Source organism: Orcinus orca, chromosome 4 (assembly GCF_937001465.1).
Source record: "Orcinus orca chromosome 4, mOrcOrc1.1, whole genome shotgun sequence".
Lineage (NCBI taxonomy): Eukaryota > Metazoa > Chordata > Mammalia > Artiodactyla > Delphinidae > Orcinus > Orcinus orca.
The window spans coordinates 151,352,996-151,626,102 of record NC_064562.1 but is presented as its reverse complement, the minus strand read 5'-3'; the positions used below and the strand labels follow the sequence as shown (position 1 = coordinate 151,626,102).

Here is a 273,107-nt window from a genome sequence, read left to right as displayed (position 1 = left end):
CCAGTCAATGGGAACGCACACAGGCGACAGCTGGGCGTCTGCTGTCCTTCCCTCTTTGTCTTTCCGCTGGGCTCCAGGCCCGACCTGGGTTTGACAGCAGGGGATCTCAGCCCTGCCTGGGAAGCCAGAACTGGGTCTCCTGGGTCTCAGACAAGAAGCAGGAACTGAACGCGGGTCGGCCCCTGGCCCTAGCCTCCCATGTGCTCTCAGGCCCTCACGGAGGCAGGGGTGTGGCTCTGGTTGCTGGCCCCAGCCCAGACCCAGGAATCAAGAACAGAGGGCCACCTTCTCCGTCCTGTGCTTGAGAAAGGCTAGACTTTCACTCATGGCCTGGCTTCATGACCAGGAACGTCTCTGAGTTCAGTGGTAATGTGCCCATTTTACAGACAGGGAAACTGAGGCCTGGGACATGATGTGGCATGCCCAAGGCCGGTGGTAACTAGACGGTGAGCCCAGAACCAGGTCTGACCGACACCGAAGCCCCCGGGCTCGGCTTCTAACTGCGGCACTGCTGGGACAATTGCTCTCTGTCACGGGGAGGGGGTTGCCATGTACACTGGGATTTTAGCAGCATCCCTGGCCTCTACCAGCTGAAGCCGACCCCAGCTGTGACAACCATTCACATCTCTAGACACTTGTCTCCTGGGGGCAATGTCACCCAGAGTGAGAACCACTCAGGGCCGAGATATTTCTGGATGACCCCCTCCCCACCCTGTCCGTCCTTTCTCAGATCAACTCCCAGCATTAATGCAGTCACCCCAATGTCACAAACTTCCTCCCCTCCCCAGTGGGCCAGAGCCCAGGCGTGAGGGGGCAGCTGGAGACGTGTGGGCGCGTGGCCAGCTCACACCAGCGAAGCCCCCACTGAGGGCCAGCATGAGGCTCGAGCCCCTCTCGGAGCAGCTCTGGCCGCTGAGGTCCAGGGCAGGCAAGCCACTCCCTCTGGGGGCCCCAGAAAGGCCAGGCCCGGAGCTCGGGCTGCCCACACCCCCAGCCCAGCTGGGCCACACCCCACACGCCACCAACATGCTCGGCGACCACAAGGCAGGAGCCAGAGGTTCTAGGTGGCCATTTTCACAGTCCCCTAAGACCACAGGCCAAGTAATGGGGGAGGATTTCACGCCACCCCCTGGGTCCCAGGGGGCCAGGCAGCCGCTCCCACCAGCAGCTCTCCCTCTCCGCCCCAGGGAGGTGCGGCCTCCCCAAGCCTGGCCTCTGTCTGTGGATTGGGGCCCCCCAGTTCTCCAGCCGCCTCTCCAGAACCCCACATTGTGCGGAACATGAGCTGCTCGCTTCTGCTCCCTTTGTTTTTCTGGAAACTGTGTTGAAAGAGGCCCCAGATGGGCTCCACAACCATAAAAGGGTCTGGACGCGTTTCCTCTCCTGGCCATTGTGCCCGCTGTGGCCCGAGACCCCGTATCCTGTTTGTCTCTGTAGCTGCATTCTTGGCCCAAGGCCGAGGGGGTTTCCAAGAGCCTCCCCCACTGTGCCCCGCATCCTTCAGCTCTGCATACCGTACCCCAACTTCACAGCGTGTACCCCAACTCTACAAGTGCACCCTAATAGCCTTCCAGAGGAAGAATGTGAGCCTTTCCAAATAAGGGGTCCCTCCTGGAAGTTGCACCACAGGGCAGCCCTGTACAGCCCTGTGTGCAAGAGGCTGGTTTCAACCCCAGCCCAGCCCAGGTTTCGGGTGCTCCTGAGAGAGCCTGTCACCCCCTGGGCCTCACTTCGTCCCTTTTAAAGGGTCAACTTGAGCTTAGAGATCTCTAAGTGCCCTCCCAGGTCAGCAGCTCTGATCCCTGCAGGGTTGTAATAAATTCCAGTTATCACTTGCCAAAAAGATGCTGGATGCATGGATTGTAGCCATTCCAGTGTATTACCACCATCCCACTGGACTGAGTAGCAAACGGGCTTAGGAGAGGCAGGACCTGCCCCGGATCAGGTCACACAGTCCCCAGGCTGACACCAGGGCTGCCCAGGGCCAAAGCGGACCCCTGACACTCTAAGGCATGAGACACACAGCCAGAGGAAGAGCTCTCAGGAACTTCCTGTGGGAAATCCTGTGGCCACCCACCAGCAACCCAGCTGCAGCTTCTCTTTAACCATCCCTGTGGGTCTGAGGTGGCCCCCTCCCACCTTCAGCCCGCCTGGACTCTGCTCTGCCATTGTGGACGGAGGTTCCCAATGAGCTCCCAGGATGGCTCCCGCCTGATTCCTAGACCATAGATGCTGGCCCTGGGCTGCCATCCAGAGCTGGGGGACAGGGGCTGTGGGGTGCCCTGCCTTCCATCCTCTGCTTATGTTTTAACTCATGGAGCAAAGAGCAACAACTGTGGTCCTACAAAGACAAAAGCAATTTCTAATTTTGTCATGTCATCTTAGAGCATTTTCAGTCCTCTGGGGCTGGGAGGGGCTGTATCAGCACAGTCTTGGGCCAGGAAAGGTGACCTAGCCCAACCCCCAGGCCCAGCTGTGATCCTCTGGACAGCCTCCCTGGCACGTGGTCCAGCCTCTTGGGGGGTCCCACACTCTGCCTTGTGACTGCTCTGCACTTTGGGGTTCAGAGCTACCCCTGCCACCACCCATCTTGGCTCCATCATCCCAGTTCTGACTTCAAGTCCCCACCCACAAGGGGGCTCAGACAAGTTGGGGTTACAGACTTGGAAACAGACTGGGATGACGTAGCACGATCTGGGCAGTGCCAAAGGAAGGGGAAGAAGAGGGAGGCGAAATCTAGGAAGGCTTCCTGGAGGTGGAAGCGCCTCAGCTGACTCTTGGAGGAAGAGGAACTAGGCAGAGAGAAGGTGTAAAGGTCTGCCTGGGGACAGGGCCAGCCAGAAGAGCACATGAGCCTGGCCTGCTCCAGGTAGGCAGCTTGCTGAAGCATCCCACAGCCACTTCTGGTGGCTGCAGATTCTGGGGGCAGGTCACCCTCTCGCCCTGAGGGTTACACTACAACAGGCCATAAACATAAATGGTGAATCCCAGGAATGCAGAGGCCCTGGGGAGGGGGTGGGTTAGGGTTGGGGGACAGGACGACTCCCTGCTGGGTCTCTGCAACAGCCCAGACGATGGAAGCAAGACGTACAGGTGATTCTAGAACAGGGGCAGCGGATGCTTTCCATAAAGGGACAGAGAACAAATAGGTTTGGCTTTTCAGGTCATAACGTGGGATCCACCAGAACCCTGCAGTTACAGCCTGAAATCAGGCTTAGGTGATAGGAAATGACTGGGCCTGGTCCAGTGCCAAGAAAACCTTATTTGCAAAACAGGGGTGGGATTTGGCCCTGGGTATGGGTCCTGCTCTAGAGAACGGGGCGGGATGGGGAATTCATGGAAAAGCCCCTCAGGATCACCCTGCCACTGACGCAGGAAGGAGTCACCACAAAGCATCCCTTGCCACCCCGGAACTGGGATGTGGAAAAGTTCACCATTAGGGAAACAGGGAAGAACAGAATCTGACTCCATGTTGGATCTGTTTCTTTTACTTTAATCTTTGCTTTTTGTTGCTTTTGTTGCTATAATCACTAAAAGGATGCTGCCTATAGCTACAAGCATAGGTAATGGCCTGCCTCGGGGAACCCTGCCCCTCTGCCTGAATGTTAAACCAAAGTGCCTTTGTTCACCTCACAGGAAGACATTCTGACCCTGCCCACCTGTGAATGGCTGCAGAAAAGAAATTAACACATCCCCTCCCGGAGGCTGGCCAGGCGAGGAGATATTTTGCAAAACAGGCAAAAAAAAAAAGCCTTTTTGCTTTACTTCCTCCCTGTCTCTGTTCTATAAAAAAAAACTGGCATGAGACCCAGATAAGATGGTACTCTAGGGGACTTCCCTGGTACTCTAGGGGACTTCCCTGCTGGTGCAGTGGTTAAGAATCCACCTGCCAATGCAGGGGACGTGAGTTCAAGCCCTCCAGGAAGTTCCCACATGCCGCGGAGCAACTAATCCTGTGCGCCCCAATTACTGAGGCTGCGCTCTAGAGCCCGCGAGTCACATCTATTGAGCCTGTGTGCCACGACTACTGAGCCCGCAAGCCACAACTACTGAGCCCGCGCACCACAGCTACTGAAGCCTGCATGCCTAGAGCCCGTGCTCTGCAACAAGAGAAGCCACCGCAATAAGAAGCCCGCGCACCGCAACAAAGAGCAGCCCCCGCTCGCTGCAACTAGAGAAAGCCCGCACGCAGCAACGAAGACCCAACACAGCCCAAAATTAAATAAATAAATTTATTTAAAAAGAAAGATGGTACTCTAGGACATTAGTCCGCCATCTTCTCAGACGCCCGGCTTTCCAAATGAAGACGCTATTCCTTGCCTCAACATCTCGTCCCGATTTATGGGCCTGTAGTGCAGCGAGCAGACCGGGCTTGGATTCGGTAACATTAGGAGAGCATCTCAGTAGGGAACGGTGGAGCCTGGAAGACCAGTAATGACCAGAGAGCTGAAGACCGTCCTGTGCTTGATGCAGGCTCAGGACACGATACAGGAAGCTGCACCCTTCCTCCCTCCTCCCGCTGGTTAGGACTGCAGCTGCTAAATTATCGAGGGTTACCGAGAACCGGCACTTGAGGATGTTCCCAATAAAGACAGGCGATTGGGCTGCGAGGTAGCAAAGTCCGTCCTTCAGGCTTCGGGGGAACTGAGACTCGGGCAGAGAAAGCCCCTCACCCAAGGTCACAGGAGGGGGTGAATCCAGTACTCCCACTGGTCCACGCCAGGCAACGCCCCGTCACCTTTCCTGGTCTCTGGCTCCACATCTGTCAGATGCAGATGGGACCCGACTCAAGCAATCTCGCAGAAAGACACTCCTGCCAAGGCCAGCGCATTCCTGAGCCCCACCCGGGTCTAAGGAGCAACCTGCTTGAGACGTCCTTCCTTTGCACAACCAGGTCTGAGGTCGGAGCCCCGGACGGAGGGAGAAGCTGCTCGTCTGGAACCAGGCACCCGGCTGCCGCTGGACCTGCCGCAAGGGCTAGAACCAGGCGTGTGCTCAGCAGAGTTCGGTCCGTGTTTGTTGTTTCTGGCCTGAGCAGCTGAAACCAGGCCCAATCAAAGATGAGCAGAGCTCTAGGCCCCGTGATTTCAGGAACTGCTCTTTGCAAAACAAGGATATCGGGACTAAACAGCCTTTCCAGATGACTGATGGCCACCCGGGCCAGGTCGAAGGCCTGCAGGAAGTGGTCAGCAGTTCCTGTGGACCGGAGGCGCCACCCGCAATGGCCGTGGCCCCAGCCCGTCCGGCTCTGTCCGGGCAGGCGTCGCCCTCTGTCCAGGAATCGCTGACTCTGCTGCCCTGTCTCCCCTCCTCGGCCCACGAGCTGGCCAGGTGCCTGGGTGTATTTGTGCCTGGGAATCTTCCACATTCAGAAGAGGGGTGCTCCCTTGTCAACACCCCAAATAATGTGACAGGGCACTCGGAGCAAGTTGGTAAGAAAGGACAAAGGTTGTTTTCACAGCCTATAAGGGAGCAAGGTCCGGACTGGCATGTCCTCCTTGTCACATCCTTAGGGGGGCCCTGTGGTACCCACCAGTTCAAAGTAGCCCCCTCCTTTAAAAACTAAGGGACGGGGTGGAAACTCCCCTGGTGGTACAGTGGTTAAGATTCCACACTCCCAATGCAGAGGGCCCAGGTTCAATCCCTGGTTGGGGAACTAGATCCCACATGCCACAACTAAGAGTTCACATGCCACAACTAAGGAGCCAGTGAGCCGCAACTAAGGAGCCCTCGAGCTGCAACTAAGACCTGATGCAACCAACCAACCAACCAAATAAATAAATAAATTAAATAAATATATAAAAAAGAATTAAGGGATGGGGTTCTAAGCGGCCACACAGCTGGCAGTGGCCGTGTCTTAGAGGTTCCTCCCATCATAGGACAGGCTCGCCCCACTGCCCTGGACCATCCATCCCCTGAGTCGTGGGTGACCAGGAGGCGGCTGCCTGGAGGAGATGGGAGTAGGGGGCTCCAGACTGGGATGCACGGTGTGGCCTTCATGGCTGCCGTTTTCCCTGGGAGCCTGGGGAAGTCACCCAGCTTATAAACGAGACCCCAGGGACACCCCGATCCCGTGGGCCCTCACCCTCCAGGGTACCAGCATTCCCGAAGCGGGGTGTGGCAACCACTGGGATTCTGGGCGTTATCCCAGCCCAGGCACCAGGGGATGGATCTCGAACTTGGCTGTGCAAACATTAACCCAGGCCCCAGCACACACTTCCCAGAGGCCTCCCAGACAAGACCCACCACTGCAGGTGGGACAGGGCAGGAGGGCTCGGGGGGAATTTCTGCAGGCCCCCCCGATGCCGCTCCCTGCTGTGCCAGGACTACACATGGGTGATGCTGGCTGGGGACGTAGCCCCCGTGTCGTTCATTTGGCGACTTCTCATCTCTGCTCCCTCTGGCGAAGGGAAGGAGGGAGGCTCTAGAGCCTCCCTCTAGAAGGCTCCCTCTAGAGCCTTCTACCCAGCCAGCTCTGACCCCTCCTGAGCCTCTCCTCACCCACTCCCCGAAACTGCCCTTGCCCAGGCCGCCAGCACCTTCCGCGTTGCTAAATCCAGTGGTTTCGCCCCGTCCTCATCTCGCTGGCCCCTCAGCGGCCACCCTCTGCCTACCTGCCACACTGCTCTGTCTACTCTCGTTCTTAGGTGTGAGCGTGAAGGTCGGGGACTTCAGAGCCCTCTGCCCACACTGACAGCCCAGGTGCCACCTCACACCTGAGGGCGATGCCAGGCCTTCCTCTCGGTGGGACTGGACCACTGCCCCCATTGCCCACCACCCACCCCTCCATCCCCCGAATCTCAGAAAACAGCACCACCGGCCACTCAGCACCTGGTCCTTCACTTTCCACTGACCTGTCACACTCAGGCCACCCCGTTCCCCCGATGGTTGGGGTCCTTGGGCTCCCTGATCCCCTGTGCCCCCCACCACTTCCTCTGCATTTGCACATCCTTTTCCTGGTCACCTTCTCCTCCAGGCTGTGACCTCAACTCCTGTCTGTCTCCTTCCTGCATTGCCTCCTTCTGAGGCCTCGCTGACGTGGACAAGCCAGCCCTTCCCCAGCCCTGAGGGCCCTGGGCACATCTGTGCTGTAACTGGGGTTTCTTTCTAGGCTGCCGCTAGGCTAACACTCGAGGACCCTCAAGGGCGCTGCCGGGGAAGTCTGCGAGCGTTTGTTGAATGACTAACAAACAGGCACCTGAACAGGAGCCCCTGTGTGAAGGACCTGCCTGCCCCAGACTCGCAGAAAGGGTAGCCCCCTGAGTTACCGCCTCAGATAGGGCAAAGCCGTACAGGACGCTCACCCGTCTCCTCCTGGCCGATTTCTAGTTCCCCCCTTTCTTCCTGGCTCTCCAGGGTGGCAGCTGGGTGGGAGGGACTCAGGTCTCATCCACGGGCCACCGCAGGCTCCGAGCAGCAGCCCCGCTGCAGGTGGACATCCACACCTGAGCCCTTCACACGCCCAGCCACCCAGCGGCAGTTTTCACAGGCCGCGGCGTGGGGGGCCTGGCTGGAGCACCCACCGATCTGGTGCCAATCCAGGTGTGAGCCCGGGATCTGCCCTCACCATGCAGGTGGGCACGGCCTCCACCTCTCTCCCCCCACAGAGCCCTCCTGGCTTCACAATGGTCAGGTTTTCCGTCCCAGCACCTCACATGCCAGTCCTGTTAATGCCATGCTGACCCCGCACAGTACACGCTAAGGTGGCGAAGGGCTCCGATTCTGCCCAGGTGTGAACCCTGGTGAGTACTTCACTCTTGCCCTGGGTCGTCTGCCCAGGCCCAGCCCCCGCCGGCGTGGGGAAGGGGGGCCCACAGAGGAGAGAGATTATTATCATTAAGGCCAGCGGGGGCAGGGTCCGGCTGCTGACAGCATTGCCCAGCCCCACCCTGTGCCTAGCTCAGTGTGGACACTGGGGACCTGGGTGAATGGATGAATCAGGCGACCCTGCCCTCCAGGGCTCTCGGCCTAGTGGTAAAGACAGCCAAGGAAACGGTCGGAGTGACTGTGACAGAGGGCGAGCAGAGAGGCCGGGGCCACCAAACAGCCCCCATGCCAACTGGAGATAGCCGGGGGGGGGGCTGCCTGGAGGAGGGGGCTCCGAGCCTGGCCTTGGCACATGAAACACATTCCCTGGCAGGAGATGTACACAGCGAGCCTGGGACACGTTGTAGGGCCAGAGAGTAGGAAATGGGATAGAGAGGATAGACAGACAGACAGATAGACAGACGACAGATCGATGGATAGCTGCTAGACCCACGGGTCCCCCACAACGATGGGACTATGTCCAAGAGACGCAGGGGATGACAGAAGAGGTCTTGATGGCGGAAGCTGGGACAACTTAAGGAACAAAATTAAGTTGTATTGGATTATAGCCCCAGGTATAAAATGAGTATTCCCAAATCCATCCTGCTATAAGCAAAAGATCGCATCACTAAGTAGCAAATGGAGGAGAAAGAGGCAAGTCCCCCATGCGGCAGAGCCCCAGGCGGTCTCTGTGGCTGCCCCACCCTCCCCAGCCCTCAGGCGTGGCTGGGCAGGTGACTTCCTTCTCGGGAGCACTTCATGGAAATAGAGGGGCCCGGGCACACAGGCCGACCCCGGCAGTTATAGGTCACGTCAACAGCAGGTGCCCTTGCTGGGACGGGATGAGAAGCGCAATTTAGTCTGTGACCTTCCTCTCCCAAACCCATAACCCCAGTGTCACCATGAGAAAAACATCAGACAATCCCAAATTGAGCATGTACAGGGGTGGGGTAGGGTGGCAGGAGTGAGGAGTGAGGAGATTAACTCAGCTTGGTAGTCAGGGAAGTCTTCCTGGAGGTGGTGACATTTGGGCAGGGCCTTGGAAGATAGGTCAGAGCAGGCAAGGGAGGTTCAGGTAGAAGTCCCAGCTCGGCCAGAGGGCAGAGCTGGATGGGGAGTGAGCAGGGAGGGTGGGTGGCAGCCACGGTGAGAGGGGCCCGCACAGCCAGCCCCGGCAGTCCCTTACCAGGAAGGGGAAAGAAAGTGGCCCACATGAGGACCAAGCGACAGGTTCGGGTGACAGACCTCATCACAGCATCTGCATCTAGGCAACAGTGACCAAAAGAGGACAAAGGCTCTCAAGGCTGGGGGCCCTGGTGACTGAAGCTCAGGGGCCAGGACCATGGGTGGTAGGCTCACAGGAGGCTGATTGGGTTCCTGTCAAAGTGGACCCCCCACCCCAGTTGCTGTCTGGGTTTTTGACTATAATCATGAACCCAAGGGACAGGCAGACGAGGCCAGGGGTTTCTAGACACAAGAAACACACATTCCTGCGGGAAAGACAGGGGCACAGGGTGGCCGGGAGAGGCCCGGGAGCCCTCTGCCTCTGGGTCTCCCATCATAACCCACCCCACACACCCTGTCAGGCAGCAGGAAGAAGAGAGAAGTCTGTACATTGCCACACTTGGCCATTTCTCATGGGGAGGACTCGGCGCAGGCTGCTCCAGTGCCCAGAACGCCTTCTTTTCTCCCTTGGCTGCCTGGCAAACCCTTATGCATCCTACCAAATCCTGCTCAATCATCACCTCCTCTGGGAGGCCTCCCAGATTGCTCCCAGCTCTGGGAGGAGTTAGCGGAAGAGGGGAACAAACTGCTGCTCTTCCTTTGCCCCTGCCTCACGAGGGCACTGACCATCTCACTGCACACCCCTCCCTGTGCATCCGCTACTAGTCTCCCCTTCTTTCTGGTCCCTTCCTCAGAGCCAGCCACTGGCAGGCTCTAACCTGGCTCTCATTCACTTACCCTAAATCCAGATTGGCCTCTTGTTAACAGGGTGGCTTGGGTAAGGTGTTTTACCTCTCTCAGCCTCCATCACTCTATCCATGAAATGGGACCACAGTCCTGTCCTGTGGGATGCCGAGGTTCCAGACGCGGTCGAGGGTGGACATGACTCGTTAAAGAGAGTTTCTGGGGCAGCACGTGGACCAAGCAAGCAGACCCTCAGACTCGGTGGGTCAGGGTCTGAGCCCAGGCGACTGCAGAGCGCAGCCTCTAGTCCCTTCACTTGTTCAAGGGGCTCTTTTTCGGTCTCATTTTGTTTTGTTTCAGTGGCTCTTCTTCTTTGTATTTTTTTTAACTAAACTTTTTAATTGAAAATACTTTTAGATTTACAGAAAAGCTGCGATGACAGTGCAGAGATCCCCACGTGCTCACGCCCTGTTTCCGCCACATCATCTCACGTTGTTATGGCACGTTTGTCACCAGTCATGAAGCAATACCGATTGATACACCACCACCAACTGAAGTTCATAGTTCGTTCAGTTTCCTTGGCATTTCCCTAGTGTCCTTTGTGTCCCCGGAGCCCACTGGGGACACCACCTCACACTTAAGTATCATGTGTCTTTAGGCTCCTCTGAGCCGTGGTGGTTTCTCAGACTTTCCATGTTTTTCATGACTTGTGACAGTTTTGAGGCCTGACCAGGTACTTTTGCAGATTGGACCTCAGCTGGGATTTGTCTGCTGTTTTTCTCAGTCCCTTTACTGTTCATTTTCAACAAACAGAATCTGCTGCGGGTTTTGGTTCCCAGTCAGGCTGGACCCGGCCCTCCCCCAGCAGGTGTTTCTAATTAAACCGCACCCGAGATGCTGACCGCCATAGTCCACGCTGGAGGAAGAGGCCAATGACTCTACAGAAAACCCTGGGGACTGGGCACGGCTCCGTGTCCTCGAAATGCATGAAATGACGCTTGGAAGTGCAAAGTGGTCCCAAGAGACCCTTTGTCACCTCCCAGCTCCACAGCCACCGGCCTCTGTCAGGACACCCTCAGCAGGGCTGCGGCGAGCCCGGGGCCAGGCCCACCTGAGGCTGGGTTACCAGCCAACTCCTGTAAAGCCGCAGTGTTCACCCTTTGCCTGGCAGCCTCTGGCATCACTCCACAGATGACTGCCTGCTTCTGAGACGGCAGGGCTCCGAGGGGGCGGGGGCTCTGTAACAGTGACTTCTCGGAAATGACCCAGGTGTCAAATAAATCAGCGCCGCAGAGGGTTAAGTAGGGAAGCCTGGGAGATTTTTTTCAGGTTGCGAAACTCTGTGTGATCCTGTGACAGTGGATACCTGACACCGTGCATTTGTCAAAAGACTTTAAACTTTATAGCACAAAGTGAACCTGAACGTATGCAAATAAAACAAATTTAGGAGGACAGGGGAATGCCAGGTTGGATGCAGAGTACGACAAAACAGTGAACAGTATTACAAATGTACGAAACAGCGTCACCGAAGAGAGGGGAGCGGTACCTGCACATCAGGTTGGCAACGAGTGGAGGCTGAAGGTTGAAGGCAAAAGACCTCACACATGGGCCCTGGGCTCAAGCTGGTCGTGTTGTTCCCCACGGGGGCCTGGGTTACAAAATCTTACGCTTCTATACGTGTGTCCAGTAGTCAGAATGTGAATAATTAAGTAAATGGGTGGTGGGTGGTGACAGCCGGGTTTCTCACTGTTGGAGTGGGAGCTACAGAAAACCAAGGAGAGGAGGCTGGAGTGATCCATGGGTGACGGCTTAGAGGTGGAGACATCGCTGTGAATTCGTGTTTCACTTGATAGAGATACACAGGTTACATATAGATACACTTATTAGGTATGTGTGTATACGCGAGTTAGCATACACGTATATATACATGCTAACTTACAGATCTGTGTATATAGATGGGTTAGTATACACACGCGTACACACTAACTTATAGATATTTGTATATATACGGATACATGTACACACGAGTAGATACTTACAGATACGTGCGTCTGCACGGGCTAGTGCACACATATATACAGGCTAACTTATAGATGTGTATATTTACATGGATACGTGTACACATAAGTGTACACATACATGTGTGTTTATACATGGGTTCGTATACACATACACATCTGCTGAGAGGTCCTAAAAGACACCCACGTAGCAACAAGCACACACAGAGTGCAGGTAAATCTTGGTTCCTAAGACTTTTCTCCCACAAAAGGAATCAGGACTCTTGGAGAAATGGTTGATTCTAGGACTGGGCCAGGATAGAGACACGATGAGCCTGGCTTGTAGTGGCAGAAAAGTAAGGAAGGACATGAATGAGGCAACAAATGAATGAAATCCCACCATGATGAGATGTGTCAGAGGGAGGCAGGGCCAGCTGAAAGAGCCCTCAGTGGCCAAAGCTAGAAAAACTTGAGTAAAAAAAAACGAATTAGCATCAGATTATAACCCATAATCCCTGTCTAATCAGAAAATTCCTAATTGAGGGGCATTTTACAAAGCACCAAACCAAAACTCCTCAAAAACAAAAGAATTCAAATAAGAAAGGCTATACAGGTGGCCAACAGGCACATGAAAAGATGCTCAACATCACTAATTATTAGAGAAATGTAAATCAAAACCGCAATGAGGTATCACCTCACACCAGTCAGACATCATCAAAATGTCTACAGACAGTAAATGCTGGAGAGGGTGTGGAGAAAAGGGAACCCTCTACACTGTCGGTTGGGAATGTAAACTGGTGCAGCCACTATGGAAAACAGAATGGAGGTTCCTCAAAAAACTAAAAATAGAATTACCATATGATCCAGCAATCCCACTCCTGGGCATGTATCCAGACAAAACTATAATTCAAAAAGATACACGTACCCCTAGGTTCACAGCAGCACTATTCACAATAGCCAGGACATGGAAACAACCTAAATGTCCATTGACAGATGAATGGGTAAAGAAGATGTGGTACATATATCCAATGGAATATTACTCAGCCATAAAAACGAACGAAATAATGCCATTTGCAGCAACATGGATGCAGCTAGAGATTACCATACTAAGTGAAGTAAGTCAGACAGAGAAAGACAATACCATATGATATCACTGATACGTGGAATCTAAAATATGACACAAATGAACTTATCTACGAAACAGAAACAGACTCACAGACACAGAGAACAGTCTTGTGGTTGCTGAGGGGGAGGGGGGTGGGGGAGGGATGGAGTGGGAGTTTGGGATGAGCAGGTGCAAACTATTGTATAGAGAATGGGTCAAGACAAGGTCCTACTGTAGAGCCCAGGGAGCTATATTCAATATCCTGTGATAAACCATACTGGAAAAGAATATGAAAAAGAATATTTATATGTATAACTGAGGCACTTTGCTGTACAGCAGAAATTAACACAGCATTGGAAATCAACTCTACTTCAAAAAATAAAAGAAAAAAAAAGAAGAAGAAGGAAAGTCTGGGAAATGGTCACAGTCCAGAAGCCCTGGGAGATGTGACTAGTAAATGTCACATGGGGTCCTTGATGGGGTCCTTGATGGGGTCCTGGGGTCCTGGGACAGAAAAGGGACATTGGGTAGAAACAAAGGAAACCTGAATGAAGTATGGGCTTCACTTAGTAATAATGAATCTATTGGTTCACTAACTGTGACAGATGTATGGAACCGATGTAAGATGTTAGTAATAGGGGAGACTGGGTAGGGCTTACAAAAGCTCTCTGTGCTATATTTGCAATTGTTTTGTAAATCTAAAACCGTTCTTGGACTTCCCTGGTGGCGCAGTGGTTGAGAATCTGCCTGCCAAGGCAGGGGACACTGGTTCGAGCCCTGGTCCGGGAAGATCCCACATGCCGCGGAGCAACTAGGTCCATGAGCCACAACTACTGAGCCTGCGCGTCTGGAGCCTGTGCTCCGCAACAAGAGGGGCCGCGATTGTGAGAGGCCCGCGCACCGCGATGAAGAGTGGCCCCCGCTTGCTGCAACTAGAGAAAGCCCTCGCACAGAAACGAGGCCCCAACACAGCCAAAAGTAAATAAATAAAAAAATACGGGAGTCCATGTATTTTTAAACAAAAAAAAAATCACATCTTTTTTTTTTAAAGAGGCCCAGTAAGGTGGAGCAACCTGCAAGTGTGGAGAGAGAAGGATGGAGGGCATGTCTCAGGCCTACTCGCCGTGTGGCCTTGGGCCAGCCTTGGAGCCGCCCAGCCTGCACAAGGAGGCCGAGAGTGGCCGAGCCTGGCTCTCCTTGTGCTCTCCTTGCGGTCCGAGGCACTGGGAGAGCCAAGGCAGGCCTTCAGCGGAGGCCCGGGTTCCAGCCACGACCTGGTGGTGATCTCCGGCAAGTTACGCCCCCTCGAGCCTCCGGCCGGGCCCCTCCACAGGTCACCTGAGAATTGTAGGCTCTGTTTTGTGTAAACAAAACTCAGCCTGGGGCCTGACCCACAGCCCCCGAGGGGGGGGAGGGAGAGAGGGAGAGTCACCAGGCTCTCAGTGCCTCGCCTGGGCCACAGGGCTGCCCCTCACCCCGCCCCGTCCCCGCCATCAGTCTACGTGAGGTCTGCAGTGCACCCCAGGGCCGCGGGGCAGGGACGTTCCCCACCCCTTCCACCTCTGCCCCGTCCCCATTCAAAACCCACTCTCGGGCCCACTGCCCAGTGTTGCAGGGACTTTGGCCCCTGGGGGGTGGGGTGGGGGCTGGGGGAAAGAGGAAGAGCAGAGACCCCCGGTGCTGATGCCCAGGGCGGGCGGGGCAGCCTTAGAGGCAAGGGGAAGCCAGGACCTGGCCCCCAGCCCAGGGCTTCTGTTCCTCTCCAGGGCTGTGGGCGCCGTACCCCCCGGGCACACCGTCCTGAGCCCCAGCACGGACGCTCGCCTCTCGCAGATGGCAAACTGAGGCTCAGAGGGGGAGTCACTTACTCGCAGGCCAGGGGCTCAGCCAAGATCGAATCCCCGGGGCTGCTGCCTCCTGGGCCCGTAAGAGCCCTTCCCGCTCCCCGCTATGAGCACCACCCGTGGGGAGGCACCTCCCTGCCTCACAGCTGCCACCCTGACAATGTCCAGCTTCACCACCAGCCCTTGGCCCCTTTCTCAGGTGCAGGACCAGCTGAGCACTGCCCTGCCGCTCCCCGGCCAGGACTGTCTTGGGGACACACGCCCACCCTCCCCTGGCCTCACCTGCCCCGACAGGGGCTGGGGGCTGCAGCGTAGGGGCGGCTCCTCCTAGAGCAGTCCTGCCCGGTGGTCTGGAACTCACCGGGCCAAGGAAGGGAGGGAGGAAGGCTCCCGGGGCCCCTCAGGACGGTCGCTGGCTGTGCGATGCCTGTCGCGGGCAGGAAGGCGCACATCTGCAGCAAGCTGGCCCTCCAGGCTCCGATCAGGCGGCCCGAGCTGTCAGCCCGGGTCATTGGCTGTGCCCGCGGTCAGCCCGCCCCGCCAGGAAGGGGCCGAGTCTCCTCCACGACCTTCCTCCTCCTTACGGCCCGGCCCGTGGAAGTCAGCATTCCTGAGCTGGGCGGGCAGGGGAGGCACCCCCCTGGTCCCTGTACCACAGAGAGGCAGGAGGATGGGCCCTTGAGCACGGCTGGGCTGTCCAAGAAGAGTTCGCCCCTCTTGCTGGGGCCGGTTTCGGTAGCTGGGAGCTCAGCAAACATCCACTGAGCAACTGCTGTGTGCTGGGCCCTGTGCGAGGCAACAGCAGATCTCAGGGCGTCCAGAGTAGCTCCTCGTGGGTCACCGGCGGTGTCCTTAAAGTTACAGATCCTCGACTCCAGACCCACCGCGTCAGCACCTTCCAGGGCAGGGCCCAGAAATCTAGATTTTTAACAAGTTCCCAAGGGGCCCCTGTCATCAGGCAAGTCTGAGCACCCCGTCCCAAAGACACGTCTATGCTCAGACATTCAAATAGGTGGGCAGAGTCACCTGTGACAGGCAAGCCTCCCGTGCCCCTCCACAGATCCCTGAACCACGAGGGGCGGGGCCCCTGCTCCCAGGACTGGCCATGTGACTTGAGGCAAGTTTCTTAACCTCTCTGTGCCTCCCTTTTTTCTTTCTTCTGGCCAAGCCATGAGGCATGCAGGATCTTAGTTCCCCAACCAGGGATCTGGGGATCGAACCCGGGCCCCCTGCAGTGGAAATGTGGAGCCCTAACCACTGGGCAGCCAGGGAAGTCCTGTGCATCTCTCTCCCTGTCTTTGAAATGGAAGAATGCTAGATACTCGGCCCCCCCATCAGTATTCGTGAGAAATAAAAGAGTTAGTAATGGTTAAGGGCTCAAAGCAATGCCCTACATACACATGCATACACACACACACACACACACACACACACACACATATACACACACGCACACCCCAGCTGGGCATTTTTATCAGGCATCCTGCTGGCTCTGACTCAGCCACACGAGATGATCTGTGCTGTCTTGGGGGAACAGCTGGCTTGGGCAGGAGGCAGGAGGTGCTGGGCCTGCGCTGGCCTTGGGGCTGGACAAGAGCTGGCCGCTCAGTGCCCGTCACCCATGTGGATGGACGAATGAATGAGTGAATGAATGAGGTACAAAGTGTCTGACATTTTCTTTGCTTTTACTTACAAGAACACAGAGTTGGTTCCCACAGCGCCCCGCTGGCTGACACCTGATAATACTGGTCACCGTGGTCCCTGACACTCTCCCTTCAGTCCAGAAACCTGGACTCGCTTCCTGTGACCCCTTGGGCTCACCTGGGCTCACCCTGTCTGGCCTGTCCCGGGACCGGGGCTCTGGCCTCAGGGCTCACATTCCTGCGGGTGTCAGCAACCGTCAGGCCACAGGCGAAGGGCGTAAAGACCGCTGATTCGTTTTCAACCACGGAAAGTAGAGATTTCACACTAAGATATCTGGCTGCTCTGGAAAGTCGGGAAGCCTGGACACACGGGGCAGCCTTCCCCCGCCGCTCACCAAGGGCCTGCTGCCCCTGCATGGAGGGTGAGCTCTCCCATGGCCACGGCCACCAGGGGCTCCCCTGGCTCCCGCGTTGGCGCCCTGCGGGCACTGAGCTGTGACCCCGCTTCCCTGGGCCAAACCCTGGCGGTTTGGTTCCCAGGAACCTGCGCGGGGCCCTGAAATTCCTAGTCACCCCCACCAAGCTCTCTAATGCTGCAGGCCTAGGCTGACCTGCAGGACCCCACCCGGGGGCCAGGGGAGGGTGCTGGTCCCAACCCCGAGGGAGGCCAGGCCGGGGGCTTAGAGGTAGTTAGGTCCTGACCACCCTCCTCGGGGGGCCCTCCCCCAGGTCGAGGGCTGGCAGGGTGCCACGCACCTGCTCAGGCTTAGATCCCGAGGGCTCCCATCCCCCAGCCACTGCCCATTTCCAGGGTTGGAGACCAAGGCCCCGAGGGGCCCAGCAGCTTGGACAGACTCTCCCCCTGGAAGTCCCCTAGCCAGGGTCCCACTGCAGGATTTCTCCTGCTCAGGTCTCGAGTCTGGAAGCCCTCTTGTGCTAGAGACCCTTCCCCTGCCCTTCCGTAGCCCCGTGGGTCCTCTCACAGGGCTGAGCTGTGTCAGGAGTCCTGTATTTTCTTTTCCTTTAAATTTTTTTTTTTGCACTGCGCTGCATGGCTTGTGGGATCTTAGCTCCCCAACCAGGGATCGAACCTGCGCCCCCTGCAGTGGAAGTGTGGAGTCCTAACCACTGGACCGCCAGGGAGTTCTCAGGGAGCCCTGTATTTTCAATCCCGGGGTCACTTCGGACAATACACAGCTCTCTCTGGGCCTCAGTTTCCCCATTTGCAAGTGGGAAGTGGATGGCCTGGGGACCTTCTGGGGACCACGGCTCTGCAGCAGACACCTTCTTCCCAACCACCAGACCGCAGGCATCGCTGCTCCTCTCAGCGGTGCTGGCTGAGGGGCCCAAGGCCATTGTGAGCCTGCGTGGGATGCCCTGACGCCTCTCCTCAACCACACAGCATCCTCACATCCACCTCCTTGAACCTCATTTTGATGGGCTCGGGATTGGTACAAGGAACACGAGGGCTTCCCTGATGTGCATGAGGTGTACAAACCATCTCGCCTTGGGGATTGGCGCTGTGGAGCCCAGAATTCACTTATAAACAAACAAATCGCCTACATCCTAAATTTCTTGTCTTAACCTTTTAAAGACCATTTTGGAAATCTTGCTTTAAAATAATGAAAGCCAAGTGCACCAGCCGTGATCCCCAAGAGGGAGCACAGTGGACTGGGGCTGTCTTCCGGGTGAGTCTCCCCAATGTGGGGGGGCCGGGGTGAGCCATGCACTGAAGGGCAGAAGGTGGCCTGAGGGGCAGGCGTGACCACTCCACGAGAAGCTAGAAGACCCTAGAACGTGTGTTGACAGGGCGAGATACCCATAGCCGGGAAGCAAAAGCTATGAATTAAATGGACAGTACTTGGTCTGATCCCTTCTGGGATAAGCAGAGCTCCCTGCGGCCAGAGTGACATAGAAACAGGGGCAAAGACAAGGCTGAGACCTGCATGCCTGGTGGGGACAGGCATGACCCCATGGGCACAAAGCAGCTTTATATGTGAATAGGAGGTTGGGGCAACACCCCAAGGCCACGTGGACTTGGACTTGGTTCTTGGGACAGGGTCATGGGGGCTATCTCAGCGCACTCCCATGAGGTCGCTCGGGGCTCCCTCCAGGACTAGGGTCCATCCCAGCCCACAGACAGCGGGAAGTCGCCAGACAATTACTGTAGATGTTATGGCAGGATAAACACTGACTACACGAAGATATTCTCAATGTATCCTGCGAGACCAGGCTGAAGGAGGGGATTTCAAAACACCATGATGATCAGAGCCCATTTGTGGTTTCGAAAATGCTCTTTAGAGGAAGAAAACTGGACAGAAGAATATGAAAATGTTCTCTGTAGTCATCAGGGTGATGAGGTCGGGGCCATTCAATGTTCATGACACGCTTTCTGTATTTTCAGGGTGTCTCACTTTAAAATCAGAAGATAAGGGCTTCCCTGGTGGCGCAGTGGTTGAGAGTCCGCCTGCCGATGCAGGGAACACGGGTTCGTGCCCCGGTCCGGGAAGATCCCACATGCCGCGGAGCGGCTGGGCCCCGTGAGCCATGGCCGCTGAGCCTGCGCGTCCGGAGCCTGTGCTCCGCAACGGGAGAGGCCGCGGCAGTGAGAGGCCCGCGTACCGCAAAAAAAAAAAAAAAAAAAAAAAAAATCAGAAGATGATTACTTTGTACTCAGAAAAAATGCAACTGGTGGGTAATGAAACCATGTTTTGGATGCACGTTTATACACGCAGGCGTTCCTGAGCAAGTTTCTGAGCCCAGGAGGAGCACACTGGCAGCGGCCCCCAGAGCTTGGGCTCCTGGAGCCACGTTCCTCGGGAGGCCCCGGGCTCGGGACCTCCGGCCCCCCTCCCCCCTGTTTTTCATCCTTTAAGGTGTTGTCACTTGCTCATGGTGTGTCTCCCTCCAGACCCCCACTGTGAACAGGCACGTGGATGAGCCCCAGGGAGCCCAGGGGAGGGGGTGTAATTCTCTCCCTGAGTGGCTTTGGGCAAGTCCCACCTTCACGCTCAGGCCAAACCCGGGGGTTGGGGGGACGGGGGAGTGGTGGTGGCCCCTGCCCACCACTGCCCTCTAGTGGAAGACTGAGAGCAAAAAACGCCGCATGGGTCACCCCTCTGGGGCCCGCGGGGCTAAGATCCCTGTGGCGCCCTCAGGAGGTGCACCCCAAGCCTGTGTTCCTATAATCACCACCCACTCCCCAACAGGTGAGAGGGGCGGGGCTTGCCCAGGAAGTGCTGAGCTGTCTTCACCTGGTTCTCTCTACTTGTTAAAGCCCTGGGTTTTCATCATACAATAGTATGGAGAATTTAGCGACAGATAACGCATATTAAGAGCTTGCAGTGACGATACTGTCCCCAGCCACATGGTCACTTGGGTCCTCACCTGATCACCAAAGCTGTCCTAGGAAGTGGGTGTTCCGGCCTCGCCTCCTTAGAAAGGAGCTCAGAGGAGACAGAGTGAGTCCGAGGTCAACAGCTGGTGACAGGACTGGGCATCAATACGGCCAGGGGCTCTGACCCCACTGGCAGGACTTGTGGCCAGCCACGAAGTGGCTGGTGCCTGGGGTGCCGTGTTCTGGGTGATGGGGTCATCGGCTGACGGAGTCAAGGTGAGGGCCCTGCACGAGCTCTCAGCCATCTCTGTTGCTCCAGACAGGGAGCTGACTGAGGGCAAACAAGGAAGACCTAGTCTGAGTCCCACTTCCACCAGCCACCCAGCAAGACACCTGGGCAGATGCCTCCCCCCCAGCCTAAGTAACATCTGTGACGGCACGGCAGGGATGCAGAAAGAGCTGGCCAAGCCAGGACTCAGTGCGGCAATATCATGGGGCATGTGTGAGCCCCCAGCGGTGGGAACTGCCAACAAGGACAGAGCAGGTGCCCTTCCCTTGGAAACTGCAAGCGCCGTTCCCTCCTGGCTGCCCCTCGTGGCACCCACCTTTCAGAGGAGGCAGGGTGGGGTGGAAAGAGAGAAACTCACCTGGTTCTGACACTTCCGGCCGTATTTCCTTGAGTCAGACACTTAATGTCTCCAAGCTTCACGTTATTCATCTCCAAAATGAGCTCAGAAGCGATCCTCCCCGCCCAGCAAAGCGTTGGATGAGACCACAGCCCAGCCGACGGTCTGGCTGCAACCTCCCAAGAGCCCTTGAGCCACAGAAACTGTGTGATAAGAAACGTCGGTGTCTGCGAGCCGCTAAAAATCACAGGGTTCACCCACAGGACAGGAACACGGACAGCGGCATCAGTCACCCCTGGGGTCTGTGCACTTCTCCGCTCTGCCATTTGCTAGCTTCGGGAGGACCTCAGTTTCCTCATCTGTGAAATGGAGCCAGCAGTATAAGGGGCTGCCAGGAGGACAGGTAGGGTAACTCGGGTAAAGCAAAAGCAATGCCTTCGCTCACAGGACCGCCCGTTGCTCTGGGGTCGAGTCTTTGGCAGGCGGTCATTGCTTCATCCGTGTCTACTCCCTTCCCCCATCGCCCTGGAATGTCGTCTCCTTGTTTGGAGAAGGAAACACAGCAAGGCCGCAGGTCTGTTTTGACTGCACCTTGGGAGAGCAAATGACAAACAGGACCTGATTTTCTGGAAGGACGAGGATGAGAGTGATTTGACAAAACGCTCTGGCAGACCCCCTTGGTCGCCACAGTTCACGAAGAAAGCACCTGGGATTAGAAAGCACTTGGTCTTGGGGGTGTTCCTGGCTCTGCTGATGGCTGGCTGTGTGACTGCAGGCAGGGTGCTCACCCTCTCTGAGCCTCGGTGTGCCCAGCTGTGAGGCGGGTCACGCGTGGACCAGATGACAAATGGACGTATTGTAGCTCTGCCTGTTCTCCCCCCAGCCTGCCTGCCCCAGGAGTCTGTCTGGGAGTCCCTGGGTCCCCTAGTCTGCCTTCTCATCTGAGTCCAGATTTTATTGAATCAAACAATCTAAAATCTCCAGGTCCCGCTCTTACGGGCAGACCCGGTCTTACTGTACAACCGCCTGCAGATGGTCCTTCTTCAACCGCATCCACGCCTCGACCTCCCTGTGAGGTCAACCTTATCATCCACATCTATGGATGAGGAAACTGAGGCCCTGCGAGATCAGGAAACTTGCTCGGGTCTCACGGCTCAGCAGTGGCCCAGAGGGGCTGGAGCCTGGGTCTCTGGCTCTCCTGGGAGCCACCTCTTCTAGGGACCCGGGAAACCCAGCAGGAGCAAGGCCACAGGTGAGGGGGGGGCCAGGAGACCCGAGAGAGGTGGGGAGAGAGGACGCTCCCGGGGTGTTGGCTGGTCTCCCTCGTTCTGGCCCGGCCTCCTTGGGGCCACCTCGGCACTGGGCAGCCGTGGGCAGCTCCAGTTACGGTCAGGTAAGCGCTGCTGTAGGGGATCCTGGTTAGCCAGCCACAGGGAAGGGCTGAGCCCAAGCCGGCAAGCGTGTTCTGCTCACGCAGCGGACGGGCCGGATGGCTGGACGGGCTTCGGCTGCCATTCCAGACCTCAGCCCAGCCCTGTACGCCTACTGTGCACCAGACCCTACAGAACACAGGGTGGACCTGGGTCTCCGGTCCCGGTGCCCCGGCCCCCAGTGACGTGACCTGGGGAGACCCCTCCCTTCGTCAGCCTGTTTCCTCACCTGTGTGAGGTGATCGTGACACAGAGCTGGTGAAGGACTGGAGGTAACGTATAGGAATGCTGTGCGCCCAGCACAGGGAGAGCACTTACATCTTGCTGTTTTCATTATTTTTACAAATTTTACATACAGTAAAATTGATTTTGCTCTGGTGTCCAGTTTTAACACATATAATCGCCCCACGACAATACAAAATGATTCTGTCCCCTCTCCAAACACGCTCTGAACTACACATGCAATGCTTTTAGCTGGAGGCGGTCAAGCTGGCGGGCTGGGCCCCGCGTCCCCGTCCGGTCTGCGTGGACGGCAGTTCCAAGGCCAGGTCAGCTTCTGAAGCCTTTGCAGGGCTAGAGGATCTGACTCTCGTGTGCATGACTAAGACGCTGACCCGAACTTAGTCGGGCCCCCCCGAGCCCTTTCACTTTTTCTTTCTAAAAAAATTTTTATTGGAGTAGAGTTGATTCGCAATGTTGCGTTAGTTTCTGCTGTCCAGCAAAGTGAAGCAGTTGTACATACACGTATCTTCCTCTTGTTTGGATTCTTTTCCCATATAGGCCGTTACAGAGTACTGAGTAGAGTTCCCTGTGCTAGACAGCAGGTCCTTATTAGTGACCTATTTTATATATAGTAGTGTGGATATGTCGATCCCAATCTCCCAATTTATCGCCCCCCCCCATGCCCTGGTAACCATAAGTTTGTTTTCTACATCTGTGACTCTATTTCTGTTTTGTAGATAAGTTCATTTGTACCCTTTTTTTAGGTTCCGTAGATTCAGTGTTCCTTCTAACTTTGTCCTAAAGAGACAGAACCTCGCTAAGCCGGTCCAACGCCTCGACCCCAGCGCCCCCTAGTGGATGTCCGATTCCCAGCCTTCAGCAAGGATGCTGTCCGGGGGTTTAGCCGGAACCTCTTTCACCACGATGTTCCCTCTTAGTAATCTTCCATCCAGCGACCCCACCTGCTCCTGGGCCGTAAACCCCACCTGTCCACCCTGTATTCAGGACTGAGCCCAGTTCCACCTATTGCAATAGTCCAGAATCAAATCCCTTTTCACTGCTCTAACTGACATCCAGCTCTGGGTTTTCTCCGACGTGCAACCCCCAGGATTCTCTTTATGGGCAGCATGGGGGTGGGCAGCCTCCTTGATCCCCGCCCCCCAGGCCCAGGGAGGGCGCTTCACCGAGTGGTGGTGGGTGCTCTGCTCACAGTCGGGACTTCTGTGGCAGGAGGTCCACAGAGGCCAGAAGGACTGAAGCTGCTAGAGCCAGGGGCACTGAGGGGCTCTCACGCCCCCCGTTCGCCTGTGGCAGGGGGGACGGGTCGCTGAGCACCGGCTCACATCACCTCATTATTCTGTCCGTGCCAGCCTGCGAGGGCCCTAGGATTGTTCCCATTTCAAAGATGAGAAGAGTGAGGCCCGGAGAAGGATGACAGTATGACAACCGCACATCCTTCCTCTGTGGCTGGTGGTTCAGGTTGTGGGCATAGTTGCTCAGAAAACCCACGTGCAGGCTTTTCCTTCGTTAGAAGTTGGAGGCTGCAGGGCCGCTACCGTCTTTCCTCGGCCTCTGTCTCTCTCTCTCTCTCCCTCTAGCCGAGTGTAAGAAGACAGATAGTTTGCCGTTCAGAGAATAGGTCAGATTACCTGTTATCAGCAAGAATCCTCCTAACTCCTCCCCCTTCTCCCTCGCAGCGGGCCCGGGACGTGCTTAGAGAAACGAGGACAGCATCCAGGGTGCGGGATTCTAACGCCAATGAAACATCTCTTGCCCTTTGCTTCCTTTCAACTGTTCTCATCAAGGATTCCTTGAGAAAATGGAGCTCTAATACCCTCAGGCATCCATCGTTCTAACGAATTAACCCCCTGCCACCCCCATGCAGCTAGAACGTCCACGGCTAAGCATCCCTGAGAGAAAACAGGCCCGCGAATCACTGAGTCCTGGGTTCAGAACTGGCCGGAGAAAGGTGGCTCGGTTTCCCTTTCCCATCACTCCCAGCTCCCGTTTCCCTTCCCCTACCCTCAACTCCTCCATTTTTTCTCTGTCTCTGTGTCTCTCTCCCTCTCTGCCCACCCCTCCTCCCCACGTGCCTGACGTCTCTAGTCTCTGCCGTCTCACAGTCACTCAGATAGCTCAGACACGAGACTCGGCCGCTTTGATTCTAAATCTCCCAGGAGCCCCGGCGCCTGGGATCTGCGCCTGGGATCCAAGGCTCCTTCGGTCATCGCTCCCACCCCCCAGCCTTGGCAGCCTCCTCTCCTGCTGGCTCCGAGCCCTGCCTGTCTAAGCCTGGTCTTCCTTCCCTAACCCCACTCCAGAAAGGGAGACAGGGCTTTGAAGAGGAAGTTGACTGTGAAAGTGATCCCCGGGGACAGGAGTGAGGCCGGAGGAGAGGGCCGCAAGGCGGGGTGGGGGCCAGTGATGAATGGAGGCTGTCGAGCTACTCACCCTGGACCTTGATCCCTCTGAGATCTTCTAAGGAGCCGAGAGGAATGTGCCTGGGAATTGTCCACTCGAGCCTTGAAGAGGGGCCGTGGGTGCCCAGAATCCAGCCCCCCTTGGTCAAGGGTGGCCTTGACTGATGGTGGCCTCGCACCACTGGGTTGGCAGACGGGCCGGTCACACAGGCATCCACACCATGCATTAGCGAAGCCCAGGGCAGAATCGAAGAGCCTTGCAGGCCCACCCTTGCGTGGCTCAGCTCTGCTCACGTCCCCGTCAAGGCCCGGCCACCACGCGGCCTCTACAGAGACTCACTCAGGAGGTTTAGCAAAACAAGGTTTGGCCCTGCGGCCTCAGGAGAGGCTCCCATGGACGCTCGTCCTCTCTCTCCTCCCTGCCCTTGACCGGCACCTCCATCAAGGTCGCTTGAGGGGCGGGAGGCCCAGACCCTCAGCAGCCCTTACTGCCGGCCCCTTTCACACAGCGGTCCTTGCCCTGCCTGTTTACTGCCACCGCGGGTGGAAGAGCCCAGGGATGCCGCCGTGGTCCTCCGGGTTCCGGGCTTACGCCCCCTGCCCTCACTGTAGGGGCACCCCTAGTTCCTCAGGATGATCAGGGGCCGTCACCGTCCCCCGCCACTCCCACCCCTGGGAGAGTAACTCTGTCTTTCTGGTCCGTTGGTCTGAGGTCCCCACTCGCAGGCAGTTTCAACTTCAATGGAATCTTCACTCCGTCCCCTGGTGGAAGCATCCCCCTCCGCTCCGCCCATGCTGAACCAGGACCACTAATCCAGCAGAGCCCAAGGTCGCAGAGATGAGCAGCACACATCCCACTAGTGGGTCCCTGCGGATGACGGTGACAGGCGCCAGGCACGCTTCCGCTCTTGGTTCGGTCCTGTGCACCGCCTGCTGGTTCCGGGCGTGTACTGCATCCTGGAAGACAGGGCTCCATCTGCAGGGACGGTCCCTGTGCTGAGCCTTGGAGGGGGCATTCTATCAGCTGGCAGCTTCCGGGGCAGGACAAGTAGATCGCTTGGTGTGGGACTCAATGTCATGTCTTCTTTGCTGCAAAATGGTACTCTTGTTCTGCGGCCTCTTCCTAAGGAGCCTACATAGACAATATTGCTGCTTATCATTCACAAATTGAACACTGACTTCTTATCCGCCCCCACTGGGTGAAGAATTGGAAACGCAGGGAGTATTCCATGGTGAGTGTACTTCCCCGTCCAGGTCTTGGCAGGTTGACCTCTAAGACTTTCCCTGACACACAGCAGATATTCTTTTCTTGCTGAGTCTTGCCTGGAACAGAGTTGGGAGGTGCCCCCTTTCTTTCCATCTCTGATGAGGGTCAGGCAAGCCAGAGGCTCTCAGGAATTCCCCCATCTCTCCTACCAGACCAGGGAGCAGGTGAAGGGGAGGGCTTCCTGGACTGTCCTGCCACTTAAGTCAAGTGCAATCCAAGCATCATTCCATCTGGAGGGAGATCCTGCCCAGGACACTTTCAATGACATCACAAACAGTGATGCTTTAGGGGACTTGAGGGTGGTGTAATAAATAACGAAAGACTCAAGCCCACGTGGCTCAAAGGTCTTTCTTGGCTCATGGACTTGGAAGTCCAGAGATAGGTGGGTCTCAGTACTGGCTTGATCCAGGGGCTCTGGCCCCACTTCTCCATGATTTCCTCCTGATGTTGGCTTCATTCTCAGGCTGTCCGTATGGGGACAAAATTGCAATACATTCCCCATCACAACATCCAGACCAGGAGAGAGGAGGGTGTCCTGGAGCTCTCTCCTAAGGAAGACAAATATCTTTTCCAGCATTTCTCCCCACTCGCATCCCATTGGCCTGAACTGGGTCCTATGCCATTCCTGGAGAAAGTCCTGTGTCCAGGGAAAGCTGGGTGCTAAGTGGTGTAGCTGATCCCTGTCTCCAGAGGAATGTAGTCACCCTTAGACCCCTCAGAACCTTCTGAACTGGGCCAGCTTACTGGGAAGCCCATGGGGACTTCTTACTGGGGTTGCATGGTGAGAAAGAATGGAAATTCGGGTGCTGTGAGAAAGCAAGGAGCAAGAGAAATGGGCATCAGGTAAACACCAGTGGGAGACAGAGAGTAAGGAATTCCCGAGAGCTGCCCCACCTCTCCACGCTCATATGCTTCATTAGGTCATGATTACAAACTACATACAGCCTCTGCAGCCAACACCTCAAATATCAGGAAAGGGTGAGAGGATGGCTGAAGACCTTGCATGAAATTGCGCCTTCCTTCCTCTCCCCTGGTGTTGGCTGAAGGCAGGTGCGTGGGTGCTCTTTACCAAGAGCAATGTCTGCACACCTATCCTAGGCTGGATCTAAAGTCTTGCAACGCAGGAGAATTAGCACTCTGCGATAGCATGCCTGCAATTAGAGTACTCCACCACGTGGGGGCAGTGAAGCAAAGAGATTGATTGGCCTTGTTGAAACAATACATCTTCCTGTGAGAACAGTATCCTGAGAAGTGTGGATGATAGCATATTTTTCTCCATGAAGTCATGTTACCTTTCTGTTAAAAATATGCCTCTTCACGAATACGACTGAGTTCCTTTTAGGAAACTTTTGCTACCCACCTGCAAAGTGCCAGGCTTTCTGTGCCCTGGACCCACAGTCAGTGCCCAGGCCTCTGTGTCCAGCCACACAAAGGACAGACACAAAGGGGTGGTTCAGGGAAGTCGCCCTGGGGATGGACGCTGCATGAGCTCCGGTTCGTGGGTGAAGCCAGGCTCGCCTCACCCCAGGGATGGGGAGCAGGCTCCTAGAGTGTTGGGGGTGGAGAACAGCACAGTTCCCAGCAATTGTTTTTAGTGCTGTGGACACAGGGTACGTGGGGCTGGGTCCCCTCTCTGCTGGGGCAGTGTTCCCACCCACGGCGGGATTGGGAGCCAGACCTCAGCCCTCACTTCAGTAGACTCAGCCGTTATGGAGAATCAGTGCCCCTTTCTCCTTCCATCCAGCCTGGAGAATTCAGAACTGTAGGGTGTGATGCTGAGCTTGGACCTGAATTCGCTGAATAATCCAGGTGTGTGGACCTGTGTTTGAGGGAGTGAGCTCCAAGATGTGAGTCACATATTATTTTTACTCCTGGTTTCATGTGGCCGGGTTTTAAATTATTGAGTGGCTGGAAAGATCCCACAATGAAATCATATTTCATTTGTTTCTCCATTTGGCTGTTAAGTGAATCAATTTCTGGGCTGTATTTGGAGGTGAAGGAAGTACAGAGAAACCCACGGCTTGGGCGAGAAAAGGCCTGGACGTGCCCTGGGTTATTCAGGGCCTCTAACTGTGGCTCTTCCATGGGCCGAGGGCCTCCCACTTGCAGGATGTCTGCACAGCTGGGTTTCCAGGGTGACACCTTTCTAGACCAGGCCCCAGGTGAGCCCAGCCACACCGTACTCTCTCTGTGGAGAAGCAATTTGTGGGAAGCCTCAGCAGATCCAGGGCAAGGTCAGGAATGTTGGGAAGGGGCTCAGGGAGTCTTACATCTTTCCTTTTGCTGTGCTGAGTGAGAGGCAGAAAAGGGAATGTCAGCAGGGTGCCCGCTGACCCTGGAGTTCAGTGGCTACTCCCCTGCACGCTGGAGACCCCGGGATGCACTGGAGACCCTGAGGTGCTCTGAAGACCCCTTGATGAGCCCGACATAGCCCTGCTTGGGTGGTCTGATGTCTGGTGAGGGAGTCAGGAAATAAATGGCAAGAGCATAGAGTGACCTGGCAGGGACAGTCAAGGCCTCGGGGAGCAGAGGTGGCCCCTGGTTTAGCTGGGGGTTCAGGGGGTCTTCTCCAAGGAGGGAATGTCCAGTAGAGTCCAGTGGGGGAGGCTGAGCTGTCAGGTGAGGGTGGGGCATCCTCCAGCGCAGGGGGCAGAGGGCCTGTCATGGTTTGGATCCAGTGGGGCAGGTCCCTATGGGCCAAGCACCTCACCCTTGGCTCGGGCCCCTCAGCCTTGTCAGCTGGCCTCCACAACACCCCTTCGAGGCCCGACAGATCCAGGAGGGGTGTGTGCCGAAGCCCACAGGCTCGCTCTTCAGAAGGGCCTGGGCATGCATCCCAGCTCTTCCACTGGGGAATATTTGCATTTGGGCAAGCTAAAGCCTTGACTTCTCCATCTGTTAAATGGGTGTGAGGATGAGGATGGAGGGTTCTCTGACACAGAGTGGTCCCCGGGCATCGCAGCCCTAGTCCTGACTTCTTGCCTCACCTGGCTTGGCCCTGGGCAACCTCCTCAGCGGCAGGTTTTTGTTTTGTTTTTTTTCCTTCTTTCTTTCTTTTTGGGCCGCACTGCACAGACTGATAGGATCTTAGTTCCCCAACCAGAGATCAAACCCGGGCCCTCAGCAGTGAAGGCCTGGAATCCTAACCACTGGACCTCCAGGGAACTCCCTCAGCTGCAGTTTTATACTTATCCTTAGTTCCCTCTACCTGAGTGTGAGGCTGGCCCCACTGGGGTTAGACAAAACCTCTCCACCCAGGCTCTTCTGCCCCATTTAAGCAGCCCTCTGGCCCCTCTCCCTCCCAGCCCCTCCTGGGCCAGCCTCAAGAAACCCAACATAAATCCCCACTCCCCCCCAGACTGTGCTGGTCAGCAATGGGGTCTGCCCCAGCCTGCCCTGGTCGCATCCCACCACTCAGGATCCTTCACTTCCCAAGACCCTCAGCCTCCACAGAAGGGCAGTAAACATTTGCAGGACAAATACCCGAATTTTGAAATGATTTGCAGGCCCTCAGAGCAGTGGTGGGGTAGGGGGTGGGCATTTGTCACAGAAAGAAAAGGTCTTTACCCACAGGCCACTGGACTCATTTCTTGAAAACCGTCACCCGGCACAGCCCATGCAGGAAAAATGTTCCCCAAAGGTACACCAGGAACGCTGTGGTTTTTTAGCTGAGCAGGGTGTTTCACGTAGTTAACAGATGCTGGGAAAGGAACACATTTGCATTTATCATTTTTGTGTTTTATGATCACCTCTGGGTTACCAGGAATGGAACCTCCAAATTATAGCCTGGTGCCCACAAGACAGCAGCGTTTGGTGTAGGAGGCTTGACCTTGGAACCAGCTGGGGCCGGGGGTCTGAGGCTGCCCCCACCATATTCCGCAGCCTCCATCACCAGAACAGTCCACATCCCATACGAAGTGGTAGGAAATTAGAGGAGGTGGTAGGGGGGTACAGCGCCCCGTGTTTTCTCCAGGGTCCTACCTGGGCTCTTCCCATCTGCTCCTGGCCCCCTGTGCTGCCTGCTGGCACTGGGCACGCCCGCCCCCCCCCCCCCCCCTTTATGACCCAGGGCTCCCACATCCCAGCTCCAATTATACCACTGTTCTCCAGGTTCAGACAAGGAGGGCGCCAGGCCACAGAGCAGGGGAGAAGTGGAAGTACCCGCTTCTAAGGGCATCCTCATTGCGAAGGTGACCGTGAAAGCCCCAGAGGCGGCAGGCTGAGTGCCCTGAGATCCATCCCAGGAGGAACGTGGGCCAGCGCTACTGGAGGCTCTGGCCAGGGCGCCTAGTCCGCAGATGTCCTGGAAAGCTCAGCTCTTTCTGTGCTGCCCCTGAGTGACGCCTGGCCTGGTCACATCCGCTCTCCAAGCCTGTAGGGTAGAAGACCATGGCCCTCCTTCAAAGGTCGTGGGGAGGATGAAAGCAAATGAAACCTGTGAGTCCTTAGGCAGGAATGATGGGGCAAAGGCGGCAGGAGCGGGTAGAGGGCCAGGGGGCCACTGCCTGGGGCACCCACCTGCGAGGGGCCGGAAGGGGCCCCTGTGACATGAGCTGGCAACTCCCCCGGGGGAACGTTTGATAAGCGCTTGAAGGGGGAGTGGCCCCAAGGAGCAGGCATAGCCCCTACTCTGTGTCCCTTCTTTCTGCAGGAGGTGTGAGCCCGGCAGGGGTGGGGGTGGGGCAGACCAGGGAAGCTCCCGCTGCCTCATGGTTCCTCCCTCTGCATCTGTACTCAGCAAGGCCCAGCTGTTCCTCTAATATCTGAACGCACTGGACAAACGTTGAAAGGGTCTTGGTTTGACTGATAGCCTGTCTAGGACCTCCTTGTGTCAAGGAGTCCCTCTGACACCCCTTCCCTCAGGGCCTGCTTGAAAGCAGGTGGTGGGATTTCCCTGGTGGCGCAGTGGTTAAGAATCCACCTGCCGATGCAGGGGACACGGGTTCGATCCCTGGTCTGGGAAGATCCCACATGCCGCGGAGCAACTAAGCCTGTGCGCCACAATTACTGAAGCCCTCGGGCCCTAGGGCCCGTGCTCCGCAACAAGATAAGCCACCGCAATGAGAAGCCCGTGCACTGCAATGAAGAGTAGCCCCCGCTCGCCGCAACTAGAGAGGAAGCCCACGTGCAGCGACGAAGACCCAACGCAGCCAAAAAAAAAAAAAAATCAGGTAGTGGCATTTTCTCCAATGAATCATGTGACTCGTGATATAAATTCTTGCCTGTTTTCTTCATTAGAACGGTGCCCAGTTCACTAAAGGTATTGAACACATGGTGGGTGGAGGGATGGATGGATGGAGACGGGCTGGTGATGGCGCGTACTGCTCTCTGGTCTGCTTCAGTGACAATAAATATCATGATAACTATCACGCATCGAGCCCTGACTTTCTGAGCTTTGAAGGGTTTTAGTCACATGACTCATGTGATCCTCCCAACAACCCTATCAGGCAGGCACTGTGGTTTGAAGGCTTAGGAAGCTGAGGCACAGAGAGGGCAAGGAAGTTGCCCGAGGTCACAGCTGGTTCACAGCACCGTGGATGACAACCGAAACCTGGTTCCGTCTACCCAAACCAACCAGTCTCTGCGGGCCCCGTGCAGCAGGCCTGGCCCACTTGGAGTTCCCTTGTGGGAGAACCAGCTGGGCCAGGGCAGAGGCTCGGCTACAGGACACCTAGGTCAAGTCCCTGCATGTCAACTTGCTGGGCGCCTCTGGCAGGACTTCCTTGGGCTTCAGTTTCTGCCCTTGTGAAGAATGGAACCATGGGACCCCGAGGTCCTTCCTCAAGGAGTTGAGAACTGCTGTGACTCCCCAGTCCCTGCCCCATTTGGAGGTATCTGCGCAGAGAGGTGGGGCCGGCTCCATGGGGAGGTCTGGGTGGCCGCCTGGCAGGCTGAGCTCTGGGACCAGCTGAGAGCCAGGCCACCCAGACCCACTCTCTGACTGACGGGGACTTGGGAGCAAATGCCTGACCACACCTTTCTGTGGGGAACTTGACGGAGAGCTTCCTGAAGAGGCCGAGTGGAGGCAGGGGTGCTCCCATGTTGGATGGACTGCTGCCCAGGGTGATGGCCCAGAGGTGCCAGGTGCTGGGGGTCAGCACCCTCTCTCCTTCCCTCCATCCTTCTCTTCCTTTAGACAACTGGTACCCATGGAGTGCCCACTCCGTGCCAGGCCCTATGAAAGGCACTGAGAAGAATAATAACAGGCTGATAACATCAAAGACATTTACTGATCTCAACTCCTGCTGGGGCACAGCATGCATCAGCTCGTGGCATCCTGAGAAGTATCCTGAGAGGCAGGGACTGCTAACGCTCTAGCGATGCACACGGAGGAGAAGCCAGGCTCCCCACCAGGCGGTCAGATGCCCGGGCCCCCCACCCCTAGTGGCCTGCCTCTGCTCTAGCCAGGACTAAGCACCTGAATTTGTTTGTTTTTTTATTTTTTTATACAACAGGTTCTTATTAGTTATCCATTTTATACATATTAGTGTATATATGTCAATCCCAATCTCCGAATTCATCACACCGTCATCACCCCCCCACCCGCCATTCCCCCCCTTGGTGTCCATACCTTTGTTCTCTACATCTGTGTCTCCATTTCTGCCCTGCAAACCGGTTCATCTGTACCATTTTTCTAGGTTCCACATATATGCGTTAATATACGATATTTGTTCTTCTTTCTGACTTACTTCACTCTGTATGACAGTCTCTAGATCCATCCACGTCTCTACAAATGACCCAATTTCGTTTCTTTCTATGGCTGAGTAATATTCCATTGTATATATGTACCACATCTTTATCCATTCATCTGTCGATGGGCATTTAGGTTGCTTCCATGACCTGGCTATTGTAAATAGTGCTGCAGTGACCATTGGGGTGCATGTGTCATTTTGAATTATGGTTTTCTCTGGGTATATGCCCAGTAGTGGGCTTGCTGGGTCATATGGTAATTCTATTTTTAGTTTTCTAAGGAACCTCCATACTGTTCTTCATAGTGGCTGTATCAATTTACATTCCCACCAACAGGAAGCACTTGAATTTAATGCTCTCAGCCATGGTGGATCCTTCACTCAGCCACTTCATGGATGAGGCCCTGATGCCCACAGAGGCGAAGGGACTCGCTCAGGGCTGCACTGCTGAGAGCAGAGCTGGGTAGAGAACAGGGCACCTGCTCCTCCTAGTCTCCTTCCGTCATCACATCCACTTGTGTTCTGGGCAAAAGGCTCCAGGGGACAGGCATTGGAGCTGGAAAGCTGCAGGACAGCCACCCAGCCAGGCCTTCTGGGTTTCTAGGGTACGTGGGGATTTGTCCGACCGGCCTTGCCCATGGCTGGCTCTGCAGGACTTCGGGTCTCCCCCGGAGCCGCTGTCCTCTGGCCTCTCTGCTCCTGGCCCCTCTGCTCGGCCCCTCCTGGCCGAGCCCTAGACATAGAGTTGGGAGCGCAAGCCTCGCCGGGGCGGGTGGGCGAGTCCTGCCGCCCCCGCCCCCCGCCTCAGTCTCCCTCTGCGGACTGGGGAAGGAGGAAGTTGACCCTTTGCAGATGCACGACTCAACAAGAGCTGCACCAAGCTTGCTTCTCACTCGGCCGCCCGCCTCGCCACTCGCGGGCCGTCGCCAGCCAGGCCGCCAGCCGGGCCCAGTTGACAACTCCGCAGAGACCCACGAGTGACTGCGGGAGGCCGCAGCGGCGTCGCCCGCCTGCGCATGCGCGGGACGCGCAGCCTGCCGGGACTGTAGTCCGTCCCTGCGGGGGTCGGGGCGTGAAGGCGGAGCGGCGGGGGCGCGGCGCCTACACTTCCCAGGGTGCGCCCCGCCCGCAAAGCGGCGGGGGACGGGCGAAGGGCGGGGCCGCGGGGCGGGGCGGGGTCTGCGGGGCGGGGCGGGGGGGGCGGACGCGCCGCGGGGCTGCGGCGGCGCTGCGGGCAGGCGGGCGCAGACAGCCGGGCAGGCGGGCGGGCGGCCCTTCGCGCCGGTAGGCGCGGCACCTGCGGGCAGAAGCATCGGCTGCGCAGAGCCCAGACGACCCGACTCCGAGCTGCCGCTGAGATGAGCGCAGGTGAGTGTGGGGACCGAGGGACCCGCGCGTCCCCGAGCTGGGTCGCGGCGCCGCGAGGGCTGGGGTGGCTGCACCTGCAGACTGGGGGTCTGCTCCAGCCAACTTCTGCTTCAGGGTCTTGCAGTCCCGAGGGTCCAGCGCGCAGCCCCCTGTCCCTGCGCCCCAGGCGGTGAGCTTGGCAGCGCGCACTGGGGACCCTTTCCCCGCGCGGCGCCGGGGTGACTGCGCTGGGCTGTCTGGAAGGCGCCACTGCTTTGCTTCTCCCTGGCGTCCGGGGTCGCCACAGGCTGCAGGAGGCGGCCAGGGTCCAGCGAGGGAGCACGGGACCAATGTAGACCCTGCCACGGAGAGGTGTGGTGACATGGGGCCTTTGCGTCAGGGGCCGCCGCCCTTGTGCGGCTCCAGCAGCGCCTGGGTGGGGGGCCGTGAGGCCGACGCCCGACGCCCTGGGCTGGCCCGGGTCAAACTTGGGGTCGCGGAGCCCGCAGGTGTGTGCGATCCGCCCGGACGTGCGCGCGTCCTCTCTGCGGCCCCTCACCCCTGCGTATCCCCACAGCTGGCGCTGGCGACGCACTCGCTGGGTCTGACAGCCTCTGTGTGGCGCTGAAAAATCCCACGTCGCCACAAGCCAGCCGTGCCTAGTGCGCTTGGGGAAACTGAGGCCTAGAGCCGGGGGCCTTGGCTCCTGGAGAGAGTCTGGAGCGACCAGAGCCCCTTTTCGAGAGCCTTCTGGGGCTCGCCACTGGGCTGAGGGCTTCTCCCTACATTCCCTGGCAGGGAGGGGCCGTCACCCCATTTTTCAGGGTGCGACCAAGACTCACCAGACTTGAGTCACTTGCTCAGCTCACGCAGCTGGGCCAGGTTTCGGACTCCTGTGCTCTCCCCTGAGCCTGTCTGGCCGCAGACTGCAGTATGGCCTCTGGCCATGGTGCAGAAAACAGTGGGGACAGCTGTTTTTCGGGGGGGGGGGGCTGGGGAGGACTGGGGAGGGAGTGTGCCTTTAGTGAGCACTTACCGTGTGCTCTCTGCTTGGGGGGTGTGCTTCCAGGGACCAACCCCTCCCAGGGGGAAACAGTTCCCTCCCCCTCCTAGGTGAGGAAGGAGGGACCACATGGGCGGTGGGAATTGGGAAAGCGGCGGGGAGCAAGTGGCAGGCCCTAGGAGGCAGAATTCTCTAGAAGAGGATTTCTGAAATGGCCAACCTGTTCTCTGGAGGTGGCTGGGGAGCGGGGCACCCCAAGACTTCACAGAACCTCCAGACGCATTTATCTAATGGCAGGTGGGGGTAATGGGAGGGTGCACACAGGGGACTTTTAGGCTTTCCATGACCATAATTGATACCTCCGGTCTCTCCTGTAATCAGGGGGAGCCCCGGAAGGAGCACTGACCTTTCCCCCTCCTCATGTGTGGTTGTCCTGGGAGAAGGCGTACGTGGGCACCAGGGCCCTGGGGGATCATGGGCGGAAAGAACAAGGAGGCTGGGGTTTGAATCACAGCGCCCGCCTGCTGGTCGCGGACAGATCGTGGCCCCTTCTGGAGCCTGGCTTCCTGATGTGTAAAAGCAGTATTGCTGCTTCCCTGGAGGGGATAAGGTAGGAGTGGGAAGTCCCCCACGCAGTAGGTCCTCTCTCGGTAGCTTGTAAGGGTCAGTAGACCTCAGCCTTGCTGAGTTAACCGAGCCCTTCGGAACTGGCAGTGGGCATGCTCTCCCCTCGACCTGTCGCTCACAGCCCAGCTGATGATTTGCAAGGCAGTAGTTTTCACCCACAGCCGTGGTGGGGGAGAGCAGATGGTGGTCCCTTGTGCAGGGCTCTTGGGCTCTAACGTCTAGCCACTGTGCACATCTGGCAGGTCAGGGGCTTCCATCATCAACAAGGTCAGGTCCCCTGACGGCCCTCCCCAGGGAAGGCTGGCATCACCCCCAGAGCTTGGCGCCAGTAGATGTGGCTGGGATCACGTGGTCCAGTCTCCGGCTGCCCAGGCGAGCCGATGGTCAGACTCTGAGGTGACCTGTACAAGCACCCCGGGTGGGAGGCTCCCCTTTCCTTTATGCCATCGGGGCCGCAGGCGTATCTTCCTTTAGTCCGATAACCCAGGGCGCCTTTGAGGTGGCTCTGGGGTTGGCATCAAGGGCTCATGCAGTTGCCTCCATGTGTTGTTGCACAGTCATTTCGAGTGGCCAGGGAAATTGTTCAAGTGGCAGCATGGTGAGGTAGAAGGAGCTGGCGTTCTGCATCAGATAAGTTCACTAGCTGTGCTTGATTCACTGTTACCCCCGCCTCGGTTTCCCCACTGTGTGCAGGGAACGCCTTTGGCTCTGTGTACAATGCTGGCCCACACTTGGCGGGACCCAGGAGATGATGGTGAGTCTCGTGGTGGCTTCCTAACATCACAGCCCAGGTGGTCACGGCAGGGCAAGGCGGGGCAGAGGAAAGAACCTGAGCTGGGAGGGGCTCCGGCGCCAGCTCTGCCACCGTCGGGTCCGTGCTCTCCTGGAGCCTGCATGTCCTCCCCGGGGCAGCTGCAGGCCTGGTGGGTAGGATTTCCCCAGGTGGTCAGAGGTTCGTGGGGGACTGTGTTAGTCTTCCAGGACCGCCATAACAAAGTAACCACAGACCGTGCAGCTTAAACAGCAGAAATTTATCTTCTCACACTTCTGGAGGCTGGAAGTCTGACATCAAGGTGTGGGCAGGATTGGTTTCTTCTGAGGCCTCGCTCCTGGCCATGTAGACGGCCGCCTCCTCCCTGTGTCCTCACATGATCTTCCCTCTGTGTGTATCTGTGTCCTTATTTCTTTTTTATAAGGACACCAGTCATCTTGGATTATGGATTTGGTGGGGGGGATGCAGGCCCAAAACAGGAGTGCAGGGCCAGGTGGAGAGCTGGGTGGCCGGCCTAGCCCTCTTCTGTACCTGTGGCTGCTGTGTTAGGGTCACGGAGCTGGAAGGGGCCTGGGAGATGCTCCAGTCCAAAGCCACCTACCCACACAGAGGGGAAACCGAGGGCTGGGGAAGGAAAGGCAGCCCTCCGGGGGCCAGGAGGGTGTGTGGCAGACAGCCTGAGACCCGGTCCCCTGCTCTGGTTGGCTCAGCCCCGGCATTTGGAGCAGAGAGACACATTTCTAATCCAAGTGTGGGCTCTGCTGTCACCACAGACGTTCACCACGGCGTTCCTGACAGCAGCAGAAGGTTAGAAACCAGCTACATGTTGGGGGGAGCGATGGGATACTAGCCATGCGATTGTTCATCCAGTCGACAGAGGTTTCCTAAACGCCTGCTACGTGCCCAGCACTGCTCCGGGCCCGGGGCTCAGCCGTGGATGAGAACAAACGGCATCTGTATCCTCCTGAAACCTGTCCTCTGGGGGTGGCGGGAACATTCTAGTTAACTGAATGACAGGGGTTTTTCATGCTAGGAGAACGTGCTTAAGAAGAGCTTAATTTAGACAGCAGCTGAGGACAAGATTGTGTATCTTATATGACTTCAACTTTACGAGACAGTGGAGGAGAGCAGACTAAGGGAAGTAGGTCAAGCCGTGCACGGCGTCCTCCTGGTGGAGGTGGCAAACGAGCCGCTGCTCCCCCCTCTGCGTCTCTATACTGCCCGTCACTTTCCCCCGTTTTCTTCACTGTGTGCGCCTGTCTTCTGCAATGAGAAATCAACTGAGACAAGAGGGCGTTGCTTCCAGGTCTAAGGCGGCCGCGTGCTGCTTCCGGAGTCTGTGACTTGGTGAGAGGTCGGACCGTTCCATCCGCAGGGGCCACTGTCCTTAGCTCGGGTGGAGGTCTCCCAGATGGCAGCACGTGGATCTTAGCACAGGTAACGACACGGGTGCCCGTTTTCCGTGTTTCCATCTGAATTAGGTGTGGCCAAAGAGAAATCATCCTGACCCAGAAATTCATCCGAAATGGCATCTGCAAAGGGTGGCCGTTGCCCAGGAACCAACGGGACGCTCTTTCACTCAGCCTGGGCATTCTGGTCTCCGAACTGTGGGTCCCTCACGTCCAGGGTCACTTCCTAACCCGCCACCCGAGACCCTTCGATTCTTTATGGTTTCCGTCCATGAGGTAGTTTGGGGGTAGATGGCATATTCTCTAGACCCAAAGCCCTGACTTTGCTGAACTCTTGGACCGTCCAGTCTTACTGTCCCAGAAAAGGGAGTGGGACCCTCCCTCTGGAGAAGTCGCCTGTCAGACACCCGGACCGTCCAGAGCATCGTCTGCATTGTGGGAGAGCTGTGAGCTGGTGAGAGGGAAGCAGCAAGTCTGGTGGTGAAGGGAGCGGGTGGGGAGGTGTCTGGCCTCTGGACGGGCCTCTCCTGCCGCTGGGCCTCAAGGCCAGGCCAGCTGCTGGGACGCTGAGCTGCTCGCCGGATGCCTGACCCCAGAGCCCCGGCTCCGCACAGACACGGGCGCTTCCTTGGCCTCAGATCCCAGCTCTGCCACCTGCCAGCACAGGATCGTCAAACCTCTCTGAGCTCCTGTTGCCGCCTCTTCTGGGGTCTCCGTGGCGACCGAGGGTGCTGAGTGCGTGGCACGCGGAGGAGCTTGGAAATCAGTTAAAATAGTTGCAGCAGGAAAACTTGGGTGGTGTTCAGACGGCAGCTTGTATTTCTTGAAGGTGATCGCGTGGTCTCGCGAGCTGCTGTGGGGACCGGTCAGATGTGCGCCCAGCCCGCCGGCTGCCCGAGCAGCGGGCCTCGGGCCGCTAGGACGCGAGGCACAGCAACCTGAGTGCTGCGTCTTTGTTTACTCAGGGATGTTTCCATTGCCAAGGTCTCTAGGGTGTCGGGCAGCACCCTACTTCAGTGTCACGCAGCCTCGGCTTGTGGGGTGCTCCCTTGGGGCCCGTGCCGGGACCAGATGCTCCTGGGACCTTTCTCAGGGCCGCTGGAGCGTCCCCACCTACAGATGGGGAAACAGATGCCTGGGCGGGCCCGTCAGGTGCCTGGCTTCACTTCATGACATTTGCAAGTGCCAGAGCTGCATTTGAACCCTTTTCTGCCCCTGCATGTATTAGCTGGTTACAATGGTAACTTTGTAACGTGTGGCCGAGGATGGGTAAGGTTTGACCCACTGGGGGCATCACGATGACGCTTTCTAGTGTGAGTGGTGGTTACAACCCATCTCCTCCCCTGAGCTGAGAAGCGTGTTCCCATTTCCAGGCGTGGCGCCTGCCCGCATAGCCAGGAAGGCAGAGCCAGCCCCAGCCCTGCTCTGTCTGCCCCCAAGCGTGTGCTCTTGGCCTCCAGCGGGGGCTCCTGTCTGGGGTCATGGCGTGGCCCTGGGGATCCACCCGGGGATGGACAGCTCGGACCGTGAGAGAGTTTCACCAGGTCAAGTCCCCATGCCCCCCGTAACCTTGACCCCTGGCCCCAGTCCTTCCCTCTGCTGGGTCCTTGTGGCCTTCCGGAGCTGGAAGGCAGCATTGATGGCCGTCCCAGGCCCCTCCAGTCCCAGCTCAGCCCTCCAGCGTCAACCAGCCCCGTCAGTGCCTGAGCTCCTTGGACCCTCAGCCCCACCTGCCGGACCTCTGTGTGACCTCGGGTGAGCCGGCTTCCCTCTCTGGGCCTCAGGGTACCTGTCTGTAAAAACAGGGACTGCTGCCATCCTCAGGGGTGGGACTGGCTTCCTTCTGACCACCCTGTTCCCCCACTGCCCCAGAGAGATCGTCTGGCTTTGAGGCTCAGCCGTCGTTTCAGGGAAACACGCCACGTGAGCCCGGAGGTCTCCGAGCACCTTCTGTGCCACGTAGGCCCCATCTGACAATATCGCAGCAGGGAGCACTTTGCCCTTTACGCGAGGGTCCCAGTGTATGGGGGTTTCTCCGCAGCCTGTCAGGGAAGCGGCATCTGTGGATGTCTGACGGATACCCAAGCCAGGAGAGCATCTGAGTGCGTGTCCGCAGGAAGGCCTGGGGTGGGTGGAAGGTGTGCTTTGAGTTCTGTGATGCTCGCTTTGCCTTAGACTCAGCCAACAGCGAGCCCTGCGGGTGCCTCCTGCCCTCGGGGAGGCTGCTGGGCTGGGGGGAGCCAGGCCCACGTTAAACGGGTCCTGGTGCAAAATGACGGACTGGGGGGTTCACGCACCGTGTTGCCTTTGCTGAAGATTCCTAAGCAGCCAGGCAGGTGGTCTCGATGCCCAGGTGGCTTTCAGAACACCTGGGCTCCAGTGTGGTCCAGCCTCCGTCTGGTCGGGGCCACCTCTGTTCCCAGCCACCAGGTTGCGTAACTCACTGCTCTTTGCCTTGGTTTCCCCACCTGTCAGGTGGAGATAATAGCACCCGCTTTACAGGACTGTTCATGGGCTGTGGTGTCAAGGGCCTGGGGTGGTTTTTATCATAGCTGGACACACTGTCCAGGGCTCGGGGCAAAGCCCGCAGGGTCCACCGTGGCATCAGCTGACATCGTCAGCTGGCTCACAGCTCTTCCTCCATTGCTGGTTCTCCTCCCTCCCCCGCCTAGCCCACCAGTCCTGTTCACACCCCCTGACCCGCCCCCGAGGGCCGGGAGAAGCCCAGTCCCTGGACAGCTGCCCGCTCCCAGGTTCTTAGCGGTGTTTGGGTTGCCTCGGAGCCTCACCACCCGCACGGCGACTCCGCCTGGCCCCTTGCACGTAGCAGGCGCGCTGGCTGTCCTGCTTGAGTTTCCTCACGTGCAGAACAAGGGGCTGGAGAGGCGAGCCGGCAACCCGATTCCAGCCAGCACGCCAAGAAGCCACCGCCCAGTGTCACTGCAGGGCACGCGCGCAGGGCTGTCCCTGCTGGGCGTCTGTCCTCGGGGCTGGGCCAGGCTGAGCTGTGTGGATCCCACCCCGCCCCGTGTCCGCACAGGCTGCCTTGTGACAGGTGCTGCGTGAACACCCGGAGCTCGGGTCCCGCTTCGCGCTCAGCCTTCTCGTCTGTTTGCCCTCATCCCGGGTCGAGGGCCCACAGTCAGGCCTCTCTCCGACCTTCTGCTCTGACCTTCTGCTTCTGCTCGGACGTCCGTGGCCCCAGGATCTTGCTGGAAAATGACATCTCCAAGGGCCCAGTTGGAGCTGCAGTTGGGCATGAAGTTCCAAGAAGGAAGGATTGCGGGGACCACCCCGCGGACCCCCTATCAGTTCGGCAGCCCCACAGCTGTCTCCATGACCACCCCGCGGACCCCGTATCAGTTCGGCAGCCCCGCAGCTGTCTCCATGACCACCCCGCGGACCCCCTATCAGTTCGGCAGCCCCGTAGCTGTCTCCATGACCACCCCGCGGACCCCGTATCAGTTCGGCAGCCCCACAGCTGTCTCCATGGCCACCCCGCGGACCCCGTATCAGTTCGGCAGCCCCGCAGCTGTCTCCATTCACGTTCCGAGAGACGGGGATAGGAGTGCAGGTGGTTTGCCTGGGAGGTGGTCCCAGGAAGCACAAGTGGGAGGAGGAGACGGGGAGGGAGGCAGAGCCAGGCGGGTATCTGGATGGGTGGGTGGTCACTGTGGGTCAGGGGGGCTCAGTCCTGCTAGGGGACCGTGCGGAACGCTCCTCAGAACCAGGGGACACTGGGGCCTTTGTCCTCCTGGGCAGAGGGCTGGTCCTGGAATTGCGCGTCCCCCCCCCCCCCCCGCCACCGCACTATACAACTGTCCACCGCCACCCGGGGGAGCCTAGACGCGGGATGGAGGCGGGCAGCACTGTGCAGCCGCAGCGCCCACAGCGGCCCCCACGGGCCCCGGTACGGTCCAGCCTCCGTCTGGTCGGAGCCACGTCTGTTCCCAGCCACCAGCCGCCTCTTGAGGGCTCACAGCTGTTCTGGAAAAGCTCGCTCACTCGGTTTGTTGAGCGCCTGCTGTGTGCAGAGCACTGTCCTGAAATTCCTCCTCCGTCTCCCACGCCTCCCCCGGAACCCAAGACGCCCAGGACCCTTTCCTCCACTCCTTTAGGGTCCTCCCTCATCAGGACCGTGGGCAGCAGGCGGAGCCAGGGGCTCCTGCCGAGGACTTGTGCCTGGTCCTGCCTGCTGTGTGACCTGGGGCTAGACACTGCCCCTCTCTGAGTTGCCTCATCTCAGACTGAACAACGGCCCCCCAAGATGTCCCTGTCCTCATGCCCGGACCCGGTGGGTGTGTCCCCTACATGGCAGAAGGGACCTCGAGGATGTGACTAAGTTAGAGAGCTCGCAGTGGGGCTCAGGTGATGCGGTGGGGTCCATGCCATCGAGGAGGAGGGGGCAGGAGGGTCAGAGAAGAGGGGCTGTGGTGGCGGAAGCAGAGGTCAGAGAGGAGAGAAGACGCGGCCCTGCTGGCTTTGCAGACGCGGGAAGGCGCCCCGAGCCGAGGAAGGCGGGCTGCCCCGTTTTGCCAACTGCACGTTGTTCCGGAGCTGCGTGATGGGCTGTGGTGTCACACGCAGCCGGGCCTCTTCCTACTCAGGCTGCCTCTGCCTCCAAAGCCTTTAATGAGCACCTGAGGGCCCAAGGAGGAGACAGTGGCACGGAGAACTGGCCGCTCCAGGCTGCGGCCTTACACCCGGGGCGGGGGATTCCCCGCCGGGCTCAGGACGTGCCGGGCGCATGCGCGTGGCTGCACCCCTGCTGAGTGGGGCGTGGGGAACCCTCGTAAATATTCTGAATGTCAGTCCTGGTTGTTTGCAGTTTACCGGTAAGGAAACCGAGGCTGGACAGCAGGGGTGTGTCCGGTAACCTGGCAGCCGGGATTCTAGCCTGGCCAGTTGCCTGGTCCAAAACCCGCATGGCCTCTTGCTGAAACAACCCTCCCGGCCTCCGGTCGGCTTCCCGCTCCCGTTCCCCGAGTGAACACCTGACCCGTGAGCTCTGAATCGTCCACACCTGCCGGTTCTGCGGCCACACTCTCTGCCAGCTCAGGTGGCCCAGTCTCCCCCCCGGACGGGGCGCAGTCTGATACCCACGGCGTGCGGGGACCCAGGCGGGGTGAGGCTGTGCGAGACCCGTGCGCTCGCGCGGGAGTGCGACCCAGGTAGGCAGGGAGGTGGCGAAGGGTCAGCAGACCGTCCAGTGTGGCTGGAGTGAGCCAGCCGCACGGGAGGGGCCGTCCGGATGGGTGAGCGGGTGTGCGCCCAACGGCGGGCCCGGGGCCTCGGCACGGCCAACGCCTGCGGCCCCGAGCATCCCTGCTGCTGCTGTGATGGCGCCGCGTTGACTCGAGGCCCCCGGGGGCCTCTGTGACACACTTCTCGCTGGCCTTCCTGCTGCTCTTGCTGTCCTTCGGCTCTGAGACCGGCCTCGTCTGCCAGGCGCTTGGAGGGTAATTGTGGAGTGCAGGGTTTCAAGCATCGGTTCCCTCGAGCACGCCTCCGACATGCCGCGGAAATCAGGAAACGTGATATGTGTGCAGAAGCCCAGCGTCCAGCCAGGTGCCTCCCTGGCTGCCTGGGACGGGCGTGGGACGGGCGTGGGGTGCAGAGCAGGGCTGTGTGCTGAGGATGAAGGGTGGTCCTGCCAGGGCCGCCTTTGGAATCCTTGGGCAGGTCTCCCCGCCCTCCCGACCCCGCCAGACCTCAGTGTTGCTTTCACTGCTCTTCCCTTCCAGCCCTCTCCTCCCGCCGACTCATTCTCTCCCCTCTGGCCAGGCTGGGCCCCTCTGCAGCCCTGCGAGGCCCGGGGCTGCCACATGAGAGCTTTATTCTGCCCCTGCCACGGCTGACCCTTCCTTTCCTCCATTGGCACCCATCTCCTGACCTGACACCCCAAATTCCTTCTCTGAGAGCAGCTCACTGGGGCACAACGGAGCAGCCGGCCAGCAGCCTTTGAAGGAGCTACAAGGAATTAAAATAGCTGGCGCAGCACACACACCGAGCCCCGACGTGAGCCCCTTTGGGAGGCGCTCTGCAGCGCACGGCGAGGTTTTCTGACAGCCCATGCTGTTGGTGAGGGAATGGGGCTGGCGAAGGAGGGGTCAGCCTCCGTCACTGGGGCGTCCAGTAGGAGGGGGGCTGCTGGAATGGAGCACCGTAAACCTCGGGGCTTAAAACAACAGCAGCTTATCCTCTCACAGTTCTGGAGGCCCGAGGTCCAAAATCCATGTCACTGGGCTGAAGTCAAGGTGTCGGCAGGGCTGCGCTTCTTCCAGAGCTTCTGGGGAGAATCCGCCCCCCGTCTCTCCCAGCTGCCAGCGCTCCTTGGCTTGCGGCCGCATCGCCCCGACCTCAATGCAGGCATCTTCAGGTCTCTCCTCTCCCATCCGTGTGTGTGGTCAGATCTCCCTCTGCCTCTCTAAGGATGCTTGTGACTGCATTTAGGGCCCACCCAGATAATTCAGGAGAATCTCCCATCTCAAGGTCCTTAACTGTATCACATCTGCAAAGACCAACCGCGTGATTTTTAACCAGGTAAGGTCACGTCCACAGGTCCTAGGGCTGAGGACGTGGGTATATCCGGGGGAGGGGGGCATTATTCAGCATCCCCAGGCAGCTTCTCAAACGTTCTGTCTCTGGGACTGAAACCCTTTCTCCTTCCTGTGTGGGTCTCTAGAATAGCTGAAGGTTGGAGGAAAGACCCGTCGTTAGTTAAAAATTGTTACTGTTGGGGCTTCCCTGGTGGCGCAGTGATTGAGAGTCCGCCTGCCGATGCAGGGGACACGGGTTCGTGCCCCGGTCTGGGAGGATCCCACATGCCGCGGAGTGGCTGGGCCCGTGAGCCATGGCCAGCCTGTGCTCCGCAATGGGAGAGTCCACAACAGTGAGAGGCCCACGTATCGCAAAAAAAAAAAAAAAAAAAATTGTGACTGTTAAGTCAGCTAATTGTACACATCCCCCGATCCTCTGAGCTGGATGCCGTCGGGGATGGCTGACCGTCAGTGTGCATAGTCTCTGAGAGGCAGTTAGGCGAGATGCACTGAGGCTTAAATATGTTCGTGCCCTTTGGTAGAAGGCGGCGGCTGTTATGATTTGTGCATAAAAAGTCGTTCGCTGAAGGGGTCACGTACTCTGCAGGGTGAATGTCCAGCCACAGATGCTGGGCCAGTTCATCATCGTCCATCCATCCGTAGCAGCTGTTCTCCAACTTTGAGGGCGTAGGACCCCTTCACTCAAATTTATTGAGGACCCCAAAGAGTTTTTGGTTGAATGCATGGTATTTATTGATATTTGCTGTATTAGACCTTAAAATGGAGGATTTTTAATTCATTGAATAAGAATAATAGCCCTTTGGATGTTAATGTAGGAGTGTTTTCAGGGATCAGAGTGGCATTGCTTTACGGTTTTGCAAATCTCATTAACGTTTGGCTTAAGAGACGTCTGCTGGAGCTCCTGTCCGGCCTGTTTTCTATCAGTTGTGATGTCACATGTCACGGGGCTTCCGGAAAACTCCATGGTATACTCAGGAGGGAGTGGGAGCGGTGGAAGACAATAACATCTCAATCTTTTTTATTTTTGCCTCTGCGCCTCGAGGCTTGCGGGATCTTAGCTCCCTGACCAGGGATTGAACCTGGGCCCTGGCAGTGAAAGTGCGGAGTCCTAACCCCTGGGCCTCCGGGGAATTCCCCATCTCAGTGTTATTATGAACATGGCTTTGACCCCGCAGGTGCCCTGCTAGGGTACTGGGGATCCAATACCCTAGACCAAACTTGGAACTGGTGATAAAAGCTGGAGTATTACGTAGCCATTAAAGTGATTGTGAAGGAGGAGTACAATGCATGTGTCTATGCTGGTGATAAATGAGGAATATAGATTACACGCCGTGTCATCTGCAAAATACGCAGGCAAAATGCACCAGAAGAAAATACATCGCATTGCAAGAGCTACGGGCAGCGCTGCCTTTTCCCTGACGCTTGGCTGTTTTATTTCCTTTTGCTTCTTCATTTTAAGGATGTGAGGGGGACAGGGTGGGTCTCAAGAGGCTTGACTGGAGAGCAGCTGTCTGACCTGCTGGCAGCAGCCAGGTCCTCCTCCAGGGACAGGACGGCGTTCTCTATTTTGGGAGGTGGACTTTCACTGCGGAACTAGGCCTTTGAGTGGCACTGACATGATACAGGAATTTAGTGTGTGTGTGTGTGTGTGTGTGTGTGTGTGTGTGTGGGGTGTGCTCTTGGGATAATTTAGTCTACTGTTATAAACAAGGGGAGTTGTGCTCTGGGGCAAATTTCTCGGTGGCCTGTGAGGAGCTGGGAGCTGGTCTGAAATTCGGCATCCTCTGTGGGAATGCCCAGCCCCGGCAGGGCTCCAGCGGAGAGCTAAATATATCCTGGGTGTGTGCTGGCAACCTCGGGCGCCCCAACGCCCAGCCGGCGTCGGAGCAGAGCTCAGGGGAGTAAGTGATTTGTCTGATAAAGTTCTATGTCTGCTGTTGACGGAGCATCTAGTAACGCCAGGCCTGGTAGAGACGTCGTCCAGGCTCCGTCTTGAATGCCGCAAATCCCTGTGGGGCGAGGATTCTTGCTCCCAGTTTACAGATGAGGGCAGGCAGACAAAGACAGGAGGCAAGACCCCCCCCCAAGGTCAACCCAAGGTCAACGGCTGGCAAGGGAGGAGGTGACCCACTCTGGGAGCACCGCCAGTGCAGCCTCCTCTGCGTGCGTGCATCTCCCCACCGGGTCTTCTGAGAGACCAGAAGCATCGTTACGCTTTTCCAAGGGCTCAGGCCTCGCAGGCGGAAGAGAATGGCAGTAACAATAACAGTAACGGCCCCGGACAGTATCACTCATTGAGTCCTCCCGACGCTGCGGGGGTGGTTTCCGTGACTGCCCATTTTACAGGTGGGGACATGGAGGCCAGGTGACCTCGAGAAACCTGCCCCGAGTACCCAGCTGGCGGTGGGAGAGCCGGCCTGTGAACCCAGGCAGCCCCTCCAGACCCTGGGCTTCTGCTGGGCGGTGTCTTCCCTCCCTCGTCATCTGCGTTACATGTAGGTCAGTTTGCTCGCGGCTCAGCGTGAGCCGGGCTTAGGTGCCTCCACGCCTCACGTGGCAGAGAGGGTGGGTTCCTGCTCTGCCGGCTGGGTTGGGGCGTGATGGCACAGGGATGTCGTCACCTGGGAGGGGGCGGTGGGGGGGGCAGCCTCTGAAATGGACTTACAGAGAAACTTTCCCTCTTTTCACTTAAAGTGTGACCCACAGCCTCCAAGATTGGCCCCTTGGGCAGGACATCTTGCTGGAAATCGGGCCTTCAGGACATTCCTGCCCCCGTCCCCCGGGCACAGGGCCCGCTTCCCCATGGGTGCCCCGCTCTGAGCTTTGCCGCCCCCCTTCCCCTCACTCCCAGGGCACCCCTGCAGCCCCGCAGGAGACCTCAACAGGGCTTTGCTCTGGATCTGGGGCTGACGGTGGGAGAGCTGGGCCTCAGAATGCTTCCTAGCCATGGCACCTCCTGGGAACCCCCTGAAAGCAGTCTGTAGGGAGGGGGTAGCTCCCCGAATCCTCCCCAACAAAGTTCCTGACACCGGGAAGGACACCCCTTTCACAGGAGACCCTCCCCCCCTCCCTGGGTCTCATGGACAGGCAACGAGTCAACCCAGCATCCCCGGGCTGGGGGTTGGGCAGAGCCGGTGGTTTCACTTGAGTGTATGGACCCCTTGGCCAGGCACTGGAGGTGGCCTTGATGGAGTTCTTCCCTCCAGGAGCTCCCAGCCTAATGAGAAAGGCGGATAGCACGTGAGGAAAACATACCATGAGAAAGCACTTCTCTGGAGAAGCTGTGGGGACAGAGAGGAGGCCGGTAAGGAACCTGCTGTGAGAGAGAAATCCTGGCAGGCTTCCTGAAGGAGGTGACATCCCACTAAGTAGGAGTTAGCCAGACAAATCAGCAGAAGGGCATCCGGCAGGACATGCAGAGGTGAGAGTAGAGCGAGTGTTTGAGGAGCTTCACTCACGCCTCTGCCCCAGGCTAGGCCCTGGGTAAGGTGCCAGGCCCATGGCAGGGGCCCACAGCCCATCTGCCTCTCAGGCACTATGTCACCTCTCAACGTACCTTGCACGGCACCTCGCTTGCCGGAAGTGCTCAGTGATGACGTGGCTGAGGAGTCACCGCATCCGCAGAGGAGAGAAAGGGAGGGAGCGTGGGACCACGTCTCTGCTGAATTCAGGCCCCTGGGCGTCTGCTAGAGCTGCACCGCGTCCCCCCTGCCCGCCCGCCATGATTCCGGGCAGAGCCAGGGCGGGGATGGGGGTGTCAAGGCCTCTCAACACGTCTAGCTGTGAAGGGAGGGAGTAAAGGCCCTAGTGCAGGTGTGGCCAGGGTGCAGGGAGGCCTCACCTGTTTGTCACTATGGATGGCAGGGGGGATGGGACCAGCAGAGGGGACACGGATGCCCCACTCAACTGTCTTCCTTGGCCGCTTGTCCTCCCCCAGACCTGGGACTCATCCAGGGCCGTGCCCAGCCCACTTCCTCTCAGAGGGCTAGGGGCCTGGCAGCTTCATCAGGAATGGTGGCCCTGTTCTCCGGGGGCAGGGGGAGGGCAGAGGGAAGCGGCACCTTTCTCCAGCCGTGCAGGGACAGCACTGGGGGTCCAGGTGGAGGCGCGGCACCTGTTCAGGTAGCCTGGGCCCCCTCCCTGCCCAGCAGCAGGGATGCCCGTGACCCAGTGCTTGACAGCTGACCCCACGAGCCCTTGCAGCCCACACACAACCCTGGGCATCATTTCATTCAAGAGTGGCAGACGGCCTGGGGCACAAGTGGCCTCCTCTGAGGCTTTAGCGCATCTTCCTAAACCCGGTAGCTCTTCAGGTCCGGGGTGAGGAGGGCGCCCCGTGACCCCGGGTGATGGGTACGTGTGCCCACCGCATCTGAGGTGGGAGCCGCGCGCACGGCTGCGTGCCTACCCTGGAGGCTGGGGTCCCTGCCCGGTCCCCACTGGGTGATGCCAGGCAGCGCCCCCTGGAGGTACAGTCTGGCCAGGGAGGCGGGCCTGGGCGTGGTGGGTCACAGCGGTGGGCTTCAGTGCCGTGTAGACTGGTGAGACCCAGAGACGCAGAGAGGAGGCTCAGGACCCACTGCCCCAGTTCTGGGAAAGGGGTTACACCAGGAATAGAACCTTTTATTTCCCACGGCACCTCCTGACGCGCGGGGCCACAGCAGTTTGGAGAGGAACGGCGCTAGTGGCTGGGATCTGTGGCTCGAGGTCAGGGGGCACAGTCACTGGCCACCTGGGCAGCATCAGGACAGCCTTGTCCAGCAGCGCCTCCCCTGCACCAGGACTCGGGGTGTTTTATCGCCTCCTGCTCGAAGCTGGGGAGCAGAAGCTCGTGCCCAGACAGTGTGACGGACCCACTCGACACGGAGGCTGTCCCTTGGGAAGTCTGAGGGACTTGGCCCCAAGCACGCGGACGGAAGAAATTTCACGATGGATCCCTGGACCCTGCCCGGCAAGCCAGCGCCTTTACTTAGGGCTCTGAATCGCCTTCACTTGCGGATCAGCTGTGATCACACCCGTGTACAGGTCTGCTCGGAACACTAAACGCAGTCTCATGCACCCTCCCCTCATCTGTGGAAGCAGAATATTCAGATATCGATTCCTTGCCTCTGCTGGAGCAAATAGACCCGAATCCTGTCAATATTTGGCGAAAGCCATTTCCCTGGGTGCCCGCGAGCTGCGGGAAGATGAACTGCACAGCAGGCTCTGAAGGAGGCCACGCGTGGCCGTGGTCCTGCCCAGAAGGGGGAGGGGCTGGTAATTAACTACCAGCCACGTCTGGGGCCCAGACTTGTGGGTCTTTCTAGGTCTTTTTTTTTTTTTGGCTGCGTTGGGTCTTCGTAGCTGCGCGCGGGCTTTCTCTAGTTGCGGCGAGCGGGAGCTACCCTTTGTTGCGGTGCGCGGGCTTCTCATTGCGGTGGCTTCTCTTGTTGTGGAGCACAGGCTCTAGGCGCGCGGGCTTCAGTAGTTGTGGCTCACGGGCTCAGTAGTTGTGGCTCACGGGCTCTAGCGCGCAGGCTCAGTAGTTGTGGTGCACGGGCTTAGTTGCTCCGCGGCATGTGGGATCTTCCCGGACCAGGGCTCAAACCCGTGACCCCTGCACTGACAGGCGGATTCTTAACCACTGCGCCACCAGGGAAGTTCCTTTCTAGGTCTTATAATCCATAAGATTACAGCTCACATGTGCTTGGGCCATTACTTCTCTGAGCGCTCCAATGTTTGTGACCTCATTAGAGTTTCCCCAGAATCCTCAGAAATGCTTAGGGCTCTAGGGGTTGGGGGGAAGGGGCGGCTGAGGTCACACAGCCGGAACAGGGCACAGCTGTGATTCGAGCCCAGGGCTGTCCGTTGGTCCCAGGCTCTCCCCACCACCCGGCGATGGATCACAGGAGAACGGGGTGTGCAGACAGCGAGAGCTGGAGGTCAGGTGTCGTGACCTTGCAGAAGGCATGTCCGCAGGGAAGCAGGCATTGCCGTTGGTTTTAATGAGAAAACTGGCTTAAAAAGACCCTGCTCACACGCCCAGGCCTCCGCGGCATTGATTCAGAGTCTACTGGTCCTCCAGAGCTCTCAGCTGCCACTGCACTGCTCTGACCCTCCAGACTGGCAAGCTGGACCGTGGGCATCTCTCTCTTTTTTTTTTTGCGGTACGCGGGCCTCTCACTGTTGTGGCCTCTCCTGTTGCGGAGCACAGGCTCCGGACGTGCAGGCTCAGTGGCCATGGCTCACGGGCCCAGCCGCTCTGCGGCACGTGGGATCTTCCCAGACCGGGTCACGAACCCGTGTCCCCTGCATCGGCAGGCGGACTCTCAACCACTGCTCCACCAGGGAAGCCCGTGGCATCTCTCTTTTGAAACAGCTGGCTCTTGTCTTCTTTCCACACATATCTGGGTGCCACCCTCTGCCACCAGGGACCTTAAAGGGGGGCCCTGACCCCTTCTAGGGGCGTCACTCTCACTTGAGTTTTTCAGAGTCTGCTTTATCATTAATTGTACAATAAACAAGACAGGTGTTTGTTTTTGCAAGAGCGGACGATTGAAGAGGAAACAGCGTGTGCCTCTGGAGAGGCCCGTGGCCGGCTGTCCCGTCTGCGTGGACTCCACCTCGGGACCCACCCGGCAAGCCTCCCTCACGCAGGACATACGGTCTTACAGCACGCTTATGAGCAGCTGGGTGTGATTCCGCTGAGTGGGTTTTCTGTGGTTTGGCCACATTCTCTTTCCATCACTAAGTGCGGAGTGTTCTTTGCATTAAACAAACTTTTTCTGTTGTGGTCAGATATACGTAATATTAGCTGTGCCACTGTAACTGTTTTTCAGTGTGCAGTTCGTGGGACTAAGTACATTCACATGGTTGTGAAACCTTCACCACCATCCTTCTCGAGAAATGTTTCCGTCTTCCCCAACCAGCTCTGTCCCCATTAAGTAACTCTTCATCCGCCTTCCCGCCGCCCGCCCCCTGGTGCCCAGCGTTCTGCTTCCTGCCTCTGTGGACGTGGCAACTCTAGGGTCCTCACAGAAGTGCAGCCAATCATTCAGTGCTGGTGCTTTCGTGACCGGCTCATTTCACTGAGCCTAGTGTCCTCAAGGTTCGTCCATGTTGCAGCAGCTGTCAGAACTTCCATCCTTTTCAAGGCTGAATAATATTCCATTGTGGGGATGGACCACATTTTGTCGATCCATCCATCCTTCCGTGGACACGTGGGTTGCTTCCTCCTCTTGACTGTTGGGAATGATGCCACTGTGAACACAGGTGAGCAATATCTATTTGAGTCCCTGCTTTCATTTCCTTGGGGCACGTCCCAGGGTGGGATTGCTGGATCAAGAGGTATCTGCTTCATTTCTTGAGATGCCATGATGCCGTCTTCCTGGTGGACTTTCCCATCGGTGCGGGGTGCTTTGAAGGCGGGGCCTCGTCTGGTGGGCCTCTGAGCCCACCTTGCCCCGGCCGGACTTGGAGTGGCTGAAGAGCATCCCCGCAATTCCACGTGGTCGCTGTGCCTGGCGGCCAGGCTGGGCTCTTGGAGGTTCCCCAAGTGGGCTACCCCCTCTCCATCCCCCCATCTTTGCCCAGGCTGCTCCCCTTCTGGGGCGCCTTCCTTCCCTGCCCCTCCCCACAGTCCTCCAGCATCTGCCCTGCGGGTAGATGTCCTGCTGGCTCCCTGACCCTGTCCCATTCCTGCTGTCATCCCCACTGCTTGTCCACTTGTCCAGGTGAGTCTGGGCCCTTTCCATCTGCCTTCCTCTATAGGGACTCCAGAGGGGGCACTGTGTCCCCCGGCTCAGAATCCTCTGAACCCGTGAGCGCCTGTGCAGAGCAGGGGCCCCGGACCCATGGGGGCCTAAATGCCTGAGCTGTGTCAGGGTGAGGGTCCCAGGGCCACAGCTCCCAGGACCCGGGAAGCGTCTCTGTCCAGCAGGGCAGCCTTGGTTCCCCGAGGCCTGAGCGGGAACACAGCCATGCTGGGGAAAGTTGCAGCTGGACCCAAGGCCACATTGCGAGACGCTGCCCCAGGCAGCGAGGGATATATTTAGCCCCGCTGATGAGAAAATGTCCTGCACCTTCCTTCCTCTACTTCCCTTAGCCTGTGGACGTGTCTCAGAGGGGTATGGTTGTAACTCCCCTTAACCTACCCCGTTGCCTGGTGATGCAGAGATGCTGGTGGGTGATGGTCCCCTGACCCATAAAGCAGACCCGACGGGGTCAGTGGGTGAAGCCCACTCCTCCCTAGGCTCAGCCAGAGCTCCCCCGCCCCCCGACCGCCAACACCTTACAGCTTTGGAGTTTCGCTGACCTGGGCACGGGGCCAACTAAATTGTGGTAAAATAAATACAACCTAGAATTTGCCATCTTAAATAAGCATCGTTAAGTGTACAGTTCTGTGGCGTTAAATACATTCATTCTGTACCACCATCAGCACCATCATCTCCTGAACTCTTTTCATCTTGCAAAACTGAAACTCTGTCCCCATTAAACACCAATCCCCCACCCCCTCCCCAGCCCCTGGCAACCACACTTCTGCTTTCTGTCTCTATGAGTTTGACGGCTCTAGGGACCTCATATAAGTGGAAACATATAATATTTGTCCTTCTGTGACTGGTCTGTTTCAATGAGCATAACATCGTCAAGGGTCATCTGCGCTGTAGCCTGCGTCAGAACCCCCTTCCCCTTTAAGCTGAATAATACTGCGTTGTATGAACAGGCCAGATTTTGTTTGTCCGTCCATCGGGCTGTGGACACTCGGGCTGCTCCCACCTCCGGCTGTTGGGAATAATAATGGATATGCAAATACACAGTTTGGGTTTTCACGGTCCCAGCGGCAGCTCTGTGGCAGGTGGTCCTGTGGTCAGGCCACAGGCAGACCAGGCCAGAGCCCTTAACATGTGGGACTTCACTGGTCCTTCCCCACCATCCAGTGAAGTGGGTACTCCTTGTGTCCCCAGTGTAGATGGGTAAAGTGAGGCCAGCAAGGTGAAAGGACTTCCTGCCATGCCAGCCTCTAGGCAAGGTGTCGGGGCACTGGGTGGAGGGGTTTCCACATTCAGAACCCACACCATCACCTTTCCCATGGGGTGTCCAGTCGCCTAGGTGCAGTCATCCATTCTCTCAGCTGTTTGCTCGTTCATCAGACACTGAGTGGATCCACTCTCCTCCTTGCCCTGGGATGGGCCAGGCGAGATGCATCAGCTCCATCCCACCCTTAGGAGCTCACGGGATGGGGACCGAATCACACGGACACAAAGAATAGTTGATTGACTATCTATGTCTCCACGGATACGGGCAGTGGGGGGTGTGTGTGCAAGCCATGCATTTGCCAACTCTGGCTACAGGTGGGGAAACTGAGGGCCAGGAGAGAAGACGGTTTCCTCAGCCACAGAGCCAGGTGTTCTGAGCCCCGGGCCTGTCTCTGTTGCTGCAGGTTTTTACCAGGATCCTTGAAGGTAAAGTTAGCAGGTCATGGTCTATGCTGTTTCTGGGGGATTTCTTTGTCTTCTTCATCAGTTTCTCCCCCAACTCTTTCTTCTGAAAAGTTTTAAGCATAGAGAAAAGTTGGGGGGAAAAGCCAGTACAATGAACACCTTGTAATACTTTCATCTAGATGCGTCAGTTATTAACATTTTGCTTTCTCTCTCCATCTCTCTCTCTCTTTTCTGAACCATTTGAAAGTGAGTTGCGTCATCACACCTAGGCTTTAGCACAGGCCTGTACCCAAATATCACCCACAGAAAGTCCCCGGTCCCGTTTCCCTGCCCCCAGGGCCCCTTTACAGACGTGTGTCTACCTTCCCTTCTTCAGGAGTCAGTCTAGGGTCACCCGCCACAATTGGTGAGCATGTCTCTCTGTCTTTAGTCTCCTTTATTCTTGAACGTTCTTCCCACCTGTTTTCTTTCATGCCATTGACACTTAAAGAGTCCAGGCCTGTTGCCTTGTGGATCATCCCCCATCTGGTTGGGTCTGTTTCTTAGTGATGGGATTCGGGCTGAGCATTTTTGGTGAGAGGCCGCTGTGTGACCTGCTTCCCGCTCAGGGGGTGCACAGGGCCCGTTGGTCCCGTGTGCTTTCCGATTTTTAGCACAGCCTGAGCGCATCCCGCGGGGATGAGAATCCTCGCACGTACGGCTTTGCACCCGTGTGCAAATAGACCTGTGAGTGGAAGTTAAAGACATTCCCGGAAGCAGAAAGGTAAATGGGAATATTGTCTGCCGACCTGCTCTCCCTGGAGGCGGACCCAGTTCACACCTTTACCAAAAGGGCACCGGAGCTCCTTGTCCCTCTCTGCTCCCTGCCCAGCACGGGGCACTGTCAGTCTTTTCATATCTGCCAGCTGATGGGAAAAGGACACCTCCCTGCTTTCATCTGCCTTCTCGGGCACCCGAGGGTATTTTTCTAGCTTCCGGGCCATTTGTGTTTCTGTGAATTTGCTGTTGCCCCCCCAGCTTATTTTCTGTGGGGTTGCTTGTCTGTCTGTATTGACTCAGAAGGCGGATGGGTGCGTACCCTGCGCTCCGCCCAGCAGGGACATGGAATGGCTCTCCATCTGAGCGTGGGCAGTGGGGCCTGAGAGGTGGTGTGCGTTGGGGGCCGTGGGCAGGACACGGGCACCGCGGGGCCGCGTCCAGGTGTGTTGCCGGGCGGGGAAGGCAGCGTGGGCTGAGGAGGGGGTCTTCAAACAGGGAGACAGAAACTCGGTCACCTCCGATCAGCCTCCCGGGTGATCTCCCTGCTCACCAGGTTCGGGGGGCCGCTGAGACCTTCCCCCGTGAAATCAGAACGCGTCTCGGCACGCAAGCCCACCTTTGGCGGCTCTGGGCAGCCTCCTCCTGGCCTCGGGGGCCTCACACCTGCGGGCTCCTCTGCTGGTCTCAACCGCCTGCGCGTAAGCTTTTTCTCAGCCTTCAAAGTTCGTTTCGGCTTCATTTCCTCCGAGAGGCCCTCTGACCGCCTGAGCCCAGCGGCTGCGGAGCCCCGCTGCCCTGCAGCCGCCGCTGGGGCCGGCCCTGCTTTTCTCCTTTGTTACACTGATCGCAGGTCGGGCCTGCACGTTCATCTGTTTCCCTGGCTGTGTTTGTTGCCCTGCTAGTCTGCCAGCTCCCGGCGGGGGGCTTAGGACTGACAGGTTCCCCCCTCACCGGGCAGAACACCCTGCCCGACTCATTGCTCCGTTATGTGGACGGGACAGCCTCCAAGTAGCCCAGCCCTTGGGCATCTGGGTCAGTCTGGCTGAAGCCACCTCCTGGCTGATACCTTGGGGGCCTTGCTGTCCTTTGCCTTAGGGGACCCTGGACTTACTGTCTCGGGGGCATACACGTCACAGATGGTCCTGCAGATGCTGTGAGGACCCACGGTGTGGCCCTTCGTGAGCACGGCTCCCGCACGTGGACAGGGGCAAGAAGAGCGGACTGAAAGGATGCGGTCCAGCCAGGCTGGGTGTCTGCGACAAGGAGTTCGGTCTCAATCTGGGAGGCCTCGTGAGCCCCCGGAGGTGGTGCTCGGTGCTGGGGACCCGGGGGTCAGTCTGGCAGGGCGGGGAGGACCAGTGATGGGGCACAGGGTCTCCACCAGGTGAGAAGGGGTGGGTGGGAGGGGCCAGAGAGAAGGGGAGGCCCCATGAGGTACAGGGAGAAAGCGCTACCGGCAACGCCGACGTTCCGTGCTAGCTGTTCCGAGACGACGGATGATTTTGGTGACGATGGGAAAGTCCATGTTCTAGGTTGAATTGTGTCCCCAAAGAGAGATGTTGAAGTCCTGACTCTGGTCCCTGTGAATGTGACCTTATTTGGAAATAGGGTTGTTGCAGATGTAACTAGTTAATACGAGGTCATATGGAGTAGGGCGTCCTGATAAGAAGAGGAAGAGAGACACAGAGGAGAGGCCACGTGACCACAGAGGCAGCGGTTGAAGGGCTCTTCAACCAACCATTGCTGGCTGCCGTCGGGAGCTGGACGAGGCGAGGAAGCATTCTCCCTTACGGGTTCCGGAGGGAGCACGGCCCTGTTGACACCTTGATTTAGGCCTTCCGGCCTCCAGACTGGGAGAGAATAGATTTCTGTTATTTAAGCCACTCGGGTTTTGGTCCTTTGTCCCAGCAGCCACGGGAATCTCATACAGTTAGGAATTGGGAAAGAAAGATGCCACTTACCAAGTGCCCATCAGGTACCAGGCGAGGTGCCTGGCCCCTTCACACGTATCATTTTGTTTGGTCTCCCTGCAGCCAGCAGGCAGGCACCCCCATTAAATACATCGGAAATTGAGGCCCAGAGAGGTAGAGCCGCTGGGCCAAGGTCACACAGCTAGTGAGAGATGGAGCCGGTTGCAAACACAAGTCTGCCTGAGTGGCACAAGGGGAGCCAGCTGGGTGAGGGTATTGGTGTGTGATGTGTGGCCCTGTTGGAGGGTGGGGAGAGGTGGGGGAGGGAGGATGGCAACAAGCCAGACATTCTCTTTTCTGACTCTGAGGTTCCTGGGGGGCTTCCAGGTGGCGGCGTCCAGCACGCCGCTGGCTCTGGGGGTTGAGTGCTCAGGAGAGGCCCGGCTGGACTCTTAGGAATCCTTGCCCAGGGACTGGATGATGTCTCAGATCCCTTCAGACCTAATTTTTTATGCCCCTGAGAAAGCGCCAGTGTCTTCCTTGCCTTAAACCCACCTGGAAAATCTATACCATCTGTCGTAAAGTTTCCAGGTCCTCGATTTCATTTGTTTCTCATCTTTTAAGAGGCATTCAGAAAGGAAGATGTGAGTGGGCGTAACTAGTGATGGCACAGTGTTGAGTGGACGTGGTGTGGGGCTGTCAGGGGTGAAGAATGGTTCTGGAATGTGGAGCAGGGGGTCTGCCAGGAGGAGGGGGAGTCAGGGGCTTGGGGAAGCAAGTGGAGCCGCCGAAGCCACCTGCGACCACGCCCCCCTTGCCTTTCTGGTCCTGGCCCCTTCTCAAGTCACCTGAGGAGCCGGCCCGCTCGGAGGGTGCAGGCCACTGTTGGGGGCTGCAGGTGGAGGACCCTCCTTGGGGCAGGGTGACCTGGACCATGTCCTCGAGTTCAGGGGTCCTTCCAGGCACCGGTCAGTCCCACCCACCCTCTGTGTGCAGAAAGAGCTGCGTTTCTCTCCTTTCTTTAAATCATCATCACTTTCGCTGTCCCCCACCCTGGCAGGGGTACAGGTGTGGAAGTTAGGCTGGAACTTTCTACACTGCAGGTGGCGACCCATTTGTGGGCATGAAATCAGTTTAGTGGGTCACAGAAGACTTTGTTACGTAAGAGGTTGAATTGAATGCAAGATAGCAGACCCATCCCAGGAAAAAAAAAGAAAAGAAAAGATAGAAGAAGAGCAGAGCACATCCCGAGTCGTAAGGCTACTAGGTATTGTTTGGTGAGAAATATCTGTTACGTATTCACATATCATATAAACTATTGCTGCCTGTGGTAGGCTGAAAAACGGGCCCCCCAGAATACATCATGTTCTCATCCTGGGACCTGTGAGTGTTGCTTTATTTGAAAAGCAGGGTTTTTGCAGATGGGATTAAGGTGAGGACGCTGAGCTGGGGAGATTATCCAGGATTATCTGGGTGAGCCCTAAATGCCATCACAGTGACTCTTAGAGAGGCAGAGGGAGGTTACAGACGGACACACAGAGGAGAAGGGGATGGGGTGGGGGGAGGGGCAGAGATGCGGTGATGCGGCCGTGAGCCAGGGATGCCGGCCGCCACCAGGATCTGGACGGGGCGGGAAGGATCCTCCCGCAGAGCCCAGAGGGAGCCTCGCCCTGCAGACGCCTGGATTTCAGCCCAGTGGTACCGACTGTGGACTTCTGGCTTCCAGAACTGTTGTCTTACCAGTTTGTGTTGGTTTGTTACCGCAGCTACAAGAAACAAATACACTTTGGAACAAACAGCCCCAAAGCGCAGAGGCAGAACTCGGCAATCAGTTATCCTGGCTGGGGGCCTGCGGGCTGGCCGGGGCTCAGCTCACCAGGCTCGGCTCCGTGGGGGTGGCTCTGCCCCATCTCATACCCTCCTCCTGGGACCAGCAGGAGGCAGAAGCACAGTAGGGCAGAGGGAGCCGCCTTCGGCCTGGACTCAGAACTGGAACATTGTCGCTTCCACCCGCATGCCATGGCCAAGCCAGCCGCGTGGGCCAGCACAAAGTTATGGGACTGGAAGAACCCTCTCCCCCGGAGGAGACCCTGGCGAGGGTAAGGCTGCAGGGGGAGCCCGGACTCAGTTCATCCCACAGGTGTGCACACCTGTGCCTGGGGGCCACTGCCCGGTGTACCCCTCTCTCTGGGCGCTGATGTTGGAACAGTTTGGGAGCCACTGGCCGGGGGCAGAGAACCTGGCTCCCAGTGCCTATCCCCCGTGCCCTTGACCCTGGCGTTCACGGGTGTTCAGGGCCTGGCTCTGCCTCTCTGCGACTCTTCCTGAGAATCAGTCCGGAAGGTTCCAGGTGGGGCAGGAACAGCATCTCGCCTCACCCCCTCCCACCGCATCCTCAGAGGAGAAGAGGGGCTCATCCCGCAGGGCCCAGGAGGGAAGAGGACTGCTTCCCCGGCCCCAGCCAGTCACGGCCCCAGGATGGGACGTGCAGATCCGAAATTAGCGTGAGTTCCTCAGGGTCCTGGTCCTCTGCTTTCAGACAACACCGGGGACCTTGGAGAGGTCATGGGGCAGGAAGCTCCCACGAGGCCGGGCGCCACGGCCATGCCTCCCCATGGGTGCTGGCCACGCTGCCTCTCCTGTCCCCTCCGCCCAGAACCGACGGGCAAGGGGCAGGGCTCAGGCGCCCCCTCCACCCCTCGGCCCTGGGAACCACCTGAGGCCATGGGAGAGGAGGCCATGGGTCTCTGGACCCCTGGACCTCTGTGGGTAGGGGAGGGGTCCCCACGAGCCAGGGGCAGCCTCCCAGGGGCCCGGCTGCCACTACAGATAGGGGAGCAAGGTGCGGTGGGAGCTGAGCTCCATGGGGGCATTGGTGTGAGGGGAGGAGAGCAGGCAGCTGAGGGTCGGGCAGACGCCTGGAGAGGCACGAGCCAGGCCCTGGGCTGATTTCTACCCAAGGGTCCCAGGGGCCAAGAAGCCCCTACGCCACCGTGCCCATCTCCTGGGAGGCTCTTCTTGCAGTGTTGTGGCAGATGGTCCCATGCACAGGTGTCCTGGCCTCCGGCCAAGGTGGACCCGTGGGGGACCCTGGTCGGGGGGATGCCGGCCCTGGGGAAGTGTGGCCCAAAGGCAGAGGGCCGGCCCCCTGCCGGGCGCTCTCCCAGGGAGCCAGCGGGCTTGAGGTTCGCGCCCACGCTGTCCTGGGTGGGGCTCGTGGGAGGGGGAGCAGGTCCTTCCGAGGGTCCTTGTGACTGCCCAGTGCCGTGCTGTTTCCAGAGCAGAAGCAGCACCTGCCCAGTGGATGGATGGTACCCACGGCTCCTCCTGCTACAATTCTTTCAGACGCCTGGGCAAACCCTCAGCCTCCCTCGTTCTCAGGGGACACCCATGCTTTGCGATGGACTGTCCGTTGCCCTGGCCCCTGCCCACCTCCCACCCCAGCCCCATGTAGCCGAGGGCGCCCGTCCTCCCGGGAATGTGGACTGGCCTCGCCCCCCTTCCAACCTCGCACAGGCCGTTCCCTCTGTCTGGCTCGCCCTTCCAGCTGTTGAGCAACTAGCCGCCCCTTGGCCTCTGAATCCCCGGGGTTCTCTCCTCCAAGGGATCCCCTCGACCCTCCGGGAGCTCGCTCTGCGTTACCCTCGATCGGGCCCTGGTCGCCCACCGTGCTGCCCCTCGTTCCCCGTCTGACTCTCAGGTTGGGAAAGCAGGGACGTGACAGTTCCTGTCTCAGGTGTGGTGCAGTGTATGGGACTTGCTGGGTGGGGACTGCTGTCATTGTCACCGACACTGTTGTCGTTTCTGCCCTGAGCTGGGCACGGGCCGCAGGGCGTAGGTAGCTGCAGAATGAACGATTGGAGAAACTCTTCTCACTTACAAGCGCGAGGGGCTGCCATTCTCTGCCTGGGATGCATCATCTGTCCCCACTTGCGGGACCCGTGGGCCTGGCGGTGATGCTCTGCTGCCCTGGGGTTTGCTGCAGGGGTACTGGTTACCATCCCCTGTCCGCTGGGTGGAGAGCTTCAGACCAGGGTGAGTCATGAAAGTCAGATCAGGCCAGGAGAGTCCCCGCTGGCTGCCAGCTCCTGCTCCGACCCTTCAGAGCCAACGGGATGAGGTATCTTCTGCTGGGTGCTGGCGGAGGGGTGACGCGGCCCACCCAGGGCCTCGGCAGGCAGAGTGGTGGGAAATGTGACTCGGGCTGGAGGGCGTGGCCCCGGAGCCTCTCCGCTGTGGGGTCCCGGCCCGGGTTCACTAGGCTCGGTTCGCACCCATCACGTGCACGATTAGCCAGGATAATGCCTGCGGGTTCTACTCTGCGGCGCTGGGGGCAAGGCGGTGCTTCCTGCTCACGTAGCTGACAGGTCACATCGCATCTCTGCCCCAGGAGATCTTAAAGATGAGCCTAGCAGAGGGGCACCAAGGAGAACAGGGGTCACCTAAGGGACCAGGCTGTCAGCCAGACCCGGGCAGGACCCCAGTGCTGCCTTCCATGCCCAGCGGCCTCCCGTTGGTCTCCCAAGCCTCAGTTTCCCCTCTGGCACGCTGGGGCCGTGGAGTGGGTTAAGCAGGTCGGCCCCAAACTCATGTCCACCTGGAATAGGGTCCACCTGGGACCTTATTTGGACTAGAGTCTTTGCAGATATAATTAGCATAAGGATGGAGATGAGGTCATCCTGGAAGAGGGTGGGCTCTGAACCCAGTGACTGGTGTCTTTATAAGAGACAGAAAAGGACACACAGAGACGTGCAGAGAAAAGACGTCCATGTGAGGACAGAGGCGGAGATGGCAGTGATGTGGACACAAGCCCCCAGAAACTGGCCGATGTAGGGCAGCATCCTCCCCCAGAGCCTTTGAGAGAGCGTGGCCCTGCCTACGCCCTGGTTTCGGGCTTCTGGGCTTCAGGCTTCCAGGCTGGGAGAGAATAAATGTCTCCTGATGAAGCCCCAGCTTGTGGGGCTTTGTCGCTTTGTCAGGCAGCCCCAGGACACGGGTACTGGCTGGGAGGTGCTGGGAGGGCTTGTGGGCTGCGCCTGGCACACGGGACAGTGGATGGTCCCGGCCCTCCCCCAGTCCCTCCCCCACTGCCTCTGCAAAGTCCCTTTCCCGGACGCCCGGGAACAGGTGCGTTCTGGAGCCGGGTGGGAGTCTATTTCGGTGTGCTGGGAAGGGCTTGGCCCGTCCCTCCTCGGGCATGAGGGTGGGCAGCTGCCACGTGACCCTCTGGCATGTCCCTCTGGAGCCATGTTGGCCTCAGAGGCTCGAGCCCTCGCCCAGCTGCCGCCGGCAGCCTCCAGGGTCCTGGCCCTTCGGGTGGAGGCCACCGTCCATGGGGATGCCCGGAGGAGGGACAGGTAAGGCCCACACTGCCCTGTCCACTGGGACCACCAGCCCAAGAGGATGGCTTCTTTTCTAACTAGAAGTCTCCAGTCCCCCAAATAAGCTCGGGGTCCAACACGAGGGGGGCAGCGTGAGCTCTGCCTCTGTTTATAAAGGCACAGAGGACCGGCGCTCACGCGCGCCGACTGTATGCCCGGCCTCAGGGACTCTCTCGTGAACTCCTGATGACAGCCCTGTGCAGTGACCCGTTTTACAGATGAGCAAGCTGAGACTGGGGGAAGGGGAGGGTCTGGTCCGGCGTTGCACCGTGGGGAGTGTTGCAGCGGGATCCTGTAGTCTGGCCGAGTCCCTGGGCCCTCGGCCTCTGCGCCTTCCCGCCCTCCCTTTCTTTCCTTTAAGGCAGTTCTTGGTTCTCGACCGAGGGTGGCTTTGCTCCCCGGGTGGACTTTGGCAACATCTGGAGACACTTCTGATGGTCACAGCTTGGCGGGGGTAGGGGTGCCCCAGGCACGTGGGGGATGGAGGCCACGGACGCCGCTCACCCTCTGGCAGTGCACAGGGCGGCCCCACAGAAGAGGGGTCCAGCCCAAAACGTTAGTTGGGCCGAGGCTGAGAAACCGGCCTTAAGGAATATCGTAAGACTTCAGTCCTTCCGGCGTTGACGCAAAGAACAGGCCCATCAGGCTAGTTAGCCGGAAACAATAAGTAACTTGTAATCCACTCAAACCCCACCTGTTGACAGGTGAGAACGCTCTGGGGCAGGGTCGGGGTGGGAGAGTGAGATGGCGGAGGGGAGGGGGAGGGACAGGGAAAGGAGCTTGGACCCCCAGAAGCAGAGAGGTGGGTGGAGCCTCTGTGAGCCCAAGGTGTGCAGGGGCTCCAGCCGGGGTCCAGCCTCCAGGCTGAAATGCTCCCTGGTCCTTAAGCCTCCGTCCGGGCGCGAGGCTCGGTGCCCAGCGGACCCCTCCTCTCTGGGCAGCCACAGCAGAGCCTTGCCCTCACTGGCGTCCTCCTGTCTGGCTGTGGAGTCTGTCCAGAGGCAGGATCCGGGACCCGTCGTCCATATGTCCCCGTCAGCATCCCACACGTGGAGAGACTCAGGAGATTTTTATGGAAGGAAGCAGCTCTGGGGTGGGGCAGCAGCAGTGGCTTTGAAGCCAGACCAGTGAAGCTTCCAGCCCTGCCTCTGGCCTGACCTCACTTTGGCCCTGATCAGGGTGCTTCCCCACTCCGGGGGGGCTCGAGGACCCCCTCTGTAAAATGGGGGTGATTACATTCCTCCCTCCCAGGGTGCTGTGAACCAGCATCGCAGACCCTCCATCTTTGTCCCACCAAAGCGTGTAGCTGTGGGTGGCCCCTGGCCTGGCCAGGCTCAGCCCCCCGTGGAGGTCTCACTCCAGGACTTAGGGCACCAGTTGGCTTGGGGGTCAGGTAACATCCCCCAACCTGCTCAGTGTACTGGATTGTTCTGAAAATAGCGGCAGATTCCAGGAGCTGAGACATGTGACGATGTTCATTTCTCAAATGGAATTTCCATGCGGTGGTTGGGCAGGTCTCCCCGCTCAGCTGAGAGCGCAATGCCCTTCACTCCCTGCCGTGCTTTCGCCAGATGATGGGCAAAGGGCAAAACAATATAATATTAAAAATTGCACAAACCCGGTGAAATACGCACTGTTGTTCCCGATTCACCGATGAAAAAACGGCATCTTGTGATAAAAATAGCAGTGAGGGAAATGTGATTCTCTTTATGTAAGATTATCATAAGAGCTAAAAGTAAAAAAAAAAACAACTCTAAAACTTTTAGAAGAAAATGTAAGGCTAAGCCTTTGTGATCTCGGATGGGACAGTGGTGTCTTAGAAATGACACTATGTACACAAACAACAAAAGAAAACGTAGACGAATTGGATTTCGTCAAAATTAAGCACCTTGTGCTGCAAAGAACATTATGAGGAGGATGAAAACACAGCTCACAGAAGAGGAGACAATATTTGCCAATCATCTGTCGGATGGCAGGCTTGTATCTAGAATATGTAAACAGCCCTTATGACTCAGTCAGAAAAGAACCAAATTCAATGGACAGACAAAGGCTCCGAATAGACATTTTCCCAAAGAAGATATTCAAATAGTGAACAAGCACATGAAAATGTGTTCAACATCATTAGTCACCGGGAAGTGCAGATCCAAAACCACAGTGAGACAGACTTCACACCCACCAGGGTGACTGCGATGAAAAGGACCAACCGTAACCGATACTGGCAAAGGCGCAGAGAAGCTGCTGGGGGGAAGGTGAAATGGCTCAGCCGCTCAGGAAGATAGGCTGGCATTTCCTCAAGTGGTTAAACAGTTACCGAATGACCCAGCAAGAAAGGGAAACGTGTCCACACAAAAGCGATGGTGCGTGATGGTCAGAGCGGCTTACCTGTAACAACCCCAGAGCGGACACAAGCCCCGAATCAACGACGAATGGGTCCATGTAGTGGAGAGTTATTTGGACATGAAGAGGAATGAAGCAGTGACACCTGCTGCAACGGGGGTGGACGTTGAAAGCGTTATTATGTATATGTATCTGTAGGATATGGGCTCCCACACTGCGGTGTCCCACGGCACACAGCCTGGAGAGTGAGGGTCCCTGGCGGGATTAGCTCAGCCCTCACAGACAGCTGGGGCTTGGGATCCTGCAGGCCTGGGTTCCAGTCCCAGCTGTGCTGTGTGCCCATTTCCAGCTCTGTGACCCGGGTCATGGGTGGGAATCGCCCAGCGCAGTGCCTGGCCCTTAGTCCGGGCACAAGAGCTGAAAGACTATAGATATTGTCACTCAGACTCTTAATTTTCACCCCCGCAGGGCGCTGTACTGTGCTCCGACTCACCAGATGCATTCCCCGTTTCCTGTTAGATTTAAGGAACCTTTACGGGGCATCTTCTGTGTGCCGGGCCCGAGGCATACGTTGTTGGTCCAGTGGTGGCCGCCCTGGCTCACGGCAAGGTGACACCAGGGACACGCACTGGCCTGGGAGCCCAGAGACCCAAGCCCCGGTCCTGGCCTGGCCTCAGACTTGCCATCTGTGGCTCCCCCTGTGTGTGGGGAGAGGGGATGGGCCCAGGTGCCCGCTAAGCCCTGACTTTCCGGAATGCTGCCCATGAGATCCTCAGACGCCTCTCCGGTCAGGAAGGGCTGCTCTTCCGGCGATGAAATAACACCCTCCAGGGACGTGGGTGGCCAGGGCACCTGGACCAGCTGCTAGAAGCTTCAGGAGTCTGTGAGTTGCTAGAAACTGAAGCTGAAGGTGACTGGGCGCCCCCGTGGGCAGCCTGAGCTTCCAGGGGGCTGTTCACTGCCGTGTTCTCCCAGCTTCTGCCTCTGGAAGGACCCCCCGCAATCCAGCACACACCACCCCTGCCAGGCCCCTGCCACGTGCCAGCCTCCAGAAGCCCAGCCTGGGGCAGCGTCACTGTCCCACTACAGAGGAAGACAGGCTCAGACCGGGGGCGGGGAGCCGGCACGTCCCAGGCCCCGCTCCAGCTCCTCCTCCCCACAGGGCTGGTTTCCTGGGGCCACCGTAACAAATAACAGACGTTATTCTTGGACAGTCCTGGAGGCCAAAAGTCTGAGATCAAGGTGTTCCCAGCATGGCTTCCTTGGCTTGCAGATGGCCGTCCTTCCCCCTGTTCTTCACACCGTCTTCCCTCTGTGTGTCTCTGTGCCCTAGTTCCCCGTTCATAAGGCCACGGTCACATTGCATCCAGACCCACCCAAATGGCCTCACTTTAACTCAGTCACCTCTGTCCAAATCAGGTCACATTCCGAGGTGCTGAGGGCTAGGACTGCAGCACGTGAGTTTGGGGGACATAGTTCAATCCATCACAGACGAGTTCCTTTCTGTGGCCTCGTAGGAGCTCCCCCCAGCGTTTTCCAGCTAACACACTCTAAGAGTGAGGGAGACAGGGCGGCTCACTGGTTTTCCTTTTCCTGCCACCCCTCCTGTACCACCCGACCCCCAGCCCGGAGTAAGGCTCATTTCAGGCTCAGGGGGGTTGCTTGTGACCCCATGGCCATCTCTGTATGGCTGAGAGTCCGAAGGCTCCCTTGCTTCAGGACAGGAAGAGTCCTGGGGCTTCAGGGACTCTACCCCACCTCACGGGGCCCCCGGGGGTCTGAGCTGAGTTGGCTGGAATCTAGAAGCCAAGCTCTTCTCGCTCAGCTAGAAATCCCTTCTGACTCTTCTGCCTCCCGGGGTCAGTGGAGTTTAACCTCGTGAATGTCCCCCAACCTCTCGGTCGTGGGGGGGTCTTGGGACCCTGACCTGCCAGAAAAGGACCCAAGCATCAGTACCGCCACTGTGGGCATGGGGACCCTGGATTCATTACCCCAACTGAGACACGTTGGATAGAATAATTGTGCTGGGACAGCAAGCAGCGCCCAGGATGGACCAGGGGAACTGGGTCATTTGTTCCCTGGCCCGGCATAGGTCTTTAGGGGTACCCGGCAAGCAGACAGGAGCCTCCAGGGGTGTCTCCACCTGGGGAGCCCAGACTACCGTCTGCGAGTCAGAGGCTTACTCACCATTGTGGAGAGGTGACCTGACTTGTCCGAGGTCGCACAGTCCGTGACCCAGGGGGACGATGGGCAAGTCCCCTCACCTGCTGGGCCTCGGTTTCCACACCTGGAAAATGGGTACATGTTCTTACAGGATCACTGTGCTATGGGAAACGCTCAGCACACAGTGGATCGGTACAGAAGAGGCCCTGGACGGGGGCCTTGAAGACTGAGCTGGGTTTTCACAGGCAGCGATGGGCAGGCACAGCACCCCCAGGAGGGCATGGTGGGAGCCAAAGCTGGCGCTGGGACCCCTGAGGACAGCTTTGGGAGAGAGTCTGTCTGACCCCCACTCCGTCACAGAGCTGTGGCTGCCCTGTACAGATGATAGGCGAGGCCCAGGGGTGAATGGCCACCCAGAGCCCTTGGCCCACAGCTGGCCTCCCATTGCCCTCACTGGTTGGACCTTCAAAGCCTCCTGGGAAATCCACGGTGGCTCCTCTTCCTGGTCACTGTGGGGTTATCATGTCTGGCTGTGGGGGTCCCCGCATGAAGCAGGAATCTGGGGTTTTCCCCGCAGTGACTCCACCTGAGCTCTGCCCTTGGTCGCTGGGGGCCAGGACAGCTGACCTGCCGTCTAACCTGGCATCTCCCCAGGCTAAGCAGCTGGGCCCCAGGCGCCTGGGGGATTTAAGCGAGATAGCCTCATGGGAACTGGCTAGGACAGCTCTGGTTGAATTTGGAGCAGGCAAGACCAGTTTCTGGAACCAGACCCAGAAGGTAATAAACTTGTCCCAGTGCAAAGAGAGCTCAGAGCTGTCTTCGCTGGATGGAGGACAGATGAATGACGTGCCTGAAGAGTCAGAGAGGTCTGGCAGTGCAGGGACAGCCTGAGACCCTCACAGCCGGCTGGCTGGGTCCAGGCTACTGATGGCCTTGGTGAGAACAGGTGGCAACAGAGAGCCGCTTACTGGCTCCTGGTTATAATTAGCAGTCAGCGCTTAAGGAGGCTAAGATGGAAGTAATGACGTGTGATTTGGCTTGGTTTTCCAACACGTAACGCTTGGGAGGGCGGGAAGGGAGCTCCCGGCCTATTCCTGAACCTATAGAGGACATCCTGAGGGCAGGGGAGACAGAACCCCTAAGGCCTTTGTGTCATTAACTCCATGTTTAGAAAACCAGTCTAAAGAGACCCCTGTGCTGGAGGGCGTGCTAGCTGCAAGGATGCTGTGGCCACGTGCTATGTGAGAGCCGCCTCCCAGCCAGGCCTGGCTGAGCGCATCTTGCTCTGTCTGCACTGGTACCCAGTCCTAGGGAGCCGCACTTCTCAGACCTGGCCCCTGGCCCTGGGGGACTTCAGGCCAGAGAGGCAGATGGCCAGTAGGCAGGGGCCACCCAAATTGGTCAGTATTGTGATGGAGATGAGCACAGTGATGTGTGCTTGCTGGTGTCCCAGAAGGCACCTGTGCCTCTTGTGTCACCTCCTCCTGGAAGCCCTCCCTGACTACACACAGGTTCACCTCCCCACCGCCCTGTGCCTCCCGCCATAGTTCTCTGCTCATTGTCACGGTTAGAAAGAAAGGCCTGGGGCTTCCCTGGTGGCGCAGTGGTTGAGAGTCCGCCTGCCGATGCAGGGGACATGGGTTCGTGCCCCGGTCTGGGAAGATCCCACATGCCGCGGAGCGGCTGGGCCCGTGAGCCATGGCCGCTGAGCCTGCGCGTCCGGAGCCTGTGCTCCGCAACGGGAGAGGTCACAGCAGTGAGAGGCCCGCGTACCGCAAAAAAAAAAAAAAAGAAAGAAAGGCCTGAGGGGAGGCGAGAACGGTGAGCCTGGGAGCCGCTCTAGGCAGATGGGACTCTCAGGAGAGGGTGTGATGCACGGTCTTCCAAAGCTTTCAACAGTAGAACAGAGTCGTACATGTGGAAACCCCAAGCCAGCTGTTTGCATAACACAGGGAGCAGGGTGGAGAGCTCTACAAAAGCCCCCCGGCTGATGGGTTCCAGTTAGATCCCCAAGGGTGCAGGGAGCTCCACCTCCTGATATCAAGGTGGATTTGCCTCAAGAGCAAACCCTGGAAAACAAGCTGAACGTGGGCTGTTGGTCTTTGGCCAACCCAGCAGTGCCTGCTCGGGGGTCCAGCATTAACTGGGCCCTTCAAGAAGGGACAGGACCAAATGCAGAGCCTTTGAGGGAGAGTGGAGATAAACAGTTGAAAAAGTCCCCAAGGACCACAGAACGACGTGTGCTGTGCTGTGCTGTCTGGGAGGTGAGACATGAGATGAATTGCTGGAAGAAGAGGGGCACCTGCCCCCTCCACGCCCACTCCCTGGGCCCGGTATGTCCCCTCTCCTGCCGCCTGCCCACACCCGTGCCTGGCCAGTTTGCATACCCGCCTCCCCGGATGCCCACCAGCTCCTCTGTTCCTGTTTGGTGAACAAGTGAGCCCGTGATTTGGGACTTGCAGACCAGCAGGTGGCAGAGGGGATGGTGGCATCAGACACCTGAGGGGGGACCCCAGCTGAGTCCCTAATCCAGCCCCGTGGCTTTGGGGAAATCCCCGTGCACCTCTGAGCCGCCATGTCCTCATCTGTGAAATGGGGGTGATAGGCCATTCCTGTGGGGTGTGGTATGGACCAAATGATGGCCAGGGCTGGGGCTGTTTTGTTCCAGTGGAATCCGGGCACAGAGTAGGTCTCAGACATTTGTTGGGTGAATGGACGAATGAACAGCAAACAAGAAGAAGCAGAGCTTTACTGTTTGGTGTTTGGAGTTGAACGCGCGTCGGCTGAGCACCCTGCAGTTTTGCCGTCAGAATGAGGTCGAGGTGACCTGCAGCAGTTTCCGTGGTTAGGGCACCGGGAAGGGCCAGGGCAGACGCTCCTTGGCAGGAGAAGGCAGGGCCCGCCGTGCTCCCTGCACAAGCGAGGATCCCGTGGAGGAGAGATGGCAGACACGTGTTCAGGTGGCATCACAGCTGGCTCCCAGGTCCCACGACAGGAGCACATGGCACATTTGCTTGTGTGTCTTCACTGATGCCAGCTTGGTGAGTTACTATGAACAAAGTGGGAAACCGCACCCAGGTGGGTCTGTGCGAATGGAGTGGAGGGGAGAATGGGGTGGGTAACCCGGCCAGCGGCGAGCTCCCCCAGCTCGCTGGGCAGAGGGTGTTGAGGCCCCATCTATCAAAGTAAAGAAACCTACAAGCCCCCTGACGCTCTTGCCCGGTGTCCTGGGGGTCTGCCCGCCGGGATGGACATGGAGCTGAGAACTTGACCTTGACCTTGGCAGTGGTGCCTGGGGGGCTGCTTCCCAAGGCAGGCACCAGCGAGGCCCAGCGCTGGATTTGGGTGGATCCCATTTGGAACATCAGGACTGGCCCCAGCTGGGCTGAGCACTGGGGAGCAGAGGGCAGTGTCGAGAAGCCCCCACTGATCCAGAGATCGCCATCAGACCCTCTCTGGAGGGAGCAACTGTGTCACCTGCACCCCGTCACAGTCCTTGCCTCCTGTGCCTGCCTTACCCAGCTGGCGCCCAGGTGGTCGCTGGCCTCATGTGTGTTCTCATCTGACCCAGACAAGGGTCCCACATTTAGGAATACCTGCCCCCATTTTATAGAAGGGAAGACTGAGGCTCTGTATGGCCATGTTGGCCTGCCCAGGGTGACAGCCAGGGAGGGGGGCAGCTGCGGTCAGTGCAGGCTGCCCCCCGTTCCTGCTCACCCACTCAGCCGCAGACCGAGGCCAAAGACAAACCTGGGACAAGCTGCCGATGAGGCTGCTGAGGGAGCAAAGGTGTGGCCCCTCCCGACAGCCTCTGCCCCTCCCCACCCCCAAGTCACGGGTCTGCCTCTGAGACCCGGAAGGACTAAGCCAGCAGCTGTTGGTCCCCGCACCTGTCAGGCACTGTACCAGAAGCTTTCTCCACTTCACTGGGTTCTACATGATGCCTCCTGAGACCAGCCTCCAAATTAGTCGTGAACGCAGAGGCTTCTCAGAGCTCAGTCAGCTCTCAAGGTCACGCAGCTGCCCCTGGATGGTGGGTGGGTTCCAAACCCGGCCCTGCCGGCCGCCGTCCTGGTTCCTTCCAGGCCTCGTGTACCTGGGGGCAGATCAGGACTGTACCCGGAGGGATTATAGAGGCGGGATCACAGCGACCGCCAGGGCAGACCCGAGGAAGCCACGTCCCTCCACTGTGAACGTGAGTTCTGTGTTGATGTTACCGGTAATCGTTCTTTTCTTCCCAGCAAGGCTCCCCAGGCTGGGATTTCATTATCTCGGGGGGATTAAGTAGTCATGGCCCCATGGGATTGATCCTTTACCACTTGACTCTATGTTTTACGTTATTATTATCATCGCAGTCAGAGACGTGTTAAATGAAATGTTACAGCCGATCCAGAAATCGTAGAGAAATGAGCCTGCTGCCTTCAGGGTTAGGTCTGGAGTGTGGTAGTTCGTGTCTCTCTCCGTTTCTCTCTCTCTTTTAAGTTTTTTTTTTTTTAATAGACTTTATTTCTTAGAGCAGTTTTCAGTTTATAGAAAAACTGAACAGAAAGTAAGGAGTTCCCATATACACCCCACCCCAAATCCCCAGTTCCCCCTGTTAGCATCTGCCTGTTAGGTTGTTGTAATGTTTGTGTGTGCTCCATTTGTTACAACTGATGAACCAGTTTTGCTATATTATTATTAACTAGCGTGCACGGTTTCCGTCAGGGGTCGCTCTTGGTGTTGTGTTCTCTGGGTTTGGACCAGCGTGTAACGACGTGTATTCACCCCTGTGTGCCGCCCACTTACCCCTCCCTCCCCACCCCTCACAACCAACGACCTTTTACTGTCTCTGTGGTTTTGCCTTTTTGATGATGTCATAGGGTTGGAGTCACGCAGTGTGCGGCCTTTTCAGACTGGCTTCTGTCACTTAGTAGCATGCATCTGAGGTGCCTTCAGATGGCTTCATAGCTCATGTCTTGATAGTTCTTGATGTAATGAGGTCTGGCCAGAACTGCCGCATCCCTGTCTAGGGGCCCACTCCTGTCCTGTCCTGCCACGTGAGGGTCCCGATCCCTCCTTGCTGCAGTCATGTACCAGCTGGGCCGCCGCTCTTTGGCCCCAGTCCACTCGCCGGGTGGCAGCAGCAGTGACCACAGCACTTGCTCTGCCGGCTGCTGGGAGCACCAGTCCCCTTTGCAAAGCACCCAATTGGGCAGCTGCAGGAGGTTCGAGGAGTAAGTCCATCCTGAGGGGTAATAAGGCCCACGCCTCAAATCCACAGGATTCTCAGGCTGTGATCCCAGGGCCAAGGGGGCAGATGCGGGTTGGAGGGAACACCTGCGCGGGTGGTACCTGCACAGACAGGCCCCCTCTGTGCAGTGTCTACTTCCCACCACCAGGGGGCAGCACCCTGCGCTCTCGCCCTGCCACCAGAGGCCCCAGCAGGTTGTGGAGGACGCGCCAGGCAGGCAGAGTTGGTGCTTCCATAAAAACGATCCTCTTAAAGCAGCTTTCACCCCAAATCAAACAGTATTTCCAGTAACCAGGAAACTGGTGATGTCAGGCTGTGTATCCTTGAAAATGACAATGGCTATTGTGTATTGAGCATTTATGGTCTGCCAGACCCTGGGCTGCTTGCTAGACGAACATTTCTTTCCATGGTCCTAGCATCCCCTGGGGCAGATGCTGTGAGCAGAGGCCGGATGGCAGATGGACAGACGGCTGGGAGTTCCAGGTTACTGCATGTAGGAGGTGAAGCTGGGCTGCACCCGGCAGTCTGCGCCCAGGGCTCTGACACCCATCCCCCACCACCACCACGTGGGTGGTGGGTAGACCTTGCCTGGCTATCCATGGAGACGTGAGGCACATGGTCCTTTGTATGCGTGATGGATGAAAAGATAATAGTGTTGAAGGTCTTTGCGGCCACGCCCTCAAATCCTGATTTAGCCTGTGTGGACTGGGTGACTCAGGGGCCCATCAGCCCCATGTGAGCCCTGGGGCTGCCCTTGCACAGCCATGAGCCGGCTCCGCCTGAGGTTTCGAACTTCAAGTCCAATGGCTCGTTCCGCACAGGGAGTCCTAAGTTCTAGCCCAGGACATCCTTGCTCTCTGCCCCCTTTTACCAGTTTTACTAAGTACTGGATGAGGCAGTTTCTGTGATCATCGTATGTTGATGCTTAAACCAGAGTGGAAATGTCAGCACAGCTCCCAGGACGGCAGACAGAGCTCTGGGGCCCTCACTGGGCTCTGCACGGTCCAGTCTGCCGTCTGGTCCTGACGCCCTTGGAAACGCAGGCAGGCCTTGACCCTGGGCCTGGGGTACTAAGGGCGACACCAAATGATTTTTTTGTGCCCATCGTCTCCTTTTTGACACCTGTGTCTCCAGGCTGTGTGGCTTTTGTCCCCAGACAGCTGACACCTGCTACCCTTGGGGTCTTCAGAGCCTCCTCTTGGAAGGCCTGATGTCCCCAGCGTGGCCCAGGCCCTCCTCCACGGTCAAACTCCCCACCGCGGACGGGACCCAGAGGAGGGAGCCCTGTGCTGCAGGAGCGGGGCTCCTGGGACGGGACGGGGTCTGGTGGGCCTGGGGGGCAGGCTGGAAACTGGATGGAGAAGTGTCCTCCTCTGTCTACAGCCACCTCCTCCGTTTTTACAAGAATGAGGAGACCTTCTGGGGCTGATACTCAATCAGTGCTGGTGTTCAGCGATTTTGTAAATGTGCGTGTGTGCATGTGTGCATGTCCGTCCCTCTGTGTGTGTCTGTGTGTATTTGTGTGTCTGTGTGTGTATTTGTGTGTCTGTGTGTGTATGTGTATTTGTGTGTCTGTGTGTGTATATGTATGTGTATTTGTGTGTATGTGTGTATCTGTGTGTGTGTATGTATGTGTATCTGTGTCTCTGTGAAAGTTTATCTGTGTGTATATGTGTGTCTCGTGTGTATGTGTCTCTGTGTGTATGTACGTGTATATCTGTGTGTCTCTGCGTGTGTATTGTGTGTGTGTGTGTGTGTGTGTATGAATATGCTTAACTCTCCAATGAAGCGTGGTGTATCTGGGGCATCCCAGGTGGTGGGTGTCTGCTGGGCCGCATCACCTCCCTGGGGCCCCCCTGTGGCTGCAGCAGTGTACAGGTGGATGGTGTACCTGGGCCCGTGGACTCCCCGCCTCAGGTGCCCGCGGCTCCCTGACTCTTTCAGCCTCTGCTGAAACCTCAGAACTCAGTCAGCCCAGGAAAGGGAGACAGGAGTTCCAGCTTGGGGGCAACCCTCACTGGGGCGACGGGAGCAGGACCCGTGCCCCGGCCCCCTTCCTTCTGAGGGACGCCCTGGAGGGGCTCCGAGGGGGGATCCAGCTCAAAGCATGCCATCACTGCCCCCACTCCTTCCTGCCACCCGGGGTCCCCTAGGTGCACCACCTGCACCCCGCCCCTGCCTCAGCCTCAGGTCGGTGACCCCAGACCACGACGGGAGCGTGGGACTGGAAGGTGTGGATCTAAGCGGAGACCCGCGCTTGCGAAAGGCAAAGGCTGTTTGCTCAGAGCTGGCTGGGTGGGGGGGGTCAGCCTTCGTCACGTGCCTGGCGGAGACCCAGAGGCAGGCAGAGGAGTGGGCGAGCTTCCCAGTGGAGAAGAGGGGGCTCAGGGGCCTCTGATGGGGGCTGGGGGGCTGCTGCAAGGGGTGTCCCAGGTGACTGGCCAGAGGCAGGCCGTGCCTTCTTGGGCTGGTCCTGAGTGGGGGGTGGGTCGGGCTGCTGGGGCTCCGTCGTGGGCTGTGCTCTCTGCCCGCGGTTCCACCGCCTCCTTGTGCTGGGACGGAGCTGGTCCCCAGCCCCTAGGCTGTGCTGGGACGGAGCTGGTCCCCAGCCCCTAGGCTGTGCTGGGACGGAGCTGGTCCCCAGCCCCTAGGCTGTGCTGGGACAGAGCTGGTCCCCAGCCCCTAGGCATCCCCCGACCACAGCTCTGCCGCTTGGCCTGCAGCTGGTCCTCACCTGGCTGCCGCCACTCCTGGGCTGGAGCTCCCCGAGCACAGACCCGCCGTGGGCCCCAGCGTCCCGCACACCGGCCTCCGCGGGCACGGCCCAGACCCCAGGAGCCCCACAGTCAGGCCCTTTGACTGTCCACCCTGACCTGTCCCTCTGGGGGTCTCCAGCGCCTCCTCAGCCATCCTAGGTCACGGCTGGCTCTAAGGGGGACAGTGACAATATTCAGGTCCCTGTCCCCAGGGCACAGAGGGGATTCAAAGCGAGCTCACAGGAGGATGTGGTTATTGCACTCTCAGGAGAGGGGACCTGGGTCCCTGGCTGCAGCAGGACTGGCCAGCTCACCAGGCCCCTGAGGGCCACAGTCGTGCCAGGTCGGGGCCGCAGGGGGATCGGCTGCCCTTTGGGAGGTGGGCGCACAGAGGTGGGGGTCAGGACCGCTGTCGGGGTCTCGCATGACCTGACCTCCGCTGGTCCCCCGAAGCCCTGTGGGTTGTGCTGGGAGATGCGTTGGGCCCCGAGTCCTCGCACAGTCGCTGGTTTGCCCACTGGTGCCTGGCATGTCCCGCTTTCTAACACAGCACCTTTTCCCCACAGTGTCGGAGCCCCAGGCTGCCCACAGTGCCCCGGAGAAGCCGGCCAGCACGGCGATCCTGTGTAACACCTGCGGGAACGTGTGCAGGGGGGAGGTGCTGCGGGTGCAGAGCAAGTACTTCCACATCCAGTGCTTCGTCTGCAAAGGTGAGCATCGACCCATGTCCGCGATGGGGCCCGGCACAGCCCTGCCGTGTGGCCGAGCCCGCCTCCCAGCTGCCACGCTGGGCCCCAGAAACTCGTTAGATCTGGGATGCTGGAAAAACGGACCCCAAACCTTCATACAACAGCGTGATCTTTTCAGCGTGGCCCGTGTCCCCTGTGGGGGTGACGGGGGCATCTGCCCAAGGGGGAGGGTCAGAGGACGAGGTCCAGGTCCCGGGCAGTGTCCTCGGATGGCCGTAGCCATGTCCGTGATCCACTGGCCAGAGCAAAGTGGCCGCTTGGGCCCTGTAGCCACACGGTAAATGGCCATCACTGGTGGCATGAACTCAGCACCTCAGGGTGCACAGGACCTAAGCTGGGCCACGAACCTCGGGCGCCCCTGCACCCTCCCAGAGCGGGACTGAAAACGTTACTGTTCACTCCAAATGAACACGGCTTTTTCTCCGATTATAAAAAATAACATGACTATCACTAAATTCAGATAATACCAAAAGGATAAGAAGAAAGTAAAACAAATCACTTGAAGTCCCTCTATCTGAGCCAGGCTTTGCTCGGAGCACCCTTCCAGCCTAACCTTTCTCCCTACGCTCAAGTTACTACATATTCTGTCGTGCACAATGGGGTTTCGTGTGTTTGCATTTAGTTTCCTGAGAATAAATGAAAAGTAGCATTTGGGGGAAGGGATGGGCAGATCAAACCAATCTGACACAGTGTCCAAACCCAAAGAATTGGCAGTTTTAAAGAAAGAATTCTTTTAATGGCCCTGCAAACCCCTTCTTACCTCTGCAAGCGGTGTCGTCACAGCCTGCTTTCCTGCGGGTTTGAAACGACGTCCAGAGAGGCACAGACATTCACATGTGGGCCTCGACGGGCCGCGGGGGCAGTGAGCCCCTGGGCTTTATGGGCAAAGATGGGAAATACGCCACGTGTAAGATAATCCAGCGATGTGGCTTTTATCAGCACCACGGGACCCGTTAACTGCCTGAGTCCCCTCAGCCCACCACAGTCTCGGGAGGCCCTGCTGTGCACCAGGCCCGGCTTTGGGAAGCGCTAAGGAGGAAGGCGTGAGACTTAGCTTTGACAGGTGAGGTCTGGTGAGGAGATCAATCTACCAGCTTGCCGGGAATAGTTGGGTGTTAGTGGTAGAAGCCGAGTGCCGGGAAGGTGGCCCACCGGGAGGGATCTGGGAACTTCCAGAGAAGGCTTCCCGGAGGAGGTGGCGTTTTGGCTCTAGGTTCAGCCAGAGAAAGAAGAGGAGAGCTGGGCTGGCAGAGGCGGCCAGGCCTGTGCCCGCGGTGCGGGGCGCAGTGTGGAAGGTGCAGCGGGGCCGAAGGAGGGGGACTGAAGCTCAGGGGCTGCCAGGGAGCCTGCCGGTCCTGCCGAGGAGGCTTCCTTCTCTCACCTTCTCTTACCTCTGCTGAGCGCTTCCTGTGAGCTCAGTGCTTTCCGTGTGTTTTCTTCCAAAGTCCTCCAGTATTAGGGGGGCTGAGGCGTTGTCTCCAGTTAAAGATGAGGAAGCAAAGGGTGATGTGTGACTCGCCTGGTTGACACCTGTGGGAGCAGCTGGCGAGAGCGGGGGGAGCCCTTCCCACGAGCCTCAGCTCTGCCCCAGACCCAGCATGGAGGGACGGGGTGCAGGGCCCCCAGCAGGGTCTGCATCCCGGTGAGGAGGGGGCGGACACGCATCCACCCACACACAGATTCATTCTGTGCCAGGTGCTGTGTCAGCCTGCCGGCATAGCGGGGGCCCCTGCCTTCAGTAGGTGGCATGTCGGCTTCACCTGCTGAAGGGTGACAGGGAGCATTTGAGTTTTCCTGCAAGCTTTTGAGAAGTTGTGTTTTGTGAAGCTTGAGGATTGCATAGTCTTAGATCGATCTTTTATCCAGGCTCTCATGAAGATGCAAAGTCTGTGAATCATTGAGGGTGCTCTTGGATGAATAAAAAAGAAGACCCAACTTATAGTGTCTTAAGTTACATGGATATATATCATCTTAACAGGAACTCTGGAGGTCGCCTCCTCACCCCCAGAGCTGGTTAATTTAACGGCTCAAACAAGTCATCAAAGACTAGGTTCTTTTTCCACTCCCCACCCCCAACTCCCCCCCCCATCTTATACATGTCAGCAGTAACTCTCTTCATGGTCTCAAGATGGCTGCTGTAGCTCCAAACATCACATCCTCACAGGTGGACACTCAGCCCTGGGGAAGAAGTTGGGCAGGGGTATGCACAGGCAAAGGGGCCCTCCCCCTGCATGATTACTCTGATTGGGTCATCAGGGTAATCTCCCTTCGATCAGGGAGGAGAACCTTTTCCCTGGAAGCCCACACAGGCTTCCTGTATGACTCGCTGGCTAGAACTAGGTCACACATCCACTCCACCGGCAAAGAGTAATGGGAGGATGGGGACTGACTGACTCCAGCCATGTTCGTCCCTGGGTGGGTGTGTTGCCAGGCCGACCGAAACAGGGTCTGTTAGCCCAGAAGACAATTGTGTCTAATTCTGATCCAGGAGATCCCGATGTGTTGGGTTCCTGCCACCCAGGGACTGGCTTGATGTGCCTTGGTTTACATCTCAAAATCTGAACGTTAAACCTGAAAATCTGTGAAAGAAATCACATTATTCTCCAGACCGTCTGGGCTGCCTCAGGCTTGGGCTGTGATGCCAGAAGGTCTGGGTTCAATTCCCACCTCTTCCACCCCCAGCTCATGTGGGTCTTAGACATGTTTCTTAGCCTCAGTTTCATTCGACAACCCAATTGGGCACATACTCCGTGCTGGGCAGTGTTCTGGGTGCCTGGAATGCATCCATGAACAAAACAGACATCCTTGTCCTTGTGGAGATCACATTCTAGGGCAGGGAGACAGACAATAAGCACTAGATAGAATTAACAAGCAAATTTCATCATATGCTGAAAGTGAAGTGCTAGGAAGGGGAAGACAAAGAGCAAGATAAAGACGGGGCTGGGAGTGCCAGGGAGTTACTATTTTAAATTGGGTAATCAGGGCAGGCTTCGTGGAGGAGGTGACCTTTGCTTGAAGACTTGAAGGAGGTGAGGGAAGAGCATTGCAGCCAGAGGGAACAGCCAGTGCAGTGACACTGAAGCAGGGAAGTGTGCCTGGCAGGTTCCAGGACAGCACGAGGCCTGTGTGTCTGGAGTAGAGTGAGGAGGGGGAGTGGGGGAAGGCTGGGGGGAAGGGGGTCCTCGTGAGGACCTGGGCTGCGACACTGCGAGAGAAAGAACACAGGAGGATCCTGTCCATTTTAGTTTCATGGACCACTGGGTGCTGTGCTGATGAGGGGAGGCCAGGGCAGGGTGGGGAGAAGGGCCTGGGCCCCAGCCTGAGACCACGGCAGCTTGGACGAGCGTGTGAGGGGGCGTCTGCTTCTGGATTGTCTTGAAATCCAGCCAGCTCTAGTTTCACGATACAAAATGGGAATCTGTGTAGGATAGAAACATAGCAAACATCCAGCACATAGCACATCCTCAAGAAAAAATGAAATCTGTCGCCACCGCTACAACTGAAATTCGCACAGGAAAACAAATCCGGTTCTCTTGACCTTTTATGTGTAGTGGAGTTCTGCGCTTTTAGAACTTTTGTGGCAGGGGGGCCGCACCACGCAGCATACAGGGTCTTAGTTCCCCGAGCAGGGATTGAACCGGCGCCCCCTGCCAGAAGGTCTGGGTTCTGGAAGCGCAGAGTCTTAACCACTCGACCGCCAGGGAAGTCCCTAGAACATTTGTTTTCAACCAGGAGCTTTTGTAGCCCTGCTCGTGGTGCCTGGGAAACAAGGGCCCCGACTCTGAAATGATGAAAAGGTGAGGCCACAACCATGTGTGACCTCAGGAAAGCAGGTGTTTTCTGATCTGTGTGGCAGCAGGACTGAGCGCGCTCATGACTGCAGAATGAGCGAAGGAAACAGGAGGGAGGGAAGCCTGTGTGTGTGTGTGTGTGTGTGTGTGTGTGTGTGTGTGTGTGTGTGTGTGTGTGTGTGTTGGGGGAAGAGGCCACCAGCTCTGCCTGTAACTTGGTAACAGCAGGTGGGGTTGTCCACAAGGACACAACCCCATGGGGACCATGAAGAGACACACCCAGAGCTGGTCTTAGCGACTGGGGGTGACAAGGGAATGGGGCAAAGGGATTGCGTTCCAGGGGCGTTTATGAGAACAGGCCCACATGGCAGAATTGTGGAAAGTCAAGGCAGGAAGCCATCTCCGGTGACGTGGGCCTGTTATTTTCAGATGGAGCATCTGAGGCAGAGGTTAGGTCAGGACCTGGGCTGGCAGTGACCACGCTGCCCTGAGCCAGCTCCCTCCAACTCACATGAACGCCCTGGGGTTCTCGGGCTGCTTTGTGTTTTAACATCAATCACTCTCTCCTCTTCCCAGACACCAGGACAAGAGCATCCCTGAGCTGACCACCCCAGGGGAATTGCCGTCCGTATTTGGGTAGAGAGCCTTCCAATCTTCTCCTTTGTAAGAGTCTTTTCAATCTGAAGTCCTGTTGTACATTTACTTCTGTGTCCCGATGTATTCTCTTTAAGGGACTGTGTAAGCCCTTTCCCCATCATACATCCTTCAACATCAATTTCAGTATATACCCAGATTCCTTCAGATGCCTGGCCTGCAGCAGACTTAGCCGTTCCTCAGCTCTTAAATGTTCACATCGATTCCAGCCCGGCATTGGGCTAGTCAGTTTCCTATGCCTCATCCCATGAGTGTTACAGATGAGGACTCTGAGATTCAGAGAGGTTAAGTAACTTGCCCCAGGTCACACAGCCAGGAAGCAACAGGAGGAAGCATTCATGCCCAGGCTGCCTGTCCCTAAAGCCCAGCGTTTATTTCCTACATTATACTGTAGTGATGCTGCAGCCAACACCATGCAAGAAAGCTTCTGTGGACGTTCACGGTCAGTTCCTTGGGATAGAGTCCCAGAGAGAGACGACTGGGTCAAAGGGTAGGAGCGGTTTTCATATTCCTTTGAGTCGATGCCAAAGGGTATTCCAGAAAGTGGTGCAGATTGTCTTCCCACCATGGCCCGCCCCCTCCCGACCGTTTCTCAGAAGTGACAACAGTGACCGCCAGAGATGGGGGGGCGGGCTGCTCCGGGTCACCCACAGCTGCTGGTGCCCTTCACTTCACTGGGTCTCGGCTACTTGGATAGACAGATGGAATGTGAGGAGAATATATTGTCTTGATTAGGACGTTCAAAATTATTAACGAATTTGGACTCTTGATTTTTAGCAGGCAGAGGTCTGGGTTTACTGTCTGGCCCCGACCTTAGTGGACCCAGCCAGCTACAATCCGGTCAGTAGCAGAGATGACTGGGGCCGGGCAGGGAGGACGTAGCATTGGCCGGGCCCGGCTCTCGGGGCAGGAAAGCGGCTTTAATTCAGTCTCCTGGTGCCTCCGGGATGTAGATGCAGGTTATAGTGGGGCGCTAGATCCCTCTTCACATTCTTCTCCTTCGAAGAACAGTCAATACGGTCATATCTTTAGGAAGATTAGAAAATGAGCCCTGGAGCTCGCACGCCACTAGAGAGAGGCCCGCGCACCTCAGCGAAGATCCTGTGTGCCGCAACTAAGACCCGACACAGCCAAAAAATAAATAAAATACATAAATAATAAATCTTTAAAAAAAGAAAAGAAAAAAAATGAGCCTAGTACCAGGGCCAGGGGTGTCCGTGAGCCAGCCCGTCACTCAAGGGCTGAATTGTTACAGGCAGCGTTTACTGAAAAAGGCACTAATTCTCCTACAGAGGCCTCAGGGAGCCTGTGCTTCCCGAGTCGGGGTACATCTGCTTGGCCTACGCTGTGGTGCAAGATTTTCTTTTTTTAAATAAATGTATTTATTTGGGCTGCGTTGGGTCTTTGTTGCTGCACGCAGGCTTTCTTCAGTTGCGTTGAACGGGGGCTGCTCTTCGTTGCGGTATGCAGGCTTCTCATTGCGGTGGCTTCTCTTGTTGTGGAGCCCGGGCTCCAGGCGCACGGGCTTCAGTAGTTGTGGCTCACGGGATCTAGAGCGCAGGCTCAGTATTTGTGGCGCATGGGCTTCAGTAGTTGTAGCACGCGGGCTTCAGAAGTTGTGGCTTGCGGGCTCTAGAGCGCAGGCTCGGTAGTTGTGGTGCACGGGCTTAGTTGTCCACGGCATGTGGGATCTTCCCGGATCGGGGCTCGAACCCGTGTCCCCTGCATTGGCAGGCGGATTCTTAACCAGTGCGCCACCAGGGAAGCCCTGTGGTGCAAGACTGAACAAAGGCTTTTCACTCTCGGGCTGTGTGAGAGAAGGATTTAGAGCTGGGCACCGGCCTCGGGCCTCCTGGGGTGAGTGACGTCAGTAAAATGATGGCCTGGATGGTGGCCCCGCACGACTTGGGGCTTATGTCACGCTAGCATGGGATGCGCCTCTGTGCTGCCCTTCTCACCTCTGAGTAGGCCCAGATGAGGACTTGGGGGCCCAGGGAGATCAGGGACTTGCCCAGGGGCACACAGCGCAGTGCACGAGTGGAGCCTGCATCCCCCGGGCAGCCCTGGAGTCTGGGCTTCCAGCTTTATGTCCAAAGAGCCAACAGCTCCTTGACGATGTGGAAGGAAGGATTTCCAGCCACTCTGGTGGCTGTAACCGGGTAACAGCACGTGCAGCCCTGTGGCCCAGGTGAGGGGACAGGGACACCCAGGAGAGGCCCGCCACCTCGCCCTGTGTAGGGGTGGGAGCTGAGCTGAGTGGGTCCCACCTGGCAGAGCCACCCGGAGCCCCCAGGTCCTGGGTCGTGTGCACCGACCGGTGCATGAGCTGAAAGGGCACTGCTGACCAGACCAAGCAGACCTGACCCCCGGGGACCCCAAGACCCTTGGAGATTCAGACTCCCACACTTGCTCTTCCCAGACTGACCAGCCTGAGAAGCCACCTGCAGTGGAGGAAGGCTGCTCGGCTGCCCTCGCCTTCCAATCCCCCAGGGCGCCAAACAAGGTGGAGTTTAAAAGTCGGGGCTCCCTTGATCAGACACCAGGAACTCCCCTCGACCACCACCATCCGTGTCGTCAAGAGCTGCACTGTGAAAAGCTTGTCCTCTATCCACGTAATAATAATTTACCAAAATTTACAACATATGTGTTGTTTTGATAGCTTTATACTAGTAGCAGTCATAACAACACTACCCAGAATAAGCTATTAAATATTTAGAGCCTGGTGGCCATAAGAAATTCCTAATAAATCAATTTCCACGTAGACGGAGGGATTTTTGTTGCAGAGAGCCATGGGCGCCTTCCATCTCTGAAACACGTCACGTGTGCACGCAGTTCTGTGGGGGAAAGAGATGGCAACAGGCTTTCCTAGCAAACGAGGAACAAGGTGAAATGCCTGCTTTCACTCAGAGCCTGTCTCTGGGTTTTGTAAACAGAGGTCGGTGGTCCTGCTTCGACATCTACGGTCTACGAGTTAATTTAAAGATGCCAGTCCTTACAGTTCACCGGAAACTACAGCCTCTGCAGTCGGTTAAAGTTTTGATGAAAATTTTTAGGCGTTGATTCAAAGATGGGCTACATGGTATTTCAAGGCTCTGGCTAGGGGGCTGCGACCCACAAAGACCCCGCCCTGACGGGCTGGCAGGCTGGGCCTCCCCAGGGAGGGCGCGAAGGCTGCTCCCTCTGGAACCAAGCCCGGTTCCCATGTGCCCTGGGGCCTGTCCTGAGGGCAGGCACTCCATCCTCCGCCTGGCAACGTCCCCCTGGTCCTCCCTGGGGCAGGAGGTATATGAGGGGTCAGTGCGAGTGTGCCCGGCCTCTCTCCCTTTTGCAGGGGGTCTGGCCTCGTCCATGTTGGGGGAGACGGGTGGAGGGGGGTCAGGAAGCCTCACTGTGGTCAGGGGATCCTCCCCCCCAGAACAGGGCCTAGCACGCGGTAGGTGCTCAGGTGTGAACCGCCTCCCCATCTGTTATTTTCCTGCTGGGAACAGCCCACCTGGAGGAGCGGGGGTTGGGGGGGGCTCATGGGGCATCAGCACTGCGTCCCTGGTGGGCTCAGGAGGCGAGGAGGCGCTGGGCTGGCCCCTCAGCACAGCCTGCTTCTCATCCCGGGTCCGTGCCCCTTTCTAGAAGCTTCCACAAGAAAAGCCACTCGTCTCCAGGCTGAGGGGCCGGAGCTGGAGTCTGTGCTTAGGGCCTGGCCCCCCGAGGGTTCAGCGAGCCACCCTGAGTTCGCACCGAAGCCTGTGTGTAGTGAGGGATACCCATGGAGCCCGGCGGGACTGGGGAGCTGGTGGTCACCTGCTACCTCGGCCCCTCCCGTGTGTCCCCAGAATGCGGCTGTGACCTGGCCGAGGGCGGCTTCTTCGTGCGGCAGGGCGAGTACATCTGCACCCAGGACTACCAGAGACTGTATGGGACCCGCTGCTTCAGCTGCGATCAGTTCATCGAGGGCGAGGTGGTGTCGGCGCTGGGCAAGACCTACCACCCAAACTGCTTCGTGTGTGCCGTCTGCCGGTGAGTGTGGGACCTGCAACCGCTCCTCCCCAGCCCTCCCGCCTCCCTCCTCCCTCCCGCCTCCCTCCTCCCTCCCTCCCCCTCCCTCCCGCCTCCCTCCTCCCTCCACCCTCCCTCCTCCCTCCCTCCCTCCCCCCTCCTCCCTCCCTCCCTCCTCCCTCCTCCTCCCTCCTCCCCCCTCCCCCCTCCCCCTCCTCCCTCCCCCTCCCCCTCCTCCCTCCTCCCTCCCTCCTCTCTCCCTCCACCCTCCTCCCCTCCCTCCTCCCACCTCCCTCCTCCCCCTCCTCCCCCCTCCCCTCCCCCTCCCCTCCCCCTCCCCTCCTCCCTCCCCCTCCTCCCTCCTCCCTCCCCCTCCTCCCTCCTCCCTCCCTCCCTCCTCCCTCCCTCCCTCCTCTCTCCCTCCTCCTCCCTCCCCCTCCCTCCTCCCCCTCCTCCCCCTCCCCTCCTCCCTCCTCCCTCCCTCCTCCCTCCTCCCTCCTCCCTCCCTCCATCCTCCCTCCTCCCTCCCTCCACCCTCCTCCCCTCCCTCCTCCCTCCTCCTCCCTCCTCCTCCCTCCTCCCTCCTCCCTCCTCCTCCCTCCTCCCTCCCTCCCTCCTTCCCTCCCTCCCATTGTCTCATATGGCCGGGAGGGAGGCAGGACCCAGCCAAGGGATGGCAGGTGGACCCTGGCCCTGCTCTGAGGCACACCTTCATCCAGCCGCACACCTTGCAGGCTCCCACCCCTTGCCCGCAGCACAGGATCAAGCCCTCTTTCCGGGATGCAGAGGCCCGTGGGTTCTGAGACTGCCAGCACGAGGCCTCTGATGGCTTCTGGGGAGGTGCTCTCCCACCGCCTGTGCCTTCTCGGCCCCGCCCACCAGCCCCTCTCCTGTCCGCAGCCTCCACCTCGTCTCCTCTCACGTCGGTGCCTGCAGTGTCCACGCTTTGGCCTCTCCGTGCCCACCCACTGCCGCTCCCCTCTCCTCCACCGTCCTGGCACATCCCACCTACACACCCCGCCTCTCTGTACCCAAGTCCCTGATCTGTAGGTGGCACAGGCGCCCAACCCACCAGGCACACGAGCCCCAAGCGTGGGCATCTTCCCAGGTCCCCCCCATGAACTTCCGAAATCGGCCCAGCCACTGCCTTACTCAGACCCAGAACTCACCTCCCTGGAGTCCTGCCAAGGCCTCCACACTGGGGTCCCTGTTTTCCCTCTGCCTGTCACTCCTCCACCCCACCCCCATGACCTCCACGAGAAAGTCTGAGCCTCCCAGCCTGGCTGAGAGGAGCTTCACAGTCTGTTCCAGTCCCTTCATTCCTTTATTCATTCACTCATTCATTCATTCATTCGTCCAGGCTTTTCTAGATGCCTCCGTGGGCCAGGCCCCAGGCTGGCTCTGGTGACTTGGAGCTGCATTAGCCCAGACCCTACAGGCGCAGCATCTGGGGACACAGCAGTGCAGCAAGAGCTGCCTCCCCCCAGCCTCCCTGTCCCCTCCCTGTCCCTCGTCGCGGCTCCCCTGCATCCTGGGCCCTACAACCCTTCTGTGGCACCGTGTCCCAGAGCTGCTTGACGGCAGCACCACGTGGGCAGGGACTGGATTTGACTCCTCCGGCGCCTGCCGCCTGCCACGGAGCAGGTGTCCAGTGAATGGCCGCTAGAGACAGAATGAGGTCCTCAGCCCCGGCAGCAAGGCTACACCCGCTCCCCTCTCTGCCCTGCACCTCTGGGGCTTGGGGGCAGCAGCAGGCAGCCCTCCCACGTGGGCATCCTGCCTCCCCCCTCCCTCCCTCCCTCCCTCCCTCCCTCCCTCCCACCCACCACAGCCCCAGACACATTGCTCCCAGGGGGAATGTTCTGTCTAGAAAACAAAGAATGAAACCCCCAGAGTTTATTCTCTGTTCTCTCTGTCTCACCACACCCAGTTGAAAGGGGTCTTGTTGAGTGTTGTTCCCGCTGTTTTCTGTAGTTGTGGCACGTGCTCTAGGCGGAAAGGGAAGCTTTTGTTGGGGGTGGGGGTGGGAGGAGGTGCTGGGCCAGGAAGGAGCCATGACAAGGGACATTTCTAACGGAAGAGTCACCGTGTGTCATTGCAGCGTGCGTGGGTCAAGGTTCCCCCAAGGATAATCTGCATGTTTGATTTCTGTGAACGTAGCTTAGAGACAAGGGGTGACATAATCACAGTGGGTTTGAAAGATCACCTCTGTAATCCGATATTTTAAAAATAATACCTGACAGCCCTGTCATGCTGGAGTCACTGGGCCTGGACTTACCCACCCACTATAAAAAACTAGAAGACTGGAAAAAATATACAAAACAACTGTTTTGGGATACTGGCGCACAGGCAGCTCAGGACTAACAGAGGGAAGACGAAAGAAGGGACCCCTGTGACCACCCAGCTTTCTGCCTGGAGGCTGTTTCTTGAACCAGAGGACAAGAAGGGAACCAGGTAGGGCATGGCATCCTCCCCAAGTTAAGAGACAGTGATGTGAGAGGCAGAACAGCATAGCAGAAGGGAGAGAGCTATGCAGAACGAAACATCAGGAGAGTTGCACAGAGGTGCCTTTGACTCTTGGACTAAACATGAAGCCATGTAGACGGAGAGGAAATTTCACAAGGTTGGGCAAAAAATGACCAGGTTGCTGTAAGCTAAACATTCCCAGGGCTGGGAGACATTCGAGTTCTGGCCAGGTGGAGATTCCTTGTGGAACACCCAGGCATGCAGTGGGGACACCAAAAGCATCATGCCTTATTAGCGGAACTGAAATCGCCCTAGAGTGAAGGCGTAAACCTGCTCGAAGTTCAAGAACAAGCCTCAAAGAGATCACGCTGGTCTGCAAGTGAGCTAACTGCCTGCCAAAGTAAAGTGTAACACTCTTTGTAGAAAGAGAAGAAAACCCAGCCCTCAACAACATAAAATCGACAATGTCCAACACCCATCAAATGTGACCTGTCATAAGAAGAAGCTGGAAAACGTGACCCAGGGCCAGAAGAAAAATCAGTCAGCAGCAACAGACCCAGAAATGAGACCAATGGTGAAACTAGCAGACGATGACTTTAAAACAGCCGATGTAAATATATTTAAGTATTCAGAGGAAAGCATGAACATAAGTAGGAATATTATAGAAGACATGGAAAGAAACCAAATGGAAATTATAGAAATGAAAATGGAAATTTCTGAAATAAAAAATTCCCTGAGGGCTTCCCTGGCGGCGCAGTGGGTGAGAGTCCGCCTGCCGAGGCAGGGCACGCGGGTTCGTGCCCCGGTCCGGGAAGATCCCACATGCCGCAGAGCGGGCTGGGCCCGTGAGCCATGGCCGCTGGGCCTGCGCGTCCGGAGCCTGTGCTCCGCAACGGGAGAGGCCACAACAGGGAGAGGCCCGCGTACGGCAAAAAAAAAAAAAAAGACGTCAAGAAAATGAAAAAGCAAGCCATCAGCTTAGTAGAAGATACATATCTGGTGAAACACAGTTATCTACAATATATAAAGAACTTCTACAACTCAATAATAAGACCAAAAAAACCATTAAAAATGAGCAAAGGAGTTTAGCAGATACTCCACAAAAATGTATGTAAATGACCAATAAACAAATGAAATGATTACATTAACATCACTAGTCATCAGGGGAATTCCAATTAAAACTCGTTGAAATACCATCAATGTCCTCTAGAATGACTCACAGTAAGAAGATGGATAGTGTCAAGTGTTGGTGAGGATACAGAGTGAAAGGAGCTGTCACAGGTCTCTGGTGGGAAGGCAAAGTGGTGCAACCTCTACGGAAAGCAGTTTGGCAGTGTGTTGTGAAGTTAGGCACACAGTTAGCACGTGGCCCAGCAATTCCGCTCCTAGGTATTTACCCAGGAGAAACAAAAGCACACGTCCACACAGACTTGTCAGCAAACGTTCTTAGCAGCTTTATTTGTAACAGTCCCAAACTGGAAAGAATCCAAATGTCCTTGGACATGAACAGTTCATCCGTGCAAAGGAGCAGCATTTGACAATCAAAAAGAACAAACCAGTGGTGTGTGCAGCCGTGTGAGTGAATCTCAAAAACACGCAGCAGAACAAGACATCAAAGACTGCGTACCGTGTGATTCCATTTATAGGCAGTTCCAGAAGATCAAGTCAGATCCATGGCACAGAACGCCGATCATAGCCGCCTGGGGCCGGGGTGGGGGGATGAGTGTGGACGGTCACAGCAGGCTTTTTACAGTGGACAGAAATGTCGCATACCATGACTGTGGTCCTGGTTACATGAGTGTGTACATTTGTCAACATATACTTCAATGAAGTTGAATTAATAAAATAATAGCTACCATTCATTCAGCCCCTCCTGGGTCCCAGGCATAATACTAGAGCTTTCCACGCTATAGGTCAGATGCATGGATGGATGAATAACAGCCTGAGACACAGATGTCCTTAGTCCCGTTTTACAAGTGAGAAGCAGGAACTCGGAGAGGTTAAGCAGCTTGCTCTGGGTCACACAGCCAGAGATTCTCTCCGAGCGCATCCAGGGATGGCAAGGGACTCCCGCTGTGGCCCAAGACCCCCCATTACCAAGGCAGCTGCAAGACAGCAGGCGGGAGAGAGGTAGACCCCAGCACTAACCACGTGGGATGCAGCGCACGGCGTCAGATAGCTGCCAGGGCAGCTGAAGGACGGAGAGCGGCAGGACCATCTCGCAAGTCTTGGGACGGGGTTCAGCTCAGCTTATATAGGTCCTTGCTCCCTAAGAGCTGAGACTGGCTGGCTGGGGCCCTGCTGAATCCGCCTAGGGCCCTGAACACCAGCCCCACAAAGTGGGGGGCTTTGGCGGGGCTTTTTCACGGGAAGGCTTGGCAGCCTCATGGGTCAGAAAGCTCTTCTGGTCACAGAGTCGGGGCTGGACTGGAGCCAGCGTGACCCAGGCAGGCTCCGAGAGGAGGCCCTGCAGGGGAAGGCGGCTGAGCTAGGCCTCCAGGGGGACCTTCGGTTATTGACGTGTTCACGTACTTGCTCATTCTTTCACTGACAGTGACCTGTCGAGCACCTGGCTGTGCCTGGCCTTGTCCGGTCCCGAAGGAGGCAGGGGGGACACGAGAAGGCTTAAGCCAGAGGACGGGGCGTGCCCCGGTCCAGATAATTCAGAGACTGCCGCCCGCAGGGCTCAGGTTCTCTTGCCAGGCTGAACTGGGGGAGGAGGTGGCCCAGTGGCAGGAGGTGGCCTGACCCTAGCTCACCAGAGGCGGGCACCCGATCCACCTCTGTCACCAGAGGGGAAGTTCCGGGGCTGAAGCAGCTGGGCCGGCTCTGCTGCCCCCACCGGCCTCGCTTGGGCAGCCCAGGGCTGTAACTTCCCCTTGCCCCAGGGCTGGGACTAGGGACTCTGCTTTGGATGCAGAGTTTAAGGGGAGGCCAAATAAAGTGATCACGGTAAATGATATTTTAATGTGATACTTCAGAAATTGGAATGAATGCAAAAAAGAAATCCATGATGAAAAAAATGCCAGACTTTAAAGACGGAATCCAGCACACAGTCTTGCATGCTCCTAGCGGCACTGCTTTCTGAGAGACCCAGGGAGGCAAATCACGGCGCTTTGGAGTCAGACGGGTCTTGGTTTGAGTCTGGTTCTGACGGGCAGCAGCTGTGTGGCCTTGGAAAAGTCAACTGTCCTCTCTGAACTTCAATTTTCTCACCCGTCGAGAAAAACGAAGCAAAGACCAACCTGGGCAAGCATCTTAATGGTGATAGATGAGGCAGGCATTAAGGAATCTGTCATAGAACCTGGCCTGGCACCTAGTAGATGCTCAGTAAACGGTGCTGTTGCCATGAGTGTTGAACTGACAAAGCATGCTGGGCGGTCAGAGGAGGCAGGGTTGGATGGAGGAGGCCAACGGCTGAGACTGCCCAGTTGATCGCCACGTGCAAGCACTGGCCGGCCCCCACTGCTCTGGCCCACTGCACCACGATTCTACCTGCCGGTGCCAATGAGGAAACTAAGGCTAAGATGGCCCGGTGGCAGCGCCTGCATGCAGACACCCAGCGTCCTGGGCCTGTGGTCCCCGGGGAGGTGACGGCGTGGTGTCTAGGATGGGGCTCCCCCCACCCAGGGGAAGAGCCAGGAGGTGGTCCTGGCTGGTAATGCGCTGTCTTATTTCAGGTTGCCCTTCCCGCCCGGGGACCGAGTGACCTTCAACGGCAAGGAATGCATGTGCCAGAAGTGCTCCCTGCCCACCTCAGCGGGCAGCAGCGTGCCCCTGTCCCAGGGCCTCTGGAGTAAGTGGACGTAGAGCGGCGTGGCGGAGGGGGCTTGACAGTGCTGGGTGGCGGGCCCGACACCACTGGGACCAGAAGTAGTGGAAGCGAATAACTGTGGATGAACACAACGAAGGGAACCAGGGCCAGGCGTCTCTGGGGTACTCCTGCCTCTAAGCCATTGCTCAGCCTGTGCCCTCCCCCCTTTGTGCCACTCCATCTTTCAGCCTGGCTCTAGCCCACCTCCTCCAGGAAGCCTTCTGGCCTCCTTCTGGCCTTCTCCCTCCAGCACCCACACTCAGCTCCCCACAGTTATTTCCAGAGCATCCGGGAGCCCTTCAGGAGAGCCACTAGGAGAACAGTGACCTCTGGGCTCCTGTGGTCTGGGGCTCTTGGATTACCTGTTCCGTCCCCTGGGAGCTGGGCCAGGGCGCGTATGCAGTGGGTGCTCAATACATGCTTCTTGAATGAAGAAGGGGGTTGTTAGTGAAAACGAACCAGTAGCAGGGGCATGTCAGGAGCTTGTGGATGTGGGGCAGAGAGCGAGGTGGGAGCAAAAAGGTGCTGGCCTTTCCCTGTGGGTGGCTCTTCCAGGACCAGAGATGGGACACAGGGACGGGGAGGGAGCCCAGCGCCCCAGGACTGCTCCCACCAGGCTCCCACTGCAGAAACGGGGTGTTCAGAGCCCATCCTGTGAGCAAGGTGGCTGTGGTGTCCCAGTGCCAGGGCCACGTGTCCTGGGACAGAGGAGGGGTTTGTATTGACCTCCAGAGCCAGCCCCTGGCTCTCCTCACTCTCCTGTCCTCTCCTGCTTCCTTGTCCGCGACACTGAAAGTCTATACAGAGGAGACTGCACATCCTCCCAGGAGCCAAGTGTTGGCTTCAGGGACTGGTAACAATTTTATCTGGGAAATGAGGCGAAGCCTTCCTCCCTTGGGGAGGCAAGCTCACGGCAGTCACAGTTGGTGAGGCTGTTGCTTTGAGGTCTGCTAGGAGAGTTCTCCATTCAAAACTTTCTCTCCAGCTGAGGTCTGGATTGATTAAATTTTTGAGAATTTGCTTCAACAAACAGCCCTATTATCATTAAGCCTGAAATAGTAATCAAAAACTACAGCAAAATTTGAAAAGGCGGGGATTAGTTTGAAGAGTTTGTCCAGAGCTTCCTGGCAGCCAAAGTAAAAAGGGAAATAGGCCCAATCACAGACTCATTGTCTGAGACTTTTTTGAGATTTTTTTAAATGTCATGGGCAGAAAGGCTGCCCTCTCCAAATGGAAATTTATTTTAAAATATCAAATTTGTGTTTTCAAAGAACAGACACTGCCCTCACCCCCAGATGGGTCTGTAACCCACCCCTTCTATAACCTATCCCTTCTCGCAGTCCATGGTGATAATCCCCAGCTTAGAACCGTTTTTGTGCCTGGAAGGCATTAAACATTCATCACCAGTTCTTGGCTTCTGTGTGGATGTCTGCATTGTCTTCCCAGCTCCCACCTCCTTTTGTCCCCAGAGCAGCCTGGCCAGGCAGGAGTCCCTCCCTCCTTCTGCAGGAGCATAAGTGCCCTGAGCCTGGTGGAGAGCAGCAGAAGTGCTGGGTGCCCAGTGTCCAGCTAGGGAGGGGTGGGGCTGAGGTTTGAGCCAAGGCCTTTAAAGTCCAAAGCAGGGGAGCCCGCCCTGCTGTGACCAGAGGCTTTCTGAAGAGGTGGCCTTTGTTCTGAAACCTAAAACACAGGTTTTCGTTAAGTAGGCATTGAGGGAAGGGCACTGCATGAGCTGGGCCCAACTGCCACCCCCATGTGAGTGGACAAGGGGGGTGCTGTGTGGGAGCAGGGAATGGAAGTGAAGAAACCAGGCGGCAAAGCCATGCCAGGGAGCTCCAGCTGCATCCTGGAGGCAACGAGGAGCCATAGATGGCTGTTGAGGGAGGTAGTGCCGGGGTGGGAGCATGCTAGGAATGTGAGCCTGCGCAGCGTGGTCTGCCCTGCAGGTGGTGGCAGCTGGGGGAGGGACGCGGCCCTTCTTGCATAGGGTGGAAAGCTGCAGATGGCCACCTTTGGGGGCTGCCTTCCCTGGGGGAAGCGGAGAGTGGCCAGCTGCTCCCGTGGAAGTCAGGCTTGGTCCCAGGGACCTGAGCTTCCCTCTTCCGCTCATTGGCCTGAGCCTGTTGCTTAGTAACAGGATCAGCGCTTCTTGCTGGATGCCCACGCCTTCCCTGGGGAGGGGTGCACCACTCCTTCTGGGTGGCCAGCTCCTCCACCGCACCTGAGCTTTCCATGCTGCTTCTGCCTTGGACCGCCTCCCCGACTGCCCTGCGGGGAGGGTCTCCTCCCGGAGAGCCCGCTGGGCGCCCATCCAGGGTCCCCTTTTCCAGGCTCCTCCCGTACTCTCCAGCTCTGAACCGGTTGCTGGTTGGAGCCGGTCACAGGGCAGCCCTCAGAGAGGCCCAGCGCCACTCCAATCAGGGCGCAGCTCTGAGCCCGGCTGTGAGGGATAGACCCCACTACTCACCACCTGGGTGCCCTGGGCATGCTGTGTCCCCTCTCCGGGCCTTGGGAGCGGATGTGGGGTCAGCAGTGGGTGTGGGCAGTGGCCCAGAGGGGCAGCCTGGTGTGGCAGCAGCCAGGAGCTGGGAATGTGGGACCTTGGACCGGGGCAGCCCTGTCCAAGCTGAGGAGCCCCCGTGACCCGTTCTTGGGCTCGACTCCACCTGCTGGGGCCCAGCCCAGCCAGGACGGGGTCACACCCGGAACCTGGGATCACACTCGGAGCCAGGATCAGGAGGCCCACCAAAGTCAGGAGGGAAGGGGCAGGGCCCTGGCATCCAAGGCCTCTGCTGGCTGTGTGCCCATGAGGGGCCATCCTGTGGGCGGGGTGGGTCCTCAGGCCTTCGGACGTGCATCCACCCGGGCTGTGGCCCTTGGAGCTTCTGTGTCTTCCGCCCACGTGGGGTTGCACTGTCCATGTGATCAGGGGTGGGTGACGGGCTCAGAGCCCCGGTCCTCCCTCTGGAAATGGGGTGAGCCTTTCTTGTGGCAAGGCTGAGGTTAAATGAGGGGGTGACGTGGAAAGATGAGGAGGGGCTGGGCCCCAAGGGGGGAGCAGGCATGCGGGCTGCCTTGTGGGGCGCATCTGCCTTGTAGGGTGCTGTAGCCCCCAGGAACCAATGTCCCTCCTGGCCGCCACTCCCCGCCCCCCAGGCACTGCGTTGCAGTCAGGGGGTCGAGTCGCCAGTTCAGTGCAGAGCCCAGTGGGTGGGATGCACTTGAACCTTTTTTATCTCTCCCAGCAGATGCTCGCAGGCCCTCCTGCTTGGCCCAGGCTCCTTAGAGAAATCGCAAGCCAAGCCCGTAACGTCTCAGGCATTTTAAAGTTAGAACTCTGTCGGTTCCTTGCCATCAAAGGTCAATCTCAGATTCGACCCAGACCCCCCTCCACTCCCAGTTAGATCTGAGGAGGACAGTGGGCGAGGGAGTCTCATCCTGCACCCCACTCCCAGCCCGAGTCCACAGCTGGGGCTCAGAGAGGCCCCTGACGCGTCCTGGGTCCCATGCGAGTTAGTGGCAGAGCCGGTCCTTTGAACCCGTGACCGCGTCTGCTAGAGGAGGGGGCACTTGAGGGGAAACAAGGAGACTTTTTGGAAGGTTCTAGAAGGGTCATGCTGGGGAAGGGGCCCAGGTCCATCCTGTGGCTGTGATGGCAGAGCCAGGCCCAGGGTGCGAGGATGAGTGGGTGGCAGGCTTTGGCCCTTCCAGGCCAAAGTGTGCCCCCCTCCTGCCCCCGGGCAGTGGGGACACACTCCCTCAAGGACATCTGCGCATTGACAGCTGTTGTCGAGTGGATTCATCCCAGAAGATTCACCTGTCATTTGCAAAGCCCTGCGAAGCTATGCTGAGCTCCAGATGTGTTTAGAAAATGAGGATTGCCGTTTCCATGACAACAGTCCTCGCACCTGGCCCTGGCCTCCACGTTCACGGCTCGCTATTAGTGAGGCTCTACCCCGAGTCTACGGGGACAAGGAGGCGGTGTGGAGGTGCGGAGCACGTCCCCCCCGGCGGCAGGTGGCACGTTTGCCCGGAGCCTCGGACCCTGCCCTGGGGGCGGGCACACTGCTGATCCAGGAAGAGGCAGAGCGGGGGCTTCCCGCAGGGAATCGGCCCCTCACGAGGTGTCCCCCTCAAGACGACAGCGGTAATAGTTCGAGCGTTCAGCTCACGTGCGCTTATTCATTCCTCAAACGCATCCTTCACACCACACGCCTGTCTCTGTTAGCTCATGACAGCTGCGTGAGGCTGGTCCTCACGCATTTACTACCCCCATAAAATGCGTCCCTGTCTTAGTGGGCACAGAGACGTGAAGTGACTCGGTCACTGTCACACAGCTGGCGGGGACAGCCTGGCTTCCAGCCACTGCCGTGCCCCGCCTCCCCCCAGGCCCAGCGTGGTCCGGGCTGCTCCTTGGCTTTGCCCGTCTGCGAAGACCTGGACCGAGGCTCCGAGCAGGCTTTCTCGACTTCAGCGCTGTTGACATCTGGGGCCTGACGATTCTTTGTGGTGGGGGCCGACCTGTGCCCTGGAGGGTTTTGAGCAGCGTTCCTGGCCTCCGGGCCCCTGGGGCACGACCCCCACCTTCCACGCCCAGTTGGAAGGACCAGAATTGTGTCCAGACACAGCCCAAAGCCCCCGGCAGCAAAATGGCCCCGGTCAAGAGGCGCTGGCACAGAGCGTACCGCGTGTGCCCGCGGTCACCCGCTAGGTGCACGGATCCAGCACTGGAAGGCGGTGTCGGCCCTGCTCTGCTGGGGACAGACTGAGGGGGCGGGAGGGGAGGGGTCTTGATGCCTCCTGAACTTGAGGAGGGAGCTTCCTCTTGGCTCCCATGCATTCAGGCGTTCGTTCACTGAGCTCTTCTCTGCCGCCAGCCTGGCTGGGCTCCATGATCCTGAGATGGCTGGGAGGTCCCCTCTTCCCTCCCAGCCCTGGACCTCGGGGTTTGAGCCTGTTCTTCGGGTCTCTTCCAAAGTTGCCAGTGGATTTGATGGTGTGGTAAATTAAGAAATCTAGAGTTTGACCAACAGTTCTGTAGATATTAAATATTTTTTATTCTTAAAGATAACGTGATGCTGGGCTCTGCCCAGAAGGAGAGCAAATCCCTGTCAGAGCAGAGTCTGGCGAGCCCGCCGTGCGTCAGGTGTGTCCCGGCAGCATCAGCACCTAGACGTGCGGGCTCTGCTGTCTTCATATGAGATCCGTCATTGAATGTGACTGCCCCGCCCCACCCCCCGGCTGGAAACAGGGCTCCACACGGAGAGGAAAGAGCCTTGTCCAGTGTGACCCCGAGGAGTAGGGCCAGGATTGGAGCCAGGCTGCTGGACCTTGGGCCCCATTCTTTCATCTAGGGTGGGGGGGTCCCTGCCTGGCTGAGCCCAGGAAATGCTGAGTCCCTCAGGGCACCCCCTGCTCGCCTCTGCTCATCAGGGCCCTTTGGGGTCCCCAAGGCCCCACCCTTGTCATGTCCCCGACACACACAGATATACACGGAAATACTAGACACACACACACATAGAGACACACACATGCAGCCACACACAGACAGACACACACAGAGACGGATAGACCTACATACAGACATACACACATTTATGCACAGACACAGACACACTTACACAGACACACACACACAGACTCACGCAGGGACTCACACAGACACATACACTCATGCATACACACACAGGCACTAACACACGCATACAGAGATACACTCATGCACACACACCCCTGCACACAGTCACATACAGATATACCTGTCTGCACACAGACGTGTCACACAAAGATACAAGTGCACATAATCAGACACAACACGTGCACATAAGACACACGTGTACGTACTCGATACAGATACGTGCACACACACGCACACCCCAGGCAGGTCATGCTGCCTGTCTCTGCCCCTGACGTTGCCCGGCCTGCTCCACCCCCTGGTCCTTCAGCACACGTGGCACTGACTGTGGGAGCCCCCGGTGTGGCTGCCCATGGCTGGAGGGGTCAGGAGGCCGCAGGGCCGTGTCCTGAGCACCCGAGACCCTGGGGGGGGCTTGATCAGGGACGGGCATGGCTGGAGGGGCAGCGGGGAGACCGGTCAGGGGCCCAGACCAGGCTGGGGGCCATGGGAGGGAGAGCCCCCGTCACCGGGGGTGAAGGTGCTTCCTGGGGCCTGGCTCCGACCTGGGCTGAGGCCGGGAGCACAAGCGCGGGTGGCCAATGTCCTGTGTCTGGGATGTGGCACGGCTGGCCACAGAAGGAGCTCAGAAGCCAGGGCCGGAGGGCTTCCTGGGAGGGGCACCCTGGCAGGCGAGCGCTCAGAGGACAGGCATCGGGGCTCCAACCTCTCTAAAGCGGCACCTTTCCTGGTGGGGGGGCACAATTAGGTTCAAAGTCCACCTGCCAACAGAGCAGGACAGGCGAGCCCACCCAGAGCTCCTGCCATCGTGGCACCCTGCTGCCCGGGCCATGCTTGGGGCAGTGCCCACTGCAGGGTGCCCCTGTGCAAGTCCCCATCTGCTTCCGCAGGCCTGGACGCCCATCTCTGGAAGGTGGGGGCTCTGTCTAGTTCATCCTGGTATCGCAGGCGCACGGCCCAGGCTGCACGCAGTCAGCGCTCGATGCGCGCTCACGCTGGCCGTCGTGTGACGGCCGCGGCTGGACGGTTCCGTCTGTCCCGTCCCCAGGCCCGCTCTCACTGCCCCTGGGGTGTCTGTAGTCCCAGCGGTGCAGGGCCGCCACCCTGCGCCTCTCGCCCACACCCACGAGGATGACGACTGTGCTCCGTTCTTTCTTCCAGGTTGCAAGGGCTGCGGAGTGGAGATCAAAAACGGCCAGTCCCTGGTGGCCCTGGAGAAACACTGGCATCTGGGCTGTTTCAAGTGCAAGACGTGCGGGAAACAACTGAACGCGGAGTATATCAGCAAGTGAGTGGGCGGGGCTCGCTGACCTCTCACCTGGGGGCGGGGCAGGGCTCGTCCCGTCTGTGCCAGGGGAAGAGCCCCGGCCGGGCCCCTCTCCCTACCAGCCTTGCGTCCTCAGTGTGGTTTGCAGAGACTCCCATGCTCTTTCTGTTCACTGGGACAGAGACTTTAGCGCTCCCACCTTTGACCCTGTAAAACACCTCCCCACACCACCCCTGGTGTCACCCTCGCCCGTGGAATTCGCCCCCCTTGCTGGTGCCTGCACCCCCTGCAGGATGCAAAGTGGACGTCAGCCGAGGCCGGCAGCAGAGCAAGGAAGAGAGGGCTGACCGGGCTCGGGTGTCACGGGTGTGACGGCGCAGCCCTGTCTTCTGCCGCGGGGCCATCGGCAGCTCCCGCTGGCCGACACAGGGTCCCTGATGTGTACTCAGGATGCAGCGGTGGCTGGTTTGGGGTGCGGGGGGAGCACCGTTATCCAGAGGCAGTGGGGAGGGAGCTTCTGGGGATCGGGCCCTGAGCAGAGGCAGCTGGTCTGCCAGGTGCATTCTCATCCCTGGAGATCAGGAAACTGAGTCAGGTGAGCCCCCAGACAGCACCGGGGAGGGAAGGGTTACAGGCTGAGCTCGAAGGAGCAGCTCCTCTGAGTGCAGAGCGGCTCCCTCCTGCCAGTTAGGGGCTTTTCTGGCAACTTCTATCAAAGACTGTGCTAGTTCTTGATGCTCTGAGGGAATAGAACCATCACAGGAATTGACTGGGGTCAAAAACCGCTGCAATAAAACTTCAGAGAATAAAACACGCACACATACATGCATGCACACGCATGTGCACGCGAGAGCGGGTGTACACTGGGGGAATCCGAATCGGGTCGCTGCGTGTGCCAGTGTCAATTTCCTGGTGGACCTTGTACTCTAATTCTGTAAGATGTGAGCCTTGGGGAAACCTGGGGAAGGCCGTCCTGGTTTCTCTCCCGTTTCTTACAACTGTGTTTGGATCCACAATTATCTCAAAATCAAACATTGCCAGTGAGAGTCCCCGCATCAAGATGAGCCTCTGTCCAGGCTGGGTCAGGCTGGGGGGGTTTCTGGCCGCTTGGGCCAGGACCTGTTGCCTCTGTCATAGTAAAGGGAAGGGGTGAGTGACACGCCAAGGCAGCCTTGGGGACAGAGCACTTAAAATAAAACAAAATGATGCCCAGCCCCCAGAGCGCTGCAGCCCCTCTCACCCACACAGCGTGTGTGTTACTCAGCAGCCTCTGGAACAGCCCGGAATTCATGATGAGGGCGTGGTGGTGTTGCCATGGAGACGTCATCTTTGAACCTCCTGGATTTGCTGCATGTACAGCCTTTTTTGGGGAGAGGTCGGGGCCCTGAGGTCAGGGCATTTGAAGGTGGACCCTAAGGGCCCAATATACGTGTCCCCTCTCCTGTGGAAGGAAGGGCTGCTTCGTTTCTGAGGCTGCAGAGAAACACCGGGACCTCACCCCTCCTGCCATCATCTGTGTGACCCAGACGAGGTCCTGAGCTTTGAGGAAAAGAGGGCGCCACTAGCTGCAGTCTCCCAACAGCTTGAGAAATCTCACCTTCTGTTAGCAGCTGAGCAAACATCGAAACCAAACTGGGGCTCACACGGCAACTGCAGCAGTGCGGGGTTGGGGGCGGGGGGGGGGATGACGCACCAGAGTAACGCCCCCGACCCTGCACCCCCCGTGCCAGTCGCCTCCACGTCCAAGTCCCCTTGGGCTGGACCTGGGGCCAGGGGGACAGCCCCGGTTGGCGATGGCCACCGGGTGCCAGGTGCCGGCCATACCTTGTCTCCCTTAGACCTTGCACTTACCGATCCCACTTTACAGCCAGGAAGCTGAGGCCCAGACGGGTTCAGTGACAGCTGGGACTCTGGGCGTTTGAGTGCAAGCCTGTTCACTCACCGCTGCCCAGCAGGAAGCATTGGCACCACCTCCGACACCGTCACTGCCACTCGTCCCGTGGCATTGACCCCATAGTGATAATTAATGAGCTCCGACCGCAGGCCAGACACTGTCCAGGCCTTGTGTCTGCGTTGTCTTCCGTCCACCACCTGCAAACCAGCTTCTCCTTACAGTTGAGTGAAGGGGGCTCGGCATTTAAGCAGCCCGCCCACGGCTGCCCAGATATTCATGAGCGGTGCCCACGAGGTGTCCCGCTCGTCCCAATTTCCCAAAACCACGAGCCACGCGCGCGGCGCGTAGGAAGCCCGCCATTGCTGCGCGCGGGGAGCGCGGACGCGTCGCTCCTTCCTGCGCAGCCTGATGCCCTTCGCCCCTCGGATTTCGAGAGCAGGAACCTCCCGGCCACGCCCGGGAGGGTGAGGGTCGGTCCCAAGGCACGCCTGCCACTTGGCATCTTGTCACCCTCAGACCTGGTCTCCACCGTGGGCGGCTTTGTCACACCCCCTTGTCGGCTCACGTTTTTCTCCAGCGCCCCAGACCCCTTTCAGAATGAGCAGGAAGCCACCCAATGCGTAAATAGACTATTTCCCACCCCGGTTGTTAAACATCTGACAGAATGAACTGGAAGGAAGAGCCACGTCTGCGGACACGTCTTTTATTTCCCAGACGCAGCTTTGATTCCTTGCGCTCAGCCTTTGGAGCCCTCCGCCAGCCCTCGCTCGCCCCCTGAGCAGGCGGCCCCACCTCTTGCACCTCAGTTTGTCCACCTGTGAAATGGAACGATCTTTGTGGTATTTCTCTTGGGGCTGCCCTGATGACCGAGGGGCCGTGCTGGTGCCCATAAGTGCCCCATACACGCTGTTCAAGGGCTGTGCTGTTACCCAGAGTAGGAGGAAGTGGGCGTTTGCCCCTTGGACGTGGCCGCTCTCGTTGGCGAGGACTCTGAGGGCTTGGGGGTCCCGGGGGTGCCCCCGCCGTCCTGACTGGCGGCTCTGTTGCAGGGATGGGCTGCCCTACTGTGAGGCGGACTATCACAGCAAGTTCGGGATCCGCTGCGATGGCTGTGAGAAGTACATCACGGGGCACGTGCTGGAGGTAAGGAGGCCCGCCTGGAGGCTGCAGGCGTGACACTCGCCCGCTCTAAGGTCTTCTCTGGGCACTGGGGTCTGCCTGCCCCCTAGGAGTTAACAGAGAGGATAAGAAGGCGCCTCTCGTGGCGTCTGGGGTGTATGTTTGTGCAGGAACCCGCACCCCTGAGCCTCTGCCTCCCAGCTCTGCCAGAGGGCACCTTCCAGGGTCTGCCCAGTGAGTGCCACCTCCTCCAGGAATACTTCCCTGCAACACTCTCTCACCTGTGCCCTTTACACATTGACAGAGAGGTGGGAAGAACTTGCGATCCTGGTTCAGCCCTTTGGCATCTAGATGGGAAATCTGAGGCTTGGCGGGTTGCAAAGGCAGCCTGGGAGGCAGGGCTGGGTCCACAGAGGTGGACAGGTCACCCAGCGATTTCAGGTTGGGGCATTTCTGGGGTGCTGACAGGTGCATTTCTTGGTCTGGGTGGTAGTTACACGGGTGTGTCCCTTTGTGAAAATAACACGTGTTATGCACTTTACTACATTTGTTCAGTAGGATCAATTCCATGGGGTGCACAGGACCAAACCCACCCCCCTGATGCTCTGGCCCAGCCTGCCCCCCCACCCCACTCTGCAGCCCCTCCTGGGCTCTGCGCTGGGACGGGTGGATGGGCCATCCCTCGGCGAGCATATGGTCTGTTGGGGAGGGCAGAGGTAACCAGAGGACCTGGGGGGTGGGGAGGGGGCAGAGCAGTGGGAGAGGAGGGGCCCTGACCCAGCCAAGGGGCCTGGGAGCCTTTTCCAAGGAGGTCACAGAAGCAGCCTCTGGGGGTGGGAAGACAGGTTGGGGTCTGAGGCTGCGGGGCCCAGGCCACCCTCCCAGACAAGGGCTTCTGAACCCTGGAAAGCCTGGGTCGGATTTGCATACCAGAGAGCTCCCTCAGGCTGCCGCTGAGGCTGGACTTGAGGCCAGAGTCGGGGAGGCCAGCCAGGAAGGGCTGGGCATTCCCGCATCCCCGAGGACTCCTGCGCTGCCCGCCCCACAGCTAGAGCCCAGCCCTAGCGGGCGCGGAATGCCTTGGTGAATTGCACGTTGAGCACTGAGCTGCTTTTCTTGAAATTACACTTGACATCAGAGCTGCAGGGAGAGAGTTGCCCCAGGGCCTCAGCTCCAGGTAGCGGGGAGGGGAAGGGGGTGGCCACACCCACCCAGGGGCAGTGAGGCCCTCCCCACCATCTCCCCATTTCCCAGATGCCACAGCGGGAATGGTCCCAGGCTGTGTGCAGAGCTGTGCCCTTCTACGCCCAGAGGCCCCTGCGGGGGTGCTGTGATTACACCCTCATTGACTGTAGGGAGTTTGCAAAGCACAAATAAGGGGGGAAGTCACTGACATGCGATCATATTTAGCTGAACTTTTTGGCTGGATTCCTTCCAGTTTTTTCTCTCCCCACATGTCAGAGTTGGCATCAAACCATTTACACATTATATCCTGATTTTTTTCAACTCCCATGTCCTATTTAGTAGGTTCCTATGTTTTTGTTTTGTGTTTTATGGGTCTTTTTGTAAACAGCCTTATTGGAATATAGTTCACATACCACACAATTCACCCGCATAAAGTGTGTGATTCAGTGGTTTTTAGTATCTTCACAGAGCTGTGCGCCCATCCCCACAGTCCATTTTAGGACGTTCTCATCACCTCAAGAAGAAGCCTGTACCCCTTAGCTGTTCCTCCCCTACACCCTGAGCCCGTGGCAGCCACCAATCTACTTGGGTCTCTGTAGAGTTCCCTGTTCTGGATGCGTCATATAAATGGAAATCATCCACTATGTGGGGTCCTCTGTGATTGAATCTGTCTCACAAGATAACATTTCCAGGTGCATCGCACACAAGAGTGTTTCAGTGTTGCATCGTATTTCCTTGTAGGAGTAGACCAGAATGCTTTAGGCTGATCGTTCATTGTTGGACATAGCACCGTTTTCCACTTTTTTACTACGATAAATAACACTGAGATGAACATCTTTTTTTATTGCATTTCTAGTTTTCCTTAAGATTCATTCACAGAAGTGTAGAAACTGAGCCAACAACCATGAACTTTGTGAGGGTCTTGACACATAAATTGCTTTCCAGAAAGTTTGTTCTGATTTACGTGCTTATCGACAGAGCGCGATCTTTCCCATCTCCCACCCTGGGTGTAATCTTTATGAAATCCTGTGTCGAGCTGATAGGGGAGAACGGGGGGCCTCGCTGCTGTTTGCTTCCCTCCCACCCCTAGTGGTGCCGGGTCTTCTTTGTCATTTTTAGCCAATCAGAGTTCTTGCATTTCAGTTATCTTCCGTCAGCATCGCCTGTTTCTACACTGGGGGCTCCACGTCTTTCTGACGGAGTTGGGCGGGTGGTCACGTGATGAGACTTGACATCTCATCTGATGAATATCTTGTATGTTTTTCTGGGGTGGTGATCACGCCTCATGTTTGTACCCCCATCCTCCGAGCGTGCACGAAGGATGCGTCCTCCCGCCGTACCCCACGGTGACGTCTCACCTGGCCGTCCCGTCTCTCCAGGGCTCTCTGCTCACCCAGACCCTGCTGCAGACCCTGCTCCGGGGGAGTCTGGGCAGCCGCCACCTCCGGCAGCAGCACCGAGGCTTCTGGAGGATCCCCCGGCCAGGGCCCCACCTGCCGCAGTGCCTGGCAGTTCAAGCCTGTTTCTCTCTGTTCCCCCAAAAGACTGTTCCAGACCTTCCTCGCTCTCCTGGCTGCTGCCCTCCCACCCCAGCCGGCCAGCCACAATGACCTTGTCTAAGACTTCACAGAGAGAGGGTCAGATGCCACTCAGGGCTGTCTGCGAACCTTCTACCCCACCCGCTCCTGCCCTTCCTGACGGAGGCTCTGTCTCTCCTCCCAGCCACAGCCCCCAGCCCTGTGCTCCGGTCTGAACCCCGCCCGCCTCCTCTGGAGCCTTCCCCTGCCATCTCCTTTCCTCCCTGGGGGCCACAAGGCATCCTCCTGGTGGCTTGTTGAAACAGCTCAAGTCGCCCCCGTTTAAAGAGACTAGAAACCTAGTCTCACCCTCACCTGTCCAGGTCCGCCAGCCGCTGCACCGTCTCTTCAAGCCGCTCCCCAGAGCGCCGGCCCCCTCCCGCCCTGCTTGGTGCCCTCACTCTGTGGGCTCGTGTCTGTGTGTCTGGGAGAGCGTGTGCCGAGCCCAGGAGGCCCAGCCGGGCTCCCGGTGCCTGTTCTTGGCCCGACCGCCTGGCCGCCCCCTGCGTAGGTGTTGCTTTGTGCTGTTTCCCGCCACGCTGTGATACCCGATGGCCTTAGCGGGCAGCATCTTAGGCTCTGTGGGCTGAGCAGTTGTCGCTACAGGTGTGTGACTGTAGCCTGGCCCGCTTCCGGCACCCTTTGGGGTGGGCGGGACACGCCAGCCCCGGCCCTGGCGGCCCGGTCACCAGAACCTCCTCGGGGATCCGAGGGGTCGTGTCTGCGGAGTGTCCCCCAGCTCAGCGCCGGCCACGAGGTAGCTGATGGGGGCTGGAGGATAAAGGGCCTCCCAGGGAAGATGAATGCTTTTGTTTTCGCCCCTGCGGGCGAACTCCGCGGTGTGTGGCAGTTGAGTCAGCGGGACCTGCACAGCTCTGAGATTCCTCCCCAGCGAGGCGGCAGCTGCAGGCAGGCGGGCGGGGACAAGCCGGCTCCACAGAAGGGAGCAGCCGCCGTGCTGGGACCCCGCTGGGCGTGCAGTGGGCTCTTGAGGGCCGGCAGGTGGCAGGGGACAGGACCTGAAAAAGAAGGAGAAGGATCCAGACCGCTGGCTGGAGGGTGAGGGCATCTCTGTGCCCCCGCTCTCTGCCCCCGTCCTCACGGTCACACTGCCTGTTCCTGCCAGCCTGTCCCGGGAGCGGGGCTAGACAGGGGCCGAGGGGCCGACTGCTCCGACTGGGCTGTGGCGCCAGGACCCCGTGCAGGTAGGAAGCTCTCTGGGCCGATGGGGAGGCCACACTGGCTGCAGGTGGGTGGGATTGCAGGGAGCGGGGCAGATCAGCCAGGTGCAAGGCCCCCAAGGCACCTGCCACCCCACCCGGCTCTGCCTCCTAAGGTGCTTGAGTAGGGGAGCAGCCCGGGCCTCTTCCCCGCCCCTGCGGGAGCCCTCAATCTGTGCGCGTCTGCATGCACCGGGCCCGGTGCCAGCTTATGCTGGGCGCCCGCCCGTGAGATGTGCATTTGGTGGTAGTGCAGTTCCCCCCACTCCCTCTGTCACTCGAAATATTTAACATCCTCCACTGCATGTTGTCTCGCATCCTGCGTGCCTGGGGTGTCTGTCCTGATGAGCCAGCTCCATGCCGGGAGCGTCCTGGGTCCGGTGGGGACCTGGGAGGGGCTGACACAAGCCCCCTCCCCGTCGCAGGGTTGGCTGGCTGGGGTGGGGGGGGCAGGGCAAGGAGCAGAGGTAGGGGGCTGGGAGCAGCCCTGCTGCAGTGCTGGCTCCTGGGGATGGAGTCTCTCCACGGAGAGAGCTGGAAGGTGGCTGTGCATTGCCAGGGGACGGTGGTCTAAGCAGATCAACCAGCCCAGGGCTGGACGAGCGGAGGGGGTGTTGAGTGAGAGGGGGTCCCTGGCTGAGTCCCTGCCATCACGTTGTTCTCTACTGGTTCTCACAGTATTAGCAGGAACAGGTGGGCGGGGGCGGGGAATGGGGTGCGTCTTGGCCAGCCCCATCCTCCTTATAACCCTGGCGGGGCCTCTGTCTGAGCCCCACCTGCCTCCTGCAGCCTGGCTGTCTCCATGGTAACGAGAAGCCCAGGGTCCCCCTGGGACCACTAATTAATGCCTCCCTCCCTTTGTTCCTTCCTCTGTGCTTCCCTCCCTCCCTCCCTCCTTCTTCCCTTCCTTCCCTTCTCCATCCACTACTCACCTTCCTGAAGGCTCACTGTGTCCCAGCCTGGCCTGGGGGCGGAGTTCCCGGTGAGGACGGTGGCAGGGGTCCCCCTGCCTGACCTGGAGGAGCCCTGGAGGGAGGGGGGCGGCCAGCTGATAGTTTCTCCATTTCAAATGGACCCTCTCCTGCGACTCCCGACGCTGGTGTGTTTATTTCTTCCTCTTTTCTTTTCTCCTTGGCACTTTTCACCCTCCTAAGCCAGCAGGACTTTTATCACTGGGAGAAAACAAACCCTGAGTTCCGAACAAATAAAGGCATTTCCTAAGGACAGAGGTGAAGTCAGCTTCCCAAGACCCCAGCTTCTCACTCCCTTTTTAAAACTTAATGAACGTGTTTATTTTAAAAACACTCTCAGAGGGAATACCTGTTTATCCTAAAAGAAAAATCATCTATAATGAATGTCATCACCCAGGAAAACTACCGTTAGCATTTAGACGTCATCCTTCTGGATCATGTGCACACACACAGACACACGGACACACACACACAAAGACACGCACACGGACACACACACACAAAGACACGCACAGACACACGGACACACACACACAAAGACACGCACAGACACACGGACACACAAAGACACGCACAGACACACGGACACACACACAAAGACACGCACAGACACACGGACACACACAAAGACACACACAGACACACGGACGCACACACACACAAAGACACACACAGACACACGGACACACACACACACAAAGACACACACGGACACACGGACACACACACACAAAGACACACACAGACACACGGACACACACAAAGACACACACAGACACGGACACACACAAAGACACACGGACACACACACACACACAAAGACACACACAGACACACGTACGCACACACACACAAAGACACACACAGACACACGGACACACACAAAGACAGACACACGGACACACACACACAAAGACACGCACAGACACACGGACGCACACACACACAAAAACACACACAGACACACGGACACACACACACAAAGACACACAGACACACGGACACACACACAAAGACACACAGACACACGGACACACACACACACAAAGACACACAGACAGAAATACTCACAAACTTACACACATAGACACAGACACACACAGAGACACAGAGATACACACGGATACAGACACACAAATACACAGATACACACACATAGAGACACACACAGGGACACAAAAATACACACGCATACATACACAGACTCACACACACACACAGAGACACACAGAGACACACGCGGACTTGCCTTCAGCCTGACGCCACGTCCTGCTCAGCACCCAGCAAGGATCAGTGTGTTCTGTCCTGGTTCTTAACCATCGGTCCCTCAGCACATTCCCGGGCATCTGGGTTGAGGAAGCCCGGCAAGGGCGCCACACCCACGTCCTTACTGCAGGACTTCTCAGAGCCTTGATAGCTGACGTACCCGGAGGTGGAGTATGTTACTTCGCTGCTCCCACACTCACTGGTCAGAACCCCCCTGTCCTCTAGGACCCCGTAATGCATGCCTGGCGGGTACCATTTTCTCGTTCAGAACATCTTTATGGGACAGCCCCTCTGCGTGCAGCTCTGCTCTAGGGCCTGGGACAGCAGAGAACGAGGGGACAAGGCTTAGTCCTGGAGCGGTCACCCCAATCCTGGAGCTGGGGGAGAGAGAGGAACACAGCCCAAACACAGTCAGGGAGCCACGCCAGCCTCCATGTGGTCCCCCAAGACCCCGAGCCCAGAGCGAGCCTGTCCCGAGGCCTGTGGCGTCAGCAATGGGGAGGGGGCAGGGCTGAGTCAGGGGTTCTGGGGAGGGTCTTTGCTGACATGGCACAGAGCTGGGAGGGCTGCCAGATGCTCCCCCCTCCCCCGACTGCATCCTTCCTGCTACAGATTTTGATTAGCTTCTCGGTAAATTTCATTTGATCGGTGCGCCCTGGAGATCAGGGCTTTCAAGATCCGGTTCCAGTTCTGGTCATTCACGAAGGAGACTAAAGCTTCAAACTGGGGGCTGTGCCAGGAGCAGCCCCTGGGAGCTGGGCTGGGGGATGTGCGCCCTGCAGCGGGGACCCGGGGGGGGCCCCAAAGCAGGCGGAGGCACAGCCGCTTCTCCAGGGAATGGAAGAGGCCATGGATGGCTTTAGGGAGGAAAAGGGGGTGCCCGCTTCCGATGGGGTAGGGGAGGCCCATCCCTCCGTGCTTCCCACAGCTGGGGGAGGGGGGAGGGGTTGGCTGCTCATCTCTGCAGGGAGGGGAGGCGGTTTCTGCAGCCCAGAGACACTGCCAGGCCGGTCCCTAATGTCCACGGTCGGGCCGCGCTCAGTGCCCTCCACTCTGCCTGGGTACCGCTGAGGAACAGCGCTCGCTCTGTGCCCCCGGAGGCTGCATTCCTAACGAGCCTGGTTCTGTCTGATTAAAGATGACAGCCGCTTGTCAGAGGCACAAGACATTGTTTCCAAACCACGCACCGCAAAAGCTCATGGGCTTTTGATACACTTTTAAAGTCTGCGCCATCTTGAGTCCCACCTGGGTAGGGGGCTGCGCTGCCTCCCGGGCTGGGGGCTGGGGTGACGGCACAGATGACTGAGGCCCTTCTAGGACAGTTGTAGGGAGGAAAGGGCTCTGACGGAGCAGGGGCTGCTGCTGGGTTCCGATCACGTGGAACGCCCCGGCCACCGTGGCCACTGCGAGACAGAGCAGAGCAGCAGTGGGGGTTGATGCAAGGGGTGAGGACACTTTTATTTTGGACTTCACGAGCCTGTCTCAGTCGGCTTGGGCTGCTGTGCTATGAACTGCGAGGCTTAAACAACGGCTCTGGAGGCTGGAAGTCCGAGATCAAGGTGCCAGCGCATTGGGTTCCTGGCTTGGAGATTGTCACCTTCTCCCTGTGTCCTCCCGTGGCAGAGAGCTCTGCTGTCTCATCTTGTAAGGACACGAGTGTCCTTATAAGACATCCTGGGGGCCCCACGTGGCTTTTCATGGCTGAATAATCTGCCGTTGTGTTTATCACACTCACATTTGGACATCTGGGCGGGTTCCACCTTCTGGCTACTGGGAATAACGCTGCTGTGAAGATTTACGTGCGCGTCATTGTGTGGACCCAGGTTTTTATCTCTCTTGTTCTCTTTTTCCTAAACACCTAGGAGTGGAGTCGCTGGGTTGTGTGGTAGCTCTGTGCTTAACTTTCGGAGGCACTGACAGTGTTTTCCACAGTGGCTGCACCGTTTTACATCCCCACCGCCGATGTGCAAGGGTTCCAGTTTCTCCGTATCCTCACTAGCACTTGCTATTTTCCATTTTGTTTTAATTACAGTCGCCCTCGTGGGTGTGAGGTGGTGTCTCATTGTCGCTTGGGTTTGCCTTTCCTGAATGACAGTCATGCTGAGCATCTCTGATTTGCTTCTTGGCCATTCCTGTATCGTCTTTGGGGAAAAAATGTCCGTCCAAGCCGTTTGCCTATTTTTTAACTGGACTGTTTGTCTTTTTGTTGTTGAGCTGTAAGAGCTCTTTATATATTCTGATCCTAAACCCTTATCAGATCTGTGATTTGCAAATATTGTCTCCCATTCTGTAGTTTGTCTTTTCACTTTCTTGATAACGTCCTTTGATGCACAAAAGTTGTTAATTTTTATGAAGTCCAACTTATCTATTGTGTTGTTGCGGCTCACGCTTTCCGTGTCATATCCGAAAATCCACGGACAAATCTGGGGTCAGCAAAATATACCCGTGTTTTCTTCTGTGGTTTTATACTTCTGTGGGAAAACTCTCTTACTGGCATGTAACACACAGAAGAGTCCATGAATCTCACACACTGGACACACCCAAGCCACCAGCACCCAGACCAAGAAAACACATACCCTGCACCCCAAACAGCCCCCTGGGGCCCCCAAGGCAGCCACCACCTCTGACCGTATAGATTCATTTGCCTCGTTTTGGACTTTGTAAAAATGGAATCGGCTCCTCGGTGTCTGGTTTCCTTCCTCGGCCTTGAGTCTGTTCTAGGCCTCCAAGTTGATTGCTCAGGGTGTGGGGTTTGGGGGTGCGTGGGCATGGGGTGCACACCACAGAGTCAGGGACCCTTCCCGGCTGGGGACAGAGGCCACAAAGGCCAGACTCCTGGGCGCCAAGCCTGGCTCCACCCCCTCCTGCTGTGTGACCTTGCTCAGCTTCCTCCACCTCTCTGTGCCCTGGTGGAAACAAAGGTAGTCATGAACCTCACAGGCTGTCACAGGATGAAGACCAGTCAGTGTGTGAAGCGGCTTCTTGCCTCTCCCTGTAGAAATAAGCGGTGTCCCCGTCGCTGCTGGGGCGTTTGCCAGCTGCTGGGTTGGGGGGTGCTTTCCAGAGGGAAGAGTGTGGACGCTGGGCCGGCCCCTGGCAGTGGCCACAGGGCTGTTTCTCTGCTCAGCCTTAATTCTCATTGGTCGGGCTGGGGTTTCAAGCCTGTCCTCTTACAGACTGTCCCCACGGCTTTCTCTCTCCACCTGACTCACGTGTAGACATGCCGTGTAGACAACAGTGTGTGCTTTCTCCCCCAAGTGGCTGTCACAGAACTCCTGCTGTTTGATGTCATGAGGGTGGGTTGTCCCCCCGACCCAGAGTGAAGGGGGTGCCTGCCTGAGGAAGGCGTGAGGACAGGTCAGAGGTCACAATGGTTAAAGCACGTGAGTCCTCAGTTGACACCTGGGACCTGATAGCAGGTGGTTTCTATTAAAGCTACAGCGCTGTTCCAATCCCCTGTTTGTACCTCAAGGACGGAGCTGCTCTGACCGCTCGGCATTTTAAGGATGAAGTGGCAGCTTCACCCTCACTCTGCCTGGGCCCAGTGCTGCAATGTGACCTGCTCCCCAGATAGATTCCTGAGACTAGGGGCCCCCTGCCCTCAGAGGCTCACTGTCTAGCGGGGAAGACTCACCCGAAATAATTGTCAAACCCTGTGAAAATGGGGCTGTGGGAGCCCAGAGCAGGGAAGCAATCAGGGGAAGCTTCCAAGAGGAGGTGGCGTTGTAGATGAGATCGGGAACATTCCAGGTGGTCCCGGGTGCGAGAGTGGGAAGGGCAGTCCTGGTGGAAGGGGCTGCAGGTGCAAAGGCCCGGAGGCCGCAGAGCCGGCAGGACTGAGCACTCGGCATTCTCACGCTTCCCCAAGCATCCCTTTGCCTGGAGACACGTGTGGGCCACGCAGACTGACACCTCCGGTCCTACGCAGGAAGGGAGTCTGTTCCGGATTCTTCCTCCCTGATACTCAGGGGTCCCCTCGGGCCTGGTTTGCACCGAAGGCACCGGTGGGGAAGGGGAAGGAAAGTGAGGTGCTTGTAATGAATTTGCACCCCATTACTTACTGATTCAGGAGAGTATTACTAATTCAGTTTCAGAGAGCGGTGATTAACCTTCGCATCTCAGGAAAGAGTGAGGGGGTTACATCCACATCTAGCAGCAGGCTGCAGCCACACCCAGCCCAGGTGAAGGAACGGCCAGTGTACAGTCATCCTGAAGACACCGTGTAGAAATAAGCCAAACTTGCCAATGTCCTTTGTTTTGGTTATTTCGGTATTAATATTTTAATCGATTTGAATGGGTTTCAAGAATGATAAAAACTGCAAAACGCTCCTTGAGAAAACTGAGCGATACAGAGAGACAAAAAGAAAATGATCTATCACTTTCACCCCACCTGTCCTGTCCCTCCATCTGGGGAAATAACGTTAGGTCCTCCCTCCCCGCCCCACCAAGATAGAGAGGTGCATGGGACTTGGCCCCCACTCTGCCTTGTGGGTGGGGCAGACCCATCCACCACTGAGCCGGGAGGAGCTGGCGACACAGCTGCTCTCCCGGAGGCTGGTCTCTGCTCCCAGGCGTGGCCCCAGCGGGCAGGGGCCACATTCACACACCCTGGACGGCCTGGGGCACCACCGGTCCCGTCCCATCCCCCTGAGTGTGGGCTCTCCACCACACAGCCCGCCTTCCTGCCTCACCTGAGCACCTGCGTGAGGACACGCCGTGCCCTGAGCAGAAACACCTGTGCTTTGTGCTTTTTCCAGGCGGGGGAGAAGCACTTCCACCCTCTGTGTGCGCTATGTGTTGGGTGCGGCCGGATGTTCGCGGAAGGCGAGGAGATGTATCTGCAAGGTAAGAAGGAGAGCGTGCCGCTCGGGACCCGAGGGCACCAAACAGGCGGCCCCCGGGCCCACGCCCCGTGCCGGGTATGCTCTGGCGTGTCAGCGAGCTTTCCCGCTAGTTAGGGAACCCCGCCCCCCAGCAGGGATGGGGGTCCAGGGCCCAGCAGGCTCTCCCCACGGAGCACCCGCCAGAGTCGGCAGAGTGACAGCCTGCCCGGTTTTGCATCGTCCATCCACGTGATGTCCGTGAACCTGAGATGGACGCGATAAGAGAAAGGCCAAATTCAGGAGCAAGATGCAGGAGTGTTGGAAATTTGGGTCCCAGCAGCCAAACGGGAGTGGATGTGGTCTGTGGTCGCTTCAAGCCTGTCCTGAAAGCCCCACAGCCCAGGGTCCATGTCTCAGGGCTTTCCCCCGCACTACCCTCCCTTGATTGGTGAGGGAGCGTGGAGACCACGGGCCGCTCCTGAGGCTTTTCTCCTGGTCAAGGGAGTCGCCAAAGTGTCGGTAAAGAGAGTTCTGGAGAAAAACATAGCCAACCTTCCAACCCATTTCGTGGCATTTCATGGGAAATCCCCAACCCATTCACCATTAAAATAAAAATAATAATAGAATAAAGGCGAGGCGTCCTGTGGCCACCAGACCTGGAGAAGCAGCAGGTGGCAGCCAGTTGCCCCCTCCCTCCTGCAGTGACCCTGTTCAGCTCGTTCCTGCTTTTGTTCAAAAAATTGCACCAACACTCAGACCGGAGCACCCAGCTATTGCTTTACATGTTTATTCACCGGGGTGCTAGGAGTTCGCCTTCGAGCTACACTTAGTTTTATCAGCTTGAAGACCCACCCCATCCCTGTGGCTTATTCATTCCCAAGCCTTGATAAAGAAAGATTATTTGGACACTTGTCAAAACGGTAGGAAGACGGTATATTCAGGACATGGCAGAAGGTGGGAGGGGAGTCAGGCCAACTCCGAATTCACAAGGACGGGGGATTTATAGCCAAGGAGGGAGTGGGGATTGGTGGGGGGGCGGGTGGATGGAAAATTACCAAGAGGAAAGGCCGAGAAGGATTCCTGCTGAAGACAGGCCAGCGGCCTAGATGCAAAGTCAGTGGTGGGGCTGAGGCTCCCCAGTGCCCTCGCTGACACTGGGCTCGCAGGTTGAAGGCCTTCCCCGAGGGGCCTGGGTGGGATGGGTTAGTTGCTGAGACCCCCTGTCTCTGTAGTCACATTGTCTTTTCAAGGACGTCAGTGTCTCCGTGACCTTGGAGGCAAGCTGAGTAGGGCCAGACGGGCCATTGGATGACCTCACCCGGCGTCCTTCTGGGGCCGTGTGTCACACAGGCCTCCCTTTCTGAGACTGAACCTCGTGGGGTGACGTCAGCCAGGACTGCCTGGTCCCCAGCGTCCCCTCTTGTTCTTCAGTCTTGAGAGCTTATGAAAGGGGTCCTTTACGTACGTCTGGGTGGGGAGGGGCCACCCTGCCCGAGGCGCCCACGCCCACTGTAAGTGGCACCTTCAGGACGTACTGACGCCTAGCACAGTGGCATCGAGCCGGCAGCTTGGGGACACGAGCTGGCCATCAAGGGGACCCAGTCTCAGAACAAAGATGCTCTTCATGGCTCTGGGCTCCCTGTTCCTAACGCGGGACCTGCCCTGACTTTCTGTGGGATGTCGCAGCCCATCCCGTCGCCTCCCAGCCTCTTTCCCAGTCTGTGCCAGAGGGGTTCAGACCCGGTCGGTGATTTTCACGCCCCACTCCACGGAGCACCACAGTCCCACGGTGAGGGGCCCCTTTGGGGCTCTGGCCCTGCCCTGCACTGACACCCCGAGACCCTCTGCCTGGTCCACCTGGATGCTGGGGCTCCAGGAGGGCGTATTTGACGGCTGAATCCCATGCAGCAAAAGCTCCAAGGAGCAGAGGTCCCGGAGAGCCCTTTGGCCTCCGAGGGAGATGAGGTGCCCCCCCGCCAAATACCAGCACTGCCACCCAGCCCTGGACGCACCTTCCTGTCTGCAGACTCAGTGAACATAGGCGGGGGGGTCTGACTCTCGCTAATTATCAGGGAGACCCAGATTAAAATAACGCGTTGATGTTATTTTTCCCACTGGGTGGACGAGGGTTAAAAGGAAGGACACATCCCCATGCTGTGGGGATTGGGGGAAACGGGCGTCTTACCTGGCTCGTGGGCGAAAACTGGGGAATTGCCAAGATGCCCCAAGAGCCTTCAAAATGCCCACACCCGGGCTTCCCTGGTGGCGCAGTGGGTGAGAGTCCGCCTGCCGATGCAGGGGACACGGGTTCGTGCCCCGGTCCGGGAAGATCCCACATGCCGCGGAGCGGCTGGGCCCGTGAGCCATGGCCGCTGAGCCTACGCGTCCGGAGCCTGTGCTCCGCAGCGGGAGAGGCCACGGCAGTGAGAGGCCCGCGTGCCGCAAAAAAAAAAAAAAAATGCCCACACCCTCTGAGCCAAGACCCCACTTTTAGGAAGCCCTCAAGTAAATCAGAGAGATGGGGTGGAACTCATGTACAATGGACTTCCCGCAACTTTTTTTTTTAAATATAAATTTACTTATTTATTTGGCTGCGTAGGGTCTTCGTTGCTACACGTGGGCTTTCTCTAGTTGTGGCGAGTGGGGTCTACTCTTCGATGCAGTTGCGGTGCGCTGGCTTCTCATTGCGGTGGCTTCTCTTGTTGTGGAGCACAGGCTCTAGGCACGCGGGCTTCAGTAGTTGTGGCACGTGGGCGTAGTAGTTGTGGCCCACGGGCTCTAGAACGCAGGCTCAGTAGTTGTGGAGCACGGCATGTGGGATCACTCTGCGGCATGTGGGATCTTCCTGGACCAGGGCTCGAACCCGTGTCCCCTGCATTGGCAGGCGGATTCTCAACCACTGCGCCACCAGGGAAGTCCCTCCCTGCAACTTTATTTAGAAATAAAACTTTGGAACTAACAGGCAAGGAGCAGATAGAGACATTCTCGTCAATCCGTACGATGCAATATTATGCAGCCCTTAAAGTTACAGTTTTGATATTTAATTACGTGGAGAAATACTAAGACACTTTTAAGCAAAAATCACAGGATACAAAACTGTGTACCTACGTTGTATTTAATATGTATGTGTACGCTGCAAGACAGCCCGACCCAAAGTGGGTAGGAGGTTACAGATGATTTTAATTTTCCTATATATTCTTTTTTAGGCTTGTTTAAATTTTAATCAAAAAAACAGCGATTACCTTTGTAATCATACACAATGTTTTAAAAAAAGAAAAGCTTACGTACAAACCAACCAAGGCCCGGTCTCTCTGGGAGCTCCGGGTTGGAGCAGATATTTTCCCAGGGAGGAGCAGAAATAAGTTCCCTTCCCCGGCGTTAACTCACGTGACCCGGAGGCTTTGCAGGCGGAAATGGGGTGCAGCTCCTTCCTGCCACCACACGTTGAAGCCCCTGCTGTGTGCCGGGCCCCTACTACGTCCACTCTGTGTGGCTTGTTCGGGGGATGTGAGAATGGGATGGACAAGGCTCCCACCTCCACGCGGGGCATGGGCTGTCCTGGCAGCGGTGGATGTAAACGCGGACACAGCAGCCGTGGCCACCCGCAGAGGGTGCGTGAGCGGAGTACGGGTGGACGGAGGGAGAAAGGGGGCCGGGCTGAGGTTCAGGGAGGCCCGAGGGGGGAAGCAAGCGCTCTGGGCCCTGAAGTTATTACCCCTATTTAGTTATATTAAATTCTGCTAAAGGCCTGAACAGGTAGGGTTATTGTCGGCCCTGTGTGCAGGTGGGAAAACTCTGAGACTCGGGGAGGTCGAGTTTGAATTAGAAAAGAGAAGGGCCCTTGGGGTCCTTGGGACGCTTGGTGACCTGTTACCTTGAGGGGGGCGCCTGTAGCTGTGGAAGCTGGGCGGGGCCGGCATGAGCGAGACAGCTCAGACACCCCGCGAGTGAGCGCGGGGTCGGGCCCCCAGCCTGCAGCCCTCATCTTCACCCCACACCTAAGGTTCCCACCTGGGGGTCCCCGAGGAGAGCCCTGCCCCAAGCCCTCGTTCCCCAGGCAGGTCCCACTGGGCTCCGGCCCCCCACTGCGCCCATGGCTGGGCCTGGCCACTGCCCACCCGCACAGAGAGGAGCTGGTGCAGGTCGCACGGCAGCCCCTCTTGTCTCCCCTGCCTCTGAATAGAAGCCACCCGCAGACCCCCTCCTCGGAGAAGCCTCGTCTGGGCGCCCGGGGTTCCGAGAGACCCCATGGGAGCATCAGCTCGTGGTGGGGCGTTTCCTGTGTGTTTCATGTCCTCCCCTTCCCGGTGGGGCTGTGAGCCCCCGTGATCGGCCCCAGGCCCAGCCCTGACCTGTGACTCCGGCACAGACGAAGGGGAGTGAGGGTCCGAGTGTGGACGCCAGCTCCCTCCTCCTGACACTCCGCACGGCCCCTGCATCTCCGGAAATAACACTAACACTTCCCTCTTGGGAATCTGTCCCCAGGCTCCTCCATCTGGCACCCGGCGTGTCGACAGGCAGCCAGAACTGAAGACAAAAGCAAGGTTGGTGGAATTCAGTCTCTTCCGACGCCTTTCCCCCGCTTCTGCGCTATCATCACACGGTTAAGAGGACGCTGGCTGGGTCTGCAGATTTGCCGGCCAGTCCCACCAGGCTCTGGGGCAGGTGGCCCGAGGCCTGGCGATGTTGAGGTGTAAACAGGTAGATCAGCTGCTGGGTGGGACCAGGGCCCTTCCCGCACTGGCCCTGCCGACCTCTTCCTTTGTTCAGTGGACGCTGATGGCTGTGGAAGTTTTGGGACAACTGCAAAGTTAGCGGGTCTCCAAACAGTCCCAAGACCGTCCATACTTCTGACGCCAACGGCTAGTTCGAGGGGTCCTCACAGCTGCCCGCAGGTTCATTAATGTGTCTGAAGCACTCACGAACTGTTACAGCCCCGTTATGGTTTATCCCAGCAGGGGGCAGGGGGAGATACAGAGTGAAATCAGCCCAGCATGGGGCGGGGTCCAGGAGGGGTCCGGACACATGGTACCATTTTCTTCTCCCCGTGGAGTCCAGACTCGGCCCCTCCCAGTGACGGGTGACAGCGCACACGGAGTATTGCCAACCAGGGAAGCTCCGGGGCCAGAGACCTTATCGGTGCTCCATTAAATGACTGATCGGTTGGTTGGTTGATTGATTGGTTGCCATGTGGTTGATTTCACTCTCCAGGTGACATGACCCAAGACCACCAGAATCATAGGGTTGGTCTTTCTGGCGTGGCCAGCCCCACTCTAAGAATTTTGGGTGCAGTTAGCCCCCTCCCTAAACAGAGACATCCTATCGGGTACGATCACCTTCCAGAAACTAGAGCAAGACCTCCCTCTGGGCCAGGCTAGACCACCCTCTAGGCCAGGCCAAATTCCTTGCCCCTCAGAGGCCCTGTGCTGGGCGCCAGGCTGCAGGTGCAGGGTGAGAAAGGAGGCCGGCATGCCCCTGACCCTTCCGGGGCTGGCGTCCCAGAGAGAGGCAGAAATCAACGCCTCAGCAAGAAGATAATGCAGCAGTGGTTGGCAGGGCAGGAGAGCGGGGGAAGGACCGACCTCACCTGGGATGGTTGGGGGGTGGTGGGGGTGCAGGCGGTCCTCCAGAGGAAATGAGCAGGAGCTGAGCCAGAAGATGAGACGGTGCCAGCCCTGAAGAGAGGGAGAGGGAGTGCGGTTCCAGGCAGGGTGGGGGTTCGTGCAAAGGCCCTGGGGCAGGAACAGGGCAAGCTCCCTTTGGCTTGGGTGGCGGTGGGGTGAGCAGGGGAGGGGTCCCGCTGCCCCCGGGCTGCCACGCCTCCATCCTCACCGCTCCCTTTCTCCCCTTCGCAAACGCGTTCCTTCCGCCGGAGATGCCCTCTCGTGCCCTTGCATCACGCATCCTGGCAAACTCCTCCTTTGGGTTTTAAGATTCACCCAGAACGTCAGCCCCTGAAGACCTTGCCAACTCCTGCTCTTGCCCCGCGTCCTCAGCTCACACCCCGCAGGCAGCTCCCTCTTCCCTAAAAGCCTGGAGGAAAGGCTCCAGTCTCTCCGTCCTGAATTCCTGGCTCCCACACGAGTCCTGGCAGGTGACACACTCAAGCGTTTGCGGGTTGAAGGAAGGAAGTGAATACAATGAACTGCAGCCCAGGGGACCGCAGGCCCTCGAGGGGAGGCGTGTCAGCCAGCTTTGCTCTGTCAGGCACTACCAGGCCCTGTGCCAGGGGGCCCCCCACCCCTGCAGGACCCCCACTGGGAGCCACGCCCTGCAGGGCCCCGGGATAGCGTAGATGGTCCGCGGGCGGCGAGTGGTGTGTGACCCCCAGGACTCCGGGCCCGGCCTCAGGACGCCAGCAACCCCTGGCTTTCCACTCTGTCCCCCATGCGTGGTGTCCCAGGCATGCCAACCCTTTTAAAGCCACCAGACAGGCTACGGATGAGCCGGGTGGCGGTGGGCCCTTGAAGACCCTGGCTACTCAGATGCCGCATAGCAGCAGGTCTGCATCCGTGTCTGGGAGATGGACAGGGAAACTGCTGCAGGGGGCGGGGGGACGCACGGGGTCGCTAGCGTGCCCGTGTGTGGTGTGCACAGTGATGCTGGGATCACTGCAGAGTTCAGACCCAGCCTTCTCGGACCCCAGCCCGTGGGATACCCAAAATTCCTTTCGGGGGTGAGGGGCTCGCTCTGCTGGTGGCAGCTCTGGGTCAAGAGGCCGAGGTGACCGGGGTCCCTGGGTGGAGGCGGGGAGGGGCTGAGAGGAGCAGAGGCTGGAGAGTCAGGCAGGTCCCCCGGGAAGCGCGTGGGAGGCCGGCCGATCCGGGGGTCTCGGTGGCTTCCTGTGCCTCTGCGGCAGCTGCGTTTGGCAGGAGGGACCGTCGCCCAGAGGAATTCTGCTCCAGGAGGAAAGGGGCAGAGCGCTGCTGTTGGGCGTACTTTGCTCTTTACTGTTGACGCTGGTTCTGTTCGTTGAGCCCTTCACTGATACCTTGCACTGCGGGAGCGAGGGGTCAGGGCTGCAGAGTCCCCCCATCCCTGGCTGTGGGGAGTGAGCAGAGCCAGAGCAGAAACTTGTCCCCAGACCTAGCAGACGCCGCGGGGGCTCAGGGCTTGGGAATTCCTGGTGGGGCTGCGTGGAGACCCACCTCGCGAACTTTGGCGCACGAGACGTGATGGGGGCATGGGCTGGTGGAGGGGACCCTCCTCGTACCGGGCCCTCGGGCTGGGTGGGACCCAGCCCAGTTCAGCACCCTCTTGCCAAGCCCGTTCTGAAAGAACTGAAGAGGGAAACCCTCACATTTTCTTGGCAGTTGATGTCAGTGGGTTTGGAAGCCGCTGCTTTGGGGGCATCTGCCCCTTCGTGATGCGTTCGTGGCTCTCGGACTGCGGCACCGAGGTGACTAAATCCAAGCCCTGCTGTTCCTGATAGAGGCGGGAACAGGGGGACTCAGGTGCACGTCACGTCCGAGGGCCGTGGGGACCGTCCTGCTACCCCTGGTGTGTCACGGCGACCTGGGGAAAGGTGGCCCTGAGCCGGGGTGGGAGGGCTCCGCGGAGGAGGACCACGTGCCCCGGGCCCTCTGTGCCCCCAGAGCCTGCCCTGGCCAGGTCAGCGTGCCCGGCACCAGCCCCTGGACTCTGGACCCACTGTTGAGCTGGCCTCAGGCTGCTGCCAGGCCTGGTGGCAGCAGCCACCTCTGCTCCCAGCCTGGAGGCCACTGGCCCCGCGGAAGCGAGGCTCTCTGAATGCTGCAGGCTGGCGGGACAGGGAGGAAGGGAAGGCTTGTTGCCCCGGGGGCTGGTCATTGCCCTGGACTTGGCTTCCTGGGCTTGTTTCCACAGATGCTTTGGGAACATTTGGGGCAGAGGCCGGCAGCCTGACAACAGTTGCCCTTCCGCGCCCTGGGGCGGCATCCAGCCCCGTCATGCCCTGCTTGCCCCTTGTTTCACCCTCCCCGGGCCCCAGCCCCGCCTCCGCCCCTCAGAGCCTCTTCTGCCTCGCCCGGGAAATGAGAATAAACTCTGGGTCTGGTGGGCCGGGCAGTGAGTGGGCACATCAGTGGGTGGGCAGGGCAGCGAGTGGACAGGGCAGTGGTGGGCAGCGCAGTGGATGGGCAGGGCAGTGAGCAGGACAGTAGGTGGACAGGGCAGTGGGTGGATGGGGAAGTGGTAGGCAGAGCAGTGGGTGGGCAGGGCAGGGAGGGGGTGTGGCAGTGAGTGGACGGGACAGCGGGTGGGTGGGACAGTGGGCGGGCCGGGCAGTGTGTGGACAGGGCAGTGATGGGCTGGGCAGTGAGGGGTGTGGCAGTGAGTGGACAGGGCAGCGAGTGGACAGGGCAGTGGGTGGGCGGGGCAGTGAGGGGTGTGGCAGTAAGTGGACAGGGCAGTGGTGGGTGGGGCAGTGAGTGGACAGGGCAGTGGTGGGCTGGGCAGTGGGTGGGCGGGGCAGTGAGTGGACAGGGCAGCGGGTGGACAGGGCAGTGGGCGGGCCGGGCAGTGGGCGGGCTGGGCAGTGGGTGGGTGGGGCAGGCACAGATGATTTTCCCTGGGCACTCAGGTCCCCTTGGAGATAGTTCTCCAGCCAGCTGACTGCTTCCTGCCCGGGCGGCAGGGAGAAAGCTGTACTTTTCTGTATTGTTCGCTGCCTGCAAGGTAGCTAACGTGCATGAACCAGCCAGCCCCGGTCAGCTCCGGGTCAGCCCAGCGGGGTCTGCTCAGGGGGCCATCAGCCCCTGAGAAGGGCAGCAGAGGTGGCGTCACTAACTCCCTCTGAGTCCGGCCTGTGGGTGGAGGCAGCTCCACTCTAATGTGGTAAATCCAGACAAGAGCTAACTCACTCGTCTGGAGGGCTGCTCAGCGGTCATCTAACTAGTGCCCCTCACGCCAGGCCCAGTGGGCTCCAGGACCCCCGGGAGCCAGCTCCATCTCTGTGTCCAGCAGCAGGGGCCGGCACCGGAGTCCATGCCAGGCCGAGCCAAGAGAGGGAGGGCAGTCCTTCCTCACTGCCCGGAAGGCCTCCCTGACTGCGTGCTCCCCCGGGGGATGGGTGCCCCCCCGGACAAGGACGTGCGTCTGCTGAGCGTGCCCATGGAAAGCCTGTCGGAAGGCTGTGGTCCTAACTGCCCGTCCCCAGTGCATCGTTGGGCCGTGGATCACGTGGTCATTCAACACACAGCCACTGAGCACCTGCTGTGTCCCTTCTGGGCTGGGTACCGGGAACACGGAGGAGAATAAGACCAGCGGGTCCCTGCCCTACAGGAGGGCCCACGTCCTCTGGCCGGGGAGACAGATGGGCAGGCTCCAGGGTGCAGGATGCTTGCCTGTGACGGGGGGAGGGACGGGGCCAGCTTCCCGGAGCTGAGACTTGGCAGGTGTGTGGGAGAGTGGGTCACAGGGCCCAGCCCTGTTCTGGCTCTGGGTCCCAAGCCAGAGGGGCCACGATCTGCTGGGGATTGCATGAGGGTTTCAGAGCCATGGCAGGGGCGGCCCCGTGTCAGCTGAGTAGCTGAGAGGAGCTCCTTGCATGAAGAAGGTGGCCGAGGACAGCCGGGCATGCTCCTGCTCGGGTCCTGCCCCTGCTCGGCTGGTCCCCCAGGCTGCGGGTCTCCACGGTTACCGTTTCAAGAGCCCATGTCCTTCCCCACCCCCACCCCAAACCTGGGGCACAGAGGTCCGGGCTGCTTACCGCGGGGGCACCTGGAAGGAAGCAAGAGCCCCTGTGCTGACTGTGAGGCCCCTGAGCAGGGAGAAGACAGGCTTGTTGAGATGGTCCCAGAGGCCCAAACGCAAGGGCGGGGTGACTGAGCATGAGTGAGAACGTTTTAGTGGAATTGGCAGAGGCCGCCGGGGTGAGAGAGCAAGCCTTGGTGTTGGACTCTGCCTCTGCCCAGCTGTGTGACCTTGGGCAAATCACTAGCCCTCTCTGAGCCTCAGCCCCTAGGCTTTAAGTTGGAGATGAGTGGGTGCTGACCCCTCACGCGGTATCCATGCAGCTTGTGTGGGACCTTAATGAGAGCCAGGCGCCCCCGTCACTGTTGTAGGACGACGCTTCCCGGGACCAGGCTGACCGGTGGGGACAGGACTGGGTGAGCTGCCCGGCCCTTTGCGGGTGTGAACAAGGCCCTGGAGAACACAACTGGGTATTGGGTTTGATTGTGAGGCTCCTTGGAACGAATTGGAGTCGGTAGGGAGAAAGTGAGAGAAAGCCCAGGTCTCCTGACTCTGGGAGAATCACCTGGACTCGGCCCCCTCGTGTCTGGGCTCCCTGACCTGTGGGACGCGGGGACGCCCTGGCCCTCTCCGGGGCTGGGAACCTGGCACAGGGAAGAGAGCACCGTACAGCCACCCACCTGCCTGCTCGGAACCCTGAAGCATGCCAGAGCAAACCCAGGCGCCCGCTGCCGCTCAAAGAGCCCAAGCCCCCTTCCGTCGGGGTCGTGGTGACAGTGAGCCGGTGCCGCCCCACCTGTGCCAGGAAGTGTCCCTCTTGGTCTGGGGGACAGTTCTTGGGCCACTGCTGCAGCTCTCAGCTTAGGGGCACTTTTCTTGTAAAACAACCAGTGTTTGTCGGCTTTGCAAACAAGGGGCTTCCTGCCGTGAGCTGGAATAAACTGAAGTGAAATAAAAGTAAGGACGATTGACCAGTGCCAAGCCCCTAGCAGGTGTGCCTAAGTCCTCAGAGACAGAAAGCACCTTCCAAGAAGCTCTTTCCGTTTCATAGAGAAGGAAGCTGAGAGTCAAAGTTTTCTTTCTAATGTATTAAATGTGTACGTACATCATTTTTGCCTAGTAAAATAGGCAGCCTGGCCACAGGGACAGTGATAAAACAGACCCAGTGTCACTGGCCTCCGACGGTGCATCTCCTTTGCAACAGCACTTGACGTTGTGTTTTACTGGGGGTGGCCGAGCCTCAGGGGTCCGGCTGAGCTCCTTGAGGGACCCCAGCCCCTGCCTGCGAGGGGCCCGGGGAAGCAGGGCAGGCCTCCAGAGGATGCCAGGGTGATAACTGGGGCAAGGAGAGGGGATGGACCAGCTGGACGAGTGACCGAGCACAGAGATGACCACGGAGCATCACGCCCTCTCCCTCTTCTCTTTCCCTTGTAGATACAGAGCCAGGCTCCCAGTCAGGTTTACCCAGGCACCACCCCCTATGCCTCTCAGGTTTGTCCCTCCCACTACCGTGTCGGCCTCACGTCTGGTGCTGGTGTTGTCCCGTTCTCGCTGGTGTTGTGCTGGGTGTAGCCAGAGCTGGGGGTCATCCACTTGGCGGGGGTCCTTGATGGGTGTTAGTGTCCTGGGGCTGCCATACAGAATGCCACAGACTTGGGGATCTTAAACAGCAGAAATGGATTTTCTCACAGTCCTGGAGGCTGGACGTCCAAGATCAAGGTGTGGGCAGGTTGCTTTCTCCTGAGGCCTCTCTCCTGAGCGTGTAGAGGGCCGTCTTCTCCCTGTGTCCTCACATGTCATCCCTCTGTGCATGTCTGTGTCCTAGTCTCCTGTTCTTATACGGACACCAGTCAGGTTGGATCCAGGCCTGTCCTAAAGACTCCGTTTAAACCTAATTGCATCCTTAAATGCCCTGTACCTCCAAATACAGTCACATTCTGGGGTACTGGGGTGTTGACTTCAACGTATGAGTTTTGGAGGGATGCAATTCAGTTCATGATGCGGCCCCTCCCAGGCTGCTGGTACCACTGCAGCGGGTGTGGACCACTGAGAGGGGCTGGACAGAATTCCAGGGGGTGGGAGGAAGGGGCCTGCTAAGAAAACAAGAGAGGAGCCGTGAATGGGTAGGGAGAGGGGGGCGCTTTGTGAAGATGGGTCCCGTTTAGACGGGGCAAGTGGGAGGTGTGGAGTGTTAGGTATGTGGGTGGTCCCAGCAGGGGTGAGGGCTGGACCAGGAGAGGGTCCAGGAGCTACCCGGTCACGCCCGACAGGTGGGGATGGGCACAGGTGCAGCGAGTGGGGTGGGAGCTGGAGACAGGCAGGGTCCTCGCACTGATGGGGGGCCTGACGCGGGGGAGTGGAGGAGATGGACAGTCTTCTCGGGGATGTCACCTCGGGGGTGCAGGAGTCATGGTTGGAACTGAGGGAGGAGGGGCGGGGGAATGGTTCCAAGCCACAGTGGGCACGCGAGGAGCAGACCACAGACGTGACGGCCGCCGAGTCAGACAACAGAGGCGGGGCTGGCGGAACGAGCTGCAGTGCATCCCCCGTAATCCACATGGAGAATAAGGTCTCTGAGCAGCACAGTTCCGCCTTTGCCGTTGGAGCGCGCAGAAACACGGAAACGGCATCGCTTGCTCTCATCCTCCGGAAAACAGATAGTGTTGATACCGTGAAAGCTTGGCGATCACGGGAGCGATTCCGGCCGGCGCTGAAAGCATGGCTGTTTGCTTGCAGCCAGGGTCACCTGCTGTGTCTTCTGATTACAGCTGTGCTGTCGTTCATTCAAGCCTGCATGTTTATTTTAAGAATTCTTTCAACCTGCAAATAAGAAGTATCTCGTGAGCCGGCCTTTCTGTTGGAGTGTAATTGCCTCTGAAAGGTTCTTCGCGTTGACGGTCTGCTTCAGCCGCCTCCTGTCTCCTCCTCTCCTAGGAAACCAGAACCTCTTCAGAGAGCATCATTTCCGTCCCTGCTTCCAGCACCTCAGGGTCTCCGAGCCGCGTGATTTATGTAAGTTGGATTCTCTCTGTGGAGAGTGGGGAGGGGCCCCGGGGCCTGGGGTCATTGCTGAGTGTGCCCTCGGAGTGGGGGGCCGGGGCCAGCGCCCCCCGGAGGCCGCGGGAGAGGTTGGTGCAGACCGTGAGGCTGGGTCGGAGCCTCCAGTGTGGATGTGCTGTGTGACCACGGCCGCCCCGTGATGGCGACAGGTGCGCAGAGAGGTGTGCTCACAGCTGTGGCTACAGGGGTGACAGTGAGTCACTTCCGCATCCCCACAGCCAGGACTCACCTGCGTAAATAACACTCGGGCCCGTGTCACAAATAATGGTGCAGATCTGTGGCTGCTGCTGTGGAAAGTTCCTAACGTGTTTTTAGAAGAAGCATGTGAAGGGTAATACATGTTATGGGATCCCGTTTGCGTTTGTGTGTGTATGTATTTGTGTGCATGTGTGTGTGTGCATACGCATATGTGTATATGTGCACGTGTGTGCGCGTGCGTGTGTATTATGGGTATTTGTGTGTGTATGTGTGTACGTGCACATACAAGTCTAAAAATGATTGGGAACATTTTAACGAATAGTTAATAAGAGTTACCTCTGGGTGGTGGGATTAGACATGGAAGGTGATGGTTGTAATTATTTGCTAGTTTACTTGTCTAAGTGGCAAACTTCATTGTCTGGGAAAGAGCCTGTGCGGGGTGGGGGAGGGGAAGGGGGCGAGCCCTGGACTGTGTGGCTTGGCCCAGCTGCACATCCGAAGGACAGCCGGTGACTTGGGACGAGTCGCCTCTCTCATCCCCCCCCGCCATCGGCCAGGGCCTCATTTTTCTCTCACACGATGGAGATGGGATTCGCTCTTCTCAACACTGCTTTTCACTCCCCAAACTCTCCTTCTAGTTGGGCTAGGGCCATTCCTGACCCTAATTCCGATAGGTGATAATAACAAGGGTTCTAGTCCGGAGAGTAAATCGCAGAATGACCCTTTGCAGGTACAAACCCGGAGGCTCAGAAAGGCAGCACGACGTCACCCGGCAGCTGTGTGCCCTTGGGCGAGATGTTAGCCTCTCTGAGCCTCTGGGAGCTCACCTGTACCTGGGGACCCACAGTGCCTGCTGCCCAGGTCCACTGAGGTACTGAGTGGGAGGCCCCGGGCACAGCCCTGAGCCCAGAGGGAGGACAGGAGACGCTCGCTCGCTGGGATTACTGTTATGACGTCTGTGCTCGTTTGCCGGGGCCGCCGTAAAGCCCCGCAGACCAGGGGGCTTCAACCACAGAAATGTATCTTCTCACCGTCCTGGAGGCTGGGAGTCTTGAGTCAAGGTGTCTGGAGGGTTGGTTCCCTCCGAGGCCTCTCTCCTGGACGTGTAGACGGCTGTCTTCTCCCTGTGTCCTCACGTGGTCGTCCCTCTGTGCGCATCTGTGTCCTAATCTCTTCTTCTCAGAAGGACACCAGGCGTACTGGATCAGATCCCACCCTAATGACCCCTTTTTACCTTAATCACCACTTTAAAGGCCCATATCACCAAATGTAGTCACTTCTGTGGTGCTGGGGGCTAGTGGTTCGACATAGAAATTTGGGGAAGCACGATTTAGCCCCTAATACCATCATCATCATGAATAATAATAATAACGACTATTGTTATCTGAATGAGATCGTATTTGTGAAGCACTCGGCATGCGGCCAGGCATGGTCGTGTCCCCAGACTGCAGCTACTGCTGGTAAACTGCTCATTAAACATGAAGTATTATTTTTTGAACAAACTGGTGTTTGTAAGACGTTTAGGTACGGTAGTGCCCATGTAACGGTGCAGTGAGCAGTGACCAGAGTCCCTGGGCTCTGTGATCACTGTTACTTCAAAGGTCATGCAGCGGTAAGCAGTGGAGCTGTCTTTGAACCCAGGTCTCTGCCACCACAGAGCTTGGGTTCTTCCCAGGGAACCCTGCTTCTCAGTGCTGAAAGCCAGCCCTGCTGGGTCCCTTCTTCCACCTGGCAGTTCTCAGCACAGCCAAGTCCACGCCCCTTGATCGGGTCACATGGCCTTCCCGCCCTTGGGGAGCACGAACTTGCCAATGATGACGGTGGGCAAAGAAGTTGCCCACCAGCTGGCTGTGCCTTCAGCCGAGGTAGATTCCAGCTGGTCGCACCGTCCCAGCTGAGACAGACTTCTCGCTCAGCTAATACGAGTGTGCTGGATTCCTGTTTAAACAGAAGGCCTTGAAGTGTACACACGGCTATATGTTTTAAAAAGTAAAAGTTAAAAAAAATAAGTAAATAGAAGACCTCGGGCGAATTAACTTAATCCTGTCTCCTGAGTCTGAAGCAGCAGTTGTTAGTTTGACACTGCAGAGGTGCCTTGAGTCCTGGGTACCAGGGAGTGTACTCTGCTGTCTGCTTTTGCCTCTCAGCATCCCAGTTAGATGCAGCTCAGAGAGGTGCAGAAGCTGGTCTGTGTCACAGCCTCTAAGTCATGGGGCCACCGTCCAAGGACCTGCATCCATCCCTAACACATGGACTCCCAGCACCATGGCCAGCGCCCAGCCGGGAAACGTCCCACCCTGGCCATCCCTCCCAAGTCAGGGTCGGTAGCAGCACCAGTTGGCAGTGCACATCCATGCAGTTCCTTCCCTGAGGAGACGAGAGTCTGGTCAAGCAAGTGCCCTTCTTATCTCAGGCTCAGCCCCTCTGCTCTTCCTTCCATCTCCCCGTTGGTATCTCCTGTCACCCTACTGTGCACCCAACTCTGCTCAGCGCCAGGCACACTCAGGACCTCAGGACGGTGGTCCCAATCCATGCACCAGCTCAGCGTGCTTAAAAGGATGCCAGCCGCCTGGGACCCGCCTGCTGTGGGATGGTTGTTCTCAAATGCAGCTTCCTCTCCCTCCCTCTCCCTTCCTGCCCATCAGGAAGAGATCAATTCCCCGCGATGTCCCTGTCTGCAGGAATGGCAGGGAATTTATCATGTGATGTGGCTACCGTCTCCCACATGGGCTGTGAGCTCCTGGCGGGCAGGGGCCGTGCCTCACTCACCTTAGTATCTAGGATAAAACATGCACACAGTAGGTGCTCAATAAATTGTGGGTTTTTAAAAGTAATCTTTTCACCGCCTTTTTCTTTATTACAAATGTAACCCACATTTATTAGCAACAAAATAGCGATTGGTGCAGAGGTGAAAATGAATACCATTTATAATCCTCCCAGCCAGAGTAGCCACTGTTAATATTTTGAAGTATGCCCTTTAGGTTTCTTTTTCTCTGTGTGCGTGTATTTTTTTTTTAAACAAAATGAGGTCACATTGGCTATATTGTTTTGTAACCTTTGTTCAGCATGGCAATAACGCAGTGAGTCGGCATAGCATAAAAGCGGCATCATGAGATTATATCATCGGTAGGATTATGTTATAGCTATAACATCATATATGGTCATATCTTATTATTAGTTGTTATGCTGGATACAGTGTAGGAGAGAAGAAAGCTAAGGGAAAACACTTGTACTTACACACACTCCAGTGGCCTTCCGCCAATGAGACAACATAGCCCGTTGTCATGGCAACCGCCCCGGGACTTGGATGCAGGGAAATGCATCTGTGAGCCCCGCTGGGCAGGACAAATGCTGAGAGCCAGGAGCACAGCCGCCTAGCCGGCCAGCTGGGGGCGGGCAGGCTTCCTTCTGAGCAGGGTCGTGTTGGTGGTAGTTGGCATCGTCGGGCCGCCTCCCTGATCCCCTGTGTCAGGGCAAGGCGGGCGCTGTTGACTGTGCACCTGGGGCTGAGAAAGCCAGCGGGCACTGAGCGCTGCGATCATAGCAGGACAGAGGTGGGTGGGCGGACACAGCCTCCACAGTGACCTGTGAATGCCGGCCTCTCCCAGCCCCTCGGCAGCATCGCCCTTTATATCGAGCTGTGTTGATGGTCACGAAATCCAGCAGATGGACAAGGCCCAGGTGGTATTCCCATTTTCAGGGAGAGACAAAGACCCAGAGAACCCAGCTGGCTTTGGCAAATGCGCAACGACTTTAGCTCAATTCGGCATGCCTGCCCCGAGGGCCTGTGCCGCGTCAAGCATGGAGTTAGGGAGAGGGACTCCATGGTGAATCAGGGTCCTGGACCCCCAGGAGCCACCAGCCTCAGGAGAAAAGGAGACAGATGCGCCAACGAAATCAGCACCTTTACTCACAGGAGAAGGGGAGGTGGTGGAGGGGAAGCGTGCTGAATCTGGAAGGACCAGAGGATGAGCCGGGCAAAGAGGCCTGGGAACGGCATTTCGGAGGGAGGGAACAGCATGTACCAAGCCCTCATGTGACCGAAAGTGCGGTCCAGCTGCTCGCCGCTCAAAAGCCAATAAAGAGGCAAGGCTGGTGGAAAGGAAACATTGCTTTATTTTGGATGCCGGCAACGAGGGCGAGGTAGAGGAGGGCGGACTCCTGTCCAAAGGCTGACTCCCCCCGCTGACAATCACTGGGCAAGGGCTTTTATAGACAGAGGGAGGGGGCTACATGCAGAAACTGCACAGTCAGCTCTGACCGTCGTCTTGAAATTGGTCATCGGTGGTCTGACCAGCGTCATCTTGATTGTTTTAAGTACAGTTAGTCTTCGGTTTCAGGGTCAGTTTATTCCCATTTCCTTGAGGTCAATTCTTGGAATTGTGGCCACTTATGTCATGGCTACAATCTGTCATGATGTAGTTAACTTCTGCCACCTGGTAGGGGTTTCAGTATCTATAAGGCAGCTCCCAGGATACGGCTCAGAATATTATCTGTAGCCCTTAAGGAGGAACTAAAGGTCTTTGACTTTGCTTAATGACTAAACTATTATTATTTGGTCTCCTTTGATGGTTTCCTTTGTTTCTGCGTCTTCTCACTTCTCTGATTAAACTTTGGCTGAAGTTTTCCTGCAGACAAGAGGCAGGCGGAGGACATGGGTGGAAGCACCATAGGGTCTCGCTCCGTTTCACTCAGGCTGTGGGTGTTCTGGAAACTGTAAGGGGTTGAGTGTGACAAGGGGCATGGGTGGGGGAGTGAGAGGCTTGGATGAGCAGATACACAAGGGCCAGGTCCCCAGGGGCCTGAGTTCAGATTTCCCCGGAAGGCAGAGAGGAGCAGCTCAAAAATGCTGATCGGGCGGTACCACAGTTACAAACGACAGACTCAGGTCTTCTGAACATTGCCCAGGGTTCCCAAGGGAATCGCCAGAGATCTGAGACATCAGGTGTTCAGTCTCTCAACCTACGTCACAGATGGCAGGGATTGCCCCTAGCGTACCCAACGACTCACGCGAGCCTTGGAGTTGGTGGTCAGGGAAGTCTTCCTGGAGGAGGTGGGCTGCCGGACTTCAGAGGATAAAGGAAAGCTGGAGGGTGGAGGCTGAGCCTGGCACACTGGGGGAACAAGGAGGAGACACCTTATGATGAATGGGCTGGAAACATCAGGGCCGAGTTTGGAAACTGCAGTGAGGGCTGTGTCACCCATCCCGGAAGGGGCTGCCGGAGGATGTGAGCTGGAGGACGATGGGGTGCAGCTGGAGTTTGAGCGACGTGGCCCTGGCGGGGAGGAGAGCCATGGTGGGGAGGAGAGCCATGGTGGGGAGCATGGCTCTGGACTCAGACAGCCTGCGTCTCCTCCCTGGCTGTGTGACTCTGGGCAAGTTACCTGGCCTCTCTGGGCTCCGGTTCTTCCTCTGTGAAGAGGACGTCCTGTGAGCGCCCCCAGTGCTGTCCAGGGTGGAAGGTGTAGTGTCACGCTGCTGTTGGTGGTGTTTGTTAGAAGAATTGCTGGCAGGACAGCCCCCCAGAGGCTGTGGCTGGATAGGGACGCGGGCAGTGAGGGCCTTGACCAGAGCCGCCTGGGTCTGCGAAGGGGCAGAGAGGAGGGCGGTGGCAGCGTTGACCTGGCCGGGGGCACCGAGGGAAGCCGAGGTTGAGATGAGGGTTCCTGCTGGGTTTGGGGGTCGAGCCGAGCCAGCGGGGGCAGCCCGAGTGGCCAGCTTTGCCTGTGGCTGGCAATGCCAGGCTGAGATTAATCCTCAGAGGGGACCCGGCGGAAGGAGGTGACTGGTGTGTCAGCTCCAGGAGGGATGGGAGCCTGGGCATCCGCCGCACCAGGAACTGGCTTGTGCTGGGAGCAGACTGGGGACTCACGTCCTCTCTTCCGTAGGGCTCGTGGGCTGTAAACATTCCGCCGGCGCTGGAGGGGTGCTGCAGGGACACGGGGACTGAGACTGGTGTTTGTGAGGGAACCTCGGCCCTGCTGTGAGAGCCAAGCTGAGGCGGCCACCCCGCTCCAAGGCCTGTCCCGTCAGTCACGCGCCCCCGGGCAGCCCCCGGAGCCAGGAGGAGGGGCCAGCGGGCGGTGCAGGGGAGGCCGGGCCCAGTCGCAGGGGAGCGAGCACCACCCTCACCTAAGCAGACGTGGTGGCCCCTGAGTGTGTGTGTGTGAGTGGCTGGGTCGGGAGGTGTGTGCGTGTGCACTAGTTTGGTGGGTGAGGTTGTGTGGGTGCGAGTGAGTGTGTGGAGGTGCGGGTGTGTCAGTGTCTCCCCTCCACAGTTGTAGGCGGGCGTGTTCCCCGTGTGCGTGCATACGTATATGGTGCGTGCGGGTCTGCATGTCCGTGGTGGGTGTTTGCATGTGTGCGTACATGCGTGCACACGTCATGCATGTGTTTAAATGCATGTATGTACATCTTTTATGTACGTGTGTATTTTATGTGCACACGTGCGTATGTGCGTTGCATGCACACAAGTATACTGCGTGCACGCGTCCACGTGTGCGTGTGTGCATGTCTACATGTGTGTGTTCTGTGTCCGCACACGTGTGTTTGTTTACACGTACATGTGTGTGTGTGTGCAAGCATAGATGTGTGTGTGTGTGTGGTTGTGTGTGTATTTAGACCACGGGCTGAGTTCTCACTGTCCGCGGGGACGCAGGTCCGTGTGCCACGAGGCTTCCCCATGCCTTTGCCCCCCGGCCCCACCTCTACCCACGGCTGCCGAGCGACCACGCCTCCAGGTGTGGCTCTGACCACCCCCTCGACTCTTTCCTTCCTCTCGCAGGCCAAGCTGGGTGATGAGATCCTTGACTACAGAGACCTGGCCGCTCTCCCTAAGAACAAGGCCATCTACAGCATCGACCGCCCCGACATGATCTCCTACTCACCCTTCATCAGCCACTCGGTGGGGGACAGGCAGAGCTGCAGCGAGGTACGGCCCGGCCCGGGGCCAGCCTGCGGGGCGTGGCACCCGTAGCCGGTCCCCTTGGCGTCTGTCCCCACGGCCATCCGGCGGCCTCAGCCTACTTTATCCCCTGAGATAACCTGCGCCTCCTCTTTAAAGAATTCCCAGTGTGCTCTGGCCCCGAACTGCCCCTCGCAGACACACTGACGGAGAGGGTCTGGACAGGCCCCCTCGGCGGGCGCAGAAAGCAGGAATCTCGCTGGCGATCAGGAAAGTGACAGGAGCAAAGCGAGAGTCTCTTTATTTTCTTAAGTTGGGAAATGTATCCTGTTCCTTTGTCCAGAGCGCTCCAGGCCGCGCTCCGGCTCTCCCCGCCCTGGCCCACTCCGCCATCCCGTGAGCTCCCCGAGCTGGCTTGACCCCTGGTTGACCCCAGACGACTTCTTCCCCACTGTCCCGTGGGCAGTGTCCTTTGCTGGACCTTCCTAATCGTGGCCGCTACTCTCCATTTACCCTGGAATTTGCTGGTGAAGTCACTTTTCCTTTTTGAGACTTCAGTGTGACCGGGCCACGGGGGTGCCTGGGATGGAGAGGAGGCGTGTTTTGCCAGCTGTCGGCCATGTCTGTGTGCCGGTCACGTGGGGTGGCCCGGCGTGGGCACCCCACTCCGAGTCTCCCAAGGTGTAGCCGAGGCTCCGGGGCGCCAGGCTCGATGCAGACGCCTGCTGTGGTCCAGCAGCTGGCGCAGCTGCGGGGCGTGAGGGCAGGGCGGGGACAGCCCGGGGCTCCGGGGGTCCGCGGCACGCTCACCGGTCATGCTGCAGTGGCCAGCCCTTGTCGCTGATATCACAGTCATCACCCGCTCCTCAGGCCCGCTCTCACTCTGCGCTGACACTGGGCTTCTGCGTCGCCCCGCTTCCTGTGGCCCGGCACTTCGGGAATGACCGTCCCAGGGTGTAGATGAGAAGACGAGGGTGAGGGAGAACGAGGGTGAGGGCCCAGGACCGTACTGCCCACGGGGGTAGAGCTGGGGCTTGGGCCCTCGTGGCTGGCCTTGGTCACTGCTGCCTCCATGCCGGCTGCGGCCATTGCCCAGAGCAAGGTACTGGGCTTCTGTCCCTCCTCCATCTCGTGGCACCTCGAGGCCTCTGCCCTCCACAGGCCCTGCCACGCCCCGGCTGCGAGGCTGCTCAGAGGTGTCCTCTGTGGGAGCCCTTCTGTGGGTAAATGGTGGCGTGGGCCACAGAACGTGGGTCAGTGCGCTGAGCTGAGCAAACCCTGGCCTCGGGGCCGGACCGCTTCCCCTGCTTCTCTGGAACGGCAGCCTTCCAGCAGTTCATCCGAGTGTGGGAAGCTAGCGGAGGGAAGGGCGGTGGGCTGGGAGCACAGAGATCTGCCAGCCTTTCTGAGCCTCTGTCTCCCCTTCAATGAAATGGGAAGATTGGGAAACACTTGCCCCTTGCCGTTCTGATGGTATGAGAAAATGTCCCCAGTCACCAGGGCTCCTCCTTGGAAACTCTCCACAGCGTCTTCCTACCTGTCCAGGAGAGGGGGAGACAGGTGAGCTTTCCTGCCTGGAAGCCCCGTTTCCAGGGCCCCTTCTGCCAGGCGCTCCCTCCCTAAGTCCTGGCAACACGTCAGTAGGTGGCAGGCGGTGCTCACCTGCTCCAGCGGGAGGTGCCTGGCCGGGGAGGCCGGTCACCGCTCCCCAGGGCCCCGATGACCCCCCTACCCCGCACACTGGTCCTCACCCCAAGCCCCGAGGCTCCGAATCGTGCTTCCTTCCTCTGGACCCCTTTTCTCTCTTCGGAAGAAACCCGAGGGTGATGGGCTCGCAGGGTGTGGCCACCCAACGCCCGGAGCCAACAGTCTTCCCTTCAGCAATGGGTCCTCGTGGGGGAGAGGCAGGGCGGGGGCGGGCCAGGATGAGACAAGGTCCAGGCTCATCCTCAGAGAGGACTGTCTTGGGGACCTTTTCCTCGGGTGCCATTGACTGTGTGTCTCCAAAAAGGTTTTGGGACGTGTGTTGGGTCTCGTGCTGGGGTTCCCTGCCACGTGGAGGAGGGTCCGTGGTGCAGATGAGCCTGGGCCGGGGCGCTCTCCTCCCCGAGGGACCACCAGGCGCCGGGCCTAACGGGTAACTCTGTGTTGTGTCCACAGTCCCCGCGGCTGCTCTCGCCGACGCCGCCCGAGGTAACCGCCCCCGGCCCACCCCGTTTGCTCGTGGCACTGCCGCCCGGATGGTAAAGATAACCAACCGGGGCTCCCCTGGAGGGTCTCCCAGGCCCTTGACTGTGGCCTCTGCCTGTGGCATCAGGCCGTGACCCTCTGAGGCTGGGGCTTCCTCCTCGGCGTTGGTTATTTTTATAATCGTATCCCATCTGCATGCTTCCCTTGTGTCTGCCGGCCCTGCGATACGGACACCTGGGACACCTGTGTCTGACCTGAGGTCTGGGTCACGGCTTTCTTTAGAGAAAAAGTCCAGGGGCTGGGTTAGCCTGGGCTACGTCATGCGCCTCCAAGTGGGACTTATGGGAATATCTTGGGTCCTCGAGGATAAATGTGCCGGAAGCATTTCTCTATCAAGTAGCAAGGGTTAGCATCCCGCTCTTTTTTCTTGTTTCTCAAGACTGATCCGCGACATAGACAGCCCCCAGTCAGACTCCAGTCTGCGTGGGCATCAGACCTTGGGTCCAGGAACGCGACAGCCAAGCCTGCGCGTGGGCAGCTAGCACCGAGCTGCCACGCCCACGTGTGGCCGCGAGCCCCGGGCAGAGTGCAGGCGAGGAGATAGGACATCTGTATGATGTCAACTGGCCAGCGGGGCTGTGCAGAGGATGCCTGGGGATGGAGGCTAGACTGCAGGGCTGCAGCCATCCCAGGGGAGAGAGTGTGTGCCCATGGCCAGGATGGGCCGGGCCGAAGGGGCTTGGGGTGAGGCATGGGTGGGGCCTGGCAGGTGTGCTCCCAGCATGAGGGCTGCCTGAGCGGAGCGTGCAGGTGGGCACACAGGCAAGCTTTAAGGACAGTGGCTCCGTGGGTTCTGCTAAAGAGCAAGCCCTAGGAGGCGGGAGGTCAGCTTGGAAGGGCGTGGGAGCCGTGAGCGCCAGACCCAGACTCTTCCATTACTCATCCCACGCCAGCCTGGAGGGGCAAAGCGGCAGCGTCCACCCCACGGCAGGACGCTGGCCCGTGTCGTGCCTCAGGCCAACGTGCCGAGCTGTGGCAGGCGGGCGGTCTGCTCTGCCCCCGTGCCATAGTGCCACGCCATCTCATGCCACCTGTCACCTGCCCTGACCCCCCCAGACAGTGGCCATCCTGCTTGAATGGAGTCTGCGTTGTCAGTGCTTGTGGGTCTGACTCAGCTGGGCTTCTGGGCCGGGGCGGGGGCCTTCTTACTGCCCGCACCTGGGGAGCCCCTATCAAGGCCGGGGGGAATACAGAATCTCAGTGGTTCTCAAACTGTGTTCCGAGGGGCCTTGGGTGCCGGGAAGGATGGGGCGAGAGGGGAGCCGAAAGACGTAGGTGGATGCAGGTGCCTCTGCCTCCTCTGTGGGAGCCCCAGCTACAAGGAGGGGCTGCTGGAGGCGTGGGCGGGACCCTGCCCTCCAGTACCTGGCAGGCACGGGGACGATGCTCAGGCCGAGGGGAGTGTCAGCACCAAGGCCAGCCCCCCGTCTGGCTCTTCAGATGTGCCCTGGAAGGTGGGGGGACTGCGTCCTGGGGCCGTGTTGAGTCAGCCTCTTGGGTCAGGAGGGCAAACGCCAAGTGGAGGGTGGAGGGGTGGGTGGATACGGGTGGGCGGTGCTCTCGGCGCCGGGGTTCACCAGGCTGTCTTCTCCCAGGGGTATCAGGATGACCGCTCCTACAAGCAGTGCCGGACCTCCAGCCCGAGCTCCACCGGCTCGGTCAGCCTCGGCCGTTACACCCCGACCTTGCGGTCGCCCCAGCACTACAGCCGTCCAGGTACACGCCCCCCGCGGCCTCTTTTACCCCCGTGAAGCTCTGCTTCTTGTGGCTTTTCCTCTTATGAGTCTGTCTCTTACTTTAGCACCTGGAGAAACGACCGACAGGGCGTGGGATTGCCAGTGGGCGATGGAGAGCCCGTCCTTTTAGTGAATGAAAAGGCCCTCTCGTGCCGGGGCGGGGAGGTTAAGTGCAGGGGCAGCCGGTTACCCCGTTGGTTAGAGGAGCCGTCCCGTGACGCACACAAGGCAGCGCTGAGCACATAGAATCCAGCTCACGTGTTAGTAGCAGGAGATGTCAGGAAGGTGAACCGGCACGAAGGACAGGAGGCCAGAGGTCACTTAGCTGAAAGCTCGCGTGGCTCTGGGAAGGTTTGCGCTGTGGAGACAAAACCAACGCACAGAAGCTAGAGTCAGCACATGCATTGACACTTCACCGGTAGCTGGGTTAGTGGCCCCAAAGACAGCTGTCCCCAGGGGCCACTGCCAGCCCCCTCGCAGTGGGGAGAAGCCCGAGCAGGATCCTCTACCCCATCCCACCGCATCCCCCGCCTGGCGCCCAGCGATGTTCCATTCCTTTCCCTTTTAAAAATCCGCGTTGCCCTCGGCGTGTCCGAGCCACAGGGACTCCACACGGAGGCCGCTTCTCGAGGGATTTTTGCCAATCATCTCCTCCTCGGCCAGCTGTTGCATGGCTCTATCCTCACCTCCATGGACTCAGCTCTGGTTTTTGCAGCCCTTGTAGAAAAATCAAAGCTCATTCATTTGCAAAGTTATTTTCATGGACTCCCTGCAACGTGCCTGGCACACACTGCTCGGTAGATGTCTGGAAAGTGGGTGAGTGAGTGAGTGAATGAAGGAATGAGTGAGTGAGTGAGCGAGTGACCAGGCGAGCAGGTGAGCCCAGGAGAAGGGCTGTCAGCCTCTGCTGAGCCCTGCCCACCATATTGGGGTCTTCTGGCCTTGTTGGTTGTGCCTGGTCAGGTGGTCACCCCAGAGCTGAGACCCAAATCTCTCCTGGGCAAGGCCGGGGCACCTGTCAGGTGACAGATCACTCCCTGGTCTGGCCATCTGCCCTCCACCTGGGCCCTGGGTCCCAAGGAGCCCCCTAAGTGGGGCAGTGGGCAGGGCTCAGGGGCCAGCAGCTCCCACCCAGCAGGCCTGGGAGCGCTGCCACCCTGACCCCAGAGGGCAGGGCTTCCTCACTCGGAACCCGGGGCAGACTGGCCCAAAGTGTTCTTAGCGGCGCCCCTTCAGGTGCCTCAGAAAGGTGTGCATTCCTCGAGAGAGGAAGCACAAATGTTCCTAGCAGAGCGGGGCCTAGGAATATTTTGCGGCTTTGTGGCCCCGAGCGCAGGGCCGACTCTGACTTGTTCTCTGTTGCCCGCAGCTGGTACTGTGAGTGTTGGTACCAGTAGCTGCCTGTCCCTGTCCCAACACCCAAGCCCTACCTCCGTGTTCAGACATCATTACATCCCCTACTTCCGAGGTAAGGCGCTCAGGGCTGCGGGCTGTGGTGCAGGGCCGGCCGTGCGTCTGTGTCTCGCTGTCCCGTGTGCGCCGCATGGCTTCCCCGAGCCCGTGTCCCACGCCCATGCTCCCCGCTTTGCGTCTTGTGCGTCCAGCTCTGTCGGCGTGTCCACGTTCCCAGGAAGTAACTTGTGTCAGGGAGCAAGCGGCGAGGCAGGAAGAGGGGTCTAGGACCTACCCAGCGCCCACCCTTGGGCTGGTGCCCAGAGCCTTTCCCTAAGTCATCTCCTTTTCTTTCCCACGTCAGCTCGGCAGGCGCGGGGACCGCTAGCCGTGCTTATCGGGAGCAAATGCTAAGGCACAGAGGGTGGAGATGTCCACGACCTCAGCTCCTGGTGGCCGGGCGGGAGGCGTACCCCGCACGGCTGCAACTCCTCCCAGGGCTCAGACCTACCCGCCTTCCCCACCCATGCCCGGGCACGCGTGTGTGAATCACACCAGGAAAAGGACCAATTCCTTTTCAGTCCGTATATTACGGGCTGAATTACGTCCCCCCAAATTCATACGTTGAAGTCCCAACCACCAGTGTGACTGCGTTTGGAGAAGGGGTCGGTTATTAGGGTTACATGAGGTCATACAGGTGGGCCCCTGATCTGATAGCGTGGGTGGCATTTACGAAGAGGAACAGACGCTCTCTCTGCACGCGCTCAGAGGAGAGGCCACGTGAGGACAGAACAGTTGTCTTCAGCCAGAAGAGAGGCCTCACGCAAAACCGAGCCTTGCCAGACCTTGACCTGGGACTGCCAGCCTCTGCAGCTGTGAGAAATGAATGTCTGCTGTGTAAGCCACCAGCTGTGGTCCTTTGTTATGCAGCCCTAGCTGATTAATACACCATGAAAAGACTCCCAGGGCACGAGAGGAGCAGCAATGATCTCTTGCTGATTCCCCCAGACGCGTGTTAAGGTCCCCGTTCCTTACAGCTACTGAGTGGTGAAAGTTTCAAGAGAATCATCTGTCCCCGAGGGGCCAAGGGAGGACAGCTCAGCTGGATTATTCCATCATTGGATGGTCACCCGGCAGGGCTCCTTGGAACTTGGACGGTTCTCATTGTCATCATCACCTGTTTGCCTGACTCCCCATCAGCCTAACTGAGAAGAGAACCCCTGGTCATCGGGGTGCCTTCCTCTCCTCTTAGTGGACCTATCCCCACAACTCATGGCCTGTTCTGGACGTACTGACTCTTCTGAGAAGCAGCAAAGCCCAAAATCCTGTGAGCGGGAGAGCAGCCCACAGGGCCTCTTGCACACCCGCGTGGCACAAGGGTGTCACGTGGCCGGGGTGTGCCCTCACCCAGAGGTGGACAGAAGACTCACTGCAAACTGGAGTGAATTTGACATTTAGACAAGTCACAGCAGGTCACCAAGGAGAGATGCCTCTTCTTCCTTTGCTTGAAGGTCAGAAGAGCACAGGGCTTTCCTCCCGCCTGATGTGGCCCTGCTTTGGGGTCCCTGGCAGAGGTGCGGCCCAGAGGCGAGGCCAGACGGCAGGACCCTGGCCCTCTTGGCTGCTCTAGCCTCGCGCCCCGGGGCAGCCCCTTGTGAGCTGGGCTGGCTGCCTGGGGGCGGTTTTGCCTACGTCCGTCCAGGCTGGGGCAGGGGCCATCACAGACGCTGCCCCTTAGGAGCCTCCACCTCGTCAGGTGCGTCCTCAGCCCAGGACGGGCCCCCTGGGCAGCTGCCCCCGGCCTGCAGCACCGCATCCCCAGCCACATGAGAGAGGGCCAGGGAGGGAGGCCGAGGGGAGGGCAGCCCACTCACCTCAGGTAGGAGCAACGAGGCCCTTCCTTCCATCCTGTGCTGGGGGCAGGCGGGGCAGGCAGGCCCCCACCCCACTGCCCTCCAAAATGTGGTTTAGAAACCACATTTCTAAATGTCATGGCCCTTCCAATGGTGTCCCTGAGGTCAGGGGGCACGGTGCCCTGCGGTCTGCTCCAAGTGGGCACTGGCCCCGCGGTGGGCAGGGCTCTGCTCCGGTTCCCTCCTGACTGCTTTGGCCCCCAGTTCTCTCTTTTTTTTTTTTTTTTAACATCTTTATTGGAGTATAATTGCTTTACAATGGTGTGTTAGTTTCTGCTATATAACAAAGTGAATCAGCTATACGTATACATATATTCCCATATCTCCTCCCTCTTGCGTCTCCCTCCCACCCTCCCTATCCCACCCCTCTAGGTGGCCACAAAGCACCGAGCTGATCTCCCTGTGCGATACAGCTGCTTCCCACTAGCTATCTATTTTACGTTTGGTAGTGGATATATGTCCATGCCACTCTCTCACTTCGTCCCAGCTTACCCTTCCCCCTCCCCGTGTCCTCAAGTCCATTCTCTACGTCTGCGTCTTTATTCCTGTCCTGCCCCTAGGTTCTTCAGAACCATTTTTTTTTTAGATTCCATATATAAGTGTTAGCATACGGTATTTGTCTTTCTCTTTCTGACTTACTTCACTCTGTATGACAGACTCTAGGTCCATCCACCTCACTACAAATAACTCAGTTTCGTTTCTTTTTATGGCTGAGTAATATTCCATTGTATTCATGTGACACATCTTCTTTATCCATTCATCTGTCGATGGACACTTAGGTTGCTTCCATCTCCTGGCTATTGTAAATAGAGTGGCAGTGAACATTTTGGTACATGACTCTTTGAATTACGGTTTTCTCAGGGTATATGCCCAGTAGTGGGACTGCTGGATCATATGGTGGTTCTATTTTTAGTTTTTTAAGGAACCTCCATACTTTTCTCCATAGTGGCTGTATCAATTTACATTCCCACCAACAGTGCAAGAGGATTCCCTTCTCTCCATACCCTCTCCAGCATTTATTGTTTGTAGACTTTTTGATGATGGCCATTCTGTCCTGTGTGAGGTGATACCTCATTGCAGTTTTGATTTTCATTTCTCTAATGATTAGTGATGTTGAGCATCCTTTCATGTGTTTGTTGGCAGTCTGTATATCTTCTTTGGAGAAATGTCTATTTAGGTCTTCTGCCCATTTTTGGATTGGGTTGTTTGCTTTTTGGATATTGAGCTGCATGAGCTGCTTGTAAATTTTGGAGATTAATCCTTTGTCAGTTGCTTCATTTGCAAATACTTTCTCCCATTCTGAGGGTTGTCTTTTCGTCTTGTTTATGGTTTCCTTTAATGTGCAAAAGCTTTTAAGTTTCATTAGATCCCATTTGTTTATTTTTATTTCCATTTCTCTAGGAGGTGGGTCAAAAAGGATCTTGCTGTGATTTATGTCATAGAGTCTTCTGTCTGTGTTTTCCTCTAAGAGTTTTCTAGTGTCTGGCCTTACATTTAGGTCTTTAATCCATTTTGAGTTTATTTTTGTGTATGGTGTTAGGGAGTGTTCTAATTTCCATTCTTTCACATGTAGTTGTCCAGTTTTCCCAGCACCACTTGTTGAAGAGGTTGTCTTTTCTCCATTGTATATTCTTGCCTCCTTTATCAAAAATAAGGTGACCATATGTGCATGGGTTTATCTCTGGGCTTTCTATCCTGTTCCATTGATCTATATTTCTGTTTTTGTGCCAGTACCATACTGTCTTGATTATTGTAGCTTTGTAGTATAGTCTGAAGTCGGGGAGCCTGATTCCTCCAGCTCTGGTTTTCTTTCTCAAGATTGCTTTGGCTATTCGGGGTCCCAGTTCTCTTTGTTCAGAAATTAGACAAAGCCCCCTGCCCTCCTCTCTGGCGCAGGATGCAGGGGAGCCTGGCACCCACGGCTCTGCCCCCTGCTGACTTCAAGGGCCGTCTGTGACCTCAGGAGCCCCGGCCTTTTGCCAGGACTCACCCCTGGGGAGACCAAGGCTCAGGGACAGGTCGCTGGGCAGAGCCCAGAGGCAGGCCCTCGTTCACCAGGTGCGTCCACCTGCTGGCCGTGGGGCCACCACTTCTCCCCGACACCTCTCACTGAGGCCCACGGGCTCTGGCGCATCCCAGCCCGTGGGCACTCTGCAGCCAGCTGTGCCAAGGGCCACCTGCCTTCTCAGCTGGTCACGGGACCTGGCATCCACCCACACTCTGCGGAAAAGCCTTCCCTGGTCCCTCCTCACAGCCTCTTCAGCTTCTTTGGCTCCTTAGGTGGAGATTCTCCCTCTGGACGGCACTGTGGGTGGAGGGCTCACCAAGGAGAGGCCAGCGCTTGCCCTGAGCTGGCCAGGTGCCCCTCCTTCCCACCCACCCCCATCCCAGACACACCTTCCCACTGTGTCCTGGTGCTTGGGGCCACCCTCCTGCCAGGACCCGCGTGCAGCGTAGGTGCCAGTGACAGCCGTTTACGCTTTAGTATGAATTTCAGTCCCCAGTGTCTCCCAGGACAGTGTCGGGTTTAAGACTGACTTCTCAGCTGTTAAGGAGCAGAGGCCGCGGGACCGCAGGTGAGTGCAAGCGGAAGTGATGCTGCCGAAACCGTCTTGCTGGGCAGTGACGGGAAGTGACTGCAGAGCCTGCTCCCGACAGGGCGTGAGAGGGAGAGGAGGGGCTGCAGGTGCGGAACCTCAGGTCAAGGCCACTCCCCCACCCACCCGCTGCGCCCGTAGCCATCTCCTCATCTCGCCCCCATTCTGAGGCCCTCCACCTGGTGGCTCTGGCTGACTCAGGTGGCACGTGGCAGTGAGAGGGGCAGGTGGAAACCCCCACGTCTTGGTGACCCATGGGTCCCTGCAAGGGGCTGGGGGCTGGCCTCGCCTCTGGTCACCTTGAGCAGATCCCCAGGAGCAAGTGAGGGGACTCCCGAGGGCAGAGCTGGGACGGCTGAGCAGCAGAATGAAGGACATGATGATCGTAAAGCAAAGTACAAACATCCACGCGTCCACACCGGTATAAAGGAACGGTTGGATAAATAAGTAAATGGGGGAGAAGAGACAAACTCCCGGCAGAAGAATCCCCAATCATTCACGCGGACCCTCCACCCTCCAGGAGGGGCCCCCCGCCCCGTGTCAGGTGTGGGCTGTGCACGGCGGCCCCCTCCCAAGGAGCACAGAGTGGGGGTGTGGGAGGAGCTGGACGGGGAGAATCCTGGCCAGCACGACCTCGGCCGCGGGGTCAAGGTCAATCGCAGTGGTCGGCCACGTGGATGGCGGTGCCCCTGACGTGATGGGAGGGGGTGCCTCCCCTCTGTGCTCTTCCTCCCAAACCGTGACCCCCGTCCAATCACGAGAAAAGCATCTGACGAACCCCAGCTGAGGGACCGTCTGCGAAACACCGACCAGCACTTCTCAAAACTGCCAAGGCCGTGAAACGCAAGGAGAGTCTGAGGAACGGTCACAGCCCAGGGGAGCCTGAGGACGCGTGAGGACCAGTGTCGCCTGGTGTCCTGGACGGATCCTCAGATACAAAAGGGGAAAACGGGTGAAACCCAAATAAAGTAAGGCGTTCAGACAACACCTGCGTGGCAACGCGCCGGTGGTGCGTAAAGTAACGGCGGGAATGACTTGGGGGCCGCAGGAAGGCTCCGTGCTGCCCGGCACTGCTTTGCAACAAGGCATCAATTTGGACAAACAGGCGAGGTGGCCGCTCACCGGCCAGGGGTTCCCCGGCTCTGAGAGGTCCCCTTCCCGGCATCCTCGCGTCTCCCTGAGGACGCTGAGGGCCCCTCCCTGGCAGAGGTCAGAAGCGGCCTCGGTCCTGACCCATCTCCAGGAGAAGCCACGCACCTTGGCCCGAGGGGCTCCGTGCCTTTTCAAAGTTGCCGCTCAGCTGGGTGACCTCTGGCTTTCGCCCATCCCCGGTGACATCAGTGGTTGGGGGTTTTGCCCCCAAGGCCCACGGGAGAAGCTGGCCCTCAGAGCAGCACCTGAGGCCGGGCCTCACCAGGACACCGGCCCCTGCAAAAGGCAGTCGTGGTGGCGTGGCCGCCGGGCTGTCGTGAGCAAAGTGCTGCGAGAGGCCCCAGGTAGGGTCTGTGTGAGGGTGCATTTGATGATGATTTAGCAACACGGTGAACGGGCAGGCAGGTGTGTGTCCAGAGAAGGGAATGGTCAGCTGCGCTCTGTTCTCTGGGAAGGCTTTGCACTTGAGCCTTGACCCAGGAAGGGTCTGCACAGGTGGGGAGGGTTGGAAAGGAAGTCCAGAAGGGGATGGGGGAGAAGGGGAGGCATCCTGGGTCAGGTCCAAGGTCTTAAGAGTTTGCTGACCGGTGTAGAGGCCCCTGGATGGCAGGTGTAAGGTGGGCCTGAGAGCCCAGTGTGGCCACCGCATGGTGCCTCCTGACCCTGGTGAAAGCCGTGGGCCTCCTCAGATACGTGTGCGCGTATGTGCATGCACGCACGCGCGCGCACACACACACACACACACACACACAGAGTCTTGCCTGTGAGGTCAGACACTGCATGGTGGGCCTGGGGACTGAGGCGGGGGGGTGGGCAGGAGTCCCGTGACATGTTAGAGACTCCAGCCACCTGGGCAGGGGTGGAGAGAAACAGGCCACTGGAAGCTGAGCCAAGACGTGCCCGGCACAGTGGTGCCGCCCTAAGTGAGCGTCCTCGGCTGCCCCAGGGTCCGAGCAGATGAATGTAAGGCCCCTGCTTCCACCGTGCTCCGCTGCCCCTGGAGAAGCACGAGCCCAGCCGGCGGAACGGATCTGAGGTTTTCTTTACGTGCCCGTGGGCGTGGTCTCCCCGGGTGCAGGAGTCTGGGCTGGCGTGAGGCTCCAGGAGGCTCTGTGCCGTGCTGGAAGGCGGCAGCTAAGGGAAAAGCAGGGTTCATGCCCCGAAGAGGGGGGCAGTCATCTACCTGAAGCTCCGTCCACACCGACAGGTGAAGTTGGTGCCGCACCCAGGGAGATGCTCAAGTCGTAGTCAGCAGCCCCCGTGTGGCCTCAGCCTGGTTCAGGCCGTGGCCGTGGTCTGCTGAGCCCACCCCGCCCCGCGGGCCCCCCTTTGCCCTCAGTGCGCCCCTCCGCCAGGCAAGAGCGTCCCCCACGAGCCCGGCTGCCGCGTCTCCCCCCATTAGCCCACCTCCAGGTTGGGCCCAGCGCTCACTCTGCCTCATCACCACGTCACCTCGGGGTCCTGCGGCTCCCAACCGGGGGGATTTTCACGTCAGGGGTGTCCGTTTCCCTTCGCCAAGCTGTCACATAACGCGGCGAGGGTTTCCTGGGGCTAAAGGGGAGGAAATGCGCTGTGCCTTTGCGTGTCTCGCTAAAAGGAGCCGTATGCCTTTCGTGCCGTGTCCGACGCCCATCACCCCCTGTGTACCATCCCATCCCTCAGTAGGCGTGGTGGGGGGCAGGTAGGACCGGCGGGTGGCCACGGCTGTCTAAATTTGTGACTTGATAATCCAACCTTGTTCGCAGAACAGAAATGACAATCCCGACGGGATAGAACCCGGGGCCGGAATCCGAGGACTCTTTCCGTTTAACTGGGCAAAAACATTGCTTTATTTGGGAACGTGGCATCTGATTAACCAGTGGTCTCTTATTCTCCTGTGGCTGATAGGATCTTACTCAGTGGCTCTTCAGGACAGATGTGGATGAGTTCTAGCCCTTTAATCCCGATTCTGAATGGCTAGTTTGTGAATTCTCCAAGAAATCCGCATCTTTTTACGCAAGGATACTCAGGACGTGGGCGTGGGGGGGATGCTTACTTTTGGTGAATTTGTGACTTTCTGGGTTCCAATGGCAGCCACGGCAGAGCAGCAGTGGGCTGTGCCCGTCCCAAGGAGAGGGAGCTCTGCCGACGGCCAGGCCAGACTTTGCAGGAACTGGGAACCAATACGGGCTCTGCCCTGGGCGTACCTGTTCCCTCACCACGGGGCCAGCGAAGGGGGTCCCTCGAGGTTGGATTAACAAGCCGTGGGGCCCACCTGGAGGTGTCGGTGAGGGTCCCTCTCCCTGGGCAGCGGAGAGGGGCTCACTTTCATGCTTGAAATGCTCTCCTCTGCTTTTCCCTTCCCGCCTTCCGTCTGCCGGCTTTGCTTTCCCGTCTGGAGGCAGTGAAAGTGGCCGGAGCACCTCCAGCCTCTCCGTGCTCTCAGACAACAAGCCTCCCCCCTCCACCTACCAGCAGGCTCCTCGCCACTTCCACGTCCCAGGTAGGCGCCCAGGACACACGGCCGCTCGCCAGGCGGACCGTCTGTCCGCCCCTGAGCTGTCGGGGCGGGGGGGCGGGAGCGGGCTGCCGTGCCTCTCGGGGGTGGCCTGGTCCCCGAGCCTCCCCGTCTCCCTCACCCCTAAATTCCGAGATGCTTTAAAAGTCCGCAGATGGGTGTGCGCATCCCCAAACTGGCACGTGTTTGAGTTTCTCCTGAATCTCCACAAACACCAGGGAGGCGTGGCTGCCCCCCTGAGAACGGGCTGGAGAGAGCGGGGCTGACCGGGTTACAGTCGTCGCTGGACGCCCGCTCCAGCCGCCTCTGTCCCTCTGCCCCCTTCACACGGCGGGTGGCGTCGGGGCTGAGCGAGGCTGACGTGCGCTGTGAGGCCTGGGTGCCAGGCTCCGGGGCGGGAGCCAGATCCTTGCTGGGGACCCTAAGTCTGGGTGACGGATTGCTGCTCACACAGAAGCGGTAGGATGGAAACCATCACAATTTGCTTGCTCACCCTGCTGTTCTCTCCTTTTTTTTTTTCTTTCTTCTTTCCCAGACACTGGCGTCAAAGATAACATCTATAGGAAACCCCCCATCTACAAGCAGCATGGTACATACAGTCGGATTCCTCTGCTGCTGTGTTTGCCCTGCATGTCTGTCAGTGCCTTTGCTACTGAATGCTTCCCGTTGTTGTGTTCTGATACGTGATGGGGAGGGTACCTCGGAGGCCCCGCAGTCTAAACATTAGGTGCAAATTTGCCGGTAGGCTCCCGAGAGGCCCCTTCATAAATTACAGCAAAGGGTGTGTCCTACTGAGGACACCTCTGTGTGTCTGAACCCGGGGCTAACACACGTGGGCCGGGCTGGGGACGGGGATTTGTAACCAGGAGCTGGTCTTGGTGTGTGGCTTCAGGGACGCTACTTTGAGAGAGGCAGCCAGACTGACTTTAGCCAAGATGATGAGGGACGGAGGTGCTTGGACCACAATCTGACGCAGCCTGGTCTTTGTAAAACAGGACAAACCAGAATCAGTCATTTATTCCTCCATGAGAATTTAAGTCCTGTGTTGTTTTTTGGTTTTGTTTTTGTTTTTGCGGTACGCGGGCCTCTCACCGTTGTGGCCTCTCCCGTGTGGAGCACAGGCTCCGGACGCGCAGGCTCAGCGGCCATGGCTCACGGGCCCAGCCGCTCCGCGGCATGTGGGATCCTCCCGGACCGGGCCACGAACCCGTATCCCCTGCATCGGCAGGCGGACTCTCAACCACTGCGCCACCAGGGAAGCCCAAGTCCTGTGTTTTGAGAATTTCTGATGATAGAATAAATGACTGAGCCTTTGGTTAAAGGGATTTCTTGCATCAGCAAATAGGGGCAGGAGACGCTTGGTTCCAAGGGCATCTCTCGCCCCCCAGTTTCCCTCTCAGGGGTGACCAGACACCTCCGCTCCACCTGAGTCTGCAGGGGACAGGTGCACAGGGAACAGAAGGCTCCAGGTCTCACCTCTGTTTCGTCCCAGAATTTCTGGTGATTTGGGGCTTGTTGCTTCACCATCCTGAGCCTCTGTTTCCTCATCTGCAAAACAGGACCGACCCTCCACTCGGCCCTTTTCACAGGCTGGTTATGAAGACCGGATGGGATGATGAACGTGGAATCATGTTCTAAACTGTCGAATGCGGTGCACGTGATGGGGGTTGTTATTCAGACACTAGAGAGATGGGAGGAGGGATCCCCATACTTCAAGACCTTGTCCAGATGCACCCAAAAAACAGCCACGTCCCCCGTTGACAACTGGATGGACGCTGTTGGGTGGAATCTGTAAAAGTGCGTTTTCTGTGACTTACTGACAAATCCGTGCTCTAGTTGCACAGGCTTTGTGTGTTTTATAATTTTCTCCTTGACTGCAGTAGGCCCTATGCCTTGTGTATTTCTTCCTCTTCCCAAGAAAGAAAAAGATGAATGGGAACTCCTGGGTTTCCGCAAGGCGATGCCTCTCACCGTTGCCTCTCAGTCGGAGAAGCAGGGAGCACAGATCTTCCCGAGGGATCGGAGAGGAAGGGACGCATAGACTCCAGGGCCCTCAGAGGTGGTCCAGACTAGCTCCCTGTGTTACCAGTGGGGAAACTGAGGCACAGGAAGGCATGAGCAGGCGCAGCGTGGTGTCTTTCCATCGTGGCGCCCATACTGCAGCCAGGAGGCTGTGCGTGCTGTCCGCGTCCACGGGAAGGACTGACTGACTCGGCCTTTTATCAGCCACTAGCTAACATCACGTACACACACAGGGTCGGAGGGCCGGCCCCCGGGAGGGGAATAGGCGGTAGATCAGATTAGGAAATTGCTCACGAGCACCTGACAGAGCCCGATCTAGGACAGAGGACTTCCGACAGTAAGGCCCTTAACCAAATCGTGCAGTGGAGCTTCGGTTTCTTGTTTTTGGCCATGCCGCACGGCACACGGGATATTAGTTCCCCGACCAGGGATCGCAGTTCCCCGACCAGGGATCGCACCCGCGCCCCCTGCAGTGGAAGCGCGGAGTCTTAACCACTAGACTGCCAGGGAAGTCCTGGTTTACTCTTACCAGGGGCAATCTTTGTGTTTCTTTTTTAATCTGGATAGAAACACCTCTGCTATCCAAAGGCAAGTGAATTCCTCTTTGACTGAACCCTGAACAATGACCCAAACCCTCTTAGCATTCTAGAATGTGGGTTTACTGATTATTTTATGAAATAAACTTTATAGAGCGCCTGGTCTCTGCCACGCGTTCAGCCACGTCGTGGGGATGAACATGAATGCAGTCTGTCCCTGCTTGACTATAAATGGGCCATGAATGAAGTGAGTGCTCACGGGTGCTGTGTAGTCCTCTCCACCAGCTTTCCTTAGACAACCGTCAGGTCATAACGGATGTGGGACTTCCCTGGCGGTCCAGTGGTTAAGATTCCGCGCTTCCACGGGAGGGGTCTTGGGTTCCATCCCTGCTTAGAGAACTAAGATCCCGCATGCCGTGTGGCACGGCCAAAAAAATAAACTAAGGACATAATAGATGTGATGGGATGCATTTGATTTCCAATAGATTTGAGATGTCTTAATTTTACAAGATTTGCCCCATCGAGCTGGACCATATCCAGGCAGAAGTGCATTGGGGTGGGGGGCATGCATGTGTACATCACACATGTGTATGAGCATGCGTGTGTGTGAGCATGCATGAGTGTGAGTGTGCACGTGTGTGTTTAAAGCCCACGTGCAGCCAGCCACCAACCCCCATCTCAGCAAACTGACCGTCCCCTCATCTGTCAAGGGAGAGAAGCACACACCTCAGGATCACCTCAGGAGAACCCATCCTTTTTTTTTTTTTTTTTTTTTTTTGCGGTACACGGGCCTCTCACTGTTGTGGCCTCTCCCGTTGCGGAGCACAGGCTCCAGACGCGCAGGCCCAGCGGCCATGGCTCACAGGCCCAGCCGCTCTGCGGCATGTGGGATCTTCCCGGACCGGGGCACGAACCCGTGTCCCCTGCATCGGCAGGCGGACTCCCAACCACTGCGCCACCAGGGAAGGCCCCCATCCTTTTAATAGCCAGACTTTCCGGAAACAAACTCCGGGTGATGATGTCGAGTTCCTGGACCATTTAATTAGCTTAAGATAATATTTTCAGTGAGTTTTAAAATGTTATGCTTTTTAATTAATGTATTTACTTTTCAACTTTTTATTTCCAACTCATCAAAAGTTGTTGTTTTCTGGTTTTTGGTTTTTTCTCTGGTGCTCTAGTCCCATTGGTGTTTTTGGGAAATGAGCCTCCAGCATGAGGATGGTCAGGCCTGGGGACTCAGCGGGGGTGGGACCCTGGCGTTGAGGACCAGGGTTAGGTTTAGGATTAGCAGTCAGAGAGCTGCCACTGAATGCATCGCGTGTGCTGGGCTTTCATCTCAACACAGCCCTGCGGCAGGTATTATTATAGACAAGGAAACTAAGGCCAGGGCCACAAAGTGACCCGTCAGTGGCCAAGTCACACCGGGTCTGCCTGACCCCTGAACCCACCACTCTTAATTTACATCATTTTGCATCATTAGAGACCAATAGTGTTTTCTTAGACTACCTTAGTTCCAATTCTACTTGGTTACAATTTAATGGCTTCAAAAAAGAATAAGAAAGAGAAGAAAGGAAGCAAAAGAACTGAATGGGAAATAAGAAGGAAGGGGAAGAAGGAAGGGAAGGAAGAAGCACATCCCGTCGGGCAGAGATGCTTCAGGACCAGCGGAAGGCGTTGGACGGGCTGGGAGGTGGGGTGCGGGCAACCTCCCACCACCCGCTAAAGGTCCAGCTGCTATGGGGACATTTTGGGTGTCTTTCGAACGGTCCTGAATCAATCACAGTGTTGGACCCAGGATTCTTTGGGAGGCAGACAGGATTCCAGCCGCAGCCGCTCCCCTGCCAGCTCTGTCTCTCGCTCTGAAGAACGGAGTTCTGGCTTCGAGGGGCTCTGCATGAGGCCCCGTGATGCTTGGCACAGAGCAGGGACTTTCCTCTCAATGGAGTGAAGCTGACCCAGTTTTTAGACTGTTTAAAATGAATTCAAGAGGAAAAAGTAATGTCTCCCCCAAATTTCCCAGGAAGCTGACTGTCCAGCTGCAGGGACAGACGTTTTGTTTCCTTGGTAAGCGCACGTGAGCCGTCAGATGGCAGTGTGTGCGGAGACGCAGGCCCAAGAAGCAGGGGTGGCGTCTCACCACCTCCCACACCTGCAGGCGGTTGGGGGCTCGCTCCCACCTCCCAGAGCTGCCCACCCACGCCAGACGGTAGAGGCGACCCGTGTAGCCTGTACTCTCAGCTTTCTTTGGCGCCTGGTTTAAGACGGGAATGAATCACATCTCCTGTGTCTCTGGGATTCCTTTGTAGTGGGGTCGAGTCTCCTTTTGGTTTGGGGATGGGAGGAAAGGGAATGGCCCTGTATCCAGAAAGAAAATTAGAGACCTCCCCCTCTCATTGGGACGCTCCCTCTAAAGGTCCCAAGGGACGCAGGGAGTCGGACGTCAGCCTTTCCCAAAAGGGTGCTCACTGGGAAATACTTCCCAGGGCTCGGAAGTACTTTCCTTGTGTGATAGGAAAGACACACGCAACTCGACTTCTCTGCTTGTCCTGAATTGATCTGTCTTTTCCCGAGACTCTGAAACGGCATGTTACAAATTAGCGGCCCGGTTAGCCTCTCGTTTTATTCCTAATATTCCAAACGTGTAAGCTGAGCTCCCCATCATGTGACAGCACCTGCGTGTTATCTCATGCGATCCTCGTAAATTGGAGGGGGGGGGGCGTCATTTGCCCATTTTACAGATCAGGAAACTGAGGCTCAGAGCTGTTAAGGAAGCGGCCCGAAAATAACACAGAGCTCCGGGTTCCTCTGTTTTCCTAGCCGTGCTCCATTTCTCGAGAGAATCCGTTGGGTGTTTTGCGGACTGGCAGAGACTGGGTCTCCGGAAAGCCCTTGGTTTGAGTCTGGTTAGCTTGTGCACACCTCGTGGAGCTGGTGGCGTTTGCAGAGGAAACTGGCTACATCTTGGTGGGATATCCCCCTTTTTGGAGGTGTGGCCCTTCTTTAAGCCCTGAGGTAGCTCTACAGGCAGAGTTTGTCTGGCCCAATGGGCTCCCCAAGGCTATGGAAAGTCCTCGGACCCAGGAGGGACGCCGTGATCTGAACTCCTGGGAGCTCACATTCCCAAAAGCCCTTTGGTGGGAGCCACTTAATTGTTTTTGCATTTGCAAATTACCCCAAGTGTGGCTGTCCATTCGGTCCATTCGGGGGCCTCTGTGGGCTGTTCAAGGATCCAGCTAGCTTACTTTTACCAGCAGACCTGGCCCTGGAGGCCTTCTCTGGGCTGGACAAGGGCAGTGGTCTTAGAGCTCCAGGTAGCCGCCGGCCCGATGTCCCTGGGGCGACAGCGCCGCCGCCAAGAGTCCCGGCCGATGTATGGTCAGACGCTCAAGGCTCCGCTGCCTGGCGACAGCCGTTGTCCAGGAAACAGGAGAGCCTACACTGACGGGCATGCGTCCCTCTGAGCCCCCTGCTCCCTGCCCCTCCTGCACGGTGCCCCGCACGCAGGCTTGTCATCACTTTGCCTCTGCAAGTAGACCCGGCAGGGTTTTTATCTTCACGTTGAAAACCACTGTCTCTCCTGGGAGACGGAGAAACAGGTGGCCGTCGGGAGTAATGAAATGTCCGTGTATCCAGAACCATCTTCACTTGTGGCCTTATCTCGTCAAGGTCCTGTAGCCCAATCCCCAATTTCCAAGCTCTCGGGCCTGATGTCAGTCTTGTCCTTGGTGGTGCACAAGGCAGGGTGCTCCAAAAGGCTAGAAGGTCCGAGCCCTCCGCAGGCTGCAGGTAAGGAGCCCACCCTTGGCATGTCCTTACTGTGGCCTCGGTCTCCGTGGCAGGTGGCGAAGGACACTGGGGTCTTTCCTTTCATCGTTCCTTGCATGGGGGTCAGTGGTTTAGCTTGGGAGGCACAGGATGGGTCTTTACCGAACTGGATGCTGAGAACCGTCAACCTGCCCTCGTGTGATTTACTCATCATGCTTGCTTGGAGATAACGTCAGCCCGGCTGGGTGACAAGCCCCCATCCCAAAACAGGCAGATGGAGATACAGACACCTCTTGACGCAGCTCTAGATAGTCTGCTGAATAACAGACGTTTGCTTGCTCTGTTCCATAGAGCATACCTCTGGTTGTCTGTTGTACCCTCTCTACTGCTCTGCGTGGAATTCTCCCAGCGGCACAGCTCACTCACCTCTTTGTGTTTTGCGAGCAGTGAGGTGGGGCAGACAGAGGAAGGACTTAGAGTCAGACGGCCTGGGTTCAAATGCCAGCCTCTGCCCCCCGCTGATCCATGATCTTGAGAAAGGCGCCTCTGAGCCTCAGTCCTCTGATCTGTGAAATGGGTCAGGTGGGGATGAGCAGTAACGTCTGTGATGCACCCAGCGGAGTCTGACCCAGTAGGGGCTGGATCGCCGGGCCCTTCTGTGCCTTTGAACTTGGAAGATAGAAAGTATGTTCTTCGAAATGCCGAGCGGCCGCAGGGTGGTTGGCTGGAATGTCAATGAGGCATCACTTCACACATCTGCTCTCGATTTACCACATCCTGTGCGAGGCCCCAGGCACTCCCCAGGCCACATTCCTGCGGGGACCTTCGCCAGCTGGGCTGGTTCCTCAGCCCTCAAAAGTGCGAGTGCTGGCGACTTGTCTTTGACTGTTTTCCATCTTTGAGCATGACTGTGCAGTGGGAGCTGACACATGGGACCCAGAATCTATGGTGCGCTGCCCTGACATCGATTTTTCCCTTCCAGCCGGGCGGCGATCGGATGGGGAGGACGGAAGTTTCGACGCGGATAACAGGAAGGTAATGCAGGGGCAGACCTGCTTCCGTGGGGACTTCTCCAGCTTCAAGCCTCAGGCTCCTCCCCTTAGGTTGTGCTCCTTAGGGATTAGGCAGGGCCACATGGAACGGGGACCAAATCTAAGTCCCCTTACAGTTAGGACTAGCACGTCTACTGCCAAAGTCCTCATTTGCTCTATGCTGTGTAACCTGGTCATGGTCTAGAACCAAGGAGATGTCCGATAGGAAAGGAAAACAAATCAAAATGCATATTTTAGGGTTTGGCCCATGGGCTGAGTTTGCCCGCCCACCCTGGCTCAAGAGGTACGACCCCCTTTGCTTGTCTTTAAGGAAGGTAGGTGTGTGTGGAAAGAGCCCAAGGCTGGCTCACCCTGCTGTCCCCTCGTGAAGCCATGTGGGCCCTGACCTCCCTGAGCCTCCGTTTCCTCCTCTGTAAAGTGGGGCGATGCCACTGCAGGTGACCTCAAAATTCACTTCTGTTTTTTTTCTCAGCAGAAGACCAACTGGCTGCTTCTCAAGGGGGACGGAGACACTAGGACCAACTCTCCAGACCTAGACAGCCAGTCTTTGGCCCACAGTAGCGGGACTGATAGAGGTCCTCTCCAAACGATGCCAGGGGACAACATTTACTCACGTGAGTGGTTCTTTTGAGCAAGGAGCTGTCAGTGTGGCATGAAAGTCCTTACAGAAAAGGGGCCCACAACCTCGAGCCAATCCCCCCCAGATCTAAGCCTTGCTCATTAAAAACTACGAGAGCAAACCCACAGAGTGGCGAGCCCGGTAGGAAGCAGACCAGTAGCCGTGTGCCGGCTTCCCTTGGTGACACCCTGATTCAGCCAGCCTGCTGCCCAAGGGCCACGCCAGCGTCTCCCGGAACTCTCCAGAGCCGGCAAGAGGGCAGAAGGCCAACTCAGGCTCCTGGGCTCCTTTGGGAAAAGGGCTTGCAGGCTGCCAGGCTGGAAGTTGAGGGCCCGGCTCCCTCCGGAGCGGACAGGAGCATGGTCCAGGGGGGGCGAGTCCAGACTCGGAGCCGAGAACGGCATTATCTTGTCTCCTGTGCTCATCCTGGGCGAGGGGCCGGGAGCTGGGACTACAGATCCTCAGGGAGTGCAGGAGACAAAGACCCCGTCTGCCTGATCCGGGGGGTCGTGAAGCTGCAGTAGGCGTGACCTTCGGATGCCGGGCCAAACTCCCCATATAACATTCTTCACGTCCAGAGGCTGTAAATTACAGGCGGAAACGACAGCAAGCTGTCGTCTGATGCCCGCGGTAGACGGTGGGCAGAGTCTTTGGGTCTCAGCAGCTGTGGGTGGGTTTCTGTGGACAAGCTGGGGGCTTAGCTTGGAAGCAGAGGCCAGGAGGGGATGGTTGTGGACGTGAGAAAGCCAAGGAGAGACACTGGCTTTGCCGTAAGACAGACCTGAGTTCAGATGTTGGCTCACCACTCGCTGGGCCCCATTTTCACCTGTGTGCCTGGCGGGGTCGTTAGAGACCCGGAGGAGGTGGCACGTGTGCAGCCAGCACTTGGCCGGGCCCGTAGTAGGTGCTCATCGTCATCACCACCATTCTCGTGACTGTAAACCGTCTCGCAAATGAAAGTGCGTGTGTTCCGACGTGGGAAGAGGGTGAGAAGCGTGGAGGTGATCACTGGTTAAAGAAGACGCCTAAACAGAGAAAGCATGTGTCGTTTTGTGTGTGATCTCTGTAAGCAGATGTCTGTGTGCCCCGGGCCCCGTCCGCCTGGGCCTCTGCTCTCTAAATGGACCCAGAGCCGGAGCACAGGGCTGACATCCCCGTTGGAAGGTCACACCGGAGAGTCCCCCAGAGGACACCAAAGCGTTAGCCCCGGGACTCGAGAGCACCCAGGAAAGGACTATCTGGGGTCCTCAGGGTGGTCTTTTCTAGCTTCAGTCCTTCCCTTGCTGGGAGGTGGGTGGGCCTGCATCTGCAGCTCCCCGTGCTGTCTCTCCTCAGGGGGGCAGCTGCTGTCCCCAGGGAGTCCCACTTACCTTCCGGTCTGCCTGTGGCTTGGGGCTTAGGGAGGTGGGGACACCATCTGCGGAGAAGCCTGGGCAGGAGACGGGCCGCCCCGTGGGGACCTCCCTGTGCCGCGCTGACCCGTTCGTGTTTCCTCACCTCTGTGCACTGCTTCCTCGTCTGCACGTGCTGGACGAGGCGCCCTGCGGTCGTCCCAGGCGTCCCCCAGGCAGTAGGCCCTGCGAGACCCGGAGGCTGTGCAAGTGTTTTGGCCAGTCACACACCTTCAAGGTCTGTTTGTCAGCCCCGTTCCTTGCTGCCGTGTTCCGGTAACAAGCTGCAGGTGTAGCCGCGGATGGGAATGGACCGCCTCCCATCCAGGTGCGCCCGGCCGGCAGGAACTGGAAAGCCTATGCTAGAATTCGTGCTCTAACTGGGGCGAACCCTGCAAAGTACAAACAACCTGCGTGTGTGTGTATGTGTGTGTGTGTCCTCCTCCTTCAGGGCAGGCTCACGATGACCATGACAATGGTTCTGTCATCCCTTCGCTTTCTACACATGTTCTGATGTCAGTTCCTCCGAATGGGAAACCCACTGTGTCTAACAATTGCAATTGTGCCTTTATTTCTGTCCTGGTGACATCGCCTTGTTTCCCAATGTGCATGGAAATAGCAGCGAGGACCCAGGCTGCTGGTCGTGCCTAGGTCAGGCGTGCCTTGCTATCTGCCGGCCTCTTGAGACATTTGGACGGGATGAGCACACTCTTAAACTGAGAAGAGAGGGGTATCCGCCTTCTTTTCTCGGGTTCCTTCCAATCTCACCATGTAGCCCCCAACTGTGAGTCCATCGACACCAGTTTCGTTTGCAAACAACCGTTATTGAACGAAGTGTTTGCATGTGGCAAGGCGCACCTGCCTGCATCCCTGGGACATCCATCTGTAGCGCCCCAAGGAGGGTAGGATTGTGACACTCAACACAGTGGGCGCTCAATAAATGTTTGTTGAATTGAGATGCATTAAATTCAACGGGTATTTATTGAGCACCCACTCTGTGCCAGACGCTGTGTAGGGCACCGAGGGGGAGACCGAGAAGACAAGAGCAGCCCCTGACCCAGAGACGCGTGCAGGGAGCTGGGACAGGCAAAGACGCCGTTGAGAGCAAGTGCACACGCACCCTGCCGCCACCTGCCTGGGGTCCCCCGTGGGCTCTCCCGGGCCACGCACAACCTCATCCCACTCATGACACCATCAGCACATCTCACCTGAGACTAAGTTCATCATTCAGTCATTCATCCACCCCTTCACCAGACATTAACTGAGCACCTACTATGTGCTGAACACAGTGCTAGGCAGCGGAGAGGAGGTGGTGAATATGGCCCAGTGCCTGTTCCCCAGGGAAGCAGACAACTGACAAACCAGCGTGACATCCCTCTCCGCTATGGCAGTGGTTCTCAGCCAACACTGACAGCCCCTGCGAAGGAGGTGTCATTGAAATACACACTGTATGACAGACAGCTCGTTTTCCTTTATGCTACACTTAGGGCATTACCTGGACTATGCATGTAGTAGGTTATATTATTGATGAATCTGATTTCTGCACAGGAAAGGGATGGTACTGATTTTCTGTTACAAGAAGAGGGTCTTGAGCCTTACAGGATGGGATTCACTGCCCCAGCAGAACACGAGGTGGTGTGGGCCCCCCTCCCCTGGTCTAGACCCTGTGGGCCGGCCTGCTGCTGCTCTGGGTCCCACCTTCCTAACCCTTCACGTCCTGTCCTCCCTTCTGAGGTTTCCCACATCCCCTCCGGGTGGTCACAGGTGTGCTGAAGTAAGACAAAGCCCCAGGCCAGCTGGAGACCCTTCCCTGAGGGCTCAGTGACCTGTGGAAAGGACCCCACCCTGCCAAAGGGAATAAGGCCCTTCCTCAAATCCCAGCACGTGAGGGGAGTTAGAGTGGGCTTGGAGGTCGGGGTGAGGGAAGCCCCCACCTTAGAGACCAAGGCGGTGCAGATGGCTGGTCCCATGGGGACCACTGCACGCCCACCCGGCCTGTGGTTTTGCCGTTTTACGTCACCCTCTGTGTGTCTGTCCCCGTGGAGTCCCGTCCCCTTGTCTTCGCCTGCTGCCCACCCAGTCCGGGCCTGGTCTGGAGCTGGGATCCGAGATTGCTTCCTGGGTCACCCACCCCCAAGCGCCCACCAGTGTGAAGCTCGGGAGACAGCACCTCTGTTCCACTTTTCCTTCCCTGCTGGCAGGAGGAAAGCGGGTTTGAGGCCTGGCCAGAAGTGGCTTTCCTCACCCCCTGTTAAGTCCTCTGGAGTTTCCAGGCAAGAAAAAGTCATTCTCACATTTCTTAGTCCACGGCTGAAAGAGAGAGAGACCTGATTCGCTGTCTGCCAACCCCATGAGAATTTTGGGGGGTTGGCCATCCTCAGTCTGGGCATTGGGACCTGAGGACCCCAGGGGCAGGATCCACGAGCATCACCCTGACGGGACCTCAGTCCTGGCCCTCATTTTTGGACAAGCAAGAGAAGGCCCAGAGACAGGGTGTGACCGCCGAACAGGTCCTGGGGCCTGAGCAGAGGCCAAACAGACAGCACCCCAGCCCCAGGAGCTGACGGTCCAGAGGAGGCGGGGACACAGACAAAAAGCACGTTAGAAAGTAAGGCCTATGGCGCGTGCAGGTCGGGGGGGCCAGGCGCTGCCGATGGCTCGGGGAAGGGAGGTGCTGAGTGAGCAGGCTTGAGGGCTGCAGGCTCGAAGGGGTAGGTGTGGGAGTGAGCCCTCCTCACACAGGTGAAGCCTGGCTGCTGGGCCCTGCGGGAGGGCTGGAGCCCGGGATGCGCAGGGTCACAGAGGGCTCTGTGGGCCTTGGGAGGCTCGGCCTGGCCTCGGAGTGGAGGACAGGCCTAGGGGTTCTCAGCAGAGCCCCGGCCGCCTCTGACTGAGGTTTCAGCCGGACTGTCGGGGCAGGAGGGGAATTGCCGTCATCCAGGCTGGGGGAGGGTTCTGGGGGAGGTAGTCTTTTGGGGGTGTCCTGGGGTGTTCTGAGCAGCAGTTTGGGAAACAGGAAGCCAGTGGGGAGGCGGGAGAGGACAGCCAGAAACAGCTGGTCTGTGCGTGATGCTGGGAATTTTCTTCTCTGTCTGCTGGGGCCCGGGGTCGGTGCGGCAGGGCCGTGAGCAGGAGGTGAGGTGATGTGTTTTATGTGTTCAGACACTGATGGGCAGCTTTGCAGAGGATAGACTGGAGGCTGCTGGGCCGGGGCTCAAGGGACTGGGGTGTCCAGATAAGCCATGGGGAGGCCCCCCTGAACAGTCTAAACAGCAGGACTGGTGCAAGCAGTCGAGGAGGGGTGGGGCGGGGGGCGCGGAATCAGGAATGGCCGGGGCGTCCTGGCGCAGGTGGGTGGAGGCATCTCTGTTCACAGCTGGGCAGGAACAAGGTGGGTTCTTCACGTTGAGTCGGGAGGCCGAGATGCCCAGACGGAGCTGCCGGGCCATGGACGGATGGGCTGGGCGCTCAGGAGAGGATTCTGGGCTGTAGGCAGAGTCACAGGGGTCCTGGGCTCCCGGATGGGCCCCGGGGACGTGGGGGTGGGTAACCTGAGACCCAGGCCCTCCCTCAGGTGGGTTCCTGAGCTGTGTTACTTCTCAGAAGGGTCTGAGGCCCAAAGAAACTGTGACTCTCCTGCTCAGAGCCTACCTCACTCCCCAGTCCTCGGGCCCTGTTTCCCATCTCCGTCAGACGCAGCGGGAAGATGGAGAAAGTGTGGGCAGGGGGAGGCCCAGGGATGGAGAGAGCCCAGGCCAGCGGAGGGGGCGGGGGAAGGCTGGGAGGGAGAGGCCCGAGGGAGATGGACGGCTTGCGTCCGGCACCCGGCATCCAGCAGGTGGCTGGGACTCCCCTGGGGCAGAGCCCGCTGGGGAGGGCATGGCCCGCCCGGCCTCCAGCTGGAGGGACAGAGTACCCTCTGCCCCCTGCTCACGTTCGGCCCCAGCAAGAGCAGTGAGGGTTCCAGACGTCAGGGAGGGGACCTCGGCCCAGGAGAAGCCACCTCCAGGTGCGAGAGGGGGGCACCAGGACAGAGCCCTCTGCCGTTCCCTGGGGGCTGGCTGGGACTCTTCGCTTTTAGCAAAGGTCCCTGTGCCCCCCGTGATGGGCAGGCTTGCCCCCAGCTGGGGAACTGGACAGGGTGTGGCCTCAGATTTGTGGGCAGGGGTGCAGGCAGTGCCTGAGACCCTCAGGCGTCTGGGGGAAGGAGCCCACGTCCCAGGTCACAGCTCTCAGGGCCTCCTCTGTCCCCCTACACACAACTCTGCCCGGGTCTTGAGGTGTTCCCACCCACCTGGGAGCTCTGTCTCCCCTCCCCCGAACCCCACCGGAAGCACCTTATCTATGACCCTGTTTGTCCTTTTCTCCCCTGAGGACCGTTAGCTCCTGGGGAGCAGGGTCCAGATGGGCCCCCCGTGCCTCCCCCTGTGCCCACAGCAGCCCCCCAGTGAGTGCCCACGGGGCGGCGGGTGCCCAGGTCTTCCCTCCTTCGTGGGCCCCAGCACGGTGGGGGCTAGGAGGGGAGCGACAGAGTGCATGAGATCACGTGAGGGGTCAGCAGAGATGGCTAGATGTGGGTGCGATCCCGCTGGGTTGAATCCTCGCCTCTCACTTGCTATGTGACCTTGGGTACGAGAGCAAACTTCTCTGAGTTTGGAATCGCCTCGTCTGTAAAAGTGGGGATGTTCCCGTCCTCCTGGCAGGCGGCACCCGGGCTTTGGGGCTCAAACGTGGGCATCCTGTGGGCTGAGCCCCGGGGTGTCACACAGAGCTGGTCAGATCCACAAGCCAGCCATGGTGAGTGGACCCCTCTCGCTTGCTTCTGAAGCCTGAAGCTCAGACGGCCCAAGGGGCCTCCTGTTCATGTTCCTAGGGGCTGAAGGGGGTCCCAGCCCCTCCTTCCTCAGACGGGGATGCCAAGGCTCACAGAGGGGACCCGAACCTGCACAGGGCCACGCAGCTGCGAGCTTACACGTTCGCACATCAGTGAACTGAAAACCGTTCACCAGCCCGGTGAAACTGACGAAGATCTGCCCAGGGAAGTGGCTTCCTCACCGTCGTCCACAAAGCACCCTGGATGCTCTGATGAGCCGTGTGCCTGTGGCTGCACCTGGAATAGTCATCCACCTGCAAGGGGCCTCTCCTTGCCCACCCATCCAGTGGCTCCTCTAACCTCTGACAAGCCAGCCCAGAAGACGGACAGACCCAAGGAGACCCAAGGTCAATCCCAGCAGAATGCTGAGGGCAAGGTTGCCACGGGTGGGCTTCTGGGAGGAGGTGACGGGGAGCCTAGTTAGGCTGAGCTTGGACATGGGGCGTGGGCAGGTGTCCAGTGGTTACAGGGCCTGATACAACTCGGGGTCACGAGTACCCAGCTGCCACCTGTCCAGGTCCGGCACACCTGCCTTCTCCCTGTGTGCCTTCTCTCTCTCTCCAATATACACACAGCACACACTCTTAAGGCCAGCCAATGCCACAGGCCAGGCAGGTCCCTAGAAGACTCCCACGCCTGCAAACCCTCACCAGGGCAGAGCTGCTGGAGCAGATAGGGTTACTGGTTCCCGAAGCTAGGGTCCTGGGAGATTGTCTCATCCTCTTCGTGAGTAACAATTTGGTATTATACAGGTCACTTAATTTCACTAGGCCTCAGCTTCCTGAAACGTAAAATGGGCTCATGTGTAATGCCTTGGCTTGTGACGGTCAAGAAAATCTCTGAGTACGTGAGGGGACCTTTTAAATGGGTGGTTCTCAATCTCGGCTGCACGTGGGATCCTGGGACCTCGGAAATCTACTGATGGCTGGTCCCATCCCAAGAGAGGCCAATTCTAATGGGTCTTGATAGCATCCCAGGGATGTGATCTCTCCCTGCTCTTTCCCACTCAGTACAACTGAAAGGCCCAAGAACAGTAGGGCAGTAGACAATCACAGAACTCTGGAGGGTAGAGAGAGAAAGGTGGACTGGCCAGAGAACTGAGGACTTGAGGAAATATGCGGGACCAGTGTCTCTCACCTCCCATGCAGTGGACAAGGTGACCAAGTAGATGACTGCCCTCCCTGGTACCCAGCAGAAGGCCCACTGGCACCCAGCAGCCTAGAGAATAGGCCCAGGGAAACACGCTCCATCCATGGCTGGTGTCTCCCACCCCCACCTCGGGGTACGGGGCAACCGGGGAAGCACCTGTCACCCCAGCCTGCTACCAGAAACACCAGGTGGACGCAGCAGACCAGAAGAGCACTTTAACTAAACTGACTTCAGACTCACAGCCCATAATAAGCCATGCCCCACATGTTAAACCTAAGCACAGGGACAGCCTGCTGACATGGAAAACTTAGCTAGGATCCAGGTCTCCCAACCTAACATCCGAATGTCCAGGATGCAGTGGAAAATCACTCCTCACACCAAGAACCGTGAAGATAACTATTTGAATGTGAAAAGGCAATCAACACATCCTAACACGGAAAAGAATCAGATATTGGAATTATCCTGAGAAGGATTTTTAAGGCAGTCATCGCAAAACTGCTTCAACAAACAATTGCAAATACTCTTGAAACAAATGAAAAAGAAAAAAAGAAAATCTCACAGAAGAAATACAAGTTATACAAAAAAGAATCCAATGGAAATTATGGGAAAGAAAAATAAAATAACCAAGATTCAAAAATTCACTGGATGGGTTCAATAACAGAATAGCGGGATTCGTCAGAGGAGAGAATCAGTGAACTTGAAGACAGAACTACAGAAATTATCCAACTTAAACAGCAGAGAGAAAATAGCAGAAAAGAATGGACAGAGCCTCAGAGACCTGTCAGACAACACTTGTATCACTGGAGTCCCAGAAAGAAGAGAATGGGTCTGAAAAATATTCAAAGAAATAACGCCTGAAAACTTAACAAATTTGGCAAAAGCCATAAACTTCACATGCTCAAGAAACTGAGTGAACCCCAAGTAGAATAAGCTCAAAGTAATCCACACCAAAACACACCATAATTAAACTTACAAAAACTAAAGACAGAAAAAAATAATACTGAAAACAGCCTGAGAGAAAAGACATATTATACTCCCTACCGGGGACACCAACGCAAATGACAGCCAACTTCTCCCCAGAAACTGCGGAGGCCAGAGGAAGATGGCACGTATATAACGTGCAGAAAGACATTTGCTGTGGATGTGAATTCTATCTCGGATGGAAATATCCTTCAGGAATGAATGGAAAATGGAGACATTCTCAGACAAAGGAAAACTAAGACAAGTTTTCACTCGCAGACGTACTTGGCTCAAAGCAGTTCTCCAAACAGAAAGGAAGTGATAAGAGAGCTCGGAAATTCAGAAAGGAAGAACATCAAAACAGGTTAAAATTAGGGGTCAGTATAACAGACTGTCCTTCTTGTGATGAGTTTCTTAAATCATTGATGATCGAAGCAAAAATTGTTACACCATCCGATATGGAAACTCAGGGCAGGTAGAAGAAAGAGCGAAGACAGTCATAGTTGATGAGTGAGGAAGATGGAGTGGCCTGAGTGGAAGTAAGGTCTCTACACCTACTGTGAGACCAGAGGCCGGCAGCCTGAGCACAGGGGAGTTTAGAAGCTGGCTAGGTGACTGCAGTGCATCCGGGTAGAGAACCGCTGGTTTAGAGCAGGTAAGGCTGGAGGTGAGGGCATAGTCTGTAGGTCTGGGGTGGGTCCTGAGAATTTGCCTTTGTCGCAAGCTCCCAGGCGTGGCTGGTGAGCTTATTATTGGAGACGCCACTTTGAGAAGACGACGCTGGCATCCCCGACTGACCAGGAGCTCCTGGGTCTCAGCTGAGGGTCCCTTAGATCCTCAGCCCGACAGCCTCACATGCCCAAGTGTGCCTGGCTCTGGGTGTAAATTGGGAAGCAGGTGTGTCCTGGAGGGACCTCAGGACTGTAAGTCAGGAGGCCCTTGTCTTGTGTCCCAGGGCTGGATGACCTTGGGCAGGTCCCTCTGTGTCCCCGGGCCTCAGTTCCCCTTCTGTGAAATGGGAGGAGCTGGCTAGGTCACTTACCTGGCGGAGCCCAGGGCAACCAGGAGGGGCGAGGGATGCCCGAGCGTCTGGCCCCACTTTTCTCTCCCTCCAGCTCCGCTCTCCTGTTTCATGTATCGGAGCTTTCACATCGATTTCCTGTGACAAGAGGGCTCCTTGGCTAAAACCAGCTTGAGAACCCTGCCCTTGATGTCGTGAAAGGCCCTTCCTAACCCACATCTGGAACCTTCCCACAGACTACCCTGGGACAAACAAGTCCCCGAGGCAGGTCCCCAGCTGAGGCCTTTCCTACGGTGTGACCTGTACAGAATGTCTTCTCTGGCCCTCCACCCCACAAGACAGGCGCCTGGATCGACCAGCATCCTGTGTTCAGAAGTGGGCCTTCCTGGAGTGGGCGGGTGGGTGGACGGACAGGCAGTTCTGTGCACGGCGCCCATCTCACCTTTGGAGGCTCAGTCCTCCGGTTTACAGCCTCGTGAACACAGAGGGATGGGACCCGCCGTCCCCTCTGAGCCCTCGGGCAGCCCGGTGGCTCCCAGGAGCCAGTGCTATTGCCTGAGCTGTGGGGGACAGGGACCCCCAGATGCAGCAGACATGGGCCCTGCTTTTTACAGGCCCACAGGCTATGGAAAGACAGTTCAGGCAGCCGGGAAAGGCCTCCTAAGGGTGCTTCTAAGGGTGGTGGAGGTCCCCTGCCCCTCCAGGGGGCCCAGGCTGTGCCCCTTGGCCTCCCTTCTGGGGCACATCCCACACGGACTTCTGAGCCAGGAGTTTCCACTCTGCTCTCTCCAGACGTGGCATTGAAGCGGTTCACTGGGGAGGTCTCAAAGTCCTGGCCCCCCCAGAGCAGCCAGGGATGTGGTCAATGGAGGGAGACCAGGTGTGGGATTCCCACAGGGAATCCAGGGCCCAGTGTCTCAGACTGGCCCTTTGAGAAGCTAGAAATTAGGATTTTAATGTGAAATCCGCCAACTGCAAACAGCTCAAGGGTTTTGAAACAATAGTCTGCAGGCCACCTCTGGTGGTGCTGGGCCTCCGCTGGCCGCCTCTGGCACAGGTTAGCACAGCCCTACCCTGCATGGGGCCCCTTCCTCCCTCTGCCCCCCGCTCTCCTGGTCAGCCAGGTGAGGAGCTTGGCCCGGTGATACAGGCTTCCAGAGGATGCAGGTGCCTGCCAGGCCGGGTCGGGCTCCGTGACGTTCCTGGTGTCATGGGCGGGCTCCGGGACGTCCCCCACTTCCTGGCTTCATCCTCGGTCAGTGCCCTGGGGATAGAGGTCTCGAATGAGGCAGGTGGGATTTTCAGGGCCGTCCCATGTCACCTGCGCAGCCCCGCCGACCTGGCTGCATGCGTGACAGCTGTGCTGTGTCTGTTTCAGGGTTCCCCTATTCCAAGTCTGACCCTGTCCCAGGACATGGCAAGAATGGCTTGGACCACCGGGTAGGTACTCGGCCCCGCACGCCCTCCCCAGCACATGCGTACTAACGGCCACCGTGAGCTAGGGCGGCTCCCACAGCTTGGTGACCACACGGCCAGGAGGACGGGCCCTGGGGACCCTGCTCACCCCCCCACGTCTGCCTGCTGCTCTACCCAGGGCCAGACCACCACCCGGCAACACCCCTCCTCCCCTCTGCTCCCAGCCCCCAGGGAGACCTCAGTGTCGGGGGGCAGGGGCAGCGGGGCCACCCAGAGGAATCAGACCCTCTTTAAGGCCCTCCTGACCGTCCTTCTCCTGTGACCTGGAGCCTAATAAGGGTCTTAAAGGATGGAGGGGTTTCGTGAGCCATGTGGGCCCAGAATCCACTTCCTTCCCTGGAGCGCCCTTCCTCCCCGGCCCCCAGTGTTAGTACCATCACCATGGTTACCATTGATGATGCCCTTAGCACTGTGACCGTTACTGGGGCCACACCGAGGGGCCGGCTTTCTCTGCCCACTCCCAGCCGAAGGCTGCTTTGACTGCCCCCTTCTGTCTGAATCCGGGGACATGACAACGTGAGCCCACACAGCGTGGTGCCTGACTTGTCCCCCCGCAGCTGGGCCCTCGTGTTTGTCCCTCTCCCCACAGCTTTGCTAGGTCTCCAGTGAGGACCCCTCAGGCGGAGCGGGCGTGATGACACCAGACCCCCCCGCCAACCCCCTGACACACACACACACACACACACACACACACACACACACAGACACACAGACACACACACACACACAGACACACATGCAGACACACACAGACACACACACAGCCCCAGGAGACTTGCTACCATTGAGGCAGCCTCTTCCCGGTCGGAGGAGGTTTGTCCACAAACCGAGGCCATTCACCCCCCAAGAGAAGCCACTCAGACGTCAGTCCCCGTGTGTTGCCCTGGGGCAGCCCCAGCAGCAAGTGTGTATCGCAGGGGACAGCGACCCCTCAGGCAGACCTCAAATCCAGGGTCCAGGCCCTGGGGCACATCCAAGAACAGGGACGCCACCACGGAAGCTGCGGGTGTCCTCGGGCCTTTCTGTCATTCTCGAGCTCTGTGGGCCCTGCTGCTGTGTGTGTCCGGGGCCCAGGTGCTTCTGCATGGTTTGCTCGAGGGAACCCCGCCCACCCCACTAACCAGTCCCCCCCACCCCGTTTATTCAGAATGGGCCGAGCTGGAATGGCACGTAGCATGCTTCTCTGAATTCCCTTCTAAGGACGGATGCAGGGGACATGAGAAAGCAGGAGTCCACAGCGCCGGGGAACGTAGATCCTTGGGCTCAGCGTGAGGGTCCCGAGGGCAGTAGCACCATCAGAACGTTCTCTGTTCACCCGGCACGGCTGTGCTCTGACTCCGGGGCCGTGAGCGCCGAGGTCACGGACTGGGCCATGTCCATGCCGAGGCGTTCCACTCCCCAAGTCAAGTCCTGGGGTTTCTCTCAAAATGTGGGAGACAAGAGCCTGAACGTCAGCCCTTCCAGGCTTGCGTCATTGGGGGCGGGGTTATGCATCCTCTAGGGAGAGTCCCTTCTTGGTTGCCAAGCTGGAAGGACGTGGGTCGATGGCTCCCAGCACCTGTGAGGAAGGCGTGGCCTCCGGAGGCTCCACCCCCAAGGAGTCTGGGAACAGCGGATCCAGACACTCTGGCGGGGACACCATCTTCAGGCCTCTCCTAGAGCAGAGAGCAGACTCTAAGCTTTACAGAGTCAGAGCTGAACCCTCCGGGAATGTTTCCCCTGCTGGCCTCAGGGTGGGGAGCAGAGTGTTAGAAAGCCTGTGAGTGAGGCCTTCTGCACGTCTTGGGGAGTCGATAAAGATGGAGTTCATCACCACATGAGGATTTTTAGCGTTTCACATTACAATATCCAGGAGATTGATAAAGGTTATTGCTGACTTTTTCGGGGGATTCATTTTCCCTCCTCATGTTCTCTCCTATTTTTTTTTCTTCACTCTTTCTGAGACTCTAACGTAATCGTACGCCTGCTTCTCAGCTGAGAAGCCAGGTGATTTGAGGACCAGTCTTTTGCAGCTCAACCATGTCAGATGAAGTTGTTTCTGAAAGGATTCCAGGTGACCTAAAGTAAAAGCCCAGATGCAGAGTGACCAAAAACCCAGTAACACCAAATCCCAAAGGAGAGGAAGAGAAAGCAGTAGGAGAAAATTACATCAGAGACACACAGAACACTGGGAAAACCCACCGACGCTTAGCTGTGAGCTTCCTGAGCGTGACCGGTTGTGTAGTTCTCTTATTGTCAGATGGAAGGAAGGAAGTCAGTAAGTCAGGGGAGGCAGAGATGTGCCTGGTTCTTGTTCCGGAAGGGATTTGTCACAAGGGGCCAGCACCATATGTCCCAAAGCTTGTTAAAACGTCCTGATAACTAGCCCGCCACAGAGCCTGACACATGGTAGATATTCACACCTCTCTGTAGAATAAATAGGGAAACGGCCACCTACTAAAGGCTTTCCTGTGGATGAGACAGCATTGGTTCCAACATGTGCCACCCGGTCTGCTATTAAGAGACTGACCGCTGGTCACCGACAGACCCACACGGTAGCCCCTTGGGAGGAGTCCCATTTTGAAAAACGCTGTTGCTAACTAAGGACAGACTGAATTTTCCTACTAAATGACAAAAACTGTCAGGTTAGATTTTTTTAAAAATAAAAGAAGAAAAACATGTATCATCATGAGATGAACACAAATTATTTTTTAATGGATTAGAGGTCAAAGGATGGGAAAGAGATACCAAAGTCACAAGTAGAAGGAAAGCGTGAGTGGCAGTATTAATGTCAGATAAGGTAGAAGTTAAGGTTAAGATGAATTAGTAGAATTTGTGGTAAAAAGAAAGAACACTAGCTCGTGATGACACAAGTTATAAAGCAGTTAACGGCATTCATAAATTTAAACTTGCCAAGCAACGTGGCAATGCCAGAGACCTTGATAAAACGCAAGTACGGTAGGTCATGTGAACATGACTCTTTTGAAATCAGACATGGATCTAGTGAAGGAGAAAAAAAGTATGGAGATCAATTTAATAGTGCAAACAGCAAACTTAATCTAATAGGCATATGAAAAAAATTCATATATTTTGAATCGGGTTTTCACATACCCATAAAACATTAATGAAAAGGTTCCTGTATGTCACTACAAAGAAAACCTTAACAAATTTTAAAAGCCGGATATGCTGGAAAGAGTACATGCATTATCATCAGGGAGCCCCGAGTTCAAATCCCAGCTCTGCCACTTCCTGGGTGTGTGTTTGGGCAAAAGTTACTTAAATTCTGTGAGTCTCTATTTCCTAGTCTTTAAAAAAATTATCCTTACCTCTTAAGGTTATTGCCAGGACACATAACGTTATAGTTGTGAAATCTTCTAAGTTCTATAGCGTAGTTCCCAAACGAATAGTTATTATGAAAGCTAGTCTCTACTCCTTCTTACTTCTACCTCAGTGGCTAGTGAGTAAAATGGCACGCTCCAGTGTGAGCTTTAGCAAGAAAAGAACAATGGTGAGATGGCCACGATTTCCTTCTTACCGTTATCAATCCCAGTATAATTTTTGAAAAGTAAAATGCACGGGTTAAATTTTTTACAGTTCCATATATTAGCTGTGTGACCTTGGGCAAGTTGCTTCATGTCTCTGAGCCTCGGCTATTAAATGGTGATAATAATCACCACTTGGCATTTAGAAGGCAAGGAGTAGAGAGCTCTTTCCCTGCTCTGGACTGATACCGTGACACCCCCCCCCCCCCGCCTCCACCCGGGGGACGCCCCACCCTCCCTCCTGAGAGCCTCTGCCTAGTCTCAGAGCCTGGCGGACCAGAGGAAGCCGGTTCTGCTGCCCGGAAGTGGGTTTCCAACTGCCCAAGGTGGTGGCGGTGGCCGTGGAGATTACAGCCTGTGATGCAGGGCAGCGGGCACTAGGGGGCGGCATTTCTATTTCGTATCGCAGCCGGGCCAGGTGGGAGGCAGGTTTGCCTTGCTTTATACAGGAGCGTCCCTAACCAGGCAGGTGCACGGGGGTGGGGGTGGGGGGGTCCTTGTCAGTGGCCTGAGAAAATGTCTGCAAATATTGCTCTTGAAAACTCCCAAGGGGAATCATTCAGTCAAGTGGAGGAGGTGCAGGGTCACGGAGAGTCACCGGCAGGTGAGGGGCTGCCGGGCTCTGGTCCCAGTGCTGGGACTAAGGTGAGGCATTCAGGGCACTTACCAAAGGACTCAGTTATCAAGGTAAACAAGGTAATACAATGTTTTGAAAACTCCAAATTAATGAAAAAAATCCATGATGGACAAAGTATCAGAAATGTAAAGACCAGCTCCAACCCTCCACTTAGGTGCTTACCCGCCTCGCCGCCCTCGTCCCGGCGTCTCTGGGCCTCAGTTTCCCCTGTTCAGGATGAAGGACTTTGGACCCGGTGCTTTCGGAGGCCTCGTCCTGCCCCCGCGCTCGCTAGGACTCTGACCAACTCCTGGCTTATCACCTCCTGCAGTAAATTAGTGCTGAAAGTTCTCTCCCTGTAATACAACCCAAGGGTGAGGAATATAATCCCTTAACTGCAGAGCTCTATCCTGGAAATTTAACCCCTGTACCCAGTTCCAGAAGCACTGGCCAAGACCCCTGACCCCGTGTCAGACTCCGTACCGGGTGCCAGGGATACGGGCACAAATAAAACATTGTTCTCCACCGTGGGCAGCGGATGCAGGACCAAGACAGTTGGACAGGAGAGGGACTGACTGACCCTGCGGGGCCTCAGCACCTGCATTGTGGGGCAGGAACCCTCTGTCGAGGTTTGCAGGATGACTTTTTCAGGTGGGCAGAGGGAAAGAGAATTCCAGACAGCAGAGTTGGCTGCTGGTACCGTGGACAGGTGAGGGAGGCACCTGAGACAGGTGGCTGGGTCCATGCCCCCTCCGAATACCATCCCTGGACCTCATCAGCCATCACAGCCACAGTGATTGTACGGGGTGCTCACGACGCTAGGGGTCTGTGCTGGGGACTTTACAGACACCGGCCACCTGAGTCCCTGGGGACGGTGCGTCTGGAGGGAGCAGAGCCGTAGCCCTAGTGAGCCGCCCTCCGGGTCCAGGCCAGCTGCGGGCCGAGGGGCCGGGCGCCCTGGAGCTGTCAGCACAACGGGAAGGAGCTGGCTGGACAGGCAGGGGCAGCTCAGGCCTGAAGGTGGCGGGAGGTATGTGAGCAAACCCGCCGCGTGGGAAGCCGGCAGCCCCGACGGGTGTGGGCGGCCACACGGCCCTTCCAGAGCCCGGCCTCAGTGAGCACCGTGGGCTGACCCTCCTCCCCGGCCAGGCCGCCAGGAGCCCGGCGACAGCCTGCGCCCTGCAACCTGCCCCCTGCCGCCCTCTCTCTTTCTCTTCCAGAATGCCAATCTGGCCCCTTGTGGAGCAGACCTGGATGCCAGCTGGGGCACGCGAGGTACCGGAAGCGGGGACCCCGTGGGTCTCTGGCTGGGGCAGGGGTCGCTAACAGGTTTCCACGAGTTTCGTTCTGAAACCACCCCCGGCCAGGGCCGCTGGCAGAAGGCTCTGAGCATCGTGGAGTCGGGGAGCCTGGGGCAGTCATGTCCCTGCCTCTTCCGGTCAAGGGTTGGTTTACCTCCATCCTAAAGCTGCCGGCGATGTTCCCTCTCCTCTCCCCTCCCTCCGGTGCTCCCCACCTCCTAACTCAGAGGCTTCTCCGTTTCCTGACCCAGGTGCTCACCTCTTGAGCACTGCCAACCCCACCCTGACTTACTTGTCACTCCGGGTCACCTGGGGAGAGATCTGTGTTTGAATGTCCGTCCCACGCCAGGGCGGAGGCCAGCCCACACCTGCTGTTAAATTCTATAGCAATAAAGGAGGCGGAGACACAGTGAAAAGCCCGCGGGTCTGAAGCTGGGTCAGATGCCGCCCCAGCCCTGCTCTCCGTGTGGCTCCCAGGGCTTCACACCAGCAGGGTGGCCTGCAGGGAGGTTGGTGTTACTAGAGAGACCCGGTCACGTGGCGGGTGCCTGCCCAAGGGCTCTGCCAGCTCTGAGCCACCGGGCCCCCCGCTGCTCACTCATGATTGTCACCCGAGGGTGACCGGAGCCTGCTCTCTTGGGCTGCTTCGCGCTGGATGTGGGAGTGGAGGGAGCTCTAAGTGGCCTCCAGGGCCCCGGGCTCAGAGCCGGGGCGGCCGGGACCCTGCATGGCACATGGGGAAATTCAAGGACCGGCCCCCCGGTGCCCAGCCCCTCGCCAGGGTCTCCCTCCCGAGACAGGCTTGCTTGTGGCCGAGATCCAGAGGTGCTGCCCTGTGGGTTCTGCGTGCTCACGGAGGCCTCCCATCCGTACGACTTTAATTTTTAACAAGCCGCTTTTAGTCTGGAAGGAAAACCTTTTTAAAAAGCTAGCACGCGGAGCTCTGTATTGAAAAGGAGGAGCTAAAGGGTCACGAAGGGAAAACAGTAAGAGGCAGGGGGGTTCGACCCCAGCAAGGCTGCCTGTCTCCACGGGGGTAAACCGAGGCAGGCCCGGACCACCAGGGAGACAGCAGCACGGCCGAGGGAGAACACAGTGCCGCGTCTGGCTCCCAGTCTGGCCTGCAGCCTCCCGACCATGCCTGCTGCTCTGGCTTCCGGCCGGAGATCCCAGAGCCCGTCCCCCTGCAGCTCGGAGGATGCCGCGGGCGGGGATGGAGACCACGAGGCCCGGCCCACCGCAGGGTGGGGGTCCTGGACGGGCTGCTTCCACCTTTGGGCCGAGCTCGTGCGTGTTCTAACCCAGCCCCTGTGGTCTCTGCTTTCTCTTACAGAATACAAGGTAAGAGGGGCCGCCCGCTCCCGCGCTGACCTCCTGCACCTGCCCAGGTTAAAAGTTCCCTTTGTGCTTTCCCTGTGAAGTGTGTGTGTCAGATGCAGACGCAAGTATGTACCTCTCCGCTGGCTTCGGGCTCGGCTCTTCTGTTCCCGCACGTGCTTACTTCCCGGGTGAACCCGGACTTTCTTCTCCCCGCAGATCTATCCTTATGACGCCCTCATCGTCACAAACCGAATCCGCGTGAAGCTGCCTAAAGACGTGGACCGGACGAGACTGGAGGTGAGAGGGGCCCCCAGGGGTGGAGGGTCACGTCTGCCGAGCGAGTCTCTGCAGCTGCCTTGACAGCCACAAAGTCGACGTTCGTCGCCCCCAAGGTCCCCGTGGCGACCGCACAGTGCCCGGCGATGGGCTTGGAGTCAGATCCCTCGTTGTTTCAAAGACCGGAGAACATGGTCATGTACCCAACAAAGGTGGCTGTGCAAAGGGGGGCACAGCTGCTTGCGGTTTGGGGCAGGAAAGCCTTCGTCACTGTGCTTAACTGGGTAACATTCGCCTCTTCCCTGAGCGCTGATGTTCAGAAAATCGGCCCAATTCATGGCTTCTCGTTTGACCACACTCACCCCGATCTTGAATAATACTGAGCTCTGGGAACAAGTGTATGTTTCCAAGACCCGCAGGTGGAGGGCACAGACGTCTGTTGCCCGGGCCCCACCGCGAGCCACGGGCCCAAGTGGCCAGAGCGCGTACTTCCTCCATCCTCACTGTCTTCCCACGAGGAGATCAATGGCCCCAGTGGACTTCACCTCCCGAGCCACGTCAGGAAGGTTTCACTGGGGTGAGGGGTCTGGAGGCTCCTGAAGGCCCAGGGCCACCTGCCCCACCTGTGCCCCGGGGCTGGGAACACCTGAAGCAGAGTGTGTGTCCGGCCAGCGCCAGCCGCTGCCCTGCTGCTCCTGTGGGCGGGGGCTCAGGTGGCTTCTGGGAGGGAGCCGTAGGGGCGTGGATGTGGCTGAGGGGCACCAGCAGTGCCCCGGCGGGGCTCAGGAGGGCTGCCAGGTGGGAGCCAATCATCTGTAAAGAAACGCCGTCTCAGGTGGTCCAGACAGATGCTCTGGAGCCCCGATCTCCGCCCTTTAGGATGAGTGGAGACCAGGCAGATCTGTAAAGAAACGCCGTCTCAGGTGGAGCCCTGATCTCCGCCCTTTAGGATGAGGTATTGATATACACTGGGTGGGTGGCTGTACCCACGAGAGGTCACATAAAGCCCCTCCCCCAGGGTACGGGTAGTGGTGGCGAGGAGGGGACAGGGACGCTGGTGTGGCTGCAGCCGTCGGGGGAGGCGCGTCCATTTTGTCTTCTCTGTTGCAATAGTAGGAACTTGGCCCGAAGTGGTTTAAGCTGAAAGGGAGTTGCCAGCTCCTACGACTGACGACTGACGGGTCCCTTCGGGTGGGGCTTAATCATGTCTCCAGACCCAGGTTCCCTCCCTCCATCTCTTGAATGTTTCCTCTGTGTGTGTTGGCCTGACTGATGGGCAGCTGTTCACCTCCCCTCCCCCGGGCTCAGCGTCTGCAGGGAAGAGACTCGGGGTGCGGGGGCTCCTAGAGGGGCTCTGAGACCTGGGACCTGGAGACAGGGAGGCTGATGCTGGGCTCACAGCAGCAGCAAGGGCTTAGCTGCAGGGAGGTGGGGAGCTGAGGCCGGGGAGGGGAAGCAGCGGAGCCAGCAAGCCCGTGGATGCCGTGGTCAGGCAGTGCAGCCCACCCGCTGAGTCTTGGAGTCCCCAGGGTGTGGGCAGCATCTTGCCGGCAAAGGACCGCAGAGCCGAATGACCCCAGGGCCTCTTCTCAGGAGGCTGGCCACTTAGCAGGACATTTGGAGCTCACCCCGTAGAAGAGGAAGGACGACTGGAATGTTCTGACCTGTTAGGAGGTGTGCGGGTCATTCCCGGGGCTGGGGGCGGGGCAGCAGGACCGGCTAGGAAGCTGGGGTGTGAGTGGGGGGCAGGGAGAGCACGTGGAGGTGCTCCGAGAGCAGGAATGCACAGAGCAGGCCCCGAATCAAGCTTAAGGGACGCCTGCCCAGTGATCTGGAAGACGAGGTCCTAGGCAGCCTCTTCCGGGCCCTCCCCCGTGGCAATCCCCGCTGCCTCTGCAGGGGACACACTCTGGCTCCTGCTGAAGGTGAGCCCTTGTTGAGGGTGTGGTCTTGTCCCACTGCCGTAAAGCAGGAGGGTGTCGCTGCTGGGTGACTCAGTCAGGAGCCGCCTGAAGGGGTCCCCCTGTCCTGCTTGTTTGTTCCTTAAGCGTGGGTGCCCTGAGGGCTCCTGGCTCCCACCGTGGGGCGGGGTGGGGGGGGTCCGCTCAGCTCCTGACGCAGCAGCAGCCGCGGGGCCACCCGCCCCTTGGGACTTGCTACTTCCCTCTTGGGTCTGGGGTTCGCTTTAACCAATTCCCATACCCCAACCCTTATTTTCCTGCAGTACAGAGAGAAGGTGCAAAACATCAAGTGGTTAATACGTGTAAATGTTTCCCTTTTTAAAAAAAAAACCTTGGAGGACGGGGGTAATGGGTTTAATCACCCAAATCTCCAAGAACACACCCAAGGGTGCGTCTCTCTATAATCATTCTCTTCCTGATCTCAGGCAAGCCGGGAGGCAAATTGGAAGCTTCTCACAAACGGCGCGTCCCACAGCCTTCGGGGTTTGGAGCTGGGGTGTGAGCCAGGAGGGGCTCACGAGGGGCTACCTCCCAGCAGGAGAGAAAGGGACACCGATGTTTTTATTTCAGGGGAGAGAGCTTTATTTTTAATATAAAAACAATTCATAACTCTTGTAAAAGTCCAGAAAAACACAAAGAACGTAAACATTACATGGAATTCCCCTACCGAGTCAAGACTCCTGTTAGCTCCGGGGCAGACATGCTTCCGGAAATCTCTTTTTTTGCACAAATACCCAGAGATAACTGAATTCTCTTTTGGATAAGTAGCCTCGTACTGTTTATGCAGTTTGACATCTGCTTTTTCTCTCTTAAATGTTATGTGAACATTTTTCCGTGCCATTTCATGGGGATCTGCCCGTCCTTCTAGTTGGCTGCGTGGTGGTCCCACATCCCGTTCTGAGGCCGAAAACTGTATGTCCCAACCTGGGTGGATTTGATGAGTTTTCTAGCAATGGTTGGGGGGGGGGGTTGCTGATAAGATTAGGGTGTGTGCAGGGCCTGCACTCCTTTAATCTGGCCTCAGGTGGTCTTTTCTGGAATGAAGAATACTGACATCTTCCATTTATTGGGGTTCTAGTTCTATAAAGAGCTCAGAATATATTGTTCTGTGTATCCCTCGAGGTGGAGCCAGGACCTGCCCCAAGGCTGCACTAGCGTTTCTTGGCCTATCTTCCCTTGTTTCTGCATCCCGTCCCTTCCCTGATTAGCAACTGTTCGAATCTTCCCTTTGGAACTCAGGGAAGGTCGTGGTGACTGGAGTCTGTTCCCTACAAACAAGAAATGGGGGGCACAGAAAGGCTTCCACGCCCAGGAAGCACACAGTGTCCTGCTCAGCTTCAGTTCCACACCGGGGAGGGTCCCAGGGGCCAGGCTGTGGAGTGACAGGCCGTTGGCTGGGGCTCGGTCACATGGCAAAGCTGCAGGTCCGCTGTGTGCTCAGCAAGGGGAGAAGATGGACGTGGGCAGACAGCTGGTGGTTCCCACACACCTCTGTAGGGTCGGTCCCTGGAAGGAGGACCACTCTGTCCGTCGAATGGTCAAGGCTTGTTATCCATCCTTTACCGCCAGAGTGCTTGGCCGAGTCTCACTGGTTTGGTGAACACGGGCCAGGCACTGAGCTGGGCCCTAGGGGACACACGATGAGCAGAAACCAGCATGAGCTCTGCCCGTAGACTCAGCTTGGTGGGAGGTAGACGTCAATCAACTGATGACCCAAATGAGGTGTGAAGTTACACACCAAGGTAAGGGCTCTAAAGGAGAGGAGGGTGGGCCTGTGAGCATTTAAAAGGGGGTAAAAGTTAATTGGGTGCAGTAAGTGTGCCTGCTTGTGTGTGTGTGTGTGCGCGCGCGCGCACTTGCACCTAAGGTGAGTCATGGCAGGTAGGAAGAGAATTCCAGGAAGAGCCCACAGCAGGTGCAAAGGCCCTGGGGCAGGAGGCAGCACAGGCTGTTTGAGAAGGAACTAGCTGTGCTTGAGTGGGTGATGGGCAGGAGGGGCCAGGCCTCGTAGGGCCCTGAGCCACATAAGCAGTTTGGTTTCTAGGAAAGGCAAGGCTTTTAAGTTGCAGGACGACCTGATTACGTAAGTAAAACAGTGCCCGAGGCTGCACCGCGAAGCCTGAATTGGCCGTGTGGTTGCAGGGAAACCGTTTTGGAGGCGGTTGGGTTATCCGGGCAAGAAATGATGGCATCTTGGAGAGGATGGTGGCAGTGCGGAGGTGAGAAGCGGGTAGATTCAGGCCCGATTTGGGAGGTCAAAGTGGGAGGGGCAGGGACACGCCTGGCGTGACTCCGGGCTGTCGGGATGGGGTGCTGGGTAAGTGGTGGTCACACGGTGCGGCAGGACGAACCCTGGTTCTGATGGTGTTTGTCGCTCTGGCCTGTGAGGCACAGACAAGGGAATACAGGATGCTCAGCCTGACAGCGAGGAAGGTGCCATGTCGGCCCCTGGAAGCCCACAGTAGGTGCTCAGTGAAGGTTGGTGACTCATGGAGGTGTTGGGAAGGAGTGTGGCCGTCCTCTGCTGCTCTGGAAGCGCTGTCACATGGAAGGCGGTCAGACGAATCGTGTGATCCCAGTGCGCAGAGCCAGGAAGCGCTGTCACATGGAAGGCGGTCGGATGAATCGTGTGATCCCAGTGCGCAGAGCCAGGTTCGGGCTTCCCAGGGAGACACGTCCGGGGCCAGTTTCACACCATCCCTGAGATCCAGCACTTTCTGTCCTGGGGGGTCTGGGTCCCAACGCCTACCCCTGGCACCCAAGGACCTCATGCCTTGGAGGGTCTCAGATCCTTCCTGCGTTTGGCTGTGCCAGGAGCTTCCACTCTGAGGGGGAAGAGCCTTGCCTGCCCCGGGCAGACTCAAGTGTCCTCTTACCTGAGGCCACTCCTGCAAACCTCTGCCCGGCTGCCCGACATTTGCCGAAAGACTGGCCATTGGGCTCGTGCATCAGCCTCTTGCCATCCAAAGGTGGCATCCTGGTGGAGGGAGAGAGCACTTAGGGTCGGGGTGGCCTGGGTGTGAACCCAGTCTCCATAATGTCCAGCTGTGTGACCACAGACAAGTTACTTAACCACTCTGAGCCTGACCCTTACTTGTCAGATGACATCGCTGTTGCCTGTCCTGCTGGGTGGTTTGAGCATCTCTTCAGTTGTTCAGAAGTAGCCATGAGCACCTGCCGTGAGCGAGCCCCAGGCAGGTGTGATGTGCACATGGTTTCAATTATTTTGTCCATGTTGCCCCCAGTTTACCAACCTGGGAACCGAGTAGGCCAGTATGGATTAGAAAAAGGTTTCCACGGGGATGGGGTGCTATGGGCTGGCCAAACAATGATTGCTAAGAACTTAGTGGAAGAGCAAGGTGGCTGGCTGTGAATGGAGGTGGGATCCGCCACAGGCTTGGCCGCCAGGAGAACAGAGGTCCCTCCCTGATGCCCGATATGGGGAAAAAACAGGATGTTTGAGAATTTATCAGATTTGGCTTGTTTACAAGCTCTTGATCATTAGGCTGTTCCAAGCGCTTGACACGTTCCTGTGCTTGGTTTTCACAAGTTGGTGCAGCAGCTACAGAGGAGGCCTTGGTGGGAAGGGGTGGGGGTAGGGGAGCTGGAGGACATCCCCAGGCCCTCGGCTTCTGGGGGACAGACCTGGGGTTCCAGCTAAGTAGTCACACAGGGCCACGCGCTGTGCATCTTCCTGGATTAATTACAGAATTAAAAGTGAATTTCTAACCACCCTTCCTTGCCCCAACCTCCCAGAGCACACATTTGGCTCCTTAGGTAGGAAAGTGTATCAGCCAGGGCCCTCCAGAGAATCAGAACCAACAGGATACAGGTAGACAGACGGACAGACAGATATGGACATAGACATGTATTAAGAAATTTAATTTAAGGAATTGGCTTCCCATGGGGCTGGCAAGTGTGGAATCCGCAGGGCAGACCAGCAGCAGGCTGGATGGACACTCGGGCAGGAGCCGACAGGTAGAAGCAGAATATCTCCTTCTCCAGGAAGCCCTCAGTGATTGCCCCAGTGGAGTGGATGAGGCCACCACATTAGGGAGGGTCATCTTCACTTAAAGGCTGATTGTAGGCATGACCACATTGACAGAATACCTTCCCAGCCACCCCTAGACTAGAGTTTGGCCAAGCAGCCGGGCACCAGGGCCTAGCCAGGCTGACTCATGCAGAGAGCAAAGGCTGCCGGCTGAACAGGTTTGGAAGGAGGGTGTGTCCCGGCGAGTCCCCAGGGTCCTCCTTTCTGAGTGCTCAGCAGAGGCAAGGCTGAGCGGCTCCTCTGGGGCCACCTCTGCCAGACCCTGAGGCTAAATGCACACCTGAGTTTGCTCAAGCAGGAAAAGCCCAAGCTGTAGGAATGCGCCTGAAAAATAAGGCCCCGCAGTCAAAGAATACGTCCTTTGTTTAGACCCATCCAACCGGTCTGATAAGAACCTGACAGACTGATGGTGAAGTGTGGGTTCCCGGCCACTGGGTGTGCCTGGGAGATGGGTCTGCCGCAGCCTCCAGGACCCTGGGGCCTCCCAGGAGAGGCTCGGAGAACAAACAGGAACAGTCCTCCAAGGCCAGGCCAAGTGGCAGGGACTTAGGGGTGGAGGGCGGGGAGGGAGTGGGGAGACACAGTGCAGAGTAGGGCAGGCAAGTGGAATGGGCTCTGAAGGAGGAGAGAGGAAGCTGGGAGGCAGCGTGGCCGGCAAGGTGAGAGCACAGATGTAGATTCAGGGATGCAAAGAGCACAGATTGTCCCTGGGTGAGGATGGGAGACAAGCCCATCCTGCCCTACTGGAGCTGAGAACCAGGTGAGATCAGCAGTGGCTCTGTACTGAGGGACACACATGGCCTGGGGCCTGCTCGCTTGGCTAGTGCAATCCGGGAGGGCCCTCTGGAGGAGGGGGGCATTTGAACTGGTACCTGTAGAAGAAGGAGGAGCAGCTCTGTGCAGTGGAGGGAGAGCATGGCATGTTCCAGAACCCGTAGGTGCCCACCGTGGAGCAGAACGGTGGTGGAAGAGGTGGGCAAGGACACGGTGAGGCAGGGCCTCGGGGCCACCTGGCAGCCACGTCACTCCACATCTCGGAGCCTCCGTCCCCGTCCTTCCCCATACACTGTGCAGACATCACGAGCCTGTGATGGAGAGCTCCCGGCCTTCACCTGGCCCAGAGGAGCAGTCCGCAGATGGCTGGGATCATTGTCATTATGGTGATGCTGTCGTTATGGCGATGACGTCAGGGACCTCCGGCTAAGACGGCAGAAGCTTCAGAGCATGGACCCAGCTCAGCAGCGCAGGGCTCCCCTCTGCAGACAGGGCCTCCTTGTACAGTGTGTGGGGCAGGGAGGCACCGTGGGACCCAGGCCTCAGAAGAAACGTGGGCCCTTGCCGGTCCAGGATTCGCAGGCTGAGCGGGTCTGGGGCCTGAGCCCACCCGATCAGCCCCCATTGGAGCAGGGGGCCTGGCAGTGGCCGGTGGGCTGGCGTGGGACATCTGAACTTGGTGCGGTGGGCAGGGGGTACTGGGAATGCCCTGCAGGCCAATCCCAGCAGGGTGGCAGCTAGCCTGGGATACCCTGCAGAGCAGGGGGAGCACAGGCCGAGGGCCTCCACCACAAAGCCCCGGATGCTTCCAGAAGCTGCATCAGCGGGCAGGGAGTCAGGACTGAGGGAGGGCCCTTGAGCCACCTGGCCTGGCGCCCAGGCTGCGTGCCCTCGGGCGAGGCATGGGACCTCTCGGAGCCTGGGTTTCCTGAGGTCGTAAAATGAAAACTAGAATCTCAGGGCAGGTGACGATGGCAGCAACTGTCATGAAGTCCCTTCCCAAGCCTGGCCAGTGGCCCTGCATCAGTGCAGGAGGATGGCGGGGTTCAGGGTCCGAACTGGGATCCCCGAGTAGGCGTCCTGGGCCCGGACGCTGCGTGTATGAGTGTGCATGATTCTACCAAAATGGGCCACTGCGTCATCGTTTCGGGGGGCCCGTGACCCAGAAAAAGTGGGACTTTCTGCCCCAGGGGGACAGCATGCGTGGCCCGGCTTCCAGGTACACAGGCCTCGGTGGGCCCGTCTGCCAAGGGGAGGGGTAGCCCCCGAGCTGCGTGGACCTGCTGGTCTGAACGGCACGGCGGTCTCAAGGAACGGCCGGTCACAGCTTCTCAGAAAGAGCCCTGGCCCCCCGGCCAGAAGGTCCGAGTTCTAATGTGCCACTTGCAGGCTGGGTGACACGGGAGACGTCCCCGTCTGTGGCCCGGTCCTCGTCCTCTGGGCACCACCAGCTCCCACACTCGTTGCCTCCCTGGGTGTGAGTGCACGTGTGCATCCGGCACAGAGCCGTGTGTGCCCTGGGTTCCCGGCTGCCGTCCCTTGATGAGCCCTTGCTGCGAGCAGAGGTTAGTGGCCGTTACTGATTCCTGTATTCAGGGAGCCCTTGGCGATGGAGCCAGGTTACAGGCTTAAGTCAGATCATGTCCCTCAGAAAACTACCTCTGGCTGTAAGATGCTGGTGGCACGTCATCAGTGCTTCACAAGGCTTCAAGGCCTCCAGGTCCCAGGCCCTCGAATGGACTTAATTATGCTCTGACCCACCTGCCCGGCAGGTGTGCGATCTCTGTGGGGTGGGCGCACCCGGTCTGGTTTATTTCTGCGTCCCGGCACCTGAACGAGGAGAGAGCAGAGCGCCTGCATAGGACCAGCCTTTCCCCTCCCTTCTCTCCGCTCACCCTACCACCCAGGAGCGCCCCATGCAGGGTCCCGGGCACACAGGCCCTCTCCCTGCCCGGGGGTGCGCGTTACGGAGGGACCCCTAGTGCATCCGGCTCGCTCAGAGATCAGGGGCTGCTAGAGCCGCTCGTGTTGTTATATTTTCAGGAACTTCCCACGCTGGTTGTTAAACCAGCCATTACTGAAAAACAAATGATGTAAACTTAGGATTATGAAAATTACATTTAAAGCAAAGGTGATAAATACCCAACACTCCCTCCTCCCTAATCTCTCAACCACATTTTACTACCATCTGTGCTCTCGAGGTTACTTAACCGATATTGCGTCTGTGCGCGGGAGGAATAAGCTGTGACTTGCCCCCGGGCATCTCTTTCCAGCTCTGCATTCAGTGGCGTCACGTTGGAAGCTTGAAACTGGCCGTGGTGTATTTACACCACGGAAAGGAGGCTTGCGGGTCTGGGAGCCTGGGGTGACGGGTGCAGTCAGGAGAGACTTCCTGGAGGAGCTGACACCCAAGCCCAGCTCTGGGGAGTGAGTAGGGGTTACGTGGGCAGAGGAGGAGGCCCGGCATTCCAGGCAGAGGGAGAGTGGGCTAAGGCACAGACAGGATGATTCCGATTTTACAAACATCCCAACTGAGGTCGTGTCGCTCAGCACAGCTGGACAGGCCTGGAGCCAGGACCGGATTCCTGTGTGTCTGGCTCCTGAGCCCGAGGTCTTTGCATGATGCTGCCCTGGACGGTGACACATAGGCGGACCCCTGGCAAAGCGTGTGGGACCCCTACCATGCTGCAAAAACGGCCTCCTCCCCAGGGGCTCTACCCAGTGCACCCCAGAAGCGAGGCCATCCCGGGACGTCCCTCGGCCCAGGCACCACGCCCTGGGCTGCCTTCCTGCCGGCTCAGGAGGGAGTTCGGGCGTGCCGTGCCGTGCCTGGCGGGGCAGGGAAGCCTTCAGGAGCCAGCGGCCGGGGGAGTTGGGCCAGGGTCAGAAAGCCGGCTCTGGCCTCTGGGGTCAGCCGTGCTCTGCCACGTTCCTCCTGCTGCAGCAGGCACTCGGGCGGGCAAGAAGAGCCCTGGATGGGGGACCCTGACGCTGCCTTGACGGACATTAGCAAGTTCCCAGCTGCCAGGAGCGGGGGCCCTTAGCCCCTTCTTCCCTGGGAGGCCGTGGGATCAGCCAGGTGTGGTGAGATACTAGAGACCACACAGCTGGAGCTGGGATGGCTGAACAGGTCCCTCTGCCAGGCCTCCCCCTGTGACCCTCTCCCGCCCTCCAGAGCCCTCAGGCAGCCGAGTTGTGTTCTCAGCCTACAGATGGGGAAATAGGACCAGAGCCCGGGGGTCCCTGCCAGCCCCCAGGACTCGCCCTTAGCCTGAGTCCCCAAACCCAGCTGCCATCAGCTGCTCTGGGAGGCATGTGACACACGTGGGCTCCTGGGCCCCTAAGGCTGCCTTGGGAGGTTTTGGGGGGGCAGAGGGGAGGGTGCAGGCACTCTCAGATGTGTCAAGCACCCAGGGTCATTGTGACAGGCCTGCGGGCTTGGGAATCCAGCTGGGATGCCGTGCAGCACCCCTCCCTCCCTCCTGCCTCCGGCTGCCTCCCCGGCAACGGGGTGGGCTCCTGTGGCCAGGTGGGGGCCAGGCGGGGGGAGCAGGGTTGGGAGCGCCAGCCCCAGAGGGTCCTCTCCTTTGCCTCTCCTCCTGCCCGCTCAGCCACCACATGTCCCCAGTTCACAGGTCCCCGAGGTCGGGTGTCCCCTTGCCCGTAGAACCCAGGTTCCTGTGCAGCTTTTCGGACTCAGTTCTCAGGGCATCTTGGTCTGGAGGCTGGAGGCTGGGCTGCATGGGACCTGCGGGGGGTGCCGGGGGTAAATGACTCCTTGGGCCCCCTTGCCGCCCCCCACAGGCCCTGTCGTGGTCCCCCTGCTGCTAGCGGGAGGCTGCTGGCCGGTGAGCACAGGGTCACCCTCACCGCGCCGCTCTCCCCTTCCCAGCTTAGAGCGCAGTGACCTGTGTCGCCGCTCTCCCCTCTCCTCCCCTCTGTGTGTCACCGCCTGGGAGACCCAACCCTGGAGACACCCAGGGGCCCTAAAGCAGGAGATCACAGGCTGCAGGGGCGCTGGGCATCACCCTGCCAGCCCGGTCCATGCCTCCCTGGGGCCCCTGTGCGCCGTCCCCTCTGGGCCCCTTCCCCTGGCTTCCACCTCCCCAGGGCCCGGCCCCGGAGACCAGCATCTCGCTCAGGCCTCTGATCTTCCTCTGCCCCGCCGCGCTCCCATTAACCACCCACAGCCACGCCCCCCGGGGCCTCAGGACCCCGGCCCGTGTCAGGCTCCCGCTCAACACCCAGCCAGTAACAGGAGACGCGATTTCCCTTTTCTCCTTCCCGTGGGGCGTCTTGGTTGACCCACTGTACTTGGGAAGGTTGTGACGCGGTACTGGAAGTGGGCGCTGCTGTCTGAAGTGACAGTTCTGAGTCCCCGTGGGCTGGGTTGTGGCTTCCCCAGATCGGCAGGAAGCCCCAGTGTCAGCGCCACGCAGGTGGCTCGTTTCTGGCATATGCCGGAACCTTCTTCCTGGTCGCAGGTGCGAGACGGCAGCAGGCAGCTCACGGCCCTTCCCTGGCAGACTAGCTTGATGGTGTGCGTGTGTCTGTGTGTGTCTGTGTGTCTGTGTATGTCTGTGTGTGTCTGCATGTCTGTATATGTCTCTGTGTGTGTGTGTCTGTCTTGTGTGTGCATGTGTGTCTGTGTGTCTCTGTGTGAGTGTGTGTCTAGTATGTGTGTATCTATGTGTCTGTGTATGTCTGTGTGTGTCTGCATGTCTGTATATGTCTCTGTGTGTGTGTGTCTTGTGTGTGCGTCTGTGTATGTCTTGTGTGTGCATGTGTGTCTGTGTGTCTCTGTGTGAGTGTGTGTCTAGTATGTCTGTGTGTATCTATGTGTTTGTATATGTCTGTGTGTGTGTCTCCGTGCGTGTCTGTCTGTGTCTATATATGTCTGTGTCTGTGTGTGTGTGTGTGTGTGTGTGTGTGTGAGAGTGTGTGCGCCCTCTGAGGACCCCAGGCCCAGATTCAGTTAGGAGGGCCTTTTGTGACTCAGCAAAAATGGGTCCCTTGGGTTCCCTCCCCCATATCCTGCCAGCAACTGGGCTCCGAAACCCAGTGCGTGCCACACATATTCGGTGATTTTTATGCAGGACACAAGTGGCAGTGACTCTGATGTTTCTGCCTTCCGTAGTTAGCCATGTGTCTTCACACCGTTTTCTCTCGATCATCACAGTAACCTTTAGTATGAGGTGTTTTGTTTTAAATTTAAGGAAACCACTCTTGGAGGGGCAAGAATTGGGCTTTTTAAATTATAAAAGTCACAATTTTAACCATTTTAAAGTGTATGACTGAGTGGCGTTTAATACGTTCTCAAGGTTGTACGACCTCCACTACCTCTATCCAATTCCAGAACACTTTGATCAGCCCGGCAGGAAACCCCGTACCCCTGACCAGCTATTCTCCAGTCCTTTCCCGCCCCAAGACCCCGGCAGTGACTACTCTGGTTTTGGTCCCCGTGGGTCTGCCCATCCTGGATGTTTCGTATAAGTGGGATCAGCCTAACGGCCGTGTCCGTGTCTTAACGAACGTCAGAGCTTCACGACTTTTTATGGACGAACCACGTTCCCGAGTCTGAATGGAGCTCGTTTTGTTTATCTGTTCGTCCTTCAATGGGCAGTTGGGTTGTTTCCGCTCTTGGCCCTTGTGGACGGTGCCGCTGTGAACGTGGGTGTGCGGGTGTCTGCGTGAGTCCCTGGTTTGGGTCGTCTGGGACCTGCTTGGGAGTGGATCTGCTGGGTCGCACGGTGATCCTGCTAAGTACGTGGAAGAACAGCCATACTGGTTTCCACACAGCCACACGGAAGCCACATTTCCAAATGGGGGCCAGAGGGGCATCTGAACCGGGTCCTCTGGGGCCAGAACCTGACCCCCGCTCCTGTTGCAGACTGTCCCCCACCTCCTTTCCGTCTTCCCCTCAGCCCTCCCAGGCAGGAGGGGGACAGCCTCACTCCCCCCGGGAAGCCCCCCGGGAGATGGTGCCGTGCCCACCTGAGCCGGGTCTCGGAGGACAAGGAGTTACTCAGAGCCTGCTGAGGAAGACAGATGTGGGGTTGATGGGAGCAGAGACCTGCAAGGAACAGTCTAGAGTTCGGGTGGCAGTCAGGGGAAGCTCCAGAGAGGTGGCTCTATCTCGGATCATAACAAACGTGCCCAACACACACTGGCCCTGCCCGTGGCCGGGCTCAGCCCTGAGAGCTGACCTGCACTGACCCGCTCACCCACACAGCTCTGGGGGGGTTGCCAGGGTGACCCCATTTACAGGTGAGTAGACTGAGGCTCCAGAGGCTGGCTGGCGCAGGTGCCCTTGACACCGTGCCGTTCAGCCTCTCCACTGTGCCCCCGGGATCGGGCTCAGAGAGACAAAAAACTCACTCACGGTCACACAGCAGAGGAGGGGAAGAGGGAGGATTTGAACTGAGGCTCCTTTGCTCACCTTCCACACCTCAGCGTCCTCATCTGTGAAATGGGGGCGAAATAAACCACTCACTTCCGGCTCTCAAACGGCGGCCATGAAAATTAAATGAAATCATGAATGTGCCCACGTATGCAAATCTCCTGAAATCTCAGCCGTTTCCCGGCAGGAGGAAGTCCTCTCCTGGGTGTGCTTTCACACTTCGTCTGCAGTGGGACACGTGTCTGTAGGTGTCAGGAGGCAGGGCTCTGGCCCCACTTCTGCAGCTGGTCACCGTGGGGCCCTAACCGGATCTCTTTCCTCTGGGCTTGGTTCTGTCCACTGCAAAGCAGAGCGATGGGGATACAGAGGGAAGGTGGGAAGCCCGAGGGCCCCGGGTGCGCAGAGGGGACCACCCCATCCTTGCTGAAGATCCCGTCTCAGGGGCCGAAGTTGCTGACTGCTCCCCTCTGGGTTTTCCTTTTTATCTGAAGAGACACTTGTCGCCCGAGGAGTTCCAGGAAGTGTTTGGGATGAGCATGGAAGAGTTTGACCGCCTGGCCCTCTGGAAGAGGAACGACCTCAAGAAGAAAGCCCTGCTGTTTTGACGCGCCGAGGCCCCGACCACGGGCGCGCCTGCGGGAGCCACCAGACCCCTCCTCTTGCACTTGGCTTCGGCTTCTCTGTGTCCACGGTGGACGGTGGGCGCCTGGAAGGGCCGGGCCGGGGCCTGGGGGCGGGAGGAGGTCCCAGAGCAGGTGCAGCTCCCCCCCCCCCGCCCCCGTTTCCGCCAGCAGCGCTCCCGCCCGTAGTTTAGGGCCCAGACGCCTGGCTTTGCACTACTCCTTCCCCGCTGTTGCTTGCCATCACGGAGATGCTGCAAGGTCACTGCCCCGGAGATGGGGGAACAGACAAGGGCAGCCCACCCCCCAGGCCTCCGGGCAGTGCCCACCCCACGCTGGTAGGACAGAGGCGATGGGACCGGAGATTTGAGGAGGCCTGTCGATGACAGGGCCATGGGTGGGTGGGTGCACGGCGTGGCCCCCCTCACCCGCTCAGCCTCAGGAGGCACGGCCTGGCACGTGGCCCCCCACCCCCGAGGCAGGGGGAGTGCCACCCAGGGCTGCAAGAAGCATGGGGGCTCGGTTTTTAGGCCTGTGTGATGGATCGGTGTTTAGGGAGGACCTTCAGTCTAGACAGGCACCTTCTGCCAGGGCCCCCCGTGCGCTGCATCTTTCTTCCAGATCACCCCTTAGATGCCTAAATGATATCTTTAGAGTAACACAAAAGTTTTTATTTTATTAAAAAGTAGAGCCTACTTAAAGACGCCATATATAAAGAGTTTAATTCTATGGTCCCACCGCAGGGGAGCACCTCCAGCCTGATTCTCCACTGTTCGCATCTGCGTGGTTTCGGGTTTGGGGTGTGTTCCTAACACACAGGACTCCTTGTCTGTTTTCTTTGTGCTTTTTTGCTTTTTGACCTGTCATACAGGTACCCCGAAAGGCAGACCCACTCCCCGCCCCCCCCATAATGCTGTGTGTAAGTACACGTAAAGTACAGCCACCACTGTTTTCCTCGCTGTCATTTTCCAAGTCTTGGAGAGAAGACATCCTCCCCTGACGGCCAGTGCCCCAGAATGAAGGATTTCCATGCCCTCTTGGTGGCATGGCCAGGGGTGTCCCACCTTCCCCCCTTCTCCCCTATAAAACACAGACACCCCCAGGGAGGGATGCTCGTGCCCGGTCCTGAGACCGACAGCCAGACCCTCGGGGAGACGGGACGGGAGGTGGCACCTGGATCACAAAGTCAGCAGGGCATCCATGGCAGGAGGCCGGCAGGTCCCCCGCGGGAAGGCGTCCTGCTTGTGATTAGGTGTGGGCTAGAGCGTGGTGCCTGACGCGGAATGTTTGTCAATGCGTTGAGAGGCCTGTGAAACACTGCAGAAGTGTCCCCGGAGTCTGTCCCCCTCCCCGTCTCTGTGAAGCTGCATCTTTCTGTGTGTCCTCGATGTTCCCATCCGTGCGTCACCGTCACTCAGCTTCCTTTTGGCCCCGTAACACGCCAGTCCCTCTGCGCGCCCGGCTTCTCACCAGCCCAGCTTGGCCAGGGAGCGGAGTTCGCAGCACCTGGTACGCGTCCCTCCACTCTGCAATCTGAGCCCTGGCCACTGGAAACCCCCGGTTTCTCACTAGTGAACGTCATGTTGGACTAGGGGAGCCTGGAAAAATAAAGGATGATGTATTATAACTTGTGAAAGTGAAAAGCCACTTCTTCTAAAGGTGCGTCATTTCTAGGCATGGACCCCCTTCTGCTGACAGTCGTTGGGGAGAGCGTCTGCCAAAAGGGGTCACCCCGGAAGCCTGCACAGAGCCGGGCGGGACGGCCCCAGGGTTGGCATCGGGAACGCCCCGGGACAACGCTCTCAGGGGCAGCCCCTAAGGGTGGGGCCCTCTGCTTGCTCTAGAGCCCCTCAGCTAGGCACCAGGTGCTGACGGGAGGGATGCTTATGCCTGTCCCCAGTCAGGCTGGGGAGACAGACCGGCAAACAGACAATGACAACAAGACTGACCCTTTGGGGAAGGTCCAGAGGAGGCCCCATATACACCCCAGAGGTCAGGGGGCTGGGCTTTCTGAGAAGGTGTTGCCAAACTAATTCTTGACAGATGAGGAGGTGTTCCCAGAGGCCAAGGAAGGGAAGGGTGTTCCAGGCAGAGGGAACAGCAGGAGTGGACCCTGAGCCAGAGGCGGCTTCCCCGGTTACAGAAACTTGGGTTGCTGGTTATGGCTGGAGCACGTGGCTAAGGAAAGGAAGAGAATGAAGGCCGGGCTCCCTCCAGGGAGGGCCCAGCAGGTCGGCAGATGTCATCCTGGGATGAAATGCTTTATAATCTCTACCTTTGTTTGCTCAGGCCGCTGTAACAAAAACCATAGACTGGGGGCTTAAACAACAAAGATTTCTTTCTCTTGGTTCTGGAGTCTGAAGTCCGAGATCAAGGTGCTGGCATGATTGGGTTCTGGTGAGAGCCTGCTTCCTGCTTACAGAGGTGTGAGCTGTGTCTTCACAGGGCAGAGAGAGATCATCTCTCTTCTCATCTCGCTCAGCTTCTCAAAGGGCACTAATCCCATTGTGAGGGGCCCACCCTCACAACCTAATCACCTTCCAAAGGCCCCCTCCTAATCGGTCACACTGGGGATTAGGGCTTCAGCATATGGAGTTGGGGGACACATTTAATCCACAGCAGTTTCTAATCTTATTCCAATGACATTAATGACTCTCATAAAGACCCAGAAGCCTGTCCACGTGTACGCAAGCTGCCTCATTTTCGTATACCCAGGTTTGCAAGTCAGAAACCAGCACATTCCTTCGCCCCCAAGGATGGCCTGTCAGAGGTCCTGGTTCCACCCTGAAGCATCTCTCTGTATCTCTCCGTCTCAGCAGACACTGTCACGGAATTATCCAGATCAGAAAACATCTGGAGAGTGGAAGGTGGCCCAATGACCCTTACCAATGACCCAGGGACACAGCATACACCTGGCCTGTCCCAGGCAAACTGGACATGTGGTCACCCTGACCATACTCCCTCCACCCTCACCTCTCACCTGGTGAACCCAGCTTCCCCATCAGCCTTCTGTCCCCACTCTCACCCCCGGACCTGTCATTTTTCACAGACAACCAGAGTGATGCTTTGCAACCATCAGCTGGATCATGTCAAGCCCCCAACAGCACCTTCTATGACCCCCCGCTCTCCCCTCTCCCTGCTCCACACGGGATTGGCCTCTGTCCATACGTCACAGCCACGCCGCCTTCCTTCGGCACAAGCCCTCAGCTTTTGCACACACTCTCCTCCCTCCTGGAGTCGGGGGCGTGCTTCTTCTCCAGGCAGGGCCCCTCTCACCCCTCTTGGTTTGGCTCTGAAGTTCCCACCTCAGACAGGCCCCTCTGCTGACTCTAGGAATTTCCCCACCAATGCCCGCCCCTGTGTCAGCACATTCTTCTTTTCTTTTCCTTTTTTCCCAAATCATAGTTTCACTTTGACTTGGAGACATCTTGCATTTTCTCTCTTCTTTTAATTTTTTTTTTAATTTTTAAGTTTATTTGATTGAAGTGTAGTTGATTTACAATGGGGTGTTCATTTCTGCTGTGCAGCAAAGTGATTCAGTTATACCCATATGTACCTTCTTTTTCATATTCTTTTCCATTATGGTTTATCACAGGATATTGAATATAGTTCCCCAGCACATTCTTCTTATCTGTTTACTGATGATTTCCCTCCAAGAGGGCTGGCGGTTTTATAACGGTGCTCTGTGACCCGTCATTGGACCATTTGGTAACAGGACTGGAGCCAGAGTTCCTCCTGGTGTCGGTGCTCGAGCCCAGAGTTCCTCCTGGTGTCGGTGCTCCTGGAGCAGCGCAGCCCAATAGAACTTTCTGCAAAGCGTTCTGTACCCACACTGCCCAGTATGACAGCCACTAGCATTTGAAACGTGACAGGTGTGACTAGGGAATTAAGTTTTAAGTTTTCATTAGTTTAAAGGTCAGTTTAAGTAGCCACGCGTGACTCGCAGCTGTCGATTAGACAGTGCGGACCTGGAAGATGAGACACTTCCAGTGTCCTGAGCGGGAAGACCGGCTGCTGCAGGAGGCTCGGGACCTGTCATTCTGGCTAGTGGAGTGTCCGTTCGGTGCCTGGTGTGTAGGGTCATTTAGAGTACATTTGCTGAGCCCCCGTCTGCTCCTGGCACTGTCCCAGGTGCTGGAGGTATGCACAGCCAGCCCGTGCCCCCCAGAGCTTACATCCCCACCTGAGCCCCAGCTGTCTCGGGTTCTAAGGGGCTGCCCACCCCAAAGTCCCAAGCCAAGTCCGGCCCCGTTCTCCACGCCAGCCTTGGAGTCTGCTAATGGCACCAACATTCCCGAATTGGCCCCAGCCTGGGCCTGTGTCAGGAGCGCCGAGACTCATGGGGCCGGGAGATGTCTACAGGCCTCCTTCCTGGACCCTTCTCGCCAGGGTAGCTGTGCCTTCTAAGCCACTGGAATCTCAACCCAGTGCTTCAGAATTCACTGCTTTGAACGTGAGGATGAAGAGAGGCTGGCGGACCACACAGCCCATCCTAGGGTTTGGCTCAGAAGTGACACGTGTCGCCACCAGTCAGGCCCATTGTTCAGAGTTAGTCCCGTGGCTCCACGCAGCTGCAGAGGCATCTGGGAAGCATGGCACCTTGTGTTGAGAAGGGGAGAGGACCCGCTCTATGGGTGGGCACTCCCAGCTCTACAGCCCAGGCTCCCCGAGGCCTTCTTGTCTCCATGTTCAGCCCCCCGTGCCTTCCATGTCAGGAGGCCCCCAGCTGCCCCGGTCACCATCCTCTGCAGGTGAGCTGCCCTCGCTCATCAGTACCCAGCTGCCCACCAGCACCACATGGACCCCAGTCCCTCCGAGGCTTTGCCATGTTCCGTGGCCCCTCCTTAATGCGCTTTACCCACAAATCACCATGTCCTGCCCACGACCTGCTTCCCCCAGCACAGGTAACCAGACCAAGAATGGCCCCTGAGCTCCCTGCAGAGCAGACTCCCTGGTCACCCTGTGTGACATTTCTTCCCCAGGCCCAGCCCGAGAGGCTCCATTCTGCGTGGAGATGGTCTACCCAGTCAGCACTCTCTCAGGGAGCCAGACTGTGAGATGCATGAGTCAACCGGGGGGTGGACAGAAGCAGGGGACACCCAGCCACAGTGCAAGCCAGCAGGGCCCACGCAGTAAAGAGAGGGCGCAGAGAGAAGTCGGTCAGGAGAGCAGGAGGGGGAAGCAGGAAGGAGATGGAGCTGGAGTGGCCCGTCACAAGCATGAAGGACGTCGTGAGTGGCCCTGGGGGTGGCTTGGGGCTGGCCATAAGCCCACCCACCCCTGCTCTAAGTCCTGAGCCGGGTGAGAACCAACAGGAGACGGATGAGGAACCAGGGACTGTATCAGTTTCCTTAACGCACCAGAGTCTGAAGCGCCAATGCAGAGCTTCTGGAACAGCTGAGTTGGAAGATGTTGCTTAGTGTGTTTTAGCTCAGAAAAGTCTGCAAGAATGGTCCACGTCCTACCCGACCCGCACCTGGACCTAAGGTCCCACCGGCTGACAGCTGGTGGCACAGGGGTTGGCAGAAGCACCCTCACCGGCCAGCACCACCAGGAGGGGGTCTGCCTGTGAGCCCGCCTTCCCGGGGAAGCAGAGGGAGAAGGGCCTCCAGGCCCATCCCCAGGACCCAGGCCTGGGACCTGGCTTGGGCACAGCTGCTGCGGGAGGTGAAGAAGTGAATAGCGTCCCTTTATAGATCTCACTGTCTGTCCCGCCCTGTTCTGAGCACCTGAGGTCCTCACAATAATACTATGAGGCGGACCCTTCTGTAATCCCCACTTTGCAGATGAGGAAACTGAGGCACGGGGAATGTCAGATAAAAGATCTAAAGCCCGCCCTCTGCATTTGGATAAGGGGCGTTGTCTCCCGGGTGCCTGACCCGAGATCCCTGGGCAGAGCTTGGGCGCAGGTCGCCCTCAGACCAGGCCCGCAGCTACTCCATCTCACCATCCAGAGAAGCCTCGGTCTTTGTGGACAGTCAGGGACACTCTCGATCCCTAGACAGCCCGCCGGCCCCGGCCCCGAGGGCACTGAGCGTGCCCTGCTGCTCAGTCTTCGGCAAGTGGAGGGTGGGCTCCTTCTGGCCGAGCCCCAGCTGCCCCTCCCACTGCCACTGCCCCCGCCTCTCCCTGCCTCCTCCAAGGCCATCGCCCCCACCTTCCTTCTGCTCCTTTCCAGGCCCCCCTCCCCTACATCACCTCCACCCCTTGCCATTGTCTTTCTTAGTTACCAGGCTGCTGCTGCAGCAGAGGGAAAGCTGTCTACTAAACAGGTGAAATCTGGATCATTCCAGAAGCTAGTTCCCCTGGCCCCTTGTCTCCCCCTCCCCAGCCTCCACCTTCCCCACCTTCAAGAGTGGAAGAAGCCCTGGTATTGGGTAAGTCATCCACCTGTGCTACGCGAGCCAGGATCTGGCCCAGTTCCCAGCCCACGGGCTGAGAGGGCACGTCCCCAAGTGTGAGAGCACTTCTGACAAATTAAATGAGAAAGGAGATCAGTGCCTCCCTGGTGACCGCCAGAGGCTGACAGGCTATTACTGAGCCAGGTTTCATGAATAATAGAGGCTTCCTTTTCTCCTGTCTGCAGCGTGAGCACCGTGAGCCCTCCTCAGCTGCACATCATTTCTGAGCGCTCCACAGAGCAGGCGCCACATCCTGCCCGTGCTTCCCGCCTCCAACACCCCGAATCTCTCTGTCCTAATACTTACGTGCCTTGTCATTCCTCCAGTCCACCCTGTGCTCAGAGGCCCACAGCAATTGGTCTGTAGTGCAGGCTTGACTGTGCTATCTCCTGCCTGGACACCTCACCACAGGGACCTCCGTGGCCTGTCCTCCGACTCCTTCATGGGCACCATCTGGCCACTGATTCCCTCTCCAGACTCCTCTTTACTCCTCCATTCTGGCAGCCTTATTTCTTGAGCATCATCTTCTCACCTCCCTCCCAAACATGGCACCCTTAGCAAGGGCTCTTTTCTTTGCCACATCTAGCAAACTCCTATTCATCCTTCAATACCCAGCTGAGACGTCATCCTCTCTGCAAAGACTTCCAGGATACGACCCCTCTCCCCAAACTGTTACCACCCTTCCTTCCATTCAGATAACCCTGTTTATGAACAAATATTACTGAGTTGGGTGTGACAAAGCAGAGATGAAGAAGATACTGTCCCTGACCTCAAGAACTGATCACAAACCCATGGAAGAGATGTGCTATGGACTAAATTGTGTCTCACACACACACACACCCAAATTAATATGTTGAAACCCTAACCCCAAGTGTGACTGTACTTGGAGACGGGCGTATAAGGCGGTAATTAAGGTTAAATGAGGTCATAAGGGTGGGGCCCTAATCCAATAGGGTCCGTGCCTTATAAGAAGTTTTCTTGCACAGGCCCTAGAAAAAGGCCATGGGAGGACACAGGAGAAGGTAGCCATCTACAAGCCAGAAAGAGAACTCTCTCCGGGAACTGAATCTGCCGGCATCGTGATCTCAGACTTCCCAGCTTCCAGAACGATGAGAAATAAAATAATGTTGTTTAAGTCCCTGTCTGGGTATTTTGTTATGCAGCCTGACTGACTGGTACAAGGGTCACAGGAACAGGCAACAGCAGCACAGGTAGAAGTGCTGTGATGGAGGGTGGGGGCATGGGAAGGACCCTAACTGAGAGCAGGGCGGGCATCTGGGAAGGCTTCCTACACCCAGCCCCACTACAGCTGAGTTCAGAGGGGTGAGCAGGAGTTGGCCAGTGAACGCCGGAGTGAGGACGGGTGCAAGAGGCATTCTAGGCCGAGGACACAGCACAGCAAAGGCTTAGGACCGGAAGCTGCCTGGAGCCTCCAGGAGCTGTACAGTATATCTGGGGTAGCCTGGCTGCGCCTGGGACACTTTCCACCTCGGCTCGTAATGACCTGTACACCCTGCCAGGGAGCCGCTGCCGGGCCTGCCTGGAGGCCTGGGGCCAGCAGGATCCGTGGATCTGGAGGCTCCTATAAGACCATCTGCACCTCTGGCCTTGGGCTCTGCTCAGCCTACGTGAGGGGCAGGCCTGGAGCCCCAGGGAGTTAACCCACCTCTGGGGCAGCCCTTAACCAGTGAGGCTCCCCAGACCTTCCCCCATGGGTGGGACATCTCCAAGGTTGTCCACACTGGGCTTGAGTTCCCGCTGCCCACGGCGGCCACCTGCTCCTGGACACGCCTCCCTTGGCACCTTCCTTACCTTCCCCGGCCCTTCCCTCCTCCATGCTTAAACCGTGTGTACAGAGTTCTGGTTTCTGGGGTTACTTCTGGGGACACCTGTCTTCCATCAGGCCGCCCCTGCCGGAGGCGGGGAAAGAAAGGTGTACTCTTACAGCCAGCCTAGTGCTCTGGCCTTCCCAGGTGTGAGCAGAGCCACGTGGCATAACCGTGCAGGGCCACGGAGGGAGCGTGGGTGATGGGCACCGCTGCTGTTACAGTAGGGCAGGGGCCCTGCGCCGTGGCCTCACCCCCACTGCTGATGCCAGGCTCACTAATACACAGAGCTCTTTCTCTCTCTAGCCTACAGAAAACACTTTCCGCATCTCACGATGGATCCTTCCGGAGTGCCCACAGGAAGCTTGGTAAACTAGGTAGCAGTATCTCCATTTTACAGCTGAGGCAATGGAGGCTCAGAGAAGTTAGACAAATGGCCCGAGAGCACACAGCTGGTAACTGGCAGCCGGATTCAGACCAAAGCCCGTGTCTGTATCCTCTGTCATTGCCGTGTTGGAGAACGAATTGCATGTCAGGCGTGGGGCGAGGAGTGTTACATACGTTATCATCTAGCTGAACAAGCACCCATTTTACAGATGAGCAAACTGAGGCTCAGAAACATTAGGTGACTTATCTACCATCATACGGCTGCTCAGCAGAGGTGCTGGGATTCCAGCCCAGGACCACCGAGCGCTAACCCTCCTCCTTCCCTACCTCCCGCGCACAAGGCTCAAATTCAGCAACTCTGAATGCTGCCTGTTCTGTGCTTATTTTTTTCGATAAAGAGTCCCAGGGGAAAACTACTTATTGGTACAAGTTTCTGTGTGAATCATTTTCTTGTGTAAAGAGGCACAACTTACCGCCGCCAGAAGATGAACATTGAATGGATGCATGCGTGCACCCGTGGGTTCACATTCAATCAATCACATTCATCCTAGTCCAGAGCAGAGTGATGGTGGTGGCGTAGAGGACCTTGGAGACCAGTCAGTCCCATGTGGGGATACATTTAGGGCTTGGGGGACAAGGGCACCCATACCTTTATTTTGTCACTGGTAGGCTGGCTGGTCAGAAATCTATGTATGTACCAACCTGTGACTTAAACTCTTTTAAATAGTAAAATACAGCTTGGTGGCTTTGGTTGAAGTGGCTTAATCCACTTGCTGGGTAAAAAAAGCATGTAAGGTTCTGGACAATGTGGTGAGAATACTGAGAGATTTAGCAGGTCTCTCCCCTTCTGTACCAGCCCCTTCTCTGCACTCCAAGCTGATGCAGACAGGGACCAGCCCCCGCTTTATGGACCAAGAACTCCTCTCGCCCCAGTTCTGCTCACACAAGGCTAGACTTCCACTGAAGGACAGGGAGAGAGGCCAAGGGATGAGCATCACGCCGCAACCTGGGGTTAGTGGAGGTGCTGGGCGAGGGACTGGCCTCTGGACATCCCTGTTTAAAAAGTCGCAGGCTGACTATGGAGAACAGTATGGAGGTTCCTCAGAAAACTAAAAATAGAGCTACCGTACGATCCTGCAATCCCACTCCTGGGCATATACCCAGAGAAAAATATGGTCCAAAAGGATACATGCACCCCAATGTTCATCTGTTTTCATTAGCCAAGGCATGGAAACAACCTAAATGCCCATCAATAGAATGGATGAAGAAGATGTGGTACATATATACAATACTCAGCCATTAAAAAGAATGCAATAATGCCATCTGCAGCAACATGGATGGACCTAGAGATCGTCATACTGAGTGAAGTAAGTCAGGCAGAGAAAGAGAAATATTGTATGATATCGCTTACGTGCAGAATCTAAAAATAATGATACAAATGAACTTATTTACAAAACAGAAACAGACTCACAGACTTAAGAGAAGGAACTTCTGGTTATCGACGGGGGGAAGGGTGGGAGGGAGGGATAGTTAGGGAGATTGGGATTAACATGTACGCACTGCTATATTTAAAATGGATAACCGACAAGGACCTACTGTAGAGCACAGGGAACTCTGCTTAATAGTATGTTAACAACCTAAATGGGAAAAGCATTTGAAAAAGAATAGATACATGTGTATGTATAACTGAATCACTTTGCTGTACACCTGAAACTAACACAGCATTATTAATCAACTCTACTCCAATATAAAATGGAAAGTTAAAAAAAAAAGTCCCAGGCTGTACCTGCCACTAGACATTTCCCAGCAACCAGCTTCCCGCTACGGCCTCTTTCCTCTTCTCTGCCCGCTGCCCTCACCCCTCTGCCGTCTTTATTTCCCCTTCTCTGGGGGTGCTCCCAAATGCAGCTGCCCATCCGTCCTTGTCCAGAGCAGTTTAGCTCTCTTTGTTTCTCTGCCTCAGCCCCTCCACTGATGACCAGTGGGTCTTTATCATCAAAGCTAACCTTCCAGGTGGCTTCCCATACAAATATATGTGCTTTTCTCTGGGAAAGGACTTTTGAGGTTTGCTCTTAAAGCACTGTCTCCGCCCCCTTCCTTTGCCTTGGGCTGCTCCCAGGAGAAGCGGTTGGAGGGGCCAGGCCTGAGGCAGAGAGACTGATAGAGATGCTTCTGCCGTGATGCTGGGGAGAGATGCAGCCTGGGAGGAGGTCGTGGCAGGGAGGCTGGGGTGGAGGATATGAGTTCCAGAAGGAGATTCAGCAGGACCTGCTGACTGGGCTGGAGGATGAGGAGCCGGGTGCAGACTGGACCCTGCTTTCCCACGTGGCAATGGGAGAGATGGTGGAGGGGCGAGGAAATGGGGGGGACAGCAGGTTTGGGGTGCGTGGAAGAAGACAGTTCTGTCTACTGCATGTCACGCATGAGGTACCCACCTCCAGGGGGACGTGCTCAGGAGACAGCTGGCCGTGAGGCTCAGTGATGTCTCAAATGTCCTCACGGGTGTCTGCGAGGGATGAGCAGAGGTCACGGGCTTGCGGGAGACTGTCCCGGGACATGGTACCGAGTAAGCAGAGTGAAACTTTCAGATTTGGTGGAGAAGAACAGAGTACAGAGGAGAGTAAGGAGGGGCAGCGAGACGTGGGCAGAGGACCAGGAGGGTGTGGTGTGACCGAGCTCAAGGGAAGAAAGGGGGTCCACGGAGGGAGGGATTCAGAGAGCAAATGGCGAGGTGAGGGCAGTCCGGTAGGACCCAAGGACATCCTTTGGGTTTACTCCCAACTATTTCGTTGATGACCTCGGCAAGGAGAATCATGTGAGGTGGCGGGGGGAGGTGGACAGCAGGCAGAGTGGACTGAGGCTTGGGGAGGAGGCATCTTGGGAATACACATCTGAGTCCGCATGGGGGAGAGGCTCGGGGCAGTGGCTGAAAGGGTGAAGGGTGAGGCAGAGGGAGGGCCTGTTGGCATGGATGATGGTGTAGGGGATGTGTTCTTCTTTTAATGAGAGAGACCTGAGCATAAAAATAGCAACGGGAAAGAGACAGGGGAGTGATGGAGGGAGAGAGGAAGTGAGAAGAGAAAGAGAAACCAGTATGGACTGGAATCACGTGCCTACCAGGCAGACTGGAAACGATTTGAATCTCTTCAACCCTATGAGACTAACTGACTAATTCAGCAATTATTGAGTGCCTACTATGTGCCAGGCACTCTTTCGGGATCTCCAGATACAACAGTGAACAGGATAGATAAAAATCTGGAGCTTACCTTCTATCTGGGGTGGGAAGAGCAGACAGACAATACACGCGTCGGGAGAGGATCAATACTAAGGAAGAAACAAACAGGATAAAGGGAGAGAGTGACAAGAGAGGGTGTTTTTTATACAGGGTGGTCAGTCCTGGGGGAGGGGAAGTCCCTTCTTCCATAGTGACAGGGAAGGAAGGAGGAAAGGAAGGCTGAGACACTGCTTAGCTTGTGTCCGGAATAGGCTCAGCATAAGCACAAGGTCTGGACAACACGTTTTAACCCTAAATTGTTCCAATCAAATAACACATTTCCATCAAGCATGTACAATGGAGCCAGGTGCCTTGTGGGTACCAAGGAGATAAGTATGAGTCAAACACACCCTGCCCTGGAAGAGCTTGCTGTTACATGGGAGAGACAGACCTGGAAACAGACCATGATGGTGCAGGGTGTTAAATGGAATAATATAGGGCAGGTTGTTCAAGCAGCAGTGAGATCATGGTAGAGGCAAGGAGGCCTTCCTGGGGAGTGGAGGCAGCTTCACAGAGGCGATGACACTTAGCTCGGTCTTGAAGAATGAGTAGGAGTTTGCCAGGTCAGAGCTTCAGCTGGAAAGGAACTTACATCTATAAGGTGCCTACTAGGTGCCAGGCAATTTACATATAGGATCTCATTTAATTCCCAGAAAAATCCAGCATGGTGGGGATCATGCATATTGACTGTTGTGTCTACTGAGGCTCAGAGAAGCTAAGAGAACTGCCAAGGTCATACAGGTGTTAGAGCTGGGTTTCAAGAGATGGTTGCTATTACTCTCAAACTTATTATTTCTCCAAACACCAAGCCACCATAATAACTTGATGGACCAGTGTTTGCAAAGGCACCAAGCAGAGCAGGAGAATGCCATGCTTAGGACCAGCTGGGAGGTGGCTCTTTTCCCATCATGCCATGTGCATGAAGGAGACAGAAAACAGTGCATGTAAGTGGTTGTAGCTTTTGGAGGAGACAGATTAACAGTTTTGTTTTTTCTTTCAACATTATGAGACTGTTATCCCATTGTCTTTTGACTTCCATTATTTCGGGTAAGAAGTTATCTGTAAGTCTTATTGTATTCCCCAGAATATGGTGTTTGTTTTCTATGTCTGCTTTTAAGATTTTATTTTATTTTATTTCATTTCATTTCATTTCATTATTTTATTTTATTTTCCACCACGTGGCATGCGGGATCTTAGTTCCCCGACCAGGGATCGAATCTGTGCACCCTGCCGTGGAAGCATGGAGTGTTAACCACCAGACCGCCAGGGAAGTCCCAAGATTTTATTTTAATCATGAGTTTTCAGCAGCTTGGTAGGCAGCCTCTGAGAAGACCCCCGATGATCCCTGCTTCCTGGTGTTCCCACCCTTGTGTGGTCCCCTCCCATTGAGTGTGGGCTGGACCTTCTGACTTGCTTCTGATTGAACACAGTGAAGCTGATGGTATCTTCCGGTAACCTGTGTAGCTTCCATCTCAGGTGTTCTGGGGAAAGTCAGCTGCTGTGTTGCGAGTGGCCCTGCATAGCGTTCACATCTTGTGAGGAATGTGGCCTGCAAGAAGCCATATGAGTGACTTGGAAACAGATCCGTCCCCCAGTCAAACCTTCACATCAGACTGTGGCCCCAGCTAACAGCTTGGTGGCAACCTTGTCAGAGACCTTGAACCAGAGGCACCCAGTTGAGCTGTGCCAGATTGCTGACCCACTAAAACTGTGAGATAATACTTATAAGTTGTTTTAAGTCTCTAGGTTTTGGGGTAATATGTTATGTAGCGATACATGACCAGTGCGGCAGCCCTGTGGGCTTTCAGTGCCTTGGTGAACTCACATCACATCCTAACCTGGGCTTGGATTTCCCACAGGTGCCCAGTTGCCATAGATGATATGTGCTCCCTCTAGGCTCCGGAACCTAGGAAGACTGCATCAAAGGTGTCATGGAAATGCACCTTACCTTGTGACATAAATAGTTTGTAATTAACTTTCTTCCTCAAGAGATGTGTTACTGGAAGAATCTGGAAGAGATCTCTGGTCACTAACCCTACCTCATAGCCCTTCACAGTGTCAAACTAGGTCAGGAACTTCTACAAAGAGTGTTGGCCCAGCTCTTGGATCAATAAACCTTGATTTATTTTCCCATCAAATGAACACTCTCTTTACATCAGAAGGGCTGTGGTGGCAAAGAGGGATTGGACTTATTTTCTGAGGTTCAAGAGGTCCCAAAATTTCAGTTTTATATAGGGAAAAACTTTCTACTAGTCAGAGCTGTGCAATCATACCCTGACTGGTTTAATGGGTGGTGAGTTTCTTGTTAGTGGACATAAGCCCAAACAGGATGACCGCTGATGAGGAAGGATGGTCAGGCTGAGTTTATTAATTTGACAAACGTTTCTTGAATGTCTATACACTTCAGTTAGGAATTCTGTAAGTAACACAAAAATTGACTAACAGTGGCTTACATCAATAAGGTTTTTGTTTTTCCTACCTAATAGAGAACCTGGAGGTAGATGATTCCTGGTCTTGATTCAGTGGCTCAGGGGTAGGAGAGTCAGAATCTCTCTGATTCTGACTTTTGCTTGTCGTTGTGAGATGGCTGCTACAGCTCCAGACATCACATGTGTGTTCAAGGTACTAATCCCTGCTGCTTAGAAAAAGCTGTATCTATTCCTTTCCTGGCGGAGAAAAATCTTCCCTAGAAGATGTGCTGGTAAATCTTCAATTACCAGCATTCTAGGGGATGGAAGGAAGGAAGAAAGTCCTGACTTGTACCAATTACCAATTTCTGTGGTATAAATTCTCCTACCACATCTGATTTCAAGCTACCAACATGACATTGCTAGCTGCGGGTATGGGAAGAGATGACTGTAGCACACCATCATATACTATTTCTATCGTACAGTTATGATAGATGTAAAATCCTCAGTGGCATAGATAATTGTAAACTGCAGTGAAATAATTAGGAAGGAAGGAATTTTCAGTATTTATTATCTTTGCTTTTAATATGATTTTCCTCGTAAGTTTATATAATTTAATTTTTGGGTAATGATTGGGTTTAACAACTGGCTTGCAAAATTCCTAAACAATGAGCAATTGGCTCTCATGGTCTGGTCCACATTGGCTCCAGGCCACCACTGCTGAAAACATTTCTTCCAACTTCCCCTGTGTCTCACTGGCCAGGACAATAACACATGGCCACCTTGGGCTATAAGGGAGGTTAGGAAGGCAGAAAACTATTTGAGTGTCTCTGATGGACTATGCCCAGGGAAAAGGGGGCTGGGAAGGACAGTAGGGCCAGCCGACCCACTGATGGGTTAGTCTACCTTTGACCAATTGCCTTAGAAGAAAACTGTGAGGTCATTTGAAGCACAACACACTCCATTTCTGTTCTCGTGGGGCTTTCATGCTGGTGGCAAGAGAGCAATGCTGAACAAATTAGTAGAATCGTGATGAATGCCAGAAAGAAGTACAGGGGGCTGTGAATGTATGTATTGGGGAGGGGACCCAGTCTTAGTTTTTTATTGTTTCATAACAAATAACCACAAATATAGCAGCTTCATGTAACACACATTTCTTAATTCAGTTTCTGTGGGTTGGAGTGTAGCCCATGTTAGCTGGGTCCTCTGCTCAGGGCTCACTCAGTGTTTTGTCTGGGCTGCATCCTCACCTGGAGGCTTGACTGGGGAAGAGTCCTGCCAAGCTCCTTTAGGTTGGTTCCAGATGTCGCTTCTGCAGGCCTGCCTGACCGGGGGCCCAGCTCTTTGCTGGCTGTCAGCTGGAGGCGATGCTCAGGTCCTACAACCATCTGCAGGTGACTTCTCCAAAGCCTGTAAGTAGAACCTCTCCTTATAGTCTAAGACAAATTCTTTTTTTTAATTAATTTTTATTGGAATATAGTTGATTTCCAATGTTGTGTTAGTTCTGCTGTACAGCAAAGTGAATCAGTTGTACATTCACATATATCAACTCTTTTTTTAGTTTCTTTCCCCAAATCGGTCATTACCGAGTACTGAGTAGAGTTCCCTGTGCTATACAGGAGGTACTTATTAGTTACCTATTTTATACATAGTAGAGTGTATATGTCAATCTCAATCTCCCAATGTATCCCTCCCCCCACTTACCCCTGGCAACCATAGTTTGTTTTCTACATTTGTAACTCTGTTTTGTAGATAAGTTCATTTGTACCCTTTAAGATGAATTCTTATGTAATGTAATGTGACCCGGGGAGTGACAATTCATCACCTCTGTCACCTGTATTGGCCAGAAGGTGGCACAGGTTCTGCCCGCACCCAAGAGGGGGAGATCATACAGGGGTGTGACTCATTGGGGGGTCACCTCAGGGTGTGTCTGCCATGGTTGTACTTGGCGCAGAGGTGGCTACAAAGCCTTCCTGGGGAAATTGACACTGAAGGTGAGACATTGACGGGTCAGTGGGAGTTGGCCAGGTAGAGGGAGAAAAGTGTGTCAGGCAGAGGGCAGCATGAGCAAAGAGGTCTGGGACTGGGTACTGTCCTTCGCAGTAACTACTTCCCTTTCTGAGATTTTTTGTTCCTGATCTCTGAGTACATCCGCCAAACGTGGGGCCTGGCTGAAGGGGCATAGGGAAGTTTCTTATCTCCAGGGAGGAATTTGGCAAATCAGACTGGAAACCGGGCTTTCAGTGGTGTGCGTGTGCGCGCGCGCGTGTGAGTGTGTGTGTGTGTGTGTGTGTGTGTGTGTGTGTGTAGGGAGATGGGGATAGGGTCTGCCCCAGTCACTGTCAAGACCTTATCCATGCATCCGTTCCTTCTACCAGCAACCCTGAGTGCCTTCAGGGTGCCAGGCTCTGTTCTGCACAAGAAATGACTCAGACCCCTGCCTTGTCCTAGAGGTCACACTTCACTGGAGGTGGTAGGAAACCACTCATAGGGAAAGCTCCAGCTGGCGCTGTAACTAAGGTGGCCACGGATGCATGGGGATGCAGAGAAGGCAGGCCTGGCGGGTGGGGGGTGGGGGAAGAACGTAGTCCAGGAGGATTTCAGGTTTCAAACTGAGCACCTGGGCGGATGGTGAGGCCATTTACTGAGAAAGAAGAACGTGGAGGGGCAGGTGGGGGGCATTGAGTAAAGCACTTTGTTTTGATGGTGAGACATTTGAGATGCCTCCTGGGCGTCCAGCTGCGTAGGCAGGGGAGGTCAGGGCTGGAGGTACAGAGCTGGCAGTCACTGCAGCCTGTGGATGGTTGAAAGCCTGGGAGAGCCTGAGATTCTCGGTAGGAGGGTCCATGCCCGAGCCATGGGCCACCCTAACACCCCAGCACCGAGAGGTTGGGCAGAGAAGGGGTGTATCCTGGAGACTCCCGGAGGAGCCGCTAGTGATGGGGAGGAAAACTGGGAATGCGGGGTCACACGACGCCCAAAGATCAAAAAGACGGCGAGGACAGAGGTTTTATGGTTGATTGGTACTTGGATATACGGGGGGTGACAGGTGGGGAGAGGGGAGCATTGCAGATGCGGAACAGCGTAGCCACAAAAGCTTTGAGGTAGGAAAGGGAAACAGCTCTGCTCTGCGCTGCTTTATCGTGGGTTAAAGTAACTCCGAGAAATCTCTGGTCCTGCCTGGCGGAGCTCCTTAAGGGAGGGCCAAGTTTGCCTCTACTCCACTCCGACCGCACACCTTACGGGCTGCGAAAATGTTTGTTTAATGAATAAAAGATGAACGAGTGAATGGGACTTTGTGACGTGGGGGGCAGGTGGTCTCGCTCCTTGGGCCTCAGTTTCCCATTCTGTAAAGCAGGCCAATCCGATAAACTTGAGTTCCGGGTTTGGGATGAGCACGGCTTGCTGAGCGGATTCCAAGTGGACTTTACGCCCGGCCTCCCCGGGTCGGACCGGGTTGGACCGCGAATCCGGTCGCTCTGGGTCCGGCCCCCGCGGGACCCAGCAGCCCAGCCCTGGAACGGCCCCGCCCCACCTCCCTTTGTTTCTACAGGCCCCGCCCTCGGCGCTCAGCTCCCTCTCCATTGGTTGGGGGGCGGGCCCCGAGCGCCGGGCGCCGCCGGGGGCGGGGCGGAGGGGCGCGGGTGGGACGAGTGCGCCTGCGCATTGCCTGAGCCCAGTTGCAACCTCTCGCCGGCAGCTGCTCCTCGCGGAGCGGGAGACGGAGCCGGACCCTGAGCGCGAGACGGGCTGAGACGGCTGCGAGGCGGCCCCGCCCCGGGGCTCCATTGTTGCGGCGACTCCGGCTCTGCGGGCTGCTCGGCTCCGTCTCGCTCGGCCAGGGCACCTCCGGCAAGGAGTGAGTGCTGCCCGGGAGGCGGCCTGAGGTGAGGCGGCGGGCGGCGGGGCCGGGCCGGGCGGGGGTCCCCGGCGGACATGGGTTCCGGGGCTGGGAGAGGGTCCCACGGCCGGGCGGAGGTCCCGGGGCCGGACGGGGTCCCAGGCGGCAGGGGTCCCAGCCGGGCGGGGGGGGTCCTCGGGAGGCAGGGGTCCCGGAGCCGGGCGAGGTTCTGGGCCGGACAGGGGTCCCAGGCCGGGCGGGGGACTCAGGCGACAGGGGTCCCAGGCCGGGCGGGGGTCCCCGAGAGGACTGAGGTCCGCGAGCCGGACGAGGTTGCCGGGCGGAGGTCCCGGGGCTGGACGGGGGTCCCAGGCGGCAGGGGTCCTGGGCCGAGCTGGGGTCCCCGCCGGGTGTGGCAGGTCCGAGAGGGGCGCCGCGAGGTCGCTACCCGAGCTGGCGGCCGCCGCCCTGAGCGACTGTGGGACGGGGACGCAGAGGGGGACTGACCGGGCCGTCGCGCGTCTGGGCGCCGGGCATGGTCTCGGCCTCGGGGTGGCACCGAGGGGGCACCGCGCCTGCCGCGACTCCGCGTGGATCCGCGCGTGAAGCCCCGCGCGGGGTCCTGGTGACCCTGAGTGTGGGGGACTGTCTCGGTCCCCACTCACTCCGTGGAGTGGCTGGTTCGCTGTGTCACCGAAGGTAGCTCTGCGTAGGCCCTCGCGCGTGGGGATCCCGGACATCCTGAGAGTGGGAGACTGTCTCTGTCCCCCCTCCCCTTCACCCCTGGTGTGACTGGTTCGCTGTGTCTCCTTGAGGGTGACCGCGTGGACCCTCGATTGTAGGGATCCTGGGCACTCTGAGAGTGGGGCCTTTTCTCGCTCCCCACCCCCATGACTGGTTCACTGAGTGTGTGTGTGTCACTGAGGGTGGCTCTGCGTGGACCCGCGCGCGCGGCGTCCTGGCCACCCTGCGAGTTGGAGGGCTGTGCCCCGTCCCCTCCCCCCGCATCTCGTCGGGGTGTGATCAATACCGGGGGCAGGCTCCCCTCTGCCCCACGCGTGCGTGCGTGTGTGTTGGGGGTTTCATGTGTTTCGGGGTGTCTTTGTGCGGGTAGTGGCGCCCGTCGGGCTGTAGCCGGCTGTGCGTGGGGCACGCAGATGGCCTGCGTCTGACAGCTGACCCGCTATTTTATTTATTGCCTTATTTGCCACTTGAGCAGAAGCGGCTGCACTTCCCCGGGAACCCGCTCCTCTCCCCGACCCGGTCCCCGGGGAGCGCGGGGCTGTCACCGCGCCTGGGGACCGCGAGTCGGGCCGCCGCGTTTCCTGCTCAGGCGCGAGGCTTGGCCGGCCCGGCGGGAGCCGGCTCTGATTGGAGGGAGCCTGGTCCCTCTGCCCGGCGCTTCTTGATTTCTTCCGTTAGGATTGGGGAAAAAAAAAAAAAAAAAAAAAAGGTCTGGAAAGCCAGATTTAACTTTGCAGCTCTCTCAGCGCCTGGAGAGTGGAGGAAACTTTCCCAAGAATTTGGCGGGCTGGAAAGTGCGTTTGAAGGAGGGGAATCCACACCCACGGAATGAGGCCAAGGCAGTTACAGTTAGAGGTCAGGTTTACAGAAGGAATACCAGGGGTGAGGTTGTGGATCGGGAGACTTGGATTTCAGCCTGATGGCAAGAAGATCTGCTACTACCCTGCAGGCTGTGTGTCTCTCAGCCACTTAAATAAACTGGGGTCATTCACTTACCCTTTTATCAAACTTATGAAAACACCTATTATGTTCCAGGGATGATTCTTTTCCCTGGGGAACGCGAAGTCTAACAAGCCTTGTTAGACTTGCAAGTCTAACAAGACTCTGAAAAGTCTTTTCCTTTCCAGAGTGTTCTGGTCCAAGACAGAAAACTGAGCTATAGGCACAAGTCGCTCTAATGCCCAAATGGAAATTCTTTGTGAACAAGATGGTGTATAAATAACAGGCATGCAAGATGAAAATGTGGTCCTAGCTGCAGCTGTCGCTGTTATGAAGTCCAGACAGCCTGCAGGCCCTTCACTCTGACTTCTCTGCCCTCTCTCTTCCATCTGCCCTACGCCCGGCTCCAGGCTTTCACCCATTCTTACAGTCTCAGTTTAGGTGACTTCTTTCTGAAGTCTTCCCTGACGTCCTCATGCCCAGCCCTCTGAGAGCTGTGGTCTTCAAGGACAGGGTGGTTTGCTGTAGTACCCAGAGAGGAAGAGGTGTATCAAAATGAGAGGTCCTTCTAAATGAGAGGTCCTTTTTCCGTACCACGGAGCCAAGTCTTTCCTGTGATTTAAAATCTGCAATTCTTCAATTCTCCTAAGGGTTTTAGATTAACATTTGCTGTAACTTCCTAGTGTTTGTTGTACAGTGTAGAGTACTTGATTCGAATTTATTTGGTCTGATTCTGGCTCTGGAATAAAGTTGCCATTTGTTCCTGCAGAACCACTAGGCTTCAGTTTCCTCACCTTTGAGGTTTTTAAACTAGGTAAGAACCTTGTCAGCCCTAAACCTTTAAATTCTTTCAACCAAATAAAGCAGAGGAAAGTTCTCTTAGTGGCAGTTGTATAAATAATGGGGATCTTTGAAAATGTAGATTCTAAAGTAGAAGTTCTTTTTCCTTCTTTCCCTTTTTTTTTTTCTTTCCACAGTTGCATGGGTGTATACTTTGTCTTAGAGTTGAAGGAGCAGGTCTATGATGGAAGCTTAGGCAACTATTTTTTTAAAATAAATTTATTTATTTATTTTTTGGCTGCGTTGGGTCTTCGTTGCTGCGTGCAGGCTTTCTCTAGTTGCGGCGAGCGGGGGCTACTCTTTGTTGCGGTGGGTGGGCTTCTCATTGTGGTGGCTTCTCTTTGTTGCGGAGCACAGGCTCTTGGCGTGCAGGCTTCAGTAGTTGTGGCGCATGGGGTCAGTAGTTGTGGCATGCAGGCTCAGTAGTTGTGGCTCGTGGGCACTAGAGCACAGACTCAGTAGTTGTGGCACACAGGCTTCGTTGCCCCGCGGCATGTGAGATCTTCCCGGACCAGGGCTCAAACCCGTGTCCCCTGCATTGGCAGGTGGAGTCTTAACCACTGCGCCACCAGGGAAGTCCCTAGGCCACTTTTTGATATTGTCTTGCATCTTCTTCATAACCACATTTTGCTTGCAGCATCTGTGCTCTATCAAATTGGTTTGAAGTTTTCCTTAATGAAATTGTTGGATGCAGAACTCTTGGCAGGAGCATTTTGCTGAGCTTTTGAGTGTCATATGAAGTCGGCCAACTGCAGGCTTCTCTTATGCCGCAGTCTCTAACAGAGATTTTAATGTGGAGTCTCTGAAGTAAGTGAATTTTGGCAGTACCTTGAGTAAGTGTATGTGGCTTTGTATAATGGTTTCAAGCATAGTTTAAAATTATTACTTGCAAAAATTTACATATGTTAAATGACCTATAAGGAAGCTCTACTTCTAAGGACTCTAGTAATAAATCCTGCAAAATATTAATCTCCCAATTCATCTGTTTGGCAAGATGGGAATTTGGTGTGCTCGGTTATTTTAAAGCCACACGTCTGTCAAAAGGATACACGATTTTTCTCTGCTATTCTTTGTTTGTTTGTTTGTTTTTTGGCTGCGCTGCACAGCTTGTGGGATCTTAGTTCCCCGACCAGGGATTGAACCTGGGCCCTCGGCAGTGAGAGCACAGAGTCGTAACCACTGGAGCTCCAGGGAGTTCCCTCTCTGCTATTCTTATTTGGATCATTACAGGCATTAAACATAGACGGTAGCTGTTTGGTCAAGGAGTGATGCCAGCAAATTATATTTTCATGTTAGGTAGGATTTTTGTCCTTATTTTGATTCGTGGTCTTTAATTAATTTTAAAAAAGCGCTCTGTTACATACTCCATGCGGTTTGTTCTGTTAGGGATCTTATATTTTGGGAGGGGTCTTCAGAAACACAAATGGATTTTCTTTGTGGTTTCCTTAGATTGTCTTTTTTCTTTGAATTTTTCCTTAGATTGTCTTAATGTTTTCACTGAAAACTAGTTAGTACTTGTTCTGCAAGAAGGCCTGATTTTTATATGGATTAAATGAAAAGGGTGTTTCATGGAAGAGAATGCCTGGGGATGGAGAAGATAGCGTTTGAGCTCTGCTTTTCCATGTTGTTCCTCTTGTTCTTTACTGGAGGAAGAGGGTTAACCAGTTCTTCCCTGGTGGCCTAATCAGAGCGCTGAATCCACCCCACCTTAAAGAACCGATGGTGCTTTCGCCATTTTTTAGATGATGATATTCTATACATCATCTTAAGCATTGTTTGCCTAGAACTAGAAATTCAGTGATAAATTTTTTTCTTAGACTATAAATCTAAGTCTTTGCTGTTACTTCCCCCCCATCCCACATCACCTACCAAATGTTTTTTTTTTTTAAATTAATTAATTAATTAATTTTTGGCTGTGTTGGGTCTTCGTTGCTGCCTGCGGGTTTTCTGTAGTTGCGGCGAGCGGGGGCTACTCTTTGTTGTGGTGCGCGGGCTTCTCATTGCGGTGGCTTCTCTTGTTGTGGAGCACGGGCTCTAGGCACGCGGGCTCAATAGTTGTGGCACGAGGGTTCAGTAGCTGTGGCTTGTGGGCTCTAGAGCGCAAGCTCAGTAGTTGTGGCTTGTGGGCTCCAGAGCGCAGGCTCAGTAGTTGTGGCGCACGGGCTTAGTTGCTCCGCGGCATGTGGGATCTTCCTGGGCCAGGGCTCGAACCCGTGTCCCCTGCATTGGCAGGCGGATTCTTTTTTTTTTTGGCAGGCGGATTCTTAACCACTGTGCCACCAGGGAAGCCCTACCAAATGGTTTTTTCTTCTTTCTTTTCCATTTTAAAGATCTTATCATGTACGTGTCTATCATTGCTGGCTACATCAAAATGGTTTTGAATGTTGACAGGATGTAATATGAATAGTGTAGTAAAGATAACTTACTCCTGTTCTTTTGCACAGGAAAGCTGGCCCCAGTAAGGCTTTTGTTAAGTCCAAGTACTTCTCTGAACTGCAGTTCCCACACTTGTAAAATGGAGTTAATCGTTGGTAGTACCTGCTCTATCTAGCTCAAGAGATTGTTCTGAGGATAAAATGAAATAATGAATGTAACGTAATTTTGTAAGTTGTAAAATATTATGTTGTCAAGGATTTAAAAAAAGTGCTTCATTAAGAATGTAATGAATCTGGGTTTTTTAAAACTCCAAATGTTTAATGTACAGATGATCCTTAACTTGAAGGGTGTCAGGCAACTTCGTTTAGGATTGTTTTCTGTCTTTCATTGGCCCGTGTTGTTTGATATCTTAGCCTTTTGGGGGAACATCAAATTCAAGTTTCAGAGACGTTAATCTTTTGTAAGTAAGGCTACTGAACGTGCAGAAATGTAGCCTTTAACAGTCTGTCTCATACGTTTGTTCCTATGAACCTTTCTTTAATGAAGCATAATTGCTGGGCACTTTAGTTCCTAAGTGCCCTGTCTTGAGGGCTGGCCTGTTCACCTCTGAAACTTCCAGCAGAGTGAGCAGCAGGCATCAGGGTGAACCTGACCTCAGCACCACAGTGTCCTTGGCCTTCTGTCCTCAAGCCACCTTGGAAACTGCAGTGCACTTTATACTTTAGATGCAGATGGTACGTTGCACCGTCACATAGTTTGACAGCCATTCAGATAGATTACCTGTGATGTGCCCGAGTATGGGCTACATGCAGAGATTCGAAGGTGGGACCCAGTCCTCACTGGAGAATCGCTGGAGGCTCACAGTGTAGCGGGAGAAGCAGACCTGGTATCACTCAGTGCAGGTGGTAGGTGCTGCTAGGGGTACGCAGGAGAGTTTGGGAGCCGGGTTGGTTCACACAATCCAGCATTTATTCTCCTCCGTGGCACTTAGAGTTTGTCAGGCAAGACAGGCAGTGAAAGGTTTATAAATGAACGGAAGGGCAGTGAATTACCTGAAGCCTAGAATATGTAGATATTCTGGCAATTTATAATTCCCCAAATCTGCATTTATCAGAACAAGTCTATGGTCTGTTGTTTTGGATGGAGTACGGCCGTCCCTGTCTTTTGATTTAAGGAAGTCAGTTGACTCTTGTTGAACGTTGATGATGTGACAGACACTGCTGGGTGTTTTCACATATATCACTGTATGAGTTTCCTGCTTCTGCTGTAACAAATTGCCCCACACTGAGTGGCTTGAAACAACACAGGTTTATTATCTTACAGTCTGTAGGTTAGAAGTCTGACTCGGGTCTCACCGGGCCAAAAACAAGGTGTCTGCAGGGCTGTGTTCCTTACTGGAGAATCTGGAGGAGAACTGCAGGGAAGCTCATTCCGATTGTCCACTGAATATGCCGATAGTAGCTGGCACTTGTAGGGCCGGGGACCCTGCTTCCTTGCTGGCTGCCAGCCGGGAGGCTGCCCCTGGCTCCTAGAGGCGTCTTCCTGGACCTTGCTCGGAACCCCCTGGCTGCCAGAGCCAGCGAGGGCCGGCCAGTCCCGCGCCAGCTGTCTGGTGTCCCCTCTGCTTCATCTCTCTTCTTCTGCCTGGAGAAAGTTCTCTGCTCTTAAGGGCTCATGCAATGAGATTGGGCCCACCTAGAACCCCAGGATAATCCCCCTGTCTAATCCCCCTGTCTGAGGTCTGTAGCGAAGCCCCTTTAATGTGACAGATGTGACAAATCACAGGTTCCAGGGGATGCACACGGGCCTCCCACAGTTACCCAGTCCATTTATGACAGCGTCCAGTGACACTGTTATTGTCACCCTCAGTTCACAGAGAAAGAAAAGGCATAGATATTTTAAGCAAAGTGGCGGAACCGTTAAGATCGCTGTTAAACGGTAAGACAGTGCTTCTGACTCGACATGGGGCTGATGGTGGGATTATAGCAGCAGGTCAGTCAGAAGCAGAGGAAACTTTGTGTTTTGGAGTACTTAAACGGGCCACGCTGATTACAGAAGTTTCGCCAAGAAGTCATCAGAGTAATTGCTTTGTTAGAAAAAACACCCACCTGGGGGATTTGGGACGTGAAGGACTCTTCCTCACGGGGTGAAGAGTGCATGATTCCATGTCCGGTTCTCGAATGGAAACAGCTGAGTCAACCCAACAGGGATTCACATTCCTGAGCTTTAGGGAACCTGTTTCAAGGCTGAAGCAAAGTGCAGTAAACAGAGTTCATACTTCCGTTGATAGTTAGGAACGAGGTGCATCTTGTGGCCAAGGAAACCGCAGGTGATGGTCACCAGCATCGAAGACCAAGCATGATCTCATCTGATCGTGTAGGTGTTTTTAATAGTTTTTCATTAGGATTTCTCTTTTTTCCTTGTATAAGAAAGCAGAATCTAGAAATCCTAAGGCTTTTAACCTGGCCTTCAGGAATTTACCAACTGCCTGATACCCTTTGCAGAAATGTTGTGTGTCTGTGCCTGTGTGTGTGTGTACTGGGGGGAGGATTTATAGCTTTCCGTTCTTTTTCGAAGGGGTTGAATTCCAAAAAGTTTAAGAACACACCGCTTAATCTGATATTCTTGCCGGTCAAGTATCAGATTTTGTTTAAAAATTAAATACCCCATTTTAAACAAAGTTATACAGGCGCATAGTTTTAAGTGTCAAAAGTTCTGCAGGATTTAGAACAAAAACCCAGCAGTCACTACCCCACCCTTCTCCACCCTGATTCCTGCTCCCCAGAGGCTTCCCCTTTCAACATTTTAGCTATTTCTTCCAGATTTGGGGTGAGAGACATCCTGCTAAGGAAGAAGACGATTTAGGTCTCCTACCCACTCCTTCTTGCACTGCCCACTTCTTTTTTCCTCCGTCCCCTCAGTATAATTACGTTAAAGGTTTTGGTTAAATATTCAACAGCACTTATTATGATTATGGAAACATTATTCACAGCTGAGATATGTAGTCGATTTTGATTACGTTTCCCTTCTTCTACAGTTGTTTTTTCTTTTTCCTAGAGTTGAGAATTGCCCTGCTTTGTTTTGCGTCGTTTTCTGTGCTGTCACTTCTCCCCCTCCACCCCCCAAAGTTGCAGTCTCCTCTTTGTATATTCACAGACCACAGGGCATCATCTAGTTTGTGCTTTTCTTAGCATAATTCTTCCTGAACCGCTCACCAGCCTGCTTTCCTCTAAACTGGTTGCTTCCTAGACCTGCTGCACATTCCCTATCACCCTGAGAATTCCTCTCACCTCTTTCCCGGGTAGATGCCTCCTTCTAGTTTTCTCTCTATTTTGGTTGAGCGTGTTCACCATAGCTCTGCAAGAAATAATTGTTTCTGAGATCTCGTATAATGTTGGAACATTTTACTCTAGTTTAATTGATAGTTTGGCTGAGTATAGAATCCTGGGTTAGAAATCATCTTCCTGAGGACTTGGGAAGGCACTGCTCAGTTGACTTCCAGCTTCATCATGACAGGTGATGTGTCCAGAGCCATTCCTTTGTATGTGGCCCGTGTTTTCCTCTGGGTGAGTTTTTAGGCTCTTGTAGATATTCCTCGTGTTTGCAGATGTCGTGGTGGCCGCGCCGTGACGTGGATCTTGCCTCATTCACTGTGATGGGCACTGGGTGGGCGTCTTCCGTCTATAGACCGCCGGTCCTCTGTTCTGATCCCGAATCTCCTTAAATGTCTTCTCTTTTCCCATTTCTTTGTCTTTTTGTTTTCCTTTTTGGGATTTCTCCAACTTCTCCAGTAAACCCTTCTCTGAATTTTGTATTGCTCTGATTATTTTAATTTCAAAGGCTCCTTTATAGTCCCTGAAAATATTTTTCAAAAATACCGTCTTCCCTTGTTCCGAGGACGTGGTCAGAGGTTTATTACACCTGTATCCTGGAGGAAAGGTTTATCTTTTCATGGCTTTCCAGCTTGATTATCTGATAAAGCCCGAAGGATTTGAGAGTAGTTTCATGATACTTCCATAGTTTGAAAGAAAAATTTCTCTTCCACCCATTATCTATTCTTTAATATGGAAAAAAGACCTAATTTTCGGCCCTTGGTGGTATTAGAAGGTAGCTTTTTTTTTTTTTTGGTGGTGCCGAGTGGCATGTAGGGATCTCAGTTCCCAACCAGGGATCGAACCCGTGCCCCTCTGCAGTGGAAGTGCAGAGTCCTAACCACTGGGCCACCAGGGAATTCCCTAGAAGATAGCTTTTGTATGTCCTCAAACACCTCCATTGAAAACACTTCTTTTCCATCCATGCCCACGCTGCAGCTGACTTCGCCTTTTGTTTTGTGTACTTAAGATCGTCGCTTAGTTTCCTGTGAGGAGCCGCCGCCCGTGAATTCAGGGTTTGGAAATCCAGTTTCCTTTTACCTGACCCAGTGTCCATGGTCTGTGCAGCGTCTCTGGGGGCAGTAGCATTGAGGAGGCTCCTTTTTGTGGGTTGTACTTTCATCATAAGTTTATCAAGAAAAGGAAAAAGAAGTAGTAAAAATGATGGATTCTTGCTCTGGACGTTAGATAGTGGTGTGAGAAATGAGGGTTTTTTTTTTTTTTTTTGACCGTGACGCACGGCTTGTGGGATCTTAGTTCCCCAACCAGGGATCGAACCCGGGCCCTTGGCAGTGAAAGCGAGGAATCCTAACCACTGGACTGCCAGGGAATTCCCAAACGAGGGGTATTTTTTGCCATGGTAGGTGGAGCTAGGTTTGGGGACTGTCATCTAGTCTGGACCTTTCTGTCAGATGGAGTTTACAGGAATGGCTTGTTGGGAGCGGGACGCGGTGCCTCCTAGGCAGGTATTTGGTGAAGAGGTTTGCGGTGGACGTCTGAAGAGAAAGGAGAATATATCTGAAAACTGTTTGGGAGCCATACTTTTGGAATGACTTTCGAAACTTGTACAGGGTTTTCCCAAACATGGACAGCGTGTGCTTCCGAGTTACTTTAACTGTGAGAGTCAGGATGGCTCTTGAGGATGCGGGGCATGATGCTTTCTTTTTAAATCCCCTCTTCCCACGACTACAGAGTTGTGTGTTGGGAGGTCCTAAGTTACGTGAGATTTTTCTCTCCAGATGGGTTGATTGAGTTTTCCTGTGCTTGAAGTGCGACCCTCTGTCTTAGTTTGTTCAGGTTGCCATAGCAGAATGCCGTAGCCTGGGTGGCTCACAAACAACAGAAATTTGCTTCTCACAGTTCTGGAGGCTGGAAGTCGGAGATCAAGGTGCTGGCAGATTTGGTGTCTGGTGAGGACCTGGTTCACAGCCAGCATATTCTTGCCATGTCCTCGCATGCTGGAAGGGACAAGGATGCTGACTGGGGTCTCTTTTTTTTTTTTTTTTTTGCGGTACGCGGGCCTCTCACTGTTGTGGCCTCTCCCGTTGCAGAGCAACAGGCTCCGGACGCGCAGGCTCAGTGGCCATGGCTCACGGGTCCAGCCGCCCCGCGGCATGTGGGATCTTCCTGGACCGGGGCATGAACCCGTGTACCCTGCATCGGCAGGCGGACTCTCAACCACTGCACCACCAGGGAAGCCCTGGGGTCTCTTCTATAAGGGAACTAATCCCATACAGGGGGACTCCACCCTTATGACCTATTCATTTCGAAAAGGCCCCCCTCCAAATACTGAGACACTGGAGATTATTGGAATTTTGAGGGGACACAGACATTCAGTCTGTAGGACCCTCTGAGAAGCTCAGACGTGCTCTGTCTTCACGATACGGGAGACCAAATGGTTCCAAAAGGCTAATATTTATAGTCTTTGGAGTTTGTATCACCACCCCCGTCACTACCGGCACTGTTTGCTGAGCGCTTACTATGTCCTAGGCACCGTGCCAGACGCTTTACATCTGTATCTCTTCTAGTCTGTTCAGCAACTTTGTGGGGTAGGTAATGTTCTCAATTTGCAGTTGCCAAAATGAGACGGAAGGCTCGTGGTGGCCAGGGTTAGCAATACTGTATCGTGTATTTAAAAGTTCCTGAGAGAGTAGATCTTGAGTTCACACACACACACACACACACACATTGTTACTAAGTGCAGTGTTGGATGCTAAGGGGACTTACTGTGACTCTTTCACAGTACACACACATGTCAGATCGTTCTGTTGTCTGCCTGAAACTAATACAATGTTGTTAGTTACACGGCGATAAAAACAATGAGGTGAAGAGACAAGGGGGAACTCGCTCAAGATAACGTAGTAGGTGGGATCTGACTAGCGTGTGGCACGGCCTCTTTGTTAGGGCTTTCCAGCGACTGACACCGGGTGACTGGTGTGCCCAAGAGCTGTTACAATGCAACCTCTCAGAGCCGGCCAGACCTAGCTGCACAAAGACGGCTGCCACCGGCGCCGAGAGACGTTTCACCTGAAAAGACAAGACCCAGAATATTTAGTGTGTCCCCCGAATGGGATAACCTCCCGGAATGGAAGGGTTTCTGCTGATTCCCACCCTGCCTCCTTCCCGAGACTGGACCATCCTTCGTACCACAGCAGGAGGCATTTCTGAGGCCTCTGAAATACTGGCCATCTGTCAGCATCCATTGGGCCTTAGGGAGGGTGGCCAGCATCACAGGCCCTGTTGGACCGGGGCTGGCGTTCCGGCTCTGCCACCTAGTCATCAACAGTGTGGAATCTCGGGCTGGTCCCTTAACCTTCCATGAGCCGCTTCCATAGGAGGTCAGTGCAGTACCTGTCGCCAGAGGAAAAGGCCAGGATGGCCGGGCTGCCTCTCTGAGGGAAGCGGTGGACGTTGGGGGGTGGGGGCGTCCGGTGAGCACTGAATGGAACGAGGCTGACTGGCCCTGTTGATAGTAGTTACAGCCTTTCCTCGTGAGGAAGCTGATGAGGGGTTCTCCTGGCCGGGCCACCTTGAGGTAGGAGCCAGTGAAAGAGCTTAGAAGAAGGTGACTTTGGGGAGAGCCTGTCGAGGAGCGAAGGGGTTTGTTACTGTAAATAGGCGAAGGTTGGGCTCTTCGCTAGCAGCCAGATGCCTGCTTCATCTCGGGACTCCCTGAGTCTGCACAGCAGAGCTGGGGATTGTGTCAGTGGGATTGGTGGCAATTTCAATTCAGCTAAAGCTGCCGGTCGAAAAATGCATCGATATGATGTGAGAAAACTTGGACTGCAAAGCAGAGCTGAGTCCAAGTTCTGGGTCTGTAACTTGAACTGTGACTTCGTAGGTAAAGGGAGGTCCACAGAACCCAAACGTTTTGTATCATGACAGTAAGCAAGGGCTCGGAGCGTCTGCATTGGTTGTGCACCAGCTCAGTTAAATGACCTCAACGCATTTACACTGGAGCAAGACTTGATTTCTGGAATTTCGATTACTTTACCTTCCTGGAACAATCTCATTATGGTTCGAAGATTTTGGGGGTCAAAATCACATGGTCCAGCTACCTGTCTTGGAGCAAATTTAGGCACACACATTTGTTTAAATATTTCGGGTGATATAGGCATAGACACATAGAGTAAAATGCTGAAGTTTGCACCCCTCCAGGGTAACCACTGTTACTAGTGAAGCTTATATTCCACACGTTTTTTGTGCATTATAAATATAATGGGAGTATACATATGTATTTAATAATATCTACCGTTTATTCGGTATTCAGGACGTGTTTATGGAGTTCCCTCTCCATGCCAACTCATTTTATTTTTAGAGCAGCCTTTTATTTTTTTTAATTTTTATTTATTTATTTTATTTTTGGCTGTATTGGGTCTTTGTTGCTGCACACGGGCTTTCTCTAGTTGAAGCGAGTGGGGACTACTCTTCTGTGGTGCGTGGGCTTCTCATTGCGGTGGCTTCTCTTGTTGCGGAGCACGGGCTCTAGGCACGCAGGCTTCAGTAGTTGTGGCATGCGGGCTCAGTAGTTGTGGCTCGCGGGCTCTAGAGTGTAGGCTCAGTAGTTGTGGCGCATGGGCCTAGCTGCTCGGCGGCATGTGGGATCTTCCCGGACCAGGGCTCGAACCCGTGTCCCCTGCATTGGCAGGTGGATTCTTAACCACTGCACCACCAGGGAAGTCCCTATTAGTCACAGCCCTATTACTGTGACTGTTTTACAGTGAGGAAACTGAGGCACAGAGAGGTTGGGGGCCTTGTCCACATCACACAGCCAGGAAGTGTTGGAGTTGGGGTGTGAGCCCAGGCAGCCTGGCTCCAGAGCTCTGAGCGATCATTCTAGATTGCCCATGGAGACCTCATGCTCGCAAACCTTGCCTCCAGCAAGAGTCCACGTGATATTTGTCAAGGTGGTGTGTCTACCTGAGGTTTCTTTACCTCTTTAAGCCTGAGCCTAAATCTTGGAATTGTTCAAAACACTGGCTGGGACCCCTGAAGACTGAACAGAGGTACTCTGCAGGTTAGTCTAGCTGGTTGGAAGGTGGAGGGAGAAGGGGTAATATTGCCAGAGAAAGAGGCCAAGGTGGCTGGGCTCACTGCTCTGACGAAGAGGCCCTGGAGCAGCCTCAAGACCTGGACCCCTTGGACAGAAGAGGAAGAAGGAGACCTTTACCCGTGATGGGTGACCTTGACTGCACGAACAACCTGTGTGCTGGTCCTTTTCCTGGAGCAGACGATACGAGGTGCCAATAAACCCAGCTTCTGACCCTGCCAGGGCAGGTATTTGTCCAGCCCCCTGTGAACATAAGTAATGTGCTCACATTCTCACAGCCAGCCCAGTGTTCCAGAACCGCTTTCTTTTTTTCTTTGGACAAAAGTTCAATTTGTCTCATAGGTCCCTTTCTGCTTATAACAGTGTCACAGATTAAAGTTTTGTTTTTGGTTCTGAAGTGGATTTAGAGTTAATAAAGTCTGCTAAAAATACAACTATGGGGTTGTGTAGAAAAATTACTTCCTTATTATGGATCGTATAATGTGAGTTAGAAGTGACCCACACCCAGTTGAACAGTGGAAACAAACCTTGTCTTTTGGTAGCACTCTGGATACCACTGCGACTCATGTGAATAAAAGGTACCCAGGTGCGGGGGTCACCAGTCTTCTCTTGGGGCGTCTTGTGTTTCTCCTTGTGGGGGAAGGTGGGCTGGGAGGAGGGGGCCCACACCTGCTGAGCACCCAGTACTCGTCAGCTGCCTTACATAAGTGTCCCATTTGATACAATCTTAGAGGTAAATATTTCTATTGCAGATGAAGACGGAGGCTTAGAGATGTTAAGTTGCTCAAGGTCACATAATTATAAGTGGAAAAATGAAATTCTTGATGAACTCAGGGGTTTGACCTCAAAGCCCTTGATCTTTCTTTAACACTTGGTTTCTTCCCTGGACGGCGGGGGAGTGACTGAGAGCTCAAGAAAGTGAGGTTTCGTGGAAAGAGGGCCTGGTGGACAGGAAGTCTCTCCAGACTTGGAATCTGCCTCACTGGGCTTCTAAATTAGGGGCTGACCATCTGGAGGGAAGCCCCTGGTTTAAGACTTTTCTTTGTGGAAATAGACAAAGAGCAACCACATGGAAAAGGCAAAAGCTATTTATTCAGAGCTGGCTTGTGGCAAGGGAGTGGCCACAATCACTTGAGCCTGGCGGAGACCCAGAGGCAGGCAGAGGCGTGGGCGAGCTTCCCAGTGGAGAAAAGGGGGCTCAGGGTGCCTGATGGGGCTGGAGGCCTGGGGGGGGTCTTCAGGGTGACTGAAGGGGGTGCATCCCGGGTCAGGGGGCAGGCGCGGCCTTCTGCGGTTCGTCCCGAGTCGGAGGCAGGACGACGATTAGGGAGGCCGTCAGTATTGATCGAGTCCTGGCCGATTGTCCAGCGGTGGCTGTTTGGCCTCCTGGCTTGTCACTAGAGACAGCAGTCTGCCCTCCTGCAGGTCCGACTCCCAGCAGACTGGCTCCCGGGGCTGGCGGCTGCGGCCCGAGGGTCAGAGCCCTGCTTTTATATGGTCTGGCCATTGTCATTGTATATTGTCTTTCATGTTTCTCTTGCTGGTAAAAATATTAAATGAAAAATTAGATGTGTTAGGAGTTGTTTGGATGTCACCCCTTCAGGAAGAAGTTCTTCACGCTCACATTCAGAGTGACTCTAAACTGTTGGGCTTCATCCTATTTTAAAGACTGGAGAACTGAAGCTAAGAGAGATTAGGCAGAGCCCACAGTAGATGGTTAAGCGCAGACCTGAACTTGGTCTTCTAATTGCAAGTTTTGTTTTCTTCGGAGGCAAGCTGGTATGAAATATATATTGCCTTTGACAAGATAATACTTACTCTCTACTTAGTCCTTCTCCTAGATTATAAGCCTTTTTTGGGGTGGGGATTTTTTGATTTAGAGAATTTTTTATTGAGAGTCTAGGACAGGCCTGAAAAAGCAATGCAGATCATAAAATAATGTAGATTTTTTACCTTTTTACTCTCAAAACATATCTAAATTGTCTTTTGATGTTGCAAACCTTCTGCTATAAAGATATATTCTAAGGGAGAAGTCCAGGCCACTTGTCTTTTAAGGATTGCAATTTTCTTGGTAAGAGAAAGAGAACTTTGTTAGTAACCCTTTTAATTTGGGAAGGTCTTCTGTGTTCAGTGAACTATATTTTCCATATGAGTTAGAAGATTGTCTTGAGACACAAATATAGCTTAGCAATGAAGTTCACTCCCTTGATAATTAAATTATCTTTCCTTCTTTCCTTTATCCATTGTAGTGATAGCGTAAAATCTGCTTCTAAAGCCCCTGGGTTTTGCTGTCATCCAGAGAAGGGTGACCCCAAATATGGAGCATTGAACGCCAAATGATAAATTTGGTCCAAAAAGATTGTGCATGCTTATTTTGATATTGTCAAACTTCCCACATATATGAACTGAATAATGTAATTCATATATGAATTGATTGTGTGTGTATATGACTATAAACCTATATTTATTTATTTATGATGTAGGAATCCAATAACGCTGTGTAAATAGCTTTTCTTACGAATTCCAGGTAGCCCTCTTATTCCAAAAATGGGGAAGTTTTGCATTCACCCTTAAAGTGTACACGCGCTTATCTGATGCCTCTGTATTTTAACAATGATGGTACTAGTGTCATGGATCTGTTTTGTATCTTTCCTATTCAGGTGGGGCTTCTTTGTTTGGTTTTTGTTTTGGTTATTGAGCTCGTGATAACCTGTGTGAATTCCCTTCCCCATCTTGGCCACATTCTCTTTGTGATGGGTCATCGTTCTATCTCATTGGACTTTACTGTTTTTGTACCAGTGTGAGTTCAGGGCTGTGGGCCGAGCAGTTTCGCGAGAAGTCATCCTCATCTTCTGTAGTGGTGCATGTGTTCAAGGCAGGAGAAACAGCAGTTCTCATGGGGCTGCTTATCAACCTGGGAGTCCCGAGACCTGGCTTTGCCCTGCTTCAAGCAGGTAACTAGTTGAGTTACCAAAAAAAGCCAGGTCCATTCCCTGGTCTGTGTCTCTGTAAGTAGAATGGCAGATGGTGTGTTTCCTAAGGTGCCTTCCAGCGTGGTCAGCCGCTGACCTGTTCTCTGCACCGTGCCAAGTACAGTGGAAACAACAAGGAAACGTCAGGCGCATTTGTAACCACTAGGGTTGCAATCTAGTTTCAGACACAGGATGGAAGCTGACAGCGCTGGGCAGGGGTACAGACCGAAGGCATTTGGAAGGGCGGTTCCAAATCCCTCAGGGTGCTTGATGTGACCTGAGGAAGACACCTGCAAAAAGGCATGAGGTTGCTGAGAAAAATCTCAGTGTCCGTGTCCTGGATTATCTCACCAGCGGGAAGGTGGAGGACGGTGTCCTGAGTTTGCAGAAAGATGTGCTGTGGTTTACAGCGGCTTGCCCAGTCTGGACTCGACACTTAGGTTCATTCAGTTTTGTCCTGTTTCCACCTTCCTGATGCACCCCCTTGTTTCTCCAGAAAATTTGCAGTGAATTTTTTGGAAAAACTTTATAGAAGGAATAGATGCTCACTGAAGATAATTGAAATAGTACATAAGATGAAGAGCAAAGGTAAATCTTTCTTTTCTTGCTGTCTTTGGGGTGACCCCTATTTTTCTTTTCTTTTCTTTTGGCCATGTTGGGTCTCCATTGCTGCGCGCGGGCTTTCTCTAGTTGCGGTGAGTGGGGGCTACTCCTCTTGGTGTGCGGGCCTCTCATTACGATGGCTTCTCTTGTTGCTGAGCACGGGCTCTAGGCGTGTGGGCTTCAGTAGATGCAGCACGCGAGCTCAGTAGTTGCAGCATGTGGGCCCTAGAGCGCGCGGGCTTCAGTAGTTGTGGTGCACGGGCTCAGTAGTTGTGGCTCGTGGGCTCTAGAGCGCAGGCTCTGTAGTTGAGACACACGGGCCTAGTTGCTCCGCGGCATGTGGGATCTTCCTGGACCAGGGATCGAACCCATGTCCCCTGCACTGGCAGGTGGATTCCTAACCACGATGCCACCAGGGAAGTCCCAGGGTGACCACTATTTAACAACTGCTGTATTTCCTTTCAGCTCTTTTCCAGTATGCATGCAAATATATATGTACATTTTGGGGATATTTTTACAAAACAAAACAGTATTTGCTACATGTTGTCCCACGGCTCTGCCGCAGCAGTCCACAGGGACAGCCGTTTATGACGTACATTTGGATATGATTTACTCCTTTTGCCCTTGGAGAGCCAGGTCCTAATAGCTCATGACAGCCGGCACTTACTGGGCATGCGCCGTGTGCCAGGTCCTGTTTGCTAAGCTTGCCACACGAGTTAGGTCTTATGATTTTCCCCAACAACCCTATGGATGAACACTGTTATTATGAAACATTTCACATGATAAAACTGTAGTCGAGAGCAGCTAAGCTGCTTGCTCAAGCTCGTGGCATTATTTCCAAGAGAGACAACACATTTTTAAAAAGTCTTGTTAAATTGAAGTAATTTACATTTGCTCATTTCAGAAAGTATTTATTGAGCGCACCCTGTGTGTTGGGTGCTGTCCTGGAAGCTTTTCTTGAAAGCACATTTGGGATGGGGTAACGGGCAGATGTCCACAGGCACGGGGCCCCACTTGTGCAAGGAGGGAGGGGCCCTGTGGGGAGCAGAGGGCACGGGGAGGGGGTCTCTGGACAGTGCTTGCGACATCCACGTTTGCGCCAGTCTGGCCCAAGGCCCAGTTCTTGTACAGATGCTTCCAGAGAGACCTGATTTTGATTTCAATTATGGCTCACCTGAGACTGAGTGACCGTTGATTTAAAACTGCCTGAGTCATGGCCTCCAAGGTTAGTGCTGGTGCCCCTGTAGCTGGCCTGCTGTCACCCCCCAGCTCCTATGGAAGGGGAGTCACCCAGGGACTAGCGTGATGTACCTGCAAGCAGCTATGTGGGTGTCTCCTCGTAAGTGGATTTGATGCTGTTGTGATGGATCAGACTTTCCTGCTCTTTCTTTCCCACTCGGAAGAAAAGTTTTCACTTGTCTTTGGGTTTTGCTGCGAGGCTGCAGGGTTAGAGCAGGGCCTGGCATTTTGCTGGTTGATACACATGTTCTGCGAGCGCAATCACAGAGCTCTGGGAAATGTGGAAAGAAGTAGCACTCAGGGCAGCGGGGTCATTGGTTATAAATGTTTCTGTAGCAGCGGCGTCAGACTTGCACACGATGGCGTGGGTTTCTGCTCTGTGCTTTCCCTGCTATTTTGGCAGGTCTGATTTGGGTGTCTCCCGTACAGAAGCCATGACATCAGCTTCTGCCATCGAGTATTTATAGCAGTTGGCACCTCCTACATGGGTCACTTTTTGTGCCGTGATTTCTGTAAGGAAGTTGTGGCTCTCCTGTCCAAAGCCTGCTGCCCGTTTCAAGGTGTTCCCGACTTCTGAGCACCTTGGGAGATGGTGCTCTGGATAGAGGAAGTACCCCTCCCCATTTGGTGGTCTCTGATGACTGTGCAAGTCAACAAGGCCTGTAATGAGTGTCGTCCGGGCACTTGCGAGGTGCCAGACCCCTGTCCTTCCTGTGCCTCCTCTTCCTTCTCCCTGTTTTCTTTCTTTCTTTCTTTTTTAAAAACATTTCTTATTAAAAATTGAGCAAGTATTTTGGTTTCCTTCATTTGCTGTTCTTTGCTAATTGCATGTAGAGTGAGCCTGGGACAGTGAAAAAGTTTTTACTTTCCTTCCATGATGATAATAGCTACTCTTTTTTTAAAAAAAATTATTAATTAATTTTGGCTGCGTTGGGTCTTCGTTTCTGTGCGAGGGCTTCCTCTAGTTGCGGCAAGCGGGGGCCACTCTTCATCGCGGTGCGCGGGCCTCTCACTATCGCGGCCCCTCTTGTTGCGGAGCACAGGCTCCAGACGCGCAGGCTCGGTAGTTGTGGCTCATGGGCCCAGTTGCTCCGCGGCACGTGGGATCTTCCCAGACCAGGGCTTGAACCCATGTCCCCTGCATTAGCAGGCGGATTCTCAACCACTGCGCCACCAGGGAAGCATGCTACTCTTAACTGAGAGGCTGACCTTGTACCAGGCATTGAGAAGTGGCTTTCAATCCTGACACTCAATCAGCTGGGATAGGTGGTGTTTACCCCCAGTTACTGAGGTGGGTGTTTAGCTCAGAGTGGTTGAGAGGCCCTCCCAAAGTCACACAGCTAGAAAGTGGCAAAGTAGAACTAAACACAGATTGTCTGCGTCAGACAGATGGTCTGATTCCAAAATGGGCTCTTAAATCCTGGGGCCAAAGAGCTGAACCTGGATTGGAATTGCTATGATGTAGAGGGCCTTTTTGTATCTTTGTTATTGACCCTAGACATTTCCTTGAACTAAACTTCCCTGCCTTCGATAAATATGAAGTATTTGAAAGTTTAAATTTCAGCCCTGAATTTTGTAAGATAGAGAAATAACACTTTAGGTTTGCTTTGGATATAAATATTTATTATCCAGTCACAGGGCTTTACAATGATGACCTTTTCCCCCACAATTAGTGGGAAATAAAACCCTAATTAATAGACACACATACTAATCATTTTAATTTTTATACATTTTTAGCTGTTGTTCAGGCTTTGCTTGTGGTCCGCATGTCAACAGGATCTGATATCATAGGTAGAAATCAGAATATTTAGGAAAAAATACTTAGAGTTATATTTTTCAAACTTTCAAACTAGACATTTTACATTGTTCAGTATACAGTTGGAATTAAAGCTTCACAAAACAATACTTACCTGTAATATGGATGACACACTCGCATATTTTTAATTTCATTAAAAAAATGGAGCTCATTGCCTGGAGCAATTGGACATCCACAGACCAAAAAAACAAAACAAAACAAAGCAAAACAAAACCTTGACCTAAACCTCATCACACCTTATATACAAAAATTAACTCAAAATGGATCACAGACTTAAATGTAAAACTATAAAGCTCTGAGGAAACAAACATAGAAACTCTTTGAGATTTAGAGCTAGGCAAAGAATTCTTCCTTGGACTCGACACAGAAAACACAGCCCATAAAAGGAAAAACTGGTAAGTTGGATGTATTGTAGACCACAGAGAATATAGCCAATATTTTGTGATAACTTTAAATGGAGTATGATCTATAAAACATTGAATCACTATGTTGTACACCTGAAACTAATTTAATATTGTAAATCAACTATACTTTAATAAAAATAAATAAATCAAACATGTCAGTTATCTGTGCAGAGGGAAAAGAAAAGACTGTGTTAAGAGGATGTAAAGACAAGCTACAGACCAGGAGAAAATATTTACAAACCACATGTGATAAAGGACTAGTATTTAGAATATATATTAAAAAAAACTCGAAATTCAACAGTAAAATAAACAATCTAATTAGCAAATGAGTAAAAGACATGGAGACATTTCATCAAAGAGGATGTACAGATGAGAAGTATGCACATGAAAATATTTTCAACGTCATTAGCCATCAGGGAAGTGCAAATTAAGACCACAGTGAGGTATCACGACCCACCTCCAGGAACGGCTAAAATAAAAAACAGCGACACCACCAAATGCTGGTGAGGGAACATGAAGTGGTGCAGCCACCCTGGGAAACAGCTTAGCAGTTTCTTATAAAAAACTAAACATGCGGGATAGTTAGGGAGTTTGGGATTGACATGTACACACTGCTATATTTAAAATGGATAACCAACAAGGACCTACTGTATAGCACAGGGAACTCTGCTCGATATTACGTTAACAACCTAAATGGGAAAAGAATTTGAAAAAGAATAGATACATGTATATGTGTAACTGAATCACTTTGCTGTACACCTGAAACTAACACAACATTGTTAATCAACTATGCTCTAATATAAAATAAAAAGTTAAAAGACAACCAAACAAAAAACTAAACATGCAACTACCATAGGACTCAGTATTTACAACCCGGGACAAATTTATCCAGAGAAGCGAAGACTGATGTTCACACAGAAACCTGAACGTGAATGTTCATACAGCTTTACTCGTAATACCCAGAACCTGGAGGCAACCCAGATGTTTTCAGGGGCTGAGTGGGTTCCTCCCTGAAGGGCTGTGGCACATCCACTTCCATGGAACACTACTCTGCAATAAAAAGGAACATATTAATACACACAACAAGCTGGATGACTCTCCAGAGAATTATACTGAGTGAAAAAGAAAGCCAATTCCCAGAGTTTAAATAAGTACAGGAATCCATTTATATATAGCATCCTTGAAATGACAAAACTGTAGACATGGTGAACAGATTAGTGGGCCAGGGGTTGAGAAGGGGGGAGGAGGTGGTTGGGGAGTGGGAGTGACTATAAAAGGGCAACGTGAGGAATCCTTGTGGTGCTGGAAATGGTCTGTAGTTTGACTCTTCTGATGCCAGCATCCTGGTGTGAGATCGTACTACGGTTTTGCAAGATGTTACTGCTGGGACAAATTGGGCAAAGAGTATGTGGGATTCCATGTGTATGTATAAGTGAATCACTTTGCTATACCCCTGAAACTAACGCAGCATTCTAAATCAACTGTAGTCCAATATAAAATAAAAATTAAAAAGAAAAGTGTATGGGATTTCTTTCTTATAACTGCATGTAAATCTACAATTATTTCAAAATAAAAAGTTTAATTATTAAAAGCATGCTGGCTGCTACGCATTCAACTGATTTCATTCTTTACTAGAAAACTCCTCTAGAGGAATTTAAATAAGAGCTTTTGGCTTTTTGAAAATCATTAAGGCTCTTCTGAGATTTTATTTGCTTATTGTAAAGAAATCAAACAATGCAGAAAAGCACACACGTGAATGTTTTAAAAATCACTCCAGGGCTTCTCTGGTGGCGCAGTGGTTGAGAGTCCGCCTGCTGATCCAGGGGACGCGGGTTCGTGCCCCGGTCCGGGAAGATCCCACGTGCCGCGGAGCGGCTGGGCCCGTGAGCCATGGCTGCTGAGCCTGCGCGTCCGGAGCCTGTGCTCCGCAACGGGAGAGGCCACAACAGTGAGAGGCCCGCGTACCGCAAGAATAAAAACAAAAAAACCCCCCAGAAAACAAGAATGAACTTTTGCCACTGCTTCTGCTGCTCCTTCACTGTGCTTACTTCTGTTGTGATTCATGGATTGTCTGGTCATGTGTGTCTCTTGTTCGGTTCTGAGCTCCAGGTTGTGTAACAGGTTCTGCGGGGTCATCCAGGCACTCAGATAGCTGTTGACTAGATAAAGGTGCCGGTGAACCTGACATTTTGATGATCGCTTAGTTTCTGTCCCAGCCTCCAGCATCTGGAGACTAGCCACCTAATGGTGGTTGCCACTGAGTTCATTTACGTGGCTTCCTTCCCTTCCACGATTTTAAGTGTCCAGTCTGGTCTGTGCTGGACTTGGGAAATCAAAAATGATCGCACGTGTCCCTCACCTGGAGTTGCTCCTGCATCTCAAATGCAACCTATCCACATCGTTCTTCCAGACCTGCTTCTCCTGCCTGGTTTGTTTTTACTCAGTTTATGGCATCCTTACTCATCCGTCTTTCAGACTAGAAACCTCCATGTTCTTAATCCCCTTCTTTCACCTCTGGGTCTAATTGGACCTCACTATACATTTCTTTCAACTGTATTTTTTTCCTCTATCTAGCCTCACTGGTATGGCCCCGGGCTAGAACCTCATCGTGTTGCATTTGTTGTAATAAACATTTAATTCCTTCTCTGCCTCATCAGAGAATTCTTGCCGCATTGCGTTTCCACATCGCCACTAGAATGATCTTCCTGAAACGCAAACGAGCTCAGCCTACGTAACCATCTCAACAAGTGTATGCTTTTTGTTAGAAATTTTATTACCTATCTTTGGGCAGCCCAAGGAGTCTAGGGAGACAAACGTGCTCATGTCTAAGATCATGTAAGAATCCCTGGAGGGACCATGTGGGATGTTGGCAACAGTACTGGTTCTAGAATTGACACATACGTGCTGCTGTATTGAAAATGGATAACCAACAAGGACCTACTGTAGAGCACAGGGAACTCTGCTCAATATTCTGTAACAACCTAACTGGGAAAAGAATTTGAAAAAGAATAGATACATGTATATGTGTCAATGTAACGGAATCACTTTGCTGTACACCTGAAACTAACACAACATTGTAAATCGACTATACTCCAATGTAAAATAAAAACTTAAAAAAAAAAAGAGGCCTTTTGTTCTGGTTCTTGTCCTCTTTGCTGGAAAAGTTACTTGATTTCTGTGAGTTTTGGTTTCATTCTCTTAAAATAGGGCTGTGATGAAACATACTCTGCAGTCACACAGGGCTGCTGGGAGGAGCAGAGGAGATGCAGGGCGGAAATCCTTTGCAGCCTGTAAAGCGTTCCGTGCATGTGAGGGGCGGAGCGGTGTCAACAGCATTTCTGGAATAATTGTATGAAACGCTTTAAAGCACGGTCGTAGGTCTGCCTGATGACACCCGTGGGTGCCTGCCTGATGACACCCGTGGGTGCCTCCTGTGACAGGGGAGGCCCAGCTCAGCTCAGAGTCCCTCTTGTTGCAGAGTCAAGAGATGCCCAAGAGGATGCCCCTCCCCCGCCCTCTGCCTAGAAAAGAGGCGGCTCTTTCCTGCCTATATTTGGTGGCATCAGCTCAGTGCTTTAGGGACGACGGGAATGAGCAGTGGATTGTGGAGAAGAGAGCTCACTGCCCGCTAGCCAGTTAGCCTGCACCCCACGGTGATGGGGCGGGGCGGGGAGAACGGGGAGGGGAAGTCGCTTCATGGTAACTTGCCAAAGGCTTTCTGAACCCGTCTGCGCACAGAAGGGACCAGCATGGAAAGTCAAAGATCCGTTAGAGGCAGATGGACTGTAATAGCCCCGTATATTTATGGCTCTGTGGCCTCAAAACAGCCCGTGACAGAGCTGCCAGGACTCGATAGCTTTCTGGGGAATGCTGGGTCAGCCAAGGGGCTGGGGAAGGGAGGGAAGACCGTCCATGCTCTGCTGCTCTGACCTGGCTGTGGTTACTGAAAAGAGACGCCTAAGTGGGATCTCTCAAGTACTTTTCTTAACCACTTTAGGCTGCAGTAATTTTCATCGGTAACAGCAAAGGGCTTCTCTGACAATTAGATGCGATAATGCAGTAATGTATGTGGGAGTTTAGGAGGCTTGCAGGAAATGAGCTTGAATTAGGGGCGGTGGGGAGCATTTGGCACATAGAAGGTACTTCAGATATTGGAGGAATGAATGAATGAATGCATGAATGAATGTGCAAATGAATGATAATCCCTCAGCTGTTGGGGTGAGAACCAGAGCGTGTGTGTCCTGCTGTCCCAGGCTACTAAGTAGGATGGGTGCTTAGTTCTCTGCTTTCCCTTTGGACTTTTTAAGAATGGGAAAAGGTCCTTCCTTGAGTCATTTTTCTGGTCAGTGGCAGAAGCTCCTTTTTATCACTGTTAGGCTCTGGAGCTTGAAGTCACACCTGTCTTCTCTTATACTTGACCCTCTCATTTAACTGTTGGCCACCCTGAGACCAGAGAGGAGGGTGGACTTACCTAAGGTGACATTGCAAATTGGCCCCGGGGCCAGGACTAGAGTCCCCAGCCCCTTGATTCCCAACAGCTCTGTTTTCTGTATTGTGCTGCTTTTCTGTTTCCATCCTTGACAAGACGGTAAATCTAAATTGTACTGTGCTCTTTTAGCGGGGAGGGTGCACTTTAAGAATGGCAGGTGGCCCAGACCTGAATTTTTCTTTCATGCTGTGTTCTCATGGCTCAGAGTTAATCCCTGGCTACTGACGGGGAAGATAAAGGAAGTTGTTTTGTATGTAAACTTATACAAGAGTATTTTTCCACCTGGGAGTTTATTTGGTTTGGACTGGAATACATCTCTGGCACTGGTTTCTTTATCCTAAAAGCAGAAAGAACTGTAAACAATTTTTTAGGGGGTTGAGCCTGACTTGTCTTACTTGACCTGGGTCCCTAGTGCTTAGAGTCTCAATAAGTGTTGGTGAACTGGGCAGAAGTGTGCGAGCGTCAGGGCGGTGGGTTGCACCGCCTCTCCTGAAGTGGAGGGTGCACGCTCACTGCACACCTGTTGAAACAGAATGGTGCCTGGGCAGCTGTAAGTTTTAAAAGAGCCCCAGGTGACTGTGGTAGACAGTGAGGGTTGAAAACCCCTGTCCAAGGTGAGTGAGAGTCCTAGGTGACACAAGTGTTTTCTGCTTTCATCAGCTTAGAAGGGTTTTGGGTGCTTTGGGGTGATTAAAGAACATTGTGCAAATAGATGTGGAACTTACATAAACGCCGTATCCTGCTACCATCTGCCGTGGATATGTTTACCAGTCCCTCAGTTTATTCTGATGTCTACGCATTCTGCTTTCTCTTCACGAAATAACAATTTGACAGTTAGTTATGCAGGGCTACTACAAGTCTGGTTTGATTGGCATGGAATGACCTGGGGTGAAGTGCTGTGTAGGTATTTGTTGCACTCCTGTCTGGTCCAGCTCTGTGCCCAGCAGCTGATAAATATCACCTCTAAGCAAGGGCTGTGGAGTCAGGCTGCCTCGGTCTTGCTGACCAGCCGTGCAATTTGGGGAAAGTTGTTAAACTTGTCTGAACCTCACTTTCTTCCTCTATAAAATGGGAAAACAGGTGTCACTATCATCTCACAGGATGGTTCAGAGGTTTAAGTGCAAACATGTATATAAGTGCATAGCGTAGCGCCTGTACCTAGCACATAGTAAGTGCTCAGTAAAGTTGTCATGATTATGTCATCCCATCATAGTTTTTCTTTTTTTATTAGGTTTTTTTTAATAGTTTAGTTTTTCAGTGTACGTATTCAAAGTTAATAAATTTGTCAAAGATAATTCATCCTTAGCCCTTGAACCAAGGACTTCTCTAGTTTTAACTGGTAGGGTTAATTCACCACTTAAACACGGGCCTCTTTAGCACCTTGTTTCAAACGAGTGTAGCCAAGGGATTTCACAACTGGAGCCTTGCGTCTGAGAGCTGATTTTAATCCGTATGGGTGACCTGTCCTGGAGCTCCATTTGTTTCTTTGGTTTCTTCCTGGACACTCGTCTGCGGTGAGTTCTGGTACTGAGGGGATGGTTTTATTGCGGCTTCCTTAGTAACCTTAGGGAATATGATCTTATGCTGTAGGAAGCACTGAGATGGTGTCATTTATGTGCCATCTGGGCAAAGTGATGTGCTTCCCATGGCTACCTGTGCTTTTTCTTCTTAGCTCTCTCTCATCAAGCTGATATTTTTTTTGTCCGTTCCCCATTAGACTCGAAGTTCAATTTGAACCAGGACTCTGGTTGTTCTTGTCACCGCCAGGTCCTCCGTGCTTAGCAATGTCTCGCACATAGTAGGTGCTCACTAAATATTTAGCGAATGATAATCCAGCTGAACACAGGATAAATCCACAAGTGAAGATTTAAGCTGTGTGGTATGAATCTGACATCCACCCAACTTAGGACATCGGTTTTGTTAATGCAAGTTGAAAATGTTTTAGTAGCTAACTTACTTCAGTAGTCATTTATTGAGGGTCATACCGGCCAGGCATTGGGGATAGAAGGACGATATCTGATCCCTGCCCTCATGAACAAGCGGTCTGGTGAGGTGGATGGACGCACAGCTGTGATATAAGATGGTACGGGGCACACCGTGTGCCCTTGGAGCAGAGGGTAGGGATTGTGCTTTGTGAACACGGGTGACAAGTGCAAACACAATGGAAGTCACTTGTTACATACTCATGCTTGTATATTTTACAGGAAGCACCTGCCTTCAAGTAGGTGCTAAATAAACTCTGATGGCTTTAATATGGATAGCATGGCTTTTGGCTGGGTCTCGTTTTTCTTTCATTCGCTAGGAAAAAAAACACAGGGTAGCATTGCTGCAGGAGCTGTGGACCAGAGGCTAGGCGAGTAGCTTTTGTTTCTGGCTCTGTCACTAAACCAGACTATTTGCTTCCGTTACCTGGGCACCAGGAGGGCTGGGCCATCTGATGTCGAAGCACCTTTGAGTTCTGCCTCTGAGTCTGATCCTTTCAATCCATCTTCCTCGGGAGTGGAGAAAGGACAGGGCAATTTGGGAACTGTTCACCTCCGCTCCTGGGACTCTGCAGCCTAATTTTGGGTGAAGGTCGCCGTCAGCGAGCTCAGGGAGAAGCATCCGCGAGCTGTCTGCTTGGAGCTCAGCTGCGAGGGGTCCGCAGTGTCTTAACTTTCCTCGGCGTTAGTGGAAGCAGCGTTGAGGTCCGGGCGTTAGCGGGTACTGAACGCATTGAAGCAGAACTCACGGAATCTCCGCCCTGAATGTGTTTTCGGGATTCCACCCAGCGTGATGTCTCTGGATTCAGCACAGGAAATTGAATATCATCATGTGACGTTCGAACACTCTTTTACCTTCGCTGCAGGAATGTGCAAACACAGCCGTTGAGTCTAGCAGAGGCAGACCGCTTCTCTGCTCAGCCCTGCTCTAAGTTTGGGTGACTTCAAGCCCGCGGAGGAGATAACACGTGGTCTTGTATGTCAGCTTGCTTCTCTCTTGGAGACCTTGGAGGGTGTGACACAGTGCCAGTCGTGGGCTGTTTGCACCCGAGCCCTAGACCCCGGCTGCATGTTCCGTTGCTTTCGGTTGGGAGAAGACGGGGGTGAGGGAGGGGAGGCTCTCGTCTTAACTCGGTTTTACATGCTTGTTATTAATGGTAACCATGGTTTCTTACATTTGTGTTTTGCTTCATAGTTCACTAGGAATTTTTGAATCCATTATCTCATCTTATCCTCTCAGCAGTTCTGTGAAAAAGGCAGGTCCGCGTTCATGCCTCTGTTTTCCAATGACTTTACCGTGACTTGCGGAAGTTGAGAGCCTTGATCGAGGTCGTGGGCTGAGTTAGCGGCCGAGCTGGGAGTAGATCTCGGACCTCTGGTGACCCCGTTCCTTCCTTGCTGTCACGCCAGTGCTCTGCACCCCATAACGGCACACGTTCGGGTTAGTCTTCTGTGGGTCCCTTACATCTGGGGAGGGGTTCTGGGAGGTTTCAGTTCAGTTCAGAGCCTTTCGATGTCCCATCCTCTGTCTCCTTCCTCCCGATGCATGGCCATCCCTGAAGGCCGCAGGCTGACCTTGTGTGTGGGGCTGTGTGAACCTTCTGAAAGAGCTGTAGACAGGGGACCCCACCCTGTGCCCACCTCCACATGCCCGGCTTGGACTGACCTGAACATCACTCTCGTTAAAGGAATGGGGTTTGGTGTGTGCTAGGTTCTTTTCTTTTTGATTCAAGCTAGTGAGGGCCAAAGTGGAAACCAGTGATGGCAGTGAGCGAGCTGCCTTAAAATCGTGATGTAGAATCTTCCGCTCCCCAGTGTGAGCTACTCAGGGCCATGGCCGGGTCATGTTCATCTGTGTCACTGCCGCAGTGCTACCTGGTGTCTGGGTCGCAGTCAGCGTGCGATCAGTGCTCACTATGCCTGAGTGTAAGGCCAGCAAAGGTAGTAAATTTGGAAAACGGCAAGTCAGTTAAAGGAATTTTTACTAAAGACTTTGCAAAAGAAATCTTTTTAGAAAAGTGGACCTGCTTTTCGGTTGGGATTTAATTTCAGCTCCGAAAAGCAGCTGTATGCCCAGAGGGCTCTGGGGTTTCACTTCGTGACACATGAACTTAATTCGATGTTGTATGACTTTGTTATCCTTTTGTGGCTTTACTGGACCTTTCTCCCAAATGCAGAAGATTTTTTTCTATAAAATCACACTTCCTTTTTGAGAAGTCTAACAGTAATTTTATGGGACGATCTCCTGCTTGTTCAACCCGAAAGATGACGACCCGCCAAGAACCAGGCACACTGCTTTGGGCTCTGGGAATGGGGTCTGGTTTCCGCCTCCGCAGCCGAAGGGAGAGGGATGCTGTCAGAGCTGAAAAACAAGACACGTGTCTGCATCCTGGTCCTTCCCCATTGCTGTCCCATGCCTCTAAGCTGGCATCTCTTTCAGCTTTGAGGAGCTGAATGGGTGTGTGTACACAGGCTGTAGGAAGTAAGGTGTCCTGGTTTTCTCCCGCCCGGATCTCTGACTTTGGATAAGTCACCTGGGGTCACTGAGTGACCTTCCCTTTCTGTCGTGCTTTCCTCGAAGGGTTTTTGGAAGAGTGAGTGAGGTAATATGTGTGAAAGTGCTTCGTACTTTTTAAAAAATTGAAGTATTGTTGATGAACACAATTATATTAGTTTCAGATGTGCAGTATAGTGATTCAGTATTTTTATAGATTACACTTCATTAAAAGTTATTGGAAGATAATGGCTCTAATTCCCTGTGCTTACGTGTATTTTTAAATTTTGGAAAATGTCAAGCCTGTGTGTATTTTTGAAGCATATGTAATCGGCTGGGCTCTGGGCACTTGGATCTCAGGACAGTCCCACCTCCCTACTGGTAAGGGCGCCTCCGGGACCTTAGCTGTTGTGCGGACAGACCGTATGGCTCGTGCCTCAACGCCTGCTTTCCGTCTGGGCGTCTGGAGCTGGACACACCAGGCGAGGGGGCCTGTGGGACCAGCCCCCACTGAGCTCTGCACTGGGTCTCTGTCGAGCTTCCCTGAGGGACAGTACTTCACTTGTGTTGTCACTGTGTGACTCCACGGGGAGAGGATTCTGGAAGCTTGTGCCTGGTTTCCTCTGAATCTCGCCCCGTGTGCCTTGTCGGTTTGCTGACTCGCTTTGTACCTTCCCGCTGTAACACATCACAGCTCTGAGTGTGCCTGTACTCTCTCATGTGAGTCCTCCTGGCCGACCGTCGACCCTGGGGGTGGTTGACAGAGGGAGGTCCTTTTCTTTTCTAAGCATTAATAAATATGTAGATGTTTTTAATAAAATGGGTATTGTATCTTTTTGAGATCTCTTTTATTCAACAAATACCAATGAGCATTTTATCATATCATTAAATATTCTTTCAAAACATGATTTATAATTTATCTCAAATTGTGTCTTAAAGGTTTATGCGATGTTAGGAGTTGGAATTTTCCAATTCATAGCGCTATTATAGGTAATGAAAATCCTTGTTTGTAGAACTTGGTGTTCATCTGTGATTGTTTTCCTGGGACAGATTGTTCTTGGAGTGAGAAGGTGACAGGAGGTGATCACGTGTGCGATCTGATAGACACGCTACATTGTTCATCAGAATGGTGGTCTCCGTCCACACCACTGTGAGAGGTGCACACGGGCAGCGCTCTCCATGCATCCTCGCTGATACTAAATATGATCATTTAAAACAGTTATTTGTCCATTTGATAAATAACTGATGGTATGTTTTAACTTGCATTTTTGAGTGTCAGCGAGGTTGAGTGGTTTGTCATGTGTTCGTTAGCTCTTTTTTCTAACTCATCTGTTCAGATCTTTTGGATCGAGAGTAGTGGGATTTTCCACCTTTTGCCCAGATATTTTCTGCCTCTTATTCTGGGCTGAAGGCCCTACACCCTCCCTCTGCTGTGTCTGCTGTATGCCTGCACAGCTGGACGTCCACGGCCGGTGCTGGAGAAGTGGGCTTTGGTTAGGATGAGAAGCGTGGCATCTGTCACCCACTGACTCAGCGCATCCTTAAGAAAGAAGGCAGCAAGTGTGCATCGCGGTTAGTATCTGCCGTGGGAAAGAGCCAGTGAAATCCCGGGGACGGCAGTGAGGGCGGTGGCAGCTCTTGGGAAGAGACTGGACAGGAGGAGGCCCTCTACATGTCACTGTGGCTGTAACGGTGTCAGTGTCTCCACCAGGACGGCTCCACGCCTTTATCAGGAAGTATGAAAAAGACCCACAAAGGGAGAACCTGAATAAGTGAACTAATCCCGCAGAATTGTGAAAACAACTCAGGAGATGGTTGAGGGCAGAAGTGAAAAGTCAGTTGTGCTGAGGATGTCTTCAGGGGGAGTACAGATCCCGTTACGGCTGGGTTCTGCGGAGGCACATGTGGCTGCCGGAAGATGTTAGGGTCGGCGGCAAAGTACGACGCAGGCCTGGACCAGCTGCCACAGCGCCTCCTTCTGGCTAAAGTGGCCTGGCCTTTTACCTCCTTCCGGGGGACAGGCGTCCGTCCCCACGGACCGTCTGTTACTGTGCTCATTTGAGGTGGTCTGGAGGTGCCTCGTGGGTTGTGGGAGTGTCGCAGCTAAAGCCCCCTCAGGCCCCTTGGGTGATACAGCAGGGGTAGCGTGTAGTGTTCATCCCACGTGTGTGCAGTTGTTCCTGAATGCGAGGAGGACGCGCTGGAGGGACATGTGACGTTCGGTTACCATCAGCTGCTTCCGAGGGTGGGATTGGGATTGGAGATTACAGTGAAGGGGGAGAGTTCCCTGTCTTGTGTAGGTCTGAATGTTTACTGTGCTGTTTTATAATTCTCTGAGTCTCGACTACTTTTAAGTTTTGATAACATTTGCAACTAAAGCAAGATTTACTTTTGAAAATTTGAAAAAAAATACTGAATAACCTGTGACCATGGAGAAAATACGTGGTTGCCTCGTATTTTCCTCCTTGGTTTCCTCACCTATAACGTGGGGATGATGTGGGACTGATTTAATAGGGTTGGAGCGAGAGGAAACTCAGAGCCTGGCACCTTGTCAGTGCACAGTAAACGTTGTTATTATTTCAAGTTTTAGAGGAAAACGTATTATGGGCTGTTGCCGTGTTGGAAGGAACTTGAACTCGATGCCGTATAAATCGTGTGGTGGAGAAAGCATCACTTTAGGCATCAGGAGACTGCAGCTGTGTAATCTGGGCAGCTTTCTGGATTCCCTGCTCCCCTGTTCTCTCACCTGTAAAAGGGAAGCATGTCTGTGTTGCAGGACCGCGGGGGAGGGTTACAGGACACGCGACAAACCTGAAAGTTGCCTGAGGTGATGGAGCAAGAAAACGCAGGAAGCAGTATTTATCGGGAGAGCAAAGTGTTGCCTGTGTGTGTGGCGAGCTGCTGCCTCCTGTTTTTCGCGCGTCAAGGGAAGAGGGGTGGCCTCGTGGAACCCATCTGACAGCCGTCTGATTTGGCCAGTTGTCGTTTGCTGTCATCAGAGCAGCAGTTGCCGAAGGGACAGCTTGCCCTGATCTGCATACTTGGGTGTTTGTGCTGTTTATAAACAATTAGAAAAGACGCGGAAGCCTGTGTACGCAAGCCGGCAAAGGCAGCAGGACACGGACCGTCTGTTAGCCCGGGTTGCACGCGCACAGGCACGAGGCAGTGAGATAAACAAACACGTTTGCCCCTATTTAAAAGTTTCTCTTAAAAAGAAAAAAAAGGCATTCAGCCATCGACCATATGGTTTCGAGATTTTTCCTTGAAACGTGTGAGTCGGACTGTCAGACATCTGAAATCTGAAGCTGTTTTAAAACCTTGCCCTAATTTTGATGAGTTCCCCGCCACCGCCTCAGCACACATTCACTTTTTTTTTTTCCATTATGAGGAGGGAAGGATGGAGGGGAGGAGAGTGTCAGTTTGCAAAGGCTTTTGTTCCAGTCGGTCTGTCCTGTCCTCCCTCTGGTACCCTGTTCCCTGTTTACATTTCACACCGTGAGCCTCTCGGTGTCTTGTCCGGCGGTAGAGACGTTCGTTCTCCCCTTTCCGGCTCTGTTTTTTCCTAGAGCATCTCTCGCTCTCTAGGGTGTGTTTTGGTTTGTCTGTCTCCGCCTCTCTGAAGGCCGAGATCACTGTCTGTTGTGTTCACGGCTTTGTCACGGTGCCTGGCAGTAGATTAATCAACACTTGAATGAATGGGCTGAAAAAAACCTGTTCTTCTTCCTTCTGCCACGTCATGAAAAATGCTTTTGGACAAAGCTGTCTGAAAGGGAACGGGGAGCAGTGTCAGCAGTTGGGGCTCTGCGGGTGGCTGCCGGATGGCTTTTCATCCCAAATACTTCACCTGGAGGAAGGTGTGTGTCTGGAGTACAAGCACGGAGAGGGGACCTTTGGGAAATGAGCTCAGTGCCCCAGCTTTTCAGGTAGGGACGTGATGTTGCCGTCTGTGTTATGTGAAGAGCTGCTGGAGCCTAGAATCTCAGGCTTATAAAACCCAGTGCAGGGCTTCCCTGGTGGCACAATGGTTGAGAGCCTGCCTGCCGATGCAGGGGACGCGGGCTCGTGCCCCGGTCCGGGAGGATCCCACAAGCCGCGGAGCAGCTGGGCCCGTGAGCCATGGCCGCTGAGCCTGCGCGTCCGGAGCCTGTGCTCCGCAACGGGAGAGGCCACAGCAGTGAGAGGCCCGCGTACCGCAAAAAACACAACAAAACAAAACAAAACCCAGTGCAGATGAAAATCAAGCTTGAGGCACAAGAAGGTGATTTGCCCAAGGTCACCCAGGTAGAGTTGGGACCAGGACCTATGCCTGTCTTCCCAGAACCTTTTAACTGCTCACCACACGCCCTTTTTACTGCTAAAGCCATCCGCCTTGACTCTGAATATGTAATAACAAGGGAGAAAATGTCCTCAGGTGTCCCAGGATGCAGAGAGAAAAAGAAAACCCCAGCAGCTTAAAGTAATGTCCACAAAACTTGTATCCAGAGTGAGTGGCGGTCTTCCACAATTCCTTCACATTTCACAATGTGTTTCATTTTCTCATAAGTTTTATAAAACGAATAAGACCAAAGAAGGAGTTGGGGGAACAGCAACTTTAGAAAAAGGAAAATAATCAGATCAGAGAGTTACAGTTTCTCTCTTATTCCCCCCATCTAGAGTTGAGGCTCTGTCTGAGGCACAGCTGGGACCTGATGAGGAGCTGCTGTGTGGCTGGTCATCCTCCACGACTTTAGAACAGCAGATGCGGCTCCGACCCCGCCCTCTAATAGTGGTCTTATTAATTTTAAATTGGGATGACGGGGGAGCAGATGGCGGGGGAGGGGTGCGTATTTAGCTGTTTGGCCATCGCTAGCTGTCACTTCCGTGCATTGCACTGGGATTTGAGACTGGCTGAGCCCACGGAGCACTGGTGGTTATCCGTCCCCTCACCAGCTGGGCTCTTTCATCGCCTACTGGGTGCAGAAGGATTGCTCCTGTAGTAGTTAGTAAAGATAGATTGCTGATCGTTTTGAAAGCATGAAAGTTTATTTGCACCACCCCAAATTCCGAAGCAGAGCTATGCAAAGGTTGTCTTCTCTAGTGTAGTTCAAATCTGGGTGATTTTTAAAAATTACATTAGCAAACAAAAGTCTTCTTTACTCGTTAATTGTGTATATTATTGACGTGAGTGAGGTATACTCCACTGCAGAGCCCCTGGGACTTTGTTGACACGAAGATGTGAAACTTCCAACATAAACTGGATTCTCTAAACGATTATCCGGGCATGACGCCGTGCACCAGAGGCATACGTTTATTAAAGAGATCTCCTTCTGTTTTGTCTGTGTTCACAGTTTACGTCAGTGTTTAAAAAACAGCAATAGAAGTAGTCCAGCCCCCTGCTCATACCTCCATAAAATCCAAAGGAGCTTGCAGGGTGGCGCCTTCCCTGCCTCGCAGAGTTGGATGGCTCAGTCACTGAAGGTCCTTTCCTGGCCACGCACCTTCCCCCTCCACCTCTGCGCTCTCATCAGAGGGATGGCGCTGCCGCAGTCTTCCGAGGCCCTGCAGGCCCGCGGGGTGAGGCACGGGGCTGCTGCAGCGCCTGCTGACCCGGCGGAGGTCAGTCTTGCCATCGTTGCTGCCTCTGGTCCTTGTGCAGCACAGTAAGCATACGTCGTTCCTCAAAATGAGAGATGAAGGTGGTGGGAATGGGATCTCTTCATCACAGTGCTCCGGGTATTTTAATCGTGGGTGGAAAGCCATGGAAAAGTGTGTGATACCCGACATTTGATGTCAGAAGGAAGTCAGGGATGTGGAATGAGAATAAAGTTCCGGTGTAACAGGTGCACCAGCTTCATTAGATGAGCCCTTCTTCCGCCTCCTACGAGGCAGACACGGACGATTGCTCCATCTCACATCTTACTTATGAGTTTGCCTTATAATCATATGCAGAGTTACATGATTCAGTGATACTTGTAATCATCAAGCATGTCCTTCTTGCAGGTTCTAGGAGGCCAGGATTTATTCCGTGTTAATTTGGTATTGAGAGCTTTATTCCTGGTCAGATGTGTACGTTAGATGTTCTCCTGGCAGGGCTGCTGCAGGTGTTCGCTGTGGCTCAGACTTAAGGGAAGTACGTGAGTTTGAACACAGTTTATTAACTGAAACACAGCCAGGTGCTTTGGGCCGTATTGTTTACTAATCACTGTCATGCTTCTCAATCAGGCCTAATGAATTCTTTTTTTTTTTTTAACATCTTTATTGGAGTATAATTGCTGTTACATTGTTGTGTTAGTTGCTGCTGGATAACAAAGTGAATCAGTTATACGTATACATATTTCCCCATATCTCTTCCCTCTTGTGTCTCCCTCCCTCCCACCCTCCCTATCCCACCCCTCTAGGTGGTCACAAAGCACCGAGCTGATCTCCCTGTCTATGCAGCTGCTTCCCACTAGCTATCTGTTTTACATTTGGTAGTGTGTATATGTCTATGCCACTCTCACTTCGTCCCAGCTTACCCTTCCCCCTCCCCGTGTCCTCAAGTCCATTCTCTATGTCTGCATCTTTATTCCTGTCCTGCCCCTAGGTTCTTCAGAACCTTTTTTTTTTTTTAGATTCCATATATATGTGTTAGCATATGGTATTTATTTTCCTCTTTCTGACTTAACTTCACTCTGTATGACAGTCTCTAGGACCATCCACCTCGCTACAAATTACTCAATTTCGTTTCTTTTTATGGCTAACAGGCCTGATGAATTCTTGAGCCCTCCTACACACACACACACACACACACACACACACACACACACTTTTTAAAAAATAGACCATACCCCCCCCCCCCACTTTTTAAAAAACGACCGTAGCCCGTTGGGTGGCCACTATCATTCAGGCCCCTATTTGCCATCTCTGGTTCAAACGTATCCCAAGCCCAGTGTTCCTTCTGTTTCTCTCCCACTGCCCTGGTATCACCAGTCAGCGTGCCTCTGGCATCTGTCCTCAGCTCTTGGAAGCCACGGGGGGGCTGGGCGCGCCTTCACGATTACCAGGGTCTTATCCTGCCCTGGGGATGGGCGGGAGTCATCAGAGGCTGGGGCTTGTTAGGTGCATGTGCTATTTGTTAATGATGAGATTTTTTATTTTGTGCAGGAAACTCACAATGTGCTTAGTAGGGTGGGAAATGTTTTGACTTCTGCCCTTCTTAGGGAGAGAGAGCTTGTGAACCCACCCTTGCTTCCCACAAGAAAAATGCGATTTGCGTATCAGCACATCCTGTATTCCTGCACATGACTGACAGCTGTTCTTGAGCTCGTCATTCACTCAGCCACTGCTTCTTGAGCAGTGCGTGTGGTCCTCCCATGGTAGGCACTCTGCTAGGCTCTAGGACCAACCCGTATGAAACCATCGGTGCAGGGAACTAATATGCACAACGGTTAGATCTTTGTAAGTGCCGTTGTGGGGATGCTGTCAGTTGCAAGACAGCTCAGGTATCATCTCATCGAGGAGGTTACACATCTTGTCAGTATGCTTCCATGGCTCTGCACACCCTGTAAAGTGCTCAACACATTGTTCTGAAATTCTCTGCTCATGTATCGCTCCTTTCTGTTCAGTTGAGAACTGTCTAAGGACAGGCTGTGGGCTCTGGGTCCAGTTTTTTGTTGTTGTTTTTTTATTCATACTGCCTAGCACAGTAGGACAAGATAGGCAAGGGCTTGTTAGTGTTTCATGAAACAGTAGATGGGCTTAAGGGAGTTTGCCCCCAGGTTGGCTGGGGGGACACAGGCTGGGTCCCAGAGGGAGATAGTGGGTTTAGTTGTTTCTCAACTCTTCCATTTGAAATAATCCAGACTTATGGGAAAGCTGCAAAAACAGTGCAAAGAACTCTTGTGTGCTCTTCACCCAGACTCCCCAAACATTTTACAACACTTGCTCCTTCTCCGTCTGTCTGTCTGTCTCTCTGTCTCTGTCTCTATTTTTTTCCCTGACATGTTTGAGAGTGGAGGATAGGTTTCAGGGGTGGGGTGCAGAGGTGGAAGAGAAGAGATGAGTCGGGAGCCTTTCCAGATGCAAGAAGGTGATGGCTTGGGCCTGGCTGGGAACAGCAAGGGAAGTGAGAAGTGGAAGTGGTTAGGCCTGGTCCATATTTTGAAGGGAGACCTTGTAAGATTTGCTGATGGGTTGGATGATGCGAGTGAGAAAAAGAAGTTTTGAGGATGGCTTCAGGAATTTTGGCCTAAGTAACCAGAAGACCAGAGATGCTGTTACTGGGATGCAGAAGACATGGGGGAGGGGGAGGGGGTTTTGGCAGTTTTTTGGGGGGGCATGCTAAATCGGAGGTCCAAGTGCAGAGGCCATGAAGTGTTGGGGTGAGAAGACAGAAAGCAGGACACCAAAGAACACGAGCAATTCATAAAGATAGAATCAGCTGCTTTTATCATTAAGCGAAACAATACTCTGCACGTAGAGCGGCTCCAAAGCTCAGCTCTGGTTGCCTGGGGTGAAAGCTGCCGTCTATGCATTTTCCCTCCAGTAGTAAACGGCCGGTATTCAGCTTGCATCAGCCATCGCACTGAGCTCGCTCTGACCTCCTGGTTTTCGCAAGTCGCCATCAGTTTCCTCTGACCTCTTGTTTCCATGATTTGTTGCCACCACCGCCTGTCCTTTGCCCCCCCCCCCCCGCCACATGTGATGCGCCATCTCCTTCAGCATCCCGAGCATCCCGCAGGAAGGTTAGATTCAGTTCAGTTTCCCCACAGAAGGCGGCTGGAAATATGAGTTTGGAGTTGAGGGCAAGGTCTAAACTGAAGGCAGACATTTAGGGGTGACCACTGTAGTTAAAATCATGGGCTTGGAGGAAATCACTCAGGGACTGAGTGTAATTAGGGGAGAAGAAAAGCCCAAACCTGGGTCACTTCAACATTTGGAGATGGGAAAGATGAAAACAGCAGGGGAAGCAAGGCGACAGAAGTAAAGGAAGGGGTGCCCGGAAACCAGGCTAGGAAGTGTTTCCAGAAGGGCGGGTGACGGGTACGCCGTCGGACGCCGCCAGGTGGGTGAAGTGAGGGTGTGGCTTGTGGTGGGTGCCACTGGTGGCTCTACAAGAGCTGTGTCGGGAGGGTGGGGACAGAGGGATGATGGAGCTGGACAGAGAGGGGGACGTGACGTAGACGTCTCTGTGGAGGTGGTTGGTTTGACTGAGTAAGGCTTATTTTAGATGCTTGGTCATGGTGGTGTGAAGTATGACTTAGTATATCTTTTAACCTCTGGACCCTCACCCTGGGGAGCAGATCAACATCCTTTAGCCAGAAAGCTAAATGTGTATTAAAAAAATCTCTTTTAATTGTGGGCTGGAGGTGTTTTGGGCTTTACAAAGAAAATTGTCTCTGTAGAAACGGGGCTCTTTGGATTAATTCTAAAAAGAAATATTTTGCAGGAGGCTACACATTTTATTATGTAAATGGTAAGGTGAGAGAGTGGGTTTGTTTTTTTTTTTTTTTTTTTTTTTTTTGTGCTACGCGGGCCTCTCACTGCTGTGGCCTCTCCCATTGTGGAGCACAGGCTCCGGACGTGCAGGCTCAGCGGCCATGGCTCATGGGCCCAGCCGCTCCGCGGCCTGTGGGATCTTCCCGGACCGGGGCACAAACCCGTGTCCCCTGCATCGGCAGGCGGACTCTCGACCACTGTGCCACCAGGGAAGCCCCAAGAGAGTGGGGTTTTTAATTGAAGCAAAGATTATTGAGCTGGTAGTTGCTAAAACTGCTAATATTTTTGAGAGAGAGACGTTGTTAATGAGATGTCTGTTATATATGGTTCTGTGTCCTTAGGTAAGTTATTTATCCTTTGTGAGAGTTTTGTCTTCTACGAAATGACAGTATCTACCCTGCAGATTAGATCGTTATTACATTTTTTTAATGACTTGTTTGGAAGAGCAGTTCTCCTTAGGTTTATTGGTGGTTTGTGGAATATACAAGGGACAGTAGACTTGGTTTCTCTGGGGCAGGAGCAGCTATAGTTTATTGAGCGCTTACTATGTGCTGTGAATGCTCTATATTAGGCAAGCTATTTAAAAAAGAAACAAACAAAAAAAACAGCCCAAAACCTGTTGACAAGGCTCTGCTCACCCTCATTTTTTGGAGGGAGGGATGATAATGTCCCCGTGTACGCAAGGCCGCATCCAGGTAGTGGTGGAGCACAATCTCACCCCAGTCCCTTCAGCACCAGAGTCCGTGCTCTCTCGCTGCACGGGGACCACGCTGTCCCCCCAGTTCAGTGGATCCCTCCTGGATCACATGCATTCTCTGGGCGCCGCGGCTCCAAACCCTGAAAGCTCTTGTGAGACCACCCGCCTTCCTTAATTGGCTTCCATTAACACATGGACATATGTCACCCAGACGTGGGTGCCCACTCCCTCCCCATCCGCACATCACGGTGCCGGGCCCCATCTGCCAGGGGAGCAGGGGCTGGGAGACAGACGGCTGTCCTGCCGCCTCCCTGGGGGTGAGCCCGGCAGCCCCTCCTTCCCCTCCAGTTTGAGCCTCCTTCTGTACCTGCTGTCAGGAGCCCTGGAGGCTTGCCCTCTTCTGCTGTCAGAGAGACCAGGATGGAAGAAGAGCCTGGGGCCTCAGCGTCTCATGCTGGCATGAGGTAGGAACCAGATTAATTCAGAAGCCCAACTTCAGGCTTGTCCATTGGAGGCCTGTCACGTAAGGGAGCCGTGAAGGAAAGGATGATGGACCAGATTTCCATAAGGAGTGCAAACAGTTACGGAGGCTGGTGGATTCAAACACAGATCATCCTCTGTCTCCCTGTGACGCAGAGTCAGCGTTAATAGCAGGAAAACGACTGCACTTGGGCAGTGGACTGGGCCTCTCATTTCTAACTGGCATCCCTGTTTTCTAGCTTTTACTAGACTTGCCTTAAAATACAGTTCTTCCCCCCCCCCGCCCATTTCATGTATGCTTTATTGGTTGTAAATATTGGTACATATTGAATTTTTGAAATTACTGCACCATGATTTTTTTAAATGAGTTTTTTCTTGTCCCTCTTATTGGACCCGTCACAAGTTGACTAAGCGCTTCAATTATGCTGTGTTCCTATCAGGAGAAGCCCCCTAAAATACAACTCTTACCTGTCCCCGAGTTTGCACTGGTCTAGTTGCTTCCGCAATGTTGGAATTGTTTCCAGGGTCTTGGATTTCAGGTTTTCCTTTCCGGAGTTTATCTCCCTGAATACCCAGGTCAGAGGTGAACAGACTTTTCCTACAAAGGGTCACATTGTAAATGTTTGGGGCTTTAGGTCGCTGTTGCCACCACTTTACTGTGCTCTCCTGGCGGGAAAGCAGCCTTAGACAATACATAAATGAAGGGGCGTGGATGTGCCCCAGTGAAACCGTATTTACAGAAATAGGCTTCTGGCCAGATTGGGCAGTTTCCCCTCCACCCCGCACCTTGCATGAGGCTGAGGCTAAGCTTATGCACACACTGAAGCCTGGTATCCAGTCATCTTAGATCCGGTTGAACCTGACCGTTTGGAGAACGTCACCCAGATGCAGGCACGTCCGTGGGGGGTTGTTCTCTGTGGCGCTCTCTCCTCTCCTGCCTGCTCTGCTGGTGCTTTGGATGGGGGTTCTCTTGAGGCCTCTGGTGCTCGCGGAGGCTGTGGCGGGAGGGTGAGTGAGGCAGCAATGTCTCCGTTGTCTCTTTCAGGAGCGTTGTTGCTCTCCGTGTCTGCATTGGACACGCCCTTTCCTGGGTGCGTCAGACTCAGTGTGGCTTAGGGCCTGGCTTCTCTGAGTGGGACCCGGGGACTGGGAGCTCCTGAGAAATGCAGGCTCTCAGGCCCCACCCCAGACCTGCTGAGTCGGCATCTGCACTTTCACAGTCCGCTCGGTGAGCTGCAGCCTATGAAAGTTTGAGAGGAACCAGTTTACAGTATTCCCGCCTTGAGGACGGAAAGGAAGCGCTGAAAAAGACCCTTTCGTCTTCAGCTTTTTAGTATTGAAAGTGTAGTCAACTGTAGAGCTGTGAAGGCAGGCTTACGTCTTTTCAGACATCCTATAAGTGTCATAATTGTCTGTTCTTCTCCTGACCGGGAAGGGATGTCATGGCCCACTGGTGGCATGGTGTAAAAATTCTAGACTCCTTAAAGGACCCCCCTCGCAGCATGACCTGGGCAGATCCCTCCACCTCTCTGGGCCTGAGTGTCTCCTGCGTGGTGCACGACCGTCAGGACAGGCCGATGTGTAAAGCTCCTATTGGTTGCAGGTATTCTGTTTTATCTTTTACAGGCAGTGTGCTTTGATCCTTCTCCTGCCCCCGCCATCTCGGGGAGATTTGGAGATTTCCGTCCCCTGTTCTCATATATGCCCCCCTCCTCCCTTCCCACTTTTGACTGATGCTCTGCAATTTCAGCACAGCTGGCAGGGGTCAAGGGTGAGATCTAAGATGGGCTGTAATTGTAGAGCTTCAGAATTGCTGAAAGGAAAGGCCAGCATGCCAAGGCGTCGCCATTTCCGTTGGTCGTTATGACATAGTTCTGGGGAGTTGCAGGCGATTGAGGCTTGCTCACTGGGAAGGTCTAAAGTCTTGGAGGTATCGTCAGCATCCAGGAAGCCTCTGCCTCGACTTCATCCACCAGATCCAAAGGTCTAGCTTCAGATGACTTAATTAGGGCGGGCTTTTTGATTCAAACAAAGTAGTGGCTGCAGAGATGCTATAATCCAGTTGGAAGTGTGAAGTGATGGCGTTTTATAGGAAATACCTATTGCCTCAGTTATGGGAAACACGATATCTTACAGCTGGCAGGGCATCCCAATGACCCTGGACCCCCCTCCCCTCTCCCCTCAGGGAGTGCAGAGCCCTGTGAGCAGCCTTCTCACCCTGGAACCTCTTGCGGCTCCTTCCTCCACAAAGCCCGCTGTCCCAGTGGTCACCCTGGACATCTGCAGAGCCTTAGGTGCTGGCTCGGGAATTGCATAAAAGTGGGGTCATGCGAGTGTGCCTTTGTGTGCCTAGCTTCTTTCTCTTAGCTTCTTTTTTGAGATTCCTCCGAGCTATGCATTGGGTAGCTTGTTTCTTTTCATTGCTAAGAGATGTTCCATTGTATGAATCCTTTGTAATCTGTTACCGGTATGTCTGTCACTGGCTGTTTAGGCTTCGCGCAGTTTTTGGCTGTGATGAGTAAAGCTGCGAATGTTTTTGTGCGGACACGTGCAGTAATTTCTCCTGGGTAGACACCTGGCAGGGGAATTACTGGATCACATAGTAAACGTCCATTTAACTTTATAAGAAACTGCTAACTTTCCTAAAGTTGTACCTCGTGGACCCCCAGCAGGAGAGTGAGGCTGGACACGAGCAGTCCTTCCAGTTCCCGCCGTTCTGGTGGGTCTATAGGGGTGCCTTGTGGTTTAAATGTGCACTAACCTGATGACTAATGATGTTAGCATCTTCTTACGTGCGTCTTGGCCATCTGTGTCTTTGTGTGTGAAATGTATTTAGCTCCTTTGCCTGATTCTTTAGGCAAAGAATTAGGTTGTTTATCTGTAAACATTCTCAGAATTGCGAGTATGTGTCGATATAGCTGCTCTGTCAGCCACGTGCATTGCAAATACGATTTCTCTTAACGATTTCTCTCAAAAAGTCCAATTTATTAATTATTTTCTTTTAAAATGTGAGTATCTTTGGTGTCCTGAGAAATCTTGGCCCACTCCAAAGTCATAACTAATTTCTCCTATGTTTTCTGCTAGACATTTGAAGTTTTACTTCTTATGTTTAGGTTTCTGGTCCATTGGAGTTCATTTTTGTGTATGGTGTGACGCACGGGGTGAGTTCAATTTTTCCCACTTTGGGATCCACTCCGTGAGCACTATTTCTTCCAAGACTGTCCTCTCCTGTTGAATTGGCATCTTCGTCAGCAGTCATTTGGCCGTTTGTGTGGGGATTTCTTTCAGGACTTTGTTCTGTTCCACTCATCTGTCCTGACGCCGAACCACACTGGTTGGTTATCGTAGGTTGTACTGAGCCTTGAAACTAGGTGATTTGGGGTCTCCAACATTGTTCTTTTTTCTCCCCAGCGTTTGACTATTCTAATTTGTTTCATTTTCATGTATTTTAGAATCAGCGGTCAATGCACTTTTGCAAAAAAAGCTGCTGGGATCTTGACTGGGGTTGTGTTGAGTCTATAGATTAATTTGGGGGGAGAATCCCTCAAATCAGTGACTATGGCATCTCTCCTTTTGTTTAGGTCTTCACTGTATTTTTTCAACAACGTTTCATGGTTGTCAGTTGATAGGTCTCTCACTTATCTTGTTAAATTTATCCTAAAGTATTTCATGTATTTTAATGCTATTATTATAAGTAGTACTGGATTTTCTTTTTCTTTCACTTTTCAGTTGTCCCTCGCTAGTGAGGAGTTTATTGTTTTATAGACAAATTGAAGAATAAGTAGACAGATGAGGGGCATTCCCTCTCCACTGAGTTGGTCTGGGAAGGCTTTGCAGAAGAGGTGGCATTTGGTTGCACCTACAGAAGTCTCGGCTGGTAGAGAAGGTGAGTGCCAGGGCGAGGGTGTTTCAGAAAAGCGCGCGCTACGGTCAGGCGGGAACACAAGGAATGTTCTGAAAATGAGTGGTAGCTGGATCAGGCCACACCAAAACACGAAAGGTGGAATACGGCAGGTGATGAGTTTCTAAGGACACTGGGGCCAGATTGACAAGAGGTTTACTGCTGGACAAGGTTAAAACTTTATTCAGCGGGTGCTCGGGAGCCCTTGTGTGTTTATGAGCCCAGGAGATAAGCCATTCTTTTTTTTTTCATTTATTTATAAAAAATCATAGTGAATATATGTAACGAAATTTACCATTTTAACCATCTTGAAATATATAGTTCAGTGGCGTTAAGTATGTCCATGTTGTTGTGAGGCCATCACTACCATCCATCTCCAGGACCTTTCCATCTTACCCAGACTGAAACTCCGCACCCATTCAACAGTAACTCCCCATTCCCCCTCCCCCAGCCCCTGGCATCCACCATCCTACTTTCTGTCTCCAGGAGTTTGACTACTCTGGGGGCCTCATATAAGTGGAATCCGACAGTATTTGTCCTTTTGTAACTGGCTTATTAACTTAGCATTATGTCCTCAAGGTTCCCCCCTGTTGTAACATGTGTCAGAAGTTCCTTCCGTTTTAAGGCTGAATCGTATTTCATTGTCTGGATAAAACACATTTCATTTGCTCATTCATCTACTGATGGACACTCGTGTTGCTTCTCCCTTTTGGCTGTCGTGCATACAGAGCCGTTGTTAAAAGCAGGGGACCTCTGACATGAAGTAGCGATTTGGAGCCAGAAACTTGGACACAGAATTGTTGGTGGGAGCTTTTTTCATAGTTTCCATCATAATTTCTGGCTGTTTTTATTTGCATACTGTTTGTCTCTCTGATGTGAATATAAGATCATGTTTGTCTTGCTTAACATTGTATACCCCACAATTATGCCCTCAGGTATTTTTGCGAGTGTTTTTTAGTAAATATTTTAAATATCTTACAATAAATAGAGCATCCATTTGCATTTTTCTTTTCCATCCTCCTATTGCTGTCATTCTCCGTATCCTTTTTGTTTTTTACATCTTTATGGGAGTATAATTGCTTTACAATGGTGTGTTAGTTTCTGCTGTATAACAGAATGAGTCAGCTATACATACACATATATCCCCATCTCTCCATATCCTTTTGACGGAGTGTGCCTATTCCTTCTCAAGCCCTTGACTACACCAGTCCATCCTTAGTGCCGCGGCCAGAATACGTCATCTTTTCAGGGATAGAGCTCCATCAGTGGCACTTTTCCTGACAACCTGTGACTGTCTTTCATAGGATAACGGTTCTGTGAGTCCAGATGTTTATCTGCTACTCTAGATCGTGAACCCTTGTGTGTCAGAGACTTGCCTTTGAAGACATTGAGTACAGTGTCTTAAACAAGCTCACGTTTAACAACTTGTTACTAAATTAACTTGAACCGATGTAAGTGGAATGAAAATATTTGCTCTTGATATCTTATTTAAAACTATTGTCAGCAACCAGCTTGGTTTTCGTCAAGTCTTCTTTTTATTTGTTTATTTATTAACATCTTTATTGGAGTATAATTGCTTTACAGTGGTATGTTAGTTTCTGTGTCAAGTCTTCTTATAGCAGCCTAGGAATCAGGCTTCATGTATTAGGAAATCTGGTTCCTGTGGTGTTGTCAGGTTACACAGATTATTATGATTAATAAAGAACGTGTCCAGATCTAGGTTTTGTCTTTTACTTTCTGCAAAACAATAGCACGATCTTTCTGCTAAGGCTTGCATCATCCGTCCCTGTATTAGTCTGACCTTTGAGAATCATGATAATTTCCGGAAAGAATTTGTTCTGTGGGTTTTTATACCAGTGCCCTTGGGGACTTCTTGCTGGCTGCGTATAACCCAGAAGGGAGGAGTCTCAGGACTCAGGACGTACGTGTACGCACCTACCCTTTTAAAGGCACAGACTTTCCCTTAGGCTATTGATAAAGCTTTTAAAGATTCAGAGTCAGTGCTGCGACGAAGCTGTGTTTGTCCTAAGTCCTGTTCAGAAACGTGACAAGGAGAGAAGAGACCTTATTTACTTTCTCTTTGCAGATTCAGATTAAACTAGCCTTGATCGAATGTCCCTGAACTCAGGGGCTTTTATTCACAGTGGCTTCTGGATTCTCCGCTGCAGTCTTGCTGACACAGAACTGTTATTATCCCCAAGTTACAGACAAGGGCCCCAGGAGTCAAAGAAGCTTAGTGGTTTGTGCTCCAAGTCATCTGGTCACTCCAACAGCGGTCGTCTAGAGTTTGAAGGAATTTTAGATGTAGTCTAGCCGAGGGAAACTTTCCAGCCAGACGGCATCTACAGCTGTGCAGCTTTTCAGAGATTTCTCAGATCAGCTTTTAGGCAGCCCACTTGGATTATCTGCGGAGGCTGTGGAAATATTTGCAAGAGTCTGCATGAAGGGTCTTAACTGCAACCCTGTAAGGGAAAATATGCAAGTGCTTTGCCTGAGTGTTGGCCACTTGGCCCAGTGCCACGCCAGTCCTGCCCCTAAGCCTCTTCCAAGTGCTCTCCTGCCGTGTCTCTGCAACCTTAGCAGAACAGGGCCCTGACCAGGTGCTGGTCAAACTGAGACCGTGAACTTGTCAGAACCATTCTTTTAACCGCTTTTGATGTGCACGCTCTTAAGAACATCCCGGGAGACGCAGTTACTAACTGTGAGAGGACGATCCGTGGCCTTTTCCTCTGCAACTTTCTCCTCAGAACAAATCTCAGGAACTTTGTCTATTATGGAGATCCAGAAACAAGCAAGTGAATTCATTCACCAAACACATACTGAGTGTTTGCTGTGTTCGAGCTTCCGTGTCAGGCAGTGTGCTCAGCGTTCTAGGTACAGAGAGAAGTCAAACGTGGTCCCCGACTTCAGCCTGCCTCGTGACGGGTGGAGGGAGGGACAGATTAACCCGTCGTTACAGCATGAGGTGAGAACGGCGATGCAGGTGGCCTAGAGTCTCCAGGGGTAACTAGGTGAGAGGTCGCTGGTAAAAGACGTGCGTGGGGTGTATTGGGGACGAGACGGGGGCCAGACAGGGACGCACAGGGTTAAGGCGCGGCGCAGAGAGCAGCAGTGCGAGCCGAGGTCCAGGGCAAAAGCAAGCCTGGTGTATGTGGGAAACTGAGTCGTTCAGAAGAGCTGCGGGTGGGAGGTGGAAAGAGGCGTCTGGAAAAATAAGCAAGGGCGAGTTAAGATTCCGCTCCAAGGTCAGGAGAAGTCATTGGAAAGAAGAATGAGTGTAGGAGTCAGGGCAAGTTTCTGAGGCGCCTGCAGCTTAGCCCAGCGGTCCTCAGTGAGAGGGATGAGATGGGATTTTATGAAACCAGTTCTCCAGGGTCCTGACCCTGGACCCAGCCTCTGGAGACAGTCAGCATAAAGGGCAGGTGCATGGCGGGCCAGGGATTTTCCATTGGCCCCAGGAGTTTATGGGATGCACTGTCTGTGAGTTCTGTGCAGGGCGGGTGGAGGAGATGCAGTCCGTAATTCAGCCCTTATTCTAGGCGCTCAGACTTTTATTTTCTTATAGTCTCATCAGTCAGTCTTGTCTTTTATGTCTGATTTTGAGTCAGAGTTAGAAAATCTTTTCCCACACCAAGGTTACAAAGGAGTTCACCTACTCTTTTTTCTAGGACTGGAATGGTTTCATTTACATTCTCAGGTATCTTTAGTGTTTTTTTCTGGTGTAACATGTACTTAATTTTATCTTTTTTTTTCCCCCCCAAATGGCTACCAGTTGTCCTGACCCCGTCATCAAGAGGTCCATCTTTTCCCCACTGATTTGAGGTACTAGCTTTATCATAGGCTATATTTCTATATGTATTTGGGTCTGTATCTGGACTTTCTTTTCTATACTGTTGATCCTACTGGGAATTCATGTATTGCTGTAACCCCATTTAATGATAGAACCTTTATGTTATGTTTTAATAGAGGGTATGGCTGGATCCTCTTCATTGTTCTTAGGCATCCCTTATTTTTCCCTATGAACCTTTTAGAATCAATTCGTCTAGTTTGAGACACAAAACAAAACAAAAGAAAATTTGGTGTATATTTATTGGACTTGCATTAGATTTAGCTGTTACCTCGGAAAGAGTTGCCATCTGTCGGATGTTAAGTTGTTCTGTTCAAAGGCAAGGGGTACTTTCCGTTTGTTCAGGTTTCCTTCTTTGTCTTTCAGGAGCGTTTTAAAATTTTTCTTCTGTAAGTTTTACATGTTTCTTGCTAAATTATTTTAAGTATTTCACTTTTTTAGTTGCTTTTTTAAATGGAATTTTCTGTTCCATTTATACCTTCTGTTTATTGTTTGGTATAAACAGCACGTGCAAAAGCAATAGTTTTTATGTATCCGACTTTATTAACATTTTTTTGGCAGTAGTTTTATCATTGATTCTCTTGGGTTTTCTAGGTATACTTTCACATCAGCTGCACATAGAGATAACTTTATTCTTTTCTATTCTGAAGTTTCTAATTGCATTGGCTAATACTTCCAGTGCAGTGTTAGAAGTGGTGGGGGAAATGGGCTTCCCTGACTTGTTTGTGACCTTACTGGGAATGCCCGCAGTGTTTCCTCATTAAGTAAGATGCAGTTTTTGTTTTATGTTAATGTCTTAGTCTGTTTGGGCTGCTGTAACAAAATACCACAGACAGGGTGGCTTATAGACAGCAGAAGTGCATTTCTCACGGTTCTGGAGGCTGGATGTCCAAGGTCAGGGTGCCAGCGTGGTCCAAGTTCTGTTGAAGGCCCTCTTCTACAGTCGTTGCAGACGACTGTCTTTTCGTTGTGTCCTCACATGGTAGAAGGGGTGAGAGCGCTTTCTTGGGCCTCTTTTGTAAGGACACTGATCTTGGTCATGGGGGCTGCACCCTCATGACCTGGTCACCTCCCAGAGGCCCCCCTCCTGACGCCGTCACACTGGGGGTTGGGATTCAACAGAATGGCAGAGGGGATGCAAGCACTCAGCCTATAACAGTTAGTGTATGTATTTCATCAAACTAAAGAAGTACATATCAGTTCCCATTGCGTTGACTTAAAAAAATCAGGAATGGGTATTGAATTTTCCTGAAGGCTTTTTCATCATTTGTGGATGATGAGAAGCATATGATCTTCCTGTTAGATCTATTAATATGGTGAATGTATATTAGTAGATCTTGTAATGTGGAGTCATCCTTGCATTCCTGGAATGAATTTCATTTGGTCATGTGTGCCATTAAGGTAGTGTTGGTTTCTGTTTGCTAATATTTTATTTAGGAGTTTTGCACTTGATATAAGTAAGATTGGTCTTTGGTTTTCTTTTTTGTGCTATCTCTACTAGGTTTAGGCATCATTTTTTTTTAAATTTATTTTTGGCTGCTTTGGGTCTTCGTTGCTGCACAGGCTTTCTCTAGTTGTGGCGAGCAGGGGCTACTCTTCATTGCGGTGCGCGGGCTTCTCAGTGCAGTGGCTTCTCTTGTTGCGGAGCACGGGCTCTAGGTGCGCGGGCTTCAGTAGTTGCGACACGCAGGCTCAGTAGTTGTGGCGCATGGGCGTAGTTGCTCCGCGGCATGTGGGATCTTCCCGGACCAGGGCTCAAACCCGTGTCCCCCGCATTGGCAGGCGGATTCTTAACAACTGCGCCACCAGGGAAGCCCCTAGGCATCATTTTTATACGTACTCCTAAAAAAGAAAGAATTAGAAAATTGTTTATCTGTTTCCATCTTCTGGAACAATTTATGTATTGATAGTAGTCTTGATGTTTAAGGTTTGGTACAATTCCCCTGTAAAGCCATCTGGGTCTGGTACTTTTTTTGTGAGGACAATTCTTTGATAACTTTCTTTGCTTTCTCTGTGTAAGCTTTCTGTAATTTGGTAAATAGAGTTTGGTAAATTATATTCTTTTCTACGAAATTGTCTGTTTCACCTAGTTTCAAATGTATTTGCATAGAGTTGTACAGAATAGTCTTTCATGACTTTTCTTAAGGCAGAGGTAGATATTTAAGGACTTGCTAGTTTTAGAAGACAGAAGTCATGGGTCATGTCCACTTGCTGTGTTTGTGGATCCCAAGGCTTAAAGTAAAGTTCTAATAAGATGAGCATATGCTATAATAATGGTAATAGCTACCATTTGTGAAATGCTTGCCTCTGTATGGATATCAGCTCATTTTAGCCTCATTACAATCTTGAGATAACTAATAATCATCTCATTTTAAGGATGACATAATTTGGGGGAGTTACCCACTCTTCCAAAATAGAAATAGACTCACAGACAGAGAAAACAAACTTATGGTTACCAAAGGGGAAAGGGAGGGGGGAGGGGCAAATTAGTAGTTTGGGGATTAAAATGTATACACTACTATATATAAAATAGATAACCAACAAGGACATACCGTATAGCACAGGGAACTATATATAATCTACATTTCCATAAAAAGTTTTAAAAAATGGCCGTAGCCACTCACCAGGCCAGCGTTATCTCAACGTAATCCATGGAGTGATTCTCATGAAATAGTCAAAGCAGGGCCTTTGGAGTCAGAACTGCGTTCAGGTTCGTTCTGTTACGTTCCAGCCGTGTGGCTGTGAGCAAGCATATTATTACCTGGAGAGGCTCAGCCACTTATTTGCTTAGCAACCTTAGGCAACCTCTCCGAGCCTCAGTTTCTTCGCCTGTAAAATGGGGATAAGACCAGCTTCTACCTCCTGGGGTTGTTGGGAACACACACGAAGTCATACGTGTAAAGGGACTAGAAGTGTCCCATGCCTGTGATTGCCGTGTAAACATTTGCTTAAAGACAAGCAAACAAACGGGCCGTGGCTTCTGATTCCCCCGTGTAGGGGGCCGATCACGTCTTTGCAGCATTATTGTGAGAATTAAATAAAGTGTCATGTGTAGATGCCTAGGACAATGCCTTTGACACAGCAGACTCTCAGAAAATATTAATTCTCTTACTTTATTAATTTGCTCATCAAAAATCCTTGCATGCTTTCTAGTGGCTTGTCCTGCTAGGCTGCTGTAAGGTACTCGGAGACAAGCAAAGCGTAAAGCCTACTCTTAACCAGCTGACTAGCTATATTGAGAAAAGAAAAAAAATAACACCTTAAGGTCACTCAGTACCCGGTTATCCGTACAGCTGGTAAGAGACAAAAGAATTCAGTAACTTGGGAGGATTTTTTTGGGGAGGAGCTTGTGGAGGATGTTGAATTAGAGAAGGCTAGGAGAGAGGGGATGTAAGTTTAGGTGTTTACCCTGTTGAGGGTAAAATGTGGTTTGTTTAGTCCATGCAGGTCCTGGAAAGGAGGAACTTTTTTAACAACTGCATCTCTCTGATTTGGGGATGTTTTGCTTTCTGAGGTGCAAAGAGCTTTGTTTGACAATCTTTTGGGTGCAGTTTCAGGTGAAAAGAAAACCACACAGTAGCTTAATAAACAATGAAGTGAAAAATCATTAGAAGGATGCAGATACCTCAGGGAATTCAGTGCAGTCCAGGTTCACAGGTAACTGAGAAAAGTCCAGGAAGGTCTCAGGAATCCATCCAGTGCCCTGTCTGTGCGGCGCTTCCTCTCTCTCGCCTCTGAGTATCTGTGTGTGCTCCTGAGGGTGTTAACTTCGTTCTTTCTTCCTCTATTAATGACGTTCCCCTGCTGGCACATACATGCCGAAACGTGGCAGCTCCGTAGCTCCTGAGCTTACTCGTCTTCAGTTCAAGAGATCGCAACTGACTAAGAGTTCCTGTCCAGGCAGTATATACAGGAAGGAGACTCTGATGGACCAGTTTGGGTTAAGGTGGTCCACTTATGACCTGGGAGCAGGAGGTGGCCTGCAGGGCCCGGTGGTGTAGCTGTAGCTGCCGAGGGCCCAGCTTGTAGCTGAGGGCGCTGCCCTCTGAGGAGCGTGGGCCGGGCGGGACGCTGACTGTGGTTAGGATAAACTCCCAGCCCGGAGGGGTCTGCGTAAAATCCCCGATGGGGGCTCTGTAAGGGAAGCTCAGGTTGAAGACGAGATAGGACAGATGCATGCAGTCTTTCGTCCTCTTCAGATATTCTGATGCTGCTAGGTGAAAGCCAGGTGAAATCCTGCAGGATAAATATGATTTGGCTACATGCAAGAGAAGCATTTTTGATGAGTATACGAATGGGGATGGAGAATGGGTTCTGGAAGTTTAACATAGACCCATAAGCATTTTTAACGTTTTTGCTTATAGCTTTCAGCAGCCCTTCATTTTTGGACAAGGTTGATTTTGTTTTTATTGTGGTAAAATATACATAGCATAAAATAGACCATTTTAAACCTTTTTGAGTATACAATTCAGTGTCATTAAGTACGTTCACATCACCACCATCCGTCACCAGAACTTTTATCGTCCCCAACTGCAACTCTGTCCCTGGCAAACGCTCACTCCCCATTCCCCGCCCTGCCCCAGCACCTGGCACCTACCATTCTACTTCCTCTATGAGTTTGGTGACTCTAGGGACCTCACAGAAGTGGAAGCACACAGGATTTGTCCTTCTGTGTCGGGCTTATTTCACTCAGCAGAATGCCCTCAAGGTTCATCCATGGTGTGGCACGTGTCAGGATTTTCTTCCTTTTTAAGACCAAATAATATCACTGTATGGATGGACCACATTTTATTTATCCATTCATCCATCAGTGGACATTCGGGTTGTTTCCACATTTTGTTATTACGAATAACACTAGCAGCCCATCATTTTTAACGTATAGATGAGATTGTTTTCCACTTAGAATCATCGGGAAATTGTTCTCCTCATGAAAAAGACCTTAAAGGCTAACTTAATCCAGCCCCTTCATTTCATAGAGGGGAAATTAGGAGATTGCCCAATTAGGAAAAGTGCACAGCCTCGAACACATCTCGCCTACTCTGAACTCATTTGCAATTTCTCTGCCCACTTGTCTAAAATTATGAGAGCTCTGGTAGCTATAAAAGGGTGGCCTCAGTTAGGATCTTGTATTCTGGAGTGTGTTGTAGACGTGTGGAATTGTAAATTTGGGAAGAATTCCATAGACCAGTGGTTCTTGAACTTTTTTGCTTAGGACTTTTTGGCCTCAAAATATATATTGAGGACCCCAAGAGCTTTTATTTATGTGGTTATATCTGTAGATGGTTATCATATTAGAATTTAAACCTGACAGATTTTTAAGATATTTATTAATATATTTATGAAAAGTAACTGCATTACGAGATAATTTGTGAAAGAGTGGCATTGTTTATATTTCTACAAGTGTCTTCAGTATCCGGCTTAACAGAAGAAGCTGGCTTCTCACATCTGTTTCTGCATTCTGATTGTGATGAACCGCTGTTTTGGTGGAAGTACATAAAGACGATCTGGCCTCACAAAGCTATGTACTTGGAAGAGAGAAGAGTATTTTAGTGCCTTTTCAGAAAATGGTGAATATTCTTTGATACTACACCGAAACTCAACAAGTGGTAGTTTCTTAAGGTTAGTTGCAACGTGGAATCTGGCGCTGTATCAAAGAACACTTCATTTTCTGTTACATGAAGATATTTCAGCTTATTCTACACATTAGATGGACCTTTACCCAGGTGGGCTTCTATGACATCATGGTTTCCTGAGTTGTGTAGAGCTTCCAAACGTCAACACACTGCTTTATGCGCCAGGAGATCAGGTACCTCAGTGTCGTTCCTGATCTCATTGGAAAAGTCTCTGTTGAGAAGCTGTCATGTTCCTAGTGGTGGATACACGTGTTCAAAATTCTCTTTTCCCGCGGAAGCTCAAATTGTGTCATTGGCAACAAATGCTGTCATTGTTTACCTGGACGTGATAAGCTTACTTTGTTCATTTTTGAGAAAATGTCGCTCACATACTCAACTCTGAATAATCGCGGTTTGTCTATCATTTCTTCTTTGGTGCTGCATGAAAACAGTGGCTTAGTGTAACTCACAGCTCAGAAGGTTGTACACGTGCTTCTTCTCTAGACGACCGTGGTACTTGAGTCCGCAAGAGAAGTGTTTCATGCGTACTTCCCACCTCACCACACAGCACCTGACAGAGGTGTATATCCTCCAGGGTTGAGATCTAATGAAAGCAATGATTTTTACTGCTTCATCAAAGACACTCTTAAGTGAAAGTAGCATTTTAAAACTTTTATTTATTTACTTATTTTTACTGCTTGTGTGTAAGTGAAGGATACAGTATAGTATAGTTTGGTGTCGCTGCTTTGACTTGCGCTAAGATGCCAGAAGTCTAACCACCCCTTCATTTGCACCGTTAGCGCAGGAAAAAGTGAATAATGTCATATATTATGAAAATAGTTTGACCTCGCGGACACCCTGAAAGGGCGTTGGCATCACTCAGAGGTTCACATCTTGGGGTAAAAATTGCTGACACCAGCCCCATGGTGCAGTCTTACGGGTGTCAGAGGGGAAGTCTGCTGTAATCCCAGAAAGAAAAGACATGATGGAAGTCAGGATCTGAACTTACATCGAGGTCCTCCCCGGCACCCAGCATCATGTGGTAACTGTAAAGCGCTCACAATCTTCCTGGGGAGGGAGCCAGCCCTGCAAAAGCAGAGTTGGGTGTTGAGTTCCCACGTCCTATAGTAGTTATCTGAAGACTCTTTGGCATTTTAAACTCCCGTCTCCTTCCTGACACTGAAATTTAATATCATGCAGTTGACAGCAGATGATGCTGTCAGGCTCTTGGGTCGTGACTCCATCTGTTGGCAGTGTGGCTCTGGGGCTTCTCCCAGCCGAACACCTCTGCCTCAGAGCAGAAGTGATGGAGGAGCACATTTGTCTAGAAGATGATGCGTGAATCTTTTAGACGCCCCGGTTTCAGCTAACTTGTGTTTCCTGTTGGAAAACAATATTCAGCCATCAAGCTAAAAACGAAATACTTTGAGTAAAATTTAGCATTCCTGTTTTGACATCTGCAAACTGGTGGGTCTCATAGAACCTTCCCTTTCTCCTTTGTTTTCAGCAATGGAAGAGTTAATCGTTGAACTTCGTCTCTTTCTTGAACTCCTGGACCATGAATATCTAACCTCAACTGTCAGGGAGAAAAAGGCAGTTATCACAGACATCCTGCTGAGGATACAGTCATCCAAAGGTACGTCTCATTCAAACCTCAAGTCTTTCTTCTTCCAGTCTCTTTTTGCCTCGAAGCCATCTTTAATTCTCATCTTTCCAGAACACATTCATGAATGAATGAATGTATTCATTCATCAAGTTGTCATCGAAGGCCTTACTACGTGCCAGGTACTGTGTTAGTCTCTGCGTTCAGAAAGATAAAAGACCTTAAGGGGTCAGGCTTAAAGTAGGTGTGTTGGGCGGGTCCCTAAGAGCGCCCCAACACTGGGGGATTTGCTAGCAGGACTCAGCAAGGAGTTGTACTTTCTTGTGCCTGGGATTCATCACACGGATAGTAAGGATTCAAGAAAAGATTATAAGGGGAAGAGACTCAGGCCAAGCCTGGAGGGGCCCATGTGCAGGCTACTCATGTTCCTTCTCCCACGAGGGTCACACAGATCACAGTCTTCCCTCAGCAACAAAAATGCAGCAGCCTGTGTGCAAGGTTTCTGTTCAGGGAAGCTCACTGGAGACTCAGTGCCCAAGGACTTTACTGGGGGCGGGTCACATAGGCACCCTCCGCCTGGCACGTACCAAAAGCCCAGACACCCAGGAAAGCAGGTGTATTAGTCAGGGTTCCCCAGAGAAAGAGAACCGATAGGATAGAGGGATAGAGATAGAGATAAAGAGGAGATTTGTTGTGGGGGTCGGCTTCTGTGATTACAGAGGCTCAGAAGTCCCACAGTCTGCCCTCTGCAAACTCGAGACCGAGGAAAGCCAGTTCTGTAGTTCAGTTCGAGTCCAAAGGCCTGAGCGTCAGGGAGACTGATGGTTCAAGTGCTGGCCAGAGAACTAAGAACGCCAGCGTCCGAGGGCAGGAGAAGATGGGCGACTTGGCTCAAGCAGAGAGAGTGCACCCGCCCTTCCTCGGCCTGTGTGTTCTGTTCGGGTCCTCAACAGGTTGGATGATGTCCACCCACCCTGGGGAGGACCATCCCCTTTTGAGTTCTGCAACGCAAATGCTAATCTCTTCCAGAAACATTCTCACAGATAAGCCCAGAAATAACGTTCTACCAGCTCTCTGAGCGTCCCTGAGCCTGGTCAGGTTGGCACACAGAATTCGCCATCACAGCAGGTGTTTGGCGTGAGATCATGTTGTTTGCCCAAACAGTCTAGGCAGAGTAGACCAACCTTATCGATTAGGGAATGGTGGGAACACTTCTGAAAGCCACATTCCCAGATGCCAGCCCTTGTAAAGACAGCAGCCTCAGGCCTGCTGTGTTAACTCTTTTGTGCACAGTGGGTAAGACAGAATAGCAGGGAGAGGGCATCAGTGTTAAGAGAACACCCAAGAGGAGTGTCCAAACCAGTTTAGTGAGAGGGAGAATGGGGAGGGGGGCGGCGGGGGGCAGTTCTTGGAGGGTATGGTGTTAGAATCCTGACGGCTGGGTAGGAGATACCTGGATGAGACGTAGAGGTTTATTGTAAGCAGCTTCACTGAGATATAATTCACATACCGTGCACTTCACCCATCTGAATGTACAATTCGTTGATTTTTAGCGTACGAAGCCATGATTTGACACAGTTAGATTTGCGTTCCAGAAAGCTCACCTTGTCAGTCTGGGCAGTGGGTTCAAAGATCTGGCTGCAGATTGAATGAGAGCTGTGTGAGGCCCTGGGTGGATGGTGGGACCAATCCCTGAGGTAGGAGTGCAGGATGAGGACCATGTCTGAGGGGCAGTAGGATAGATAGAGACAGTGACAGAGATAGAGATGAAGATAAAGACGGAGATGAAAGTTCGCTTTGAAATGATGTTGCCGCTTCCCTGCCTGGACCCTTTCAGTATCTTCCGTTGCCTGTGGCTGAACCCCAGGCCCCTATGACGTGTGGTCACGCCTGTCTACTGTACAGTCAAAGGGGCTTTGCTTTCTGTTTCTGCCTGTTACCCAGTCTGTGACCTCGAGCAGGTTACTTAATCCCTTCAGCCTCCTCACCTGTAAGAAGGGTGGACAGTAGCACCCACCGCGGAGGGATGCTGTACGGATTGACGAGATCATATAAAACATTTCCCAGCAGTGCCTGACGCACGGCAGACGCTCAGCAGCTATTGACTGCTATTTCCTCCTGTTGAGTTTACTGGTAGAAGGAGCGTTTCCTGCGACCTCATCTCCTCTGCGTACACCTGTTTCCCAGCCAGGAGTTTGGGAACACTGCAGTTTGGGCCTCCTGCCTCCGGCGTTGCCGTTTGCTTTCTCGTGATTTCCCTTCCGCTCTTGCTCTGCCCAATGAGTTTCGACCCCTTTTCTCTCCAGGCTTTGTTCTGGATGTTACTGTCCAATTCATTGATTTGTCTCTTCGGCTCTTTAATTTGCTTAAAGCTCAGCCACTGATGGTTTGATGGTAGAGTTTCCATTTGTTCTTTTTCTTTCTTTCTTCTCTTTTTTTTATTGTTTCCAGGCCTCTGCCAAAATTCCAGTCTTGCTGTCGCTTCCGCAGGTCAGGGTCTTTGTCTTTTCCCAGCCTGCAGCGTCGTGCTTGACCCATCATAGGTGGTCATTGTTGAGCAGTTATTTTTCTAGATCTAAAACGGTGAGTCCTTGGCATGTAAATAACACTGTGCCCAGATTAAAGTAGTTTCCTCCTCTCTCCTGCCTTCACTGGTACAGTGCTCGCCACGGTTTCTGAGGGTCTGTTGTGAACATGATGCCCTGAGGGTATGAGCTTATTATCAGCCTGGTCAACAATAAGCGTGTCTGTTACAGCATCGGGCCTTAGGAGGGTACTTGACGCAGATTTACTGATTCCCAGGAAAGCGTCTGCCCCCGTAGCACGTGGGTAACATCTATACTAACCTGAGTGGACGTTCAGGAGAGGCAGCTCGCCTTGAGAGGCTGCCTGGCCTTGGAAAGGATGTCGACTTTGGTGCCTGCTCCGTCATTTCTGCCTGTCCGTGTTCCAATTAAGTACTTCAGCCTTTCGTTCCAGCACAGATCCTTCCCCTGTAGAATGGAGAAGAGGAATACCTGCCTCGCAGGATTGTTGTAAAGGACTAGAGAAAATAAAGACGTATTTGCCATGTATTCAGTGTGGGGCCAAGGAGGGGGTAGCTGCCAGCAGTTGCCACCTTTCTCTTCCTTCTTCTCCTCATCCAGTTCTGTGGTTTTGGTTGGTACAGGTTTTGAAGTGAAAGATCATGCTGCGAAGCCAGAGACCCCCAACAGCCTGCCGGCCCCTCCCCAGATGCCTCTGCCAGAGATCCCGCAGCCGTGGCTGGTGAGTTCAAGTCCCACCATCACAAGAATCACCAGATGTCTGTGTTACTTTTGGTTCCAGGGGCAGGTGATACAAGCCCAATTCTGGAAGAAAGGAGGCCACGTGTTGCCCAAGGCACTCCTTTGAGTGTGTGTTTTGGATGCTAGTAATGGCTAAGTGGGAGGCTGCAAATGTACCTTCTCTTGGGAGGCTGATGGCTCTCTGAAAATCGCTGGAGCTACAGGTCCATGGAAATCTGGTGTTAACTTGGATTTTAAAAAACTCAGATGATTTAGCGGGCAAAACAATGACAGTAGAGCCTAGGGACTTGCCCTTCCTTCTGGGTTAACTCTGAATTTGAATACCTTAGCCTGAAACTTTAACGCTCATGCTTCTTCTGGGATTAAATATTCTTTTCTTCCCCCCAAGAAGAAAAATATGTACATGGTCCAGGAATGTGTGTTTTATTTGATTTTCTGCATTCGCAATTGGTTTTGGAGTTCTTTTACTATTTTTGCAATCTGGGGATACTCACCTATGCCATTCTTCATGGACCATTCGGCTTTTTCTGCCTTTTGCTATTTTCTATTTGCTTACTCAGGGAAATTAGGCTTTTATTCAGAATCAGAGCAAAATCAGTTACTTAGCAACTCTCTTCTTAACATTTGCTTTCTCTATGAATCATCTGATTTTCTCTCTACCAGGAAAGGAACTGCAGGAAAGCAGGGCCCCATCTCATTTGTTTCTGTTCTGCCTGGGCCCCCAGCACATGGCTGATGTCCAGCAAGGACTCAGTAATTATCACTGTAAAGGAGATAGAAGGAAATCAGTGCTTACTGGGTCCCTACCACCTGTCACAGATCATGTTTGCTCTTTTTTTCACTTATAATTTCATTTAATCCTTACAGCCTGACCTCAGGGAACCCCTAAAATACCCCTAAACGTGAATAGTGTGTATTTCCATTTTCCAGAAAAGGAAGTGTGGGTCCAGTGAAGATGTGACTGCTCAAGGGCAGTAGGAAAGGCAAAAATACAGTTTTTTGTAACGTATTCTTTTGATTTCAAATCCAGCCTTTTCTCAGCAATACTATTTGGGGAGGTATGGCAGCAACGCCGATGCCAGCGTGACTCACCGACGGGAGAAGGTTTTCTTAGGAACCTAAGCCCGTTCCCGAGCTGGGCTCTGGGGAGGCCGCGGGGTCCAGGGTGTGGATGGGAGCACGGCTCCTGCGTCCAGGGACCAGCTCCGACACTTCCTGTGTGAGTTCAGACTGTGGCTTTCACGTCTCTGTGCCTGAGATGCCGCATTCTGAAACGAGTGTGATAATAGTGCCCACTTAGTGCGATTCTTGTGGCGATGAAAAGAGTTGATGGACCTCCAGCGCTTGGAATAGATGCCTCGCGTCTGTTAAGCCCCGTGCGAGAGCCGGCTCTCACTTTGTGGGGCTGTGCTTCTCAGACTTCCAGGGAGCGTGTTAAAAATGGACATTCTGATATGCTGGTAACGTGAATTATATTTTAGATATATTGAGTTAAAGAAGATGTATTAATAAGACCAATTTCATCCGTTTCTATGGCTACTAGAAAAATTTAAATTACATATGTAGCTCACATATGTAGCTTGCTTTATTTTTCTTTTGTTTTATACATTTAATCTTTCCACTGTGGAAAGCATATTGAATATATGATTTTTATATGCTGTTTTTATTTTTTTAACATTATGTATTTTTCCTTTATAAACTTATTTTTAATAATTGTTTTCCTTTTTTAAGGAATTCTTCCTGTTTCTTGTAGAAACTGTGACTCAATTATAGCTCTTTTTCATTGTCTCATTTGATGTTTTTAGATATAATACAGAATCATAGTATTAATCCTGTTTACTGATATATTGTTTGTCTACAAGATAAAGACGAGATGTGAGAAATCGGTGGTTCATGAAGCTCCTGGTCTTTGTGCTCTGGTTTACTTGTATTTTTCTTTCTAAACTGACTTCATGATCAGTCTCAATACGCTGTGTCTCGTACTTCATCGGCACAATGCAGGTTGGGAAAGGTGTTTCAAGACTGAAGGTGAAATGCAAACCTCTCGAAGCAGCCGGAACAGTAGTGGTGGTTATAGGAATGTCACGGACTGTTCTTTAGTGGCGCATGAAGTGCTACCCAGCCGGCCTGGACTAAAATGCTTGTCTTTGATGCGCCAGGCCGGGGGGAGTGAATCTCAGTTTCAGTGCCAGTTTCAAACAGAGTGCTCATTGGATGGTCAGCATTTTGTACCATTTTTGACGGTTGAATAGTCAATCCCTTTCTATGGATTTTTCCTCGGATGCAGTTTATTCTTCATCCACTATTTTCTCTCCCTCTTCTCTCCTTGTCTCCTGCCCATCTTTGGCTGCAGCGTGGCAAACTGCTGTGGTTTTAAGGTGGACGAGAAGCCGTCCTACCAGTGGAGTCGGAACTGGTAGCTGGTTAATTAAAAATGTTGGTTCAAGTGAGGAATTCTAAAAGGGTATCATGTGCTTTAAACATTTCTGATTTAAACCAATCATTTTTGAGTAGGAGTTTGACCAGTGGGTAATTCCTCCCTACTGGTGCCCAACATGGGTGTCAAGAGAGTTTTCCAAACTCAGCCTCTAAGCCAATGCTGTTTCTTGATATGAAACTCCTAAGACCTTGATGTAGGGCCAAGAGCTGCGTCCTCTGAGTGTGGGGCTACGGGTTGTCTTTTCTGCATAATCCGTACCTGTGATACAGGACTAACAATTCCCAGTTTTTGTTTCCTTAAAGTGGAGTTAAATTCTGACACTTGCGAAACGATCTGGTCTTGAGTCCCTAGAATTTTACCAGGGCCGCCTTTCACAGCTGACGTGACCACTCCTAACTGAATAGCTGGGTCTTTTCTTTTTTTGCAGCTTGTCTTGACTGAACCTTCCTAAGGCATCTCAGAGAATCGTCAGCTCTCCTCTTGCACTTGTTTTTTCGCTGATTTATTTATGTAGTAGCTAACCAAATAGAGTAAACTAAATAGTCATAAGCGTAAGGATGTAAAGAACAAAGCTGACTGTTGGTGATGGTGCAGACTCAGCCGACGGCACTGTTTCGTAGGCACTCGGAGAGGAGCCCGTTGGCCACGAAGGGTTAGCATTTTGTGGATACCCGTCAGGGCGTTTTACGGACAGAATGAAGAACGTCTATCAGCTCAGTGAGTCAGTGAAGTGGAGAGGGGTTAAGACAGCTCTGCTGTATTTTCCTGGTAGTTTATCAGGGAATTCGTCATTCAGCAAGTAAGCCTGTCTTTCAGTAAGTTGCCTTTGATGAGGTGGCTTTTGTCCAGTTGGTCACTCGCTGCTGGCACGGCTGGTAGTGGACAAGACGTGGGATTGGGTAGGAGGCTACGCCAGGCAGAGGGCGTACCACAAATTAAGGCACAGACCCGAGAAAGACCCCGACGGACTAGAGCATTACAGGCCCCTCTGCGCGGCTGAATAATAGGATTTGGATGAGTCGTCCGCGGATGAGGCCGGAACACGCCGCAGGGGTTAAACCTCGAGGGGCCCGTGGGCCTGCAGAGCAGTTTGGGATGGTCCTCAAGGCAACTATGAATGACTGAAGGATTTGTTTTTAGTGTAAGACTTAGGATGCTCCAACCGGGTATTATTTCTTACTCATTTGAACCACGATTGCATTTTTTACTCTTTCATGGCATGTATTGAAGGAATACTGCCTTTTATCACAGCTCTGTGTGTTACAATCTCCGAGAAATGAGTCCGCTTCTATCTTTTTATCCCTTTTAGTGCCGAACAGTGCTCTATGCAGTTATTGTTAACTATCTCTTGACATCCTTTTTTTTTTCTCGACCCTCGAGAGGCTGGGCAGGAGGGTGGGGTCACACTGGCCGCTTTCCCGAGTACGCTCGGCACCCTTCACCCCCCATTTCGGGCCTGGCGCACCCCTGGCTGAGGGCCCTCACCCGGCTCTCTGCGGCGCTCTCAGGCATCAGCGCTCCCCTCTTGCTGGCTGACACCCAGGTGGGCCCCCCACACAGGTGTGGCAGAGACTGGACAGGTCTCTGTGCCCCGGTTGGCTGGTGAATTACACTCAGGTGGTAGCAGTAAAAGAAAACAAAGGGGTCCAGTGGAGCTCTAAAATGTTTCCATTTTGCATAACTGAAACTTTATACCCACTGATCAGCAGTGCCTCATTTTGACATTCTCTTAATTAAACTAAACTTTAACCTTTTGAAGATGATGCCTGTTTCTCTCCTCCTTTGTGTTCCTCATATGACAAAGCAGAAGATGCCGACGGCCGCTCAAGGTCAGGAGCCACATCAAAAAGTCCGTCTTGTAACGTTGATGACGCTTCTGTACAGGAAGGGAATCGTGCGTGTTTCTGTTTTGCTCTTGGAGTCAATGCGGCTGCAGCCCAGGGTCCTGGGCGAACCGGCGACCCCTTCAGTGTGGCCGGTGGAGCTCGGGCCGGGCGGCGCGAGTGTGGGCGTGCGCTCCGTGGAATTCAGAACTTCCCTTGACCTTTGAGAGCGAGGTACAGTGTGCAGCGTGTTTACAGACCCATCCACCTCCCTTGCTTTCCAGGGGAGATTGGAGCGGGCCAAAATATGCATATGCATAATGAAAACATTTCCGGGAAGGGCTGTGCTTCTCGACAGATTTTGGGTTTTGTCTCACACCGAGAGCTGTGCAGCTATCAAAGGGACGGTACTGAGTTAGCATGCAGCCCGTGCTGAGGGAGCATTTGCGAAGGCGGCCGGTTCATCCGGAAATGGGTCCCATCTGTGTTGACATTGGCCGCCAGGCCCCACCGCCCAGCCCACCAGCCGGCTCTGATCCAGACAGTCGGGAATTGTGCTTCCTGCCCTCCCCTCCTCCGCTTAGGGGAACAGTGGGTCTACGGGACAGGGAGACTTCAGACCTTCCTGGCTGAGAGAAGAGAGCAGGGAGACCCCTTTGGGGGCTGTATATGCTCTGTATGATATCCCATCAAGGCATTTTCTAGAAATATCTTTATTTGATCATTTAAACGGCAGACAGTTTAGATGTGTTTAGATGGGGTAGAAGACGCAATTTAGTGTTTTGCTATTTTAAGGCTAGACCTTATGTAAATGTGATGCCTTATTATATCAGCAGATAGCAGCAAGGTCGTTTTTTTAAAAATATTTATTTATTTATTTAGGCTGCGCCAGGTCTTAGTTGCGGCATGCGAGATCTTTAGTTGCAGCATGCGGGATGTTTAGTTGCAGCATGTGGACTTCTTAGTTTCGGCATGTGGACTCTTAGTTGCAGCACACAGACTCCTTAGTTGCGGCATGCATGTGGGATCTAGTTCCCCGACTAAGGATCGAACCCAGACCCCTTGCACTGGGAGTGCAGAGTCTTACCCACTGCACCAGGGAAGTCCCAGGTCATTTTTTTATTGTGGTAAAATACACATAACACAGACTTTACCATTTTAACCACTTGTAAGTATCCAGTTTAGTGGTGTAAAGTACGTACGTTGTTGTGCAACCATTGCCACGACCCATCTCCACAACGTTTCATCTTTCCAAACTGAAACTCTGTCCGCAGTAAGCAATGCCTCGCACCCCGCTAGCCCCTGGTAGCCAGCATCCTACTTCCTGTCTCTAGGAAACAATGATGTTTTGGTCCCAGCCCTTACCGCCTGCCTGCTGATGGCATTTTATCCTTCCTAAAGTGCTTTCACAGCAACTTCATTATCTCTATTTGACAGATGGGATTATGAGATTCTTTGAGATTGACTGACAAAATCAGGTATTTTGTCAGTTGCAGAGTTTCGACTAAAGCCCGAGATTTAAAACAACAAAACCATCCCGGAGAAGTCAGATGTGATCCTTTTAGTGGCTGTGAACCATCCTGTTCCTTTTCTCCTTGTCTTTCGATCGCAGAGTTTAGTGTCACGTCTCACTCCCGTGGCGTCTTCATCTTGGATTTATTCCGTGTCCCATTGCCACTGCTGTTGCACTGTCCTGCCTTCCCTGTGGGAGCCCGCCTCCGGGTAGAGAAGGAAGGGAAGAACATGTGCCCCGTGGGCTCTCATTCTTAGTCATGTATAAATAAAACTTGAGAAAATATGTGTGAATAATTTCCCAGTGTTTACTCAAGTGCTGTTGGAATGCAAATTAAATAGTGATCAGAATGGAAGGGGGTGTCATTTGGATAAAAACTTTTATTTTGCCAAGAAGAGTATCTGCTCAAAATTCTTGACGTTAGGATTGAAACCATGTTTTGCACTTGAGGCCATCAGCTTTTGTTATCTGTTGACAATCCCTCCCTCCCGTCCTCGGGAAGCTTAGGTGATGCTGTGGAGTGCTGCTACCGTATTCTCTCAGCCAAAAAGGGCTTTGCCGATACGTGGCAGAGCTAGAGCGTGAACCCTCCCTGTCTTCTGTCAGATCATATCGTTTTTAGCTGCTACTCTTAACAGATTTTAGTCACTGTAACCAGAAAGATAGAATCTGGATGTATCACTGTATGTACAGAATTAAAGTCAGAAAGTGATTCCAAATTCTAGGCTGGTGTTTTTCTCTGCTAAAATTAGGTCTCAAGTTCATTGGTGTGTCTGGTGCAAAGGACTGAGTGATTAATGGGGGCCGGAGGAGGGGAAGGTGGGGGGCAGCAGCAGAGAGGAGAGGGAGGAAGGGCAGAGTGGGCATGGAGGTAGAGCCGGTGTGGACGTGCCTTCCTCAGGAACGCACGGATCCCGCCGTGCTGCGGGAGCCGGGAGCATCGGGTTGGATCCAGTGGCCTTGGTGGGTTGCACGTTCCTTCCCTGCATCCTGTCTGGCTCGGCCGCCGCAGCAGTAAGTGCTCGTCTGTGCCCACCCGGCCGACTCCTGGCTTCTCCAGTAAGCAGCTCTGCAGCACGGGGGTGCTGGGCAGGGTCTTGCATCCCCCTCAGTTTCCTCGTTTGTAAAATCAGAATCAGAATACCAATCTCTCAGCGTTGTTTTCTCAACAAGAGAAAAAATATATAAAGTGTTCCAGAACAATGCGTGACACACGGAAGGCAGACCGTAAACAGTCATTATTTTGTTGGAATAATAGCAATAACAATCATTGTATTTATGCCATATAATTATATCTTAATATTTATTATTATTAATGGAAAAAATTTTCTATGAGGCTTTTCCTTAAAGTAGCAAAGACAAATATTGTGTTGGCCAAAAAGTTTGTTTGGGTTACGTGAACGAACTTTTTTGGCCAACCCAATACTAATGGGCTTTTCTTTCCAAAAAGGTAGAAATTAAATTATGGCCAGTATTGTGAGCCAAGCAAGCCTGTCGATTATATTCCTATCCAGTTGTAAGTACTGGTCTTCTCTAATAAGACGCTGACACCTTAAAAGAGAAATTTACAATGCCTAAGGCAGATAAGATTTCCTGAAAAAAAAGGTCACATTCATGTAAGCATTCATTCGTGGGAGAAGTATTTCAGTGAATTTAAAGGTTATCTAGTAACCGGTACCATGCCGTTTCTACTTTCCTGTCTAGGGCGCAGCACAGATCAGTCGTTCCTTGAGGAAAACAGTTTCTCATCCTTCTTTGTCAGTATCTGAGAAGGCTGTGAGGGTTAGACTTGAGTCCCGTATTCTGTGAGCATGTGTCTTCTGAGAGCCAGTCCAGGAAGACTCTGGTGACCAGTGCCAGACGGTGCCGAGCTTTGTGCGTGGACTGGGTCTCTTCTAGCATTGAAGGGAAGCTGTCAGATCCAAAGTAGAGTGGCGTCACGTGGGTGTGTAGCCTTGCCGTCAGAAGGTACATTTGAGTACGTGCTCTGGCCAGAGATGACAGTGTCATCAATCAGGTAGCGAGGACCCAAAGTCAACTCTCACTACAGTTTAGAAATGTGTAAAGTTGGCTTTGTTGACTGATGACCTGCAACCTTATAAGGATACTACAGTTGGAATCTTAGAGCCGGGATGGACATCAGAGGTTATATGATCCCACGCCCTCATGTACAGGGAGGAGATTGGTACCCAGATACAGAGGAAGGCTGCATAAACAAGGCCGAGGCTGGAGCTAGGCCTGCCACGTGCCAAGTATTGGAACTTTGGTCTTCTTCACCCTACACGCTAGTGTCCTGCCTGTGCTCTGGTTTCCATGACCCCCTTTGGAAACTTGCCCTCCTCATTTTGTACTGTTTAAAATTCCTGTGAATTGTGATTTCAGCGAATTCTGACCTACTGGGAAGGATCTGACAGAAGTTTTTCCTCTGAAAGCAATGGTGCTAAATAGCGGTTCTGATCCACCCATGGCCTCTGTTCTCTTCCATTCTCAGTGACATCTTTCCTATTCGTTTATAGGATATAGGTGGTGTGAACTAGTTAGGAAAGGGAAAACATTTTTTCTGTCTCTCCCTCATTTGCCCTTTAACAAACCATCAGACCTCTGTCTGGAACCCGTGTGGCAGAATTTCAAGGGCAAATGGTATTTGGGAGTGGAGTGTGAGATCCTTTTTGGAGAAAGAGAGTGCTTCTCTATAAGTATTATTATTTGAGGGGTATTACTTCAAATGAAAGTCATTTTTTTCCCTGATTTTAAAAACAATATTATGTAGAAAATGCAAGCTATATGGATTTGCATGAAAAATCAGTAACCTCGTGTTAACATTTTGGTGAGTGACCTGCCCTTGTATAGATGTGAGTGTAAGCGCAGCTCTGATAGAAAGGCTAATAGTGTACCTGTTTTCTTTCACTTGGCAGTATCTAGTAGAGATTTTTCAAGTAAATGACTGCAGATGTGCACTGTCCTTTTACATGTCTGCACCTGGCTGTGTCAGGATACCTAAGCATTCTTCTCTCAGGGAATGTTTAGATTGTTTTTAACTTGGGAGGGAAAACCTTTTATTGAACATCCTTATATGTTTTTGCTTGTTTGACCAGTTGACCTTCCTGACATATATTTCTAGAAGTGGAATTGTGGATTTAAGGGCATGTGTATCGAGTGGTTGTGTCGCAAGCACGACCACCAGCAGGGTCTGAAAGTCTGCTAAGTCCCATCAGCTGAGAGTCAGCGCCTGCCTTACACACCTTTGCAGCACTAGGAAGGGGCCTGTGCTAGTTCGTAAACATTTGTTCGATCCAGCCACTTGTAATGCTTTTCTAGAGACGTAAATAATCCGACTGTTTCAGCATACTAAGGGGAAGCTGAAACACCCTCATTTCATGAGGGAATCAAACAGCCCCCTTCCAAAAGCACCACGCGGAGGCTTTAACCCTGGCCTGGACTCCTGTTCAGACCTCACCCGGGGAGGACAGTGTGTCAGGTTACATTGTAGGCACCACCTCTCCCCTCCAGATGATAGGAGTGGATGTGGTCCAGCGTGAGAGCACAGGGTGATGGCGGGCGGGCCTCAGCCCGGGGAGGGGAGTGCAAGGGGATAACTGCCTTCGAGGACGGGGAGGAACGCTGCGCAGATGACCTGGAGTCAGTTATCTTCCTTCATCTGGCGAGAGGAAGGAGTGGGTTGAGCGCACAGCGGCGATTAGTCATTCGCAGAGGACTTCTTGGCTCCAGACTTGAGTTACAGGAAAAGTGGTGGCGTTTCACATTCTGTGGAGCATTGTTCTTGGAAACTGCACTTGGTCGGTGCTCAGTTTGGGGCCTCTGTTCTCTTCCACTCTCAGCGACATCTTTCCCATTAGCTTATAGGATATAGGTGGTGTGAACTAGTTAGGAAAGGGAAAGAGAGCGAGAAACAGAGACTATGAATATGAAAAAGCTCTTTACTGGACAGACCTGGTGCTCGAGAACCCCAGCTGGTCGTGGACAGTGTCTGATCTTGAGCACGAGGTTTTGGACTCGGAGCCTCACTTCCCATATCTGTAAAACATCGGGTGATGGAATATCGACCGTGAAGGGTCCCTGGGTGGATGACTGATGTAGCTTGTAACCGGTGCAGAGGCTGCAGAGGACAGTGCCAGGCAGATAGCAGGTGTTTGGAGGATGTTGGCTTTCGTGCCCTTCACCTGTTTCTGTTGACCTAAGGACCAGTGAGGGATGGAACGAGCAGATCCCATACGTGTTCACGGGAAGAAGAGGTGGGTCTGCTTTCGAGTCCTCAGGGACTTCTGAGGGAGTGGTGCTTCAGCTGGTCTTGCTTGAATCTGGGTGGTCCTGAGCCTGCCAGCTCTCCATGCTCTGAAGTTACGGCTTCAAAGTCAGGGTGCCTCCGTCTCAGAGTCTGTCAGATTCCTTCTCCAGAGAATAATTTCCAGTTCCTTTTAGAGGTGGGCTCATAGGTGATTTCCTCTTCTCTTTTTTGAGAAGTTTCCCTGGCACACAGGAGGAGTGTGGTGAGATTGTGTGGACAAACGTACTCACGTGTTCAGTCGCTGTGTCCCTGGTGCTTGCCCTGTGATGAGCATGGGTGGACCTGAGCCGTCTCTGTGCCCCTCGGGGGTGTCCAGTGTAGGACGCAGGCCGTGAAGGGGAAAGTCAGCTTGGGCATCTGGGAGGGCGGTGGCGTGGGGTAGAGTGGGGGAGAGACGCCTGTCTCTGCTCTGGGGGAGGGGTCTGCGAGGGCCAGCGCGCGTCTGGTGACAGCCGGCAGGTCGTGTGGATCGAGTGGCGTGGACAGGGCCAGGCTGAGGGTGGCCGTGAGCGGGCGGGCAGCGCAGATCCCGCCAAGAGCCGAACGTTGGGAGCTCTTTGGACGATGTTCTTTTTCTCCAGAGACTTTACAAAGGAGGGAGGAAAATGCCCATCAACACCTGTTAGGTGCAGACCCAGAATTTCCCCCTAACGATCATGCTCTGTTGTTTCTTCCTTTCTTCGCTCAGCCGCCTGACAGCGGGCCACCACCGCTACCGACATCCTCTCTCCCGGAAGGCTACTACGAGGAGGCCGTGCCGCTGAGTCCCGGGAAGGCTCCGGAATACATCACCTCAAGTGAGTGGCCCCCCGACCTGCCGGGCTGTTGGGGAGCCCTCCCGCTTTTCGGGTGAAGGGGGGGTAGGGGCATTACACAACACCATGGAAATGTGGACTTCAGGAAATTCTGAACCCAAGGAGAGGGGGCTACAGAAAGGGTTTCGAAAAGTCTAAGGTGTCCACCAAGTACCTTCGGTAATTTCAGATTGTTGTCTTTCTTGTGACTCAGATTTCTTGTGAAATCTTGTTGCTGTGGGAGCATGCGTCAGCCAGTGAAACGTGTTCCCTGTGGTCAGAAGAGAATGACTTTCTGAGGCATGTTTTCATGGGGTCCCTCCCCGCCGCCTTGACCAGGGCACGTCCCTCTTAGGCTGCATTCATGGTGCTTCCGAGAAAGCGTGTCTGTAAAATAAACACAGAGCAAGCAGGCGTCTCCTCGTAGCTGTTTGTTTGTTTTCAGTTTATTTTTTACTGGAGCGTAGTTGAATCACAATGTTGTGTTAATTCCTGCTGTACAGCAAAGTGACTCCGTTATATGTATATATACATCCTTTTTCCTATTCTTTTCCATTAGGGTTTATCCCAGGGTACTGAACCTAGTTCCCTGTGCTGTACAGTAGGACCTTGTTGTTTATCCGTCCTGTATACACCGGTTTCCATCTACTAATCACAAAACCCCACTGCAACCCCCCCACCCCCCTCCCCCTTGGCAACCACCGGTCTGTTCTCTACGTCCCTGTTTCTGTTTCACAGACAGGTTCATCTGTGTCCTGTTTTAGATTCTACATGTAAGTGATGTCACATGGTGTTTGTCTTTCTCTCTCTGACTTACTTCAGTTAGTATGATCATCTCTAGTTGCATCCATGTTGCTGCAAATGGCATTATTTTGCCCTTTTTTATGGCCGAGTCATATTCCACTGCGTGTATGCACCACATCTCCTTTACCCATTCATCTGTCGACGGACATTTAGGTTGTTTCCTGTTTCTTTTTTTGTTCCCCATTCATACAGGTTTTACAAGAATGCTTTGGCCTACGTTAGGGCCGTCGTGACACGATTGTTAGCTGCCTGCCGGCACTCAGAAGTGCCCCTTTGTAGGCAGCCGGCCTTCACAGGCACAGAAGGGCAGTGGCGTTGAGCACCTGTTGTAACTACCTCTGGAGTTTGTTTTTAGATCCTTTGCTCCCGATACTCTGGCAGCAGGCAGCGTGCTGTGTCTCGCCATGCGGCAGATGTGGCATATCTGAGTGTGCTGCCTTAGGGAATCCAGCTTCCCTTTCCTGTAGAACATGCGTAAAATGGGGAGTGAAGGCGTGATCTGCTCGTGTCACGGAGAGGCCTCCGTGTCTCCGCATCTTGTGTCCCGTTCTCCCACCTCCTCCCTCCGCTCACGGAAGCGCTCTCCGTTGTCGCCGTCGGCCTGTCCCCTGAAGTCTCTGCTTCGTGCAGACTTGGAGTTTTCTGATCTTTCTTTCCCCTGGCAGCAAACAAGCAGGGCCATTTCAGCAAAGCGGAATCTAACTTGATCGTTCCAGGAAATACCCGCAGGATATTTTCTGACCGTGAAAGGGGACACACAGAAGCCAGGCGAGCGGGACCTTAGGCCCTGGAGGGCAGTGGCCTTTCCCGCTCTCCTGTGCCTGTTTGCTCTGGAGCAGGCCGACACAGCCTCGGCCCAGCATCAGTAGAGACTTGAGGGCCTCTTAGTGAATTCTGAATGAGAGAAGGGACAGTTCTGACAAGGAGGCTGTGAAATACTGGGTTTTGAGATCCGAATATTAAATATTTAAATTTCTCTTTCATTTTAGAACCATTTGGGAAAAATGCATTCAAGTAATTTCTAAGTGTCCACTGTTTCAGAAGATAGTAAATTAATGAGAAAACACGAAAAATTAAACGGCTTGATATAATTCAAAACTTCAGTGGATTCCTCTCTTTCTGAAAACAATGAATAAAGGAAAAACAGTTGCTGATGAGGGTATTTCCCACCGTTGGGCACGTTGGGTCCCAGCCTTCTCCCACCTTCCTTGTCCCGCTCCAACATACTTTCAAGACTAGAGACCGAGAGTAATTCTGTTTGACTTGCGGGGACCTTTGGTCGTCTTCGGTCCGAGAAGGCCCACGCGACCGGTGTGTCGTGTCCTTAACTGCTGAGGTCGGGCCCCTTTGGTTGAGCTAAGCCCAGAGGGAGGGCCATGGAAGGACTGCTGCCTGGGGAGGGACGGTGGGTCCGCAGTGCCAGCACTTCGCTCAGACGTCTGTGCCTGAGCCTCGGCTGCCGGCCGGGACCCTCCGCATCGGGAGCCGTGGCAGGGGTCTGCGGCCGGGTCGGGCCAGGGTCGCGCCGCCTTCGCTTACGCATGGGTTTCTGGCCGCTTTGTCGAGCCCTGAGTCAGGCCCGGTTTACTGGAGAAGCAGAACCACGTCGTGGGGCAGG

General features: G+C 54.8%; 2 protein-coding genes across 30 annotated transcripts in view; both read left to right on the top strand.

Moving 5' to 3' along the window:
* Positions 1-33,500: 33,500 nt before the first annotated feature.
* ABLIM2 (actin binding LIM protein family member 2) lies at positions 33,501-185,097 on the top strand. Of its 27 annotated transcripts, none has more exons than XR_007477089.1 (23): positions 33,501-33,662; positions 74,537-74,680; positions 82,995-83,178; positions 89,304-89,419; positions 96,234-96,360; positions 99,283-99,376; positions 110,329-110,416; positions 114,880-114,938; positions 123,001-123,078; positions 130,110-130,256; positions 132,390-132,422; positions 134,075-134,195; positions 135,585-135,683; positions 143,650-143,751; positions 144,302-144,355; positions 149,991-150,110; positions 151,072-151,124; positions 151,614-151,755; positions 162,533-162,594; positions 167,988-168,042; positions 169,402-169,513; positions 169,605-169,685; positions 183,342-185,097. XR_007477089.1 is itself a non-coding variant. In XM_033419482.2 (22 exons), exons 1-22 carry the CDS (start codon positions 58,115-58,117, stop codon positions 183,453-183,455), a joined length of 2,046 nt encoding a protein of 681 aa, XP_033275373.1. In that variant the 5' UTR covers positions 57,810-58,114; the 3' UTR covers positions 183,456-185,097. The 27 variants fall into 27 exon arrangements, 2 of the variants coding, with proteins under 2 accessions (XP_033275393.1, XP_033275373.1); XR_007477065.1 differs by lacking the exon at positions 33,501-33,662 and adding an exon at positions 57,794-58,199; XR_007477066.1 differs by lacking the exon at positions 33,501-33,662 and adding an exon at positions 57,795-58,199 and having other exon boundaries at positions 151,617-151,755.
* Positions 185,098-201,433: 16,336 nt separating this feature from the next.
* AFAP1 (actin filament associated protein 1) overlaps positions 201,434-273,107 on the top strand; it is a 152,580-nt gene continuing 80,906 nt past the window's right edge. For 2 of the 3 annotated variants that reach the window (XM_033419474.2, XM_004265152.3), the window contains exons 1-4: positions 201,513-201,653; positions 256,427-256,555; positions 259,692-259,789; positions 270,580-270,688. In XM_033419474.2, the coding sequence (XP_033275365.1) occupies positions 256,429-256,555; positions 259,692-259,789; positions 270,580-270,688 (334 nt within the window). In that variant the 5' untranslated portion in view covers positions 201,513-201,653; positions 256,427-256,428. Of the gene's footprint in view, positions 201,654-256,426; positions 256,556-259,691; positions 259,790-270,579; positions 270,689-273,107 lie in introns of all 3 variants that reach the window. The other variant, XM_049709231.1, reaches the window with a different exon arrangement.

Excerpts from the sequence above, each read along its gene's own strand:
- ABLIM2 (XM_033419482.2), top strand. The coding sequence starts at position 58,115 with ATGCCATGGCCAAGCCAGCCGCGTGGGCCAGCACAAAGTTATGGGACT. Across the intron at positions 83,179-89,303 it reads TTCGTGTGTGCCGTCTGCCG|GTTGCCCTTCCCGCCCGGGG; the intron begins GTGAGTGTGGGA and ends GTCTTATTTCAG. Across the intron at positions 151,125-151,613 it reads TCGACGCGGATAACAGGAAG|CAGAAGACCAACTGGCTGCT; the intron begins GTAATGCAGGGG and ends TTTTTTTCTCAG.